Source organism: Oncorhynchus mykiss, chromosome 20 (genome assembly GCF_013265735.2).
Source record: "Oncorhynchus mykiss isolate Arlee chromosome 20, USDA_OmykA_1.1, whole genome shotgun sequence".
NCBI lineage: Eukaryota > Metazoa > Chordata > Actinopteri > Salmoniformes > Salmonidae > Oncorhynchus > Oncorhynchus mykiss.
This window is the reverse complement of record NC_048584.1, coordinates 16,977,532-17,265,889: the sequence shown is the minus strand read 5'-3', so window position 1 is coordinate 17,265,889 and position 288,358 is coordinate 16,977,532. Positions and strand designations below refer to the sequence as shown.

General features: G+C 43.0%; 4 protein-coding genes and 1 long non-coding RNA gene across 17 annotated transcripts; 1 reads left to right on the top strand and 4 right to left on the bottom strand.

Annotated features, from left to right (window-relative positions):
- The first annotated feature begins 12,264 nt into the window (after window positions 1-12,264).
- On the top strand, window positions 12,265-26,025 carry LOC110499077 (transmembrane protein 204). The gene is made up of 3 exons (XM_021575961.2): window positions 12,265-13,374; window positions 13,987-14,142; window positions 25,652-26,025. Exons 1-3 carry the CDS (start codon window positions 13,086-13,088, stop codon window positions 25,894-25,896), a joined length of 690 nt encoding a protein of 229 aa, XP_021431636.2. The 5' UTR covers window positions 12,265-13,085; the 3' UTR covers window positions 25,897-26,025.
- A 20,000-nt stretch (window positions 26,026-46,025) lies between these two features.
- LOC118942040 lies at window positions 46,026-60,604 on the bottom strand. Of its 2 annotated transcripts, XR_005037940.1 has the most exons (4): window positions 59,430-60,604; window positions 59,238-59,320; window positions 46,559-46,632; window positions 46,026-46,402 (listed from the first exon to the last, which is right to left on the bottom strand). It is a non-coding gene; the product is annotated as an uncharacterized LOC118942040 (long non-coding RNA). The 2 variants fall into 2 exon arrangements; XR_005037939.1 differs by having other exon boundaries at window positions 46,026-46,632.
- A 628-nt stretch (window positions 60,605-61,232) lies between these two features.
- On the bottom strand, window positions 61,233-78,167 carry telo2 (TEL2, telomere maintenance 2, homolog (S. cerevisiae)). Of its 9 annotated transcripts, none has more exons than XM_021575953.2 (20): window positions 77,899-78,167; window positions 77,290-77,643; window positions 76,056-76,336; window positions 75,808-75,876; window positions 75,559-75,706; window positions 75,347-75,449; window positions 75,179-75,247; window positions 74,961-75,102; window positions 74,619-74,791; window positions 74,197-74,387; window positions 73,898-73,986; window positions 69,489-69,580; window positions 69,282-69,398; window positions 68,599-68,670; window positions 68,330-68,503; window positions 68,102-68,193; window positions 66,428-66,527; window positions 66,166-66,230; window positions 65,936-66,051; window positions 61,233-62,719 (listed from the first exon to the last, which is right to left on the bottom strand). In XM_021575953.2, the coding sequence occupies exons 2-20, from the start codon at window positions 77,631-77,633 to the stop codon at window positions 62,601-62,603; spliced, it is 2,556 nt and encodes an 851-aa protein (XP_021431628.1). In that variant the 5' UTR covers window positions 77,634-77,643; window positions 77,899-78,167; the 3' UTR covers window positions 61,233-62,600. The 9 variants fall into 9 exon arrangements, with proteins under 9 accessions (XP_021431628.1, XP_021431631.1, XP_021431630.1 ...); XM_021575956.2 differs by having other exon boundaries at window positions 74,655-74,791; XM_021575955.2 differs by having other exon boundaries at window positions 76,056-76,333.
- Window positions 78,168-88,947: 10,780 nt separating this feature from the next.
- On the bottom strand, window positions 88,948-213,728 carry LOC110499073 (rab11 family-interacting protein 3). 3 transcript variants are annotated; one of them, XM_021575951.2, is made up of 13 exons: window positions 210,573-213,728; window positions 173,788-173,881; window positions 159,179-159,255; window positions 144,286-144,458; window positions 121,149-121,352; window positions 118,740-118,877; window positions 115,580-115,615; window positions 115,304-115,394; window positions 114,733-114,977; window positions 102,503-102,584; window positions 101,789-101,926; window positions 91,302-91,598; window positions 88,948-89,464 (listed from the first exon to the last, which is right to left on the bottom strand). In XM_021575951.2, exons 1-13 carry the CDS (start codon window positions 212,217-212,219, stop codon window positions 89,348-89,350), a joined length of 3,339 nt encoding a protein of 1,112 aa, XP_021431626.2. In that variant the 5' UTR covers window positions 212,220-213,728; the 3' UTR covers window positions 88,948-89,347. The 3 variants fall into 3 exon arrangements, with proteins under 3 accessions (XP_021431626.2, XP_021431627.2, XP_036811802.1); XM_021575952.2 differs by lacking the exon at window positions 118,740-118,877; XM_036955907.1 differs by lacking the exons at window positions 159,179-159,255; window positions 173,788-173,881; window positions 210,573-213,728 and adding an exon at window positions 152,361-152,628.
- Window positions 213,729-259,512: 45,784 nt separating this feature from the next.
- LOC118942005 lies at window positions 259,513-264,176 on the bottom strand. Of its 2 annotated transcripts, none has more exons than XR_005037874.1 (4): window positions 261,598-263,943; window positions 260,766-261,277; window positions 259,948-260,579; window positions 259,513-259,800 (listed from the first exon to the last, which is right to left on the bottom strand). XR_005037874.1 is itself a non-coding variant. In XM_036955553.1 (4 exons), the coding sequence occupies exons 1-2, from the start codon at window positions 264,155-264,157 to the stop codon at window positions 263,136-263,138; spliced, it is 819 nt and encodes a 272-aa protein (XP_036811448.1). In that variant the 5' UTR covers window positions 264,158-264,176; the 3' UTR covers window positions 260,239-260,579; window positions 260,766-261,277; window positions 261,598-263,135. The 2 variants fall into 2 exon arrangements, 1 of the variants encoding a protein (XP_036811448.1); XM_036955553.1 differs by lacking the exon at window positions 259,513-259,800 and adding an exon at window positions 264,063-264,176 and having other exon boundaries at window positions 260,239-260,579; window positions 261,598-263,859.
- Between the last annotated feature and the right edge of the window lie 24,182 nt (window positions 264,177-288,358).

Sequence of the window (288,358 nt, the reverse complement as noted above, 5' to 3'; positions counted from 1 at the left end):
ATGGTCTAGAAATAGTACTGTTAGGAGATCTGGAGAGACCGGGTCACTCAATTACTAATATACTCTTAGTAAAAGTATTTATCTTCAACACAAAATCTGTAGATTCAATTAGATTTTTTTACGTGAAACATCATAGCATAGTTGAAAGATATGTGTTGCGTAGAAACACAAAGTGGGTGGCCAGCAGAGATGATGGGATGGGCTGAGGGAAGCTGAGGGTTGGTAACCCAGTTAGCACATTTGTTTCCTTGGAAGTTGTGGAAACGTATGTTTTTGTTTCCCCATTGGTTCTGGGAATGAAGCCATATGATTGCTGATCGGTTTAACTGTTATTTTTACATTTTGAGAAAGGAAGGGAACATTTTGCCTGTTCTGGGAATGTACATTTTACATTTGCAGGGAGGTTTTGAAAACATGTTACTATGGTTCCCTGAAAGTTTTTTCCTGAGAGGTTTTATTAACTTTCTGAGAAAGGAAATTATAGGTTATTTGAAGGTAATTAAATAATGTTCTGAGAACATGTTTCAATAAGATTTTTAATAACACTGCTAGCTTATTTTGGGTTAATTGTTTTCCATTCCAAGCACAGATAAGAAAAATGGAAATTTAATTTCTTAGACATTAATTATGCAAACACATGTATTTTTTATTCAAATAAAATATGTTTGATGTTGTGGACAGGTGTCTTTTATACTGATAACTTTTATACTGATAATTTATGGAAAAATGGCCCTGATTAACTCCTTAGTCATATCTCAGTTTACTCACTTACTCATGGCGCTGCCTACTCCTGATGATTCGTTTTTTTTCTCAAATCATATAGGCAAAAAATATTTTGTTTTATTTTGGATGCTAAACCAGACAAGACAAAGCATGCCTATCTATATAATACTTATGAATTGGATGGGTTGAGATTATTTTATATAAAAGCACTAAACCCCCCTTTCTCAAAGCTTCAGTTATTCAAAAGTTTTACTTGGACCCTAAATGGTTCTCAAGTCGATACTAAGAAAAGCTCAACCATTGTTTAAAAATGTCCTTTTAGCCTTTGTGCAGATTGCCATGTCTCATTTTCGATTAATTGAAAATGATACTTTTTCCAAAGTATCTGTCTTTTTCAAACAGGCATTGCAGAGCTAGCTACAATTTCAATTTCATCCCCCTGAAAACAAATATTATGGCGGAACTCAAATGTGATGGTTGATAAAATACCTGTATTTATGGGAAAGATGTTTTAATTTTTTTTTAAATTATATTGTAAATTGCAATGGTAGAGTTATGTCTTTCATGGAGTTATCAGAATTGTATGGGAAGGTCTTCCCAATCCAAGATTACAACCAATTGATTACAGCATTACCCCAAAAATGGAGGCGGCAAGTGGCAGCGGGAGGAGGTAGGTTTGCAAAATAGTTGGAAACAGATTTTTGATGTACTGATTCCATGGTATGAGTCGTTAAATAAAATTATGCAAGATTCAAGACTTCGTGCATTTCAGCTAAAATTATTATACAGCATTCTTGTCACCAACAAAATGTTAAATATTTGGGGCATACCATCATCAAAGCTCTGCAGATTTTGTTGTGAGGATACAGAATCAATAGACCATTTATTTTGGTATTGCCCTCAGGTAGCCTGTTTTTGGTTTCAGGTTCAGGAATGGCTAAAAATGCATAACATTGATCTAAAATTGACCCTAAGAATAGTAATGTTAGGAGATCTGGAGAGACCGGGTCAGTCAATTACTAATATGCCAATACTCTTAGTTAAAGTATTCATCTTCAACTCGAAATCTGTGGATTCTATTAGATAGATTGAAATTGTATGTTCAACATCACAGCATAGTTGAAAGATATATGGTGCATAGAAATCCGAAGAGGGTAGCCAGAAGAGATAGGTGGGATGGGCTGAGGGAAACTTTGAATGGCACTGAGGGGCAGTGTTGTTACAGTTAATGCCGGTTTGCATGAGGCTGTTGCTGTGCAGGTGTATGTACACATGCATTATACACACACACACTCATTCAAATGCACACATGAGCACAGACACACACATGTAAATAGTGCCATACATGCACTCAAACATATTCAGTTGGCCTTGCTGTTATATTTATTGTCTTTTGTTTTTTGCATGGTTTTCTGTTTTCCTTTGTCTTTATCTTTTTTCGGTTGTTGGTGCATGGGGGGTGGGGAATGGAATTATTTTCTATATTTTTTCTCAGGTGGGGTCTTGAATGGTTGAGGGGCATCTCTTGGGGAACTGTGTATGGGGGGGGGGGGGGGGGGGGGGTCTTGGAGGGCTGGTGGGAGATCTGTCGACGTGCCCTTGAGCAGGGCGTTGACTCTGGTTGCTTCTGTGTGTTGCTCTGGATGGGAGGCCGTTAGATGATTAATGTGATGTAGTTGTTGAGCGGCTTCACCGCAAGTGTATTGTATGTTTTAAATATTCATAAAAAAAAAGAGTCTTGGTGGTTCCAAACTTCTTCCATTTAAGAATGATGGAGGCCACTGTGTTCTTGGGGATATTCAATGCTGCAGAAATTTTTTGGTACCCTTCCCCAGATCTGTGCCTCGACACAATCTTGTCTCAGAACTCTACGGACCTCTTCAACCTCATGGCTTGGTTTTTGCTCTGACATGCATTGTCAACTGTGGGACGTTATAAAGACAGGTGTGTGTATTTCCAAATCATGTCCAATCCAACCGGAATCACAACCGGCCGTGATTGGGAGTCCCATAGGGCGGCGCACAATTGGCCCAGGATCGTCCGAGTTTGACAGGTGTAGGCCGTCATTGTAAATAAGAATTTGGGCTTAACTGACTTGCCTAATTAAATAAAGGTTCAATCAAATTGAATTTACCACAGGTGGACTCCAATCAAGTTGTAGAAACATCTCAAGGATGATCAATGGAAACAGGTCCTCTCTGCCATTGCAGTATTCATTTTCTACTTTCTTCCTCAAATCACCAAATCAGGACACACTCAGAGATAATTTACAGTGCCTTCAGAAAGTATTCACACCCCTTTACTTTTTTACATATTTTTGTTTTTACAGCCTGAATTTTTTACAGCCTGAATTTAAAATGGATTAAATTGAGATTTTGGTGTAACTGGCCTATGCGCAATACCCCATAATGTCAAAGTGGAATTATGGTTTTATAACATTTTTACAAATTAATAAAAAATGAAAAGCTGAAATGTCTTGAGTCAATAATTATTCAACCACTTTGTTAATGGCAAGCCTAAATAAGTTCAGGAGTAAAAATGTGCTTAACAAGTCACTTAAGTTGCATGGACTCACTCTGTGTGCAATAATAGTGTTTAAGATTATTTTTAAGTGACTACCTCATCTCTGTACGCCACACATACACTTATCTGTAAGGTCCATCAGTCGAGCAGTGAATTTCAAACACTGATTCAACCACAAAGGTCAGGGAGGTTTCCAAAGCCTTGCAAAGGGCACCTATTAGTAGATGGGTAAAAAAAAAAGCAGACATTGAATATCCCTTTGAGCATGGTGAAGTTATTAATTACACTTTGGATGGTGTATCAATACACCCAGTCATTACAAAGATACAGTCCTTCCTCAGTTGCTGGAGAGGAAAGAAAACACTCAAGGATTTAGCCTAGTGGTTAGAGCGTTGGACTAGTAACCGGAAGGTTGCACTGTTGCACCTACCATGCCCTTGTCTGTGCATTATGTGCTGAATCTATCCTACCAACGCCCAAAAGTCTGCTTCTTTTACTCTCTGTTCCGAACACACTAGACAACCAGTTCTTATAGCCTTTAATACACCCTCATCCTACTCCTCCTGTAACGGCGTTCGTCTGTAGGAGGAGGAGAAGCGGACCAAAGCGCAGCGTGGTGGTTGTTCATTGTATTTTATTCTCGACACTATACATGAACAAACTAACGAAAAACAAGAAACGTGAGAACTCAAAACCTAATACAGCCTATCTGGTGAATACTACACAAAGACAGGAACAATCACCCACAAACACACAGTGAAACCCAGGCTACCTAAGTATGATTCTCAATCAGAGACAACTAATGACACCTGCCTCTGATTGAGAACCATACTAGGCCGAAAACATAGAACTGCCCCAAAACATAGAAAAACAAACATAGACTGCCCACCCAACTCACGCCCTGACCATACTAAATAAATACAAAAACAAAGGAAATAGAGGTCAGAACGTGACAGTACCCCCCCCCAAAGGTGCGGACTCCGGCCGCAAAACCTTGACCTATAGGGGAGGGTCTGGGTGGGCGTCTGTCCGCGGTGGCGGCTCTGGCGCGGGACGCGGACCCCACTTCGCCATTGTCTCAGTCCGCCTTATTGTCCGCCTCCGTGGCTTACTCACCATGCCCACCCCTCTCAATGACCCCACTGGACAGAGGGGCTGCTTGGGACAGAGGGGCAGCTTCTTGGGACAGAGGGACAGCTGCTCGGGACAGAGGGACAGCTGCTCGGGACAGAGGGACAGCTGCTCCGGGCGGAGGGGCTCTAGCGGCCCCTGGCTGACTGGCGGCACTGGCGGCCCCTGGCTGACTGGCGGCCCCTGGCTGACTGGCGGCGCTGGCGGCCCCTGGCTGACTGGCGGCGCTGGCGCTGGGCTGACTGGCGGCACTGGCGGCCCCTGGCTGACTGGCGGCACTGGCGGCCCCTGGCTGACTGGCGGCACTGGCGGCCCCTGGCTGACGGGCGGCACTGGCGGCTCCTGGCTGACGGGCGGCATTGGCGGCTCCTGGCAGACGGGCGGCGCTGGCGGCGCTGGGCAGACGGGCGGCGCTGGCGGCGCTGGGCAGACGGGCGGCGCTGGCGGCGCTGGGCAGACGGGCGGCGCTGGCGGCGCTGGGCAGACGGGCGGCGCCGGGCAGACGGGAAGCTCCGATGGCGCCGGGCAGACGGGAAGCTCCGGCAGAGGCGCCGGGCAGGCGGGAGGCTCCGGCAGAGGCGCCGGACAGGCGGGAGGCTCCGGCAGAGGCGCCGGACAGGCGGGAGGCTCCGGCAGAGGCGCCGGACAGGCGGGAGGCTCCGGCAGAGGCGCCGGACAGGCGGGAGGCTCCGGCAGAGGCGCCGGACAGGCGGGAGGCTCCGGCAGAGGCGCCGGACAGGCGGGAGGCTCCGGCAGAGGCGCCGGACAGGCGGGAGGCTCCGGCAGAGGCGCCGGACAGGCGGGAGGCTCCGGCAGAGGCGCCGGACAGACGGGAGACTCCGGCAGCGCTGGAGAGGAGGAAGGCTCTGGTAGCGCCGGAGAGGCGGGAGACTCCGGCAGCGCTGGAGAGGAGGAATGCTCTGGACGGATGGGCCGGAGAGACAGCCTGGTACGGGGAGCTGCCACCGGAGGGCTGGGGTGTGGAGGTGGTGACGGATAGACCGGGCCGTGCAGGCGCACTGGAGCTCTTGAGCACCGAGCCTGCCCAACCTTACCCGGTTGAATGGTCCCGGTCGCCCTGCCAGTGCGGCGAGGTGGAATAGCCCGCACTGGGCTATGCAGGCGAACCGGGGACACCGTGCGCAAGGCTGGTGCCATGTAAGCCGGCCCAAGGAGACGCACTGGAGATCAGATGGGTAGAGCCGGCTTCATGGCACTTGGCTCGATGCCCACTCTAGCCCGGCCGATACGCGGAGCTGGAATGTACCGCACCGGGCTGTGCACCCGCACTGGGGACACCGTGCGCTCCACAGCATAACACGGTGCCTGCCCGGTCTCTCTAGCCCCCCGGTAACCACAGGAAGTTGGCTCAGGTCTCCTACCTGGCGTAGCCATACTCCCTGTTAGCCCCCCCCCAAGAAATTTTTGGGGCTGACTCCCGGGCTTCCATCCACGACGCCGCGCTGCCTCCTCATACCAGCGCCTCTCCGCTTTTGCCGCCTCCAGTTCTTCTTTGGGACGGCGATATTCTCCTGGCTGAGCCCAGGGTCCTCTTCCGTCTAATTCGTCCTCCCATGTCCATACCTCCTCGCGCTGCTCCTGCTGCTGCTTTTTCCTTTGCCCATTACCACACCGCTTGGTCCTGTTGTGGTGGGTGATTCTGTAACGGCGTTCGTCTGTAGGAGGAGGAGAAGCGGACCAAAGCGCAGCGTGGTGGTTGTTCATTGTATTTTATTCTCGACACTATACATGAACAAACTAACGAAAAAACAAGAAACGTGAGAACTCAAAACCTAATACAGCCTATCTGGTGAATACTACACAAAGACAGGAACAATCACCCACAAACACACAGTGAAACCCAGGCTACCTAAGTATGATTCTCAATCAGAGACAACTAATGACACCTGCCTCTGATTGAGAACCATACTAGGCCGAAAACATAGAACTGCCCCAAAACATAGAAAAACAAACATAGACTGCCCACCCAACTCACGCCCTGACCATACTAAATAAATACAAAAACAAAGGAAATAGAGGTCAGAACGTGACACCTCCTCTGTTCCTCTGGTGATGAAGAGGTTAACCCAGGCCCTGTGTGTCCCCAGGCGCTCTCATTTGTTGACTTCTGTAACTGTAAAAGCCTTGGGTTCATGCATGTTAACATCAGAAGCCTCCTCCCTAAGTTTGCTTTATTCACTGCTTTAGCACACTCTCCCAACCCTGATGTCCTAGCTGCGTTCGAATCCTGGCTTAGGAAGCCAACCAAAAATTCTGAAATTTCCATCCCCAATTACAACATTTTCCGTCAAGACAGAACTGCTAAACGGGGCGGAATTGCAATCTACTGTAGAGATAGCCTGCAGAATTCTGTCCTACTATCCAGGTCTATACCCAAACAGTTCGAGCTACTACTTTTAAAAATCCATCTCCCCAGAAATAAGTCTCTCACTGTTGCCACTTGTTATAGACCCCCCTCAGCTGTGACCTGGACACCATACAGTGCCTTGCGAAAGTATTCGGCCCCCTTGAACTTTGTGATCTTTTGCCACATTTCAGGCTTCAAACATAAATATATAAAACTGTATTTTTTTGTGAAGAATCAACAACAAGTGGGACACAATCATGAAGTGGAATGACATTTATTGGATATTTCAAACTTTTTTAACAAATCAAAAACTGAAAAATTGGGCGTGCAAAATTATTCAGCCCCTTTACTTGGGGGTATGGTATGGTATGCTGCTGGCATTAGTCATAAGACTGGGCTTATAGATAAGTCCCACAAAGACAAGTTAGTATCAGGTTAGAAAAACAGTAGCATATAACAAGAGACTATTCTTTAAGCAGTAAAACACGGGATAGCATGAATAATTATTACATTTTCCACGACACCTGATGAAAAACAAATGATAGTCCCACTAAGTTCAAACCAGATGGGATGGCATATCACTGCAGAATGCTGTGGTAGCTATGCTGGTTAAGTGTGCCTTGAATTCTAAATAAATCACAGACAGTGTCACCAGCAAAGCACCCCCACGCTTCACGGTGGGAACCACACATGCAGAGATAATCCGTTCACCTACTAGTTGTCTCACAAAGACAAGGTGGTTGGAACCAAAAATCTCAAATTTGGACTTATCAGGCAAAAGGACAGATTTCAACCAGTCTAATGTCCATTGCTCGTGTTTCTTGGCCCAAGCAAGTCTCTTCTTATTATTGGTGTCCTTTAGTAGTGGTTTCTTTGCAGCAATTTGACCATGAAGGCCTGATTCACGCAGTCTCCTCTGAACAGTTGATGTTGAGATGTGTCTGTTACTTGAACTCTGAAGCATTTATTTGGGCTTCAATTTATGAGGCTGGTAACTAGTGAACTTATCCTCTACATCAGAGGCAACTCTAGGTCTTCCTTTCCTGTGGCGGTCCGCGTGAGAGCTAGCCTCATCATTGCTCTTGATGGTTTTTGCGACTGCACTTGAAGAAATGTTCAAAGTTCTTGAAATTTTCTGCATTGACTGACCTTAATGTCTTAAAGTAATGATGGACGGTCGTTTGTCTTTGCTTATTTGAGCAGTTTTTGCCATGATATGGACTTGGTCTTTTACCAAATAGGCCTAACTTCTGTATACCACCTCTACCTTGTCACAACACAACTGATTGGCTCAAACGCATTAAGAAGGAAAGAAATTCCACAAATTAACAAGACACCTGTTAACTGAAATGCATTACATGTGACTACCTCATGAAGCTGGTTGAGAGAATGCCAAGACCATGCAAAGCTGTTATCAAGGCAAAGGGTGGCGACATGGAAGAATTTCAAATTTCATTTTTTTGTTACTACATCCATATGTGTTATTTCATAGTTTTGATGTCTTCACTATTATTGTACAGTGTAGAAAATATTTAAATGAAAGAAAAACCCAGGAATGAGTAGGTGTCCAAACTTTTGACACACCAACTGCAACCATTTAAACAACTGCATTAGCATAAGAAGCAAAAATTGATTTTACTTACTGGATGGATATTTTCTGTCCAAAAACATTTATTCCGTGCTGGAATCAAAACTGTGCTCACTCAGAGTCCTCATATATTCGTTCTGTCACTCACCTGGTCAATTTCTGCAAAAATGTAATCCAAATACTTCAATAAAGCTTTCCACTCTTATTAGCCATGTTTTACTTTTTCAGTTTTGAGAAAAGTTTGTAGAAGAGAACGAACCTCTGCATAACATAAACTAGCGTGCGTCCTGTTTGCGTTCACCTGAAAATTAACATTGTTGCGCACAGCTCAAATCAAAACAAATTTTATTGGTCACATACACATGCTAGGTGATGTTATTGTGAGTGTAGTGAAATGCTTTAGGTAAATAATGTACTTACATTCAACTCTAACATGATGGCTGTTTGTCGCACAAAGGGCGTTCACATACTGCTGGAAAGCCCAGCTCATTGGCTATCTAGCTAGCTATGTTCCAAAACGATAGGTGATCATTGGACCAAGACACTGTCAATCAAGTGAACACTCGTCTCATTAGTGCGTAATGATAGCTGACATAATTGACGTGTTGTGTAGCTAATACGTAATGTAAAATAATGAAACAAGTTTGGTTTGCTTTTTAGAGTGTCTGCGGATTGCACAAAAACCGAACTTGACCGGGTTAAACAACGTTTTGCCGATAATTTAAAAAAAATTGTTTTGTTGAAAGAGTCGGAATTCATGCAAAAAGCTGTATAAAACATGGAACATGTTAGGATATAAAAATATATTTTATCAAACAAAACTATGCTACATTTTATCTCTGGGACCCTCAGGATGACAAATCAGAGCAAGATTACAGAATGTAAGTACATTATTTACCGTCAGAGGTGAATTTATCAAACCAGTTGCCTTGATAAGTGTTTTGTTGTTGTGCACTATCCTCAAACAATAGCATGGTATTTTTCACTGTAATAGCTACTGTAAATTGGACACTGCAGTTAGATTAACAATCATTTAAGTTTTCTGATGATATAAGATATGTCCATGTCCCGGAAAGTTGGCTGTTGTTTACAACGCCATTCACTGTAGATCAGTACTGATTTGCTGCATGTATCAAATGCTAACATAGTCTAATTAAATGCTAACTTATCAAATGTTAACAGTCATAGCATCAGTGCTAAGCTGGCTCATTACAATACGAGGGCCATGCTCTTGTCTCAGGTGGTCCTGAGGTGGATGTGATCGTGGGTCTCTGCGGTCTCCACCGCCTGCTTCCACGGGCCTGATGCCTGGTAGAACTTGTTCAGGAGGTTGAAGCGCCCACGGATCTTATACAGCTTCTCTGCATCCTCCTGTGGGGCCATTGGAAGTCTAGTAACACTTAAGATTAGGGGCATTATTCTGTAATGATGATCTTAAAGACAGTACACATGTAGTGTTTTAGTATGGACAGATATACTACTAATGACATCATTAATTTATAAAGACAAAAGTGGTAAGTACTCCATAATAGCATGTACTTACTACACTATACTTTTTACACTATTACAGGGTAATCACATAGGTGATGCTACTGGTACAAGTACTAGGTGCCGACAGTATATGTGGTAATGATAAAATTAAACAACCTATAATTGACCATTATTTTACTCTATGTACCAGGTATGACAATACCTGGCTAAGGAAATTAATTGAAAATGAGGTGAAGCCACCATTAAATGCTATGATCACCTACTGCTTGGTTGGTTTTCTTACCAGCATGCCCAGCTGCAGGGCCAGTACCGCCACTGCCAGCCTCCAGTTTAGGCTCGGTCTCGGCCTCCCGTAGTGCCCGCACTGCCCTGGCATTATCCATGTTTTCCAGACACACCCGGGCCACATCCAGATGGCGGTTCTTCACACACATCCTCGCCGTGTTCTCCTATTCTGCCTCAGTGCAGAGAAAGAGGAGAGACATTTTGTTTGATCATAGACGTTAGCGGGAGACATTTTGTTTGATAAAGTATATTAGGAATGTGATAAGATCAGCAACCATAATGCAATAGAGAATGGAAAACTATTGACTAACATAGCATTGGAAAAAGGAAAACATTGTAAACCATTTCCTTTTTGATTCAAGGTCATTCAGTAAAACGTTGAAAGTATATGTTATAGCCATTTGATTTCTTGCATATACAGGTCAGCCATTGATTTCTGGTACAATGCCTAGGCTCCACTTTCAACATCGAACCAAATCAACATCTCTAAATCTCTTCTAAACCGCTTTAACACATAAACATTGATTTAAATCACAGACAGCGGTATGAATCTGTGCGTGGGAATCCAGACCCCAGAGCTCAGGGCAGGAAGCCAAGTCTTGGATATATGCTTGCCACAGGGGATTAGGCATAGAAGAATGCTTGCAGGGAGATCCAACTCAACTCTCTCACAAACACACATGCATGCACACACACACTTATTCTCTCTCTCGCTCTCTTTCTCATCTACGTCAACCTCAATCCACTCAGCCACCATTCCAGATTCCACACCCATCTGGACCCTATTTGTGTTCCCCCTCCTCCAACTCCTCTCTTTAGCTGATACAGATGTGGGTTTGTTTATTAAAGTTAGGCAACAGGAAATTCCCGGAATCTTTAGGGGCCGTGGGACTCACTGGCGGGGGAAAATGAGGCCAAGCTTGCCTTGCAGAGACCCATGCTATGTAGCACTGCACTGGCAGCCAAAAGCCTGCTCTCTATGGCCACAGACCATACAAACACAGCCCCTCAAATCCCCACGGCTCTATCGTTCTCTGAATCCACGTCTTACACAGATGTTTCAGAGCCAGAAAATAACTATAGTAGGTTTGGCGACACAGAGAGAAAGACAGAGAGAGGGTAGGTAAACAGACAGAGATAGAGAGGGTTTACGAGAAAAAAAGGACAGAGGAGAGGGTCCGCCTTTTGCCCCCCTCTGACCATTTTCCTATCAGGAAACGCATCCTGTTGCTGGTCGGGCTGTGTGTTCGTCGCTGTCACACACACACACACACACACAGGCAGAAGAAGAGCTGCAGCATCTGGAACACCACTTAGGCTCTATGGGCTGTCCTCTCTGAGTGAGTCTCAGGAGCGAAAATTCTCACACAGAGAGTGAGGGAGGGAGTTGTCTGGTCAAACCTGTTGGAGCCACAGACTGATATCTCCCACCCTGAACCCTTTATTCTAATTATTTTTTGACCGCTGGGACTGAGCTGTACAAGGAGCACCAACTCTTTCCAGAGAGAGAGAGAGAGAGAGAGAGAGAGAGAGAGAGAGAGAGAGAGCAGGAGCACAAACTCTTCCCAGAGAGAGAGAGAGAGCAGGAGCACCAACTCTTCCCAGAGAGAGAGAGAGAGAGAGAGAGAGAGCAGGAGCACCAACTCTTCCCAGAGAGAGAGAGAGAGTAGGAGCACCAACTCTTCCCAGCAAAGAGAGAGAGAGAGAGAGAGAGCAGGAGCACCAACTCTCCCCAGAGAGAGAGAGCAGGAGCACCATCTCTTCCCAGAGAGAGAGAGAGAGCAGGAACACCAACTCTTCCCAGAGTGAGAGTGAGCAGGAGCACCATCTCTTCCCAGAGAGAGAGAGAGAGAGAGCTGGAGCACCATCTCTTCCCAGAGAGAGAGAGAGCAGGAGCACCATCTCTTCCCAGAGAGAGAGAGAGAGAGAGAGAGAGAGAGCAGGAGCACCAACTCTTCCCAGAGAGAGAGAGAGAGAGAGAGAGAGCAGGAGCACCAACTCTTCCCAGAGAGAGAGAGCAGGAGCACCATCTCTTCCCAGAGAGAGAGAGAGAGAGAGAGCAGGAGCACCAACTCTTCCCAGAGAGAGAGAGAGAGAGAGCAGGAGCACCAACTCTTCCCAGAGAGAGAGCAGGAGCACCATCTCTTCCCAGAGAGAGAGAGAGAGAGAGCAGGAGCACCAACTCCTTCCAGAGAGAGAGAGAGATAGCAGGAGCACCAACTCTTCCCAGAGAGAGAGAGCGAGAGGAGGGTCAGAAGAAGACTAGACCTTGCGCAGTGAGAGATCGCTCTTCCAGCTGACAAAGCCCTTTCTTGGTTAAGCCTCAGTGAGCTGAGCAACACGATCCAGACGATCTGCTCTGCTGCTCTACACTGCTTCTCCATTTTCCCACTACCCCTGGTGTAGAGTCTGAAGAAAAAAACACAGAAGAACGAAGAAAGAAACTGAGGGGAAAAAGAGACAGGCGCTTACACAGAGAATAAAATAACTTGAAATTGCAGAGAACCAACGGTGAGGAGGGCAGCCAGAAGAAATCAGAAGTGGAGAGAAAAGGGGTGATAAAAGTGGAAAAGAGACGGTTGAAGAGAGGTTCGAGTCCGAGAATCAAGCTGCATTCAGTCACCAAAGCCAGTGGAATGGACCTCGGTGTCGGTCGGATTAACCCATGCCTGCACACTGTGCACTCCGAGGAGGAAGGCTGAACCAACCCACCTCCACCACCAAAAACAAATGAGGATGAACGGAGATGTTCTTTAGCTGAGCTAACAACACGTTCCCTTTTTTCTTCAGCGGTGCGACTGCCTGGGGTTAGCATAAGCCGCTAGCTGCCTGGCAGTGGAGGAGGAGGAGAACCGGGGTGCCCCAAGCGCCGCTGGTGTTGCTGCCCAGGAGAGGCAGGGCAGCACGGGAGAGGAAGAAGGGGACGAAGAGAGGGAGGAGGTGGTGGAGGCAGAGGTGGCGGGCGGGCAGCGGTGCATGGCCGTGCAGCGGCTGGTGGCGGTGGCGGTGATGGTGGCCCTGCTGTCCCTGGTACTCAACAACGTGGCAGCTTTCACCCCCAGCTGGGTGCTGCAGGCCCTGGAGGATGGACGCAAGCGCAACGTGGGGCTGTGGAGGATGTGCCCCGTCATGACTGGAGGAGAGAGGGGCCGGGATGAACCTCGGGGGGGCGGGAGGAGAGGTCAGGGGACTCAGATGCCGTGTGAGGGTCTGGGCTGGGGCTCGGAGTACGCAGGCTACCAGGAGTCCCGCAGCACCGTCAAATGTAATGTGTGTTTGTGTTTCATGAGTGTGCTTCATTCCAAAACCCTTAAGAGTGCGCCTAATTGATGTTTGGGCTCCTGAGTGGCTTAGTGGTCTAAGGCACTGCATCTCAGCGTCGTCCGGGTTAGGGTTTGGCCGGGGTAGGCCTTCATTGTAAATAAGAATTTGTTCTTAACTGACATGCTCAGATAAATAAAGGTTCACTAAATAAATAAATAGCAAAACCAGAGGCAGCAAGATCCTGACCCCCAGGCCAGCTGCATAACAAGCAGCGGCAGTCCAGGGGACCTCATTCAGTGAAAACAAATAACAATAATAACAAACAAAAATAATTCTCAGAACTCATAGGGCATTGTCTACAGATGCAAAAACAATGTTGATTTGCAGTGAATCCATCATTCCATTAAGCCCTTGATAAAGGCTACACACAAAGATGCATCTTTGTAATGACATTGATCAGCTCAGCTCATAAATGGTTATTTGCTATGACGCATTGGACTCTGATATCAACAGGTGTCTTCACATGATGTTGCCCTAATGTCTCTGGTTTAGTTTGAGACAATAAATTTGCCATATTCATAATTTATTTCCCCCCCCCCCCCCCCCCCTCCAGTGCAGTTTGACATGATGCGAGTGTGTAACCTGATGGCCACGGTGGCTCTGACGGCCGGTCAGCTGATCTTCCTGCTGGGCCTGATGGAGCTGCCCTTTGTCACCCAGGACTCCCAGTGGTGGGAGGAGGCCATCGCCGCACTCTTCCAGTTGGCCAGTGAGTACTATACATCCACACCAATATGTTTAATACACGGCACAACATGACATATAGCCTAGCCTAATGTCAGCAACCTCTCGTCCGCGGACCGGCACTGGTCCCTAGAATGAGGTTTACCGGTCCCTGAGATAGTTAGGTGTACCTGATTATTATTATTTTTTCTCAAGTTTTTAATGTCGGCAGTCCTCCAAACAGGGAAGGAAGGGCAATCATTGGCACAAAAAAATGGTTGAGAAACAGTAACACTGGCCTATACTGTGACTCTGACATGATGCACAAAGACAAGAAGCCAGATGTGGCAGTCCCAGTAGAATGGAAACCAGACACCTACAAGCCTGGACATAACCACTGCATCGGGTCAAGCACAGAGTTGAATTCTATGTGAAATTTGATAAACATATACATGCCATGGACATTTTTGTTCCATTTTTCCAAAACACTAATGAGTGTGGAGGCCAGCAGACACCTAAACATAAGTGAGAGACAACCACACTATAAAACACCTATTACACGTGTCTGGCTTTTGATTTCAACTTTGAAATGTTCAATAGAGTCGCTTGAGGCTTTTCTGAGCGTTCCTCAGATCTAAAAATGGTCACAGTGTGTTGCTGAAAAGAAACATACAAGTCCCTTGTTGTTCCCCAGTGGAGCCCAAAAGAGGAACCCTTGGAGCTTTGAGGATAAAAAGCATACATTAATCCAGAGCAACCAAACAAATCAAACTAGGGGGGTGACTAGGAAACAGAAAAGGAGGAATAAAAAGACTAGAATCGTCCCTTATCGTTCCAAGAAGGAATTTTCTTGGAAAGTCAATTAAAGACTATAACAACCAGGAATAGCAATGGGAAGAAGGAGAGGAGGTGGGCAGTAAGGGCAAATCAAGACCCCTCTCCTTCATCCATCCCAGAGGGTTGTGCGGCAGTGTGGGCATGTCCTTGTCCCAGTGCCCCTTTTGAGGAAGTGTGACGTTGTCACATTTTGTTGAGTGCACAGCTTGTTGTTTAGGGATGTCAGCCCCGGGCAGTATTGTGGCACAGCAGGCGCAGCATCCAAGGGTCTGATGGCTAAATATAGCAGGCCGTCAGTCTGGGCTGGTGGGCCGGCCGGAGTTCCAGCGAAAAAGGGAGCGACTGACGGGCGCCAGGAAATCCCTGCTCAGGACGAGGAAATGCCTGCGACTACCTGTTATGCAAACCCCGAGCAGAGGAGGAAAGAGGGGGAGAGCAGACATGAAAGACAGTTCGACAGGGACTGACTGGGTTCTGGAAGTGAGGGTGTGTGTGTGTGTATGTGTGTGTGTGTTGGGTTAGTTGGTAGAAAAATGCTGTAGGGTGGGGACAGCTGCTGTCCAGATAAGCTTGGCCTAGCTTTTATGCCTGTTTACAGAATGTCCAGGAACAGGGGCAAATAAAGGGTCCCCTCTCAATGCTAGCTTCTTCGGCAGGCATCGCCGGAACTTTTATCTGAAGGTCTTAGATGGGACCCACCCAAATAATCACTGATTCCCTTCCAAAAGAACCCACTGAGATAAACTATTGTTTGGCATGCTATAAAGTGTTACTCATGGTAAAGGGATAATGCATCCCCAAAATAAAAATCATGAAACTCCTGTCATTTTGGTGAAACCCTATGTTCTATCTGTGGGTAAAATACACATTTCCCCCCTTCGATATGGTCCGTCTGTGAAAGTAGTAGGAACGCATCATAGCTAGAGTCCATACGGAAAGTATTCAGACCCCTTGCCTTTTTCCACATTTTGTTACGTTACAGACTAATTCTAAAATGAATTAAATATTTTCCCCCCCTCATCAATCTACACACAATAGACCCCAATGATGAAAAAGTCAACACATGTTTTTAGAAATTGTTGGAAATGTAGCTTGGCACACGTATTTGGGGAGTTTCTCCCATTCTTCTCTGCAGATCCTCTCAAGCTGTCAGGTTGGATGGGGAGCGTCGCTGCACAGCTATTTTCAGGTCTCCCCAGAGAAGTTCGATCGGATTTAAGTCCAGGCTCTGGCTGGGCCAATCAAGGACATTCAGAGACTTGTCCTGAAGCCACTCCTGCGTTGTGGCTTCTGTCTGGCCACTCAACCATAAAGGCCTGATTGGTGGAGTGCTGCAGAGATGGTTGTCCTTCTGGAAGGTTCTCCCACCTCCACAGAGGAATTCTGGAGCTCTATCAGAGTGACCATCAGGTTCTTGGTCACCTCCCTGACCAAGGCCCTTCTCCCCTGATTGCTCAGCTCTAAGAAGGGTCTTGGTGGTTCCAAACTTCTTCCATTTAAAAATGGAGGCCACTGTCTTCCTGGGGACCTTCAACACTTTTTTTTGGTACCCTTCTCCAGATCTGTGCCTCGACACAATCCTGTCTCGGAGCTCTACGGACAATTCCTTCTACCTCATGGCTTGGTTTATGCTTTGACATGCACTGTCAACTGTGGGACCTTATATAGACAGGTGTGTGTCTTTCCAAATCATGTCCAATCAATTGAATTTACCACAGGTGGACTCCAATCAAGTTGTAGAAACATCTCAAAGAAGATCAATGGAAACCAGATGCACCTGAGCTCTATTTTGAGTCTAATAGCAAATGGTTTGAATACTAACGTAAAGAAGGTATGTTTTTTGTTTGTTTAATAAATTATCCAAAATAATTATTGTCATTATCGGGTATTGTGGGTAGATTAATGAGGAACATTTTTTATTTAATACCTTTTAGAATAAAGCTGCAATGTAACAAAATTTGAAAAAAGGGAAGTGGTTTGAATACTTTCCGAATGCACTGGACATGTTTCTTGTCACTGGCGATAGGGGATAACGCTTTTAAAACAATATATATATTTTTAAATATATATTTTATTTCACCTTTATTTAACCAGGTAGGCAAGTTGAGAACAAGTTCTCAGTTACAATTGTGACCTGGCCAAGATAATGTAAAGCAGTTTGACACATACAACAACACAGAGTTACACATGGAGTAAAACAAACATACAGTCAATAATACAGTAGAAAAATAAGTCTATATACGATGTGAGCAAATGAGGTAAGATAAGGGAGGTAAAGGCAAAAGAAAGGCCATGGTGGTGAAGTAAATACAATATAGCAAGTAAAACACTGGAATGGTAGATTTGCAGTGGAAGAATGTGCAAAGTAGAAATATAAATAATGGGATGCAAAGGAGCAAAGTAAATAAATAAATATATACAGTAGGGGAAGAGGTAGTTGTTTGGGCTAAATTATAGATGGGCTATGTACAGGTGCAGTAATCTGTGAACTGCTCTGACATCTGGTGCTTAGAGCTAGTGAGGGAGATGTGTTTCCAGTTTCAGAGATTTTTGTAGTTCGTTCCAGTCATTGGCAGCAGAGAACTGGAAGGAGAGGCGGCCAAAGGAAGAATTGGTTTTGTGGGTGACCAGAGAGATATACCTGCTGGAGCGCATGCTACAGGTGGGTGCTGCTAAAGTGACCAGTGAGCTGAGATAAGGGGGGACTTTACCTAGCAGGGTCTTGTAGATGACCTGAAGCCAGTGGGTTTGGCGATGAGTATGAAGTGAGGGCCAGCCAACGAGAGAGTCCTAGGTATTTGCAGTTGTCCACATGTTCTAAGTCAGAACCATCCAGAGTAGTGATGCTGGACGGGCGGGCCGGTGCAGGCAGCGATCGGTTGAAGAGCATGCATTTAGTTTGACTTGTATTTAAGAGCAGTTGGAGGCCACGGAAAGAGAGTTATATGGCATTGAAGCTCGTCTGGAGGGTTGTTAACACAGTGTCCAAAGAAGGGCCAGAAGTATACAGAATGGTGTCGTCTGCGTAGAGGTGGATCAGAGACTCACCAGCAGCAAGAGCGACATCATTGATGTATACAGAGAAGAGAGTCGGCCCAAGAATTGAACCCTGTGGCACCCCCATAGAGACTGCCAGAGGCCCGAACAACAGACCCTCTGATTTGACACACTGAACTCTATCAGATAAGTAGTTGGTGAACCAGGCAAGGCAATCATTTGAGAAACCAAGGCTATCGAGTCTGCCGATGAGGATGTGGTGATTGACAGAGTCGAAAACCTTGGCCAGGTCGATGAAGACGGCTGCACAGTATTGTTTCTTATCAATGGCGGTTAAATGATCGTTTAGGACCTTGAGCATGGCTGAGGTGCACCCATGAAACCAGATTGCATAGCGGAGAGGGTGCGGTGGGATTCGAAAGAGTCGGTATTCTGTTTGTTGACTTGGCTTTCGAAGACCTTAGAAAGGCAGGGTAGGATAGATATAGGTCTGTAGTAGTTTGGGTCAAGAGTGCCCCCCCCTTCGAAGAGGGGGATGACCGCAGCTGCTTTCCAGTCTTTGGGAATCTCAGACAACACGAAAGAGAGGTTGAACAGGCTAGTAATAGGGGTTGCAACAATTTTGGCAGATAATTTTAGAAAGAAAGGGTCCAGATTGTAGGGGTCCAGATTTTGCAGCTCTTTCAGAACATCAGCTGACTGGATTTGGGAGAAGGAGAAATGGGGAAGGCTTGGGTGAGTTCCTGTGGGGGGTACAGTGCAGTTGACCGGGGTAGGGGTAGCCAGGTGGAGAGCATGGCCAGCCGTAGAAAAATGCTTCTTGAAATTCTCAATTATAGTGGATTTATTGGTGGTGACAGAGTTTCCTATCCTCAGTGCAGTGGGCAGCTGGGAGGAGGTGTTCTTATTCTCCATGGACTTTACAGTGTCCCAGAACTTTTTTGAGTTTGTGTGGCAGGAAGCAAATTTCTGCTTGGAAAAGCTAGCCTTGGCTTTTTCTAACTGCCTGTGTATATTGGTTTCTAACTTCCCTGAAAAGTTGCATATCACGGGGGCTGTTCGATGCTAATGCAGAACCCATAGGATGTTTTTGTGTTGATTAAGGGTAGTCAGGTCTGGAGAGAACCAAGGGCTATATATGTTCCTGGTTCTACATTTCTTGAATGGGGCATGCTTATTTAAGATGGTGAGGAAGGCATTTAAAAAAAAATGCATCCTGGCATCCTCTACTGACGAGATGAGGTCAATATCCTTCCAGGATACCCGGGCCAGGTCAATTAGAAAGGCCTGCTCACTGAAGTGTTTCAGGGAGCATTTGACAGTGATGGGTGGAGGTCGTTTGACCGCTGACCCATTACGGATGCAGGCAATGATCGCTGAGATCTTGGTTGAAAACAGCAGAGGTGTATTTAGAGGGCAAGTTGGTTAGGATGATATCTATGAGGGTACCTGTGTTTATGGCTTTGGGGTGGTACCTGGTAGGTTCATTGATATTTTGTGTGAGATTGAGGGCATCAAGCTTAGATTGTAGGATGGCTGGGGTGTTAAGCATGTTCCAGTTTAGGTCGCCTAGCAGTACGAGCTCTGAAGATAGATGGGGGGCAATCAGTTCACATATGGTGTCCAGAGCACAGATGGGGGCTGAAGGGTGGTCAATAGCAGGCGACAATGGTGAGAGACTTGTTTTTAGAGAGTTGGATTTTTAAAAGTAGAAATTCAAATTGTTTGGGTACAGACCTGGATGGTAGGACAGAACTCTGCAGGCTATCTCTGCAGTAGATTGCAACACCGCCCCGTTTGGCCGTTCTATCTTGTCTGAAAATGTTGTAGTTAGGGATGGAGATTTCAGAATTTTTGGTGGTCTTCCTAAGCCAGGATTCAGACACAGCTAGGACATCCGGGTTGGCAGAGTGTGCTAAAGCAGTGAATAAAACAAACTTAGGGAGGAGGCATCTAATGTTAACATGCATGAAACCAAGGCTATTACGGTTACAGAAGTCATCAAAAGAGAGCGCCTGGGAATAGGAGTGGAGCTAGGCACTGCAGGGCCTGGATTCACCTCTACATCACCAGAGGAACAGAGGAGGAGTAGGATAAGGGTACGCCTAAAAGCTATGAAAGTTGGTCATCCAGGACATCCGGTACAGAGTGGAGGATTCTGGGGCCGATAAAATAGGTATAAAAGGTATAATGTACAGACAAAAGGTATGGTAGGATGTGAATACAGTGGAGGTAAACTTACCTGCACTCTAAATCAACAAATCAGCCAATAGATGGTATAGGCATTCTTGTCTAGAACACATCCATCCGTTCATATCGTTATGAAAAAGTATATACTTTGCTTAGATGTGCTCAATCTAAACAGTGTACTAAATTATTCAACTCAATTTCTCCTTCAAGTACCATCTCGCAATGCTCCCTGTGTGTCTGTGGGAAATGTTCGTTGTTGCCATAGCAACATACCCTGCACTAGTGTTTTTTAACACCGTTAATCATAGGAATTAGGTGTTTGGGGTGGATTATCCCTTTAATACGATGGCAGAATGATTAGGTATGGATATCTATGGCGGTCGTTGGTAGCTCTTTTCAAAAACAGGCCATCTACTATAGACGCCCTTCACACATGTTGACATTAATAAGAATAGTGACACGACTAATGAGTCAGACAGACACATACACACCTACTTCCACCAGCTAAAAATACATGCTGCTGGAAAAATGTCATCTTCCTTTGTACTCAAATGCCACTATCTGAAGACTTCACCATATTTGATCAACAAGACTGAGCAAAACAATAGATGACTTGCGATGACCCTTGGTGAGGACTTCATAGCAGAAGAGATAACAATGGTTACTAGGTATCAGTATTCCCAAAGCTACTCATTGCCTTATTATACACTGAGTATCCAAAACATTAAGAACCCCTGCTCTTTCCAAGACATAGACTGACCAGGTGAATGCTATGATCCCTTATTGATGTCACTTGTTAAATCCACTTCAATCAGTGTAGATAAAGGGGAGAAGACACGTTAAATAAGGATTTTTAAGCCTTGAGACAATTGAGTCTTGGATTATGTATGCGTGCCATTCAGGGGGTGAATGGGCAAGACAACAGATTTAAGTGCCTTTGAACGGGGTATGGTAGTAGATGCCAGGCGCACCGGTTTGTGTCAAGAACTGCAACGCTGCTGGGTTCTTCATGCTCAACAGTTTTCCGTGTGTATAAAGAATCGTCCACCACCCAAAGGTGGGAGGCATTGGAGTCAACATGGGCCAGCATCCCTGTGGAACACTTTCGACCCCTTGTTGAGTCCATGCCCCAACAAATTGAGGCTGTTCTGATGGCAAAGATGGGGGGGATCCTGGATGCTGATTGGATGATAAATGTTAGTTATTTTCAAGAATCCTGTTAACTTTACATTTGAATAATCAATGCACATACACTGTCCCGCAGCCCAGTCAGGCAATTCATCTCCACTGGAAAAAAATCAAGACATTATTTACAATATGTTTAAAAGCAGCAGGCTCAGTGATTTCCCAGCATTCCCAATGCCTTCACTTAATCTAGGCTCAAGTGTAAAAGGCCTTCATTTCCTGAGTTCGGTTCAGTTTAGTATACCTCCACCACTCAGCAATTCATCCCTCGTTCCTCTCCTCCCCCACTGAGAATTGGCTTCTCTCTCTCTGCTGTGAATGGGAGTTATTTTTACCAGCAGCCAGTCTTTCTCGGGAAAGAATGCTCTGTTTGCGTTTTCAGATGAGCCAAAAACCTCTATCACATGCAGACAGTGGGATAACAATATCCAATTCCATTCAGTGATATCTCAACACTGCTATCGGCAGGTCTGAGCCTTGGCTGAGTATAACACCGGCCCGTTTTCACCCCTTGAGACTGATATGCTCAGGAATGTGTGACGGAATGGAGAGAGTCAAGATCAGAGGGTCAAAGGTGAAGGGTTATGTGCATTTGAGATTCAGGTTTAAACTCTGTTGCACTTAAGCCGGTGGGGTTACAGCTGTCACCATGCCCAAACTGTGGCCTTGGCAGTTATGTCTCCCCTACACAACGGGGCATTGGCACAACTTAAACAAAATATACCAGGGGAAAATGTGCTTCTTTCTAGAGGGATAGAAAAGCAAGTGAAAAGCGATAGGTTAAGAAGTCAGGGAATTTGAAAGCCAGGACCTCTTAGTCTTGTGGGTGATGTCACACCACAGTTGAGTGCACAGCAAATTAAGGTGAGGGCATTTACTGGGCTGGTTTACATAGCACTATTCAATTAATAGAAAATTACTGGTAAGTAAATTCAGGCATGACATAGTTTAGATATGAAAAGATTTGGCACGTGTCCCCAGATCCTCTAAAAGTCTTACAGCTGCATCATTGAGAGCATCCTGACCGGTTATATCACCGCCTGGTATAGTAACTGCTCGACATCTGACCGTAAGGCGCTACAGAGGGTAGTGTGTACGGCCCAGTACATCACTGGGGCCAAGCTTCCTGCCATCCAGGACCTACAGTGGGGCAAAAAAGTATTTAGTCAGCCACCAATTGTGCAAGTTCTCCCACTTAAAAAGATGAGAGAGGCCTGTAATTTTCATCATAGGTACACTTCAACTATGACAAACAAAATGAGAAAAACAAATCCAGAAAATCACATTGTAGGATTTTTTATGCATTTATTTGCAAATTATGGTGGAAAATAAGTATTTGGTCACCTACAAACAAGCAAGATTTCTGGCTCTCACAGACCTGTAACTTCTTCTTTAAGAGGCTCCTCTGTCCTCCACTCATTACCTGTATTAATGCACCTGTTTGAACTTGTTATCAGTATAAAAGACACCTGTCCACAACCTCAAACAGTCACACTCCAAACACCAAACAAATCAAACAATGTATAAAATCAATCTTTAGGATGTTTTCATCATAAATGTTCAATAATGTCCCAACCGGAGAATTCATTTGTCTGTAGAAAAGCAATGGAACGAGAGGTAACTTTCTCAAGATCGCGAGTCACGAGACCGAGGCTGCTGGCAGACCTCTGACTCATTCCCCTCTCATTCAGCCCCCCTTCACAGTAGAAGCCTGAAACAATGTTCTAAAGACTGTTGACATCTAGTGGAAGTGCAATATGACCCATATCCCACTGTATTTTCAAAAGGGGCTGAGATGAAAACCTACAAACCTCAGATTTCCCACTTCCTGGTTGGATTTTCTCTCAGGTTTTTGCCTGCCATATGAGTTCTGTTATACTCACATACATCATTCAAACAGTTTTAGAAACTTCAGAGTGTTTTCTATCCAACTAATAATATGTATATTATCGCATCTGGGAATGAGTAAGGAGGCAGTTTACTCTGGGCACGCTTTTCATCCAAACGTGAAAATGCTGCCCCCTATCCATAAGAAGTTAACAGCTTCTACCCACAAGCTATAAGACTGCTGAACAATTAATCAAATGGCCACCGGATTATTTACATTTGACACCCCCCCATTTGTTTTTTTTTTTACACTGCTGCTCCTCACTGTTTATTATCTATGCACAGTCACTTCATCCCTACCTCCATGTACAAATTACCTCAACAAACCTGTACCGGTACACCCTGTATAGTCTCGTTATTGTTATTTTATTGTGTTACTTTTGATTATTTTTTACTTTAGTTTATTTGGTAAATATTTTCTTAACTCTTTCTTGAACTGCACTGTTGGTTAAGAGCTTATAAGTAAGCATTTCACGGTAAGGGCTACACATGTATTCGGCGCAGGTGTTAAGTTCTGACCTTAGTTCTTTTGTTATGTCTTTGTTTTAGTTTGGTCAGGGCGTGAGTTGGGTGGGTGGTCTATGTTCCGTTTTCTATGTTGTGTTTGCGTTTGGCCTGGTATGGTTCTCAATCAGAGGCAGGTGTCGTTAGTTGTCTCTGATTGAGAATCATACTTAGGTAGCCTTTTCCCACTTGTGTTTCGTGGGTGTTTATTTTCTGTTCTGTGTTTGTATTTCACCTTTCAGGACTGTTTTCGTTTCGTTCTCTGTTGTTTTTGTTCAAGTATTCGTTTTCATTAAAAGAGAATATGAATACTTACCACGCTGCACCTTGGTCCTCCTCTCTATCTCCCAACGACGAGCGTTACAGCAGGTGACAAATAAAGTTTGATTAGATTTTGATTTGATATCAATTGGTGATCAATTGTAAGGACAAGCAGTAATCAGTAAGGTCAGTGAATTTCCAGGACTTTGACTAAGATAATAAGTGTTTCAGTCAATCAGGGCTCTATAGTGCGACCATTTTACTTGCATATGTGGCTACATATTTTGCTGTGCGACCTGGAATTAGAAATTAGGAGCACCATTGCGCCTAGAAAAATTCAAGATTCTAGCTTTCTTACCTCAAATATTTTTTTCTTGTGCTCAAAAATGTCTGGGTGCGGCAAAATGTTTCAATGTAGGCGCACACGGTACTCCTTCTAAAAAAAAAAGTGCCCTTTCAGTGTCTTTCAGACTGCCTGATAGATATTGTAAAAAGTCCCAATATGCAAACCCAAAGCGGGGGTGTGGAGAGGGGGGGAGGAAGGAAGGATGGAAAGAGGAAGAAGAGGAAGGAAGCCAGAAAGATTAGACTGTGCCAAAAAAAAAGCAGTTCACACAGCCCACCCAGCCTGGAGCCCCAGGACTGGGGAGGTGAAGGGCTTTATGGTTTCTTAGAAAAGGAGTCACACACAGACGGACAAACACTTGCACTCAAATGCAGACACACCTTCACATAAGACACATACACACACTCATAAGTCACACAGGCATTTACCTAATGACATCCTCTCATAAACAAAGACCGGCTCACAAATCTGAATGACCCATTGAGAGAGAGCGCCAATTATACATTTCAACGCTAGTCCAGCACTGGCACTGGCGTTCTGACCTGCCACAAGAAACTGACTGATTAAAATCCTAATGGGCCATCATCCCCTTTTCCAGCAATTATTTTTGGTGCCTTTATTTATACCAACCCTTGATTGGACATGCTCCGAGATGAGTGTTATTGATGAACTATTGACTGGCTCCAGGTATTACTTAAATCCATGAAATGGACTTCCTCTTTGAGATCTAGGTTAGTGGTCAATCCATTGTGGGTGATGGTTAATTTCAGTTACAAAGGTTGTCATACTTTGTGGGAGAACAGGGTTGGTTGGGAGGACAGGGTTAAATTCCCCCCTGGGGTTATTTCACCAATTCATATCCAAACCTTAACAGTGTGATGGTGACCAAAAAAAGGCAAAAACGGTGAGCTAAAGTTTGTTGATGAACACTGAAATAGTTGACTCATGTTGAGAATAGTATTCTCTCTTTTGTGATCTTCCTGACCTGGATCATAGTGGCGTAGGCTACAGCAATGTGTTTTAAGATTAAATCAATAAGGAATTAGAATGGCCTTAAAACTTATTTGGATAGGTTTTGTGAGAAGTATGACATTTCCTTGTGTTTCCTTTGATGCTGAAATCTCAGAAGCCCTCCCAGAGAAAAACCCCATAGATTGCTTTAGAAGTTAGCAACAGTGAGATTAGATTTTACATCCCCTCTCCATTAACGTCACTGTTAAAGAAATTCAATTAATAAATTGTTTGAGATGAAGACTAAAATACACATAGGCACTTGAAGAGCTACAGTATTTGTTTTAAATGATTAAGGTCTCATTGAATTAACCCTTCCCTGTCTCTCCCTCCCCAGGTTTTGTGCTGGTAATCGGCTTGGTGACATTCTACCGGATCGGCCCGTACACGCACCTGTCCTACTCGTGCTACGTGGACATCGCCGCCTGCCTATTGGCCACTCTGGCCGCTGCCATGCTCATCTGGAACATCTTACATCGCCGCGACGACTGCCTCACGCCCCGTGTCATTGTTATCAGCCGCTCTCTGGCGTCGAACTTCCACCCACGCCTCGACAACGACTATGTGGAGTCGCCCTGCTGAGCACCCCTGAGCCCTGACCCCCATTCGTCAATAAGGACTACCTAACATGCTGAAGAACAGACAATGTTCTGACTGTCTCCTCATATTCTTATCCGACCAGGTGCCTCAATGAATGACTCTATAGAAGACACTTGATTTGACGTGACTCTACCGGTGCTGGACTAACATGCTTTCACTGTCGTACAGTTCTACATCTTCTCACGTGATGGCTATCATGTACAATGACTCATGGACTCAAATGCTGCCCTGGACTGAGTAATGCTCCTTGCTGCAAGGATAGTTTCGCCATAAAACATCCATCTAAAATTATGAATGAAAAGTCAGTGTTAAAAACCATAAGCTGTAGTGAATGTATCATTTTAGTAGACATGCTGTAAGCCAATTACTCAAAAGGTGTGCTTGAAGGTTTGTTTGCCCTGGAATTTGTAGAGAGAGAATTTGTATTTCCTCAGCAACACCCCCTGAAAACACCCTGGAAGAGATCAAGCTGGATCTTGACATGTTTTGTTCTATGTTCTTATGTAATAACATATATTTCCTGCATATTGTTTATATTATTCTTAATATTAAAAGTGATTTAGGTTACAACTCTCTAGTTAGCATCGACTTGAAAATGAGTTAACCCCATCCAATCTATTCAAAGTATACTTAAAAACTGTCGATTAGGTACCATATTTCTACCTTTATCTTGAGAACACAGTGTTGTCAAGTGAAGTGTACACACATTAATTCATTCTATCCAAACCACCAAAGGGTGTTTAATGGCAATTTGACAACACATTTTGCTCAGATCCTCAGACCTCTGTATGAATGTCCTGTCATTGACGATTTCAGATTGGCCCAACAGACACAGTAAATACCATAAACATTTGAGCTCATTTGGTAAGGACGCTTTCCTTTTGATAATCTGCTCACTTGTGGTACATGTACTTAAATTAATTATATATAGTTGTATTAAAATATTGATCTTATATCATATTGCTGCAAAGAAATCAGCCGTTTGTGGAGTAGTCACTTTCAAACCAAACAGTGAGTATGCATGAAAATAATAATAAATAAAACAAATGCAATAGTGTCTAGTGTTGTCTTTTTAAATTGCTGTTCTATTGTGTCGGATGTCCAGGATTCTTATAAATTCTGGTATTTGTGGCAAGACAAAATATTGGCAACACAAATCAAAAAACCCATGCAAAACTTCACAAACCATAATTTAGAGTAGATTTAGGGTAGACAAGTGAAGTTTCATTGAAGTTGGTGATTGGCTTTGATGTGATGGAAGGAAAGACATGAATTGCACTGTAAGTCATCAGCTGACCCTAACTTAAGTCTCCTAACACCAGGTTTTTATCAAAATTCCATTTTGCTTAGTGTTGCCAACTATCCATGACGATAGATAATTTTGGTCAAGGAATCCAATTCTGAATAGTTTTGGTTCAATTGGTTTGTTTTGGTTCAAACACTTGCTGCCCACCTCCTGACTTCACTGCCTTGGATTTGGCCATGGCAGTGCCATAGTTATAGCCTGCATGACTCGCATACGACCAACAGCATTTGCTACCCCAGAGGGTTCTTCTAGGGCTGGCCCTGGAATGGATGACCACTTTGTCATGATTCTGCACAACATGCACCTGAGGATCTGCGCCCTGGTAAGAAGACATGATACCTAAGACTGAAGTTTGATTCTGATGCATTGTCTTAATTTATTAAATTAATTACTGCAATTACGTCTCTCACATCTAACTGGAGGGGAAAAACTGACAACCTGCCCAAGCTGGAGAACGTTTTCCTGGCTAGGGAGGAAAGACTGGACCAATGCACTGGCTTTACTAACAAACATCCTTGATAAGGCAGAGGAGCTGAGGCCCAAGGGGGACGAGGTGTTTGACCGAGCCCAGTAGCTGCAGGCCACCTGGAGAGTCTGCGCTGGAAGGTGGAACACACAAAGGAGGTGGAGGAAGAGGCACACAGGGGCTCGTCCAGGGGTACCATGAGCAGTATGGCAGCCTGGAGCATGAGGAGGTGCAGGTGCTTGGAGGAGATGAAGGAGCAGAAGGAGGTGGTCTTGGAAGAGGCAACCAAAGAGGAGAAGGATGACTGAGTAGGTGAAGCAGAGAAGAGCATAGAAGAGACGAGGAAGTGCCCCAATATTCCTTTGCCATTGATTGTTTTCAATAAATAAATATTTAGTGTAACTAAAAGTATACAGGCCGCCTGTCATTTTTCGTGGTGGTTTTCTTCAAACATATACTTTTTATTAAATTCTATGAGGGAGGTTAATGGTTAGAAAATACTTAAAGTTACTGGATTATCTTAAAAAACTGTGGCAAGAGTCTAAAAACTCAAATTGCATTAGGGCTTACTGATGAACAATGAACACAATACATTACAGTTGTAAAAGTAATTAGCCTATGGTACACAGTGGTCCTCTTGATCTACACCGAAGTGTTTCCTATCGCTAATCTAGAGAAAAGGCTCTATATTGTATCAAGCAATACTGAGACAGTTGACCCTAAATTGAGCTTATAGTGAAGGGTAAAGTGCTTTGAAGGAGTCACGCATCTACAAAGAATTATATGAAGTAGCCTATACGTTAACTATATTTATAGGCTAACTCACAATCACAGATAAGCACTGTCAAAATACCAAGACATATTGTGTGACCTATTAAATAGTGTTAGACTAGTGTACATTTTTTCTCATGAAGAAAGTTATAGCTTTGCCTAAGAGATACAGTACAAAACTTGTGACTTCACTACAACAATCACTGTACTGGTGACCATTGCCATAATCAGTCTAGCTGTACTTCTGGAGACTTCTTTAAGTGTTTTTTCTGACTCGGTAATGGAAAAGATGAAGCATTACCCCTGTAAATAGATGGACGATGGCAATGGAAATTTAGTAAATGAAGGCTTGGAGCGATAACCCTGTAGCGTATTACATGTAGTCAAGGACAACATGAATGACAGGAAATAGCAAAGAAGTTCTGGACTGAGGAGAGACATTCCACACTGTAGCTGACATACTGTATCTGACATACTGCATCAATATGACATAATACTTCAGTATGTCTCAGAGAGGCAGTCTTCATGTGTGTCTTCAACCTTTTCTTGTCCAGGGACCACTGCCCAGACAAACGCGGCGACCCAGGGACCCCCATCATACACTGAGTGTACATAACATTAGGAACACCTGCTCTTTCCATGACAGACTGAGCAGGTAAATCCAGGTGAATGCTATAATCCCTTATATATGGTAGTAGGTGCCAGGCGCACTGGTTTGAGAGTGTCAAGAACTGCAAACACTGCTGGGTTTTTCACGCTCAACAGTTTCCCGTGTGTATAAAGAATGGTCCACAACCCAAAGGACATTGAGATAACTTGACACAACTGTGGGAAGCATTGAGTCAACATGGGCCAGCATCCCTGTGCAACACTTTCAACACCTTGTAGGATCCCTTCACCGACGAATTGAGGCTGTTCTGAGGGTAAAGAGGTGCAACTCAATATTTGGAAGGTGGTCCTAATGTTTTGTACACTCAGTGTATGTTAATAAAACATATTTTTTTTCACATGCCTTGTCTTATCATCAGGTGAATGGCAAGAAGAAGTAATCAACATTTGAAAATGAATAGATATGGTCAATAGTTTATTTCATTATTTTACCTCCCCACATTACAATTAAGAGAGTAAACTCAAACAAAGCCTATTCAATAGAAAGGTAACTCCAAACACCTTTTCGCTAATAGCAAACGTTTATTTGGTTAAACAAAGGCTAGCCATGTATTGGTACAATTTTTTTATGTATTACGTCAAGAAAGCTTACCAGCAGCCAGCGGCACTCAAGGGTGCTTTTTCAAAGCCTATGGCCGCGTTCCTCTGCCCAAGCGTTGCTGGCATATGTCAAATCTTGATATTTTAGCTAATCACATCATGTTATAGCAATCTGATGCCTGACGGCACAGTTGATTATGTGGCACAAAACCAATGGTTGATGCATGCAACGTCTGAGCATGGGAATGCGACCACTGTCAGATACTCCAGTAAGTAATTAGCTTCAATGAGTAAACTTAGATTTAAAAAAACAGATTAACTTTTTATGGCTGCAGGGGAAGTATTGAGTAGCTTGGATGAAAAGGTGCCCATTTCAAACGGCCTGCTCCTCAGTCATAGTTGCTAAAATGTGCATATTATTATTAGTATTGGATAGAAAACACTCTGAAGTTTCTAAAACTGTTTGAATGATGTCTGTGAGTATAACAGAACTCATAATGGCAGGCAAAATCCTGAGTTGAAATAAAAACAGGAAGTCAAAAATCTGAGCTTGTATGTATTCACCAGAGTCCCCAATGAAATCCCCTTGAGATATGAATGATGTTGCACTGCCTAGGGGTTCCACTAGATGTCAACCATCAATAGAAATTATAATGAGGCTTCTATGCTGTTGTGGGAGTGAATGAGAGCAGAATATATCAGCTGTCCATCAAGCAGCCATTTTGTGATCCCACTTTTTCCTCATGATAGTCACTTGCGTTCCATTGCTCACGAAGACAAGAAGGAGTACTCCGGTTGGAACTTTATTGAAGCTATATGTTAAAAACATCCCAATGATTGATTCTGTACTTAGTTTGAAATGTTTCTTCGACCGGTAATATCACTTTTTGAAGTTTTTGTCCAGAATTAGCGTTTGGATATGTATACCATACAAAAGAAGGTGTTTGGACATAACAAACATTTTCGAACAAAACAAACATTTATTGTGTACCTGGGATTCCTGGAGTGGTTTCTGATGTAGATCAAAGGTAAGGGAATATTTATCATGTAATTTCTTGTTTATGTTGACGCCATCTTTGCAGCTGTGGTGTTTTTAAATTGAGCGCCGTCTCAGATTATTGCATGCATTTCTTTTTCCGTAAAAAAAAATTGAAATCTGACACAGCGGTTGCATTAAGGAGAGGTAATATCTATCATTCCACGTGTATATTATCATCTACATTTATGATGAGTATTTCTGTTGAATGATGTGGCTATGCAAAATCACTTGATGTTTTTGGAACTAGTGAATCTAACGCGCCAATGTAAACTCAGATTTTTTTTATATAAATATGAACTTTATCAAACAAAAACATGCATGTATTGTGTAACATGAAGTCCTATGAGTGTCATCTGATGAAGATAAAGATAAAATAAATCACTAACCTTGAATTATTTCTGTTTTTTGTGAAGGCTATATTTTGCTGGAAAATGGCTGTGCTTATGTGGTTTGATGGAGACCTAACAATCGTTTGTAGTGCTTTCGTTGAAAAGCCTATTTGAAATCGGACACTTTGGTGGGATTAACAATGAAAATAGATTTAAAATGATATAAGACACATGTCTGTTTTAGGAATTGTAATTATGAGATTTCTGTGGTTTGAATTTTGGTGGACTCTATTTTCACTGGTAGTTGTCATATCGATCCCGGTATCGGAATTGCAGCCATAACAGGTAAAAAAAAACACCTTACGGAACAGTGGGGACTGTGAAGCAACACAAACCTAGGCACAGACACAAGCATACACACACACGGTAACATACACATAGATGTTGTACTGTATATATGTGGTAGTGGGGGCCTGAGGGCACACAGTCTGTGGATGTCTTTATTGTAATGTTTTTAATATTGTATAAACTGACTTAATTTTGCTGGACACCAGGAAGAGTAGCTGCTGCCTTGTTAGCAGCTAATGGGGATCCATAATAAATGCAAATACAAATTAGGGTAATTTGCTCAATATTAGGAGTTGTGAAATAAAGTTGACATCATTACAAAAGATATTCTCCTATTTTCTACTGTAGGTATGTCATTCAAAATGTGTCTCATATTGCTGCTAGCGATATTCATAAACAGTTTAAATTAAAAATATATATTTTCCATTTATTTTATTTTCAAATATATATATTTGTGGTCCCCCTGCAGTACCTCCGCAGACCCCTGCTTGAAAACCCCTGAGTTATGAGTTTAGACTAAGAATGACCAACCTATTAAGTTGATGTATAGCTAATCTTATTATGTATACAAATGTTGGTCAATTTTGTTGTCAACTAACCAACTGGTTAACAAACGGTTAAATTAGTTCCAAACACAAAAATGATGTGACCAACAGAAAATGAAATACTGTGCATGGAACGAGCGGACATTTTTCATTAAGCGCTTAAAAAACATGTGACAATAGCAAGCCTCTCGTATTATTGAACATGCAACTACGGTAATGAATTTGTGGGAAAGCACTGTTCTAAAAGAAGTACCTTACGCAAACCATTTCATGTGACAGAGGTGAACATCTCCGTTAGAAACTTAAGAAAGAGGGAAAATGTCAATTTGAAGCATCTAGGATGAGTTGTTAATATGACTAGGATTGTGCCTTTGGTTTCTGAACAACAAAAGAAAGTTGATATGAAAACTAGTAGACATTTTTTCAGTTGCTAGCTTAGCTGTTGAATACCATTAAATTATGCAAGTCAACCTACAGACTGGTTAGCATGACATGTCAAATTTATTTTCTGTGGCTAATCGACTAACGGTTAACCCTTAACATCTCTAAATCTTATCAACTTAAAATGTTATTAGAGTTACATAAAATCTCATTAGCTGATCATTGTATGCGCTGCTGTAAGGCTCAATTTGCATTTAGACTAGGATTAGAGTTGGTAGTATCAAAAAATATAGGTGAGCCTATCTTTAGAAATACCTCATATTTGATATGTTCTGAGTAAAGCAACACTGCTAGGAGTTTAATTATTATTATTTTTTTACATTTGAGTCATTTAGCAGACGCTCTTTTCCAGAGTGACTTACAGGATAAATTAAGGTTAAGTGCCTTGCAAAGATGGATTTTTTACCAAGTCGACTCTGGGATTGGAACCAGCAACCTGTTGATTACTGGCCCAACACTCTGAACCACCTTGGCAGTGCAATGGTCATTTCCATGCAGATAAGGAGAATAATTTATTACAGGTTATTGGTCAGTGGTCACACAGAACAGGAAGTGCATCATCCTGTGGGTGGGGATACACAGGAATCGAACACAATGCCTCCAGTGACTATCCTTTGAAAAAAAATATTGGCAGTAAAAATAGCTGTCCTTGTGGAACATACTGAAACTGTCATCCCACCTATTAAACTCAGTGTCATATCCGGCTAGCTAGGATATGCTATTTCCCCTTATGTTTGTGTTTTCAGATGTATTTGAATATGAATACGTGCTCAAAGCAGTCCTCCTGGGGAAGTTAGGATTGGAGTGCCCAGAGTCATGTATTCCTCTATAGATGACACACACCCTCTCTCTGACTTATTTCTCTGTTTGGCTGAATGAATGGGATGGAAATGGCACTCCTTTAGAAACAAACAGGGACAGGGGATTTGTGTGTTACCATGTGTTTAGAGAAGCACATCCACTTACCATAACATACAGCACACACACGCACACACGGGCTGGGAAATGCCAGGGACCTCAAGATACAATATTATCACGATACTTGGGCATTCCCTGACTAAAAAAAATCTTGGTCTACCGAGAGTCGTCCTGTTCTTTCGACCAATCAATTAGTCAAAATGTTTACATGTATTTTTCCATATATAGACAGACATCCTATGTGTTTGAATAAAATCAACCACATATGCACTGAGTTTGTCTGACGCTTTAAGCACACTGTTTGATTAAATAATTAAGATACACAAATTACAAAAAAAAAGAGTCAGATGGTCACATTGTGCTAAAAAACAAAGACAGCGAGTGCCTGTGTGACTGGCAAACGTTGTTTCGCTCTCCTCCCTACTGTAGCAAAAAGGCACCACAGGGTTTATTGCGCTGTCTGTTTTGAAGCTGCAACATCATTTTAGACATTTAGTTTCTTACTTGCTTCTGACTGAAAAGTTCTGCTACCAAAATCTTTAATTTGTTTAGGAAAAACATTCCCTATTCCCTCAACCCTTGCTCTCTTTAAGTGAAACATGTAAGTATCGCATTCATGTGACCAATATGGCCTGACCTATAGAATATCACAATCACCTCAATAAATTGGTTATAACATACTCCGAATACAGTAATGTCGACAGCAAAATGGATGCTGGAGGATGTGAAAAAGAAACTCGAACCGGGTGAATATTTACTGGTTGTTCAGAAGCGAAAGGGGAAGTCAGATCTGTGGAAGACATTTGACGTAGTTGTGGAGATCAAGAATAAGTTACGGTATTAGGAATAAATAAGATGCGCTCTTAGGTCTACAGCTCGATGGCGGTATACCAATCTTTCTAATGATAACTAAATTACGACAATCAATCTATTTCCATGATTCCAACAGTTCACCCAAGTGTTCTAAATTGCAAGTCAACTTGCAATTGAAACATTTAGTTAAAAATAAGGCCTAGATTGTTTTCCGATATCGTGCAGCCCTCGTGGCAGTGTGGAAATGACCTCAAATGAGTGCAGGAAATGCAGAAATTGATAAGTTATTTTTGGTTGAAGTTGACAATTCAACTTCAACCAAAAATAATTTATCAATTTCTGCATAAAACAATCAGAATGGAGAAAGACCCAATGAAATAACTTAATGTACAGTTGAAGCATAAGTTTACATACACTTAGGTTGGAGTCATTAAAACTTGTTTTTCAAACACACAACACATTTCTTGTTAACAATCTATAGTTTTGGCAACTCAGTTAGGACATCTACTATGTGCATGACACAAGTAATTTTTCCAACAATTTGTTTACAGACAGATCATTTCACTTCAATTGTGATTCAATGTATCACAATTCCAGTGGGTCAGAAGTTTACATACATTTCTTATGTCAACTCAACTAAAACTGCCCACCGATGTTGTGCGCAATGCCACTTTCTCCAGAGTCCATAGAATAGGTAAGGCCTCTGGAAATAGGCCACGGGCTATTATTGCATGTTTTGATAAATTTAAGCAAAAGGAAATGACGAAGAACATGGGGAGCGAACTCAGAAACACTGATTTTGGAATGAATGATCACTTCCCTACCGAGATCAATGAAAGGAGAAAAAAAATATCCCATCATGAAGGAAAAGCGTTGCCTGAATCAACGATGGTGATGGATAAACTTTATATCAACGGGCAACTGTATCAGGACTCTAGAGTAACTCCCTGGTTATTTTAATTTAATGTTTAAAACTGAGTGTGTGTTGTAGTGTATCATGACAACTTCAACTATAAGAAATGCATTCTATATTGATCTCCACTTGATAAGGAAAGGGCTGCATATAGCTCAGGTGTATGTATGTAGCCTTCCTAACAAAATACATGAGTTTTTTAACTTGGTCAACATAAATAATATTCATATTTTGGCTTTGACTGAAACGCATTTAGATGCATCTGTAAATGATGGGCAAATGAACATTCAAGGATATAGTCTACTGAGAAGGGACAGGAACAGGAATGGTGGGGGTGTTGCACTGTATATTCAGAATCCTATACCTTTTAAGAGGAGGGATGACCTTAATGTAGGTCAAATAGAGGCACTATGGGCTCAAGTACATCTACCTCACCAGGCACCCATATTGGTAGGATGTGTGTATAGATCTCCTAGCTCTAAGGTGTCCTATCTGGATGACTTATGTACTGGGTTTGACCAGTCTACAGATACCAACAGAGATGGTTGAGATATCTTGGGGGATTTTAATATAAATTGGAAGGATCACAATAATTCGAATAGAACAAAATTGATGAGATATGCTAAGAACTGTGGTTTGAAACAAATGGTTAATGATACTACTAGATCTTCAATTAAGTTGGGTCATCGTTCAGACACATGCATTGATCTGATTTTCTGTAATATACCATTGCAATGCTTAAAAGCCAGATCAATGCCAGTGGGCTGGACAGACCATAATATTGTGACCATAACCATGAACACCAAGGTTCCAAAGAAACCCCCTAGGATTGTGGTCAAAAGAAATGTTAAAACATTTAATCATGAGTTATTTCTAAATGATTTAGCTGCTGTACCCTGGGAGCTGATTTATCTAGAGGATGATTTAAATCACGCTACAGAATGTTTTATTGATTTGCTCACTGAGGTAATGGACCATCATGCCCCTATAAGAAAGAGAACAGTTGGTGCCCGTCCATCTCCATGGATTGATGATGAACTGGGTGAGGCTTTTTCTCAAATAAATATGGCAAAAGTCTTAGCAGCCAAGTCAAAATTTGAAATTGATGAACAGAATTATAGAACATTACGTAATTATGCAGTTAAATTGAATCGAAGGGAAAAAAGTTATTTTACAACAATGCTTTTATTGATTGTAAAAATGATTCTAAGGTATGGAACACAGTTAAGGGCTTACTTGGTACATCTATCTCATCATGCCCATCTAGTGTGGAGGTTGACGGGAGAATAATAACAAAACCAGTTGATATTGCCAATCATTTTGCAGATTTTTTTACACAGAAAATTAAATTACTAAGCAACAATGTAGACATAAATTCTTCCAAACAAGCTATTGTCCAATGGACAATCATATTATGAGCAATAAGATCTGCTCTTTTAGTCTACAAACGGTGTCAGTGGAGGAGGTGTTAAACCTATTGAAGTCATTACCTGATGGTAAATCTACAGGTTATGGTTTTATGGACATTTTTTTTGCTTCGCTGTGCTGCTCCCCAGATTGCAGTTCCACTGAGATACATATTTAATTGGTCACTGGAAAAGGGGTTGTTTGCAAATGTATGGAAACATGCGAAACTGTGTCCTATTCCGAAAGACTGCAAAGAACCCATTACTCCTGCCAATAGTCAACCAATTAGTCTACTCCCTACACTCAGTAAGATATTGGAGGGTATTGTGAGTAGACAAATGTGGGAGTATATGGAAAAGAATGATCTGATTACAGCCAATCAGCATGCTTATCGCAAAAAACATTCCACTACCACTGCATTGGTTGACATGACTGACCAGTGGCTCAATGCTATGGATAATGGCAGGTTTGTAGGTGTACTATTTTTAGATTTCAGTGCAGCATTTGATTTAGTGGATCATGAAATTATTTTGACAAAATTAACCTCTAGCGATGAGCAATCCCGTATCCGGGAGCGGATAGCTTCAATTACATTACCATAACGCAACGTTTCCTATTCATGAAAATCGCAAATGAAATGAAATAAATATATTCAAACACAAGCTTAGCCTTTTGTTAACAACACTGTCATCTCAGATTTTCAAAATATGCGGTACAGCCAACGCTAGACAAGCATTTGTGTAAGTTTAGCATGGCATAATGCTCTGCTAGTCTGTGCTGGCAGCAGGCAACATTTTCACAAAAATAAGAAAAGCAACCAAATTAAATAATTTACCTTTGAAGAACTTCAGATGCTTTCACTCAGGAGACTCCCAGTTAGATAGCAAATGTTCCTTTCTTCCAAAAAGAATATTTTTGTAGGCGAAAAACGTCACGTTTGTTCATCCTGCTTGGCTGAGAAATCGGCAGAAAAATACTTCAACTATAACGCATTAGCATAACGCAACCTTTTCTATTCATGAAAATCGCAAATTAAATGAAATAAATATATTGAAACACAAGCTTAGCCTTTTGTTAACAACACTGTCATCTCAGATTTTCAAAATATGCTTTTCAACCAAAGCTACACAAGCATTTGTGTAAGAGTATTGATAGCCTAGCATAGCATTAAGCCTAGCATTCAGCAGGCAACATTTTCACAAAAACAAGAAAAGCATTCAAATAAAATAATTTACCTTTGAAGAACTTCGGATGTTTTCAATGAGGAGACTCTCAGTTAGAAAGCAAATGTTCATTTTTTTCCAAAAAGATAATTTGTGTAGGAGAAATCGCTCCGTTTTGTTCATCACTTTTGGCTAAGAAAAAAAAACGAAAATTCATTCACTACAACGCCAAACTTTTTTCCAAATGAACTCCATAATATCGACAGAAACATGCTCAAACGTTGTTTAGAATCATCCTCAAGGTGTTTTTCACATATCTATTCGATGATAAATCCTTCGTGGCAGTTGGGTTTCTCCTCAGTAGCAAACGGAAAAGTACTGCAGCTGGAGATTACGCAATAATTGCAACGGAGGACACCAAGCGACCACCTGGTAAATGTAGTCTCTTAGGGTCAATCTTCCAATGATATGCCTACAAATATGTCACAATGCTGCAGACACCTTGTGGAAAAGGTAAGCTGACTCCTAGCTCCTCCACAGCCATATAAGGAGTCATTGCCATGAGGCGGTTTCAAAAATGCGGTACTTCCTGATTGTATTTTTATCTGGGTTTTTTCTGTAACATCAGTTCTGTGGCACTCGCAGACAATATCTTTGCAGTTTCGGAAACGTCAGTGTTTTCTTTCCAAAGCTGTCAATTATATGCATAGTCGAGCATCTTTTCGTGACAAAATATCTTGTTTAAAACGGGAATGTTTTTCATCCAAAAATTAAAAGAGCGCCCCCTATATCGAAGAAGTTAATGCATTATGGTTTTAAGGAGGTAGCATTGAATTGGGTACAGTCATATCTACTCTGACAGGAAACAGTCCACCTATATCAATGGTTCATTTTCTTCCCCTAATGTGTTAAACTGTGGAATATCGCAGGGCAGCTGCCTTGGGCCACTTCTCTACTTAATATACACCAACGACCTTCCCTATGCCTTGGTTGAAACTCAAGCTACTATATTTGCAGACGATACTACAATTTATGCAGCAAGACAATCGGTTCAACTGGTACAGCAAGCTTTGGAAGGAGTGTTGTTGGTTGGTCATCAATCGACAAGATAATTGAAAAAAACATGCTTATCTTATTTTATAATATACCTCATTTAAAACGGCCAAATTCTATTCACAATGGTATTCAGTTGGTAAGAGACAGACATTCCGTAAATACTAGGAATAGATTGTCCACCATCTATGCGTTATCCAGACAGAAAAAATAAATGGGCAAAAGAACATTTCGATTTAGAGCAATAAAGAAATTGAATAAATTAACTGAGCAAACTAGAAACCTTTCAATATATAAGTTTAAATATAGTATATAGAAATGTTGTGGGACTATAGTAGATGAAGAATCAATATTTTTTTAGATTGAGTCATTATGCTAGTGTATTATGTATGTTATATGTGAAAGTGTGTTTGTATTATACATTGTATTTTAATGTTAAGGACTCTTGGAAGATTAGTCCAAATGGGGACTAAAAGAGATCCTAATAAAATCAAATCAAATCAAACACTAAGATGACTATTGTCACGATTCTTCAAAGTCGAACCCAGAAGCAGACCAGGACAAGGAGAGTAGGAAAAAGGTGAGTATTTATTTACAAGTGAATGGGTAGATATATCCAGGTGGTGTAGCGGGTAGCGGTGATGAGTTGATGGGAGTAAATAGGTGGATCCAATGGGGAAGCGGAATCTTCTGACGACCAGGCGGGAATGGGGTAAATGATCCGGGTGAGTAACTGAAGACAGAACAAACAGAGGTAAGTTCAAGGCAAGCAATACGTAACAAACAACAAAACAACTTCTATTCAACTTGAGGCTGATACTCTGGCACAACATACTGTTCATGGCTAACGATCCGGCAGGGAATGGATGTCAGGTCCGGGCTTATGAAGAGGAGAGATGATGATCAGGACCAGGTGTGCAGATAGCTGATGGGATACAGGTGCGGGTAATCAGAAACCCCAACTGGCTACATTGCCCGGCAACCAGACAGGGTGCGTTCCAGGACGCCGGAAAAACTCTCCAGGACAGAACATAGGCAAAAAACAGACTCAGGAAACGGGATTCGTGACAACTATGCCTTCAAACAGCTTGAAAAATTCCAGAAAATTATGTCATGGCTTTAGAAGCTTCTGATAGGGTTATTGATGTCATTTGAGTCAAATGGAGGTGTACCTGTGGATGTATTTCAAGGCCTACCTTCAAACTCAGTGCCTCTTTGCTTGGCATCATGGGAAAATCAAAAGAAATCAGCCAAGACCTCAGAAAACAAATTGTAGACCTCCACAAGTCTGGTTCATCCTTGGGAGCAATTTCCAAATGCCTGAAGGTACCACGTTCATCTGTACAAACAATAGTATGCAAGTATAAACACCATGGGATCACGCACCTGCCATACCACTCAGGAAGGAGAAGTGTTCTGTTTTCTAGAGAATAACGTATTTTGGTGCGAAATGTGCAACTCAATCCCAGAACAACAGCAAAGGACCTTGTGAAGATGCTGGAGGAAACAGGTACAAAAGTATCTATATCCACAGTAAAACGAGTCCTATATTGACATAACCTGAAAGTCCGCTCAGCAAGGAAGAAGCCACTGCTCCAAAACCGCCAATAAAAAGCCAGACTATGGTTTGCAAATGCACATGGGGACAAAGATCTTACTTTTTGGAGAAATGTCCTCTGATCTCATGAAACAAAAATAGAAATGTTCAGCCCATTCATGACCATCGTTATGTTTGGAGGAAAAAGGGGGAGGCTTGAAAGCCGAAGAACACCATTCCATCCGTGAAGCACGGGGGTGGCAGCATCATGTTGTGGGGTGCTTTGATGCAGGAGGGACTGGTGCACTTCACAAAATAGATGGCATCATGACGAAGGAACATTATGTGGATATATTGAAGCAGTTTAAATATATTTGGCTAAGGTGTATGTAAACTTCCGACTTCAACTGTAGGTCCTGGATGGCAGGAAGCTTGGCTCCAGTAATGTACTGGGCTGTATGCACTACCCTCTGTAGCGCCTTTCGGTCAGATGCCGAGCAGTTGCCATTTCAGGCGGTGATGCAACCGGTCAGGATGCTCTCAATGGTGCAGCTGTAGAATGTTTTGAAGATCTGGGGACCCATGCCAAATCTTTTCAGTCTCCTGAGGGGGGAAAAGTGTTGTCGTGCCCTCTTCACGACTGTCTTGATATGTTTGGACCATGATAGTTTGTTGGTGATGTGGACACCAAGGAACTTAACTCTCGACCCGCTCCAATACAGCCCCGTCGATGTTAATGGGGGCCTGTTCGGCCCGTGTTTTCCTGTAGTCCACGATCAGTTCCTTTGTCTTGCTCACATTGAGGGAGAGGTTGTTGTCCTGGAAACACACTCCCAGGTCTCTGACCTCCCAACGAGGCTGTCTCATCGTTGTCTGTGATCAGGCCTACCACTGTTGTGTCGTCAGCAAACTTAATGATGGTGTTGGGAGTCGTGTTTGGCCACACAGTCTTTGGTGAATAGGGAGTACAGGAGGTGACTATGGACACACCGCTGAGGGGCCCCTGTGTTGAGGGTCAGTGTGGCAGATGTGTTGTTGCCTTCCTGGGGGTGGCCCATCAGTAAGTCCAAAATCCAGTTGCAGAGGGAGGTGTTTAGTCCCAGGGTCCTTAGCTTAGTGATGAGCTTCGTGGGCACTGGTGTTGAACGCTGAGCTGTAGTCAATGAACAGCATTCTCACACAGGTGTTCCTTTTGTCCAGGTGGGAAAGGGAAGTGTGGAGTGCGATAGAGATTGTGTCATCTGTGGATCTCTTGGGTCGGTATGCGAATTGGAGTGGGTCTAGTGTATCCTGGAGGATGCTGTTGATGTGAGCCATGATCAGCCTTTTAAAGAACTTCATGGCTACCGACGTGAGTGTTACAGGGCGGTAATCATTTAGGAAGGTTACCTTCGCTTCCTTGGGCACAGGAACTATGGTGGTCTGCTTGAAACATGTAGGTATTAGAGACTACAGGTCAGGTCAGGGAGAGGTTGAAAATGTCAGTGAAGACACTTGCCAGTTGGTCCGCGCATGCTTTGAGTACATGTCCTGGTAATCTGTCTGGCCCCGTGGCTTTGTGAAAGTTGACCTGTTTAAAGGTCTTGCTCACATTGGCTACAAAGAGCGTTACACAGCTGGTGTTCTCATGCATGCTTCAGTGTTGTTTGCCTCGAAGCAAGCATAAAAGGCATTTAGCTCGTCTGGTAGGCTCGTGTCTGGGTTTCCCTTTGTAGTCTGTAATAGTTTTCAAACCCTGCCACATCTGACGAGAGTCAGAGCCGGTGTAGTAGGATTCAATCTTAATCCTGTATTGATGCTTTGCTTGTTTGATTGTTCGTCTGAGGGCATAGTAGAATTTATTATAAGCGTCCGGATTAGTGTCACGCTACTTGAAAGCGATAGCTCTAGCCTTTAGCTCGATGTGGATGTTGCCTGTAATCCATGGCTTCTGGTTGGGCTATGTATGCACGGTCACTGTGGGGACGACGTTGTCGATGCACTTATTGATGAAACCGACGACTGAGGTGGTGTACTCCTCAATGCCATTGGATGAATCCGGGAACATATTTCAGTCTGTGCTAGCAAAACAGTCTTGCATCCATGTCATCTGACCACTTCCGAATTGAGCCAGTTATTGGTACTTTCTGCTTTAGTTTTTGCTTGTAAGCAGGAATGAGGAGGATCGAATTATGGTCAGATTTGCCAAATGGAGGGCAGGGGCGAGTTTTGGATGCATCGCTGTGTCTAGAGTTTTTTTCCTCTGGTTGCACATGTGACATGCTGGTAGAAATGAGGTAAAAGAGATTTAAGTTTGCCTGCATCAAAGTCCACGGCCACTAGGAGCGCCGCTTCTGGATGAGCATTTTCTTGTTTGTTTATGGCCTTATACAGTTGGTTGAGTGCGGTCTTAGTGCCAGCATTGGTTTGTGGTGGTAAATAGACGGCTACGAATAATATAAATGAGAACTCTCTTGGTAGATAGTGTGCTCTACAGCTTATCATGAGGTACTCTACATCAGATGAGCAATACCTCAAGACTTCTTTAATATTAGACAACGTGCATCAGCTGTTGTTGACAAATAGACACACATCCCCACCCCTCATCTTACCAGACGTAGCTTCTCTGTTTTGCTGGTCCATGGAAATCCCGCCAGCTCTAGATTATCCGTGTCGTCGTTCAGCCACGACTCAGTGAAACATAAGATATTACAGTTTTTAATGTCCTGTTGGTAGGATAATCTTGATTGTATGTCATAGATTTAATTTTCCAATGATTGCACGTTGGCCAATAGAACGGATGGCAGTGGGTGTTTACTCACTCGCCTACAAATTCTCTGAAGGCAGCCTGACCTCTGCCTCCTTTTTCTTTGTCTTTTGTTCACGCAAATGATGGGGATTTGGGCCTGTTCCCGAGAAAGCAGTATATAATTCGGACTTGTTCAAGGAAAAAGCTTCTTCCAGTTCGAGGTGAGTAATCGCTGTTCTGATGTCCAGAAGTTATTTTCAGACATAATAGACGGTACCAGCAACAATAAGTAAAAAAGGAAGTTACAAACACACACACAAAAAAAAAAATAGCACAGTTGGTTAGGAGCATGTAAAATGTCAGCCATCCTCTCCGGCGCCATTCTACATCACATGCGCACTACGCACAGGGAGCAGCAACAACGTCATCTAAAAACATGGCAAACATTGGATGAAGATAACATTTCAATATCTTTGGCTGTGAGTGATTGGGGAAAAAATCGTCCTCATCAACAATTATTTGAATAGCTCAATGGATGTTTTGTGCAAAGATGATGACAGGGACAAAGTGGAGTCGCAACTCAATGGCTCAGACACAAGACAAATGTGGCTGGGACTCCAGACAATCATATATATAAAGGGTAAGCCAGCCATGTCACGGACACCGATGCCTTGCTCCCGGACAATTAAACACCTTCTTCGCCCACTTCGAGGAAAACCCAGAGCATGTGCAGACCAGCTGGCTGAAGTGTTTATGGACATATTCAATCTCTCCCTATTCCAGTCTGCTTCAAGATATCCACCATTGCTCCTGTACGTACCAAAGAAAGTGAAGGTAACTGAATTAAAATGACTATCGGCCCGTAGCATACACTTCTGTCATCATGAAGTGCTTTGAGAGGCTAGTTTAGGATCATATCGCCTCCACCTTAGCAGACACCCTAGACCACTTGTGTCAAACTCATTCCTCGGGGAGGCCGAGTGTCTGCGGGTTTTCGCTCCTCCCTTGTACTTGATTGATGAATTAAGGTCATGTATTAGTAAGTAACTCCCCTCACCTGGTTGTTTAAGTCTTAATTAAAAGGAAAAACCAAAAACCAGCAGACATGAGGCCCTTCAAGGAATGTGTTTGACAGCCCTGCCCTAGACCCACTACAATTTGCATACCGCCCCAACAGATCCAGGGATGACGCAACTGCCATCACACTGCACACCACCCTATCCCATCTGGACAAGAGGAATACCTATGTAAGAATGCTGTTCATTGACTACAGCTCAGCCTTCAACATAATAGCGCCGTCCAAGCTCATCACTAAGCTTGTGCCCTGGGTCTGACAACAGTGGTAGACCTGATTACCAACAGCATAGAGAGACAGCATACAGAGAGAAGGAGAGGGCCCTGGCAGAGTGGCGCCAGGAAAATAATCTCTCCTTTTTAAAGATCAACAAATGAAGGATCTGATCCTGGACTTCAGGATCAGCAGAGAGAGCACACCCCCATCCACATCGACAGAGCCGCAGTTGACAGGGTGAAAAGCTTTAAGTTCCTCGGTGTGCACATCCCAGACAACCTGAAGTGGTCCATCCACACAGACAATGTGGTGAAGAAGACACAATAGCACCTCTTCAATCTAAGGAGGCTAAACCTATTACAGGGGCCGAGTCACTGGCTTATTGGTGCTCTTTCATGCCGTCCCTAAGAGGGGTGCGTCAGTGACTCAACCCACTCAAGTGATGTGATCTTCCTGTCTGGGTTGGCGCCCCCCCCCCTGGGTTGTGCCATATGGGAGATCTTTGTGGGCTATACTCGGCCTTGTCTCAGGATGGTAAGTTGGTGGTTGAAGATATCCCTCTAGTGGTGTGCTTTGGCAAAGTGGGTGGGGTTATATCCTTCCTGTTTGGCCCTGTCCGGGGGTATCATCGGAACAGCAGTTTTCAATTCTTTCCACAGATTCTCGATTGGATTCAGGTCTGGACTTTGACTTGGCCATTCTAACACCTGGATATGTTTATTTTTGAACCATTCCATTGTAGATTTTGCTTTATGTTTTGGATCATTGTCTTGTTGGAAGACAAATCTCCATCCCAGTCTCAGGTCTTTTGCAGACTCCATCAGGTTTTCTTCCAGAATGGTCCTGTATTTGGCTCCATCTATCTTCCCATCAATTTTAACCATCTTCCCTGTCCCTGCTGAAGAAAAGCAGGCCCAAACCATGATGCTGCCACCACCATGTTTGACAGTGGGGATGGTGTGTTCAGCTGTGTTGCTTTTACGCCAAACATAACGTTTTGCATTGTTGCCAAAAAGTTCAATTTTGGTTTCATCTGACCAGAGCACCTTCTTCCACATGTTTGGTGTGTCTCCCAGGTGGCTTGTGGCAAACTTTAAACGACACTTTTTATGGATATCTTTAAGAAATGGCTTTCTTCTAGCCACTCTTCCATAAAGGCCAGATTTGTGCAATATACGACTGATTGTTGTCCTATGGACAGAGTCTCCCACCTCAGCTGTAGATCTCTGCAGTTCATCCAGAGTGATCATGGGCCTCTTGGCTGCATCTCTGATCAGTCTTCTCCTTGTATGAGCTGAAAGTTTAGAGGGACGGCCAGGTCTTGGTAGATTTGCAGTGGTCTGATACTCCTTCCATTTCAATATTATCGCTTGCACAGTGCTCCTTGGGATGTTTAAAGCTTGGGAAATCTTTTTGTATCCAAATCCGGCTTTAAACTTCTTCACAACAGTATCTCGGACCTGCCTGGTGTGTTCCTTGTTCTTCATGATGCTCTCTGCGCTTTTAACGGACCTCTGAGACTATCACAGTGCAGGTGCATTTATACGGAGACTTGATTACACACAGGTGGATTGTATTTATCATCATTAGTCATTTAGGTCAACATTGGATCATTCAGAGATCCTCACTGAACTTCTGGAGAGAGTTTGCTGCACTGAAAGTAAAGGGGCTGAATAATTTTGCACTCCCAATTTTTCAGTTTTTGATTTGTTAAAAAAGTTTGAAATATTCAATAAATGTCGTTCCACTTCATGATTGTGTCCCACTTGTTGTTGATTCTTCACAAAAAAATACAGTTTTATATCTTTATGTTTGAAGCCTGAAATGTGGCAAAAGGTCGCAAAGTTCAAGGGGGCCGAATACTTTCGCAAGGCACTGTAGATACACATTGCTTATCTATAATATAGGCTACAGAAAACAGCAAAAAACAACACTGAAATAGATTTGAAGCCATATGAGGCAGTATGCATGTGTGTGTGTGCATGCGTATATATGTATTCCCACATGCATGCATATATATGTATTCCCACATGCATGCGTGACTGTGTGTACCAAGTGTGAACAGAAAAGGGTAAGAAGGGAGGCAATGTGGATAGGCAGAGGGTTTCAGAAAGGGGACCGACCTGTGGTGTGTGGACCTGGACCCTATTGGGCTCCACAGTGTAGATATTCACAGCACAGCTAAGACCTGAGACTCACACGGAAAATATCCTGGGGACGAGCCGGAAAGGAGGATTCACACAGGGCTTAATAACACTAAGTATCTGTCTTAACAATGTTTATGATCGTGTTATGCAGTGCCATGCTGGTGTTGTGCACTGGTGTTGTGCACAACATGCTGGAGTTGTGACTATTTAACTATGTTACCCCGTGTTGCGTAGAGTTGTCCCTGAGGATTCGTACACAGTGACCTGCTTCCCGTTCCACACTGTGACTATGTCCTGAACACACAACACCTAAACATCAGATGCCTAATATTCAAAACGTTTATATGGTAGTAATTTAGCAGACGCTCTTATCCAGAGCGACCTACAGTAGTGACTGCATACTTTTTCGTACTGGCCCCTTATAGGAATCTAACCCACAACTGTGGGGTTGCAAGCTCCGTGCTCTACCAACTGAGCCACAGTCATGGTAAGGGCCCGTCGACACCAAGGACAATAATGATAAACTTAACGTAACTATAAAATGTTGGCAAGGATCCACACTAGAGTATTTTTTTATTGTTCTAAAGTACACATCAATCAAGTGATCGACGCATTCTACCGCTCACTGTAGGCTTATTAATGTGGTAACACAGACAATTCAGTGCCTTCAGGGTGTGTTCATTGTTATAGTGACAACAGCAAATTATAATAAAATGCACATGTAATGAAAAATCATATGGAAACTTGTATTTAAAGGTAGAATTTCAACAACAAACGTCATTGCTTGCCTCATTGCTCAAGTGGTTTGCAGGTGATTTCCCTTTTTCTAAAGGTTGTCAATAAGTTAGGATCTTCTATTTCATTGTGCTCTGTCTGTCCTATGCAACCATTTGCAATGCATCAGTACAACAATGTTATCATCACTGGTCAAAGTGATCACACCAACGCACTGCACTCTCTCTCCTTAACTTTCCCCAACAGGTTGTTTGGCCTATGCTGTATTTTACATTCAGCAAGTAAAAATAAATGTCTAACAAGCTAGAGTAGCCTAAAGCTTTTCCTAGAGCCTTTTCCTCAGCCTCCAGTATTTATGCTGCAGTAGTTTATGTGTCGGGGGGCTAGGGTCAGTTTGTTATATCTGGAGTATTTCTCCTGTCCTATTCGGTGTCCTGTGTGAATCTAAGTGTGCGTTCTCTCCTTCTCTCTTTCTTTCTCTCTCTCGGAGGACCTGAGCCCTAGGACCATGCCCCAGGACTACCTGACATGATGACTCCTTGCTGTCCCCAGTCCACCTGACCGTGCTGCTGCTCCAGTTTAAACTGTTCTGCCTTATATTATTCGACCATGCTGGTAATTTATGAACATTTGAACATCTTGGCCATGTTCTGTTGTAATCTCCACCCGGCACAGCCAGAAGAGGACTGGCCACCCCACATAGCCTGGTTCCTCTCTAGGTTTCTTCCTAGGTTTTGGCCTTTCTAGGGAGTTTTTCCTAGCCACCGTGCTTCTACACCTGCATTGCTTGCTGTTTGGGGTTTTAGGCTGGGTTTCTGTACAGCACTTTGAGATATCAGCTGATGTACGAAGGGCTATATAAATACATTTGATTTGATTTAGAACTTGACGAGAAGAGGAATAGTGTAGGCTTGTGTAGTCTATAGCCTACTAGGCACAGGAACAGCTGGAAGAGAGAGGCTAGAGATATGCAGCCAAAGTAAGAAGCTAAAAATTAGCTAAATCTTAGGCCATTCATTATCTAAATATTAGGGCTATACATATTTACCTGACAAAGTGCAAGAATAAAAGTAATCAGATTATGAAATGCCACATGCACTGTGTATTCCCCCAGGCTGCGCACTGCAGTCCCCGGGCTCCCCTATTGATTAGGCCTACGTTTTGACTTAGGCTACAAATACACAACGCAATGAGGAATTCTATTATTGTTTTCAAGTGAGTACACAATTATTGTGTAGGCTGTAAACTGCAGCGAATAACTGCAAAAACACCCTTAGTTTTGAAAGTATGTTTCATTCCAAAATAACTGCCTCGGCTTGATTATGCAACCACTTGGATCATTTATGGGTCTATTCTCAACCGTTTAAAAGGTCCAGAAAGGTACATTAACAGGCCACTCATATGGTGTTTTTTGTCAGAAAACTGTACCATATGAAGATATGGGCATCTTCTGATACTGAGATGCACTGTCTGTTGTGGATCATTAGTCTCCCAAGTCGTCCTATAATTAATGTGGCCACCAATATGCTCACATGCCCAGTAATTCAGGAAAGCTTGTAACGGTTTTGACTTGAGGTTATTTTTTTTATAGGGGTGCCAGGTAGGTTGTGCCTACCAGAGAAAACATTGGTTTCTCCTTTTAGTTTGGGAGGGAATGAGTCCCATCTGGTCCGTCAAGTCTACACCATTACAAAGGACTTATGTAAACGTCAGAAGGGAAATCAACTTTTCACAAACCCTTAAAACATTGAAAGAACTTCAAAAACAACTATTCTTTTGCGTGGGTTGTATTAGCAACATCAATGGATTACACACACATAATAATATAACACAATGAGTTCTGGTTCCTCCAGAAATGTCCTGTACCTCGGGCCTAAAAAGAGTCCAGCCCGGTAAAGGAGTTCAGTGAACTCAAGTGACTTTTGTCACGCAATGTTTGTCCGTTCATCCCGTGTAGCGTAAACCCAGTATTAAATCATACAATCAATATAACAATTTTACCACAGAACTTTAAAGCGTATCTGCTCTTACTAATTCCTCAACTACATCTAACTACATAAATCATCACCGTATACATCATATCAAAACAAATGAAATACCGTATACAAAAAAGGTGGTAGTCAGTCGGTCAGTCAGACAATCCAATCCGCCAACAGATCTCCAGCGGAGAAAGGCCACGAAGAATAGAGAGGAGTAGTCCACGGACGCAAAGAGTGGATCCGATCCTGGGTAAACTCTCAGGCTACAAAACACACGTTTAACAGCAACAAAACAACCGGAATAGAGAAGCTTCGGGAACACATCCTCAGTCACGTCTCCATCACAAACGCCACTTTTGCGCAGCTGATGCTGGCTATTTAATTGGGAATTAAAGGGAAAGCACCCTATTGGAAGGAGAAGCACTGAGACGGCTCAAAATAATTCAGGGCCGTCACACACCCCCTCCCCTGGAAAAAGCCGACCATTGCCCTGGAAGGCACATCTTGTTCGGGGAAACCGAGAAAGGTCTCCTCATCACTTTCCTCTACAAAAATTTTCATGACTTTTTGGAGCTCACGCTCCTCAGCTGAGGGGTCACAGGCCTTAAGGTGTGAGACTTCTGGGTCTGGGAATCCGAGAAAAGTCTCCTCACTTTCCTCTTCAAAGATATCCAAGATCTTGCGGCGCTCAATCGCCTCCAATTCCTCAGCCGAGGGGTAACAGGCCTTAAGGCGTGAGACATGGACAACGCGCATATCTTCACCTGTGTCCTCTTTCACCACTCGGTAGTTCAAAGGGCCCATCTGCTCCACAATCCTATATGGTCCTTGCCATTTAGGAGCGAGCTTGGCAGAGAAGAATTGTTCAGCTTTCGAGTAAGGATGAGAGCGAAGCCACACCCGATCACGAAGCTGAAACTGCATGTCTCGTCTGTTCTTATCATAATTTCTCTTCTGCTTGAGTCGAGCCTGGGTCATGTTCTTTGAGACAAGAGCTCTCAAGTCATGGAGATGGACTACCTGGTCATAGCAAGCAGCGTCTGGAGTAATCTGGTGGGGCTGTAGCACCATATCCAAGGGTCCTCGGAGGGGACGACTTAGGTTCAGCTCTGCAGGTGTGACTCCAGTGGACTCTTGCACAGCAGAATTCAGGGCAAATCGAAACTCGTGAAGGTGCTTGTCCCAGTGTTTGTGCTGGGTCCCTACATAGGAAGCAATCATTGTCTTCAAGGTTCGATTTACTCTCTCAGTGAGATTGGTCTGTGGGTGATAGGCCGTGGTCAACTTCTGTCTCAGGTTCCATCTTTGGCAGGTCTCCTCAAAGAGATCAGAGACAAATTGGGAACCTCGATCAGACAGGATGTAATCAGGCACTCCCCAGCGAGTCAGGATCTCTTTCGTAAGGATGTTAGAGACGGTCCTTGCTGTGGCCTGACGCAGGGAAAAGAGTTCCACCCACTTTGAATAATAATCAACAAACACAAGCATGTACACATTCTGATTGGAGCTTCTAGGAAATGGACCCATCAAATCCACTCCTAGCATTTCCCAAGGTCGGGTAACCACCGTTTGCTGCAACTTGCCAGCAGGCTTTCTACCTTCTGGTTTGTACATTTGACAAACCTGACAGTTTCGGATGTGTGACTTCACATCCATGCTCAGATGTGGCCAGTACAGTAACGCTTGCAACCGCTTGTAGGTTTTGAACCTGCCCAAATGACCAGCTAATGGGTCTTCATGGAAATGTTGAAGCAGTTGTAGGCGTAGAGTTTCAGGTATGTACAATTGGTAGAGGGTTCTGTGTGGTAGTTGTACAACACGGTAGACTTTGTCTTCCAGGATGGTCAGCTTTGTGGTAGGATTGACCATCTTTTCTCCATCTTCCAGGATAGTCTGGTACAAAGCCTGTACTTCTGGATCATCCTGTTGGGCTTTCCATATGGTCTCATCAGAGATGGGAAAGTCTGTTTTGGGCGAGTCTCGACTGCTTGACAGGACAGTAGCACATGTAAGATGAGGGCCACCGTTGCCACAAGCAGGAGCTCTGGATAAGGCATCTGGAACAGTGTTGTATTTTCCTTTCCTGTATTCTACTGCAAAGGTGAACTCTTGCAACCGTAGAGCCCATCTTATGAGTCTGGTGCTTGGTTTGTTGGTCTTGAACACCCACACAAGGGAGGAATGGTCAGTGACCACAGTGAAGTGTCTTCCCTCCAGGTAGTACCTCCACTTTTCCAAAGCCCAGACAACTGCAAGGCACTCTTGCTCGGTTGTGGAGTAGTTCCGTTCTGCTCCATTCAATGTCCGACTGGCGAACGCTAGCACTTCTTCAGTGCCAAGTCCAGTCTGTTGGACTAGGACAGCACCAAGTCCAACATCACTTGCATCAGTGTAAACAACAAAAGGGGAATCAAAGTTGGGATGACCTAAAATGGGAGGTGTGACGAGGTGTCGTTTCAGGGTTTCAAAGGATGTCTGGCACTCTGCCGTCCATAGGAATTTCACTCCTTTTCGCTTCAACGCGTTGAGGGGTTCTGCCACCTGGGAGAAGTTCGACACAAACCGATGGTACCATCCAGCCATCCCAAGGAACCGTTGAAGGGCCTTGAGTGTGGTTGGCACAGGAAAATCTTGTACCGCCTTGGTCTTTTCAGGATCCACATGAATGCCGTCGAAAGACACAATATGGCCAAGGAACTTCAGGGAAGTTTGGCAGAAGTTGCTCTTCTTCATATTCACGGTCAGACCAGCTTCTCTTAGCTTGTCCAACACTGCTTGAAGATCTTGAAAGTGTTGTTCTCTGTTCTGGGAGTAGATAATTATATCGTCCAGGTAGACGAAACAGATCTTCCCTTTGAGCTCACCTAACGCAATCTCCATCAGTCTTTGGAAAGTGGCAGGTGCATTCTTTAATCCAAAAGGCATCACCTTAAAGGAAAACAAGCCCTCAGCACAGACAAAAGCAGTCTTGTCCTTGCTTTCCTGGTCCATCTCAACTTGCCAATAACCACTATTGAGGTCAAGGGTAGTGAACACAACAGCGCCAGACAATGACTCCAGGATCTCGTGGATGGTAGGAAAAGGATAGGCATCAGTCTGGGAAACATTGTTGGTCTTCCTATAGTCCACACAAAATCTAAGACCACCAGTCTTTTTTGGGATGAGGACAACAGGAGCAGCCCAAGGAGAGGAGGAACGTTCTATTATATCTTGTGTTAACATATCATTAATGAGTCCCTTTTGGATGATTAGCTTCGCTGGGGACAAACGATATGGCTTTTGCTTGATCGGCATTTCCTGTGTAAGGAATATTTTGTGCTTCAGGAGCCCGGTGCGTCCTAGCCTTGAAGTACATACATCAGCATTATTCTGCAGCTGTTCCAACAGCCTTAACTCCTCTGGATGTTCCAGCTGAGCTCTTCTTACAGCCTGTAAAAGGAGATCGTCAGAAGGATTATCAAGGGTTAGTGGTAACGGAGCAACGGCAGAGAAGACTGCCACATTTGAACCCCAATCATGTAACTTCGTAGCTTCTGATTGGAAGAAATGCTTCTTGCTCGGATTGTATGGAAACCAGTAGCAATTGTGTGCGATATCAATCTGGACACCACTGAAGTACATGAAATCAATTCCCAACACGACAGGAAAAGCAAGGTTCTTGGTTTGTAGGATAACCGAAGGAATCATATAGGAGCGGTTACACAGGCGGAACTCTACCTCACTCCATCCAAGTGGTCGTTTAGCCTCACCATCAGCCAGATAGAGTGGACCTTCTGTCCACGGCTTCAAGTTGTATTGCGGACCTTTAACCTCCTTCCACAGTTTCTCATTGAGCAGTGTGTAGGATGACCCGGTGTCCAGGATGGCTCTTCCTGTCCATGGGCCTATGGACAAGGGTAACACCAGTTGGTGCGGTATGAACTGAAAGGAAGGGGATGTCGATGGGGGGGCGTAGGCAGTGACTCTTGGGATTTCAGCTCTGGTTAAAGCACCCAGAGAAGGATGGTCATTCCTGCGAAGAGAGTTAGGTGTGTTGGCCTGTTGTGATTTGTGGTTTCTGGAAGGGTTTTCGTGATACGGTCTTGGACATGTAGCTGAAGAATGTCCCTTTTGGCTACATCTCCAACAGAACATGAGAGGGGTCATGGCTTGAGACTCTGGCTGTTGTTGATGGTCTGTCTTGGGTAACTGTTTGGGTGTCTGTTTCTTTCTTTGGTCATATTGCTGTTGGCATTCTCTGTCCCTCTCAAACTGCTGTCCCAAGCGAACCAGTCCATCGACAGTGGTGACTCGTTCTCGGAGTTGACTGGCTAGTAGTGGGTTGATGTTCTTCAAAATCAATTTAATGACCTCTTCCTCCTCAATGCCAGGTTTCCACCTTCTGCACAGGGAGTGGTAACCGTATGCAAAGTCACGGATACTCTCTTTCTCTCTTTGCACTCGATTCCTGACTCTGTCTGCCAGCTCATCTGTGTAGTCCTCAGACAGAAATGCAGAGGAAAACTTGGCCTCAAAGTCAGCCCAGGAGGTAGTGGTGAGACGTGCCACATCCCACCAGTCTCGAGCTGTCCCATGCAACACATTCCTCAATGTGGCAAGGAGTTCTTCGTCAGCCAGGGGATTGAGGGCAAGAAAGTCACGACATCTTTCTAGGTACATTAGCGGATCCGGACTGTCATCTTTTTTCCCAAAGGTGGGAAATTGCAATTTAATGGGCATCGCCCCCACATGACGTCTACTCAATTCACCATGAACAAACGAGCTAGGAGGGATTGAGGAAGTAGAGGGGAAGGGCGTTATCGGACAATGAAAATGAACACCAGGATGCATGGTGGATTGCATCCTGCAAGGGGTGGCTGTAGCATGGCCTTGTCTTGGCTCTTCAGAGGTGCCAGCTTGGCCCTCAGTGGTCTGAACAGAAGTGGACACCAGAGAAACTCTGTGTAAGGAGTTGTGCCTAATGGCGGCCATGTCCACAGACACGTCATCCAACATTTTAACACAATTAGAGAGCTCTGTTTGCAAGTGGTCTACAGTGTTAACCATGGGAGAAAAAACAGAATTAACGTCCTTGAGGACCTCAGTGTGATGATGTTGCAGGCGCCATTGGAGAGTGGCCGTGAGTTGGTTTCGTTGGTAGTCAAACTGCCTGTCCATGGCACCAGTAATTTCCCGTCTTCCACTCTCACTGAGCTCTGTCAGCGTGTGGGTTAGAGTGCTCAGTGAGTTTCTGAATTCCATGGCACTCTGTTGTTGCTCTTCCCTCAGACATTTGAATTTATGGTGGATAAGAGTTTGGAGATGTTGTTGAGTCCGACGAATATCAAGGATGTCACCTTGAAGTTGTAAGACTACAACCTCTGGAGATAAACCAGACAATGGAAGAAGGTTGGGTGTCAGAGGGAGGGCTAGCTCAGTACTTCCACACAGATCCATGTCAATAAGTGAGTAACTGGTTAGACCTCCTGTGGCCTGTGGTTCAGACCGAGCATTCAGATTCCCAGGGCTCTGGCCCAAATCAACTCCAGTATCTCCATTCACATTATGATTTGTATTGTCAGCTTGATGGTCAGAATGGCCCTGTATATTTCCATTGACAGGTATGAAATGGATGAGCACATTATCTTGGGGTGAATCCATTGTTTTAATTCCACACAAAATATTTGCTTTGGTTAGTTCTCAATGTTGAGCTGTCCCATCTGGGGTGCCATTTTTTATGTAACGGTTTTGACTTGAGGTTATTTTTTTTATAGGGGTGCCAGGTAGGTTGTGCCTACCAGAGAAAACATTGGTTTCTCCTTTTAGTTTGGGAGGGAATGAGTCCCATCTGGTCCGTCAAGTCTACACCATTACAAAGGACTTATGTAAACGTCAGAAGGGAAATCAACTTTTCACAAACCCTTAAAACATTGAAAGAACTTCAAAAACAACTATTCTTTTGCGTGGGTTGTATTAGCAACATCAATGGATTACACACACATAATAATATAACACAATGAGTTCTGGTTCCTCCAGAAATGTCCTGTACCTCGGGCCTAAAAAGAGTCCAGCCCGGTAAAGGAGTTCAGTGAACTCAAGTGACTTTTGTCACGCAATGTTTGTCCGTTCATCCCGTGTAGCGTAAACCCAGTATTAAATCATACAATCAATATAACAATTTTACCACAGAACTTTAAAGCGTATCTGCTCTTACTAATTCCTCAACTACATCTAACTACATAAATCATCACCGTATACATCATATCAAAACAAATGAAATACCGTATACAAAAAAGGTGGTAGTCAGTCGGTCAGTCAGACAATCCAATCCGCCAACAGATCTCCAGCGGAGAAAGGCCACGAAGAATAGAGAGGAGTAGTCCACGGACGCAAAGAGTGGATCCGATCCTGGGTAAACTCTCAGGCTACAAAACACACGTTTAACAGCAACAAAACAACCGGAATAGAGAAGCTTCGGGAACACATCCTCAGTCACGTCTCCATCACAAACGCCACTTTTGCGCAGCTGATGCTGGCTATTTAATTGGGAATTAAAGGGAAAGCACCCTATTGGAAGGAGAAGCACTGAGACGGCTCAAAATAATTCAGGGCCGTCACAAGCTCAGTGTGCTTTGCCCCATCTCCTCTCCCCTCCGGGCGACTATTCCTCACACACCTAGAACGCTTCAATAGAACGGGTGTTTGATTGGTTGATGACATTGTATCGTTGGGGGGAAATCGCTCTGAAAGTGATCCCAACGATAGCTATCGTTATATTCTCCATTGTTTTTTTAGTTATCGTTGTAGTGTATACCCTGCTGTTCACTTGAATTAGAACAACTTCTACTTTTTTATCGATATACTTATTGTTATAGTTATCGTCTTTGGTGTGTATGGACCTTAAGAGATGACCACTCAACACACCTCACATACGCATACCTGCTTGTTTGAGATGGACACAGTTCAAGTGTCATATATTGGTTACCTTGGTGAAGGGACACATTTATGGGCTGGTTACCTAGTGTAACGAGACACATTTTGGGGTTGGTTACCTTGGTTATGCAGACACCCTTGATGTGCATGTCTGAGCACAGGGTGAGATGGGAGTTGGTGCTGAACATGGTGAGGCTGAGCTGCACAGCATGGTGAGGCTGAGCTGCACAGCAGGTGGCAGCTGCTGCACAGCTGCCCCCTGCTGGCCGAAATGCAGTGCTCACAGAGAATCAGCACTGTGATCACACTGTTGGCAGCCAGCAGGCTCAGGTTGGAGCCCCATTGGAAACTCCACAAGACAATTGTAATCAATCAGACAACACATTATCGTAAAACTTAAACAACATAGTCACTAATATAACTGCACTGTGTCGTGGTAATTTCCTGTTTTACTAAGTGAAAGGAGAGTTTACAAACCACACACAAGTCAGAGTTATACTTTAAACTTCATCTTTTAATAATATGAGCTTCACCATAGCCCCTTGACTCTCAGATCAATTCAGTGTCTATAAATGAATTCTGAGTGTCAACATAATGGCAACTGAGATCTTTTATAGCAAAGATCCACCTCTCCCAACTCACAATGATGAACCACAGGTCTTAGGAAAACTGCACAAAGGAAGACTTTTACTTGAGAGAGGAGTATCCCATAGCCAGACAGCATTAGCTATAAATTATCGTTCAGTTTGCTCTCCTAAACAAAGTTCTTATCTCGTTCTTGGTACAACATAGTACCAAAACATTACCTCATCCAAAAGCATATATCAATTGTCAATTCTAGATACTTCCATCTCAAATACAACCCCTCCTGGACAAGCTCACGGAGAGGAGAGTGAGCCTCTAGGTCAAGATAAGGGCAATCAGAGGGGACATACAATGGTTCCAGACACTGCCATACTCTTCCCCCAAATGGGAAAAGTAGGGAGTGACGAGCACACAGACATTGTGGAGCCAAGAGATAATTGGTTCCCCCTCAATCATCCCTTCACATGGTTTAAAAGATACGTTCACATATGAAGACAAGCCTGACCTCTCCTCTCTCTGGGCCCCAAGTGACTTTTTCCCACATAAGCATATTTATGAAAGTAGATAAAACGTCTTATTTATCAATGTTACCTAACTAATTCTGATTCTGCTACGACAACTGTCTATGGGAATGGTAATAGTTTTGTGATCACAATCAGTGAAATCAAATGTTTTAGGCCAGGTGTGACAAATGAAAAAACGCATTGTAAATTAATTGTGATAGGATCTGTCTAAACAAGGTGATGGATGAGGATATAATACACTGTCTCTGTTGTGGCCAAGAGTCAAAACAGTATAATGTAGTGTAACACGGTTATATTGGTGATTCACCTTGCCACTTTATTGTTAAGCCAATGGGTTTTTGGTTTTAGTTTTGTCTTGCCTTCACCTTCTCAACATGGCATCTTTTTGGCTGGTTTGCTTGGCTTGCTTACGAGGATGGTTAAGTTAGAATCATCCCATTGAACAAGCACCAAACCAGAGTGTATGAGTGCAGAGATGGATGGTGAGCTGTGCATTGCATCACGTGCAATTTTGTGCCGTTTCTATCAGAATAAATTTCCATGACTGGTGCTACAAATTGAAGTCCGTGTCGATGACTGCACACAATGCAAGAAGAGTACTGTTACAGTAGCACTGCAGTAAAGTGGTGTACCTGGATCTAGGTGACAATGCCCTCAATCTCCATGGGTGTCTGTAGTTTCTACTGGGCCTGGGCCTTCTCTTGGTGTTTGGCTGGCTCACCATTCTCCACAGAGCTATACGCCCCCTGTTGGTACTTGCAGCTAGGATCTCTGAGAAGACGCAAGGGAGAACGACTATAGGGCTGTGACGTTAAATGGATAACCATGACATTGATAGTTTTGGATGAAAACCATCATGAAAATAAAAACCTTCAAAAGCCTTTTTACATTTTTTATAAAATGTTTTATCTACTTAATTTTAATGTAGATGTACTTTACCCATAGCGGCAGTGTTAACTATTTATTATATGGTATTGTTTTGCTAACTTAATCTGTCGATTAAACTGTAATCCGTTATATGTGTGAATAGGAGAGAAGCTTTGAAGGCAAATTCAGTTCATTGAGGGGGGGTGGGGTGAAAAGTGGGAACCGGGGGTACCTGTAGATCCGATAACCCTTCACCTCTGGCCTTTTTCATTATTACAGTAGATTGGAGGACTGAGGTGAAAAATATGTCTTTTTTTGGTTTAATTTCCGTTTCAAACCTAACGACAATGGAGAACCAGATGACTTGGACCAGCCTGTTTGCAGAATATGCACAAAAACCATAGGCTACCTACTAATAATTCCAGCACCACAAACAAGACATAAGTAAATGGCGAGCACTGACACTGGTGAGCGTGCATATTCACTGTCATTATCATTGGGTCATTGGCCTCTTGAAAGTCATATAAAAAAAGATTCTGCTAATCTCTCGGGTCATATAAAGTGTTGTAGAAGTGTATGAAATGTTTTTATAAAAGGCCACATTTTTCCCGTGCAAAGCAAAAGAAACATAGGCCTATCTGATATAGCCTAGCCTAAGCCTACTCCACCTCGCGCTGCATTGAACAGTCTTTTTTTGACAAAAGTGATTTGAGTTCAATTATTATCCTAAATTATGACTATCCAATTTACTAATAACATTAGGAATAGTCAGTTATCTTACATAAGTCTGCAAATGTGATGACGCTTGGAATGCTTTATATTTTTTTATGGTGAAAATTAGCTTCTCCAAACTTGAGACTCAGGATTTGCTGGCAAGAATTTGATTTATTTTACCTTTATTTAACTAGGCAAGTCAGCTAAGAACAAATTCTTATTTTCAATGATGGCGTAGGAACAGTGGGTTACTGCTTTGTTCAGGGGCAGAACAACAGAATTTTACCTTGTCAACTCGGGGATTCAATCTTGCAACCTTTCGGTTACTAGTCCAAAGCTCTAACCACTAGATAACACAAACAGATCTGGGACTAGGCTAGTGACTGTATACACAGTGTAATAGTAATCCATTTAACATAAGTCTACCATAGCACTCAATTAGCACACATTTTCACAACACCAGTAAAGTTCAGTTTAGTCTTAGGCTCTCATCCAGAGAGAGAACATAGTTGTCATCCCTATCCAAGTCCCAGAGCCTACAACACAACGTATGTCAGCGCAGCATTGAGTGTGTGTGTCTGACCTGTTCCCCTGTAGCTGTGATGAGAGGCCTGTCTCTGTTGAAACGATATCTGCGCTTCGGCCACTCTTTCCGCTCAGCTTCACCTGTGACAACAGAACACATAAACACAAAATCACACTTGAATTGACTGTGCCACTGTAATCTGTGTACGTGACCAATACAATTTTATTTAAATTGACTGTGACACTGTACCTTCATGAGCTCCGGGGCTCCCCCCTCAGGTCCCAGAGTGTACTGCGACATCAAAAGGGTTTTCATGATTTCTAGGATGTCTCTACTCTTCAGATAGAAGAGCTTCTGGATGGAGCCGTCCACACTGAGCACTGGGCTACTCCTGCCACACTCATTCACACAGTGTACCTTTTCTTGAAATTACAAGATTATGTTATAATACTGTCATTGCATCATCTGGTTGCTTTATGCAACAGAATAGGGGGTTCTTAGAACTATATTATGTCTGTGTGAACGGAGAGTGGGCATCTGGGGCTTAATGCTGACAGTAGATTTACGATACCTTGGGTGATGAACCTAACAAGTCACATTCCATTCATGTGAGGGAGGTTGCTCCGGTTTGACTGGAATGTACCAGGGAGAGATGGCTTGGGTATGGATAATGAAAGGAACCTTGTTTTGGGGGCCAGACCCTGGTTTCTACACAATGAGAACAGTCTTTACAGCAGATAATTAATCAATGTTATTAATAAAGAAAAATCCTGATTGGTGATTGACCTTGTCTCTAATCATTATTAATTTGTATTTCCACGACAGGACACGGAGTCACAGAGTCAATACACACTCACCAAGGCAAGCAGTGACAGTGCTGCTTTAATTTCGCTTCATTACACCAGGCAGCGCACCAAACCTAAACACACACTAACCGTTGAGGGCTTGTTTCAGGGGAATATCTCAGACATGCATGCACGTACACATTCAAACACACACACACACGTAAGGGAACAACGCAGGTAAAAACACACAGTTTTCTAACTTCCCAGCTTTCCTCCAGTTGAACATGTCCAGGGCACTCTCGTCCCCACCCACTGCCGCCCGCATCGCCACATCTCTGGAACCAACCACGACCAGTCAGCATCATACACTGGGACAGGAGCTTAGTAGGATGGTTTCCAAAGTATACATTGTCACTCTGATCCTAACCTGAATCTCAGATCTGTTTATGCGGTCTTGCCAAACAATAATCATATGAGATGGCAAAATAGCTAAGGTCTTTCAAATGTTATTCAAATTAAATCAAATTGTATTAGTCACATGCACTGAATACAACAGTGAAATGCTTACTTATGAGCCCCTAACCAACAACGTAGTTTAAAAATATATATAAACACTATAAAAATAAATAAAAAATCGAAATAATAATACAAAAATTACAGATAAAAATAAGAAATACAATTAACAAGTAATTAATGAGCAGCAGTAAAATAACAATAGCGAGACTATATACAGGGGGGGTACCGGTACAGAGTCAATGTAAGGGGGCACCGGTTAGTTGATGTACAAGTGGGTAGTTATTAAATTGACTATGCATAGATGATAACAACAGAGTAAGTAGCATGTCACTTATGTGTTGCATCAAGTGACTTGATCAGATAACCAAGCAACATAATAGCTACTGCTGCTGCTAAGCAAGTTAGCTAGAAACTGCTGGAATGATGTTCCTGACAACTGTAGCTAGCTAGCGACGTTAACTTAACTAACACAAACAGACCTGGCTGTTCAAAATGGTCCTATGGTTATTTGTGAGCGTTATGTGGATTACTGGACAAAACTAATTGCAAAAGACAGGCTAGCTAAGTAACTTCGCTATGGTAACTAAATCAGCATTGGCTGCGAGCTAACGTTAGCCAGCTAGCTAGCTAACTTAATCCATTGCCATTGGGGCCTGTTGCAAAAATAGCATGCTATGGTTAGCTAACGTTAGCATTAAACTGTATACTCCAGTTTACGAAGGAGTCAGAGTTCAAAAGAATAGAGAAGTTACATGAAAATATTTATTATAAGTGCCGTCCAAAAATGGGTAAATAGTCGTGATAACATAAATAGCAAATTGGCAAAGTACTGTGGTTTTGCTCTGCTGCCCTGTAGGGGAAAAAAGAGTCCCTTCTAGTTACCCCGACAACGTCGTCGGAAAGGGTGGGAGGAGTTACGGAAACTACCGATTGTAAATCGGTGTGTTATGGCATGTGGCTCACAACACAACCTTTCATTTTTACAGGGTCGCTTACAGCTCCGTAAATAAAGCGACATTGAATACAGAAATAGCTCTCTACTTCAAGTTAATACATATTCCCAGAACCTGTTAATTTGATTACGTCCATTAGATGCAACATGAACGGTTACTGATTGTATTTTTCTGATAGACAAAGGTACACAATGTCATTCTCATCAAGAGGGCAAGGATTTGTAGGTGTTTGACATCTCTCCATGGCCCTGAAACAGAAAGGAGCCAGGAACAATTTACTGAATAGCCTGGTCTCAGATCCGTTGTGTGCATTCCCAGCTCCTTGACACATTCATTGTCACAGCAAACATGAGAACAAAAGCAGAGTGGCTCCCAGGCTACTGGTTTCTCTCTCTTTATATATATATTTGTATTTTATTATGGAGGATTCTGCGGTTTCAGGCAGCTGAAATTAATCTCCCAAATAATCACTTGTTGAGGTACACACAAGTCCTCATGCGTGTTGGATGCATGTTGTACACGTGTAAGAAAACACCTATAGTACAGAGGGATGTTCCTGGTCAGGAAAAATACATCCTCCACAAACATTTTAATACATGTAATTTATTTTTGTCTAATGACATCCTCCTTTCCAGTCTTGGTATGTTTCAACTGCTTAATGAAATCATTTGTGTGTGTGTGTGTCTGCAAGTATACACTGAGTGTACAAAACATTAGGAACACCTACTCAATCCAGATGAAAGCTATGGTCCCTTACATGTGATTGACATCCAGTATCTATGAAGCCCTTTTTTACATCAGCCGATGTCACAAAGTGCTACACAGAAACACAGCCTAAAACCCCAAACAATGCAGTGTATGTGTAGCACTGTTCCACACTCCTCCTTCACATAAACATACTTCTTTCCTTTGGCATGCATTTATTCATTTCAGGATATGGTGGGGCTGCAGCGCCTGTAGCTCTAGCTTAAAGGACATCCTTCAGTGTCCAGGATCCGCCACATCCTCGGGCTTTCTGCCAGCCAGTTCCTGTTGGCAAGCATAATTTGTACTCATGTCACAATCAGTGTCCTAAAGCAGTCACTACCAATACACCGGCTGTTTGTTGCCTTTTGTACATCAGAGGGATAGGACTTCAAGGTCCACTGTGTATCATCATGTTGTGATCATGACTGCAGGACCAGTGCAGCAGGGTTCATTTCAGTCTTCAGACTCTTCTCCAGCAGCACCAGGCTCTGCACGGCCAGGTTCCTGCAGTCTGTATCAGGGTCCCCTTCAGCTACGTCTGTCAACAGCACAACAGGTGGACCATGAGTATCATTATTACGGTAAACAGGTAGAAATTAACCATAAAGAACAATGAGGCTGTTCAGGCAATAAAACAAGCATGTATTTTTTTAAATGCAAGGCTTTTTAAAAATGCAACACAGTTGATTCACATTGAAAACCCAAGCATTCATGATTCTGTAACATTCATGTGTCTTCTGGACTATTGGTAATTCCCTTGGGAGAATTTACATTTCCATTGATGAGTGAATGGCGTCACAGACAGTCTGCACAGGACAGGATATCCTGGATTCCCTCCATTTCCCAGCAATACTCACCCCAGCTGTGTGTGTGTGTGTTCTCAGATTCACACACACTGAGCAGCTGTATGAACATCTGGACTATGCTATTTTTAACCACATTCTTCTGGTCATCCCTAAATACACATAACCCAAGGTCAGCCCTGAATGATGTCATCAAAGGCGTGTAAAACTTACAGCGCTAATGTGACAATGGTAGGCTTAGGGTCAGAAATACCCTGAAAACAATGCAATTTTCAGTTCTTCAACAAAATCATTATATTTGAGAAGTGGGACTGCAGTGTGGCGACAGCAAAGGAGTCGTACTACTTTGAACTGATGTGCGGGGAGCTTTTTAGCGCCAGTGGCAGGTTAAGCATCACCCAAGTGGGTGCTGCCCATTAGTAGGAGTGCGCAAACCTAATCCAGTGTGGATGCAGAGAAGCTGAGGAGGACTGAGGATGAAAGCAAGTTGACACGACTCGGGCTGGTACACGAGCTAACCAGACCATTATACCAAACCAAATTGTTTTCGTCACATTAGCCGAATACAACATATATATTACAACATGCATATTATTAGTAGACTTGGATAGAAAACAAAATTTTTTCAAAAGATTTTATTTTTAGGTCACTCTTTTCAATGAGTTTTCATTGGGAATCCAGATTTCTAAGGGACCTTCTTGCAGTTCCTATCGCTTCCACTGGATGTCAACAGTCTTTAGAAATTGGTTGAGGTTATTCCTTTGTGTAATGAAGATGTACGGCCATCTTGAACGAGGGTCACTTGAAGTGTACTGTTAGATAGAGGCGCGTGACCAGAAATGTAGCTATAGTTTGTTTTCCTTCTGTATTGAACACAGTTCACACCGTCTTCAATTTTATTGATTATTTACATTAAAAAATACCTAAAGTTGTATTACAAAAGTAGTTTGAAATGTTTTGACAAAGTTTACAGGTAACTTTTGAGATATTTTGTAGTCACGTTGAGCAACCGGTGTTTTTCTGGATCAAACGCGCCAAATAAATGGACATTTTGGATATATATCGACGGAATTAATCAAACAAAAAGGACCATTTGTGATGATTATGAGACATTGGAGTGCCAACAAAAGAAGCTGTAAGGCATGAATTATATTTTTATTTCTGCGTTTTGTGTCGCGCCTGCAGGGTTGAAATATGGTTTCTCTCTTTGTTTACGGAGGTGCTATCCTCAGATAATAGCATCGTTTGCTTTCGCCGAAAAGCCTTTTTGAAATCTGACATGTTGGCTGGATTCACAACAAGTGTAGCTTTAATTTGCGATCTTGCATGTGTGATTGTTATAGTAATTTATTTGAATTTGGCGCTCTGCATTTTCTCTGCCTATCCCAGAGAGGTTAATTAACCAACAATGCAGTTACAAAAAAAAGTGGAGTAAAAACTAGATGAGTAAAAAATGAAAATAACATAATTAAAGAGCAGCAGTAAAATAACAGTAGCGAGGCAATATACAGGGGGTACCGGAAGAGAGGCAACGTGCAAGGGCACAGGTTAGTCGAAGTAATATGAACAAGTAAACTCAGCAAAAAAAGAAAAGTCCCCTTTTCAGGACCCTGTCTTTCAAAGATAATTTATAAAAATCCAAATAACTTCACAGATCTTCATTGTAAAGGGGTTAAACAGTTTCCCATGCTTGTTCAATGAACCATAAACAATTAATGAACATGCACCTGTGGAACGGTCGTTAAGACACTAACAGCTTACAAACGGTGGGCAATTAGGTCACGGTTATGAAAATTTAGGACACTAAAGAGGCCTTTCCACTGACTCTGAAAAACACCAAAAGAAAGATGCCCAGGGTCCCTGCTCATCTGCGTGAACGTGCCTTAGGCATGCTGCAAGGAGGCATGAGGACTGCAGATGTGGCCAGGGCAATAAATTGCGATGTCTGTACTGAGACGCCTAAGACAGCGCTACAGGGAGACAGGACGGACAGCTGATCATCCTCGCTGTGGCAGACCACCTGCACAGGATTGGTACATCCGAACGTCACACTTGCGGGACAGGTACTGGATGGCAACAACAACTGCCTGAGTTACACCAGGAACGCACAATCCCTCCATCAGTGCTCAGACTGTAGGCTGAGAGAGGCTTAACTGAGGGCTTGTAGGCCTGTTGTAAGGCAGGTCCTCACCAGACATCACCAGCACAAACCCACCGTCGCAGGACCAGACAGGACGCAGTTGTCTCACCAGGGGTGATGGTCGGATTCGCGTTTACCGTCGAAGGAATGAGCATTACACAGAGGCCAAAACTTTGTGAAACACAAGATATTAGAGTTTTTAATGTCCCATTGGTAGGATATTAGTGATCGTAGTTTGTCTTTTTTGTTATCCAATGATTGTACGTTGACTAATAGTACTGATGTTTAGAGGCAGATTACCCACTCATCCTTAAAAAGGCACCCGACATCTCTTTCTCATGCGAATCACGGGATTTGGGCCTTGTCGGGTGTCTGAAGTAAATCCTTCGCGTATGACTCGTTACAGAAAAAATCTTCCAATACGAGATGAGTAATCGATGTCCTGATATCTAGAAGCTCTTTTCGGTCATGAGACAACGGCAGTAACATTATGTACCAAATAACTTGCAAAAAAACACAATAGAACAATTGGTTAGGAGACCGCAAAATGGCAGCCATCTCCTTCGGCGCCATTATCCAGCGGCCAAGTGAATTTTCAAAGTTGTTTATGTTCTGTGTACTGCAATTCAGCTTTAGCTGCCAAGTACAGCCTACATGTAATCATAATAAACTACTACTAATGTCAAACTCTACTCCCTGAATTCACTGGGTGAGACAACTCTGTCAAGTATGTTGAGATAAAGTAGTCTGGTCTCTACTCTTGTATATAGTAACATAAGTGATACTTTATTGTTCTGCCCTGTATTCTCACCTGCCAGCCATGCTCTGGTCTCAAACAGCTGATCACTGAGCTCCACCAGCAAACTCTGACTGGGCATGCTCAGAAAGATGGAGCAGACAGCAAATAGGACTCCTCGCCGCACCATCCTATGTTGGAAATACAGAGGTTGGGTAAGCCATAGACCAGTTGGACAAAAGACCTTCCTTCCTACCCACACTCAAACAGTTTCCTATTTATGACGCGTGTATAGATATACTCACTGGTCAACGTGGTAGCGTACGGCCCAGACAAAATCCAACAGAGCTCTGCCCATCTGAGTGGCCACCTGCAAAACACCAGACAACCCATTCAATCACATAGTCAAGTCACAGCAATGGGGATATTTTCTGGAGGTGACATTATGCTATGCAGTAGCGAATAATGAACATGTTTTAGACACTTAACTCAGTCAAATACTAGCCTAGTCAAAGCAAGGGAGACATTTTATGAGGTGACACCAGAAGAAATCAAGTTGTAGCCTACCGGAGCATTGACTGCTAGGTGCATGAGGAGTCCCAGCGTGTGGATCAGTCTCCCCAGAACCAGGTGGTCACCGCCCAGCAGGTCAAAGGTCACCTGAGGCCTAGGAGTCAAGGAGAAATGTTAGTATTGGAACAACAATGTTGTTCACTTGCATACAAGAACTCAAATACAATTGTGTAGCACAAAAGGTGTGACACAAATAAACTGTGCTTCAAATGAAGAATACTGTGTCACACGCACACTCTTTCACATTGCCTCACACTCATTTGCTAGGGACCCATACACATACAGTGGGGCAATAAAGTATTTAGTCAGCCACCAAAAGTTATCCCACTTAAAAAGATGAGGCCTGTAATTTATCATAGGTACACTTCAACTATAACAGACAAAATGAGAAAAAAATATCCAGAAAAATCACATTGTAGGATTTTTAATGAATTTATTTGCAAATTATGGTGGAAAATAATTATTTGGTCACCTACAAACAAGCAAGATTTCTGGCTCTCACAGACCTTCTTTAAGAGGCTCCTCTGTCCTCCACTCATTACCTGTATTAATGGCACCTGTTTGAACTTGTTATCAGTATAAAAGACACCTGTCCACAACCTCAAACAGTCACACTCCAAACTCCACTATGGCCAAGACCAAAGAGCTGTCAAAAGACACCAGAAACAAAATTGTAGACCTGCACCAGGCTGGGAAGACTGAATCTGCAATAGGTAAGCAGCTGGGTTTGAAGAAATCAACTGTGGGAGCAATTATTAGGAAATGGAAGACATACAAGACCACTGATAATCTCCCTCGATCTGGGGCTCCACGCAAGATCTCACCCCGTGGGGTCAAAATGATCACAAGAACAGTGAGCAAAAATCCCAGAATGACCTTCAGAGAGCTGGGACCAAAGTAACAAAGCCTACCATCAGTAACACACTACACCGCCAGGGACTCAAATCCTGCAGTGCCAGACGTGTCCCCCTGCTTAAGCCAGTACATGTCCAGGCCCGTCTGAAGTTTGCTAGAGAGCATTTGGATGATCCAGAAGAAGATTGGGAGAATGTCATATGGTCAGATGAAACCAAAATATAACTTTTTGGTAAAAACTCAACTCGTCGTATTTGACGGACACCGTGGCTGAGTCTTTCAGCATGACAATGATCCCAAACACACCGCCCGGGCAACGAAGGAGTGGCTTCATAAAAAGCATTTCAAGGTCCTGGAGTGGCCTAGCCAGTCTCCAGATCTCAACCCCATAGAAAATCTTTGGAGGGAGTTGAAAGTCCGTGTTGCCCAGCAACAGCCCCAAAACATCACTGCTCTAGAGGAGATCTGCATGGAGGAATGGGCCAAAATACCAGCAACAGTGTGTGAAAACCTTGTGAAGACTTACAGAAAACATTTGACCTATGTCATTGCCAACAAAGGGTATATAACAAAGTATTGAGATAAACTTTTGTTATTGACCAAATACTTATTTTCCACCATAATTTGCAAATAAATTCATAAAAAAATCCTACAATGTGATTTTCTGGATTTTTTCTTCTCATTTTTTCTGTCATAGTTGAAGTGTACCTATGATGAAAATTACAGGCCTCTCATCTGTTTAAGTGGGAGAACTTGCACAATTGGTGGCTGACTAAATACTTTTTTGCCCCACTGTACATTCCAACACATTACCTGTCATAGTTTCTGAGCAGAGGGAAGAAGAAGTGGCCAGCAACAGGGGCATAACGGTTTGGGGTGGGCTTGGCTGGGGGGTGAGTGACGCCCTGAAATGAGGGCAGAACAAAACCCATCTTAACATTGATCAGGAATCAGATTTAGCTACTGTATGGTTAGAGTCTTAATTCCAGTATTATTTAAAAGGCAAAGAAATAACTTTATTGAAACTGTTGTGCAGCCTACCTTACTGAGCCGCTTGGTCTTACTCTGAATCCGCCTCTCCACCACTTGTCGCCAGTGTATGGGGTCATCGCCGGGGTAAAGGGGTGTATTCATGGTAACCCGCTGAATGGCCTTGGATGGACCTCCTTTGTCAGTGATTGGTTGAGAGAGCTCCTGCGCAGACAAAATGAGGACCTGACACAGGGGAGATAAGTAAATGGTTATGAAGCCTTTGTAAAAGCCATTCTACATTCACAGAAGATACTAGGGAGGAACAGTGTTCTCTTCACCTCTAAAATATCCAGCCGTTGTCGTATACTGTAATTCATGGAGTAGAACTCTGTGGTCAGATACTCAGTCACCTGTGAATGAAACAGATGAGAATTAAAAAGGACATGGTCTATTTAGCAGTGAATATTGATCATACAAAACATTAGGAACACGTTCCTGATATTGAGCTGCACCCCCTTTTGCCTCAGAACAGCCTCAACTCAAAGGTGTCGAAAACGTTCCACAGGGATGCTGGACTCCATTGCTTCCCACAGTTGGCTGTCCAGATGGCTGGATGTCATTTGGGTGGTGGACCATTCTTGATACAAACGGGAAACTGTTGAGTGTGAAAAACCCTGCAGCGTTGCAGTTCTTGACACACGCCTGGCACCTACTACCATACCCCATTCAAAGCCACATAAATAGTTTGTCTTACCCATTCACCCTCTGAATGGCACACACACAATCCATGTCTCAATTGTTTCAAAAATCCTTCTTTAACCTGTCTCCTCCCCTTCATCTACACTGATTGAAGTGGATTTAACAAGTGACATCAATAAGGGATTATAGCTTTGCCTGGATTCATCTGGTCAGTCTATGTCATTGAAATAGCAGGTGTTCCTAATGTTTTGTACACTCAGTGTATGAAACTAAACCATAATATAAAAAGGTAGATGGTTAAGATTAAGGTGAAATATCTTACGGGGACAGAGTCGGTGACAGTGAGGGCCACCATAGCAGCCTGCCTGAGACTCAGGAAACCCACAGTGTTGTACCTGTCCTCCATGTGCAGCAGCACCTTGCTCAGTTCAACACTGACCTGAGGAGCGACAAACATTAAGGGATCGACTATAACAAGGGAACTATATGCTTATCATTTTAATGTAGTAAACAGTGTGTGACCTCTCACCTCTCGAGCTGTAGAAGTGTTCTTCCTCACCAAGCCCTCAATGGCTCTCAGACTGAGATCCACCCTCACTGGGTCCTCAGATGAGAGGAAGGCTGGGGAGAGATGGATGGAAGGATGAACGATCCAATCATTTAACAAGTTAGTAAAATAAAGAGAGCATTGGTAAGCTTAAATGGGAAAGGGAGACACCTAGTCAGTTGCACAACTGAAAAAAAGAGCCTGGCTGATTTTCTTTTGTGGCTGGCAGCCAGTGAATTCTATGAGTTACGTACATCTGAATGAGTCAACAGGCGTGGCGGACCTGGCACAGCTCCTGGTATATGTCCGTTACATTTATGGGGAGGTCAAGACCAATGTATCGCGTAAATTGCAACCTCTCCTATATACAATAAGTGGTGGATTCTTAAATTTCGCTGGCAAAGCTACGTCCGATGATAAAACATGCCAGAGTTTCTCGACAGCATCTCCCACTTTTCGCAAGTGCAAAGTATATGTGGTGGTGAACACGACTGTTCTTTAGCTCTAGTGGGTATTTTTGTAGCAGTTCATCTCGTGTTTTCACACAGTGTGTAGCCTCTTCTTAGAAACATATTGCGCATCTCCGCTGCTTTTTCTAGATAGTCCTCTGTGCAGTGGCATATACGGCGCAGTCTGAAAAACTGGCTTCTTGGAAGTTTGAATGCATTAAAACGACACTTGTCTTCCCAATTTTCCCCAAATCATCTGAATCAGAGTGGTGCGGAGGGCTGCCTTAATCGATGTCCAGGCGCATTTGTTGTTGGGCATTAACTACATTGCTCAATGGCAGAACAGCAGATGATTCGAACCAGCAACCTTTCGGTTACTGGCACAACGCTCTTAACCTCTAGGCTACCTACCCCCATCTCTGCTTACTTGTCAAGCATAACTTTTTGTGGAAGGCACGACACTGCGTGCAAACCCCCCTGCATAGTCACCGTCGTCGTACAGTATATCGAGTTTCCTTGTAGGCCTATTTGGCGGGGAAACTGAAGCAAGCTGTAGCCCATTGCCTGTTTCTATTTGAGTCTGTCAAAAAAATTTGAAACTGTGTCTATTCGGATCTAGTAAAAGGCCGACATTTGATGGTTTCAAATAAGAAAATACTATTTGTCACATGACAAAAAAAAAAAAGGAAACATTGTGATTTTAGAGACACAAAGTAACAACAGCCTCTATGATGAAAGGGATCAGAGTCAATCAGTTACTGGGGCTCTTACCATCATCATGATTTACAGCAATCAAAGTCACCAAATCACTTTGTTTATAAGCCCACTAGGCTTCTCATTTGTTATCATTAAAATGTCCTGAATAACAGAAAGGAAATACCTTGGGTGTTCCGTGCAATAGCCTAGGCCAGGTATTCCCAAACTGGAGTAGCAATGCCGATGAGGGTACGCCAAATAAAAATGTGATTCACATAAAAAAAAATTCTCATACATTTGGGTGAGTTTTTCCCCCCCTCGCCCGAGTAGCCACAAAGACACATACCAGCTATACCAGCAGTACTACACCTTCACCTGTCAACGACACGTTGTTCTGCTTCCACGAGCACATCCAATGCTAGCATCAGTAATTCTACATGTTGTTAGCCCAGCTAACATGGACACTGACAGCTGTGAATCTGATGCAGCCGAAGAGCTACTACCCCCTTACCCGGGAAAGCGCCGAACAGACATCGAAGAGGCACAAATATATTTTTATTTAACTCGGCGAGTCAGTTTAGAACAAATTCGTATTTACAATGTTCAGCTTGGGGATTCAATCCCCTAACCTCGGTTACAGAAACAGATACCATTAATAAGAAGAAGGGGCTAGATGAGATTTATATGCTGAGCTACCGAGTGGCAAGCCCCATACTATTTTGGAAGACTTAATTCTTCCTGCTGCCACGGATATGGCTGGTACAATGCTGGGGGAAAAAATACAAAACTATACAGACAATGACTTCATCAAACAACACTGTTTCACAACGCATCAGTGACATGGCAGGAGATGTTTTGAAAGATTTACTGCTTCGTATTCAAGCCAGTGAATTCTATGAGTTACAGCTGAATGAGTCAGACGTGGCGGACCTGGCACAGCTCCTGGTATATGTCCATTACGTTTATGGGAGGTCAATTAGGAAGACATCCTCTTCTGGAAACTAGGACAACAGGAGAGGATATTTTTAAAGTACTGGACAGCTTTGTGACATCAAATAGACTTTGGTGGTCAACATGTGTTGGTATCTGTACTGATGGCGCAAAAGCCATGACAGGGAGACATAGTGGAGTGGTAATGAACTCTCGTGTAACACTTTTACAACATACAGAAGTGCACTGGTTATCAAGGGGCAAAGTTTTTTTTTTTAATTGAGAGACTAGCTTAAAGTTCTTTACTGACCATCATTTTCACACGACTGGCCTATCTGGGTGATGTTTTTTCTCGCCTGAATGATCTGAATCTAGGATTACAGGGACTCTACACAACTATAATGTGCGGGACAAAATTGAGGCTATGATTAAGAAGTTGGAGCTCTTCTCTGTCTGCATTTACAAGGACAACACACAGGTCTTTACATCATTGTATTATTTTTTGTGTGCAAATGAACTCAAGCTTTCAGACAATGTCAAATGTGATATAGCGAAGCACCTGAGTGAGCTGGGTGCACAATTATGCAAGTACTTTCCCGAAACGGACGACACAAACAACTGGATTCGTTCTCTTTTTCATTCCCTGCCTCCAGTCCACTTACCGATATCTGAACAAGAGAGCCTCATCGAAATTGCAACAAGCAGTTCTGTGAAAATGTAATTTAATCAGAAGCCTGCCAGATCTCTGGATTGGGCTGTGCTCACGAGTATCCTGCCTTGGCAAATCGCACTGTTAAGACACAGATACCCTTTGCAACCACGTACCTATGTGAGAGTGGATTTTCAGCCCTCACTAGCATGAAAACTAAATAAAGGGACAGACTCTCCAAAACAACCCAACATTGCAGAGTTATGTGGTGAATTTTCGATTAACAAATAAAGTTTTATATGTAAGATGGCTAAATAAAAGAGCAAAATTATTGATTATTATATTATTATTTGTGCCCTGGTCATATAAGAGCTATTTGTCACTTCCCACAAGCCAGGTTGTGACAAAAACTCACTCATTCTTATGTTTAATAAATGTATTGAATAGTGTGTGTGGCAGGCTTACAATGATGGCAAAAAACAACATTTCAGAGTGCGCTGACCATGGTGCTAGAGGGGGTACGCAGCTGGTGCTAGAAGGGTATAGGACTATAAAAAAAAAAAAAGTTTGGGAACCACTGGCCTAGGCTATCCTACACAATTGCGCACAGCAGCCTAGACTCTGTGTCCAATTCGACACACAGAAACATGAAAACATTAACACGTTACATTAATGCTTTCTCTGTTAAATCTTGTAGACACGGCTGTAAATCCAGCAGAAAATAGCAGACAATCAACATAAATGAAGGGGTATTGGATTGGATCCAACTGACTTCACTGGCGCAATGAACAAGATATCAAAATATTCTAACAAACACTGTTTTTCCGCACAGGCTGTTTTTTCATGGCATGCTATATAGGCTGTTTGTCACTTGACTGTCATTCAGAAAAACATTTCCTGGATCAGCTGATGATGGTCAACAATATCACTAGGCCTAACTAAACAATTGGATACCAAATGTGCACCCAACAAGTAGGTCTATTAGCCTACGCATAGCCTATTGAAGAATCGCGCAAGTTAGGCGATGGCCTATAATGGGTCTCCTATTCAGATGATAACATTCACCCCTAGCCTACTGGTTAATCAGCTCACAGTCATCTGGACACTCTCCGACGTGCAGTAGAGTAATATTTCCCTCTTTTTCATATCTAAAAAATGCAACTCGTAGACTTTACACAGGCTACTGGTACCGATCACTATAGCCTAATACTTATTACAAGGTTGAAATAAAATGTATTTATATGTGCACATTTTTATTAATTTATTAATGCATTAGTAGGCTTATTGATTACATTTTTCAAGTTATTCCCCCAAACTTGTTTTATTTATTTAGTCTAAAATGAAGGCAACGAATGCAGGGCATTTTTCTTAATCTTATATTATATTCTGCCCATATAAACAAAGATAATTTTAGAGCATAAATTAACCTACCTACCTACCTACATATATATGATAGGTTTAAATGAGTTAACCCACGGAAGACATATGAAAGCCTTCACAAGTTTCTCCACGGAGCCCTCAACGCAATGCGATCCCAGCCAGTTGCGCACACGTGGGCGAGGACGAAAGACAAAGGAGTTTGCTTCTGCTGCAGCTTTTGCTGTAAAATGCAACACGTTGCTTCATCCATCTCCCACCCATGGAGAGACCTATATACTGTATCTTACCCTCCAGACAGTCTCGGAGGTAGCGAGGTGGGGCAGCTTGGCTCATCTCCTGGTCAGCTGACATGTCATAGGGGGTGAGCTCATCATCACTGGTTCAAACACACACAGGACAGGGTCATAGAGCCTAATCGATACAACACTACAAAACCATGCCTTCTTAACTGTCCATGGGAAGATTGTAGTGATTTTAATTAAATATAAAACTTCAGTCTCATACAGAATTATGTTAATACATGTAGTGTATAACAAGTGGTATTACAGAGTGTTATGGGTTTGATTATGATAATACTATCTCTTACCTATCCAGCTCGGAGTCAGCTCCTGATTTCTGAGCCACGGAAGCAGCCTGGGATGGTACTGCCTGAGAGGGTACAGTCTTCCCTTTGATGTCTTGAGGAAGATCCAATCTGTCATCAAGCGGCTCTGTTTCTTCCTCAGACAGTGGAGTCATCAGTGAGAGCAGCTCCTCGGTCTCCTCATCATGCTCATACTGAGCGGGAGAAACACAACAAATGAACACACACCCTTTCCGGAGTCCTACACAGGACTCATAACAAGACAGACAGCCTGACATCTCCTTTCTTTAAAGTGCAATGATCTGAAAGAACTGAACGGGTGAAAACAAATACCATAATGCTTTCTCCTATTTACTGTTCAGATCAGTATGAGCAGAGAAAAGAAAAATAGGGACAGTGAGCCACTTCAGACTATAGAGACGCACCCAAAGCCTTGGGAAAGGTGCCATACAATACTGTACTTCGAATTTGAGTTTGGCTCCATTGACATCCATGCGGGAGCTGAGACACTCCCCCACCACCATGCCCATGCGCCTCACACGGACTACACTGCTGTCCAGGTGGCTCTGCATCCCTCCCAACATGCACTGCAGCAGCTCTGACAGGGAGGAAGGAGAAAGGACAACAGGGTCGTGTTTGATTGGGCAGGAAAATGTTTTCTATTAAATGCCCAAATGAACATAACCCAGAGACAGACAGGACAGAAAGTAGTGTGAACACCTCTGACCGTGTTACATAATACTGTGGCGTAGTGTTCGGAGAGTTACCGGAGCGTAGCTCCTGTAGCTCTGCATCACTCAGTAGTCCCACACACAGCAGCAGAGCCCGGCTCACATAGAGCTGCTGCTCCAGAGGGGTGTGTCTGACTGCACTGGGGTTAGCCCAGGCCTGGCACAGCGACCGCAGCACCTGGACACAGTCAATAACATGATCATAAATACCCATATATCATCACAACAACATGTCTTATACGTTGTACACTCACCTGTATAAGTAGTGGCCTTCTCTCCCTGTCCTGAGCCAGGTAGCCTAGAAGAATGCTCAGCACACGAGTCTGGGAGAAAGTAAGTTAAACACTTCAGCTATAACAGAAGCTTTTTCAATTTCCAAAAATTATAGATTGACTAGACTCACCATGAGTTCACCGTCTCACCTCATATTTGTATTGGAGCAGCAGCAGTTTATGGGTGATGACAAACTGGGCCTTTTTGTTCTTCAACACCAGGTTCCCCATTATCCTGGACAGAGCATCAGGTCTAGGGGAAAAATAAGACTTATGTTACGAGAGAAAGGGGTAAATGCGGTGCAGTAAAAAGTATGTTTTTGACACCTTTTGATAACTTCTAGCTATCTCCCACCCCTCACCTGTTGACAGCCTGCACCATCCCAGTGAGCACGCTCTCCAGCCAGCGCTCTGGGACATTCTCCAGCAGCTTCCAGCACACCCTTTGCCACACCATGTCTGAAAGCGTGCAGGAGGAGAGGTGAGGGGCCAGCACCCCAAATACTAACGCTGCAGAGAGAAACACACAATTATGTAACATTTCTGATGATACAATGGGAAAGTGTTACAGTTGACAATCATCAATGCAGGAGGAACACAGCCTTGCTTACCACTGTGTCCCTGAACACAGGCCTTCCCCAGTGCCTGGGCCACAAAAGTCAGAGAGCAGTCTTTTCTATCTGGGAACAACAGTGTATTGACAGTGAGTTACACACATAATAAAATACATTTCCAATAAGACAGTTAAAGTTAAAACAGCCATAAATAGGCCCATAATCAGAAAGTACTGTCTTATATTAAAAAAGTACTATCTTCTGCATTATATAAAGTAGACAAACTGATGGATGGGCACACAAACCTCTCAGAGCCTGACAGGTTCTCTCTAGCACAGTGAGCATATCTCTGGCCAATAAGGGGTAGTACTGCTGGGGGAGGAAGAGGGTCTTGTTGTGGTGGTGCAGCTGGTTGGCAGTTAGGTCAGGCAGAGCCACCAGGCGGCTCAGCAGGGTCTCTCTGAGCTGGGGAGAGTCGGAGGGACCCGTCCCCTGACAGCGGGTCCACAGTAGGACTGTCAGACGACCACTCTGAAGGAACCGCTCTAGGATGCTGACTAAACGGTCCAGACCTGCACTGGGGCTGCTGGAGATAGATGATCATACACACCAAAACACACACACAAACAAGGAGAATCAGTCAGAGAAATGTACAAGATGAGTATATCATTACCACACAGGTCACCGGCAGCAAAGACACAGTTATTCACAATATCAAGTAGCCCATTATATTGACTATCAATGCATTGTAATGCATCAATGTCAATTTCCCTTCCTGTCTCACTGTCGCATGGAATGTGTAAACAGCCCAGATGCTCTGTTTAGACATTAACAATCCTCACTTATGGTTTTGGAAACCTTTGGAAATGTAATATCATCGAGTAACCTTTCAAAAGTTTGGGGTCACTTAGAAATTGAATTGTTTTTGAAAGAAAAATCACATTTTTTGTCCATTAAAATAGATTAGAAATACAGTGTAGACATTGTTAATGTTGTAAAAGACTGTTGTAGCTGGAAACGGTTGATTATTTATGGAATATCTACATAGGCATACAGAGGCCCATTATCAGCAACCATCACACCTGTGTTCCAATGGCACATTGTTAGCTAATCCAAGTTGATCATGGACATAGTTTTAACAAATCCCACACCGCCATATTTCCATGTAACAGCAACTTTCCAGCTTGTTTACGGAACAGAGGCAACCGCCTGTTCTTATTAGTTATCCAGTATCTCTGAACGCCTTTGTGTAACGGAAGAAGACAGAAAAGGGTAACTGAAAAATACTGTCAGCTGCAACCTGTTTAGAAGGTGTACAGTGCGTATATATTTTAGATTTGTAAAATTATTTCTCGATGATATTAAAGTTAACTTCCAAAGGATTCCAAAACCGACTTGCACTATTAAACGTTTAGACATATAGTGTTGGGATTGTTGTATACATTGGCCGCGCTGTGGTCCATGGTTCAAATGAGTATGGCCCTTTGGATTCTAGAAGACTAAGTATCCACTATTAACATCTTCAAACATTTCTCTCACCTCATTGAGCTGATACCATCCATCAGCACTAACAGAGTCTGGTCTGGAGGACCTCGGAGGAACAAACCATCCCACAATTCTGTGCACTGGGGAACGGTAAGAAGCTGGAGCCAATCAGCATTGATGTTACTGATGAGAAACTGTAGGGTACGGGTGTAGTGGGCTCGACTGAACTCTGCTCGCTGAGCTGATGTAATTGTACTCTGAGGCCCATCGTCCAGGTAACTGGTTAGTGTGTGTAGAGTTTTGGTCACCTCTTCCTTCTCTTTGGATGTAGTGAGAGTTCGGACGCATTGGCCCACTGAGAGTCGAACTTCAACATCTGGGGTTAGGGACGGCATCATTCTCCAGCACCTGTTGGAGACAAGATTCGTTTATATAGTTCGTGTTCTACCAATACTTTCAAATCACTGCTAGCTAGCTTCCTACCTAGGTAACGTTACATAAGAAATGCATAAATCTGTTAACAGCATCGTGAGATTTTATTTAGCTGGCTAACTACTGACAGCCTGATCCCTTAATTGCTATTATTGGACCAATTAACAACAGACGTCAATAGAAGAGGTCCTATGTTGGGATACTGATTATTAAAGACTATTAGGCACTCACCTGAATGTTTAGCTAACTAGCCAGTAGCCACCATTAGCCAGAATAAAAGGTTGTATTCCCACATCTCTGGTCTACTCACCGGGTGATAAACGACACATTTGAAACGGTTTCACGCTGTGAATTAAATTAATTGGACAAATACTGCAGCCCAAAACAAACTAAGGTTCAAACTGCTTTAAAAACAACCTATATTCTTCTAGCTAGTCTTAGCTACTTTTTCACCATACCAAATAAAAAACGCCTGCTGCGCAAAGTGAGTGCGCTAACAAAAAATGTCCGTACTGAATAAAAGTACGCAATATGTATCAAGAAAAGTTCCGTGTGAGGACTTTTGAGTTACATTCAACAGGCCAACATGTTTGTAACAAGTCAGACTTTTTAATTAGACTTTTCTTTTATTCTGAGTGAACCTGAATTGAAAACATTGCAAAAACATACCAGTGTAAGTAAAATCAATATTCAACATCCAGAGGTAGGCGGCTACTTTCCACAATATAAAAATTAAATGATAACATTGTACTGGTCATATAAAACTCAATATTGTACTAAATATGTTTTATTGTACAAGCCTCTCCTAGCTCTATCAGACGAAGTGGTCAAACTGGCCAAGAAGAATATGACTGCTGTACAGCTGTGCTAGGAATGATCCTTCACTCCAGTATCTCTCCTCCTCAGAACTGTTGAATGATGCCAGAATATCCTCCATCTCCTCCTTCCAAAGCACATCCATCCTCGGGTTCATTTCCATGAACCGTTGGGCTGTTAACCGCACACTGCCCAAGCCTATTCCAACCACAGGGACCACTGGTATACCTGACACCATCATGGCTACCATCAGAGGACACACAGGCCCTATCTGTTCCAACACCCGCTTGTCATAGGTGGGGGTTTGTGGTACCTTTATCGGTGGTGGCAACCATGGAGCCCCCTTATACTGCATGGTATGGTAGTGATCTCCATGGGAGAGGGGATAATTGTAGAAGTTTCCATACTGTTGCTCAGTATGAGAGGATGGTGTATAGCCAGTATAGCTAGGAGTTTGCTGTTCCCAGGGGGCAGAGGCTTGTTGTGGGCTCTGGTAGTACATGTCCATAGCCAGCAGGTGGTTATGATGGGTTGGAGATGAAGTGCTCCAGTATTGATAAGGCTGAGAGTGGAAAAAGGCAGGGACCTTAGTGGAGAGGTTCTGGGGATGGACAAGGTCTCCATGGGACAGCGGAGTTGGTGATAGAGGGGGAAAGGCTTCCTCTGCATAGAATGGGTGACACAAGAGAGAGCTAGGTCACACTATTGTATTAGACAGTTGTTTTTCATCCAAAACATAGACATATAATATTAATTACCTGAAGATTATACTGGACACATGTTTGAATGCCTGCACAATTTACAAAGAAACTTACCATTTGAGTTCTCCCTTGTCACATAGAGGGACATTCTTTTTTTAATTTGGTAAAGTAAAACACTGGATTTGCAGCAAAAATATGTGAGAAAATAAATTATTGGTACAATCCTCCAATGAGCAGCAATCCTGGAAATATAATGGTCTATATCACAAAAACTATTGGTCAAGACACTTCAAAGGATACTGCATTCTTTCTCCATGGAAACCACATCCTTACCATGGTTACGAGATACCAGTGTCTTCTTCATTATGTAGGCTTTAATTTTTTAATTTTATTAAAACAACAACAATACAAAGATAATACAAATGGCCGATCCCATCAGTGGGTGCTCTGGTCAGTAGGTGCGCTCGTATGCCTTCATATATGCTGTATCTACAGTCATTTGAGAATGACACAAATATTAATTTCCACAAAGTTTGCTGCTTCAGTGTCTTTAGATATTTTTGTCAGATGTTACTATGGAATACTGAAGTATAATTACAAGCATTTCATAAGTGTCAAAGACTTTTATTGACAATTACATGAAGTTGATGCAAAGAGTCAATATTTGCATTGTTAAGCCTTTTTTTTCAAGACCTCTGCAATCCACCCTGGCATGCTGTCAATTAACTTCTGGGCCACATCCTGACTGATGGCAGCCCATTCTTGCATAACCAATGCTTGGAGTTTGTCAGAATGTGTGGGTTTTTGTTTGTCCACCCGCCTCTTGAGGATTGACCACAAGTTCTCAATGGGATTAAGGTCTGGGGAGTTTCCTGGCCATGAACCCAAAATATCGATGTTTTGTTCCCCGAGCCACTTAGTTATCACTTTTGCCTTATGGCAAGGTGCTCCATCATGCTGGAAAAGGCATTGTTCATCACCAAACAGTTCCTGGATGGTTGGGAGAAGTTGCTCACGGAGGATGTGTTGGTACCATTCTTTATTCATGGCTGTGTTCTTAGGCAAAACTGTGACTGAGTGCAAAGCAATGATGACGGCACGTGTTTCCTTGCAGGTACCCATGATTGACAGAGAAAGGACAATGATTGCAAGTACCTCCCTCCTTTTGAAGCTTCCAGTCTGTTATTCAAACTCAATCAGCATGACAGAGTGATCTCCAGCCTTGTGCTCGTCAACACTCACACCTGTGTTAACGAGAGAATCACTGACATGATGTCAACTGGTCCTTTTGTGGCAGGGCTGAAATGTACTGGAAATTATTTTTGGGGATTCAGTTAATTTGCATGGCAAAGAGGGACTATGCAATTAATTGCAATTCATCTGATCACTCTTCATAACATTCTGGAGTATATGCAAATTGCCATTATACAAACTGAGGCAGCAGACTTTGTGAAAATTAATATTTGTGTCATTCTCAACTTTTGGCCACGACTATAGTAAATGGAAATGTGATGAGCAATATTATACAAAATATCAAGATCATCAAACAAAATATAATTTTATTATTTTAATTTCTTACTTCACTGTTTTCTTTGACCTTTTTACAATGACTTGAAATTATAATTCCCCAATATCAATAAGCAGGGGCGCAACTTTGGTTTTAGAAGAGAGGGGGACATAATATATAATGCATATTTTAATCCAGTCAGATAAACACTCCACACAGACTACCCGAATCATGGCCCTAAAGCACACTGTTGTCTCCTTTTGTATCACATTCCAATTTTAAAACAGGGCGGCCCCCCTACAGTGAAAGTTGCGCCCCTGATAAAGGATTGCATCTTTCAAGGGATATTCAATGAAAAATATATAGCAGTAAACAATACTGTTATCATAATTTACACATTATCCTTCAGAGTAAGAATATACTTCAGTTGTACAATTTTTGTTTCTACAATATTCTATTTTTATAATATAACAAACTGACAGTCACATATGGTCAGTGCTTTCCCAGGGCTCATCATCAAGTTAGTAAGAGGCAAAAGAATGAATGACAGAGGCACAGTGTTAAGACTATCAGGCCAAATCTTCAGGGTTTAGCAATGACAATTGGGTTTAGCAATGACAATGAATAACTTTTTTGATTATGTTTTCAAATTACAGCGAAGGAGTGTGTGAGCTGATAGTTAAAATGGTCAGAAGTAAAACCTAATTCTTTGGTCAGTTTGAAAATACGAGGGTTAAAAAGAATTTGGAACTTGTTTAAAGTGCATAAGAGAATCCCATTGAATCAAGTTTAACCACGCAAAACAGAATGCCTGGACAGGACTCCGTCTAATCAGTCAGCTAGCAATTATGCAAAGTGTCACAACTAGCTGTCTGAACTAGACAGTCTGAAATAAAGAAGGAAACAAAGAATACCAAAAAAATGAAGTAATCTTGCTGCTGTATCCAGGAAACATAGGGTACAGTATGTGGGAAGATATGTCTTACGGTTTCCTCCTAGTAATGCACCACTGGCTGCTGGGTACTGTAGTAGTAAATGATTGCCTGAAGCCTCATTGAGCCTCATTACTGCTGGGGAAAGCCATCAATTATACTCAAAGGCAGAATGACTTGAACCAATTAGACAGTTGCATTGGTTTATGATTGACATAATGTGTGGTTCAGCCCTTTGTGGGCTGGCTTTATGAGGCCTCACTACCTGTCCCCAGGCAACAGGCGTAGTGCAACTCCACTGACCTCCATATGATATGGATGGGTAAACCTAAAGATCAGTTTAAAAGATTCAGAAAGTGAAATACAGAAGAGATCTGTAGTTCTGTACAGTGCCTGTTCTCAGCTGGGGAGATATCAGTGACACATGCTAACTCTGTTAACTACAATGACCTTTAAGAGGTCACTGTCTGCAACGTCAGCATTACAGTGGATCACACTTCAGTGGGGCTGAAGTGGAATGACCACACCATATAAAAAGCCATTTTGAATTGATCAGACCAGAATGAATGAAACACATCAGTGTTGCCAATTCAATGGGTGCTCAACACAACACTTTTGAAATGTACTGTGTGCTACCTTGAATACAAGACAACAATTTCAATCTAAATATTTTTCTCAATTCAACAATTTCTCCCCATGAGTAGCATTCAACTATTAAATCCATTAAATACCAGAATCCCTTGTGAATCCAGAAATGCCAAAACTATTTACAAACGTTTCCCTAAAAAACAACTTGTATTAGAGAGAAACAACGGAAAATAATCATTAAAAGAGTGTGAAGTAATGTGAAATGTGGAAAAAATGTATGAATGTGATTCACAGATGGGAGAAAATTATGTGTACATGCTACATGCTGGAGTGGCATACACAATACATACCCATGGGGGAGGATCATATTATTTCTTAGCAGAAGACCAAAAAAAACAAACATTTTTTTTCCCTCAGCTATAAAAATACTTAGAATCTACAAGGTTAGAAAAAAACTTTACATGTACAAGTTATTTACATCCAAAGGCCATTTTTCATGGAGCGTTTGAAAAGAAGGAGAAGAGCGTGGTGACAGAGCAAGAGTTTTATAGGTGAAAGTTGGAGGAGGCTGCATTTGTCTTTAGTATAGCTGCGTGGTTGATACAGAATGCTACAAGGTTGTCTGCAGTTCGAGCAGTTAAGAGACAGCAACAATATTATCCTTCAATATGTCAAGTATCTCAACCGTGTCAGAGAGTGCATTGGTGAATAGGCAGCACTAATGATGTGTATCAATAGCCTGCCATTTTCATTTCCTCTTGCTTATTTTCAGAAATGTGGTTAAAAGTTCATGAGATTCAGATTGGGGTTTAGTCAACTGAGGCTCTTACAGTAAAGAAGAGAGTTTTGTCCGATTGTGGTGTCTGTCCATCGCTCCCCACTGTTCTTCACAACGTTATTGCTTCATCGATGTGTTAAACATTTTCTGCTCCTTTAAATCAAAAAGCTGTGGGAGAGTTACAAGATCTAACTTCTGAAACTCTCCGGTAGCCACAAGCAACAAGTCCGTTTTCAAATAATTTTAGCATTCTTAAGTAATTCATGTTATCTTAAAGCAAAAGATATCTTCAAATTCCGATTACATTCCTTAACAATAAACTTTTTACATTTTTTTTTATTTTTACAAACAATACTTTGTCTTAGGTACAACCGATTCCATTCCTTCAATAAAACATTACAAATATATTCAGCTTTTTTATCAACATGTCAAATATATTCAGCTTTTTTATCAACATTTCATGGAAAGTAAGTTATAGGTAACAAGGAGACCAGACATGTACTTCCCAATTGATAAGATGGCTCCCTTTTTGATTTCACTCAGCTTGAGTCCACTAAGGATCAGTTGGGTCAGTCACACGCCAAAGAACTACACTTCCCAGTGCACTCAGCTCAAATACAAAAATACAAACTAGTCAGAGCAACATTTTCTCTCAATTTGATTTAGTGTCCAAGTTACACCATCCAATTATTTCATGTCAGTACGAGCATAATTTAGTACAGTATCTATATACAGTGCCTTGCGAAAGTATTCGGCCCCCTTGAACTTTGCGACCTTTTGCCACATTTCAGGCTTCAAACATAAAGATATAAAACAGCATTTTTTTGTGAAGAATCAACAACAAGTGGGACACAATCATGAAGTGGAACGACATTTATTGGATATTTCAAACTGAAAAATTGGGCCTGCAAAATTATTCAGCCCCTTTACTTTCAGTGCAGCAAACTCTCTCCAGAAGTTCAGTGAGGATCTCTGAATGATCCAATGTTGACCTAAATGACTAATGATGATAAATACAATCCACCTGTGTGTAATCAAGTCTCCGTATAAATGCACCTGCACTGTGATAGTCTCAGAGGTCTGTTAAAAGCGCAGAGAGCATCATGAAGAACAAGGAACACACCAGGCAGGTCCGAGATACTGTTGTGAAGAAGTTTAAAGCCGGATTTGGATACAAAAAGATTTCCCAAGCTTTAAACATCCCAAGGAGCACTGTGCAAGCGATAATATTGAAATGGAAGGAGTATCAGACCACTGCAAATCTACCAAGACCTGGCCGTCCCTCTAAACTTTCAGCTCATACAAGGAGAAGACTGATCAGAGATGCAGCCAAGAGGCCCATGATCACTCTGGATGAACTGCAGAGATCTACAGCTGAGGTGGGAGACTCTGTCCATAGGACAACAATCAGTCGTATATTGCACAAATCTGGCCTTTATGGAAGAGTGGCTAGAAGAAAGCCATTTCTTGAAGATATCCATAAAAAGTGTTGTTTAAAGTTTGCCACAAGCCACCTGGGAGACACACCAAACATGTGGAAGAAGGTGCTCTGGTCAGATGAAACCAAAATTGAACTTTTTGGCAACAATGCAAAACGTTATGTTTGGCGTAAAAGCAACACAGCTGAACACACCATCCCCACTGTCAAACATGGTGGTGGCAGCATCATGGTTTGGGCCTGCTTTTCTTCAGCAGGGACAGGGAAGATGGTTAAAATTGATGGGAAGATGGATGGAGCCAAATACAGGACCATTCTGGAAGAAAACCTGATGGAGTCTGCAAAAGACCTGAGACTGGGATGGAGATTTGTCTTCCAACAAGACAATGATCCAAAACATAAAGCAAAATCTACAATGGAATGGTTCAAAAATAAACATATCCAGGTGTTAGAATGGCCAAGTCAAAGTCCAGACCTGAATCCAATCGAGAATCTGTGGAAAGAACTGAAAACTGCTGTTCACAAATGCTCTCCATCCAACCTCACTGAGCTCGAGCTGTTTTGCAAGGAGGAATGGGAAAAAATGTCAGTCTCTCGATGTGCAAAACTGATAGAGACATACCCCAAGCGACTTACAGTTGTAATCGCAGCAAAAGGTGGCGCTACAAAGTATTAACTTAAGGGGGCTGAATAATTTTTGATTTGTTAAAAAAGTTTGAAATATCCAATAAATGTCGTTCCACTTCATGATTGTGTCCCACTTGTTGTTGATTCTTCACAAAAAAATACAGTTTTATATCTTTATGTTTGAAGCCTGAAATGTGGCAAAAGGTCGCAAAGTTCAAGGGGGCCAAATACTTTCGCAAGGCACTGTATTTGTCCGTTTTTAACTACCCCAAAGTTACATTAGAGGGAGTGATGTGATGGGTTAGTGTTCTCTTATTGGAGTATTTAGCCCACCTGACTCCCTAGGACTCATTCATTATAAAACAGAGTTAAGGCCTCCCTTACCTGGGTTGCCTTAACTCACACTGAGAAGAAAATACAAGTCAAATCAGGATAAACACGGTTAATGTAGTAGGCAGCACCACAAGACTGTATTCAAGAGAGCAGCCAGGGTCGACTTAATTTGACCTCGTCTCCTGACCAGTGCTTCATACTGTTTAAATGTGGTTTAAACACGGTTCAGTCTAATACAGGAGAAACGGGACAAAACGTCCCATGAGTTTATTCATTTACTGATCTCACGGTGAAAGATGGTATCGGCTGATATGTAGTTGAAGGACACGTTTTAGAATCATGTTAGCATTGAGGCTCATAAGATCTAATTGTCTAAAATATGTTTAAGGGGACAGCAACAAGTTAACTAGCTCTTCCATGCAGTCCAACTCTCGAAAGAGTTCCCGCATAGAAAACACATTCGCACACACAAGGGAAACTCAGGTCCCTCTACCCAAATTCAGGGAAGTCATCATAACCAAATCCTACTGTATTCAGGGGGAACAGACAAGCACACAAAGCAAAGCTCAAATGCCAGGGACGTTAAACCACGTACCTTATTTTCTCAGATAACAGCCACAAACAGTGACAATTTTATTTTCCATTAAAATCTTCTTTAAGGGTAATTGGTGTGTTTTTTCCCCCAACTAAAATAGCTATACATATACAGTACATATATACACAGTACATATATACACAGCTGAAGTCGGAAGTTTACACACACTTAGGTTGGAGTCATTAAAACACATTTTTCAACCACTCAACAAATTTCTTGTTAAAAAACTATAGTTTTGGCAAGTCGGTTAGGACATCTACTTTTGTGCATGACACAAGTAATTGTTCCAACAACTGTTCACAGACAGATTATTTCACTTATAATTCACTGTATCACAATTCCAGTGGGTCAGAAGTTTACATACATGAAGTTGACTGTGCCTTTAAACAGCTTGGAAAATTCCAGAAAATTATGCCATGGCTTCTGAAGCTTCTGATATGCTAATTGACATCATTTAAATAAATTGGAGGTGTACCCGTGGATGTATTTCAAGGCCTATCTTCAAACTCAGGGCCTCTTTGCTTGACATCATGGGAAATCCAAAAATAAATCAGCTAAGATTTATTTATCAGAAAATAAATTGTAGCCCTCTACAAGTCTGGTTCATCCTTGGGAGCAATTTCCAAACGCCTGAAGGTACCACATTCATCTGTACAAACAATAGTACACAAGTATAAACACCATGGGACCATGCAGCCGTCACACCGCTCAGGAAGGAGATGCGTTCTGTCTCCTAGAGATGAATGCACTTTGGTGCGAAAAGTGCAAATCAATCTCAGAACAACATCAAAGGACCTTGTGAAGATGCTTGAGGAAACAGGTACAAAAGTATCTATATCCACAGTAAAACGAGTCCTATATCGGCATAACCTGAAATGCCGCTCAGCAAGGAAGAAGCCACTGCTCCAAAACCGCAATAAAAATGCCAGACTACGGTTTGCAACTGCACATGGGGACAAAGATCATACCTTTTGGAGAAATGTCCTCTGGTCTGATGAAACAAAAATATAACTGTTTAGCCATAATGACCATAGTTATGTTTGGAGGAAAAAGGGGGAGGCTTGCAAGCCGAAGAACACCATCCCAACCGTGAAGCACAGTTGTGGCAGGGTGGCAGCATCATGTTATGGGAGTGCTTTGCTGCATGAGGGACTGGTGCACTTCGCAAAATAGATGGCATCATGAGGAGGAACATTATGTGGATATATTGAAGCAACATCTCAAGACATCAGTCAGGAAGTTAAAGCTTCCAAATGGGTCTACCAAATGGACATGGACCCCAAGCATACTTCCAAAATTGTGGCAAAATGCCTTAAGGACAACAAAGTCACGGTATTGGAGTGGCCATCACAAAGCCCTGACCTCAATCCTATAGAAAATGTACCCAACTTATTGTGGGAGGCTTGTGGAAGGCTACCCGAAACGTTTGACCCAAGTTAAACAATTTAAACGCAATGCAATCAAATACTAATTGAGTGTATGTAAACTTCTGACCCACTGGGAATGTGAAGAAATAAATAAAAGCTGAAATAAATTATTCTCTCTACTATTATTCTGACATTTCAAATTCTTAAAATGAAGTGGTGATCCTAACTGACCTAAGACAGGGAATTTTTACTAAGATTAAATGTCAGGAATTATGAAAAATTGAGTTTAAATGTATTGGCTAAGGTGTATGTAAACTTCTGACTTCAACTATATATATGTATATATATATGTGTGTGTGTGTATTATATATATATATATATATATATATATATACACATACATACATACATACATACATACATACATACATACACACACACTACAAGTCAAAAGTTTGGACACACCTACTCATTCCAGTGTTTTCTTTATTTTTTACTATTTTCTACTTTGTAGAAGACTAGTGCAGTCATGAACACAATGGAATAATGTAGTAACCAAAAAAGTGTTACAGAAATCAAAATAGATTTGAGATTCTTCAAAGTAGCCACCCATTGCCTTGATGACAGCTTTGCACACTCTTGGCATTCTCTCAACCAGCTTCATGAGGTAGTCACCTGGAATACATTTCAATTAACATGTTAAAAGTTAATTTGTGGAATTGATTTCCTTATTAATGCATTTGAGCCAATCGGTTGTGTTGTGACAAGGTAGGGGTAGTATACAGAAGATAGCCCTATTTGGCAAAAGACCAAGTCCATATTATGGCAAGAACAGCTCAAATAAGCAAAGAGAAATGACAGTCCATCATTACTTTAGGACATGAAGGTCAGTCAATCCGGAACATCTGAAGAACTCTGAAGGTTTCTTCAACTGCAGTCGCAAAAGCCTTTACGGACTATGATGTAACTGGCATTTTTTTATTTAATCTTCATTTAACTAGGGAATTCAGTTAAGAAAAAATCTTATTTTACAAAGACGGCCTACCCCGGCCAAACCCTTCCCTAACCCGGGCGATGCTGGGCCAATTGTGCACCGCCCTATGGGACCCATGGGATCGAACCAGGGTCTGTAGTGACGCCTCTAGCACTGAGATGCAGTGCCTTAGACCACTGTGCCACTCGGGAAATTAGACCGGTGAAAATCTGTCATTTGGTCTGATGAGTCCAAATTTGAGATTTTTGGTTCCAACCGCTGTGTCTTTGTGAGATGCAGAGTAGGTGAATGGATGATCTCCACATGTATGGTTCCCACCGTGAAGCATGGAGGAGGAGGTGTGATGGTGCTTCGCTGGAGACAGTCAGTGATTTATTTAGAATTTTAGGCACACTTAACCAGCATGGGTACCACAGCATTCTCCAGCGATACGCCATCCCTTCAGGTTTGCGCTTAGTGGGACTATCATTTGTTTTTCAACAGGACAATAACCCAACACACCTCCAGGCTGTGTAAGGGCTATTTGAGAAAGAAGAGTGATTGAGTGCTGCATCAGATGACCTGGCCTCAATCACCCAACCTCAAACCAATTGAGATGGTTTGGGATGAGTTGGACCGCAGAGTGAAGGAAAAGCAGCCAACAGTGCTCAGCATATGCGGGTACTCCTTCAACACTGTTGGAAAAGCATTGCTCATGAAGGTGGTTGAGAGAATGTGTGTGCACAGCAGTCATCAAGGCCAAATCTAAAATCAAAAATATATTTAGATTTAGATAAAAAAAATATATATATATATTTTTTTACATACAACATGATTCCATTTGTGTGATTTCATAGTTTTGAAAAACCCTTGAATGAGTAGGTGTGTCCAAACTTTTGACTGGTACTGTATAGTTGTGGTCAGTCCCAGCAGTCAGTCTTTAAGTGTTTAGCCAGTCTCTCCCAGTATGGCAGTCCAGTGAGGCGGAGAGACCGCCAGGCTACCCTGTTCCAAAATGGCCGTCTCTAGTACTTGACCTCCAGCATGGAGGGGTTGGACTCCATGATGGCAACAATGATGCGGTCGATGTAGTCCTGTAGTCGGAAGTTGACGTCCTCCTGCTTGCGGATAGCTTCCATCAACTGCAAACAACACAACAGATGAAATGTTTAGAAGGATAGTAACTTATATGAACTTTTCATTTGCATTGAACAATTATTTAAGAAGTTAAAATAGGACACAACAAGATATGCAATACAGATTTCAGCTATCTGCATTTAAGATTCAGAATTTTGATGGGGGATGCATCAAAGTTGCAAGAAATGCATTTTATTTCACCTTTATTCACCCAAATTAGTCTTACTGAGATAAAATGGACATAGAAATACAGTATATTTATGGCCTGCATATCAATGCCTCAGGTAGCCTAGTGGTTAGAACATTGGACTATTAACCAAAAGGTTGCAAGATCAAATCCCCGAGCTGACACGGTAAAAATCTGTCTTTCTGCCCATGAACAAGGCAGTTAACCCACGGCTCCTAGGCTGTCATTGAAAATAAGAAATTGTTCTTAACTGACTTGCCTAGTTAAATAAAGATTAAAAAATTTAAAATAAATACAAAGCCTTCTCTGTATAACTAGTGCCTTCAGAAAGTATTCACACCGCTTGCCTTTTTCCACATTTTGTTTAGTTACAAAGTAGGATTAAAATGGATTTAATTGTCATTTGGTGTCAACGATCTACACAAAATACTCTAATGTCAAAGTGGAAGAAAAATTATAACATTTGTAAAAAATGTAAGAAAAATAAAACACTAATATATCTTGATTAGATAGGTATTCAACTCTGTCAATACAAAACTGTAACTCGGCCACTCAGGAACATTCACAGCTTTATTGGTAAGCAACTCCAGTGTACATTTAGCCCTGTGTTTTAGGTTATTGTCCTGCAGAAAGGTGGATTCATCTCCAGACATCTGGAAAGTGCACAGAAACAGGTTTTCCTCTAGGATTTTGCCTCTGCTTAGCTCCATTAAGTAAATTTTTTTATCCTGAAAAACTCCCCAGTCCTTAACGATTACAAGCAAACCCATAAGATGACGCAGCCACCACTACGCTTGAAAATATGGAGAGTGGTAGTCAGTAATGTCTTGTGAATTGCTTTGCCACATTATTTGCACTATTTGTGCCTCGTTGCAAACAGGATACATGTTTTGGAATATTTGTATTCTGTACAGGCTTCCTTCTTTCCACTCTGTCAATTAGGTTAGTATTGTGGAGTAACTACAATGTTGTTGATCCATCCTCAGTGTTCTCCTATCACAGCCATTGAACTCTGTAACTGTTTTAAAGTCACCATTGGCCTCATGGCGTTTCCTTCCCGTCCAGCAACTGAGTTAGGAAGGATGCCTGTATCTTTGTAGTGACTGGGTGTATTGATACACCATCCAAAGTGTAATTAATAACTTCCCTAAGCTCAAACGGCTATTCAATGTCTGCTTTTTTTCCCCTTTTCCATCTACCAAAAGGTGCTTTTCTTTGTGATTCACGGAAAACCTCTGTGGTCTTTGTGGTTGAATCTGTGTTTAAATTCACTGCTTGATTTAGGGACCTAACAGATAATTGTATGTGTGGGGTACACTACTACAGAGTGAGTCCATGCAACTTATGTGACTTGTTAAGCATTTATTTAGTCCTGAACTAATTTAGGCTTGCCATAACAAAGGAGTTGAATACTTATTGGCTCGAGACATTTCAGCTTGTCATTTTCAATACATTTAGAACATTTTTGAAAAACATATTCCATTTTGACATTATGGGGTATTGTGTGCAAGCCAGTGACCTAAAAAATAGAAATGTTATCAATTTTATATTCAGGCTATAAGACAATAACATTTTGAAAAAGTCAAGGGGTGTGAATAGTTTCTGAAGGCACTGTATATGTGTATCTGCTGTCTACTATCTATATTGTGACTCACCTCTCCCCGGGACACAGAGTTGATCTCAGCCGCCAGTGACTCGGAGAAGGAGGCCGTCACCAGGTTCTTGGCTCCCTGGATGCTCAGGTTGATGATCTGGCCGTTTAGCTCGTCGTTCTGCTCCTTCAGACTGCGGTTGTCTTGCTTGAGGCGTCGGATCTCCTGCTCTAGCTCAGCCTCACGGGTGCGGCTCTGGTACTCTTGCAGCCCGGCACTGGGAGAGAGCCCCCTCCTGGCCTCTGCCTCCAGCTTGTACAGCTGTAGGTGCTCCAGCTGCTTCCGCAGGTCCTCAATCAGCTGGTTGAGGGAGGGGAGAGAGAGAGACTGCAGTTAGAGAGAGATACCGCAATAGTCTATTCTGCAAGAGCAACTAGTCACCAACCGTTGGAGGGGTTGGTTGGAAAAAAACAATAATTGTAGGTATCCTTTTTTACTAGGGCACTCAAACGATTTAAATAAATGTGATTAATCACGTGATTTTCTATAGTTAATCGCGATTAATCAAATGTTTTGAATTTGCTCAAATTTGTCCCTAAAGAAAGATTTTAAAAAGCAGTGCATTGAGTTACAGGCATACTATGCTTTGATTGTAAGGGATGGAAACACAAAATAATCTCTATCAGAAACAAAATGCTCAAGAAGGCCTATTCTCTGTTATCAATGTTCTTGATGTTTAACATTTTGCATGCACAAGCACAAATTCTGTTAAAGCTTCAGGCATTCTAAATGAGTGTTCGCCCAATTGCTGATTGGAGGGTTAACTATAGGAAAAAAATTGAACTGGCTCTCTGGATACAAAGCGAATTTCAACCTGTCCAACAATATTATGAATTCCACAGATGACAATAACAACAGATCAGCCAGAAGCTGAAGCTAGATATACCCAGGGTTTTCTAAAGCTAGCCAGTTTCAGTTAGCTTCACATTCAAGCTCAGGCTTAATCCGTACTACGTCGGTAGATATTGCTTGTCCGCCTGCTGCTAACTCTAGTAGGCTTGTAACTGCGTGCATAGAGACAATGCTGAAACATCAATCAATGGGTGGGTCTATGTCACATTTTAATTTGTTCCGAAATCAAAATGAAAGAAAAGTTATCTCACAAATTCAGCAGGCTATGGTGTGAAATAGGCTTGTTGAAGTGCCGTCTTTATTTTATTACTTATCGTTAATGCCGTCTTTGGTGTGCTTATCAATGCACAAGCACCTTTTTTCACATTCCTATCGATAAAATAATTATATGAAGTCATATACAAGTTTTACTGTGCGTGAAGTTAAAAATGTATTCTTACATTACTAAATGTAAAATGCGATTTTTTAACACACAAAGAAACATTATCAGTCATCTTCCTCAAATGAAGGGGATGATGACGCAATCTTTACAAGAGGGAGGAAATCAGGTTCGCATCTCGCAGTTCAGACACTTCATTCAGAATAAATGGAGTTAGCCTGCCCGGGAGCAGGTTAGTTCTGAAGGATTCGTTGCCATTGAAATGTACCTGTCTAAAAGGTGAGACACTTTCATGGTACCGGTTATCCCAAGTTGAACTGGTTGACCAAAGTTGCCTCGCTAACTCCTCAAACCACATACGTAGTATACGGCTAACATCTGAGTTAATGTAATACAGCTATTAGATCTAGCCTAGGAACAACTTATCCATGTTCTTCAACATGAACTAGCCACAAGTTGCTTCTACTAGAATTGTGATAATTTGCTTAAAGATGCACTATGCAGAAATCGCGCCGCCGTTTTCTTCGTTACAAAAATTTTAATCTTTGACTGGAGAACTACAACAAAACAGTAGCTAAATGGAATGGATGTCCTGTTCTGATTAAAACATCAGAAGCCTCCTCCCTAAGTGTGTCTTACTCACTGCTCTAGCACACTCTGCTAACCCTGATGTCCTTGCCGTGTCTGAATCCTGGCTCAGGAAGGCCACCAAAAATTCTGAGATTTCCATACCCAACTATAACATCTTCCGTCAAGATAGAACTGCCAAAGGGGGAGGAGTTGCAGTCTACTGCAGAGATAGCCTGCAAAGTAATGTCATACTTTCCAGGTCCATACCCAAACAGTTCGAACTACTAATTTTGAAAATTACTCTCTCCAGAAATAAGTCTCTCACTGTTGCCGCCTGCTACCGACCCCCCTCAGCTCCCAGCTGTGCCCTGGACACCATTTGTGAATTGATCGCCCCCCATCTAGCTTCAGAGTTTGTTCTGTTTGGTGACCTAAACTGGGATATGCTTAACACCCCGGCAGTCCTACAATCTAAGCTAGATGCCCTCAATCTCACTCAAATCATCAAGGAACCCACCAGGTACAACCCTAACTCTGTAAACAAGGGCACCCTCATTGACGTCATCCTGACCAACTGGCCCTCCAAATACACTTCCGCTGTCTACAACCAGGATCTCAGCGATCACTGCCTCATTGCCTGTATCCGCTACGGAGCCGCAGTCAAACGACCACCCCTCATCACTGTCAAACGCTCCCTAAAACACTTCTGTGAGCAGGCCTTTCTAATCGACCTGGCCCGGGTATCCTGGAAGGACATTGACCTCATCCCGTCAGTTGAGGATGCCTGGTCTTTCTTTAAAAGTAACTTCCTCACCATTTTAGATAAGCATGCTCCGTTCAAAAAATGCAGAACTAAGAACAGATATAGCCCCTGGTTCACTCCAGACCTGACTGCCCTCGACCAGCACAAAAACATCCTGTGGCGGACTGCACTAACATCGAATAGTCCCCGCGATATGCAACTGTTCAGGGAAGTCAGGAACCAATACACACAGTCAGTCAGGAAAGCTAAAGCCAACTTCTTCAGGCAGAAGTTTGCATCCTGTAGCTCCAACTCCAAAAAGTTCTGGGACACTGTGAAGTCCATGGAGAACAAGAGCACCTCCTCCCAGCTGCCCACTGCACTGAGGCTAGGTAACACGGTCACCACCGATAAATCCATGATTATCGAAAACTTCAACAAGCATTTCTCAACGGCTGGCCATGCCTTCCGCCTGGCTACTCCAACCTCGGCCAACAGCCCCCCCCCCCCGCAGCTACTCGCCCAAGCCTCTCCAGGTTCTCCTTTACCCAAATCCAGATAGCAGATGTTCTGAAAGAGCTGCAAAACCTGGACCCGTACAAATCAGCTGGGCTTGACAATCTGGACCCTCTATTCCTGAAACTATCCGCCGCCATTGTCGCAACCCCTATTACCAGCCTGTTCAACCTCTCTTTCATATCGTCTGAGATCCCCAAGGATTGGAAAGCTGCCGCAGTCATCCCCCTCTTCAAAGGGGGCGACACCCTGGACCCAAACTGTTACAGACCTATATCCATCCTGCCCTGCCTATCTAAGGTCTTCGAAAGCCAAGTCAACAAACAGGTCACTGACCATCTTGAATCCCACCGTACCTTCTCCGCTGTGCAATCTGGTTTCCGAGCCGGTCACGGGTGTACCTCAGCCACGCTCAAGGTACTAAACGATATCATAACCGCCATCGATAAAAGACAGTACTGTGCAGCCATCTTCATAGACCTTGCCAAGGCTTTCGACTCTGTCAATCACCGTATTCTTATCGGCAGACTCAGTAGCCTCGGTTTTTCGGATGACTGCCTTGCCTGGTTCACCAATTACTTTGCAGACAGAGTTCAGTGTGTCAAATCGGAGGGCATGCTGTCCGGTCCTCTGGCAGTCTCTATGGGGGTGCCACAGGGTTCAATTCTCGGGCCGACTCTTTTCTCTGTATATATCAATGATGTTTCTCATGCTGCGGGCGATTCCCTGATCCACCTCTACGCAGACGACACCATTCTATATACTTCCGGCCCGTCCTTGGACACTGTGCTATCTAACCTCCAAACGAGCTTCAATGCCATACAGCACTCCTTCCGTGGCCTCCAACTGCTCTTAAACGCTAGTAAAACCAAATGCATGCTTTTCAACCGTTCGCTGCCTGCACCCGCACGCCTGACCAGCATCACCACCCTGGATGGTTCCGACCTTGAATATGTGGACATCTATAAGTACCTAGGTGTCTGGCTAGACTCTAAACTCTCCTTCCAGACCCATATCAAACATCTCCAATCGAAAATCAAATCAAGAGTCGGCTTTCTATTCCGCAACAAAGCCTCCTTCACTCACGCCGCCAAACTTACCCTAGTAAAACTGACTATCCTACCGATCCTCGACTTCGGCGATGTCATCTACAAAATTGCTTCCAACACTCTACTCAGCAAACTGGATGCAGTTTATCACAGTGCCATCCGTTTTGTCACTAAAGCACCTTATACCACCCACCACTGCGACTTGTATGCTCTAGTCGGCTGGCCCTCGCTACATATTCGTCGCCAGACCCACTGGCTCCAGGTTATCTACAAGTCCATGCTAGGTAAAGCTCCGCCTTATCTCAGTTCACTGGTTACGATGGCAACACCCATCCGTAGCACGCGCTCCAGCAGGTGTATCTCACTGATCATCCCTAAAGCCAACACCTCATTTGGCCGCCTTTCGTTCCAGTTCTCTGCTGCCTGTGACTGGAACGAATTGCAAAAATCGCTGAAGTTGGAGACTTTTATCTCCCTCACCAACTTCAAACATCTGCTATCTGAGCAGCTAACCGATCGCTGCAGCTGTACATAGTCTATTGGTAAATAGCCCACCCATTTTCACCTACCTCATCCCCATACTGTTTTTATTTATTTATTTTTCTGCTCTTTTGCACACCAATATCTCTACCTGTACATAACCATCTGATCATTTATCACTCCAGTGTTAATCTGCATAATTGTAATTATTTGCCTACCTTCTCATGCCTTTTGCACACAATGTATATATAGACTCCCCTTTTTTCTACTGTGTTTTTGACTTGTTAATTGTTTACTCCATGTGTAACTCTGTGTTGTCTGTTCACACTGCTATGCCTTATCTTGGCCAGGTCGCAGTTGCAAATGAGAACTTGTTCTCAACTAGCCTACCTGGTTAAATAAAGGTGAAATAAAAAAAATAAATAAAAAAAAATCATTGTTGGAAGTTCGAGTTATATAAAGAGGCATTCAGCGATGGCTACAATGCTACAACTCCCGTACGGGCTCGGGAGAGACGAAGGTTGAAAGTCATGCGTCCTCCGATACACAACCCAACCAAGCCGCACTGCTTGTTAACACAGCGCGCATCCAACCCGGAAGCCAGCCGCACCAATGTGTCTGAGGAAACACCGTGCACCTGGCAACCTTGGTTAGCACGCACTGCGCCCGGCCCGCCACAGGAGTCGCTGGTGCGCGATGAGACAAGGATACCCCTACCGGCCATCCCCTCCCTAACCCGGGACGACTGAGAGATGAGAGGAGTGAAAAGCAAACTGCTCCTGATGGCAATGCCTTAGCTAGCAGCGCTGCTTATCCTGCCAGTTCAGCATCACCACTGGCACCTCCACTAGCTAGTAGGTCTACTAATGAGTCAGTGCATCCAAGAACGTAGTGCCCGGAACAGGTGCAATTTGGACCGAGGCTCAGTTCAAGACCAAGCAAACTTGTAAGCCCTGGCTTGTCAAGCAAAATTCAAAGCTGGGCTGTCCAACATGCAAAAAGGTATGGAGTTTGGGCCCGGAATAGACTGGAGGGATGAAACTAGCAAAAGAGTGAGTGAAATGTAAAGTAACATCCTCTGCCTCCAAAGTAAAAAAGCAACAAAGAGCCCCCAGAAAATAGGTTTTTGAACATGCCCAAACCAAGGCCTATTTAGCTGCAACACACATTGCAGACAAGTCTAAAGAGGACACCTTAACACAGGTTGTAGTTAAAGCTCAAAATAAAAACATAGACACTACTGCTAGTCTTTTGAACAGCTTATAAGGAGGCTAAACATCACAGACCCGCTCACGGTTTTGAGCAAGAAATTGACTGTCAGGAGTTAAATGAACTTGAGATGGAGAGAATTCTCCATTCCAATGTTGCTTGCTCCAACATACAGCAACATATTTCATCCGAAATAAAGCAAAAACGATTTGAAAGAATAGTACAGCGCTCTCCCAAAATCAGCTCGATGAGGCTACTAGTTTGAATAAAAGAGTGCCTTCATTGTTCCAAACGTTGGGGATTTTTATTGATGTTGTGTGACGCAAGCTTATTTTGTTATTCAAGTTGTGAAGTATTGTTCATTTTTAATCGTGTGTCCCAAAGAGTAAATACTCTTCATTGTATACATCAGACTTCAGCTGGCAGATATGGACATACCGGCAAACATTTTTGTTGATCTTGTGGAACTGGAGGATTTATCTGCTGAGGGAATTGTCTGTAATCTGTTATCTGCATTAGAGGGTATAAAGTTTACTGAGGACTTTCTCTCCAAAACCCTCATTAGAATTACGTGTGATGGTGCGTCTGTCATGCTGGTATACAAGAGTGGAGTAGCAACAAGGCTCCAGGCCCTCTTCTCTAATTTAACTGTTTGGCACTGCTCGGCACACAGGCTTGAGCTTGCAGTAGGCGATGTGGTAAAATTGATGGGATCTATCAATCATTTAAAAATACTAAAGGACAAGCTACATGTGCTTTACAGCATATCCAACAAAAAATTAATGGAGCTGAGGGAGTGCACAGAGAGTTTAGACATTCAGCTGTGCAAAATCGGCAGGATCTTGGACACTAGATGGGTTGCCACCCAGTTTTAGAACTGGAGAGTCTGTGTGGAACAATTACCCGGCTCTTCACAAGCATTTCACCACAGCAGCTAAGGATGCTTCCCACGACGGCGTGACCCGTCAGAGCTGTAGTGGCCTGGCCATGGGCATATCCTTGCATGCATTTGTTAACAATCTAGGCCTTATATGTGATGCACTTCCAGAACTATCGGAATTGTCACTCAAGCTCCAAAAGAGAGACTGCACAATTATTACTGCACACAGGGCAGTCACCAGGGAAGTGAGGGTGTTCAGGGCAATGGCAGAGCAGCCAGGCCGACACGACACTCACAACTCAGCCAGAGAGGGATTCAGGAGAACTCTTTCCAATGCGTCAAACTGAATGGTGGAAGACCCAGCGCCTTTCTGCATACCTCCACCATATCAGGGCTACTCTTTCTGAACCTTGTTGGCCCACCCTTAACCAAATTGTACCCAGTCCCCTATATGAGGTCATGGATTGCTGAAGGACACAAATGTGTCACAGACACCAGGAGCAAAACAAGAAATAGGGAGGAGAATACGCACAAGGAAATGGTTGTTGTGGGAGGTTTTGGAAAACTAAGGTAGGAACATCTTTTTCCTTTACAAACTTGTTCTGTACTGTGAAGTTAATCTGAATATGCGCTTCATATTATCACATAGGCAGGAGGCCTATTTATTATAATAATATGTGTTCTGCTGTAGCTTACATTTATTTATTTTATTTGAAGTATATTCTGATATCAAATTGATTGTGATATGTTTGTTCTACTGCTACATTGATGTCTTGAAAAGTACATGAAATTCGAGTCTTGCAAGCCCCACAGCTGGGTATGTGTGCATATGAATATGACGGGTGCTCTGCAGTGACGCCTAAATATCATGCTGTACATTCTGCCCTACCAAGCAAAAGAGTGTGCATTTGTTCAAAGAAACTGTGCAAACAAACTGTGCATTTGTTCCAAAAAATGTGTTGACATTTTTTATACATTAAATACATGCTTTATCATGTGGACAAATATCCTGCCTCCAATGTGTTGTGTTATGGAGAAAATGGGGGGGTCATGTCTGCAGTAACTGCAAAACGTTACAGTGTAACCAAGGAAAAAGGCAGTAACTAACATCACACACATGTTAGTTACTGGTTTCACTGAGCTTTGGGCTGCAGTGTCTCTGGTTGACCATGGTATCATTTATTATTCTTTGCGGATACAAGTATCAAACTATATGACACTGACAGCTACATACAAACAAATATATTAACACAAGTTGGTGTTAAAAACAATCGTAATGGAAATTTATTCCAGTGGATGTACCAAGCAAGAAGGTAACTGCCGCATAGGGTCAAAGGTCATATTAGAGATCAGGGTAAATATGAATAAAAAATAACCTCACAGTAAGACAACATCTCCAATGATCTGTTACAATTGTGACCCGTTTCAGGAAACTATGCGTATGTCGCGGGTCACTACTTCACAGGAGAGCTGTTTGAACAACTTTAAAAAAATATCAAAATGCATTTTTTTGGCAGAAATGCCTTCTCGAAAATGTGAACTTTCATGTGCCTTAATAACAAACGTGTATGCTATCTGTAAATACAAATAAAATGGTTAAATTACAAGCCTAGTTGGTTTAGCCACAGAAAAAGTCAGAAACCTTCCCACTAGCCATGATTGGCTGAGATAATGAGTGGGCTGGATATGCCGAGAGATGAGTTTGGATTGGTTTGCCAAATAGCACGCTTCTGTCTATTTATGCTGGTCAGTGTGTGTAGGTAATCCTGTTTAACGCAGCTTTAAAAATGTTTTTTTATCGCGTAGTAAACTGCATATATGTTGCTCTACATTTTCTGGAGGACCGAGTTTTGAAATCTGTGTAATTGAGTATGATAGCTAAGGTAAGATTCATGCAGGCTAGTAACGTCATGAGGTGGGATTACGGTTAATTGTTTATTTAGCTAGCTACATGTCTTAACAAAAGATTCCACTATGCAAGTAACCATTTCGGGTCCGTTCGTAAATTCAGTCTGGCCATTTACTCCGATTTCAGAGCACTCTCGTCTGAGTATGCTAGTATGCAAATAATTGATGAATTTACGAACGCTCAACACCCGTTGAAAATGATGATTTCAGTAAACCTCTGCAAAAAAAGTAAATTCAATTATTGCCAGCACCAGTTACAGTCACCAACGCTCTGGATAACATGAAAACAGCCTAACCAGCTCTGCTAGGGTGAGTAAAATGGTCAGCGTTTGGGTGGCGGCTAAAGCTTAAGAGGGTGTGAATGATGTTTGAATGGGTGTAGACAAAGAAGAGCTCTCCAGTAAGAACCAAAACAAAGGCCATTTTCTCAAAAGTGAAGTTATCGAATTTCAAAGCAGAATTACTTACCCATTGTTCCTCAAATGCAGTGTATGATATACCATGTTGTAGCTCTGTGTCTATGCTTTTATCCATTGTAAAAAAACACAATTTCAATTTTTGCTACATAAGACCGAATCAAGGCGGTCGGTCACAATTGATTGGCTGGACAATGAAAAAACTTAAGTAATTTTTCTCAGTTTCACTTTATGAGCAGTTATTGCTCTTTTGCTTGGTAGGGTAGCATTGAAAATTAGGCTATAAGAAATTCAGACCTGTAAGCCCCACAGCTATACTAGAGCATGTGGGCATAGTATATGTTTGAGACCAACGTGACCGTGGCTGTGTGAGAAGTGTGCCAGTATCTCACATAACTAGAATGAGATTCGCTTTCTATGATCTCTCTCCCTCTCTGCTCCGATAGACATGAGCCTGAACCCTCATCTCTCAAGTGTTGCACTTAATCATTTATTTAGACTATGCTGTAGGCCACCAAAATATTTAATCAACTTCCAAATACGGAGAGATAGTCTTTTGGCACGAGTGCATCGGCCATCACCAGTGAGTGAGCTGCCCATCATTGGGTGAGTCAGTGAAATTGGAAAGCATTTTTAGGACTATAATTCCTCCTCATATTGTAGCCTATAATATGTGTCTCCACACACCTAGGCCAAGGCTATTGATGGATTCAAGACAAGGTCATTTTTATTGATCTCTGATTCTCAGTTTGTCAGTTTCAAAGTAGGCTGCTATTTCGATCATTTGTGTGGTATTAACAAAGATTCTTCCAAAGTCTCCAGTCATGAAACATTACGTAGAATTGCATGAAATGCGTTTATTAAAAGGCCAACATTTTATGCAAATGAAAATGTACCCCCATGTGTGCAACTTCTGTAAGTGCCTCTACTCTACTGCTCTTTGCCACTAGTCAAATGATATGAATGCAATGCTTTAAAATAAATAACTCAGAACTCCCCAGGTCACCCCCCTCTCATGCTCACTGTTTGTTCCAGCACCTCCCGGTTTACAAATTAAGCACTGAGCATGACTAGCTAGCTACTTGATGCTTTTGCGGTTATCTAAAGAAACACCTGGGAATGTGTTTATCATTAAACTTTCAGTAAATTTTTCTTGTTGCTCAAAGATGTGCATATAGTGGATGTTTAATTAAGGACCACATTCAGACAGATATCACTACATAACAGAAGCTGCTGCCACTGAGTGAACGCTGTGTTGTGTGTTGCACTTCATAGAGTCCGTGCAGAAACTTTGACAGCCATATTTATTTCTTCATTATTATATTTTCTACCCAGGAGATGAAAAATAACGAAAGCCAAAAGGAATCCTAATCCCACTCATTGACGGAGCTAAACTAAATGACAGACAGGACAACATTTGACGTGTAGTCAGAGTCAGATGGACGTACAGTGGGTTGCTATGTACAGGTGTGACCTCATGACCTCTCACCTCCTGCGTGTGCTCCTTCTCCTTCTGGTTTTGGTGGCGTTCGTGGGTCAGCTTGTCGGACGTCTTCCTGCGGGTTTCCAGCTCCTCGTTCAGCCTCTCAGTCACATCCTCCAACTCATCCTCTAGCTTCCTCTTCTCCTAATGGGCAAACAAGAGGAAGGAGGGATGAGAGGAGAGATACAGTGAGTTCCAAAAGTATTGGGACAGTGACAATTTGTTGGTTGTTCTGGCTCTGTACTCCAGCACTTTTGGATTTGAAATTCATACTTTTGGTCCCCTAAAATGGGGGAACTATGTACAAAAAGTGCTGTAATTTCTAAACGGTTCACCTGATATGGATGAAAACACCCTCAAAGGAAAGCTGACTGTTTGCACTTTAACCTCAGTCATTGTATAATTAAAAATCCAAGGTGCTGAAGTACAGAGCCCCCCCCCCCCCCCTAAATAAGTGTGTCACAATACTTTTGGAGCTTGCTGTAAATACACAAGGTATAGGAGGGAAGAGAAAGAGATGAGGGGAAGAGATAGAAACTGGAGAAATGGGGGTCATAAAGGAGAGAAGAGGTAAATAGACAAGCGATTGGAGCGAAGAGCTAAATAGACAAAGGATTGGCGGGAAAAGAGATGGGGGAAGATAAGAAAACTGCAGATTTGGCTTGATATGGAGGTGAAAGGAGAGGAAAGGGAGGGACGGGAGAAAAGACCTCCTCTTACCTCCTCTAGTCTCTCAATGTTGGCACGGTAACAGGGTACACAGGACCTCAGCTCACTGTTCTCCTCATCCAGCTGCTGCAGCCTACGATAGAAAACAGCACAGTTTGAAAACATACACCAATGATATAGCCACAGTGCAGTACACATTGACAACCCCTATTCGAAATCAAATCATATTGTATTCGTCACATGCTTTCCCTGTCAACAGGTGTGGACTAACAGGGAAATGCTTACTTATGGGTACTTCCCAACAATGCAGAGAAAGAAAATAGTGAAATAATAGAAAAGTAAAACATAAATAAAAGTAATAACAGATACACAATGAGTAACAATAACATGGCTATGTACAAGGGGTACGACTACCGAGTTTATGTGCAGGGGTACAGGGTAATTGAGGTAGATATGTACACATTAGGGATGCATGATATATCGGTAAGAATATCGGAATCGGACGATAATAGCTAAAAATGGCTACATCGGCATCCGATGTGCAAAACCAATGTCAAAGCTGACGTGCATACAGTTGAAGTCGGAAGTTTACATACACTCAAGACATAGCAAAGCAGTTCGACACATACAATAACACACATGGAGTAAAACAAACATACAGTCAATAAATAATACAGTAGAAAAATAAGTCTATATACAACATGCGCAAATGAGTTGAGATAAGGGAGGTAAAGGCAAAAGAAAAGGCCATGGTGGCAAAGTAAATACAATATAGCAAGTAAAACACTGGAATGGTAGATTTGCAGTGGAAGAATGTGCAAAGAGAAATAGAAATAATGGGGTGCAAAGGACCAAATTAAATAAATACAGTAGGGGAAGAGGTAGTTGTTTGGGCTAAATTATAGATGGTCTATGTACAGGTGCAGTCATCTGTGAGCTGCTCTGACAGCTGGTGCTTAAAGCTAGTGAGGGAGATACGTGTTTCCAGTTTCAGAGGCCACGGAAGGAGAGTTGTATGGCATTGAAGCTCCTCTGGAGGGTTGTTAACACAGTGTCCAAAGAAGGGCCAGAAGTATACAGAATGGTGTCGTCTGCGTAGAGGTGGATCAGAGACTCATCAGCAGCAAGAGCAACATCATTGATGTATACAGAGAAGAGAGTCGGCCCAATAATTAAACCCTGTGGCACCACCATAGAGACTGCCAGAGGCCCGGACAACAGGCCCTCCGATTTGACATACTGAACTCTATCAGAGAAGTAGTTGGTGAACCAGGCGAGGCAATCATTTGAGAAACCAAGGCTATCGAGTCTGCCGATGAGGATGTGGTGATTGACAGAGTCAAAAGCCTTGGCCGGGTCAATGAATTTGGCTACACAGTATTGTTTCTTATCGATGGTGGTTAAGATATCGTTTAGGACCATGTCTAATGTGTATTTGGGGGGGGGGGGGGGGGATTTCTATTTTTAGTGATTATTTTCTGTCTGTTTATAGTTGCTTCAGGGTTGTTAAGTCTAAGAAGGCTGTAGGGTAAGTCCAACTGTTGCTAATTGAGAGCATCTTGACTGGCTGCATCACCGCTTGGTATGGCAACTGCTTTGCATCTGACCGCAAGGTGCTACAGAGGGTAGTGTTTACGGCCCAGTACATCACTGGGGCCGACCTACCTGCCATCCAGGACCTCTATACCAGGCTGTGTCAGAGGAAGACCCTACAAATTTTCAGTCTCCCAAGTCACTGTTCTCTCTGCTACCACATGGCAAGTCTGATGCACCAAATCTGGAACCAACAGGACCCTGAACAGCTTCTACCCCCAAGCCAAAGTTAGTCCGGGTAGCTATTTGGTTAATTATTATTATTTTTTATTTTTTTAACCTTTATTTAACTAGGCAAGTCAGTTAAGAACAAATTCTTATTTTCAATGACGGCCTAGGAACAGTGGGTTAACTGCCTGTTCAGGGGCAGAACGACAGATTTGTACCTTGTCAGCACGGGGGCTTGAACTTGCAACCTTCCGGTTACTAGTCCAACACACTAGGCTACCCTGCTGCCCCATTTAACTATCTGCATTGACCCTTTTTGCTCTAACTTTAACTCATCACATTGTTAACTAAATGTTGCTTTATTCCGAGCTATATGTACTAGGGATGCACCGATATGACATTTTTGGCCGCTACCGATATCTGATATTTTCCTTGCCAAAAACCCCGATACTGATAACCGATATTTACATTTTTTGCGACCTTTTAAGCTTTCTAGTACAGTTAAATAGTTGAAACACACACACACACTGACCAAAAAGTTATTTTGTTGGCATTTACATGTTTCCATTACCAGTAAAGCATAATCCATATATATTTCTTTCAGTTCCTTGCTGTGCTGTTTTGTTGTTAATTTATTCAGTTGTTTCATTCTCGAACAGGATTTTGTTATACATGTCAAGCAGTGAAGTTTCAGCTCTGTCTGTCCGTGGCCTCTTCTGTCGTGGGTCCTCTTCGTTGGTACGCACTGTGTCCGTTTCCATCTTGTCCAGCTGTGTCTGTAACATTTCACGTAAACCCTGTTTTTTGTCTGCATCGAAGTAGCGGTCCTTGTACCTAACATCAAGCATGGTCGCGACACAGTAAAGAGGCTCAGAAAGAATGCCACCGAATCGCTTGTTCACAGCCTCTAGTAGAGTACTTTTGCAAGTTTTAACCCCACGGTCTGTCGGCAGTTTTGTTGAGCAGGCGTTTCAATGCCATGACAGAGGGTGTCACATCTGCTGCAGACGCAGTTGATGAGCTTATTTCTGGAGTCAGTTGATCGAATGGAGCTAGGAGTGTGTTCATGTTTCCAAGTTTTAAACATGTTCTCAAATGCCATTGAAATGGCAGCGGAATGAGAACCAGCACATTATTGAGCATGCAATACGGCTTTCTTCAGTACAAAATCCTTGTCGACCCACTGTGCTGTCAGACTCTGCATGCTACATCGCTGGTCCAAATGTCAGTCGTGAAGCTAATAGCAGTGACGCCCATAGCAAGAAGCTCATGGATGTGCATTTCAACAATACTGTGTAACTCTGGTAGTGCAACATCTGAAAAATAGCACCTACTTGGTAGTGTGTACCGGGGCTTGAGGTGCTCGACCAGTAGGCGAAAGTCAACATCATCCACGACAGAGAACGGTTGATTGTCAAGGGCAATGAATTCCCTTATCTTGGTGTTAATGGATTTCGCTTTGAGTTGTCTCGCTGAAATGTTCTTACTCTTTCAAATGACTACTCGCCTTGAACTTGTTTGGTTGTTGGAAGTGTGAGCTTACTTTTTTCCCCTTTTGTTCTAAGTAGTCGTTGTGTCACGCGGGACTAGGTGTGTGTGCAGGAATCAGACGCAGAGAGAGAGAGTAACGGAGTAAAGTGCTTTGCTATTGCACACCAAACTGATAAGCCCAATGCAGGACACTATACCGGACAACCCAAAACCACAGGGTGTCCAGGGTGTGACAGTACCCCCCCGACGCGCAGCTCCCGCAGTGCGGGAGGACGACCCGGTGGAGGACGACCCGGAGGACGAGGCGCCGGGCGATCCGGGTGGAGGCGGTGGAAATCTCTCAGGAGAGAAGGGTCCAAAATGTCCCCCACCGGAACCCAGCATCTCTCCTCCGGACCGTACCCCTCCCAGTCAACAAGGTACTGTAGGCCCCTCACCCGGCGTCTCGAGTCCAAAATGCCACGGACTGTGTACGCCGGGGACCCCTCGATGTCCAGAGGGGGCGGAGGGACCTCAGGCACCTCACCTTCTTGCAGGGGACCAGCCACCACCGGCCTGAGGAGAGACACATGAAACGAGGGTTTAATACGGTAATACCTAGGAAGTTGTAACCTGTAACACACCTCGTTTATTCTCCTCAGGACTTTGAATGGCTCCACACACTGCGGCCCCAGCTTCCGACAGGGCAGGCGGAGGGGCAGGTTTCGGGTCGAGAGCCAGACCCTGTCCCCCGGTGCAAACACGGGGGCTTCACTGCGGTGCTAGTTAGCGCTCCTCTTCTGCCGTTCTCCCGCTAACCTTAGCGATTCCTGGACGGCTTTCCAGGTGTCCTTGGAGCACTGTACCCATTCCTCAACCACAGGAGCCTCGGTCTGGCTCTGATGCCATGGGGCCAGGACTGTCTGGTAACCTAACACACACTCAAAAGGGGACAAGTTAGTTGAGGAGTGGTGTAGGGAGTTCTGAGCTCGCCCAAGGAACATACCTTGTCCACTCACCAGGCCGGTCCCGGCAATATGACCGCAGAAACCTGCCCACATCCTAGTTTACGTGCTCCACCTGCCCATTACTCTCGGGGTGAAAACCTGAGGTTAAGCTGACCGAGACCCCCAGTCTCTCCATAAACGCCCTCCATACTCTGGACGTGAATTGGGGACCCCGATTCAGAAACGATGTCCTCAGGCACCCCATAGTGCCGGAAGACACGGGTAAACAAGGCCTCCGCAGTCTGCAGGGCCGTAGGGAGACCGGGCAACGGGATGAGACGACAGGACTTAGAAAACCGATCCACAACGACCAGGATTGTAGTACTTCCCTGGGACGGGGGAAGGTCGGTAAGAAAGTCCACCGATAAGTGTGTCCACGGCCGTTGTGGAACGGGGAGGGGTTGTAAACTTCCCTCTAGGCAAGTGCCGAGGAGCCTTGCTCTGAGCGCATACTGAGCAGGAGGAGACATACAATCTCACGTCCTTAGCCAGCGTGGGCCACCAGTATCTCCCTCTAAGACTCCGCACTGTCCTCTCGATGCCAGGATGACCCGAGGAGGGGAGAGTATGAGCCCAACGGAACAGCTTATCCCGGACCCCCCTCGGCATGTACTGAGCCCCCGCTGGACAGTTAGGGGGGGCCGGCTCCTACCGTGAGGCCCTCTCTATCTCCACCGTCCACCTCCCATACTACCGGTGCCACGAGACATGAAGGTGGAATGTTGGGAGTTGGCTCAACGGACCGCTCCTCGGTATCATAGAGGCGGGACAGCGCGTCGGCTTTGGTGTTTTGGGAGCCTGGCCGGTATGAGATGGTAAACCGAAACCTGGTGAAAAACATGGCCCATCTAGCTTGACGTGGATTTAGTCTCCTCGCTGCCCGGATATACTCGAGATTACGATGGTCAGTCCAGATGAGAAAAGGGTGTTTCGCCCCCTCAACCCAATGTCTCCACACCTTCAGAGCCTTGACTACAGCTAACAACTCCCGGTCCCCCACGTCATAGTTTCGTTCCGCCGGACCGAGCTTCCTCGTCTGGGAGTCGGCCCTCCCGACTCCCAGACGAGTTCCTCCAGCACCGGTTGGCCGTGTGCCCTCGCCGACCACAACTGGTGCAGGAGGACACTCCTCCGGTCCCCCTCGAAGCCGCCCCTCCTAACTCCATAGGGATAGGGGCAGGAGGGCTGGGAAGTGGAAACGACAGGACCTGATCCGAACGCTTGCGGGCAGCCAGCAGGTTGTCGAGACGGATAGCCATGTCAATGAGTTCATCCAGTGTGAGGGTGGTGTCCCGACATGCTAGCTCCCTGTGGACGTCCTCCCTGAGACTGCATCGGAAATGATCTATCAGGGCCTTGTCATTCCACCCTGCTCCTGCGGCCAAGGTCCTGAACTCCAGGGCAAAGTCCTGCGCGCTCCTCTTCTCCTGGCGCAGGTGGAACAGCCGTTCACCCACCGCATGACCCTCTAGTGGATGGTCAAACACAGCTCGAAATCGGCAGGTGAACTCGGGGTAATGATCCCTCGCCGAGTCCGGACAGTTCCAAACTGCGTTGGCCCACTCGAGAGCTCACCCAGTCAAACAGGAGACGAGGGCGCTCACGCTCTCCTCTCCGGAGGGAGCAGGACGCACGGTAGCCAGGTACAGTTCCAGTTGTAGAAGGAAACCCTGGCACCCCGCCGCCGTTCCATCATACTCCCGTGGGAGCGTCAGCCGAAGAACCCCGGAGCCAGATGCGGTAGCAGGAACAGGAGGTGCTGGAGGAGGGGGTGCTGGAGATGAGGTGGGAAGGCCACTCCTCTCCCATCGATCCATCCTCTCCATCATTTGGTCCATGGCCGAACCAATGCTATGGAGAACGCTGGTATGATGGAGGACCCTTTCCTCCATCGATGGGAGAGGAGATGCGGCTGCTCCTGCTGATTCCATGTTGCGGTGCGGGATTCTGTCACGCGGGACTAGGTGTGTGTGCAGGAATCAGACGCAGAGCGAGAGTAACAGAGTAAAGTGCTTTACTATTGCACACCAAACTGATAAGCCAAGGACACTATACCAGACAACCCAAAACCACAGGGTGTCCAGTATAGAAAATAAAACACCACGACCTAATATGTACACACCTAACAAAAGATCCCGCACAAAACAAGGGCGGGTCAAACTACTACATATAAGGAAGCTAATTAAACCAAAATACACACAGGTGAAACTAATAAGACAAAACCAACAGACAAACGAAAAAGGGATCGGTAGCGGCTAGTAGGACGGTGACGACGACCGCCGAGCACCGCCCGAACAGGCAGAGGTGCCAACTGCGGCGGAAGTCGTGACACGTTGAACGTCTGGGGGTGATGCACTTTCAAATTAGTAATTAGGTTTGTGGTATTGAAAGATTTCACTTTCTCCACTCCTCTGGAAATAATAGCAGCACAAATGTTGCTGGCCTTCTAGGCAGAGTTCCTCTTTCCAGTGTGTGTGTTCTTTTGCCCATCTTAATATTATATTTTTATTGGCCAGTCTGAGATATGGCATTTTCTTTGCAACTCTGCCTAGAAGGCCAGCATCCCGGAGTCGCCTCTTCACTGTTGAAGTTGAGACTGGTGTTTTGTGGGTACTATTTAATGAAGCTGCCAGTTGAGAACTTGTGCGGTGTCTGTTTCTCAAACTAGCACTTTAATGTACTTGTCCTCTTGCTCAGTATTTCTATTCTGGTTAGGGTCCGTTTGCGCTGTTCTGTGAAGGGAGTAGTACACAGCGTTGTACGAGATCTTCAGATTCTTGGACATTTCTGGCATGGAATAGCCTTCATTTCTCAGAACAAGAATAGACTGACGAGTTTCAGAAGAAAGTTATTTGTTTCTGGCCATATTGAGCCTGTAATCGAACCCACAAATGCTGATGCTCCAGATACTCAACTAGTCTAAAGAAGGCCAGTTTTATTGCTTCTTTAAATCAGGACAACAGTTTTTATCTGTGCAAACATAATTGCAAAAGGGTTTTCTAAAATTATAAACTTGGATTAGCTAACACAACGCGCCATTGGAACACAGGAGTGATAGTCGCTGATAATGGGCCTCTGTACGCCTATGTAGATATTCCATTAAAAATCATCCGTTTTCAGCTGCAATAGTCATTTACAACATTAACAATGTCTACACTGTGTTTCTGATCAATTTTATGTTATTTTAATGGACAAAACATGTGCTTTTCTTTCAAAAACAAGGACATTTCTAAGTGACCCCAAGCTTTTGAACTGTGGTGTACCTTATATCCATTTGAAGTCGGAAGTTTACATACACTTTAGCCAACTACATTTAAACTCAGTTTTTCATAATTCCTGACATTTAATCCTAGTAAAATATCCCTGTTTTAGGTTAGTTAGGATCACAACTTTATTTTAAGAATGTGAAATGTCAGAATAATAGTAGAGAGAATCATTTATTTCAGCTTTTATTTCTTTCATCACATTCCCAGTGGGTTAGAAGTTTACATACACTCAATTAGTATTTGGTAGCATTGCCTTTAAAATGTTTAACTTGGGTAAATTGTTCCACAAGCTTCCCACAATAAGTTGGGTGAATTTTGTCCCATTCCTCCTGACAGAGCTAGAGTAACTGAGTCAGGTTTGTAGGCCTCCTTGCTCGCACACGCCTTTTCAGTTCTGCCCACACATTTTCTATAGGATTGAGGTCAGGGCTTTGTGATGGCCACTCAAATACCTTTACTTTGTTGTCCTTAAGCAATTTTGCCACAACTTTGGAAGTATGCTTGGGTCATTGTTCATTTGGAAGACCCATTTGCGACCAAGCTTTAACTTCATGACTGATGTCTTGAGATGTTGCTTCAATATATCCACATCTCATGATGCCATCTATTTTGTGAAGTGCACCAGTCCCTCCTGCAGCAAAGCACCAACATAACACGATGCTGCCACCCCCGTACTTCACGGGTGGGATGGTGTTCTTCGGCTTTCAAGCCTCCCCCTTTTTCCTCCAAACATAACGATGGTCATTATGGCTGAAGAGTTCTATTTTTGTTTCATAAGACCAGAGGACATTTCTCCAAAAAGTACGATCTTTGTCCCCATGTGCAGTAGCAAACTGTAGTTTGGCTTTTTTATGGCGGTTTTGGAGCAGTGGCTTCTTCCTTGCTGAGCGGTCTTTCAGGTTATGTTGATATAGGACTCGTTTTACTGTGGATATAGATACTTTTGTACCCGTTTCCTCCAGCATCTTCACAAGGTCCTTTGCTGTTGTTCTGGGATTGATTCAAATTTTTTCACCAAAGTACATTCATCTCTAGGAGACAGAACACTTCTCCTTCCTGGTGTTTATACTTGCGTACTATTGTTTGTACAGATGAACGTGCTACCTTCAGGAGTTGGGAGCAATTTCCAAAGGTTGAACCAGACCTGTGGAGGGCTATAATTACATTTCTGAGGTCTTGGCTGATTTCTTTTGATTTTCCCATGATGTCAAGCAAAGAGGGACTGCGTTTGAAGGTAGGCCTTGAAATACATCCACAGGTACACCTTCAAATGACTCAAATTATGTCAATTAGCCTATCAGAAGCTTCTAAAGCCATGACATAATTTTCTGGAATTTTCCAAGCTGTTTAAAGGCACAGTCAACTTAGTGTCTGTACACTTTTGACCAACTGGAATTGTGATACAGTGAATTTTAAGTGAAATAATCTGTCTATAAACAAACAATTACTTGTGTCACACGCAAAGTAGATGTCCTAACCGACTTGCCAAAACTATAGTTTGTTTCATGCATGTTAACATTAGATGCCTCCTCCCTAAGTTTGTTTTATTCACTGCTTTAGCACACTCTGCCAACCCGGATGGTCTAGCCGTGTCTGAATCCTGGCTTAGGAAGACCACCAAAAATTCTGAAATCTTCATCCCTAACTACAACATTTTCAGACAAGATAGAACTGCCAAAGTGGGCGGTGTTGCAATTTACTGCAGAGATAGCCTGCAGAGTTCTGTGCTACTATCCAGGTCGATACCCAAACAATTTGAACTTATACTTTTAAAAATCCAACTCTCTAAAAACAAGTCTCTCACCGTTGCTGCCTGCTATAGACCACCTTCTTCCCCCAGCTGTGCTCTGGACACCATATGTGAACTGATTGCCCCCCCTCCATCTTCAGAGCTCGTGCTGCTAGGCGACCTAAACTGGAACATGCTTAACACCCCAGCCATCCTACAATCTAAGCTTGATGCCCTCAATCTCACACAAATTATCAATGAACCTACCAGGTACCACCCCAAAGCCGTAAACACGGGCACCCTCATAGATATCATTCTAACCAACTTGCCCTCTAAGCAATCACTGCCTCATTGCCTGCATCCGTAATGGGTCAGCGGTCAAACGATCTCCACTCATCACTGTCAAAAGCTCCCTGGAACACTTCAGCGAGCAGGCCTTTCTAATCGACCTGGCCGGGGTATCCTGGAAGGATATTGACCTCATCCCGTCAGTAGAGGATGCCTGGTTATTTTTTTTAAATGCCTTCCTCACCATCAGCATGCCCCATTCAAGAAATTTAGAGCCAGGAACAGATATAGCCCTTGATTCTCTCCAGACCTGACTGCCCTTAACCAACACAAAAACATCCTATGGCGTTCTGCATTAGCATCGAACAGCCCCCGTGATATGCAACTTTTCAGGGAAGCTAGAAACCAATATACACAGGCAGTTAGAAAAGCCAAGGCTAGCTTTTTCAAGCAAAAATTTGCCGACTCTTTTCTCTGTATACATCAATGATGTCGCTCTTGCTGCTGATGAGTCTCTGATCCACCTCTACGCAGACGACACCATTCTGTATACTTCTGGCCCTTCTTTGGACACTGTTAACAACCCTCCAGACGAGCTTCAATGCCTACAACCCTCCTTCCGTGGCCTCCAACTGCTCTTAAATACAAATAAAACTAAATGCACGCTCTTCAACCGATCGCTGCCGCACCCTGCCCGCCCGTCCAGCATCACTACTCTGGACGGTTCTAACTTAGAATATGTGGACAAGAGATAAAGGCTAGAGCTGCCGCTTTCAAGGAGCAGGACACTAATCCGGACGCTAACAAGAAATCCCGCTATGCCCTCCGACAAACCATCAAACAGGCAAAGTGTCAATACAGGACTAAGAATGAGTCCTACTACACCGGCTCTGATGCTCGTCGGATGTGGCAGGGCTTGCAAACTATTACGGACTACAAAGGGAAACCCAGCCACGAGCTGCCCAGTGTTGCGAGTCAACATTCACAAGGCCGCGGGGCCAGATGGCTTTCCAGGACACGTACTCAGAGCATGCGCGGACCAACTGGCAAGTGTCTTCACTGACATTTTCAACCTCTCCCTGCCCGAGTCTGTAATACCTACATGTTTCAAGCAGACCACCATAGTCCCTGTGCCCAAGAAAGTGAAGGTAACCTGCTTAAATGACTTCTGCCCCGTAGCACTCACGTTGTTAGCCATGAAGTGCTTAAAACAGCTGGTCATGGCTCACAAAACCAACATTCCAGAAACCCTAGACCCACTTCCATTCGCATACCACCCCAACAGATCCACAGATGACACAATCTCAATCGCAGTTCACACTGCCCTTTCCCACCTGGACAAAAGGAACACCTATGTGAGAATGCTATTCATTGACTACAGCTCAGCATTCAACACCATAGTGCCCTCAAAGCTCATCACTAAGCTAAGGACCCTAGAACTAAACACCTTTCTCTGCAACTGGATCCTGGATTTCCTGACAGGCCTCCCCCAGGTGGAATGCGTTCTTATTCCCCTCCTGTACTCCCTGTTCACTCAGGGCTGCGTGGCCTGATCACAGATAATGATGAGACAGCCTATAGGGAGGAGGTGAGAGACCTGGAAGTGTTGTACAACCTGGAGCAGGTCGAGAGTTCCTTGATGTCCACATCACCAACAAACTATGGTCCAAACACACCAAGACAGTCATGAAGAGGGCACGACAACACCTTTTCCCCCTCAGGAGACTGAAAAGTTTTGGCATGGGTCCCCAGATCCTAAAAAAGTTTTACAGCTGCACCATCAGCAGTGTTCACAATCACAGCCTCTAAAGGCCTATGCAACAGGCACAAGTGCTGGCCACCCTCGCTATATTTGTATATCGCTTCATACTCGTCGCCAAACCCCTTATCTCAGCTCGCTGGTCACTTTAGCATCACCCACCTGTAGCACACGCTCCAGCAGGTATATCTCTCTGGTCACCCCCAAAACCAATTCTTTCTTTGGCCGCCTCTCCTTCCAGTTCTCTGCTGCCAATGTCTGGAACGAACTACAAAAATCTCTGAAACTGGAAACACTTATCTCCCTCACTAGCTTTAAGCACCAGCTGTCAGAGCAGCTCACAGATTACTGCACCTGTACATAGCCCACCTATAATTTAGCCCAAACAACTACCTCTTTCCCTACTGTATTTATTTTATTTATTTATTTTGCTCCTTTGCACCCCATTATTTTTATTTCTACTTTGCACATTCTTCCACTGCAAATCTACCATTCCAGTGTTTTACTTGCTATATTGTATTTACTTTGCCACCATGGCCTTTTTTTTGCCTTTACCTCCCTTATCTCACCGCATTTGCTCACATCGTATATAGACTTTTAGTTTCTACTGTATTATTGACTGTATGTTTGTTTTACTCCATGTGTAACTCTGTGTCGTTGTATGTGTCGAACTGCTTTGCTTTATCTTGGCCAGGTCGCAATTGTAAATGAGAACTTGTTCTCAACTTGGTTAAATAAAGGTGAAATAAAATAAAAATAAATAAATATAAAAATTGAGTTGCTTGCCATGCACCTGGCCTATGGGTCATCCATCCAATTCATTCTCATCTCTCCATACTCACATGCACAGTGCAGATATACATATAAACACCTGCCCCAGGTCCCCAATACACTTACAGACATACAAACAGACCTGCCCTATTAGCTTCTATAAGTCAACTTATTGTAGTTCTCACACATGCACACACACAACCGACACACACTCACCCCATACCACTGACCTAGCTTGCAGGTTCTCCAGCTCCAGGCTCCTCTCCCGCTCCAGCTTGGAAAGGGCGTCTTTGTGGCGGCGGGTCTCCTGGTGGAAGTGGTCCTCAGCGTGGAGCTCCTGCTCCTTGAGCTGCTCCTCTAGGGCATTAGCCCGGTGCACCAGCTGCAGGTTCTCCTGGCGGAGCCTTGTGTGCTGCTCCCCGCTGGCCTCCGAGTCCTTCTCCAGCTCTGCTGCACGACGCTCCAGCAGGAGCACCTGGGAGAGGGACAGAGCAGTGCTGTTTGTTTAATAGGAGGGGGGGGGGGGCGCTAATCTTCAGAGTCTTTACAAGGTGTTATGTGGTACAACAGTGTGTGGAACTGACATGTTTTTTTTGTAGCATTTAAGTGATGTTTTTGAGAACTACATTATATTTGCTTTGATGTTCAGTGCTGTATAATATGGTGCTATTGTGCTGTTTGATGCTGAACTCTTTCTTTACATTAATATTCAGTGCTGTATACTGCTGTTTGATACTGTTGATAAACTCTGTGTGATGCTGTATAATGTTATGATGCCGTGTTGTGATGTTGAACTCTGACCTTCTCAGTGATGTCGGTGTCGGCCAGATCCAGTATGTCCCGGGACAGTTCGCCCATGCTGTCCAGCGTCATGGAGCTGTTCCGGAGGTGTCTGGAACACCGGAGAGGAAATATGATAAATGGTTTTCATAAAGAAAGCCCTGTTTTGCCCCTGACAGCTTTTGCTAATCCACACCAGACTTAGCTTGTTATGTTTATCCCAAAAATACAACATTTTCACATTCAATTTAAAATAATATTCTACAGAATTAATTCAACGAATACATTTTGACCTACCGTGCTACTTTCTTGCTGGACAGCCTCTTGCTGGAGCTGAATGGAAACCAGACAGGAAACCAGTCAGGAAGAGAGAAAGTATAAGAGGAAAGAGACACTGTCCATCTCCTAGTGTCCCTCTTTCCTAGTACCCACCCCCTCATCCCTCGCTCCAAAAAGCAGAGAGAGGATATACTGAGAGGATAGGTTCCGAAAGTATGGTACATGTTCATATGCACATCCGAGTACTCACACACGCAACCAGGGTCATTGGGGTCATTAGGTCACTCAACAGCAGTTGTTTTAAAATGTGTTGCAACAGGAAACAAACATGCATGTTTCTTATTGGACACGTGTGAGGCAGGCCTAGTCCCTCCTTGTTACAGTCCATTTTCTTATGTTATGTGCCTAATGAACACAACCCAGGCACAAAAATATATATTTTTTTTATCAGCACTCATTGAACAGGCACAAGATGATTAAGTCTATTTGTAAGGTTGCAATGGAATACTTGAAATGGAACATGAGAGCAATCACATAAGACATACACCAATCCTAATTTTATCTCGGCAGGCTTTTTATTTGAGAGAAACGGTGGTTGACCCTGCTCAGTCAATCGACTGCTCTTCCCTCTGCCAGCCTTTATTTAGCTGACTCGACGGTTAACCCGTCAACTTCTAGAGAATCTTTGTTTTCATTTCAATAATTTACTATCTGTGATTTGCTTTATGCCTGCTTAAGATTGATGTGCTTGATCTGATATGCTTGATCCATTTTTACTGCAGCTCTCTGACCCCCTGATTGCTGATTCATTAACCCATATTTCTAACCTGACGATTATATCTGGTACTGTCCCCAAGGTTTGGATGGAGGCCCATGTACTCCACCTTCAGGTGGTGACCCTTGTGACCTAAATAATTATTGGCCTATTTCTAAACTTTCTTGCCTAGCAAAAATATTAGAATCCTTGATTCATTCTCAGCTACGATCTTTCTTATCTTTGAAATATATTCTAAATGTACATCAGTTGGGTTTTAAACCAGATCATATAGCACTATCTCTGCTGCCTCCCTAGTTATAAATGTGGTTAACTGTACGGATAAAAGGCAACATTGTGCTGCCCTCTTCATTGACATGAAGAGGGCAGCACTATACACACACGTACACATGGATTTTGTGTTGTAGATATGTGGTAGTGGAGTATGGGCCTGAGTGCACACATTTAGTGTGTTGTGAACTCTGTAATGAATGTATTGTAATGTTTTTAAAATTGTATAACTGCTTTAATTTTGTCGGACCCCAGGAAGGGATCCATAATAAATACAAATGTCAAAGGCTTTCGATAGTGTTGATCACTCACTGCTAATTCAGAGGCTTTCTTCAAATTGGCCTAGACAAGGCTGCATGTAACTGGTTAAAAAAATGACTTAACAGCTAATGGGGATCCTAATAAAATACCAAAAATGTATATCTACCGATGGTGTTAAATCAGGTTTTCTGGATATTACGAAAGGTGTACCTCAGAGGTCGATTCATGGTCCTGTACTTTTTACTGTTTAGATTAACAATATCGAGTTGTCTGTAAAAAATTATAACCTGCACTTGTATGCCGATTATACTGTTGTGTGTGCTATTGCCCCCACGGTTCTATGCTCTATCTGAACTACAGACTGCCTTCCTTGTATTAGAAAAAAAAACTTTATTGACCTGAAATGTGTACTGAATGCTGATAAAACTAAGTATATACTGTTCTCTAGAGCGCATAAAAATAAGTCTGATGATTTAAGCATATGTATTTTGGATGGTGTCCATATTGATCGTGTCCATGCTTACAAATAACTGGGCATTTGGATAGATGAAAAGCTGTCGTTTAAAAAGCATATTGCAGAGTTAGTTAAGAAGCTGAGAATAAAAATAGCATTTTTCTATAGAAAAAGGTCCTACCTCTCGCTAAATAGTAGAAAGCAGATCATTCAGTTGACGTTCGTATTGGTCCAAGACTATGGTGATATCATCTATATGAACGCAGCTGACACTTCAGCCGTTAGATGCAGTTTATCATAGCACACTGCGCTGTAAATTGGGCAAACATTTTTGTTCTCATCACTGCATTCACTGCAACCAGAAAGTTGGTTGGCCCTCTTTGATGTCACTTAGCTTGATACATTGCTATGTGTTCATTTATAAAGCCCTTTTACAAAAAGTCCCACTATACCTAACATCATTACTAAACTTTAGATACACGAGTTACCACGCCCGGTCTCTGGGATGGCTAACTGTGGAAATTCCTTTGGTCTCTACTGAGTTCGGTAAATCAGCTTTAAGTTTTCTTGCACCTTTGTGGAACAATCTTTCTTAAATATTAGGTTCTGGTGGCTCTAAGGCAATTCAGAAGGCTGATTGAGAACTTTATTACTGACGAAAGTGTGTTTTTAACGACTGTAATTTAGGGCTCATCTGTAAGAGACCTTGGTCTGTGTGACTCCCTGATAAAACAAAGGTTCAAACCATTGCAATTGACATCACTCACCTGTGAAGTTATTTCAGATTTAGCATTATTTTTTTAATCTTTTTTTTTTTACATTTGTCACTGCACAGATGGAATTCTTTCCATGAGCTTGACAGGATGTGAGATACAGTATGTATATATGAAACGTATAAGGCATGCACTGATATGAGCAATGGGAACTCCGTGCAAGCCTTCTGTTGGCCACATAGCACCAACAGCTAGAGAAAAGCATGACAGTCCACCAAACTCAGTTTAAAAACAACTATAACCTTATGAATCCTATTATAACAATACAGTACAGATACAATGAGCAAGCCTGAGTTTGAGTGAGAGGTTCTCCCCAAAACAAGCTGAGTCAAGCCAAACACCAATTCTGTCAAAACACCACAACTCACACACAAACGTGCACTGAAGAGTGAAGATGAGTGGAGCGAGTGAGATGTGTGTGACGAACCTATTCAAAAACACACAAACACCATCATAATCTGTGCATGTGTCTGACTATTTGACATTAAACACAGCACGCATGTGCGCATCTTACCAATTGAACATAACAGGACAGCACATGCACAGACAACTAAAGTAATGTGTGTTTCCTTGTCAACACACACACACACACACACACACACACGCACACACACGGGTAACCTTAGTGGTGGTGAGAAGTGTTACCTATTCATCTCTAGGAAATTGAGGCGAGTGGAGAGGTCCTCCAGGCGAGAGATTTGTTTGTGACATTGGTTACAGAAAAAGTCCAGCGCCTCCTCCCTAAGGAAGCTCTGAAAGCTTGCAGGGAGAGTAGTTGGGGCGCTGGGGAGAGGAAGAGAGGGGGGGAAAGGAGAGGGAGTGAGTGACAGAAAAGTGGGGTGCACAGTGAGGAAGCTTTGGGGATCAAGAGCGCAGGATTATCAGAGTTTGTGAAAAGTGAGACAAATTGGGCTGTGGGGTTTACTGAAAGGTTGGATTCCATCTAAGCGTTGTTGCATCCGAGGTTTCGTCCTGTCATTGGGCTCACTTTAATACACTGAGTGTACAAAACATTAAGAACACCTGCTCTTTCATTGACATAGATTGACCAGGTGAATACAGGTGAAAGTTATGATCCCTTATTGATGTCACTTGTTAAATCCACTTCAAATCAGTGTAGATGAAGGAGAGAAGACCAGTTAAAAGAAGGATTTTTAAGCCTCGAGACAATTGAGACATGGATTGTGTGCCATTCAGAGGGTGAGTGGGCAAGACAAAAGATTTAAGTGCCTTTGAACCGGGTATGGTAGTAGGTGCCAGGCGCACCGGTTTGTGTCAAGAACTGCAACGCTGCAGGGTTTTTCACACTCAACAATTTCCTGTGTGTATCAAGAATGGTCCACCACCCAAAGAACATCCAGCCAACTTGACACAACTGTGGGAAGAATGTGTCAACATGGGCCAGCATCCCTGTGGAATGCGTTCAACACCTAATAGAGTCCATTCCCTGATGACTTTGAGGCTGTTCTGAGTGCAAAAGGTGGGTGTGCAACTCAATATTAGGAAGGTATAGTGAAGGACACTAATGTGAAGTAACAGCTGCAGTAGGTTATGTATGTGTGTGTTGCAGTAGTAGTGACGCAACAGTGTGTGTTTGTAGACAGAGTGGCAGTGAAGCAGCAGTGTACCGTCTCTAGGTGTGTGTGTGTTTGTCTTGTAAGACGAGGAGAGTGGTTAACATCCTGTGTGTACAGAGGTGTCGTTTACACACATCTGTGTGAAAGTGGTCAGATCAATTTTACACTTCAGCTTTGACCAGTAGTACGTCTCTTGGCATCACAGCACACAGCACTGCACTAACCACAATGCTCCTGCAACACACTGTAAATCACAATGGACTGATTCAAACTGGCTTAGTGCCCATTAATTCTATTTGGAAGGAAGTTATGGTTGTAACGTTGAATTACCGAGGGGAACAAAGGTTTAGTATTACTTGTAACTCAGAAGGAATCAATAAAGCCAAGCCATTTAGGCCAGTTTATTTCCATATTGTGACCGAGAGAGAAAATCTAGGTAGTTAGCTGGCTAAGAGCTTGGGAAAATATCACGCAAATGGGAATTACGCATTATCCGGCTTAGCGTCTCTGATGAAAACAAAGCGTAAGAGAAGAAGGGGGTGGAATGACCGCAGAAAAACAAGAGGAAGTGCTCAGGAGTGTTCAGGCAGAGCAGTACCGTGTCAGAGGAAGGAGAGAGGGGAGTGAGTGTTCTGGTGTGGTCAGGTGAAACAGACACTTATCCATATTGGCCGCCTCAACCCGCAGCTTTGTTAGGCAGCATATGGAAAGCCTGTAACTTTCAATTTTGTCTGAATTCCATTCCAGAAACATGGCTCTGTTTGCCCTTGATAACTGGATGTGTGAAAGTATATGGTGTGAAGTAGCTCTGCCTGCCCTTCAAACCATTTTTTTTTTATATAAATAAGTTTGCACCATATTGCTTTCACCTGCCTAGTCCTTTCAGATACCTCAGAGCGAGCAATGAAGGGCAGAGAGAAGGGAGCAAGTTTTTCCAGCCAGTGTCCTCAGCTTCACTGAGTAAGCAACAACAGGGAGAGAGAGTGTGAGTAAGTGAAATTTGCCCATGTTCCCTTTTATCTCACCCTTCAGGAACAGGAGGCAGCAGGGGTGGAATGGGAAGGACGTCTCCAGAGAGGCCTTGTCATGTTTGACCTCCAGTCTTTCCAAACATATAGCCAGTCAGTCTGGTTATAACAGCACCGGGGGAGGTTGTGACTGTTAAAATGTAGCTAATTAAATCTACCCTGCTACTCAATCCAGCAGGACAACAATTTCCCTGTTAGCAGACAGGAGCCAATGACAAAGACTACTAACAACTGTGTTTGACTTTAGAGGTGATATCCTAGGATTAAATAATATTATCGTTGGTAACAATATGGCAGATACTGTGGGTGACCTTCATCAGACATCTCCGTTTTCAACTGATTAGTGGTACTAAGCCTAGCCTACATATTCCTATACGTCACAGTCATACTTGGAGTGCTTAGTTGGTGTGGGCCATTGACTGGGTCCGTTCTTTAAGGGTGGTCTGTACCTGGGAGAGAGTAGCAGGGAGGAGCAGTTGTTCTGGTCCAGAGTCTGGAGGTGGGATGAGTCTCCCTCTCCATCTGTCCCCTCCTCAGTGGTGTCCAGCAGCAGCTCCGAGGTGTTGCTTTCCCCAAAGTCCTCAAAGTGCTCCTCCTCCCTGCCGATCACTGTCACCAGGGAGAGGCTGTGCAGCTCTGAGCTCAAGGAGAACCTGAGGGAGAGAGGGAACAGGGGGAATAAGAATGAGTGTGTATAAAAGAGAGAAAGAGAAAAATAGGAGAACAATAGCCTTTCAGGTACACACAGCAAACCTATTAAAAAAAAAAGTATTTTCCTGCACTTAGCCAATTTAGGAGGAACTGGATTCTGTGTGAATGCTGTCAGGGGTGGAAATGCAGGTAAATGCTGGTACACCTTGTTTGATCATTTACAGGCTTCATGGTTTGTGGTTCTATGCATCTACTATGCATTCAGAAAATATTCAGACCCCTTGACTTTTTCCACATTCTGTTACGTTGCAGCCTTATTCAAAAATGTATTAAAATATTTTTTTCGTCAACCATCAACACACAATACCCCATAATCACAAAGCGAAAACAGGTTTTTAGAAATGTTTGCAAATCTATACAAAATAAACCCAGAAATACCTAATTTACATAAGTATTCAGACCCTTTGCTATTAGACTCGAAATTGAGTTTAGATGCATCCTGTTTCCATTGACCATCCTTGAGATGTTTCTACAACTTTATTGGAGTCCACCTGTGGGAAATTCAATTGATTGGACATGATCTGGAAAGGCACACATCTGTCTATATACAGTCACACAGTTGACAGTGCATGTCAGTGCAAAAACTAAGCCATGAGGTCGGAAAAATTGTCCGTAGAGCTCCGAGACAGGATTTTGTTGAGGCACAGATCTGGGGAAGGGTACCAAAAATGTATACAGCATTGAAGGTCCCCAAGAACGCAGTGGCCTCCATCATTCTTAAATGGAAGAAGTTTGGAACCACCACAACTTTTCCTAGAGCTGGCCGCACGGCCAAACTGAGCAATCGGGAAAGAAGGACCTTGGTCAGGGAGGTGACCAAGAACCCAATGGTCACTCTGACAAAGCTTCAGAGTTTCTCTGTGGATATGGATAACCTTCCAGAAGGACCACCATCTCTGCAGCACTCCACCAATCAGGCTTTAATGGCCAGACAGAAGCAACTCCTCAGTAAAAGGCACATTATAGCCCGCTTAGAGTTTGCCAAAAGGCACTTAAAGGACGCAGACCATGAGAAACAAGATTCTCTGATTTGATGAAACCAAGATTGAACTCTTTGGCCTGAATGCCAAGAGTTATGTCTGAAGGAAACCTGGCACCATCCCTACGGCGAAGCATGGTGGCGGCAGCATCATGCAGTGGGGATGTTTTTCAACAGCAGGGACTGGGAGACTAGTGAGGATAGAGGCAAAGATGAACAGAGCAAAGTACAGCAAGATCCTTGATGAAAACCTGCTCCAGAGCGCTCAGGACCTCAGGCCGGGGTGAAGGTTCACCTTCCAACAGGACAACGACCCTAAGCACACAGCCATGACAACGCAGGAGTGGCTTCGGGACAAGTCTCTGAATGTCCTTGAGTGGCCCAGCCAGAACCTGCAATTGAACCCGATTGAACATCTCTGGAGAGACCTGAAAATAGCTGTGCTGCAACGTTCCCCATTCAACCTGACAGAGCTTAAGAGAATCTGCAGAGGAGAATGGAATAAACTCCCCAAATACAGCTGTGCCAAGCTTGTAGTGTCATACCCAATAAGACTCAAGGCTGTAATCGCTGCCAAATGTGCGTCAACAAAGTACTGAGTAAAGGGTCTGAATACTTGTGCGAATGTAATATTTAAGATTCTTATTTTTAATAGATTTGCAAAAAATTCTAAAAATCTATTTTTGCTTTTCATTATGGGGTATTGTGTGAAGATCGATGAGGGAAAAAAACGATTTTATCCATTTTAGAATAAGGCTTGTGGAAAAAGTCAAGGGGTCTGAATACTTTCCGAATGCACTGTACATGTATGTGTGATTGTGAACAGCCCGTTCCACAAATCTCATGCACACTTATGAGGCTTTAGCTAAAGTAAGGTTGAGTTAAGTTAGAGTCTCTCATCTATTACTGTTTATTGTAGCTGGGGATTTTAACAAAGTTAATTTGAGAACAAGGCTACCTAAATTCTATCAGCATTTCGATTGCAGTACACGAACGAGTAACACGCTCGACCATTGCTACTCCAACTTCCGCGATGCATACCTTTTGGCAAATCTGACCACCTTGTTGCTCCCCTCCTATTCGCAGAAACTAAAACAGGAAGCGCCCATGCTTTGGTCTATCCAACGCTGGTCTGACCAATCGGATTCCACGCTTCAAGACTAACTTTTACAGGTGCACAATCGAGAGCATCCTGTCGGGCTGTATCACCGCCTGGTACGGCAACAGCACCGCCCACAACCGCAGGGCTCTCCAGAGGGTGGTGCGGTCTGCACAAAACATCACCGGGGGCAAACTACCTGCCCTCCAGGACACCTACAACACACGATGTCACAGGAAGGAAAAAAATATCATCAAGGACAACAACCACCCGAGCCCCCAGCTACAATAAACAGTAATAGATGCCTGTTCACCCCGCTTCCATCCAGAAGGCGAGGTCAGTACAGGTGCATCAAAGCTGGGACCGAGAGACTGAAAACAGCTTCTCTCTCAAGGCCATCAGACTATTAAATAGCCATCACTAGCACAAGCAAGTAGCAATTCAACCCAACATTCAGACCCACTTACCCACTACTCAGCCCAACACTGAGGTCCCTAGTAAGGTCCCGCACATAGAGGGCGGGTGAGGAGAGAGACCGCATCTTTAAACGCTGTCCGCTGCCCCCACGTCTCAACCTCGGAGCAACTGAGGTCTGTCTCAAACAACCTCCAGCCAACCAGAGCGGAATCCTGAACACTCATTGGCTACACCAACCCGAGTAGTACTGCCCAGTTCTCCAGTTAAGAGACAATCCCAAAGACCTTGTCCACTCGAGATCAGTCTACTGTCCCCAGAAAATTGTAATTTAAATTGCACTCTTCTTTCCTTGCAGTGGATGTTTAAAACCTTTCTGGGATAGGGGGCAGTGTTTTCACATCCGGATAAAAAGCGTGCCCAAAGTAAACTGCCTGCTACTAAGTCCCCGAAGCTAGGATATGCATATAATTAGTATATTTGGATAGAAAACACTCTAAAGTTTCTAAAACTGTTAATAATGTCTGTGAGTATAACAGAACTAATTTGGCAGGCGAAACCCAGAGCACAATCCATCCAGGGATTTTTTTGTTGTTGATGTCACTGTTTTTTACAATGGGTTTCTATGGGAGACCTGGTTTTATTAGACATCCACTAGATGTCAACAGTCTTTAGAAATTGTTCGATGCTTTTCTTTTGAGAAATGAAGAAGTAGGGCTGTTCTTTGTAGGTGTCACTCTGAAGGGCTTTAGTCTTTTGTTGCGCGTGAACGGGAGCGGCTTCACGTTGTTTTTATCCGGTATTAGAAACAGTTTATTCCGTCTTAAATTGAATTGTTTATTTACATTTTAGGATACCTGAGGTTGGATTAGGAACATTGTTTGAAATGTTTGGACCAAGTTTATAGGTAAGTTACTAGACACTTAGTAGTCATGTTGGAACCAGTGTATTTCTGAATCAAATGCGCCAAATAAATGGACATTTTGGGGATATAAAGAAGGAATTTATTGAACAAAACGACCATTCATTGTGTCACTGAGACATTTGAGATGATTGCAAAAAGAAGAAGATCTTCAAAGGTAAGGCATTTATTTTTGGCCTATTATGTATTTTGTGTCGTACCTGCCTGGTTGGAAAATTATTTTCATGTGTTTGTATGCGGGGCGCTGTCCTCAGATAATCGCATGGTTTGCTTTCGCCGTAAAGCCTTTTTGAAATCTGACACAGCGGCTGGATTAACAAGAAGTTAAGCTTTATTTTGATGTATTACACTTATATTTCCGTGAAGGTTGAATATTGATATTTCTGTAGTTTGAATTTGGCGCACTACAATTTCACTGGATGTTGTCAAATCAATCTCGCTAATGGGATTCAAGCGGGATTCGTGCTTAGGGATCCCTAAGAGATTTTAATTAATAGGTTCCCACCAATGTGGGCGACTAGAAAGTGTTCATCACAGTTTGTCCTCACAAATGATCAGTACTCACAAGTGACCAGTCGGTCATTCCCTGTTATACCATGGGCTCTTCCTCGTAGACTTGAGACAAGATGGGAAGGCAGGCTGTGAGTGCCTGAGGGTTAATCAAATTTAGGGCTAAACAGGGGCACCAGGCAAGCGCAGTGACTGGCCAGGGCCCAGCCTAGTGAGGGGACGCTGGGGTAGGACAGGACGGGTGGATGGGGTAGGGTGGGTAATCCTGTTAAACTCCTAATCCCCAGCCAAGAGCCAAGGTATCCCCAGTCAAGGCATTCAAGGACTAGGTTTGATGGGAAGTTGTGAAGTCATCAGACTTGCTAGAGGAACAATATAGAAGCAATAGAGAACAAAATAGGAAAGGCCCATCCCCCACATTTGCTATGTCATGACATACCTGGACCACGTTTTGAGATGTGCCGTTTGTTCTGTAGATCTTAAATTAAATTAAGTGAAATTAAGTGAAAAGGGCACTGGAGTGCCCTGGAGGTTAAACATTACTGACACAGTGTTGAGTCATCGTGTGTGGAAATAGGAAATTAGTCTCGTTGTTAATGCAAGAGCACATGATTGAGGCAGGAGTGTGTTGTTATTGTGCTGATTTGCTTAATTTGTTTTGTTTACCTTTACCTCTGATGGTCAAAGGTGACTATTGATCACAGCGCTGCCAATTGTAAACCTTTTTACACTGACATCAAAATTTCAAACAATGTTCCTAATCCAACCTCAGGTATCCTAAAATGTGACATCAACTCAAAATGGTTGTGGTTGGTTTCTGTAATTCACCTGCAGTGATCACCTGCTGTGACAGACAGGACAACACAGGAAATGTGGAACTTAAAGAAGGAACTGAGTTGAAACGCAGACAAATCTGCCTCAGGGAAGCCTGAGATTACCACCTTAAACTGAAGTTAGAAAGTTATATAAGAAAACACCTGTATGGAAAGAGTAACAGGAGCATGATCTGACATAGTTAGCAGAGTAGAAAAGGGATGTCAGATAGACTGCCGTTTGGCAGTGGACTATATTTCCATTCAAAATGTGTCAACAAGTTGCCTGACAAGATTCAACACAGAGAAAGGTCAACATTTACTGAAAGTAATTTATTTCAGGGGAGGTTCAGCCCTGGAGAGCCAGGGGAAGACCTTCCATAATTACTGCCAAATCGCTAACAGTGCAGGACTGCTGAAACAGGATCAAGTGGAAGTGTCAGAGTCTCTGCCGGCCTGGGCTTTGGCCTCCTTCAGCATGAAGGAAAGAGGTGTCAGGTAGCAGAGGAGGGAAGATGGGGCCCTCCAGAAAAAAAAAGGAAAAAAGTGAAAAAAGCAAACTCCACACTTCCTGGAATTTAAGGCTCAGCTGTGAACAGGAAGTCCAAACACATCCCCCCCAATCCGTCATCAACCCGGAGAGCTGGGTAACGCAATCAGCAGACAAGGCCTTATATGCCCCTACACTTCCTCCTCCCTCGTGACAGACCCCAGCACTACATGCAAAGACAACTCATAAATGCGCTCAGAATAAAGACCCCAAACAGCAGCTATTGTATTTACTTACACGGAGGGCAGACACCCTCTCTCTTTCATATAGCAGATTGATATGGTCAACCTATAGGCCTAAAGTAAAATCAAGTTAATATAGTCGAAGCCTACATCAAAAATCGCTTGATGTAGGCTAAATTTCTTCAATTAGTATCAAACACTTAACAGAGATATCTGGAACGTAAAAAGGACATTGTCAAGTGGGGTGGCAGATAGCCTCGTGGTTAGAGCGTTGGGCCAGTAACCGAAAAGTTCCTAGATCGAATCCCCGAGGTGAAAATCTGTTGTTCTGCCCCTGAGAACAAGGCAGTTAACCCACTGTTCCTAGGCCGTCACTGTAAATAAGAAATGGTTCTTAACTGACTTGCCTAGTTAAATAAAGTTAAAAGGAGAAAACAAAGTGACTGTCCCAAACAGGTGTCAGCCACTAATCTGGCTGCAAAATCAGGTGGGTGGGGGTGAGGGAACACACTACATAGTGCCCACAACTAGACTAATCATCATCTCCTCATTCTAGCATTTGACCCAATTAATGCATTAGGGGTGGACCCAATCAAACAAATCCTCAGATGAAGAGCACATGATGACAATGTTAATACGTTTTCAGTATTTGCCCTAAGGGGCAATGTGTCTAGTTATTGCCCCTAAGGGTACAACTAAAGTTGAACTGACTTGAATCAAATATGTTGGGCTTTGATAATACTCCAAAAACAGGCAAAAGGTGCCTTCCCCTAAACATAAAACATAATTAACATGTAACCTATTTGAGTTTAGGTAAAAAGCCAAAAAACATTAAGTGAACGATCCCCGTCAAGGGAGGAGCTGATCTTTTGTATGACAGCAAAACATTTGTATGATGACTATAACATTTGTTGACACCTTCTATTCTTGCACATTATCTCATAAAACGCTTATTTCAACACTGTCTGCTCAGGCAAATGTTCCAAGCCAATATGGAATATTTTTAAAATGGTCATACCAAGGATAATATACATAAAAATATATCCTTCCTGTTTGGCCCTGTCCGGGGGTGTCCTCGGATGGGGCAACAGTGTCTCCTGACCCCTCCTGTCTCAGCCTCCAGTATTTATGCTGCAGTAGTTTATGTGTCGGGGGGCTAGGGTCAGTTTGTTATATCTGGAGTACTTCTCCTGTCCTATTCGGTGTCCTGTGTGAATCTAAGTGTGCGTTCTCTAATTCTCTCCTTCTCTCTCGGAGGACCTGAGCCCTAAGACCATGCCCCAGGACTACCTGACATGATGACTCCTTGCTGTCCCCAGTCCACCTGGCCGTGCTGCTGCTCCAGTTTCAACTGACCTGAGCCCTAGGACCATGCCCCAGGACCACCTGACATGATGACTCCTTGCTGTCCCCAGTCCACCTGACCGTGCTGCTGCTCCAGTTTCAACTGTTCTGCCTTATTATTATTCGACCATGCTGGTAATTTATGAACATTTGAACATCTTGGCCATGTTCTGTTATAATCTCCACCCGGCGCAGCCAGAAGAGGACTGGCCACCCCACATAGCCTGGTTCCTCTCTAGGTTTCTTCCTAGGTTTTGGCCTTTCTAGGGAGTTTTTCCTAGCCACCGTGCATCTACACCTGCATTGCTTGCTGTTTGGGGTTTTAGGCTGGGTTTCTGTACAGCACTTTGAGATCAAATCAAATCAAATCAATCAAATCAAATTTTATTTGTCACATACACATGGTTAGCAGATGTTAATGCGAGTGTAGCGAAATGCTTGTGCTTCTAGTTCCGACAATGCAGTAATAACAAGTAATCTAACTAACAATTCCAAAACTACTGTCTTGTACACAGTGTAAGGGGATAAAGAATATGTACATAAGGATATATGAATGAGTGATGGTACAGAGCAGCATAGGCAAGATACAGTAGATGGTATCGGGTACAGTATGTACAAATGAGATGAGTATGTAAACAAAGTGGCATAGTATAGTATAAAGTGGCTAGTGATACATGTATTACATAAGGATACCGTCGATGATATAGAGTACAGTATATACGTATGCATATGAGATGAATAATGTAGGGTAAGTAACATTTATATAAGGTAGCATTGTTTAAAGTGGCTAGTGATATATTTACATCATTTCCCATCAATTCCCATTATTAAAGTGGCTGGAGTTGAGTCAGTGTCAGTGTGTTGGCAGCAGCCACTCAGTGTTAGTGGTGGCTGTTTAACAGTCTGATGGCCTTGAGATAGAAGCTGTTTTTCAGTCTCTCGGTCCCAGCTTTGATGCACCTGTACTGACCTCGCCTTCTGGATGATAGCGGGGTGAACAGGCAGTGGCTCGGCTGGTTGATGTCCTTGATGATCTTTATGGCCTTCCTGTGACATCGGGTGGTGTAGGTGTCCTGGAGGGCAGGTAGTTTGCCCCCGGTGATGCGTTGTGCAGACCTCACTACCCTCTGGAGAGCCTTACGGTTGAGGGCGGTGCAGTTGCCATACCAGGCGGTGATACAGCCCGCCAGGATGCTCTCGATTGTGCATCTGTAGAAGTTTGTGAGTGCTTTTGGTGACAAGCCGAATTTCTTCAGCCTCCTGAGGTTGAAGAGGCGCTGCTGCGCCTTCTTCACGATGCTGTCTGTGTGAGTGGACCAATTCAGTTTGTCTGTGATGTGTATGCCGAGGAACTTAAAACTTGCTACCCTCTCCACTACTGTTCCATCGATGTGGATAGGGGGGTGTTCCCTCTGCTGTTTCCTGAAGTCCACAATCATCTCCTTAGTTTTGTTGACGTTGAGTGTGAGGTTATTTTCCTGACACCACACTCCGAGGGCCCTCACCTCCTCCCTGTAGGCCGTCTCATCGTTGTTGGTAATCAAGCCTACCACTGTTGTGTCGTCCGCAAACTTGATGATTGAGTTGGAGGCGTGCGTGGCCACGCAGTCGTGGGTGAACAGGGAGTACAGGAGAGGGCTCAGAACGCACCCTTGTGGGGCCCCAGTGTTGAGGATCAGCAGGGAGGAGATGTTGTTGCCTACCCTCACCACCTGGGGGCAGCCCGTCAGGAAATCCAGTACCCAGTTGCACAGGGCGGGGTCGAGACCCAGGGTCTCGAGCTTGATGACGAGCTTGGAGGGTACTATGGTGTTGAATGCCGAGCTATAGTCGATGAACAGCATTCTCACATAGGTATTCCTCTTGTCCAGATGGGTTAGGGCAGTGTGCAGTGTGGTTGAGATTGCATCGTCTGTGGACCTATTTGGGCGGTAAGCAAATTGGAGTGGGTCTAGGGTGTCAGGTAGGGTGGAGGTGATATGGTCCTTGACTAGTCTCTCAAAGCACTTCATGATGACGGATGTGAGTGCTACGGGGCGGTAGTCATTTAGCTCAGTTACCTTAGCTTTCTTGGGAACAGGAACAATGGTGGCCCTCTTGAAGCATGTGGGAACAGCAGACTGGTATAGGGATTGATTGAATATGTCCGTAAACACACCGGCCAGCGCATGCTCTGAGGGCGCGGCTGGGGATGCCGTCTGGGCCTGCAGCCTTGCGAGGGTTAACACGTTTAAATGTCTTACTCACCTCGGCTGCAGTGAAGGAGAGACCGCATATTTTCGTTGCAGGCCGTGTCAGTGGCACTGTATTGTCCTCAAAGCGGGCAAAAAAGTGATTTAGTCTGCCTGGGAGCAAGACATCCTGGTCCGTGACTGGGCTGGATTTCTTCCTGTAGTCCGTGATTGACTGTAGACCCTGCCACATGCCTCTTGTGTCTGAGCCGTTGAATTGAGATTCTACTTTGTCTCTGTACTTAGCTTATTTGATAGCCTTGCGGAGGGAATAGCTGCACTGTTTGTATTCGGTCATGTTACCAGACACCTTGCCCTGATTAAAAGCAGTGGTTCGCGCTTTCAGTTTCACACGAATGCTGCCATCAATCCACGGTTTCTGGTTAGGGAATGTTTTAATCGTTGCTATGGGAACGACATCTTCAACGCACGTTCTAATGAACTCGCACACCGAATCAGCGTATTCGTCAATGTTGTTATCTGACGCAATACGAAACATCTCCCAGTCCACGTGATGGAAGCAGTCTTGGAGTGTGGTGTCAGCTTGGTCGGACCAGCGTTGGACAGACCTCAGCGTGGGAGCCTCTTGTTTTAGTTTCTGTCTGTAGGCAGGGATCAACAAAATGGAGTCGTGGTCAGCTTTTCCGAAAGGGGGGCGGGGCAGGGCCTTATATGCGTCGCGGAAGTTAGAGTAACAATGGTCCAAGGTCTTTCCTCCCCTGGTTGCGCAATCGATATGCTGATAAAATTTGGGGAGTCTTGTTTTCAGATTAGCCTTGTTAAAATCCCCAGCTACAATGAATGCAGCCTCCGGATAAATTGTTTCTAGTTTGCAGAGAGTTAAATAAAGTTCGTCCAGAGCCATCGATGTGTCTGCTTGGGGGGGGATATATATACGGCTGTGATTATAATCGAAGAGAATTCTCTTGGTAGATAATGCGGTCTACATTTGATTGTGAGGAATTCTAAATCAGGTGAACAGAAGGATTTGAGTTCCTGTATGTTTCTTTCATCACACCATGTCACGTTGGCTATGAGGCATACGCCCCCGCCCCTCTTCTTACCAGAAAGATGTTTGTTTCTGTCTGCGCGATGTGTGGAGAAACCCGTTGGCTGCACCGCTTCGGATAGCGTCTCTCCAGTGAGCCATGTTTCAGTGAAGCAAAGGACGTTACAGTCTCTGATGTCCCTCTGGAATGCTACCCTTGCTCGGATTTCATCAACCTTGTTGTCAAGAGACTGGACATTGGCAAGAAGAATGCTAGGGAGTGGTGCGCGCTGTGCCCGTCTCCGGAGTCTGACCAGAAGACCGCCTCGTTTCCCTCTCTTTCGGAGTCGTTTTTTTGGGTCGCTGCATAGGATCCACTCCGTTGTCCTGTTTGTAAGGCAGAACACAGGATCCGCGTCGCGAAAAACATATTCTTGGTCGTACTGATGGTGAGTTGATGCTGATCTTATATTCAGTAGTTCTTCTCGACTGTATGTAATGAAACCTAAGATGACCTGGGGTACTAATGTAAGAAATAACACGTAAAAAAACAAAAAACTGCATAGTTTCCTAGGAACGCGAAGCGAGGCGGCCATCTCTGTCGGCGCCGGAAGGAAGGAAGCTGATGTACGAAGGGCTATATAAATAAATTTGATTTCATTTGATACAATTATTTGATGAAATTCTGCTATTAGCCCAAACAAACGCATTGAATAACAGATTCACTACGTGGAACAACAGATAGTCCCAAAAAATCTAAAGTACGTTTGTTCTGAAGTGTCTGCCCTATATCTCTCATAACACTGTCATGACCCATATATTTACACCTGTTGTGACATATATTGTGTTATTTTATGGCTGGTTATGACACCTACATTTGAGTGTCAAAACCCACATTTATTCAAATCAGTTTTTCCCTGACCAAGAAGTTTCCTTTCGTTTGAAAGTTTATTTCTTAAATCCTTAGTTGTTGTTATAATGAATACTTTCCAGTTATTTTTTTCCAGCATATTTTAAATAACATTTTATGACAATTTCATGAAGTATAATGACCATCCTGTGTCACTTTACGTAGACTAAGAAATATATACTTTATGACCATCATAATAATATGAGCCAGATAGGCCTATCACGTGCATGCCCTTATATCAGTCATCAGTTAAAAAGAAGGTGTCTTGTCCTGCTCCTAAAATCCGATCATGCATTTATCCCAGTCATCAATGTGTGCGCAATTAAAATAATTTAATATTGTCATTTAAAAAACAATATATATTTATTATACAATATATATATATATATATATATATATATATTGTTTTTAAATTACCATATTCAATTATTATTGTTAAATTATTGCGATAGGCCTATCTGGCTCATATTATTATGATGGTCATAATGCTTCTTGACAGTGAAAAGTAAAGTAAAGTATATAAATATATATACACACACATACACACACACACACATACTACCGGTCAAAAGTTTTAGAACATTAGAACAAACTCATTCAATAGTTTATCTTTATTTTTACTATTTTCTACATTGTAGAATTATAGTGAAGACATCAAAACTATGAAATAACACATATGAAATCACTTAGTAACCCATTTTTTTAACAATTTTTTTATACAAATCTAAATATCTATTTTAGATTTTAGTTCTTCAAATAGCCACCCTTTTCCTCGATGCCAGCTTTGCAAACTTTTGGCCTTCTTTCAACCAGCTTCATGAGGTAGTCACCGACAACATAAACATACTGTTGTAGGCTATAGCGTAATCAAATCTTTTTTTGGTTTTGACACTCTTATGTAGATGTCATAACTTGCCATAAAATAACGCAATATATGTCACAACAGGTTAAATATATGTGTCATGACAAGTTATGTCAGCTGACATTATGACATGTTTATGACAAGTTATGAGGGAAAAATGTCACCGACAGAGAGGGCTGCCATGCTTCTAGCTCTTAGGAAACTATGCAGTATTTTTTTAAATGTATTATTTCTTACATTATTAGCCCAGAAATGTGATTATGTTATTACATACAGCCGGGAAGAACTATTGGATATCAGAGCGGTGGTAACTCACCAGCCCTGCCAGCATTACGACCCAAAGTGGATCCTTTGTTCGCAACCTCCAGGGGAATTGAACTGATTCCAGAGGCCGACCCAAAACACCACCGGCAGAGAAGAGGTACTCGGAGTGGTCTTCTAGTCCGACTTAGGAGGTGCGCACACCACCCACCGCTCCCAAGTATATTACTCGCTGATGTTCAGTCTCTAGATAATAAAGTTGATGAGCTCAGGGCATGGGTTTCTTTCCAGAGAGACATCAGGGATTGTTACATATTCTGTTTCACGGAAACATGGCACTCTTGGGATATACTGTCTGAGTCCATCCAGCCAGCTGGGTTCTCAGTTCATCGCATAGACAGGAATAAATATCTATCTGGGAAGAAGGGAGGGGGAGTATGTTTCATGATTAATGACTCATGGTGTGATTGTGATAACATACAGGAACTCAAGTCATTTTGTTCACTCGACCTAGGATACCACACAAGAGAATTCTCTTCGGTTATAGTCACAGCCGTGCATAACCCCCCTCAAGCCGATACCACGATGACCCTCAAAGAACTTCAATGAACTTTATGTAAACTGGAAAGGCCGCATTTATTGTAGCTGGGGATTTTAACAAAGCAGATTTCATGAGGCCGCCGAAGTTCTATCAACACATTTACTGTAGTACTTGCGCGGCTAAAGCACTCGACCACTGCTACTCCAACTTCCGGGATGCCTACAAGGACCTCCCCCGCCCACTTTTTTGCAAATCTGACCACGCCTCCATTTTGCTGTTCCCTCACAGATATTACTTATGCAAACTGGAAAGGCCGCATTTATTGTAGCTGGGGATTTTAACAAAGCAGATTTCATGTGGCAGCCTAAGTTCTATCAACACATTGACTGTAGTACTTGCGCAGCTAAAGCACTCGACCACTGCTACTCCAACTTCCGGGATGCCTACAAGGACCTCCCCCGCCCACTTTTCTGCAAATCTGACCATGCCTCCGTTTTTCTCCTCCCTTCCTATAGGCAGACACTCAAACAGGAAGTACCCGTGCTAAGGACTATTCAACGCGGGTCTGACCAATCAGAATCCATGCTTCAAGATTGTTTAGATCACGCGGATATATTCCAAGTAGCTTCCAAGAACAATATTGACAAATATACTGATACGGTGACTGAGTTTATCAGGAAGTGTATAGCAGATATTGTACCCACTATGACTATTAAAACCTAACCTAATCAGAAACCTTAGATAGATGGCAGCATTCGCGCAAAACTGAAAGGGCGAACCAACCCAAGGCAATCAAAACTAGAGGTCGACCGATTATGATTTTTCAACGCCGATACCGATTATTGGAGGACCAAAAAAGCCGATACCGATTAATCAGCAGATTTTTTAAAATGTATTTGTAATAATGACAACTACAACAATACTGAATGAACACTTATTTTAACGGCTCAGACACGAGACGTATGTGGTAGGGTCTACAGACAATCACGGACTACAAAAGAAAAACCAGTCACGTCGTGGACACCAACATCTTGCTTCCGGACAAACTAAACACGGTATCCCTAGCCCGTCCTCAGAGCATGCGCAGACCAGCTGCCTGCTGTGTTTACGGACATATTCAATCTCTCAATCTCTCTTTGAAGTGCTTTGAGAGACTAGCCATGGATCATAACACCTCTACCTTACCTGTCACCCTAGACCCACTTCAATTTGCTTACCGCTCCAATAGATCCACAGACAATGCAATCGCCATCATACTGCACACTGCCCTAACCCTTCTGGACAAGAGGAATACCTATGTAAGAATGCTGTTAATTTACTATAACTCAGCACTCAACAACATAGTACCCTCTAAGCTCATTATTAAGCTTGAGGCCTTGGGTCTGAACCCCAGCCTGTGCGACTGGGTCCTGGACTTCCTGATGGGCCGCATCCCTGGTGGGGAAGGTAGGAAACAACACCTCCACTTCGTTGATCCTCAACACTGGGGCCCCACAAGGATGCGTGCTCGGCCCCCTCCTGTACTCCATGTTCACCCATGACTGCATGGTCATGCACGCCTCCAACTTGATCAGTTTGCAGATGACACAAAAGTTGGCCTGATTACCAACAATGACGAGACAGGGAACAGGGCCCTGGGAGTGTGGTGAAAGGAAAATAACGGAGCTGATCGTGGACTTCAGGAAAGAGCAGAGGGTACACCTCCCTATCCACCAAAGGGACCGCAGTGGAGAAGGTGGAAAGCTTCAAGTTCCTTGGCGTACACATCACTGACAAACTGAAATGGTCCACCCACACAGACAGTGTGGTGAAGAAGGCGCAACAGTGCCTCCCCAACCTCAAGAGGTTGAATAAATTTGGCTTGGCACCTAAAACCCTCAAACTTTTACAGAGGCACAATTGAGAGCATCCTGTCAGGCTGTATCAACACCTGGTACGGCAACAGCACCACCCGCAACTGCAGGGCTCTCCAGAGGGTGGTGCAGTCTGCCCAACGCATCTCCGTGGGAAAACTACCTGCCCTCCAGGACACCTACAGCACCCGATGTCACAGGAAGACCAAAAATATAATCAAGAACAACAACCAACCGGGCCACTACCTGTTCACCCCGCTATCATCCAAAAGGCGAGGTCAGTACAGGTGCATCAAAGCTGGGACCGAGAAACTGAAAAACAGCTTCTCTCTCAAGGCCATCAGACTGTTAAATAGCCATCACTAGCACATAGAGGTTGCTGCCTATGTACATAGACTTGAAATCACTGGCCACTTTAATAAATGGAACACAAGTCACTTTAATAATGTTTACATATCTTGCATTACTCATCTTATATGTATATACTGTATTCTATACTATATCTTAGTCTATTGCACTCTGACGTTCCATTCCTTTACTTAGATTTGTGTGTATTGGGTAAATGTTGTGTAATTGTTAGATATTACTTGTTAGATATTATTGCACTGTCAGAGCTAGAAACATAAGCATTTCGCTACACCCGCAATAACATCTGCTAAACACGTGTATGTGACCAATAAAATGTGATTTGATTTGCTTTGCTTCACCTTAGCTAACCAGTCACCACCAGCTTTCTAGTTGGCTACCCTTTGCCTGGTTAGGAAACACAATCTGCTTTACGAGTTAAATAGTAAAACAATCTAGCAATGTTTTTAGCACACGCCGCCAACCCTGATGTCCTAGCCGAATCCTGGCATAGGAAGAAAAATTCTGCCACCAAAAATTCAGAAATTTCCATCCCCAACTACATTTTCTGCCAAGATAGAACTGCCAAACGGGATGGAGTTGCAATCTACTGGAGAGATAGCCTGCATAGCCTGATAGCCTGTCATGCTATCCAGGTCTGTGCCCAAACAGTTCGAGCTTCTACTTTTTTCTACTTTTAAAAATCCACCTTTCCAGAAATAAGTCTCTCAATGTTGCCGCTTGTTATAGACCCCCCTCAGCGCCCAGCTGTGCCCTGGACACCATATGTGAATTAATTAACACCCATTTATCTTCAGAGTTTGTACTGTTAGGAGACCTAAACTGGGATATGCTTAACACCCCGGCCATCCAACAATCTAAGCTAGATGCCCTCAATCTCACACAACTAATCATGGAACCTACCAGGTACAACCCTAAATCCGTAAACACCCTCTAAATACACCTCTGCTGTCTTCAACCAGGATCTCAGCAATCACTGCCTCATTGCCTTTGTCCATCATGGGTCTACGGGTCAAACGACCACCCAATCACTGTCAAATGCTCCCTAAAACACTTCTGCGAGCAGGCCTTTCTAATCAACCTGGCCCGGGTATCCTGGAAGGATAATGACCTCATCCCGTCAGTAGAGGACGCCTGATTATTCTTAAAAAGTGCTTCCTTCACCATCTTAAATAAGCATGGCCCTTTCAAAAAACATTGAACTAAGAACAGATATAACCCTTGGTTCACTCCACACTTGACTGCCCTTGACCAGCACAAAAACATCCTGTGGCATACTGCATTAGCATCGGATAGACCCCGCGATATGCAACTTTTCAGGGACATTAGGAACCAATATACACTGGCTGATTGAAAAAGCTAGCCTTTGCTTTCCTAACAGAAATTTTCATCCTGTAACACTAACTCCCAAAAGTTTTGGGACACTGTATAGTCCATGGAGAATAAGAGCACCTCCTCCCAGCTGCCCACTGCAGGCTAGGAAACACTGTCACCTCCGGTAAATCTTAGATAATCGAGAATTTCAATAAGCATTTTTCTATGGCTGGCCATACTTTCCACCTAGCTACCCCTACCCCAGTAAACAGCTCTGCACCCCCCATAGCAACTCGCCCAAGCCATCCCCATTTCTCCTTCACCCAAATCCAGAAAGCTGATGTTCTGAAAGAGCTGCAAAATAAGGACCCCTACAAATCAGCTGGGCTAGACAATCTGGACCCTCTCTTTCTGAAATTATCCGCCGTAATTGTTGCAACCCCTATTACTAGCCTGTACAACCTCTCTTTCGTATTGTCTGAGATCCCTAAAGATTGGAAAGCTGCCGCGGTCATCCCCCTCCTCAAAGGGGGAGACACTCTAGACCCAAACTGTTACAGACCTATATCTATCCTACCCTGCCTCTCTAAAGACAAGTTAACAAACAGCTCATCGACCATTTCAAATCCCTCCGTACCTTCTCCGCTATAGCAATCTGGTTTCCAAGCTGGTCATGACTGCATCTCAGCCACATTAAAGGTCCTAAACAATATGATAACCGCCATCGATAAAAGGCAGTACTGTGCAGCCGTCTTCATCGACCTGGCCAAGGCTTTCGACTCTGTCAATCACCTCATTCTTATCGGCAGACTCAACAGCCTTGGTTTCTCAAATGACTGCCTCGCCTGGTTCACCAACTACTTCTCAGATAGAGTTCAGTGTGCCAAATCGGAGGGCCTGTTGTAGGGGACCTATGGCAGTCTCTATGGGGGTGCCACAGGGTTCAATTCTCGGGCCGACTCTTTTCTCTGTATATATCAATGATGTTACTCTTGCTGCTGGTTATTCTCTGATCCACCTCTACGCAGACGAAGCCATTCTGTAGACATCTGGCCCTTCTTTGGACACTGTGCTAACAAATCTCCAAACGAGCTTCAATGCCATACAACACTCCTTCCGTGGCCTCCAACCGCTCTTAAACGCTAGTAAAACTAAGTGCATGCTCTTCAACCGATTTCTGCCCGCACCCTCTCGCCTGACTAGCATCACTACTCTGGGTGGTTCTGACTTAGAATATGTGGACAACTACAAATACCTAGGTGTCTGGTTAGACTGTAAACTCTCCTTCCAGACTCAGATTAAGCATCTCCAATCCAAAAATAAATCTAGAATCGGCTTCCTATTTCTCAACGCAGCCTCCTTCACTCATGCTGCCAAACATACCCTCGTAAAACTGACTGTCCTACCGATCCTTGACTTCGGCGATGTCATTTACAAAATAGCCTCCAACACTCTACTGTGCAAATTGGATGTAGTCTATCACAGTGCCATCCGTTTTGTCACCAAAGCCCAATATACTACCCACCACTGCGACCTGTATGCTCTCGTTGGATGGCCCTCACTACATATTCATCGCCAAACCCACTGGCTCCAGGTTATCTATAAGTCTATTCTTGGTAAAGCCCAGCCTTACCTCATCTCACTGGTCACCATAGCAACACCCACCCGTAGCACGCACTACAGCAGGTATATTTCACTGGTCACCCCCAAAGCCATAACTTCCTTTGGCCGCCTTTCTATACTTCCAGATCTCTGCTAACAATGACTGGAATGAATTGCAAAAATCACAGAAGCAGGTGTCACGGCAGATTTCCTCCTCTTCCTCTGAAGAGGTGAAACGAGGATCGGACCAATACGCAGCGTGGTAGGTGTCCATGGTTTTTAATAAGAAAAACTAAACATGAACACAAATACAAAATAATAAAGTGAATTGGCGAAGAAACAGTCCGTGTGGCACAAACACTGACACAGGAAGCAATCACCCACAAAATACCCAAAGAACATGGCTGCCTAAATATGGTTCCCAATCAGAGACAACGATAAACACCTGCCTCTGATTGAGAACCAATCTAGGCAACCATAGACTTACATAAACACCTAGAATGAACACAACCCCATAAAACTACAAAACCCCCTAGATGAGACAAAAACCATACATCACCCATGTCACACCCTGGCCTAACCAAAATAATAGAGAAAACAAAGATAACTAAGGCCAGGGTGTGACAGCAGGAGTCTTATATCCCCCTCTCATTTTAAGCATCAGCTGTCAGTGCAGCTAACCGATCACTGTACCTGTACACAGCCAATCTGTAAATAGCACACCCAACAACCTCATCCCCATATTGTTACTTATCCTCTTGCTCTTTTGCAACCCAGTATCTCTACTTGCACATCATCATCTGCACATCTATCACTCCAGCGTTAATGCAAAATTGTAATTATTTAGCCTCCATGGCTTATTTATTGCCTTACCTCCCTACTCTTCTACATTTGCACACACTGTACATATATTTTTCTATTGTATAATTGACTGTACGTTTGTTGTTGTTTAACTCTGTGCTGTTGTTTTTGTCACACTGCTTTGCTTTATCTTGGCCAGGTTGCAGTTGTAAATGACAACTTGTTCTCAACTGCCCTAAATAAAGGTGAAAAAAAGGCTTGATGATAGATAGCCTGTGATGGCTGAGGCTAGTATTACTTTGACTTTTCTGAGTTGGCCACCGATAGTATTTAGTCAAAGGCCTCATACATTTACTTTATCTGTTACAGTGCAAACCCTGGTGTCTGAGTGATGAGCAGTGATATCGTGGTTTCAGGACAGCTTTTAGTGGTGCGTGGGTAAGCTGTTTGTTCCCCTGCACTGGCCCGCAATGGCTAATAGCCCATCCACAACTGCCAACTATATGTGATAAAGTGAAAATCTGAGGCTGGCAAACAACCCTAACCCGCTAATATAGAAAATGCACTGTAGCCTACAGTCAGAGACAGCAGAAATTTTTTTACAGGTGGTGCAGTATTATGTTTGCGTAACTTAGATATGTTTCTGTTTATAATTTCAGATTTTTTTGTAGGCTATTTCGAGAGCTTGGGACTATACGGTTCTATCTGCATTTTTGTAAAATAAATAATATTAGGCCTCTCGAGTGGCGCAGTGGTCTAAGGCACTGCATAGTACACTAAATATCTCAATCGATATTAATACGTTTAAAAGAAAACAAAAGATATACGTTGCTGACACAATTCAAACCAATGAGGGTTTGTAACTTTAAAGCCAATTATATCAGAATCATCTCTTTGCAGATAGAACTTTAAAGTCCCAAGCTCTCAATTTGTTAGTCAACTGTCTATAATTAGATACAAGCAGCTTCTCTTCTGTCATTATACAGTGCCTTCAGATTTCAGACTCCTTGACTTTTTTCACATTTTGTTAGGTTACAGCTTTTTTAAATTTATTTATAAAATTGTTTTTTTCCTCATCAATCTACCCACAATACCCCATAATGACATGGCAGAAACTGTTTCTTTCTTTTTTTTTTTTTTTTTTTAAACGTTATAAGTATGTTCAGTTTGGCCGGGTGGGCCAAACTATCATTTAAGAATGATGTACTTGGGGACTGTGTACTTGGGGACCTTCAAATGCTGCAGACATTTTTTGGTACCCTTCCCCAGATCTGTGCCTCGACACAATCTTGTCTCGGGAGCTCTATGGGTATTGTCTTCAACCTCATTGCTTGTTTTTTTCTCTGACATGCACTGTTAAATGTATATAGACAGGTCTATGTCCTACCAAATCGTGTCCAATCAATTGAATTACTCACAGCTGGACTCCAATCAAGTTGTAGACACATCTCAAGGATAATCAATGGAAACAGGATGTACCTGAGCTCAATTTCATGTCTCATGGCAAAGGGTCTGAATACTTATGTAAATGTGCAAAATTAAAAATGTAAATAAACTGTTTTCACTTTATGGGGTATTGTTGTTACGACTTCCACCGAAGGTGGCTCCTCTCCCTTTGCTGTGGTTACTGTGTTAGGGGTGCGTGTCTGCACCATGTTTTTTTTTATTTCACACGGCAGTTGTACCGGTTTGGTTGTGTGTAGGAGTAGAGTTTCTCCCCCGTGTGTATTGCTTATTTTCCCTGTGTGTGGCGACCTTGTTTGGGCATATTCCCCCACATGTTGTTGTTGAGTTGGGACTATCGGAATAAACTATTGTGCCACTGGGACTTCCTTGATCTCTTGCTCCTGATTCCTGCACCTCCCTCCTTCAAGGTGGCACTTAACAAATGTGTTTAGATTGTTGAGGATTCTTTTTTTTAAAAAATCCATTTTAGAATAAGGCTGTAACGTAACGTGAAAAAAGTCAAGGGGCCTGAATACTTTCTGAAGGCACTGTATGTTGCCCTAGAAGACTAAATAAACCCTTGCTCACCAGAATGTCATAAATCGATAGAATGAATGCTTCAATCTAGGTGACATCAGTAAGTTCTCTCTCATCTCTGCTTCTTTCGAGGAGCAAAGACGTTAAGGCACAGAGGAGAAAATGCAATAACCGTCCAAAAGAACGGAAAAGGTTTTCTGTGCAAAATGTCATCAGTTTGACCAGTTGAGAGGAAATAGAAAGCTGTGAAAATTACCCAACATGTTTCTGATAAGATTTCAGTTCGGGTTGGATGCATATTTTACGTGGTTGAAATACCACTTTTTATGGTGCTGATAGAGATAGCACCTCTACAGACGTCCCTAACATTCTCTCAAATGCTGAAAGAAAGAAATCATATTTCTCCACTCCTGTTCCCGAGTCAAAATATACATTTGTGACCCACAACCTGGATTCGGTCCTATGTAGCAACATTTTAAATGGCGTGTTTAACATTGGATAAAAGTAGAGACTCAGAGCTAGAAAATTGTATATTGTTCACTGCAGTTGAGGAACAATGGGAAAGTAATTCTGCTTCGAAAGTTGATAAACTTGTTACCCCACTTTTGAGAAAATGGCCCTTGAATGTTTTGGTACACCTACTGGAGAGCCCTTCTTTGTCTACACTCATTCAGCATTGTTCACACCCTCTTAAACTTTAGCACCACCCCATCTCTTTAAGGATTCACATGTGAATCCATGTGTTAAACAGAGTGAGTAATGTAGTTAACAACCAAATATTTCATGACTAAAAGTAGTAGCCTACAGGAAGGAAAGGCTCCAGGTAAAAATACACTTTTGGCCTATATCCTAACCTGACTTTGGTGCAGGTCATGTTGTTCTTCACATTACTGTCTCTGGTAAACACAGACTAAATTAAATAAAATCGAAGTTTATTTGTCACATGCGCAAGATACAGAAGGTGTGTAAACGGTACAGTGAAATGGTTACTTGCATATTTACATAGTAGCAATATCAAAAACAAAAAGTGTCCAGATAATTATTAGCTGACGTTTGCTGTAACCACCCCCCAGCCACATCTAGCTAAGTGGATGGGTCAATATAGTCTAGACATGTACACATGTTCATGAAATACAATAGATGCCCATAATCTGTGGTAGAAAGGATTATCAACACATACTGAGCAGTTCACGTTAGACAGAAGAATGCTACATGGCAGACCAATCCAAACTCATCTCCCGGCATGTCCAGCCCATCCATTAGCGCAGCCAATCATGGCGAGCGGGAAGATTCCTGTCTTTTTCAGTGGCTAAACCAACTCGGCTCGTAATTTAACAATTGTATTCGTATTTACAGAGGGAATACAAGTTTGTTATTAAGGGACATGAAAGTTCACAAGTTCTAGAAGGTATTTCTGCCAAAAAACGCATTTTGATAAAAAAAAAAATTAAAAGACGTTCAAATGCCTCTCCTGTGAAGTAGTGACGTGCAACATACGCCTAGCTTCTTGAAACTGGTCACATTTGGTATATAATGTTACTGCAAGAAATGCTTAATTCTGCAGGCTATGTGAAAGGTTACAGCCCTAAAGTCAGTGTCTAGATTTCAGTTTCCCATCTGAACAGTAAGCAACAGTTCCCTTGATGTGCCATAGGCCTCTATTTGAAGGCCCTGTCTTGTGACTGTCGAATCTGTATAGCACCTCACAATAATCACACACAAACAACATAGCCAGCACTGCTATCATACTATTTTACCACTTCACCAAATCTTTTGCAAACATTACTTTCACTTATACTCTTATGCACTCATGCCAGATAGAGGGGCTATCTGGCATGAGTGCATAAGAGTATAAGTGAAAACAATTAAAGATGAATGTCAATGTAGACTATAGATAAAATTGCACAAGAATTTTACATTTGTATTTTTTCTATATTGTTTTCTCTCTTCAAGCTGCCCGCCACACACCCACCCTTCATCCACACAGTATTTTATGATCCTAAACCTGCCCTCCCCGTGGATATAACCAGGGGACATGAGTCAACCCGCGCATTACTAACAGTTTTGACCCACTTCTGCCTCAACTGATTCACCTCGACATAGCTACAGATGTCATTAAAACATTACCTCAAGGTTAATGTTTATGGTAGTTCTAAGTAGGAGGGGAAGGTGTATGGGGTTAGGGTTTGACTTTGGCCAACGGTATGTGGGTCGGGTTAAGGTTAGAGGTCACAGTCAGGACTGACTATTGGACCATGGGCCTGTCCTGAGGATAAGCAGAAAAAAATGCAAAGTACATGCAGCCCTATGCTCCACATGGAGTAAAGAGGCTTAAGTAAGTCAGAACTGACCTGTTGTGGCTGTCCTCGGGGTCGTGCAGCGTTGCGTCGATGCCACTGTCCGTCTCCACATCCTCGTGCATCTCTGGCTGGACTAGGGCTCCCGAATCTTCGTCGGTGAACATCTCACACTCGCTGTAGGTGCTCTCCGAGCCCAGGTAGGCACTATCCGTCACCTCGTTCTGCTACAGGAGGGAAATAGGAACATTTTAGTAATCTTATTAGATCAAGTTGGGAATCCTCCACAATAGTGGTCCAACGTATCTGGGACAGAGAGAGAGTTAAGTGGACATCGTTTAAATTGAGAAATCATTAACAGGTTACTAAAAATAGCAGTATGAGGGCTGGTACAGTAGCTGATATGTGGATGGACTCTATGTATTAGCTAACAAAGAGTAAACACACCCAGTTGAGAGGTGATGACTACATACTGTAGGCTGTATTGTATACTAGTTTGATTGTTACACCCTACTTTTTCCTAGCTGTAACTTTGCTGACAGACTTGCTGACAAACAGGTAAAAAAGCTTACTTGACACCCAGCATCATAACACGGTCATAACCATGTCATAATATGCCATAACAGCTTACACAACTTTTGTCATTACACAGTCTTGACACATTTTTACCTGTTGTCACAACACAATACACTACATGACCAAAAATATGTGAACATCGCGCAAGCCATTTTAGCATTTGAATGCTTAAGGTGCCACGCAGATGTGCAAGATCAGGAACAGGCCTCATACCTTGCGTTGGTCAACGTGTGAAGCTGGGCACAGTGAGCAGTTTGACAAGGCTACTGATATTGCCTGGGGTTGGTCAAAATGAAAAATAACTTGCAGGTCATTGACTGTCAACACAATTACATGCTTAGTTCAACACTGAGAGAAAGCATCAGTTCTACATCTGCATGGCTTGCTGTTTGAGGTTTTAAGCTGGGTTTCTGTATAGCACTTTGTGACATCGGCGGATGTAAAAACGGGTTTTATAAATACATTTGATTGATTGATCAGTTGTCACAAAAGATAAGGTATTTTCAGAAGGAAGAAAGTCATTAGAGCAAAACATTTTAGTGAATCTGATTCGTAACGTTTGAATACATTTGCTGACCAATTAATTATACATTTGGATCGGTTTTGGGTCTGCGGAACGATGCAGCCGTATCTTAAACATTTGAATCGTCACAAGCATACAATGTAGGTCAGTATTTGAATTACATATAGTGCATTCATTAAGAAATCAGACCCCTTCCCTTTTCCACATTTTGTTATGTTAGAGCCTTATTCTAAAATTGATTAAAAATATTTTCAAAATCCCTCTATATACACACAATACCCCATAATGACAAAGAGAAAAGAGGTTCTTAGAAATGTTAGCAATTTTTTTCCAAATAAAAAAGAAATACCTTATTTACATAAGTATTCATGTGCTATGAGAATCGAAATTGAGCTCAGGTGCATCCTGATATGGGAGGTGCCCAAGAACCTGATGGTCACTCTGACAGAGCTCCAGAGTTCCTCTGTGGAGATGGGAGAACCTTTCAGAAGGACAGCACTCTACAGCACTCCACCAATCAGGCCTTTATGGTAGCGTGGCCAGACAGAAGCCACTCCCCAGTAAAAGGCACATGACAGCACACTTGGGAGTTTGCCAAATGCCACTTAACCTGTTAGAGCTCTAGGGGCGCTATTTCATTTTTGGATAAAAAACGTTCCCGTTTTAAGCGCGATATTTTGTCACGAAAAGATGCTCGACTATGCATATTCTTGACAGTTTTGGAAAGAAAACACTCTGAAGTTTCAGAATCTGCAAAGATTTTGTCTGTAAGTGCCCCAGAACTCATTCTACAGGCAAAACCAAGATGATGCATCACCCAGGAATTAGCAGAATTTCTGAAGCTCTGTTTTCCATTCTCTCCTTATATGGCTGTGATTGCGCAACGAATGAGCCTACACTTTCTGTCGTTCGCCCAAGGTCTTAGCAGCATTGTGACGTATTTGTAGGCATATCATTGGAAGATTGACCATAAGAGACTACATTTTCCAAGTGTCCGCCTGGTGTCCTGCGTCGAATTCGGTGCGCAATTGCCAGCTGCTTCTACTTTACCATTTGATTCAGGGGAGAAAGCATGTGTCCAAGAACGATGTATCAATGAAGAGATATGTGAAAAACACCTTGATGATTGATTCTAAACAACGTTTGCCATGTTTTCAGTCGATATTATGGAGTTAATTTGGAAAAAAGTTCGCGTTTTGAGGACTGAATTTTGGGATTTTTTTTGGTAGCCAAATGTGATGTATAAAACGGAGCTATTTCTAATACACAAGGAATCTTTTTGGAAAAACTGAGCATCTGCTATCTAACTGAGAGTATCCTCATTGAAAACATCAGAAGTTCTTCAAAGGTAAATGATTTTATTTGAAGGCTTTTATGTTTTTGTTAATGTTGCGTGCTGGATGCTAACGCTAATGCTAACGCGAAATGCTAACGCTAGCTAGCTACTTTTACACAAATGATTGTTTTCCTATGGTTGAGAAGCATATTTTGAAAATCTGAGATGACAGTGTTGTTTACAAAAGGCTAAGCTTGAGAGATGGCATATTTATTTCATTTCATTTGCGATTTTCATAAATAGTTAACGTTGTGTTATGCTAATGAGCTTGCTGATAGATTTACACAATCCTGGATACAGGGGTTTTTTCATAGCTAAACGTGACGCAGAAAACGGAGCGATTTTTCCTAAACAAATAATCTTTCAGGAAAAACTGAACATTTGCTATCTGAGAGTCTCCTCATTGAAAACATCTGAAGTTCTTCAAAGGTAAATGATTTTATTTGAATGCTTTTCTGTTTTTTTGTGTAAATGTTGCCAGCTGAATGCTAATGCTAAATGCTACGTTAGCCATCAATACTGTTACACAAATGCTTGTTTTGCAATGGTTGAGAAGCATATTTTGAAAATCTGAGATGACAGTGTTGTTAACAAAAGCCTAAGCTTGAGAGCTAGCATATTTATTTCATTTCATTTGCGATTTTCATGAATAGTTAACGTTGCGTTATGGTAATGAGCTTGAGTCTGTATTCACGATCCCGGATCCGGGATGGGGAGATCAGAAAGGTTAAAGGACTCCCAGGCCATGAGAAACAAGATTCTTTGGTCTGATGAAACCAAGATTGAACTCTTTTCCCTGAATCCCAAGTGTCACGTCGGGAGGAAACCTGGCACCATCCCTACGGTGAAGCATGGTGGTGGCAGCATCATGCTGCAAGAATGTTTTTCAGCGGCATGGACTGGGAGACTAGTCAGGATCAAGGGAAAGATGAACGGAGCAAAGTACAAAGAGATACTTGATGAGAACCTGGTCCAGAGCGCTCAGGACCTCAGACTGGGGTGAAGGTTCGCCTTACAACAACCCTAAGCACACAGCCAAGACAACACAGGAGTGGCTTCGGGACAAGTCTCTGAATGTCCTTAAGGACCTCAGGCCGCAGAGGAGGTGAGGGCCTTGGGAGTGTGGTGCAACAGCACCTCTTCAACCTTGGGACGCTGAAGAAATTTGGCTTGGAACCTAAAACCCTCACAAACTTTTACAGATGCACAATTGAGAGAATTCTGTTGGGCTGTATCACCGCCTGGTACGGCAACTGCACCGCCCGCAACCGCAGGGCTCTCCAGAGGGTGGTGTGGTTTTTATTGGTCACATACACATGGTTAGCAGATGTTATTTTGAGTGTAATGAAATGCTTGTGCTTCTAGTTCGACAGTGCAGCAATATCTAACATGTAATCTAACAATTCCACAACTACTAACTAATACACAAAAATCTAAGTAACGGAATGGAATAAGAATATATACATATAAATATATGGAGTGTACCTTTGATGAAAATTACAGGCCTCTCTCATCTTTTTAAGTGGAAGAACTTGCACAATTGGTGGCTGACTAAATACTTTTTTGCCCCACTGTACATATGAGATGAGTAATGCAATATGTGTAAACCTTATAAAGTGGCATTATTAAAGTGACTAGTGACACATTTATTAAAGTGGCCAATGATTTCAAGTCGGTATGTAGGCAGCAGCCTCTCTGTTAGTGATGGCTGTTTAACAGTCTGATGGCCTTGAGATAGAAGCTGTTTTTCAGTCTCTCGTTCCCAGCTTTGATGCACCGGTACTGACCTCACCTTCTGGTTGGTAGCGGGATGAACAGGCAGTGGCTCGGGTGGTTGTTGTCCTTGATTATCTTTTTTTATTTAACCTTTATTTAACTAGGCAAGTCAGTTAAGAACAACTTCCTATTTACAATGACAGCCTCCCTGGACAAACCCTAACTTGTACGACGCTGGGCCAATTGTGCTCCGCTCTATGGGACTTCCAGTCACGGCCGGTTGTGATACAGCATGAAATCGAACCAGGGTCTGTAGTACCGCCTATAGCACTGAGATCCAGTGCCTTAGACCGGTGAGCCACTCGGGTCGGGAGCTGGAATGGCGCAGGGTTTTTGAGACTGCACTTGAAGAAACGTTCAAAGTAATGACGGATTGTCGTTTCTCTTTGCTTATTTCAACTGTTTCTTCCATAATATGGACTTGATTTTTTTAACCAAATAGTATACCTTCTGTATACCACCCCTACCTTGTCACAACACAACTGATTGGCTCAAACGCATTAAGGAGGAAAGAAATTCCACAAATTAACTTTCAACAAGGCACACCTGTTAATTGAAATCCATTCCAGGTGACTACCACATGAAGCGTGCCAAGAGTGTGCCAAGAGTGTGCAAAGCTGTCATCAAGGCAAAGGGTGGTTACTTTGAAGAATTTGTTTAACACTTTTTTGGTTACTACATGATTCCATATATGTTATGTCTTCACTATTATTCTACAATGTAGAACATTTTTTAAAAATAAAAGAAAAACCCTTGAATGAGTAGGTGTGTCCAAACTTTTGACAAACTATGTAAATTAAATATTTTTTGTATTTAAAAAAAAAAAAAAAAAAAAAAAATTAAAAACCTGTTTTTGCTTTGTCATTATGGGGTAATGTGTAGATTGATGAGGGGGGAAATATTTACTACATTCTAGAATAAGGCTGTAACATAACAAAATGTGGAAAAAGTCAAGGGGTCTGAATACTTTCCGAATGCACTTTATGTCTTTATTGCTCATGTTTTTCAAGGGTGCCAACAATTTTTCAATAGAAGAACATGAAAAATGGTTCCGTACTAGAATGTTGGTTACTTTTGGTACTTCTGTGAAAATGTATCTCACAGATCAACTCTGTCCATCAATGCAGCTGCTGTCCCCCTACAGCACGAGGCGTTCACTGTGCCTGTTCTACTTACTAATTCCTAGCCTGCACTGGGAGTCTAAGTAAGCTGCATCATGTTAGCTCATGCTAACATGCTGCACAGAAATTAACACAATTGAATAATGCGACAAGGCATGTCTACATTTTGAAACTGAATTACTGTTTGCAAAACAATGTGCATGCATGCTACAACACTTTGCAATGCTTGAAGATAATTAGCTTACAACTGAAACTAACATCAATTCACTCACTACCTGTTGTAATTTGTTTGTGATGATACGCAAACCATAACGCAAAATATTCTGATTTCAAAGCTGATTTCCACCAAAAACACTCTCCATCACATCTCTCCATCAGCCAAAGATTATCTATTGAACAGTCAGTGTATGTGAATAGTGCTCAGATGGGCAGCACCCTTTGTAATTCATTATAGGTCATATTTTATAGAAATCTTGTCACACCCTGACCATAGTTTGCTTTGTATGTTCTATGTTTTGTTTGGTCAGGGTGTGATCTGAGTGGGTGAGTGATCTATGTTGTTTGTCTGTTTCTGTGTTTGGGCCTGATATGGTTCTCAATCAGAGGCAGGTGGTAGTCATTGTCTCTGATTGGGAGCCATATTTAGGTAGCCTGTTTGGTGTTGGGTTTTGTGGGTGATTGTTCCTGTCTTTATGTTTGTTACACCAGATAGGGCTGGTTTCGGTTTTTCGGTCTTGTTTTGTATATTGTTCATTTATCATCTTCATTAAAGATGTATCACAATAACCACGCTGCGTTTTGGTCCGCCTCTCCTTCAACAGAAAAATCCTGTGACAAATCTGGAGATTACTTTAAGCCAACCCTTTTCATGTCACAGTGTAATATCATCAATCATAGACAGTTAATGAGTAACAAAAGAGTAGCCTATTTTCAGAGGAGACCATATTCACAATTTAACTGTTGCCAATGGCACTTAAAAGCCAATTAAAGCAACGTCCAAACAGCGGTTAGAGAAGACAAAGTCGCTGGATTTTTTTTGTGCCAAAGTGAGACTTTTAATTTAGAAGTTTAAGAATTGTTACAGCTGCCGAAACCTTACAATATATATTCTGAACAAAAATATAAACGCAACATGTAAAGTGTTGGTTTCATGTTTCATGAGCTGAAATAAAAGAACCCAGAAGTTTTCCATACGCACCAAAAGCTTTTCCTCTCAAATGTTGTGCACAAATTTGTTTACATTCCTGTTAGAGAGCATTTCTCCTTTGCCAAGATAATCCATCCACCTGAAATGTGTGGCATATAAAGAAGCTAATTAAACAGCATGATCATTACACAGGTGCACCTTGTGCTGGGGGACGATATAAGACCACTAAAATGTGCAGTTTTGTCACAGAACACAATGTCACAGATGTCTCAAGTTTTGAGGGAGAGTGCAATAGGCATGCTGAATGCAGGAATGTCCACCAGATCTGTTACCAGAAAATGTTATGTTAATTTCAATGTCGTTTTAAAGAATATGGCAGTACGTCCAACCGGCCTCACAACCGCAGACCACGTGTATGGCATAGTGTGGGCAAGCGGTTGTCAACATTGTGAATAGAGTTCCCCCGGGTGGCAGTGGGATTATGTCATGGGCAGGCATAACCTACGGACAACAAATACAATTGCATTTTATCAATGGAAATTTGAATACACAGAGATACGTGACGAGATCCTGAGGCCCATTGCCGTGCCCTTCATCCGCCGTCATCACCTCATGTTTCAGCATGATAATGCACGGCCCCATGTCGCAAGGATCTGTACACAATTCCTGAAAAAAAGTGCCAGTTCTTCCATGGCCTGCATACTCACCAAACATTGAGCATATTTGTGATGCTCTGGATCGACGTGTACGACAGCGTGTTCCAGTTCCCGCCAATATCCATCAACTTCGCACAGTCATTGAAGAAAAGTGGGACAACATTCCTTAACCACAATCAACAGCCTGATCAACTCTATGCGAAGGAGAGGCGTTGCACTGCATGAGTCAAATGCTGGTCACACCAGATATGGACTGTATTTCTGATCCACTCCCCTACTTTCTTTTTTTTAAGTATCTGTGACCAACAGATGCATTTCCGTATTCCAAGTCATGTGAAATCCATAGATTAGGGACAAATTAATTTATTTCAATTGACTAATTTCCTTCTATGAACTTGAACTTGGAAATAATTGTAGAAATTGTAACATTAAATTATTTGTTCAGTATAAAAAAAACTAAATCACATTAATTACTACCAGCACACCTATCAATAAAGGTGCCACACATGCTTTTAAGCATAAATACAACCTGGGATATAAACATGTACGTCCCACGGGATAAGCTACCGCATTACCATTCATCAAGTATGTTCTCAATGCACCCCATTTCCCCATCAATTCTCAGACCAGGAAATGAACAAAACTCTTTTCAATTAACAAGGATAACAAGGTAAGCATCTACATTGAAGCTTAACCCTCACGATTTAATCGTCAAAAATTATTACATCACATTTGTACTTCCTGATCATAAATACATGAATAAAGTTATATACTGGGCAACACACAACAATAGGTTTAGCACTCACAAACCAATTGACGGCGTGCGACCGCAAACTCACATACGTCTCCTCTCGTTTGCATTTCATCAACAATCAATAGATTGCTAAACCCACATTATAATCAATAAACATTGTCTGGTTACTTATAAAATTAGGCTTAATTTAAGCTTAGGTGACCGAGGACATAAGGACAATAGTCAAAGAGCCTCCCCTACCGGTCTGTGTGGAGCTCCAGGAGGAACCGGGCCCAGAGGGCTGTCCACCAGTCCCAAAACCATTATGTCTGCCTGGGGCTCACATGTAGGAAGACTGGCCTGTCATGAGACCTTCTCAAAAGGGGTGGACTCTGTAGACTGAAAAGAGTCCGAAGGGCAGGGGAAGGAAACGGTATAGCATACGGTACCTCAACTACCAGTCAATCTACTCCTCTCACTGAATTTGATGGTCAAAATATCACATGAAATAGAGGGAGCAATGTCCCCTTTAAATTTTTCAGTTTCAATGACTCTAGTTCCTGGTCGAATTTGACAGGGTGAATCATTAAGCCACCCCCCCCCCCCCTTCTACCAGTCTTTATAGGCTTATATGATTGGACGAAGAATGCCATATACTGTATGTGCATAGCCATAAACTGACTCGCTGTTTACTTATTTATTTTACTCACCGTTTAGCTTAAGGAGACAAAACCAGCCTAGAGATTGAACCCTTTGCCTGGGGAGGAGGCTGAGGAGAGGGGGCTGGATTGGCTGTGTTAATGCACCTCTAGGCTTAGAGAAAAGGCCACAAGAAGAGGTTAGGCCACAATGGCTATGTACTGACAGAGAGATATTCTCTCACAATGACAGGTGGAAACCACACACTGGCTGGGTGTATGTTTGAGAGCGGAAAGGCAAAGGAAGAGGAAAAGTAGGTGGGGTCTTTGGTTTCTCAAGGCAAGCAGGCCCTCCGCCCAGCTACCTCACTTCTCCTGTTTTGAGAGCCAAGAACAGCGTGGCTATTGAGAGAGGAACCTTCAATGCTCGGACCCCAGGGGGAAAAATGAGTTAAGGGACACAGGTGTGGCGTCGACTTCACTAGCACCAACCACCAACCATCCAATTCAGCTACTGCTATTTCCTAGGGCAGAATTTGTTTTTTTTAAATGTATACTATAGAGATACAGCAGTTCATGATTAGTTCAATGTTATGGAGAGGACAGACCCGTTTCTGTAACTCCCTTCACTGTGTTTTTGTGGAGGTGTGTGCAAAAACTATAGGTAGGGTAGGGTGTCCATACTCTACCCAGAGTGGGTGAAAACAAGCTTTGGTGATGACATTTCACTTGGTGAATACATTTTACAAAGACAAATTATTCATGTTCTGAATCGTTCCATGGGGTCTTTCTCTAACATTTAATTAACAGTATATGTCGGATTTCGTAACACAATAATAATCCTATAATGAGCACAGAGCGCCGTTGACAAAGCGGTGGAGCTTTCTTGCAGCAACTTTTGAGGACTTTACTTTACTTTAATTTCACATTAATAGGAAGATTAAATAAAACTATGAAAATACTACATGCATGTCTCAAAATCAATATCTATTTTACCTCTATATTTGTATATGCCCTGCGGATTGTAGAATAAAGATGATGAGTTCAACGGGAAAGTGAGCCTGTCAGGTAGCCTTCATTCTCGCACAGCATCCAGCCTAGCTGACGTGATGCTGTGCAATTCTTCTTATTTCTGACCACTTTTTCTGTCATAAACTGATTTAGACACTGTAATTTTGTCCGTCCTACAAGGGTAAAAACAGCAATAACTTTTGAACAATTTATGATAGAGACATGAGGTTTGTTAGAGGATTATGTACACAATTAACGTATTACTTTACCCATTGGTCAAAACAGGTGTTATTTGGACTTTCTAAGTAAGGACCTATAAAATCTGTTAGATTTTATGTTTTCTCCATTTTATTTTTCCCGGTTTTATTTTGTATTATTATTTATTTGTTTAGGTTTTCACTCTCAAAAATCACACATATTTAACAGGAAAAACTTCAAAATTGGATGTCCACAACAATACTTTAACCACATCAGGAGACGAACCACATCAGGAGACTAAACCACATCAGGAGACCACTTTTGGTGAAAAAAAAAATATATATTTTTATACATTTGTATTTTTGAGTGTAGATACCCTTTAATTCAATTGCAACAAAGACTTGATTGGTTAGCTGTGTTTCTGTAGCACACGTGTAACTGAGTTTGCTAAACAAATTGCCACTGGAGTAACACAAATAATCATGATACCAGGTCGGTATACTTTGTAGATATTTTTAGAGGTTTTTGGGAAAGCCATTCCATCCACAAGAAACCAGTTGTCATTATTAGCATCATCGCTAATAGCTACACAAAGTGGTAGTCAAACAGCACACACAGACGGGCATTCCTGTGTTGCCTCTTCAGAAAATTTAAGGAAAATATGAATCACTGATACATTTTGTCTTACGATAATATTGGTCAAAGTCATACATTTTCCAATAAGTTCAATACATTTAGTCGATCTCCTAGGTTCAACAAATGTTTATATATTGTTGAATTCCGTTTTAATGTCAGGATTTCATAATTCTGTCCATATTCTCCTCATCATGTAGCTATTATTGGTTTAATAATAATCAAAGTCCATTTAAAAAAGGCGTTGGACTTGATTCAACATGTCAACAAGTTAATAGTGATGGGGGGGGGGGGGGGGGAATGATAGTTACATATTGAGATATTACTGTATGTTTGACGATATGTTTGACAATATTATTTTTGTGCTAGTTGGCTGTACCTGCACTAAAACTTCCTTCATAGCTTTTTCTCCATCTTCTATTTAAATAGGGAGCCTATTTGTTTTCCACACTTTTATTTCCATAACTGATCAAAACTAGTTTTCTAATGGCTCACTCTTGTCCCTTTGCAGCAGACATATGGTGAGCAATATGTTTGGAACATGATGAGAGAGCCAAGCCAATGGGTTTGTAGCTTCAACCAAGTAGCACACACACACCAATTGATTAATGGACTGCTGAATGTATTTTTTTTTCTCTTGCTTTGTTTCTCTTGCTCTTTTCAGTATTACACCCAAGGAAGGGTTGAAAATAGCCCATATATGTAGCCTTAGAAATAAGGTTAATGAAATCAATAACTTGCTAACATCAGATAACATTCATATTTTAGCCATTTCTGAGACTCACTTAGATAATTCATTTGATGATACAGCAGTAGCAATACAAGGATATAACATCTATAGAAAAGACAGAAATGCTTATGGGGGGGAGGTGTTGCTGTATATATTCCGAGCCATATCCCTGTCATGCTTAGAGAAGATCTTGTGTCAATGGTTATTGAAGTGTTGTGGTTGCAGGTTCACTTGGCACATCTAAAGCTTTTTATTTTGGGGTGTTGCTAATGGCCACCAGGTGCAAACAGTCAGTATCTAAATAATATGTGTGAAATGCTTGATAGTGTATGTGATGTAAACAGAGAGGTTTACTTTCTTGGGGATCTTAATATTGACTGGTTTTCATCAAGCTGTCCGCTCAAGAGGAAGCTTCTTACTGTAACCAATGCCTGTAATCTGGTTCAGGTTATTAATTAACCTACCAGGGTGTCCACATGTATTGATCACATTTTTACTAATACTGGTAGAACTTAGTTCTAAAGCTGCATCCATGCCCATTGGATGCAGTGATCCCAATATAGTGACTATATCCAGGAAAGCCAAAGTTCCAACAGCTGGGCCTAAAATAGTGTATAAGAGATCATACAAAATATTTTTCTCTGACTCTTAAAGTGCCTTGCGAAAGTATTAGGCCCCCTTGAACTTTGCGACCTTTTGCCACATCTCAGGCTTCAAACATAAAGATATAAAACTGTATTTTTTTGTGAAGAATCAACAACAAGTGGGACACAATCATGAAGTGGAACGACATTTATTGGATATTTCAAACTTTTTTAACAAATCAAAAACTGAAAATTTGGGCCTGCAAAATGATTCAGCCCCTTTACTTTCAGTGCAGCAAACTCTCTCCAGAAGTTCAGTGAGGATCTCTGAATGATCCAATGTTGACCTAAATGACTAATGATGATAAATACAATCAACCTGTGTGTAATCAAGTCTCCGTATAAATGCACCTGCACTGTGATAGTCTCAGAGGTCCGTTAAAAGCGCAGAGAGCATCATGAAGAACAAGGAACACACCAGGCAGGTCCGAGATACTGTTGTGAAGAAGTTTAAAGCCGGATTTGGATACAAAAAGATTTCCCAAGCTTTAAACATCCCAAGAAGCACTGTGCAAGCGATAATATTGAAATGGAAAAAGTATCAGACCACTGCAAATCTACCAAGACCTGGCCGTCCCTCTAAACTTTCAGCTCATACAAGGAGAAGACTGATCAGAGATGCAGCCAAGAGGCCCATGATCACTCTGGATGAACTGCAGAGATCTACAGCTGAGGTGGGAGACTCTGTCCATAGGACAACAATCAGTCGTATATTGCACAAATCTGGCCTTTATGGAAGAGTGGCAAGAAGAAAGCCATTTCTTAAAGATATCCATAAAAAGTATTGTTTAAAGTTTGCCACAAGCCACCTGGGAGACACACCCAACATGTGGAAGAAGGTGCTCTGGTCAGATGAAACCAAAATTGAACTTTTTGGCAACAATGCAAAACGTTATGTTTGGCGTAAAAGCAACACAGCTCATCACCCTGAACACACCATCCCCACTGTCAAACATGGTGGTGGCAGCATCATGGTTTGGGCCTGCTTTTCTTCAGCAGGGACAGGGAAGATGGTTAAAACTGATGGGAAGATGGATGGAGCCAAATACAGGACCATTCTGGAAGAAAACCTGATGGAGTCTGCAAAAGACCTGAGACTGGGACGGAGATTTGTCTTCCAACAAGACAATGATCCAAAACATAAAGCAAAATCTACAATGGAATGGTTCAAAAATAAACATATCCAAGTGTTAGAATGGCCAAGTCAAAGTCCAGACCTGAATCCAATCGAGAATCTGTGGAAAGAATTGAAAACTGCTGTTCACAAATGCTCTCCATCCAACCTCACTGAGCTCGAGCTGTTTTGCGATAAGGAATGGGACAAAATGTCAGTCTCTCGATGTGCAAAACTGATAGAGACATACCCCAAGCGACTTACAGCTGTAATCGCAGCAAAAGGTGGCGCTACAAGTTATTAACTTAAGTGGGCTGAATCATTTTGCACGCCCAATTTTTCAGTTTTTGATTTGTTAAAAAAGTTTGAAATATCCAATAAATGTCGTTCCACTTCATGATTGTGACCCACTTGTTGTTGATTCTTCACAAAAAAATACAGTTTTATATCTTTTATGTTTGAAGCCTGAAATGTGGCAAAAGGTCGCAAAGTTCAAGGGGGCCGAATACTTTCGCAAGGCACTGTATATGCATATACTACAGTTCAAAAGTTTGGGGTCACTTAGAAATGTCCTTGTTATTGAAAGAAAAGCTATTTGTCCATTAAAATAACATAAAATAGATCAGAAATACAGTGTAGACATGGTTAATGTTGTAAAGGACTATTGTAGCTGGAAACGGCTGATTTTTAATGGAATATCTACATAGGAGTACAGAGGCCCATTATCAGCTAATCCATGTTTATAATTTTAAAAGGCTAACTGATCATTAGAAAACCCTTTTGCAATTATGTTAGCACAGCTGAAAACTGTAGTGCTGATTGAAGAAGCAATAAAACTGGCCTTCTTTAGACTAGTTGAGTATCTGTAGCATCAGCATTTGTGGGTTCAATTACAGGCTCAATCTGGCCAGAAACAAATAACTTTCTTCTGAAACACATGTCTATTCTTGTTCTGAGAAATGAAGGCTATTCCATGAGAGAAATTGCCAAGAAACTGAAGATCTCGTACAACGCTGAGTACTACTCCCTTCACAGAACAGAGCAAACTGGCTCTAATCAGAATAGAAAGAGGAGTGGGAGGCCCTGATGCACATCTGAGCAAGAGGACAAGTACATTAGTGTCCAGTTTGAGGAACAGACCTCAACTGGCAGCCTCATTAAATAGTACCCGCAAAACACCAGTCTCAACGTCAACAGTGAAGAGGCGACTACGGGATGCTGGCCTTCTAGGCAGAGTTCCTCTGTCCAGTGTCTGTGTTCTTTTGCCCGTCTTAATCTTTTATTTTTATTGGCCAATCTGAGATATGGCTTTTTCTTTGCAACTCTGCCTAGAAGGCCAGCATCCCGGAGTCGCCTCTTTACTGTTGACGTTGAGACGGGTGTTTTGCGTGTACTATTAGGCACCATACAGTGCACTCATACTAGAGTGATCGAAGCAAACTGATGGAATAACAGTCGAAAGAAAAGGTTTAATCTTGTGGAGGCAGCAGAAAGATTTAATAAATAGTCAAAGTCCACGCACGAGATGAGCCAAGAATTTCAGATATGCTCACCACAGCTGAAAAAACACAATAGAATACATGTGTATATGTGACAAGAGACTCAACCCATTCAATATTTGGTCGAAAGAAAAATACGATGTGAAAATTCTGCCAGATGTCATTGGACCCTGTGCCAAACCGTAGTGTTCAGCATGCGGAATATTCACAGAGTGGTAATGATAGCTTTGCTGGCCACTCGCTGATTACTGTGGAATGAGTGAGGGCGCAGAGAGTTCAGCCAGGGAACTCTGTATGCAAAGGGACAATGGTAACAGCACAACTGGACCACACAAGGTCATAATATATTACAAATGGGCAGTCACAGTGGTATACCATGCTATACCACTATACAGGACTGCTCATTCACATTAGACCACCCTTAACTGACTTGCCTGGTTAAATAAAGGAAAAATAAAATAAAAAAAAATATCATTCTGCTTTATGTAGGGGGGTTCATTGATATTCTGTGCAGTCACACTGCTATTATAATGTATGTGTTGAGTGGTCATATTTCCAGCAGTAACTGTAATGTAACCAATAACTGTGATGATATCCAAGGACATCACCTACCTCATCGTACTCCTCTGGGCAGCCCACTGCTCCGTCCCCTGGGCTGAAGTGCACATCGTAGAGCTGGGGCTCTGTACCTGCAAACACATACAGAACAAAGTCAACACATTGCTATTATAAAGACAGAGCCAGACGTAATTAGGTAAGCAGAGAAAATAGGGTCAACTCAAAGTAAACAAAGATTTAAGTTAGTGCAGTGGTATTCACATTGTTTGTCTTGTGACAACACTTCAAATCTAATGACACAACCATAGGCGGAAATCCCAGGGGTTACGGGGGGGACACGACCCCTCCATTCTGGGAAAAGTATGATTTGTCCCCCCCAATATATCACTATGTAATTTCAATAATATTAATAATACGCAATGAAAGCACTTGTGCTGATTATAGACACTTATTAGAGCGTTTTTAAGTTTCAAAAGATTGCGACCCCCCGCCCTTTGCCTCACAATGGTTTGATCCACTGCCAGTTCCTTATCTAGATACGAACAGAGGGTTCGTATCTACTTTCTGAAAGGCACTCAATGCACGTAACTGACGTGAGGTTAATCCAGTCAATCGCGCCATAGCAATGTTTTATTTTTATTTTTATGTTGGCAGGGTTTACACACACACTAGCTGAATTTGCAGAGCTAGCGGGTAAACATTAACTATTAACCTATTCCATTTATGTGGCGTCGTCAAAGATGGAATCTTTGCTATCGTCAGTTTATTCCAAGATCAGCATGCAGCTATAGTGCTTCAAAGTCCCTGTGATAAGGTCACTGATAAATTGAACTCCCAACTGAACAGAACTACACTCTCTTCTACCATTGTCTTAAATATCTTTAATGGTCTCGTTGCAAAAACTAAATTGTCGCTATGGGACTTTGAAGCACGTGTGCTGATCTTGGAGTAAACTGACAATAGCAATAATTATAGCAAACACCACAGAAACAGAATTGGTGCTCGCTAGCTTTGCAAATTCAGCTATTGCTGGAAGCCAGCCAATATGAAACAAACTATATTAAAATTACAAAAGGTTGCAGCATATGTTGTGTAAATGGTGAACTCATACAGCTGTCAACTCTTGTCACTGCAATCCGTTTCACATTTGCTAGCTACCTTTTAGATCGAAGCCCATATAGAATTATTGAAGATAAGATGATGGAAGCCCATCTCCTACTGTAAATAACCAACACACTCTGTCTGTGTGTGTGTGTGTGCGTGTGCGTGTGCGCAGCTAGCCAGCCTGCCAGGTAGAAAAATGTCAGAAAAAAGTAAAAAGACAGACATCAGAGTATTTTTCAGGACACCAAAACGCAAAGCAAGAACCCTAGTAGCCTAACACTAGTTGATAAAATGTTCATTAGAAAGAAGTGAAATGCTAATGGATGTTTCACAATGATGCCATTAGGCAGATCAGGCAACAGAGCTGGGGACAGATGGGCAGGGACAGACTGGCAGAGACAGAGAGTCTCAGGTAAGTTTGTTGAGTCTTTGTTTGGCAACATTATGAAAGGTTCTACATTTTTTAACTTGTAAAATAGGGACATAATTGGAAAATGCCATGGATACCCCCACTCTCAACTTAAACTGGTGACTGAACTAAGATTTGTTTAAGGCAATGGTATTGCTGTTGTGATTAATTGTGTAGTTTTGGGTACTGGTAGTTAGGAGTACGGCAAACACCTTATTTATTTTCTAGGAGACAGACTGTGAGGCAGTGAGGGTGGTGAAAGGGAAAGAGCCAAGGAGAGAGACTTCAGAGGACAGTGTCACAGCCACGGCAGGACCAGGTGTCAACCTTGTTGCCAGCTGCACCAGTATAGGGGACAGTGGCACAGCCACGGCAGGACCAGGTGTCAACCTTGTTGCCAGCTGCACCAGTATAGGGGACAGTGGCACAGCCACGGCAGGACCAGGTGTCAACCTTGTTGCCAGCAGCACCAGTATAGGGGACAGTGGCACAGCCATGACAGGACCAGGTGTCAACCTTGTTGCCAGCTGCACCAGTATAGGGGACAGTGGCACAGCATTGTCCAGTTACCTCAGTGATGGCACAAAACCATATCAGCCACACCCACAATTTTTAGAACCTCAAACTCTTGCCAACAAAGTGTTGACGTTTCAAGAGAGATGGTTTTGCGATATCCCCTGGCTACATTATAATCCATCAATAAAAGGAGTGTTGTATTCACTGTAGTCAAGGGTTTTCAAGCCAGCCATCTATTGGCCAAAGAGCAGATGCTGCCTTCATTAGTGCAGGATTTAGCAGATCAAAACTGCCAAACTCACCGCCACTGTGTAACTAACAGCACATCAAAACTGCCAAACTCACCGCCACTGTGTAACTGTAACAGCACAATCAAAACTGCCAAACCCACCGCCACTGTGTAACTGTAACAGCACAATCAAAACTGCCAAACCCACCGCCACTGTGTAACTGTAACAGCACATCAGCTGAATCCGTGTCCAGTTATCCAGTGCGTGGGGTAAACAGCAGAAATGACGAAAGCTACCTTGCACTGTATGAGAAAGCAACAACATTGATTGAATCCATTGAGACACACTCAAGACGATTTACTGGCAAAGCAGTGGATCACTATAGGGCAGAATTTTTTTAAGTGTTGGATGGTGTGGAGGTTCAGTTTGGCGACCGTTTTGACCAGGACAGTCTAAACATTCTGTAAAAGTTGGAAAGAGTGCTTCTCATGGGGGAGTTGGATGAGTCTATAGATCAGTACCCTGAGCTGAAAATATATTCTCTTTCAGTGCACTCTCTTTCGCAACAAATACCCCTGTAGCAGCAGTTGAGAGGCAGCTGAGGTCCTCAGGAGGCTTCCAGTGGAGGTGCGGGGGTTGGTTGACCAAGTTGAGGTGCTGATCAGAATTTTGTCTGTAATGTACATAAAGACAGGCTGGACAGTCTTGAGGGAAAATATCTGCCAGCAATTTGTTGGATCCATTGAAACCCTCAAACATAGGTTTGGTTCTTTTGTTTAGTAGTGTGTATAGCAGTGGTTCTCAACCTTTTTTGAGTACTGGAACCCCTGCATATTTTGAGGAAAGGCAGGCAAGGTTTTGAGTGGTCCTCAGGGACCTCCACCCCCTCTATATTATATGTAAAGTTAGTGGAATCCTTGTGCTGCTGAATACGTTCATTACACTTTTTTATTTCATGGACCCCTTGTCATTACACCAGGGACCCCTAGGGGTCCACCTACCCTGTTTGAGAACCCCTGGTGTATGGTATGATATTTGTTATTTTGTTTAGTAGTTTTTAGTACATGACAGTACACTGCCTAATTATTTATTTCATTTTATTTAAAATTGCATACTTTGTGTGACATACTTGTCCATAGCTGTTGTTTGAAGAGTTGAGACACTGACTGAACAATAACTAAGTATTTCTGAAGGATATTTTGGTTGATTTGTTTGGGTTTTTCATTTAAGTAGTTATCTTGCTTTTAGAACTGTACTTATTCTGAGCGTTTTGTTCTTGTAAAGATGTTGTAATAGACTCAAACCAGTGGCACATATTTAATGACTATATAAATTATTCAGAAAAAGTTTTTAAAAAAAGGTCAGTTCAGTGCGTAGACCAACTTTGTGCTGGTTCTCAATGGAGATTCTTTGAGATGAGATCGCACCATGTTCATTGTATTTATGAAACCTGCACCCATTACCACCTACAGGCCTTGCTTGGTATTGCTGGTTGTAAATACAAATACCTGCATCCATACTGGACTGATAAGGAACACTGCTATAACTATTATTAGTAGTAGTATTATAATGATTTAAACATTTTAACAAGTTGGACAACACTTCATTTAACTACTGTACCTATCAATTATCCAGTAGTAGTAATTATGGTTCCTCAATATACATTTAACATATTACAACATAGGCTATGTGTTACAGCACTACTTTTGGTGTCTCCCTCAGGAATTGCTCTTGAGAAAATGTAATGTAATTGTCCCCTCCAAAGTTCATATCAGATTTTCGCCCCTGGACACAACCTTATATTTTCAACAAATAACCACAATGAAAATAATTATCAAAATGAAAAGAAGCCAACATATACATTTTCTGGGATTAAGGAATCAGAGTTGATTCCTGATTGAGCAGAGTTGAGCTGTTGGAAATTTCGCTCCTCACTCCACATCCTTTCCAACTGCGCCGCTAAAAACCCCTCCTCGCTCACAGGAATTAAAACTGACGCTCAAAATTTGCTCAATTCATTAAAATCTCCATTTAACACCCACCTATTTTTGTGACTACCTGGACAAACAATTTGGTTTTGAAGTATTGAAAACAAATCATATGATTGGAATACAAAGTATTTGAATAAACATGAAAAGGTGACTGTAAAAAAGCACTCATCATTTCAAATAGGCTACATGTGTTAAACAGCACATGAACACTAAATAGGTCAGGAGCTAGACAGGTAGCCTAAGAAGGAGCCTATTATTTAAATTCTATAGTCTACAACTAAATACAGTGCCTTGCGAAAGTATTCGGCCCCCTTGAACTTTGCGAACTTTTGCCACATTTCAGGCTTCAAACATAAAGATATAAAACTGTATTTTTTTGTGAAGAATCAACAACAAGTGGGACACAATCATGAAGTGGAACAACATTTATTGGATATTTCAAACTTTTTTAACAAATCAAAAACTGACAAATTGGGCGTGCAAAATGATTCAGCCCCTTTACTTTCAGTGCAGCAAACTCTCTCCAGAAGTTCAGTGAGGATCTCTGAATGATCCAATGTTGACCTAAATGACTAATGATGATAAATACAATCCACCTGTGTGTAATCAAGTCTTCGCATAAATGCACCTGCACTGTGATAGTCTCAGAGGTCCGTTAAAAGCGCAGAGAGCATCATGAAGAACAAGGAACACACCAGGCAGGTCCGAGATACTGTTGTGAAGAAGTTTAAAGCCGGATTTGGATACAAAAAGATTTCCCAAGCTTTAAACATCCCAAGGAGCACTGTGCAAGCGATAATATTGAAATGGAAGGAGTATCAGACCACTGCAAATCTACCAAGACCTGGCCGTCCCTCTAAACTTTCAGCTCATACAAGGAGAAGACTGATCAGAGATGCAGCCAAGAGGCCCATGATCACTCTGGATGAACTGCAGAGATCTACAGCTGAGGTGGGAGACTCTGTCCATAGGACAACAATCAGTCGTATATTGCACAAATCTGGCCTTTATGGAAGAGTGGCAAGAAGAAAGCCATTTCTTAAAGATATCCATAAAAAGTGTTGTTTAAAGTTTGCCTCAAGCCACCTGGGAGACACACCAAACATGTGGAAGAAGGTGCTCTGGTCAGATGAAACCAAAATTGAACTTTTTGGCAACAATGCAAAACGTTATGTTTGGCGTAAAAGCAACACAGCTCATCACCCTGAACACACCATCCCCACTGTCAAACATGGTGGTGGCAGCATCATGGTTTGGGCCTGCTTTTCTTCAGCAGGGACAGGGAAGATGGTTAAAATTGATAGGAAGATGGATGGAGCCAAATACAGGACCATTCTGGAAGAAAACCTGATGGAGTCTGCAAAAGACCTGAGACTGGGACGGAGATTTGTCTTCCAACAAGACAATGATCCAAAACATAAAGCAAAATCTACAATGGAATGGTTCAAAAATAAACATATCCAGGTGTTAGAATGGCCAAGTCAAAGTCCAGACCTGAATCCAATCGAGAATCTGTGGAAAGAACTGAAAACTGCTGTTCACAAATGCTCTCCATCCAACCTCACTGAGCTCGAGCTGTTTTGCAAGGAGGAATGGGAAAAAATTCAGTCTCTCGATGTGCAAAACTGATAAACTGAACGACTTACAGCTGTAATCGCAGCAAAAGGTGGCGCTACAAAGTATTAACTTAAGGGAGCTGAATAATTTTGCACGCCCAATTTTTCAGTTTTTGATTTGTTAAAAAAGTTTGAAATATCCAATAAATGTCGTTCCACTTCATGATTGTGTCCCACTTGTTGTTGATTCTTCACAAAAAAATACAGTTTTATATCTTTATGTTTGAAGCCTGAAATGTGGCAAAAGGTCGCAAAGTTCAAGGGGGCCGAATACTTTCGCAAGGCACTGTATATTGTGAAGCATGGGACCAGCAGCATACCACCCTGCATTCCACTCCTGGCTTGCTTCTGAAGCTAAGTAGGGTTAGTCTGGTCAGTCCCTGGATGGGAGACCAGATGTTGCTGAAAGTGGTGTTGGGGGGCAAGTAGGAGGCACCCTTTCCCCCGGTCTAAAAAAATATTCCAGTGTTTGGGGACATTGCCCTGTGTAGGGTTCTGTTTTTCGGAAGGGATGTTTAAACAGGTGTCCTGACTCTCTGTGGTCACTAAAGCTCCCATGGCACTTATTGTAGGGGTGTTAACCCCGGTGTCCTGGCTAAATTCCCAATCTGGCCTTCACACCATCATGGCCACCTAATCATCCCCAATTTGCTCATTCCTCTCCCCTGTAACTATTCCCTTAGGTCGTTGCTGTAAATGAGAACATGTTCTCAGGCAATTTACCTGGCAAAATATGTGAGTGCAAAACACTAGGCTGGCAGGATCATTTAAAAATGTTGTTGTATTAAATCATTAGTCTATAAATTGTGGATATATGCTGTGACTTACTTAGAATTAAATACAAATGAAAAAAATGCCTAATTAGCATCTGTCTACAGTGCCTTTGAATTAACTTTTAGTAACACGAGTTTGGCCAAAGTCTGTGGCTTCTCAGCAGCTTTTACCCCCAAGGCATGAGACTCCTGAACAGGCAATCAAATGGCTACCTGGACTATTTGCATTGTGTCCCGCCACCCCCCAACCCCCTTTTTTACACTGCTGCTACACTCTGTTTATCATCTATGGATAGTCACTTTCACTAGACCTACATGTACATATTACCTCAATTAGCCCGACTAACCGGTGCCCCCGCACATTGACTCTGTACAGGTACCACCTGTACATAGCCTCGCTACTGTTATTTTCACTGTAATTTAACTTTTCTTTTTTTTTTCTTTACTTATCAATTGTTTACCTAATACCTATTTTTTCCTTAAAAATTGCACTGTTGGTTAGGGCTTGTAAGTAAGTAAGGCTTGTAAAGTAAGCATTTCACTGTAAGGTCTACTACACCTGTTGTATTCAGAGCACGTGACAAATAAACTTTGATTTGATTTAATTTGATTCAGGCTCATGCGATGATGCCTGGAGAGCAGTCCAGCAGTCGAGAATACCCTCTCCATGCTTGCAGAGCCACTGGGGAAGCTAAACACCCTTAGAGTCACTCTTGCAAGGTTGGGCAGGGATATGGAGTTTTTTCTTTTTCTTTAGGTAGGCCTATTATTTTTATGCAAAATAATCCTATTCAGGCATATTGGGCCAGATTCAATGCTAGTTTCAATGCTAGTTAGCCTATTGTATAGATAATAGAACGAAAATGAACAAAACTTTAAGAGATCAGATTTTTTGTTTAGAAATTGTTTACAATGACACACTTAGCTAGCTACCCACCTCATTCCTTTCTGTTAGCATGTGCACGTAGTACACCATCATCCTTTCGGGATACGTGTCTTTAGTTTTCAGATCCCACAATGATTCTTTAGTTGTGGATTTTACATCACCGCACTCCCTCTCTTGGTCCTCATCTTTGTAAGTCACCTTGATTTTGCGCCTATGTTTTTTTAATCAGTTCTTTATGAAAATATTTAGAGACCTCCATGACTATAGCTAAAGCAAGGGGCTATAGCAGCACACAAGTAGCCTACAAATGCATGCTGGGCCGGGCATGCCCTGAGCTCGTGGAATGAGCGCTACTGGAGCAAAATTGGAACAGGCAAGAAGGCTGGAAACTTGCTCCGCTCTCTAGTAAAATTAGGCACGTTCTGCTACACTCACATACTCTGGTGTCAAGTTGGCTGGATGTCCTTTGGGGGCTGAAGAAATTTGGCTTGTCACCTAAAACTCTCACAAACTTTTACAGATGTACAATTGAGAGCATACTGTCAGGCTGTATCACCACCTGGTACGGCAACTGCTCCGCCCACAACCGTAAGGCTCTCCAGAGAGTAGTGAGGTCTGCACAACGCATCACCGGGGGCAAACTACCTGCCCTCCAGGACACCTACACCACCCGATGTCACTGGAAGGCCAACAAGATCATCTAGGACAACAACCACCCGAGTCACTGTCTGTTCACCCCGCTATCATCCAGAAGGCGAGGTCAGTGCAGGTGCATCAAAGCAGGGACCGAGAGACTGAAAAACAGCTTCTATCTCAAGGCCATCAGACTGTTAAACAGCCATCACTAATTTATATATTTGTATGTACATATTCTTATTCATTCCTTTACACTTGTGTGTATAAGGTAGTTGTTGTGAAATTGTTAGATTACTTGTTAGATATTACTGCATGGTCGGAATTAGAAGCACAAGCATTTCGCTACACTCACATTAACATCTACTAACCATGTGTATGTGACAAATACAATTTGATTTGAAGTATGCAATTCTGTTCTTCTGAAATAGGCTACATTTTCTCAATTTCATGTTTCTTTAGACCTGTCTAAAATAAATCCTGATTTATTGTGATGGTGTAGGCGATAGCTGTGTTTGAAAAGCCATACTGACATACTGTATACTACATACTATTAGTTCATTTTAGTATACTGTAAATGGAACAGTATCCTTTCAGTTGAACGTACTACCTCTGCCGGTCTACTGGAAGTTGATGCTGTTGTTATGCAACCTCTTGCTAGCTAGTTAAATTACTAGTTAGACATTTTAAGACTTCGGGTGTGTTCCTAAATTCAATCTGGAGTGCCAGAGTGCGCTCGTAAATTCAGAGTTGACAGATTGTCCGTTTGTAAATTCAGAGCGTATCGCTCTCGGAATGCACACCGGGCGCTTGGGCCGAGAAGTAGGGTTGATTTGAGCGTTCTGATCTTACAACACCCAAGCTAACGTTGGCTAGCTTGCTAGCTACTTCCAGACACAAATGTGAGTGACCACTGACCATTTTACTCGCCCTAGAAGAGCTGGTTAGGCAGTTTTCATGTTATCCAGCTTTCTGTTAGCAGTTTTCATGTTATCCATGACTAACTATGACTAACTGTGTTGCTGGCAACAATTTAATTTAGCTTTTTTTTCCAATGGTAACTGTCACTGACCAAATTCAACCGGTGTTGAGTGCCCATAAATTCATTATTCTGCTCTGGTAAACTCAGAGTGCTCTGAAATCGGAGTAGATAATTATAAAAGATATATATATATATATATATTTAACCTTTATTTAACCTTTATTTAACCAGGTAGGCTAGTTGAGAACAAGTTCTCAATTACAACTGTGACCTTGCCAAGATAAAGCAAAGCAGTTCGACACATACAACAACACATGGAATAACAAACATACAGTCAATAATACAGTAGAAAAAGTCTATACAGTGTGTGCAAATGAGGAAAGATAAGGGAGGTAAAGGCAATAAATAGGCCATGGTGGCGAAGTAATTACAATATACCAATTAAACACTGGAGTGATTGATGTGCAGAAGATGAATGTGCAAGTAGAGATACTGGGGTGCAAACGAGCAAGATAAATAAATAAATACAGTAAGGGGATGAGGTAGTTGGATGGGCTATTTACAGATGGGCTATGTACAGGTGCAGTGATCTGTGAGTTGCTCTGGTAGCTGGTGTTTAAAACTAGTGAGGAAGACATGAGTCTCCAGCTTAAGTGATTTTTGCAGTTCGTTCCAGTCATTGGCAGCAGAGAACTGGAAGGAAAGGCAACCAAAGGAGGAATTGGCTTTGGGGTGACCAGTGAGATATACAGTGGGGCAAAAAAGTATTTAGTCAGCCACCAATTGTGCAAGTTCTCCCACTTAAAAAGATGAGAGAGGCCTGTAAGAGGTACACTTCAACTATGACACACAAAATTAGAAGAAAAAAATCCAGAGAATCACATTGTAGGATTTTTTATGAATTTATTTGCAAATTATGGTGGGAAATAAGTATTTGGTCACCTACAAACAAGCAAGATTTCTGGCTCTCACAGACCTGTAACTTCTTCTTTAAGAGGCTCCTCTGTCCTCCAATCGTTACCTTTATTAATGGAACCTGTTTGAACTTGTTATCAGTATAAAAGACACCTGTCCACAACCTCAAACAGTCACACTCTCCACTACACTATGGCCAAGACCAAAGAGCTGTCAAAGGACACCAGAAACAAAATTGTAGACCTGCACCAGGCTGGGAAGACTGAATCTTCAATAGGTAAGCAGCTTGGTTTGAAGAAATCAACTGTGGGAGCAATTATTAGGAAATAGAAGACATACAAGACCACTGATAATCTCCCTTGATCTGGGACTCCACGCAAGATCTCACCCCGTGGGGTCAAAATTATCACAAGAACGGTGAGCCAAAATCCCAGAACCACACGGGGGGACGTAGTGAATGACCTGCTGGGACCAAAGTAACAAAGCCTACCATCAGTAACACACTATGCCACCAGGGACTCAAATCCTGCAGTGCCAGACGTGTCCCACTGCTTAAGCCAGTACATGTCCAGGCCCGTCTGAAGTTTGCTAGTGAGCATTTGGATGATCCAGAGGAAGATTGGGAGAATGTCATATGGTCAGATGAAACCAAAATATAACTTTTTGGTAAAACCTCAACTCGTCGTGCTTGGAGGACAAAGAATGCTGAGTTGCATCCAAAGAACACCATACCTACTGTGAAGCATGGGGGTGGAAACATCATGCTTTGGGGCTGTTTTTCTGCAAAGGGACCAGGACGACTGATCCGTGTAAAGGAAAGAATGAATCAGGCCATGTATCGTGAGATTTTGAGTGAAAACCTCCTTCCATCAGCAAGGGCATTGAAGATGAAACGTGGCTGGGTCTTTCAGCATGACAATGATCCCAAACACACCGCCCGGGCAACAAAGGAGTGGCTTCGTAAGAAGCATTTCAAGGTCCTGGAGTGGCCTAGCCAGTCTCCAGATCTCAACCCCATAGAAAATCTTTGGAGGGAGTTGAAAGTCCGTGTTGCCCAGCAACAGCCCCAAAACATCACTGCTCTAGAGGAGATCTGCATGGAAGAATGGGCCAAAATACCAGCAACAGTGTGTGAAAACCTTGTGAAGATTTACAGAAAACGTAGTATTGAGATAAACTTTTGTTGTTGACCAAATACTTATTTTCCACCATAATTTGAAAATAAATTCATTCAAAATCCTGCAATGTGATTTTCTGGATTTTTTTTCTCATTTTGTCTGTCATAGTTGAAGTGTACCTATGATGAAAATATTTTTTTGCCCCACTGTACCTGCTGGAGCGCATGCTGCTATGGTGACCAGTGAGCTAAGATAAGGCGGGGGGGCAATACCTAGCAAAGACTTGTAGATGATGACCTGTGGGTAGTATATTGGGCATTAGTGACGAAACAGATGGCACTGTGATAGACTGCATCCAATTTGCTGAGTAGAGTGTTGGAGGCTAATTTGTAAATGACATCGCCGAGGTCGAGGATCGGTAGGATGGTCAGTTTTACGAGGGTATATCTGGTAATATGAGTGAAGGATGCTTTTTTTGCGAAATAGGAAGGCGATTCTACATTTATTTCTGGATTGGAGATGCTTAATGTGAGTCTGGAAGGAGAGTTTACAGTCTAACCAGACACCTAGGTATTTGTAGTTGTCCACATATTCTAAGTCAGAACCGTCCAAAGTAGTGATTCTGGACAGGCAGGCAGGTGCGGGCAGCGATCAGTTGAAGAGCATGCATTTAGTTTTACTTGCATTAAAGAGAAGTTGAAGGCCACGGAAGGAGAGTTGTATGGTATTGAAGCTCGTCTGGAGGTTTGTTAACACAATGTCCAAAGAAGGGCCAGAAGTATACAGAATGGTGTCGTCTGCATAGAGATGGATCAGAGAATCAGAGCTGCTGGGTTGGCGCCCCCCCCCCCCCCCCTTGGGTTTTGCCGTGGCGGAGATCTTTGTGGGCTATACTCAGCCTTGTCTCAGGATGGTAAGTTGGTGGTTGAAGATATCCCTCTAGTGGTGTGAGGGCTGTGCTTTGGCAAAGTGGATGGAGTTATATCCTTCCTGTTTGGCCCTGTCCGGGGGTGTCCTCGGATGGGGCAACAGTGTCTCCTGACCCCTCCTGTCTCAGCCTCCAGTATTTATGCTGCAGTAGTTTATGTGTCGGGGGGCTAGGGTCAGTTTGTTATATCTGGAGTACTTCTCCTGTCCTATTCGGTGTCCTGTGTGAATTTAAGTGTGCTCTCTCTAATTCTCTCTTTCTTTCTCTCTCTCGGAGGACCTGAGCCCTAGGACCATGCCTCAGGACTACCTGACATGATGACTCCTTGCTGTCCCCAGTCCACCTGGCCGTGCTGCTGCTCCAGTTTCAACTGTTCTGCCTTATTATTATTGGACCATGCTGGTCATTTATGAACATTTGAACATCTTGGCCATGTTCTGTTATAATCTCCACCCGGCACAGCCAGAAGAGGACTGGCCACCCCACATAGCCTGGTTCCTCTCTAGGTTTCTTCCTAGGTTTTGGCCTTTCTAGGGAGTTTTTCCTAGCCACCGTGCTTCTACACCTGCATTGCTTGCTGTTTGGGGTTTTAGGCTGGGTTTCTGTACAGCACTTTGAGATATCAGCTGATGTACGAAGGGCTATATAAATACATTTGATTTGATTTGAAGAACGACATCATTGATGTATACAGAGAATAGAGTCGTCCCGAGAATTGAACCCTGTGGCACCCCCATTGAGACTGCCAGAGGTCAGGACAACAGGACCTCCGATTTGACACACTGAGCTCAATCAGAGAAGTAGTTTGTGAACCAGGTGAGGCAGTCATTTGAGAAACAAAGGCTGTTGAGTCTGCAGTGCAGAATGTGGTGATTGACAGAGTCAAAAGCCTTGGCCAGGTCGATGAATACGGCTGCATAGTAATGTCTCTTATCGTTTGCGGTTATAATATTGTTTAGGACCTTTAGAGTGGATGAGGTGCACCCATGACCAGCTCTGAAACCAGATTGCTATAGCAGAGAAGGTACGGTGGGATTTGAAATGGTCAGTAATCTGTTTGCTAACTTGGCTTTCGAAGACCTTAGAAAGGCAGGTTAGGATAGATATAGGTCTGTAGCAGTTTGGGTCTATAGTGTCTCCCCCCTTGAAGAGGGGGATGATCACGGCAGCTTTCCAATCTTAGGGAATCTCAGACGATACGAAAGAGAGGTTGAATAGGCTAGTAATAGGGGTTGCAACAATTTCGGCAGATTGTCTAGCCCGGCTGATTTGTAGGGGTCCAGATTTTGCAGCTCTTTCAGAACATCAGCTATCTGGATTTGGGTGAAGGGCAGTTGACCGGGGTAGGGGTAGCCAGGTGGAAAGCATGGCCAGCTGTAGAAAAATGCTTATTGAAATTCTCAATTATAGTAGATTTATTGGTGGTGACAGTGTTTCCTAGCCTCAGTGCAGTGGGCCGCTGGGAGGAGGTGCTCTTATTCTCCATAGACTTTACAGTGTCCGAGAACTTTTTTGAGTTTGTGCTACAGGATGCAAATTTATGTTTGAAAAAGCTAGCCTTAGCTTTCCTAACTGCCTGTGTATATTGGTTCCTAACTTCCCTGAAAAGTTGCATATCACGGGGGCTATTCGATGCTAATGCAGTACGCCACAGGATGTTTTTGTGCTGGTCAAGGGCAGTCAGGTCTGGAGTGAACCAAGGGCTATATCTGTTCCTGGTTCTACATTTTTTGAATGGGGCATGCTTATGAGCGAATTTATGAAAGCACCCGAATGTCCATTGAGAACGCACAACGACTATACTATTTAGCTAAGAATGATGTGAATAATCAAGTCAATAAACATTGGGTAGTTAGTTAGCCTATAGTTAATATACTGGCTTGTTTGATGTATAAGTAGCCAAATAACATTAGGTAGCTAGCTAACATACTGCTGTAATGATATGCTAAGTGGCTCTTAAGGACAGCGTAGCTAACAAATTGTCAGCCAACATAACATGTAAGGTAACTTATTTGAAAAGGAACTACTTTATTACATTGCTAAACATTTTGTTAACATTTGTCATAATTAGTTAAAGCAATGAATTTGTATCCACTATCGTTGGACTTAGGCTCCATATTTTCTGCCATTTTTTTCAAATCTGAAAACGATGTGAAGCCACGACCATTTCCTGAAGAATTGCATTATGGGCCCTAAAGTATAGAAATAGTGTCCTTTGCGTGTATACTTCATATTTTGGCAAATTTAGTACAACATCCGGGAACTTTTGGCATACTAACTATATCCATACTATGACCATTAAGCATATGACCATATATTCAATTCACGACACAAATAGTACAGTTAGTGTGGATAGTATGAGTATTCGAACACAGCATATATCTTTTTTACTTTTTAAAATGTAGATGTTCCAAAGGCCTGCACCAGTGGCATGTTGACAACAGGACAAAATGGGGCATGTCAGTCAGAGCACATTCACCTAATTATCCAAATAAAAGTCCAACTATGATGTGATGGCAATCATCGTCATCCCAGTTTCGAAAGGAAGATCCTCTGACTCACTTCCATTGCTGATGGCCGTGATACCTCGATAGAAATCCTCGAAGCTGATCACCCCCAGCCCACTAGGATCCAGGAACTTGGTCAGATCCTTCACCTGTAATATAGACCCAACCATGAGAGACCTTTCAAACACATCAATCATAAAGCTCACTTCACACTATAATTAAATCAGCTTTGTTGCCTGAATGCTTTATGAATCAATCAGATTGCATTCTGTCCAAATGAACGTGATGTAACAGGCAATGAGCACACAGGGTAAAACTGAGCAAATTGAATTAAGAAACAGGGGACAGCATCCAAATTGAAAAGGTTGTGGCTTTGCTATCTCAGAGTACATCTGAAAATGAACTACCTAAAACGACTGATATTTCATTGAGCTCAGTCACGTCATGGAAAAATTTCTAGGGCTGTAAAAACATCCTTGAAAATCGTCAAAATCACAAAACTGTCTCACTGAGGCTTCTGTGGTTAGGCTACTTCAACTGGTATGTTTCTTTCCAAGACGAGACAATAGGAACCAATACAAAAGTTATTTGTTTCTGCACATGTAGACATTGATTTCTTAACTCTTTTATAAAATGTACATATAAATATGTGCTTCAATTTTACAGGGTTGCAGTGTCCTCAGACAAGGTAACCAGGGTTGAGCTCCAAGTGTCTCGCCTCCCTCAACACAAGGCCAACACTTCTAGGCCTACATAAAGCAAAACACACACACACACAAACACAGAAACAAAACCTGGCTACACAACTTGAAATGCCCAACTTGCAGCAATAAAGATTTATATAACCAAAGACACAGTGTGCACCTAACCCGGCACTCAAATGACAGGACACTGTACAATCAATCATTTATTTGATGTCCCACATCCATTCCCCGGGTAACCTGGCAACAAGTGAGGTGGTATCCAGGGAGATAGGCCAACAAGTGTGTGTGCTTTACACCCCAATGATGTATTTGGCATAGACCTCAAGAGCATTGTAGACATTATAGCATTATAGACATTGTCTTGGAATGTTTGGAATGCACTTCATTGTTTTGGTTTCTTAAGAATAAGCTCAGAAGAATAATCACTTCTAGTTGTGACCCAAATTCTTACATTTTTGGGGGGTTAAGTTTAAAAGTCGTTCCCTGGAGCTTTAACCGTGGCGCCCTTGGCAACCCAGAATATGATCAGGCTTTTCCTAGAAATGAGAGATACAAGTGCGGCATGTTGCGATTAAAAATGTCCCATACTCATTACGGTGTCATTCCATGCATGTATCATTTACAATTAGCTGGGAGGGTAGGGAAGTTTGTGGGCAAAACACAAGCGTAGGCCTTGGGAAAACCTTCAACTTCAACATGAGAATAGATGACACAAAACCAAAGTACAACCCTGATTGGTTTTTGCATTTTTTTAATAGGCATTCCTGTTTTGCACTTTTGAATCGGTTACATACATCCAAACAGTCATTCTGCTTAGAAAATGTGAGCTCCATCTCTAACAGCTTACAGTCGTGGCCAAAAGTTTTGAGAATTACACAAATATTAATTTCCACAAAGTTTGCTGCTTCAGTGTCTTTAGATATTTGTCAGATGTTACTATGGAATACTGAAGTATAATTACAAGCATTTCATAAGTGTCAAAAGCTTTTATTGACAATTACATGAAGTTGATGCAAATATTAAATATTTGCAGAGTCAATATTTGCAGTGTTGAGCATTCATTTTCAAGACCTCTGCAATCCGCCCAGGCATGCTGTCAATTACCTTCTGGGCCACATCCAGATTGATGGCAGCCCATTCTTGCATAATCAATGCTTGGAGTTTGTCAGAATTTGTGGGTTTTTGTTTGTTTTTGAGGATTGACCACAAGTTCTCAATGGGATTAGGGTCTGGGGAGTTTCCTGGCCGTGGACCCAAAATATCAATGTTTTGTTCCCCGAGCCACTGAGTTATCACTTTTGCCTTATGGCAAGGTGCTCCGTCATGCTGGAAAAGGACTAATGGTAGCGCTCACCTTATCTTCTCCGGACAAGCTTTTTTCCAGATGCCCCAAACAATCAGAAAGGAGATTCATCAGAGAAAATTACTTTACCCCAGTCCTCAGCCATCCAATCCCTGTACTTTTGGCAGAATATCAGTCTGTCCCTGATGTTTTTCCTGGAGAGAAGTGGCTTCTTTGCTGCCCTTCTTGACACCAGGCCTTCCTCCAAAAGTCTTCGCCTCACTGTGCATGCAGATGCACTCACACCTGCCTGCTGCCATTCCTGAGCAAGCTCTGTACTGGTGGTGCCCCGATCCCGCAGCTGAATCAACTTTAGACGGTCCTGGCGCTTGCTGGACTTTCTTGGGCGCCCTTAAGCCTTCTTCACAACAATTGAACCGCTCTCCTTGAAGTTCTTGATGATCCGATAAATGGTTGATTTAGGTGCAATCTTACTGGCAGCAATATCCTTGCCTGTGAAGCCTTTTTTGTGCAAAGCAATGATGACGGCATGTATTTCCTTGCAGTTAACCATGATTGACACACCTGTGTTAACGACAGAATCACTGACATGATGTCAGATGGTCCTTTTGTGGCAGGGCTGAAATGCAGTGGAAATGTTTTGGGGGGATTCAGTTCATTTGCATGGCAAAGAGGGAATTTGCAATTAATTGCAATTCATCTTATCACTCTTCATTACATTGTGGAGGATATGCAAATTGCCATCATACAAACTGAGGCAGCAGACTTTGTGAAAATTAATATTTGTGTCATTCTCAAAACTTTTGGCCACGACTACAGAGCGGGAGCAGCTGAAACTCTTAGCAAACTGTCGATTGACTGAGATTTACAGCCCTCAAGGTGATAGACCGACATATGTTTCCAGCTAGTCGATTAAACTCAGCTGACGTTATAGAGGTGAGATGGGAGCGGTTTGCCTTGTTTTGTGGTTTAACACTAAAATTATGTAAGAGTTCAGGTTAAATGTTACAGTCAAGCCCTTCCTGCTCCCCATCTCTGCTATGCAAATCTTCCATAAATTAGGTTGACCAGGGGGTGGGTGGTAGTGAATAAATGGGTCGTTTAAAGCGGTTGCAGATATTTTAACAGCAGAGAATGAGATGGAGTTTGACATTTCAGAGGTGAGAGTGGGTGTTCCCCCGCAATGGAGCTTTTTACTTGATTCCCTTTGGCCAGTCGACCTGAGGGCAGGGTCACTATAACACACAGGAAACACCTCTCTTCACACCTCGAGTAAGAGAGTGGGTGAGACCAGCACCCATCTACCAATAGGTGCCTTTCTTTACGAGGCATTGCAAAAACAAAAACTGGTCTTTGAAATTCACTGCTCGATTGAGGGACCTTACAGATAATTGTATGTGAGGGGTACAGAGATGAGGTAGTCATTCAAAAACCTTAAATATGCACTATGCAGAAATCATGCCGCCATTTCCTGGATACTAAAATTAGAATTATTCGCTTAATTTCAGTTTATGTGACAAAATAAGCAAGAATAGTGTAGAGAATCATTCTACCATTGCTGTGAAATATCTTTTCCATAACCAAAAATATTTTATTTTCAGCCGTTTGAAGCTAGTGTACAAAACTGAAAGTAAAAAAACTAAACTTAAGGGAAACACATAAAAAGCACATAGAAAAGATACCGCTTCTTAGACTTGTTTTCAATGAGAATGACAGATCTATAACATTTCTATTTGAGTTTGGACAGGTCGCCCAAACATTTACATATTGCAGCTTTAATCACTATTATCGCACACAGTTGGGAGTCCATGCAACTTATTATGTGACTTGTTAAGCACATTTTTACTCCTCAACTTATTTAGGCTTGCCATGACAAAAGGGATTAAATACTTAGACTCAAGTCGTCCCCTTTTCATGTTTAATTAATTTGTAGCAATAAAAAAATTAAAAACATGAATCCACTTTGGCATCATGGGGTATTGTGTGTAGGCCAGTGACAAAAAACCTATATTTAATCCATTTTAAATTCAAGCTGAAACACAACAAAATTTTGAAAAAGTCAAGGGGTGTGTATACTTTCTGAAGGCACTGTATTATCTGTCCTCTTCTTGTTCACTGTTCTCTCCTCCCACTCAGCCACACTGTTGCCTGATTGTCACACCACAAGATCACTAGCTCCTCTTCCTGGAATAAATCTGGGATGGGATTTGCATTCAACCCCAACCCCATTAAAGGATCACGATAACAATGCAAATATCAGATATCTGATATCACACCATACATGCAATTTCTTCACCCATCTACAATGATCAATTCAGGGAATGTCCTATACAGGCCGAGCAGTGTGAAGTTAACTAGGCTAGAAATGAATTCTCCTCTGCTCAGACCTACTTGTGAAACATTTTTGGTTACACACAAGAGACTTGCCAAGAGCTTTCACCACAAGGAAAATACAATTATTTGTGAAGCTTACAGGCAAAATAAAAAGCTACAAGGAACGACAACATTTACAACATTTACAGTGCCTTGCGAAAGTATTCGGCCCCCTTGAACTTTGCGACCTTTTGACACATTTCAGGCTTCAAACATAAAGATATAAAACTGTATTTTTTTGAAGAATCAACAACAAGTGGGACACAATCATGAAGTGGAACGACATTTATTGGATATTTCAAACTTTTTTAACAAATCAAAAACTGAAAAATTGGGGGTGCAAAATTATTCAGCCCCTTTACTTTCAGTGCAGCAAACTCTCTCCAGAAGTTCAGTGAGGATCTCTGAATGATCCAATGTTGACCTAAATGACTAATGATGATAAATACAATCAACCTGTGTGTAATCAAGTCTCCGTATAAATGCACCTGCACTGTGATAGTCTCAGAGGTCCGTCAAAAGCGCAGAGAGCATCATGAAGAACAAGGAACACACCAGGCAGGTCCAAGATACTGTTGTGAAGAAGTTTAAAGCCGGATTTGGATACAAAAATATTTCCCAAGCTTTAACCTCTTGGATCTCTAGGGGCGCTATTTCATTTTTGGATAAAAAACGTTCCCGTTTTAAGCGCAATATTTTGTCACGAAAAGATGCTCGACTATGCATATTATTGACCGTTTTGGAAAGAAAACACTCTGAAGTTTCAGAATCTGCAAAGATATTGTCTGTAAGTGCCCCAGAACTCATTCTACAGGCGAAAACAAGATGATGCGTCAACCAGGAAATGAGCAGAATCTCTGAAGCTCTGTTTTCCATTGTCTCCTTATATGGCTGTGATTGCGCAAGGAATGAGCCTACACTTTCTGTCGTTCCCCCAAGGTCTTAGCAGCATTGTGACGTATTTGTAGGCATATCATTGGAAGATTGACCATAAGAGACTACATTTTCCAAGTGTCCGCCTGGTGTCCTGCGTGGAAATCGGTGCGCAAAGCCAGGTGCTGGTATTTTTCCATTTGATTGAGGGGAGAAACCATGCTTCCACGAACGATATATCATTGAAGAGATATGTGAAAAACACCTTGAGGATTGATTCTAAACAACGTTTGCCATGTTGTCAGTCGATATTATGGAGTTAATTTGGAAAAAAGTTCGCGTTTTGAGGACTGAATTTGCGTTTTTTTTTTGGTAGCCAAATGGAATGTAGAAAACGGAGCTATTTCTAATACACATTAATCTTTTTTGGAAAAACTGAGCATCTGCTATCTAACTGAGAGTCTCCTCATTGAAAACATCCGAAGTTCTTCAAAGGTAAATTATTTTATTTGAAGGCTTCGCTAAATGCTACGCTAGCTAGCTACTTTTACACAAATAATTGTTTTCCTATGGTTGAGAAGCATATTTTGAAAATCTGAGATGACAGTGTTGTTTACAAAAGGCTAAGCTTGAGAGATGGCATATTTATTTCATTTCATTTGCGATTTTCATGAATAGTTAACGTTGCGTTATGGTAATGAGCTTGAGTCTGTATTCCTGATACCGGATCCGGGATGGGGAGATCAGAGAGGTTAAACATCCCAAGGAGCACTGTGCAAGCAATAATATTGAAATGGAAGGAGTATCAGACCACTGCAAATCTACCAAGACCTGGCCGTCCCTCTAAACTTTCAGCTCATACAAGGAGAAGACTGATCAGAGATGCAGCCAAGAGGCCCATGATCACTCTGGATGAACTGCAGAGATCGACAGCTGAGGTGGGAGACTCTGTCCATAGGACAACAATCAGTCGTATATTGCACAAATCTGGCCTTTATGGAAGAGTGGCAAGAAGAAAGCCATTTCTTAAAGATATCCATAAAAAGTGTTGTTTAAAGTTTGCCACAAGCCACCTGGGAGACACACCAAACGTGGAAGAAGGTGCTCTGGTCAGATGAAACCAAAATGGAACTTTCTGGCAACAATGCAAACGTTATGTTTGGCGTAAAAGCAACACAGCTGAACACACCATCCCCACTGTCAAACATGGTGGTGGCAGCATCATGGTTTGGGCCTGCTTTTCTTCAGCAGGGACAGGGAAGATGGTTAAAATTGATGGGAAGATGGATGGAGCCAAATACAGGACCATTCTGGAAGAAAACCTGATGGAGTCTGCAAAAGACCTGAGACTGGGACGGAGATTTGTCTTCCAACAAGACAATGATCCAAAACATAAAGTACACCACTAAAAATGGAATGGTTCAAAAATATACATATCCAGGTGTTAGAATGGCCAAGTCAAAGTCCAGACCTGAATCCAATCGAGAATCTGTGGAAAGAACTGAAAACTGCTGTTCACAAATGCTCTCCATCCAACCTCACTGAGCTCGAGCTGTTTTGCAAGGAGGAATGGGAAAAAATGTCAGTCTCTCGATGTGCAAAACTAATAGAGACATACCCCAAGCGACTTACAGCTGTAATCGCAGCAAAAGGTGGCGCAACAAAGTATTAACTTAAGGGGGCTGAATAATTTTGCACGCCCAATTTTTCAGTTTTTGATATGTTAAAAAAGTTTGAAATATCCAATAAATGTCGTTCCACTTCATGATTGTGTCCCACTTGTTGTTGATTATTCACAAAAAAATACAGTTTTATATCTCTATGTTTGAAGCCTGAAATGTGGCAAAAGGTCCGAATACTTTCGCAAGGCACTGTACCACATAGAGAAGATAAGTTGCTATAAACAAACTTTATAGGCCCACACTGGTTATGCTTAATGCCTTTATGGACTATATTTTGTTTATGGCATGGCATCTCACTCATTCACATGAATTATGGTGCAGACACCAGAAAGAGCAATGCATTTCTGCAACCTCATTACTGAGAAGGTTGGATTACCGCTGAGCAAGGAGGGAATAACCAAGCATTATCTGTATATAGGTTAGGACTAGAGGTCGACGATTATTCGGAATGGCCGATTAATTAGGGCCGATTTCAAGTTTTCATTACAATCGGAAATCGGTAATTTAGGATGCCGATTTTGCCCAAATGTAAAAAAAAAAAAAAACCTTTACACCTTAATTTAATCTTTATTTAACTAGGCAAGTCAGTTAAGAACACATTCTTATTTTCAATGACGGCCTAGGAACGGTGGATTAATTGCCTTGTTCAGGGGCAGAAAGACAGATTTTTACCTTGTCAGTTCAGGGATTCAATCTTGCAACCTTACGGTTAACTAGTCCAACGCTCTCACCACCTGCCTCAAGAGGAGCCCTTCTGTTACGCGAATGCAGTAAGAAGCCAAGGTAAGTTGCTAACTAGCATTAAACTTAATCAATCATAACTACACATGGTTGATGATATTACTAGTTTATCTAGCGTGTCCTGCATTGCATATAATCGATGCAGTGCGCAATCGCGAAAAAGGACTGTCGTTGCTTCAACGTGTACCTAACCATAAACATCAATGCCTTTCTTAAAATCAATACACAGAAATATATATTTTTAAACCTGCATATTTAGCTAAAATAAATCCAGGTTAGCAGGCAATATTAACCAGGTTGTCACGACTTCTGCCGAAGTTGGCTCCCCTGTCTGTTCGGGCGGTGCTCGGCGGTCGTCGTCACCGTCCTACTAGCCGCTACGATCCCTTTTTCGTTTGTCTGTTGGTTTTGTCTTATTAGTTTCACCTGTGTGTATTTTGGTTTAATTAGCTTCCCTATATGTAGTAGTTTGACCCGCCCTTGTTTTGTGCGGGATTGTCTTTTGTTACGTGTGTACATATTAGTTCGTAGTGTATTTTATTTTCTATACTGGACACCCTGTGGTTTTGGGTTGTCTGGTATAGTGTCCTGCGCCCTGTATTGTATTGGGCTTATCAGTTTGGTGTGCAATAGTAAAGCACTTTACTCCGTTACTCTCTCTCTGCGTCTGATTCCTGCACACCCACCTAGTCCCGCGTGACACAGGTGAAATTGTGTCACTTCTCTTGCGTTCATTGCATGCAGAGTCTACAGAGTATATGCAACAGTTTGGGCCGCCTTGCTCATTACGAACTAATTTGCCAGAATTTTACGTAATTATGACATAACATTGAAGGTTGTGCAATGTAACAGGAATATTTAGACTGATGGATGCCACCCGTTAGATAAAATACGGAACAGTTCTGTATTTCACTGAAAGAATAAATGTTTTGTTTTCGAGATTATAGTTTCCGGATTCGACCATATTAATGACCTAAGGCTCGTATTTCTGTGTGTTATTATGTTATAATTAAGTCTATGAATTGATAGAGCAGTCTGACTGAGGGATGGTGGGCACCAGCAAGCTCATAAGCATTCATTCAAAAAGCAATTTCGTGCGTTTTGCCAGCAGCTCTGCTGTTTATGAATTCAAGCCTATCAACTCCCGAGATTAGGCTGGTGTAACGATGTGATGTGAAATGGCTAGCTAGTTAGCGGGGTGCGCGCTAATAGCGTTTCAAACGTCACTTGCTGAGAATTGGAGTAGTTGTTCCCCTTGCTCTGCATGGGTTACGCTGCTTCGAGGGTGGCTGTTGTCGATGTGCATCCTGTTTCCATTGATCATCCTTGAGATGTTTCTACAACATTATTGTTGGTAAATTTACCTTTGGTAAATTCAATTGATTGGACATGATTTGGAAAGGCACACACCTGTCTATATAAGGTCCCACAGTTGACAATTAATGTCAGAGCAAAAACCAATCAATGAGGTCGAAGGAATTGTCAGTAGAGCTCCGAGATAGAACTGTGTAAAGGCACAGATCTGGTGAAGGGTACCAAAACATGTCTGCAGCACTGAAGGTCCCCAAGAACAGTGGCCTCCATCATTCTTAAAATGGAAGAAGTTTGGAACCACCAAGACCTTTCCTAGAGGTCAAACTGAGCAATCGGGAGAGAAGTGCCTTGGTCAGGGAGGTGACCAAGAACCCAATGGTCACTCTGGCAGAGCTTCAGAGGTCCTCTGTGGAGATGGAAGAACCTTCCAGAAGGACAACCATCTCTGCAGCACTCCACCAATCAGGCGTTTATGGTAGAGTGGCCAGATGGAAGCCACTCCTTAGCATCATGTCTTTCAGCGGCAGGGACTGGGAGACTCGTCAGCATCAAAGGAAAGATGAATGGAGCAAAGTAGAGAGAGATCCTTGATGAAAACCTGCTCCAGAGCACTCAGGACCTCAGACTGGGGTGAAGGTTCACCTTCCAACAGGACAATGACCCTCAGCACATAGCCAAGACGACACAGGAGTGGCTTCGGGACAAGTCTCTGAATGTCCATTAGTGGTCCAGCCAGAGCCTGGACGTGAGGTCATCACTGATGTTGGGCGATTAGGCCTGGCTCACAGTCAGCGTTCCAATTCATCCCAAAGGTGTTCGATGGGGTTGAGGTCAGGGCTCTGTGCAAGCCAGTCAAGTTCTTTCACACCAATCTCGACAAACCATTTCTGTACAGTGGTTCTTCCTGTAAAGGTTGCGTCATACTGCAGCACACCTTGGCACGTTATTTAAGTGTCAGCCATTGTTGCCATTAATGCTAGTTAGTGATAGTCTGATCACCAGAGGGTATCTTTGAGAAGCATTTGACAGTCTTTAATATTGTTTGTACTAGAGAATTTAAAACCTTTTGTAAGAACATAGTATATGGGATTAATTTGATTAATATTATGGTGTTTCTATTCCAAGAAAAACTTCAAATGAAACCCTCAGGGTTTCCGTTAGGAAAATATGGCGCTGTACAACGTGACCGGTCGGGAGTAGGCTACAGTACTAAGAGCAAAATAATCCTAACATTTTCACACCCTAATTGTAGTCTAACCAATACCCAAACGGATATTCAGTGAAAATCTCAATCTCAATCTCAATGTGCTTTAAATGCCACAATGTCACAAATAACTGAACACGCACAATTCTTAAAACTCTGAGAAGGGTAATAGGAGGTGATCTGCATTGCATATTAAACGTATTGCTATATTCCATGCGTTACTGTGTGTTACGATCCTCTCTCTCTCTCTCTCGCACACGCTGTCTTGATCTCTGAATGCTATGAAAAGCCAACGGAATTTACTCCTAAAATGCTGACCGGTTGCACACTCTATAACCACAGTTTATATTATTTTACCATGCTGGTCATCTATGAATGTTTGAAAAGCTTGAAAAATCAAGCTGCTTTAATATTTAATAATTTCTGCCCTCTGAATTCATATTCATGATATAAATAGGCCCATGTGCACCTTGATATTGGGGGTGCGCCATGCGGTCGTGCCTAACGGGGAACGGGGGTGTGCCATGCAGCCATACCTAACGGGGAAAAGGGGGATGGAGCAGGTCGGTCGCAACCCAGGCGGCCTGAAGATCCTAACTCTGGCGAGAGCCGAAGCCACCCTTCCGGCCCAAAACCACCCTTCCGGCCCAAAACCCTAAGTTCATATTCACTTTTAAACAACGCAATACTAATGTTTTAACTTAGGAAGAGTTCAGAAACCAATATTTGGTGGAATAACCCTGAATTTCAATCACAGCTTTCATGCGTCTTGGCATGCTCTACACCAGTCTATGCCACTCCTGGCTCAAAAATTCTAGTAGCACGGCCTGTGACCATCCATCTTCCTCTTGATCACATTCCAGAGGTTTTCAATGGGGTTCAGGTCTGGAGATCGGGCTGGCCATGACAGGGTCTTGGATCTGGTGGTCCTCCATCCACACCTTGATTGACCTGGCTGTGTGGCATGGAGCATTGTCCCGCTGGAAAAACCAATCCTCAGAGTTGGGGAACATTGTCAGAGCAGAAGGAAGCAAGTTTTCTTCCAGGACAACCTTGTATGTGGCTTGATTCATGAGTCCTTCACAAAGACACATTTCCACGAGTCCAGCCTTGCTGAGGTACCCACAGATCATCACCGATCCTCCACCAAATTTCACAGTGGGTGTGAGACCTGAAGAGACTTACAAGCCACAGTGTCTTGCACCCACTGTGAAATGTGGTGTAGGATCGGTGATGATCTGGGGGTGCCTCAGTAAGGCTGGAATCGGCCTTAACTATTTAGGGGTGGCAGGTAGCCTAGTGGTTAGATCATTGTAACTGAAAGGTTGCTGGATTGAATCCCAGAGCTGACAAGGTTAAAATCTGTCGTTCTGCCCCTGAACAAGGCAGTTAACCCACAGTTCCATCGGTAGGCTTGTAAAATAAGAATTTGTTCTTAACTGACTTGCCTAGTTAAATAACGGATAATGTGTGTGTGTAATATATATATATATATATATATATTACTGAGGCAAACTCTCTCCAGAAGTTCAGTGAGGATCTCTGAATGATCCAATGTTGACCTAAATGACTAATGATGATAAATACAATCCACCTGTGTGTAATCAAGTCTCCGTATAAATGCACCTGCACTGTGATAGTCTCAGAGCGCAGAGAGCATCATGAAGAACAAGGAACACACCAGGCAGGTTCGAAATACTGTTGTGAAGAAGTTTAAAGCCGGATTTGGATACAAAAAGATTTCCCAAGCTTTAAACATCCCAAGGAGCACTGTGCAAGCGATAATATTGAAATGGAAGGAGTATCAGACCACTGCAAATCTACCAAGACCTGGCCGTCCCTCTAAACTTTCAGCTCATACAAGGAGAAGACTGATCAGAGATGCAGCCAAGAGGCCCATGATCACTCTGGATGAACTGCAGAGATCGACAGCTGAGGTGGGAGACTCTGTCCATAGGACAACAATCAGTCGTATATTGCACAAATCTGGCCTTTATGGAAGAGTGGCAAGAAGAAAGCCATTTCTTAAAGATATCCATAAAAAGTGTTGTTTAAAGTTTGCCACAAGCCACCTGGGAGACACACCAAACGTGGAAGAAGGTGCTCTGGTCAGATGAAACCAAAATGGAACTTTCTGGCAACAATGCAAACGTTATGTTTGGCGTAAAAGCAACACAGCTGAACACACCATCCCCACTGTCAAACATGGTGGTGGCAGCATCATGGTTTGGGCCTGCTTTTCTTCAGCAGGGACAGGGAAGATGGTTAAAATTGATGGGAAGATGGATGGAGCCAAATACAGGACCATTCTGGAAGAAAACCTGATGGAGTCTGCAAAAGACCTGAGACTGGGACGGAGATTTGTCTTCCAACAAGACAATGATCCAAAACATAAAGTACACCACTAAAAATGGAATGGTTCAAAAATATACATATCCAGGTGTTAGAATGGCCAAGTCAAAGTCCAGACCTGAATCCAATCGAGAATCTGTGGAAAGAACTGAAAACTGCTGTTCACAAATGCTCTCCATCCAACCTCACTGAGCTCGAGCTGTTTTGCAAGGAGGAATGGGAAAAAATGTCAGTCTCTCGATGTGCAAAACTAATAGAGACATACCCCAAGCGACTTACAGCTGTAATCGCAGCAAAAGGTGGCGCAACAAAGTATTAACTTAAGGGGGCTGAATAATTTTGCACGCCCAATTTTTCAGTTTTTGATTTGTTAAAAAAGTTTGAAATATCCAATAAATGTCGTTCCACTTCATGATTGTGTCCCACTTGTTGTTGATTATTCACAAAAAAATAGTTTTATATCTTTATGTTTGAAGCCTGAAATGTGGCAAAAGGTCGCAAAGTTCAAGGGGGCCGAATACTTTCGCAAGGCACTGTACCACATAGAGAAGATAAGTTGCTATAAACAAACTTTATAGGCCCACACTGGTTATGCTTAATGCCTTTATGGACTATATTTTGTTTATGGCATGGCATCTCACTCATTCACATGAATTATGGTGCAGACACCAGAAAGAGCAATGCATTTCTGCAACCTCATTACTGAGAAGGTTGGATTACCGCTGAGCAAGGAGGGAATAACCAAGCATTATCTGTATATAGGTTAGGACTAGAGGTCGACGATTATTCGGAATGGCCGATTAATTAGGGCCGATTTCAAGTTTTCATTACAATCGGAAATCGGTAATTTAGGATGCCGATTTTGCCCAAATGTAAAAAAAAAAAAAAACCTTTACACCTTAATTTAATCTTTATTTAACTAGGCAAGTCAGTTAAGAACACATTCTTATTTTCAATGACGGCCTAGGAACGGTGGATTAATTGCCTTGTTCAGGGGCAGAAAGACAGATTTTTACCTTGTCAGTTCAGGGATTCAATCTTGCAACCTTACGGTTAACTAGTCCAACGCTCTCACCACCTGCCTCAAGAGGAGCCCTTCTGTTACGCGAATGCAGTAAGAAGCCAAGGTAAGTTGCTAACTAGCATTAAACTTAATCAATCATAACTACACATGGTTGATGATATTACTAGTTTATCTAGCGTGTCCTGCATTGCATATAATCGATGCAGTGCGCAATCGCGAAAAAGGACTGTCGTTGCTTCAACGTGTACCTAACCATAAACATCAATGCCTTTCTTAAAATCAATACACAGAAATATATATTTTTAAACCTGCATATTTAGCTAAAATAAATCCAGGTTAGCAGGCAATATTAACCAGGTTGTCACGACTTCTGCCGAAGTTGGCTCCCCTGTCTGTTCGGGCGGTGCTCGGCGGTCGTCGTCACCGTCCTACTAGCCGCTACGATCCCTTTTTCGTTTGTCTGTTGGTTTTGTCTTATTAGTTTCACCTGTGTGTATTTTGGTTTAATTAGCTTCCCTATATGTAGTAGTTTGACCCGCCCTTGTTTTGTGCGGGATTGTCTTTTGTTACGTGTGTACATATTAGTTCGTAGTGTATTTTATTTTCTATACTGGACACCCTGTGGTTTTGGGTTGTCTGGTATAGTGTCCTGCGCCCTGTATTGTATTGGGCTTATCAGTTTGGTGTGCAATAGTAAAGCACTTTACTCCGTTACTCTCTCTCTGCGTCTGATTCCTGCACACCCACCTAGTCCCGCGTGACACAGGTAAAATTGTGTCACTTCTCTTGCGTTCATTGCATGCAGAGTCTACAGAGTATATGCAACAGTTTGGGCCGCCTTGCTCATTACGAACTAATTTGCCAGAATTTTACGTAATTATGACATAACATTGAAGGTTGTGCAATGTAACAGGAATATTTAGACTGATGGATGCCACCCGTTAGATAAAATACGGAACAGTTCTGTATTTCACTGAAAGAATAAATGTTTTGTTTTCGAGATTATAGTTTCCGGATTCGACCATATTAATGACCTAAGGCTCGTATTTCTGTGTGTTATTATGTTATAATTAAGTCTATGAATTGATAGAGCAGTCTGACTGAGGGATGGTGGGCACCAGCAAGCTCATAAGCATTCATTCAAAAAGCAATTTCGTGCGTTTTGCCAGCAGCTCTGCTGTTTATGAATTCAAGCCTATCAACTCCCGAGATTAGGCTGGTGTAACGATGTGATGTGAAATGGCTAGCTAGTTAGCGGGGTGCGCGCTAATAGCGTTTCAAACGTCACTTGCTGAGAATTGGAGTAGTTGTTCCCCTTGCTCTGCATGGGTTACGCTGCTTCGAGGGTGGCTGTTGTCGATGTGCATCCTGTTTCCATTGATCATCCTTGAGATGTTTCTACAACATTATTGTTGGTAAATTTACCTTTGGTAAATTCAATTGATTGGACATGATTTGGAAAGGCACACACCTGTCTATATAAGGTCCCACAGTTGACAATTAATGTCAGAGCAAAAACCAATCAATGAGGTCGAAGGAATTGTCAGTAGAGCTCCGAGATAGAACTGTGTAAAGGCACAGATCTGGTGAAGGGTACCAAAACATGTCTGCAGCACTGAAGGTCCCCAAGAACAGTGGCCTCCATCATTCTTAAAATGGAAGAAGTTTGGAACCACCAAGACCTTTCCTAGAGGTCAAACTGAGCAATCGGGAGAGAAGTGCCTTGGTCAGGGAGGTGACCAAGAACCCAATGGTCACTCTGGCAGAGCTTCAGAGGTCCTCTGTGGAGATGGAAGAACCTTCCAGAAGGACAACCATCTCTGCAGCACTCCACCAATCAGGCGTTTATGGTAGAGTGGCCAGATGGAAGCCACTCCTTAGCATCATGTCTTTCAGCGGCAGGGACTGGGAGACTCGTCAGCATCAAAGGAAAGATGAATGGAGCAAAGTAGAGAGAGATCCTTGATGAAAACCTGCTCCAGAGCACTCAGGACCTCAGACTGGGGTGAAGGTTCACCTTCCAACAGGACAATGACCCTCAGCACATAGCCAAGACGACACAGGAGTGGCTTCGGGACAAGTCTCTGAATGTCCATTAGTGGTCCAGCCAGAGCCTGGACGTGAGGTCATCACTGATGTTGGGCGATTAGGCCTGGCTCACAGTCAGCGTTCCAATTCATCCCAAAGGTGTTCGATGGGGTTGAGGTCAGGGCTCTGTGCAAGCCAGTCAAGTTCTTTCACACCAATCTCGACAAACCATTTCTGTACAGTGGTTCTTCCTGTAAAGGTTGCGTCATACTGCAGCACACCTTGGCACGTTATTTAAGTGTCAGCCATTGTTGCCATTAATGCTAGTTAGTGATAGTCTGATCACCAGAGGGTATCTTTGAGAAGCATTTGACAGTCTTTAATATTGTTTGTACTAGAGAATTTAAAACCTTTTGTAAGAACATAGTATATGGGATTAATTTGATTAATATTATGGTGTTTCTATTCCAAGAAAAACTTCAAATGAAACCCTCAGGGTTTCCGTTAGGAAAATATGGCGCTGTACAACGTGACCGGTCGGGAGTAGGCTACAGTACTAAGAGCAAAATAATCCTAACATTTTCACACCCTAATTGTAGTCTAACCAATACCCAAACGGATATTCAGTGAAAATCTCAATCTCAATCTCAATGTGCTTTAAATGCCACAATGTCACAAATAACTGAACACGCACAATTCTTAAAACTCTGAGAAGGGTAATAGGAGGTGATCTGCATTGCATATTAAACGTATTGCTATATTCCATGCGTTACTGTGTGTTACGATCCTCTCTCTCTCTCTCTCGCACACGCTGTCTTGATCTCTGAATGCTATGAAAAGCCAACGGAATTTACTCCTAAAATGCTGACCGGTTGCACACTCTATAACCACAGTTTATATTATTTTACCATGCTGGTCATCTATGAATGTTTGAAAAGCTTGAAAAATCAAGCTGCTTTAATATTTAATAATTTCTGCCCTCTGAATTCATATTCATGATATAAATAGGCCCATGTGCACCTTGATATTGGGGGTGCGCCATGCGGTCGTGCCTAACGGGGAACGGGGGTGTGCCATGCAGCCATACCTAACGGGGAAAGGGGGGATGGAGCAGGTCGGTCGCAACCCAGGCGGCCTGAAGATCCTAACTCTGGCGAGAGCCGAAGCCACCCTTCCGGCCCAAAACCACCCTTCCGGCCCAAAACCCTAAGTTCATATTCACTTTTAAACAACGCAATACTAATGTTTTAACTTAGGAAGAGTTCAGAAACCAATATTTGGTGGAATAACCCTGAATTTCAATCACAGCTTTCATGCGTCTTGGCATGCTCTACACCAGTCTATGCCACTCCTGGCTCAAAAATTCTAGTAGCACGGCCTGTGACCATCCATCTTCCTCTTGATCACATTCCAGAGGTTTTCAATGGGGTTCAGGTCTGGAGATCGGGCTGGCCATGACAGGGTCTTGGATCTGGTGGTCCTCCATCCACACCTTGATTGACCTGGCTGTGTGGCATGGAGCATTGTCCCGCTGGAAAAACCAATCCTCAGAGTTGGGGAACATTGTCAGAGCAGAAGGAAGCAAGTTTTCTTCCAGGACAACCTTGTATGTGGCTTGATTCATGAGTCCTTCACAAAGACACATTTCCACGAGTCCAGCCTTGCTGAGGTACCCACAGATCATCACCGATCCTCCACCAAATTTCACAGTGGGTGTGAGACCTGAAGAGACTTACAAGCCACAGTGTCTTGCACCCACTGTGAAATGTGGTGTAGGATCGGTGATGATCTGGGGGTGCCTCAGTAAGGCTGGAATCGGCCTTAACTATTTAGGGGTGGCAGGTAGCCTAGTGGTTAGATCATTGTAACTGAAAGGTTGCTGGATTGAATCCCAGAGCTGACAAGGTTAAAATCTGTCGTTCTGCCCCTGAACAAGGCAGTTAACCCACAGTTCCATCGGTAGGCTTGTAAAATAAGAATTTGTTCTTAACTGACTTGCCTAGTTAAATAACGGATAATGTGTGTGTGTAATATATATATATATATATATATATATATATTACTGAGGCAAACTCTCTCCAGAAGTTCAGTGAGGATCTCTGAATGATCCAATGTTGACCTAAATGACTAATGATGATAAATACAATCCACCTGTGTGTAATCAAGTCTCCGTATAAATGCACCTGCACTGTGATAGTCTCAGAGCGCAGAGAGCATCATGAAGAACAAGGAACACACCAGGCAGGTTCGAAATACTGTTGTGAAGAAGTTTAAAGCCGGATTTGGATACAAAAAGATTTCCCAAGCTTTAAACATCCCAAGGAGCACTGTGCAAGCGATAATATTGAAATGGAAGGAGTATCAGACCACTGCAAATCTACCAAGACCTGGCCGTCCCTCTAAACTTTCAGCTCATACAAGGAGAAGACTGATCAGAGATGCAGCCAAGAGGCCCATGATCACTCTGGATGAACTGCAGAGATCGACAGCTGAGGTGGGAGACTCTGTCCATAGGACAACAATCAGTCGTATATTGCACAAATCTGGCCTTTATGGAAGAGTGGCAAGAAGAAAGCCATTTCTTAAAGATATCCATAAAAAGTGTTGTTTAAAGTTTGCCACAAGCCACCTGGGAGACACACCAAACGTGGAAGAAGGTGCTCTGGTCAGATGAAACCAAAATGGAACTTTCTGGCAACAATGCAAACGTTATGTTTGGCGTAAAAGCAACACAGCTGAACACACCATCCCCACTGTCAAACATGGTGGTGGCAGCATCATGGTTTGGGCCTGCTTTTCTTCAGCAGGGACAGGGAAGATGGTTAAAATTGATGGGAAGATGGATGGAGCCAAATACAGGACCATTCTGGAAGAAAACCTGATGGAGTCTGCAAAAGACCTGAGACTGGGACGGAGATTTGTCTTCCAACAAGACAATGATCCATTACATAAAGTACACCACTAAAAATGGAATGGTTCAAAAATATACATATCCAGGTGTTAGAATGGCCAAGTCAAAGTCCAGACCTGAATCCAATCGAGAATCTGTGGAAAGAACTGAAAACTGCTGTTCACAAATGCTCTCCATCCAACCTCACTGAGCTCGAGCTGTTTTGCAAGGAGGAATGGGAAAAAATGTCAGTCTCTCGATGTGCAAAACTAATAGAGACATACCCCAAGCGACTTACAGCTGTAATCGCAGCAAAAGGTGGCGCAACAAAGTATTAACTTAAGGGGGCTGAATAATTTTGCACGCCCAATTTTTCAGTTTTTGATTTGTTAAAAAAGTTTGAAATATCCAATAAATGTCGTTCCACTTCATGATTGTGTCCCACTTGTTGTTGATTATTCACAAAAAAATAGTTTTATATCTTTATGTTTGAAGCCTGAAATGTGGCAAAAGGTCGCAAAGTTCAAGGGGGCCGAATACTTTCGCAAGGCACTGTACCACATAGAGAAGATAAGTTGCTATAAACAAACTTTATAGGCCCACACTGTTATGCTTAATGCCTTTATGGACTATATTTTGTTTATGGCATGGCATCTCACTCATTCACATGAATTATGGTGCAGACACCAGAAAGAGCAATGCATTTCTGCAACCTCATTACTGAGAAGGTTGGATTACCGCTGAGCAAGGAGGGAATAACCAAGCATTATCTGTATATAGGTTAGGACTAGAGGTCGACGATTATTCGGAATGGCCGATTAATTAGGGCCGATTTCAAGTTTTCATTACAATCGGAAATCGGTAATTTAGGATGCCGATTTTGCCCAAATGTAAAAAAAAAAAAAAAAACCTTTACACCTTAATTTAATCTTTATTTAACTAGGCAAGTCAGTTAAGAACACATTCTTATTTTCAATGACGGCCTAGGAACGGTGGATTAACTGCCTTGTTCAGGGGCAGAAAGACAGATTTTTACCTTGTCAGTTCAGGGATTCAATCTTGCAACCTTACGGTTAACTAGTCCAACGCTCTCACCACCTGCCTCAAGAGGAGCCCTTCTGTTACGCGAATGCAGTAAGAAGCCAAGGTAAGTTGCTAACTAGCATTAAACTTAATCAATCATAACTACACATGGTTGATGATATTACTAGTTTATCTAGCGTGTCCTGCATTGCATATAATCGATGCAGTGCGCAATCGCGAAAAAGGACTGTCGTTGCTTCAACGTGTACCTAACCATAAACATCAATGCCTTTCTTAAAATCAATACACAGAAATATATATTTTTAAACCTGCATATTTAGCTAAAATAAATCCAGGTTAGCAGGCAATATTAACCAGGTTGTCACGACTTCTGCCGAAGTTGGCTCCCCTGTCTGTTCGGGCGGTGCTCGGCGGTCGTCGTCACCGTCCTACTAGCCGCTACGATCCCTTTTTCGTTTGTCTGTTGGTTTTGTCTTATTAGTTTCACCTGTGTGTATTTTGGTTTAATTAGCTTCCCTATATGTAGTAGTTTGACCCGCCCTTGTTTTGTGCGGGATTGTCTTTTGTTACGTGTGTACATATTAGTTCGTAGTGTATTTTATTTTCTATACTGGACACCCTGTGGTTTTGGGTTGTCTGGTATAGTGTCCTGCGCCCTGTATTGTATTGGGCTTATCAGTTTGGTGTGCAATAGTAAAGCACTTTACTCCGTTACTCTCTCTCTGCGTCTGATTCCTGCACACCCACCTAGTCCCGCGTGACACAGGTGAAATTGTGTCACTTCTCTTGCGTTCATTGCATGCAGAGTCTACAGAGTATATGCAACAGTTTGGGCCGCCTTGCTCATTACGAACTAATTTGCCAGAATTTTACGTAATTATGACATAACATTGAAGGTTGTGCAATGTAACAGGAATATTTAGACTGATGGATGCCACCCGTTAGATAAAATACGGAACAGTTCTGTATTTCACTGAAAGAATAAATGTTTTGTTTTCGAGATTATAGTTTCCGGATTCGACCATATTAATGACCTAAGGCTCGTATTTCTGTGTGTTATTATGTTATAATTAAGTCTATGAATTGATAGAGCAGTCTGACTGAGGGATGGTGGGCACCAGCAAGCTCATAAGCATTCATTCAAAAAGCAATTTCGTGCGTTTTGCCAGCAGCTCTGCTGTTTATGAATTCAAGCCTATCAACTCCCGAGATTAGGCTGGTGTAACGATGTGATGTGAAATGGCTAGCTAGTTAGCGGGGTGCGCGCTAATAGCGTTTCAAACGTCACTTGCTGAGAATTGGAGTAGTTGTTCCCCTTGCTCTGCATGGGTTACGCTGCTTCGAGGGTGGCTGTTGTCGATGTGCATCCTGTTTCCATTGATCATCCTTGAGATGTTTCTACAACATTATTGTTGGTAAATTTACCTTTGGTAAATTCAATTGATTGGACATGATTTGGAAAGGCACACACCTGTCTATATAAGGTCCCACAGTTGACAATTAATGTCAGAGCAAAAACCAATCAATGAGGTCGAAGGAATTGTCAGTAGAGCTCCGAGATAGAACTGTGTAAAGGCACAGATCTGGTGAAGGGTACCAAAACATGTCTGCAGCACTGAAGGTCCCCAAGAACAGTGGCCTCCATCATTCTTAAAATGGAAGAAGTTTGGAACCACCAAGACCTTTCCTAGAGGTCAAACTGAGCAATCGGGAGAGAAGTGCCTTGGTCAGGGAGGTGACCAAGAACCCAATGGTCACTCTGGCAGAGCTTCAGAGGTCCTCTGTGGAGATGGAAGAACCTTCCAGAAGGACAACCATCTCTGCAGCACTCCACCAATCAGGCGTTTATGGTAGAGTGGCCAGATGGAAGCCACTCCTTAGCATCATGTCTTTCAGCGGCAGGGACTGGGAGACTCGTCAGCATCAAAGGAAAGATGAATGGAGCAAAGTACAGAGAGATCCTTGATGAAAACCTGCTCCAGAGCACTCAGGACCTCAGACTGGGGTGAAGGTTCACCTTCCAACAGGACAATGACCCTCAGCACATAGCCAAGACGACACAGGAGTGGCTTCGGGACAAGTCTCTGAATGTCCATTAGTGGTCCAGCCAGAGCCTGGACGTGAGGTCATCACTGATGTTGGGCGATTAGGCCTGGCTCACAGTCAGCGTTCCAATTCATCCCAAAGGTGTTCGATGGGGTTGAGGTCAGGGCTCTGTGCAAGCCAGTCAAGTTCTTTCACACCAATCTCGACAAACCATTTCTGTACAGTGGTTCTTCCTGTAAAGGTTGCGTCATACTGCAGCACACCTTGGCACGTTATTTAAGTGTCAGCCATTGTTGCCATTAATGCTAGTTAGTGATAGTCTGATCACCAGAGGGTATCTTTGAGAAGCATTTGACAGTCTTTAATATTGTTTGTACTAGAGAATTTAAAACCTTTTGTAAGAACATAGTATATGGGATTAATTTGATTAATATTATGGTGTTTCTATTCCAAGAAAAACTTCAAATGAAACCCTCAGGGTTTCCGTTAGGAAAATATGGCGCTGTACAACGTGACCGGTCGGGAGTAGGCTACAGTACTAAGAGCAAAATAATCCTAACATTTTCACACCCTAATTGTAGTCTAACCAATACCCAAACGGATATTCAGTGAAAATCTCAATCTCAATCTCAATGTGCTTTAAATGCCACAATGTCACAAATAACTGAACACGCACAATTCTTAAAACTCTGAGAAGGGTAATAGGAGGTGATCTGCATTGCATATTAAACGTATTGCTATATTCCATGCGTTACTGTGTGTTACGATCCTCTCTCTCTCTCTCTCGCACACGCTGTCTTGATCTCTGAATGCTATGAAAAGCCAACGGAATTTACTCCTAAAATGCTGACCGGTTGCACACTCTATAACCACAGTTTATATTATTTTACCATGCTGGTCATCTATGAATGTTTGAAAAGCTTGAAAAATCAAGCTGCTTTAATATTTAATAATTTCTGCCCTCTGAATTCATATTCATGATATAAATAGGCCCATGTGCACCTTGATATTGGGGGTGCGCCATGCGGTCGTGCCTAACGGGGAACGGGGGTGTGCCATGCAGCCATACCTAACGGGGAAAGGGGGGATGGAGCAGGTCGGTCGCAACCCAGGCGGCCTGAAGATCCTAACTCTGGCGAGAGCCGAAGCCACCCTTCCGGCCCAAAACCACCCTTCCGGCCCAAAACCCTAAGTTCATATTCACTTTTAAACAACGCAATACTAATGTTTTAACTTAGGAAGAGTTCAGAAACCAATATTTGGTGGAATAACCCTGAATTTCAATCACAGCTTTCATGCGTCTTGGCATGCTCTACACCAGTCTATGCCACTCCTGGCTCAAAAATTCTAGTAGCACGGCCTGTGACCATCCATCTTCCTCTTGATCACATTCCAGAGGTTTTCAATGGGGTTCAGGTCTGGAGATCGGGCTGGCCATGACAGGGTCTTGGATCTGGTGGTCCTCCATCCACACCTTGATTGACCTGGCTGTGTGGCATGGAGCATTGTCCCGCTGGAAAAACCAATCCTCAGAGTTGGGGAACATTGTCAGAGCAGAAGGAAGCAAGTTTTCTTCCAGGACAACCTTGTATGTGGCTTGATTCATGAGTCCTTCACAAAGACACATTTCCACGAGTCCAGCCTTGCTGAGGTACCCACAGATCATCACCGATCCTCCACCAAATTTCACAGTGGGTGTGAGACCTGAAGAGACTTACAAGCCACAGTGTCTTGCACCCACTGTGAAATGTGGTGTAGGATCGGTGATGATCTGGGGGTGCCTCAGTAAGGCTGGAATCGGCCTTAACTATTTAGGGGTGGCAGGTAGCCTAGTGGTTAGATCATTGTAACTGAAAGGTTGCTGGATTGAATCCCAGAGCTGACAAGGTTAAAATCTGTCGTTCTGCCCCTGAACAAGGCAGTTAACCCACAGTTCCATCGGTAGGCTTGTAAAATAAGAATTTGTTCTTAACTGACTTGCCTAGTTAAATAACGGATAATGTGTGTGTGTAATATATATATATATATATATATATATATTACTGAGGCAAACTCTCTCCAGAAGTTCAGTGAGGATCTCTGAATGATCCAATGTTGACCTAAATGACTAATGATGATAAATACAATCCACCTGTGTGTAATCAAGTCTCCGTATAAATGCACCTGCACTGTGATAGTCTCAGAGCGCAGAGAGCATCATGAAGAACAAGGAACACACCAGGCAGGTTCGAAATACTGTTGTGAAGAAGTTTAAAGCCGGATTTGGATACAAAAAGATTTCCCAAGCTTTAAACATCCCAAGGAGCACTGTGCAAGCGATAATATTGAAATGGAAGGAGTATCAGACCACTGCAAATCTACCAAGACCTGGCCGTCCCTCTAAACTTTCAGCTCATACAAGGAGAAGACTGATCAGAGATGCAGCCAAGAGGCCCATGATCACTCTGGATGAACTGCAGAGATCGACAGCTGAGGTGGGAGACTCTGTCCATAGGACAACAATCAGTCGTATATTGCACAAATCTGGCCTTTATGGAAGAGTGGCAAGAAGAAAGCCATTTCTTAAAGATATCCATAAAAAGTGTTGTTTAAAGTTTGCCACAAGCCACCTGGGAGACACACCAAACGTGGAAGAAGGTGCTCTGGTCAGATGAAACCAAAATGGAACTTTCTGGCAACAATGCAAACGTTATGTTTGGCGTAAAAGCAACACAGCTGAACACACCATCCCCACTGTCAAACATGGTGGTGGCAGCATCATGGTTTGGGCCTGCTTTTCTTCAGCAGGGACAGGGAAGATGGTTAAAATTGATGGGAAGATGGATGGAGCCAAATACAGGACCATTCTGGAAGAAAACCTGATGGAGTCTGCAAAAGACCTGAGACTGGGACGGAGATTTGTCTTCCAACAAGACAATGATCCATTACATAAAGTACACCACTAAAAATGGAATGGTTCAAAAATATACATATCCAGGTGTTAGAATGGCCAAGTCAAAGTCCAGACCTGAATCCAATCGAGAATCTGTGGAAAGAACTGAAAACTGCTGTTCACAAATGCTCTCCATCCAACCTCACTGAGCTCGAGCTGTTTTGCAAGGAGGAATGGGAAAAAATGTCAGTCTCTCGATGTGCAAAACTAATAGAGACATACCCCAAGCGACTTACAGCTGTAATCGCAGCAAAAGGTGGCGCAACAAAGTATTAACTTAAGGGGGCTGAATAATTTTGCACGCCCAATTTTTCAGTTTTTGATTTGTTAAAAAAGTTTGAAATATCCAATAAATGTCGTTCCACTTCATGATTGTGTCCCACTTGTTGTTGATTATTCACAAAAAAATAGTTTTATATCTTTATGTTTGAAGCCTGAAATGTGGCAAAAGGTCGCAAAGTTCAAGGGGGCCGAATACTTTCGCAAGGCACTGTACCACATAGAGAAGATAAGTTGCTATAAACAAACTTTATAGGCCCACACTGTTATGCTTAATGCCTTTATGGACTATATTTTGTTTATGGCATGGCATCTCACTCATTCACATGAATTATGGTGCAGACACCAGAAAGAGCAATGCATTTCTGCAACCTCATTACTGAGAAGGTTGGATTACCGCTGAGCAAGGAGGGAATAACCAAGCATTATCTGTATATAGGTTAGGACTAGAGGTCGACGATTATTCGGAATGGCCGATTAATTAGGGCCGATTTCAAGTTTTCATTACAATCGGAAATCGGTAATTTAGGATGCCGATTTTGCCCAAATGTAAAAAAAAAAAAAAAAACCTTTACACCTTAATTTAATCTTTATTTAACTAGGCAAGTCAGTTAAGAACACATTCTTATTTTCAATGACGGCCTAGGAACGGTGGATTAACTGCCTTGTTCAGGGGCAGAAAGACAGATTTTTACCTTGTCAGTTCAGGGATTCAATCTTGCAACCTTACGGTTAACTAGTCCAACGCTCTCACCACCTGCCTCAAGAGGAGCCCTTCTGTTACGCGAATGCAGTAAGAAGCCAAGGTAAGTTGCTAACTAGCATTAAACTTAATCAATCATAACTACACATGGTTGATGATATTACTAGTTTATCTAGCGTGTCCTGCATTGCATATAATCGATGCAGTGCGCAATCGCGAAAAAGGACTGTCGTTGCTTCAACGTGTACCTAACCATAAACATCAATGCCTTTCTTAAAATCAATACACAGAAATATATATTTTTAAACCTGCATATTTAGCTAAAATAAATCCAGGTTAGCAGGCAATATTAACCAGGTTGTCACGACTTCTGCCGAAGTTGGCTCCCCTGTCTGTTCGGGCGGTGCTCGGCGGTCGTCGTCACCGTCCTACTAGCCGCTACGATCCCTTTTTCGTTTGTCTGTTGGTTTTGTCTTATTAGTTTCACCTGTGTGTATTTTGGTTTAATTAGCTTCCCTATATGTAGTAGTTTGACCCGCCCTTGTTTTGTGCGGGATTGTCTTTTGTTACGTGTGTACATATTAGTTCGTAGTGTATTTTATTTTCTATACTGGACACCCTGTGGTTTTGGGTTGTCTGGTATAGTGTCCTGCGCCCTGTATTGTATTGGGCTTATCAGTTTGGTGTGCAATAGTAAAGCACTTTACTCCGTTACTCTCTCTCTGCGTCTGATTCCTGCACACCCACCTAGTCCCGCGTGACACAGGTGAAATTGTGTCACTTCTCTTGCGTTCATTGCATGCAGAGTCTACAGAGTATATGCAACAGTTTGGGCCGCCTTGCTCATTACGAACTAATTTGCCAGAATTTTACGTAATTATGACATAACATTGAAGGTTGTGCAATGTAACAGGAATATTTAGACTGATGGATGCCACCCGTTAGATAAAATACGGAACAGTTCTGTATTTCACTGAAAGAATAAATGTTTTGTTTTCGAGATTATAGTTTCCGGATTCGACCATATTAATGACCTAAGGCTCGTATTTCTGTGTGTTATTATGTTATAATTAAGTCTATGAATTGATAGAGCAGTCTGACTGAGGGATGGTGGGCACCAGCAAGCTCATAAGCATTCATTCAAAAAGCAATTTCGTGCGTTTTGCCAGCAGCTCTGCTGTTTATGAATTCAAGCCTATCAACTCCCGAGATTAGGCTGGTGTAACGATGTGATGTGAAATGGCTAGCTAGTTAGCGGGGTGCGCGCTAATAGCGTTTCAAACGTCACTTGCTGAGAATTGGAGTAGTTGTTCCCCTTGCTCTGCATGGGTTACGCTGCTTCGAGGGTGGCTGTTGTCGATGTGCATCCTGTTTCCATTGATCATCCTTGAGATGTTTCTACAACATTATTGTTGGTAAATTTACCTTTGGTAAATTCAATTGATTGGACATGATTTGGAAAGGCACACACCTGTCTATATAAGGTCCCACAGTTGACAATTAATGTCAGAGCAAAAACCAATCAATGAGGTCGAAGGAATTGTCAGTAGAGCTCCGAGATAGAACTGTGTAAAGGCACAGATCTGGTGAAGGGTACCAAAACATGTCTGCAGCACTGAAGGTCCCCAAGAACAGTGGCCTCCATCATTCTTAAAATGGAAGAAGTTTGGAACCACCAAGACCTTTCCTAGAGGTCAAACTGAGCAATCGGGAGAGAAGTGCCTTGGTCAGGGAGGTGACCAAGAACCCAATGGTCACTCTGGCAGAGCTTCAGAGGTCCTCTGTGGAGATGGAAGAACCTTCCAGAAGGACAACCATCTCTGCAGCACTCCACCAATCAGGCGTTTATGGTAGAGTGGCCAGATGGAAGCCACTCCTTAGCATCATGTCTTTCAGCGGCAGGGACTGGGAGACTCGTCAGCATCAAAGGAAAGATGAATGGAGCAAAGTACAGAGAGATCCTTGATGAAAACCTGCTCCAGAGCACTCAGGACCTCAGACTGGGGTGAAGGTTCACCTTCCAACAGGACAATGACCCTCAGCACATAGCCAAGACGACACAGGAGTGGCTTCGGGACAAGTCTCTGAATGTCCATTAGTGGTCCAGCCAGAGCCTGGACGTGAGGTCATCACTGATGTTGGGCGATTAGGCCTGGCTCACAGTCAGCGTTCCAATTCATCCCAAAGGTGTTCGATGGGGTTGAGGTCAGGGCTCTGTGCAAGCCAGTCAAGTTCTTTCACACCAATCTCGACAAACCATTTCTGTACAGTGGTTCTTCCTGTAAAGGTTGCGTCATACTGCAGCACACCTTGGCACGTTATTTAAGTGTCAGCCATTGTTGCCATTAATGCTAGTTAGTGATAGTCTGATCACCAGAGGGTATCTTTGAGAAGCATTTGACAGTCTTTAATATTGTTTGTACTAGAGAATTTAAAACCTTTTGTAAGAACATAGTATATGGGATTAATTTGATTAATATTATGGTGTTTCTATTCCAAGAAAAACTTCAAATGAAACCCTCAGGGTTTCCGTTAGGAAAATATGGCGCTGTACAACGTGACCGGTCGGGAGTAGGCTACAGTACTAAGAGCAAAATAATCCTAACATTTTCACACCCTAATTGTAGTCTAACCAATACCCAAACGGATATTCAGTGAAAATCTCAATCTCAATCTCAATGTGCTTTAAATGCCACAATGTCACAAATAACTGAACACGCACAATTCTTAAAACTCTGAGAAGGGTAATAGGAGGTGATCTGCATTGCATATTAAACGTATTGCTATATTCCATGCGTTACTGTGTGTTACGATCCTCTCTCTCTCTCTCTCGCACACGCTGTCTTGATCTCTGAATGCTATGAAAAGCCAACGGAATTTACTCCTAAAATGCTGACCGGTTGCACACTCTATAACCACAGTTTATATTATTTTACCATGCTGGTCATCTATGAATGTTTGAAAAGCTTGAAAAATCAAGCTGCTTTAATATTTAATAATTTCTGCCCTCTGAATTCATATTCATGATATAAATAGGCCCATGTGCACCTTGATATTGGGGGTGCGCCATGCGGTCGTGCCTAACGGGGAACGGGGGTGTGCCATGCAGCCATACCTAACGGGGAAAGGGGGGATGGAGCAGGTCGGTCGCAACCCAGGCGGCCTGAAGATCCTAACTCTGGCGAGAGCCGAAGCCACCCTTCCGGCCCAAAACCACCCTTCCGGCCCAAAACCCTAAGTTCATATTCACTTTTAAACAACGCAATACTAATGTTTTAACTTAGGAAGAGTTCAGAAACCAATATTTGGTGGAATAACCCTGAATTTCAATCACAGCTTTCATGCGTCTTGGCATGCTCTACACCAGTCTATGCCACTCCTGGCTCAAAAATTCTAGTAGCACGGCCTGTGACCATCCATCTTCCTCTTGATCACATTCCAGAGGTTTTCAATGGGGTTCAGGTCTGGAGATCGGGCTGGCCATGACAGGGTCTTGGATCTGGTGGTCCTCCATCCACACCTTGATTGACCTGGCTGTGTGGCATGGAGCATTGTCCCGCTGGAAAAACCAATCCTCAGAGTTGGGGAACATTGTCAGAGCAGAAGGAAGCAAGTTTTCTTCCAGGACAACCTTGTATGTGGCTTGATTCATGAGTCCTTCACAAAGACACATTTCCACGAGTCCAGCCTTGCTGAGGTACCCACAGATCATCACCGATCCTCCACCAAATTTCACAGTGGGTGTGAGACCTGAAGAGACTTACAAGCCACAGTGTCTTGCACCCACTGTGAAATGTGGTGTAGGATCGGTGATGATCTGGGGGTGCCTCAGTAAGGCTGGAATCGGCCTTAACTATTTAGGGGTGGCAGGTAGCCTAGTGGTTAGATCATTGTAACTGAAAGGTTGCTGGATTGAATCCCAGAGCTGACAAGGTTAAAATCTGTCGTTCTGCCCCTGAACAAGGCAGTTAACCCACAGTTCCATCGGTAGGCTTGTAAAATAAGAATTTGTTCTTAACTGACTTGCCTAGTTAAATAACAGATAATGTGTGTGTGTAATATATATATATATATATATATATATATATATATATATATATACACACACACACACACATACATACATACATACATACCACACATACATACTGCTCAAGAAAATAAAGGGAACACTAAAATAACACATCCTATATCTGAATGATTGAAATATTCTTATTAAATACTTTTTTCTTTACATAGTTGAATGTGCTGACAACAAAATCACACAAATTATCAATGGAAATCAAATTTATCAACCCATGACGGGTCTGGATTTGGAGTCACACTCAAAATTAAAGTGGAAAGCCACACTACAGGCTGATCCAACTTTGATGCAATGTGCTTAAAACAAGTCAAAATGAGGCTCAGTAGTGTGTGTGGCCTCCACGTGCCTGTATGACCTCTCTACAACGCCTGGGCATGCTCCTGATAAGGTGGCGGATGGTCTCCTGAGGGATCTCCTCCCAGACCTGGACTAAAGCATCCGCCAACTCCTGGACAGTATGTGGTTGGTGGATGGAGCGAGACATGATGTCCCAGATGTGCTCAATTGGATTCAGGTCTGGGGAACGGGCGGGCCAGTCCATAGCATCAATGCCTTCCTCTTGCAGGAACTGCTGACACACTCCAGCCACATGAGGTCTAGCATTGTCTTGCATTAGGAGGAACCCAGGGCCAACCTCACCAGCATATGGTATCACAAGGGGTCTGAGGATCTCATCTCGGTACCTAATGGCAGTCAGGCTACCTCTGGCGAGCACATGGAGGGCTGTGCGGCCCCCCAAAGAAATGCCACCACACACCATGACTGACCCACCGCCAAACCGGTCATGCTGGATGATGTTGCAGGCAGCAGAACGTTCTCCACGGCGTCTCCAGACTCTGTCACGTCTGTCACGTGCTCAGTGTGAACCTGCTTTCATCTGTGAAGAGCACAGGGCGCCAGTGGCAAATCTGCCAATCTTGGCGTTCTCTGGCAAATGCCAAACGTCCTGCACGGTGTTGGGTTTTAAGCACAACCCCCACCTGTGGACGTCGGGCCCTCATACCACCCTCATGGAGTCTGTTTCTGACCGTTTGAGCAGACACATGCACATTTGTGGCCTGCTAGAGGTCATTTTGCAGGGCTCTGGCAGTGCTCCTCCTGCTCCTCCTTGCACAAAGGCGGAGGTAGCGGTCCTGCTGCTGGGTTGTTGCCCTCATATGGCTTCCTCCACGTCTCCTGATGTACTGGCCTGTCTCCTGGTAGCGCCTCCATGCTCTGGACACTACGCTGACAGACACAGCAAACCTTATTGCCACAGCTCGCATTGATGTGCCATCCTGGATGAGCTGCACTACCTGAGCAACTTGTGTGGGTTGTAGACTCCATCTCATGCTACCACTAGAGTGAAAGCACCGCCAGCATTCAAGTGACCAAAACATCAGCCAGGAAGCATAGGAACTGAGAAGTGGTCTGTGGTCCCCACCTGCAGAACCACTCCTTTATTGGGGGTGTCTTGCTAATTGCCTATAATTTCCACCTGTTGTCTATTCCATTTGCACAACAGCATTTGAAATTTATTGTCAATCAGTGTTGCTTCCTAAGTGGACAGTTTGATTTCACAGAAGTGTGATTGACTTGGAATTACATTGTGTTGTTTAAGTGTTCCCTTTATTTTTTTTGATCGGTGTATATTCAGTCAACACATCTTTAGAATATAATAAACATTTTTGTTTCTCTTTGAATGAAAACCTTAGTGTAACAACAGTTTTAGTAAGTAATATGCTGCAGTCCCCCAAAAAATAAAAATGTATTTTTTTGGGTGTGCGTGAAGGACAGAGGAATAGCAATTCTTACACCATTGTTCTAAATTCAATCACATTCTTCATCATTCAGTTAATTGAAATCCAATGTTGAAGTCGTGCACAATTAACAATTTCTACTTGGTTTGTATCGCCCATTCATTTTCTGATAGAGAAACATTAGGCCTTGGGACCCAAAAGCATAATCAGAACTCTAACTCCCCCTTGTGGTGGTCTGGAGCAATGAAGCAGTGATGCAGGGTAATGTACTACACCTCAAATTATCTCTAAACCCAGCAGCATAATCTCAAAACATTCAATTGATGAACCACTGTATGTACCTCGCTTTGTGCACGGGGCCATTGTCATGCTGAAACAGGAAACAGCCTTTCTCAAACTGTTGCCACAAAGGAAGCACAGAATCATCTAGAATGTTTTAATGCTACAGCATACAATGACAATCTTTTTTTCTTTTTTTTTATGTAAATGATCCTCTGTGGCCAAATTATGCTTTCTAGTGTAGAAGCCTATTTTCAATTATTTTATTTATGTATAGACAGTAGTAAGCCAATTAGGTTATAATTTTGGCAATTCAATTTACTTTAGGGGAAGTTTGGCTTCCCCTAGCCTTACGGACAGTTACACTGGTATTTGCATCCAACCTTGCGCCTGTTATTGGCAACTGAAAGGTTGGGTGCTTACTGGAAGTAGGCCTAGGTCTACTTGTTATAAAACAGACCTGAGACGGGCACAAAGACAAGAATGCATTCTATAATGCCGGCGCCGACAGAGATGGCCGCCTCGCTTCGCGTTCCTAGGAAACGATGCAGTATTTTGTTTTTTTACGTGTTATTTCTTACATTAGTACTCCAGGTCATCTTAGGTTTCATTACATACAGTCGAGAAGAACTACTGAATATAAGATCAGCGTCAACTCACCATCAGTACGACCAAGAATATGTTTTTCGCGACGCGGATCCTGTGTTCTGCCTTACAAACAGGACAACGGAGCGGATCCCATGCAGCGACCCAAAAAAACGACTCCGAAAAAGAGGGAAACGAGGCCTTCTTCTGGTCAGACTCCGGAGACTGGCACACCGAGCACCACTCGCTAGCATTCTTCTTGTCCAGTCTCTTGACAACAAGGTTGATGAAATCCGAGCAAGGGTAGCATTCCAGAGGGACATCAGAGACTGTAACGTTCTTTGCTTCACGGAAACGTGCCTCACTGGAGAGACGCTATCTGAGGCGGTGCAGCCAACGGGTTTCTCCACGCATCGCGCAGACAGAAACAAACATCTTTCTGGTAAGAAGAGGGGCGGGGCGTATGCCTTATGGCTAACGTGACATGGTGTGATGAAAGAAACATACAGGAACTCAAATCCTTCTGTTCACCTGATTTAGAATTCCTCACAATCAAATGTAGACCGCATTATCTACCAAGAGAATTCTCTTCGATTATAATCACAGCCGTATATATCCCCCCCCAAGCAGACACATCGATGGCTCTGGACGAACTTTATTTAACTCTCTGCAAACTGGAAACAATTTATCCGGAGGCTGCATTCATTGTAGCTGGGGATTTTAACAAGGCTAATCTGAAAACAAGACTCCCTAAATTTTATCAGCATATCGATTGCGCAACCAGGGGTGGAAAGACCTTGGATCATTGTTATTCTAACTTCCGCGACGCATATAAGGCCCTGCCCCGCCCCCCTTTTGGAAAAGCTGACCACGACTCCATTTTGTTGATCCCTGCCTACAGACAGAAACTAAAACAAGAGGCTCCCACGCTGAGGTCTGTCCAACGCTAGTCCGACCAAGCTGACTCCACACTCCAAGACTGCTTCCATCACGTGGACTGGGACATGTTTCGTATTGCGTCAGACAACAACATTGACGAATACGCCGATTCGGTGTGCGAGTTCATTAGAACGTGCGTTGAAGATGTCGTTCCCATAGCAACGATTAAAACATTCCCTAACCAGAAACCGTGGATTGATGGCAGCATTCGCGTGAAACTGAAAGCACGAACCACTGCTTTTAATCAGGGCAAGGTGTCTGGTAACATGACCGAATACAAACAGTGCAGCTATTCCCTCCGCAAGGCTATCAAACAAGCTAAGCGTCAGTACAGAGACAAAGTAGAATCTCAATTCAACGGCTCAGACACAAGAGGCATGTGGCAGGGTCTACAGTCAATCACGGACTACAGGAAGAAATCCAGCCCAGTCACGGACCAGGATGTCCTGCTCCCAGGCAGACTAAATAACTTTTTTGCCCGCTTTGAGGACAATACAGTGCCACTGACACGGCCTGCAACGAAAACATGCGGTCTCTCCTTCACTGCAGCCGAGGTGAGTAAGACATTTAAACGTGTTAACCCTCGCAAGGCTGCAGGCCCAGACGGCATCCCCAGCCGCGCCCTCAGAGCATGCGCAGACCAGCTGGCCGGTGTGTTTACGGACATATTCAATCAATCCCTATACCAGTCTGCTGTTCCCACATGCTTCAAGAGGGCCACCATTGTTCCTGTTCCCAAGAAAGCTAAGGTAGCGGAGCTAAACGACTACCGCCCCGTGGCACTCACTTCCGTCATCATGAAGTGCTTTGAGAGACTAGTCAAGGACCATATCACCTCCACCCTACCTGACACCCTAGACCCACTCCAATTTGCTTACCGCCCAAATAGGTCCACAGACGATGCAATCTCAACCACACTGCACACCGCCCTAACCCATCTGGACAAAAGGAATACCTATGTGAGAATGCTGTTCATCGACTACAGCTCGGCATTCAACACCATAGTACCCTCCAAGCTCGTCATCAAGCTCGAGACCCTGGGTCTCGACCCCGCCCTGTGCAACTGGGTACTGGACTTCCTGACGGGTCGCCCCCAGGTGGTGAGGGTAGGCAACAACATCTCCTCCCCGCTGATCCTCAACACTGGGGCCCCACAAGAGTGCGTTCTGAGCCCTCTCCTGTACTCCCTGTTCACCCACGACTGCGTGGCCACGCACGCCTCCAACTCAATCATCAAGTTTGCGGACGACACAACAGTGGTAGGCTTGATTACCAACAACGACGAGACGGCCTACAGGGAGGAGGTGAGGGCCCTCGGAGTGTGGTGTCAGGAAAATAACCTCACACTCAACGTCAACAAAACTAAGGAGAAGATTGTGGACTTCAGGAAACAGCAGAGGGAACACCCCCCTATCCACATCGATGGAACAGTAGTGGAGAGGGTAGCAAGTTAAGTTCCTCGGCATACACATCACAGACAAACTGAATTGGTCCACTCACACAGACAGCATTGTGAAGAAGGCGCAGCAGCGCCTCTTCAACCTCAGGAGGCTGAAGAAATTCGGCTTGTCACCAAAAGCACTCACAAACTTCTACAGATGCACAATCGAGAGCATCCTGGCGGGCTGTATCACCGCCTGGTACGGCAACTGCTCCGCCCTCAACCGTAAGGCTCTCCAGAGGGTAGTGAGGTCTGCACAACGCATCACCGGGGGCAAACTACCTGCCCTCCAGGACACCTACACCACCCGATGTCACAGGAAGGCCATAAAGATCATCAAGGACATCAACCACCCGAGCCACTGCCTGTTCACCCCGCTATCATCCAGAAGGCGAGGTCAGTACAGGTGCATCAAAGCTGGGACCGAGAGACTGAAAAACAGCTTCTAGCTCAAGGCCATCAGACTGTTAAACAGCCACCACTAACATTGAGTGGCTGCTGCCAACACACTGACACTGACTCAACTCCAGCCACTTTAATAATGGGAATTGATGGGAAATGATGTAAATATATCACTAGCCACTTTAAACAATGCTACCTTATATAATGTTACTTACCCTACATTATTCATCTCATATGCATACGTATATACTGTACTCTATCATCGACTGTATCCTTATGTAATACATGTATCACTAGCCACTTTAACTATGCCACTTTGTTTACATACTCATCTCATATATTTATATACTGTACTCGATACCATCTACTGTATCTTGCCTATGCTGCTCTGTACCATCACTCATTCATATATCCTTATGTACATATTCTTTATCCCCTTACACTGTGCACAAGACAGTAGTTTTGGAATTGTTAGTTAGATTACTTGTTATTACGGCATTGTCGGAACTAGAAGCATTTCGCTACACTCGCATTAACATCTGCTAACCATGTGTATGTGACAAATAAAATTTGATTTGATTTGAATGTTGAACACAGGAACCTGACACCTTTTTAACTTCGTTGTTTATGTACTAAAATTAGCTTTTTGTGTACAGATAATAGCACATCAACACCTTAGCCCAGCCCTGTCCTCTTAGCCAAATAATAAAAAGGGCCTCCATGGCCTTACCGAGGAATAAATCAGGGTGTGTTCTGAGTAAAACTAAAGGACTATTAAAAAAAACTAAGATGAAACTCCCTGCCCACATCACCCAAAAATAATTATTTTCACAAAAGGGATGCCAATCAAATTACAAGACACCTTTCACTGCCCAACAGCAGTGGAGGGTGTTTGTATGTTTTTCTTGACATGGCAACATTTCCTAAGTAAAACCACATAATTGAAGTGATAGGCCTGGGTGTAACGCAAGATGCCTGGGAGAGATTGGAGAATGGGTGAAGGTCACAGGTGGGGCAGGACAGAGCAAACATTTCACAAGATTATCCAGTACAATGGGATGAGGTATGTTGCCTAATGATACATTTGGTCATCTTCGTGGCTTGCTTTGTTGAATAAGAAGGCTGAAGGTACTAGGCCAGCCCTGTCAGAATTTATTTCAGCCCATGTTTTCATTCAGATTTATCACAAAACCAAGCTATAGAGCATGAAAATATTCTCAAGCCTTGTCTGGTCATGTTTCAATAGTGTATTAACAAACCCTTTGTAGTCTAGTTTACTTTTATTGCTGATAAAATAAATCAAAGCTGGAGGTTTGCCTTTAGGGTTTGAATTATAAAATAGCCTGTGTTGCTCAGCAAAGCCCTAGTGTTCAGAATTATGGTTCTATCGCATTTTGGGGTAACGTAAACCACCAGTGAGCACCCCCATCATGGAAAAGAAAAGCATTTGAACAAATAAGAGTGTATGCCTATTCTATGTGATAATATGTTGCCTGGCGTGTATAATCTAGGCTCCTTTTACTCTGAAACTGGTTGTGATAATTAGCATTAGCAAAGGCCTACCAGTTAGCTTGCCTGCCCAGCCTTTCGTACAAAATAGCTTACAAATGAATCCCTTTCACCCTTTGAGGAAACACTGATAGAGGGATGGATTTCAGTTTATGTAATTAACTAAGCTTTTAAAGGAATCTCTCTAAAGTAAAGTGGAGAATCAATAGTAAATCATTTAGAATGAGCCTCATGATCTCTAGGTTGACAAGCATACAGAACCCTTTCATATTGCCAATTAACCATAACCTTATACTCAATACTCCACTGACTGGGACCAGAATAACAAAAACAACACACAGACTAAAATCTAAAAGGAGGTGGGTCTCACCTGGTCAGCCCCATGGGCAGCAGCAAACTCCATAAACTCCTCAATGCGTACAAATCCATCCCCATCCTGGTCCAGAGCATCAAACACGGCCTTCAGAGGTGACAGGTCTTCCTCTCTCCGATTCAATATGGGAACCACAGGCATGGAGTCAGACCCCACCATCTTAGAGAGTAACAGATTCTCCACTGCTTGTTCACTTGTCCATCCAGACTCAGAAGACGAACCATTCATCTCCAGAACCAGGCCATCAAAACTATCTGTGGTTCTGGCAAATAGGTCCAAGTCTGCCAACCTTACCTCATCGCTCTGTTCAGTTTTTAAAGCAGGAATACCGTCACCCTGTATAGCCTCGGGTAGTTTCAAGTCCCAAGTTTCCTCATCACGTAGCGCATCTGAGGTATTGCACTGATCCAGAGCCATTTCCTCCTCTCCCTCGTGTTTAGTAACATCAAAGATAATTTTGTCTTCCATCAAATCCTGGGAGCCATTTTTATCTGAGCTACAGCCACTGGGCAGGTGACCCAGGATCGAAGCATCTCTGTCAGAGAGTACCTTTGGCAACAGGGGTTCAATCAATGGTGAGGAGTTCAGAAGGAGGGCCGAGTCCCCCTCACCTCTGTGGTCTGAGAGAGTCAGGATTGTAATAGCCAACGTGTGTTCCTGCTCTGAATCCTCTGCAGTTGAATCTGATGGAGCACCTGTGCAGGTAGGTGAGTCGAGATGAGTAGGGCAGAGGCTGGGGCCACAGTCGGGAACCTCCAGATCCAGCAAAGGCACAGATCCCACCTGAACCTCTGGAGATAGGCTAGGGCGGTCAAAAGGGATGGTGTTGTGTGAGAGGCTGCTCTCAAGTAAACCTTCTGAGGTAATGTTACTGACTGTGGGCAGATTAGTCACAGGTCCTAGGAATAAACCTTTGTCCCCATTTTCAGGTGGCACAGTCTCCCCACCTTGCAAGGGAGGAGGTTGGCCTCTGTCCTGATCCAGAGATGGAAATAAAAGCTTCTCACAGACACCTCGTGGGTTTACCTCATCTGAAGGAGAAGGGCCGGAGGGAAAAGGGGAGTGTTCAGATAAGAGGTGAACTATCAACAAAGAGGACGCCTCAGTGTTAGTATCTGGAGTCCTATCTGAAACCTTCACAGTAGAAGGATGTTCACTGAGGGTTATCAGCTCCCTGTGACAGGTAACAGGGACTCTGTCACCCACAGGTGGATTTTGTTCGTCGCAGGCTGAGATGCCCCTGAACAAATTAGCCATTTTGGAGAATAACAGCCCAGGTAGTGGGCTGTCACTGACATTGTTTTGTTCCTCAATTTTGTCTTTGAGAGGCAATACCTCTGCTGGTTTACCCAGGGGAACTTGGGAATGATTAGATTGACATCCCTCCCAGGGCAAGATCTGGTCTCCACCAGAGTAACTGGAGGTCCTGAAAAGGCTATCTATATTTAAGGCATTCTCCTGAAAAAGCTCTTCCAGGCTTAGAGACTGGTTGACTTTCTGGAAATCCAAACCTGTCTGATCACTTTCTCTCTGGGGCAGCATGGTTCCTTTGTCTGAATCCATGAGGAGGAATCCATGGGAGGGTATGCGTTCTGAATCCCACTCTGAATATCCCAGAGGGCTAGACATCAGAGTATGTTCCATTTGAGTAGATAGCTAATTCCCCAGTAAACTAGAAAATTATCATTTATTTCAAAGCAAACATCCAATTCTTCCTAAATTTCAATATTGTTATTCTACACATGGTAGACAACGTCCTTGACGAGATCCATGGGCAGATGTTGCATGATGGTAAATAAAACACCTGCCTTCACTGTCTCGTTTTGAATTTATGACATTTTAGCACTGTGTAAACACCTTAGTATTTAAAAACCAGTGTACTTTCCATATTTTTTGTATTTGTCTACTTGCCCTAGTTGTTGCCTAAATGATCCACGCCTCATTTACCCCGTCTAAGCATGCACTTTTTAAATGTTGTCAACTAAACAAATTTGCATTTTCAGATTAATTTATAATTAATTCCATAGAATTATGAACTTTGATTTGTACTTTGGAATTCAACAAATACATTGGTGACATGTGACTTATCAAAATAGCGCTAAAACTAAATAGAAATGTTCTAAGAACCAACATATTAATGAGGCAACAACAGGCTAACGTCAAAAAACGTGAAGCGATATCACACAAAAAGATGAGTCCCTGTAATAGTAAGTGACTTGATCAATTTAGCGTGTTATCTAAAACACTCATTCATTGCCCCCATCTCCAGCATTGGGACTAACGCGAGGGGCCCTTCTTGCTTACACAACTGACTGCCTAACACATCAGTTAGAAAAGATTTAGCATAACATGAGATTCATGCTATAAATTGGATGCAATAAATACCACGAACGCGTTAAAGTTATTTTAAATAGTTAACATGTGCTAACAAGGTCCAAAAAGTTATCCACAATTTGGTTTGCAATGTGTGACCATTGTAACAGGCTAGCCAGCTAGCTTTTAGCCAATGCGATTTACGTTGTACTTGACAGTGCCAGTGGATGAAAATACGCCAACCTTGGAGTGAGTAAATAAATAGCTTTCTAGCTAACTTGGCTAGTTAGCAACGCTTGACATGTCCAATTGAAATAGTTAGGCTTGCTTACTGACTGACATGTTTAATAACATTGACTTAACGCTTCCAAACATCCCCACTCTCATATTTTGAAGGACGCTTTAATTAGCTAGCAAACGTTAACTAGCAAACAAGCCAAATGGTCAATCTCTGATTCTGAAACTAAATTGGACTGGCTACGAGGACATGTTGTCAAATGTAATCTTCCCAGTAAAGTTAGTTTGTTCGTTTTGTCAATAATTCTAATTTACATCCGCGTTTGGTGTTTTCTCCATACGTTTCGAATCCAAGATAGCTAATTTAACGTTATTCCAAGAATCATCCACCTGTGTCAGGAACATATTCAGTCTGTTTGCTTAAAATTTCTTCAGCTATTCCCGGACTCTCGAAATGTATTTACCATCCCAACGCACTCCAAAGACATGATGACCGTCAGAAGATGCTCCGAGATGTGTCAAACATACAAAATATGTTGCCAATATTTATCTAGAACAGAGGCCATTCACAATTTCATCAGCAGCAAATGCCCCTGCCACCCCCCTCAGCCGCATTCAGCAATGACGTTTCACGCACGCGCATAGAACGAACCGCAGTTTCCAAAATAGGACGCAAAAATACAGTACATGACCTGTATGTATGTGGACACCTGCTAGTCGAACATCTCATTCCAAAATCATGGGCAATTAATATTGAGTTGGTCCCCTTTTGTTGCTATAACAGCTTCCACTCTTCTGGGAAGGCTTTCCACTAGATGTAGAAACAATGCTGTGGGAACTTGCTCCCATTCAGCCACAAGATAATTAGTGAGGTTGGGCACTGATGTTGGGCGATAAGGCCTGGCTCGCAGTCAGCGTTCCAATTCATCCAAAAGGTGTTCAATGAGGTTGAGCTCAGGGCTCTGTGCAGGCCAGTCAAGTTCTTCCACACAGATCTCAAGAAACCATTTCTGTATGGACCTCGCTTTGTGCATTGGGGCATTGTAGTACTGAAACAGGAAAGGGCTTCCCAAACTGTTGCAACAACGTTGGAAGCACAGAATCGTCTAGAATGTCATTGTATGTTGTGAAAAAATGAGAATTATTCCGGTCTGTTTTCTCTGCAGTTGGACGAATCGACTGATGTCAGTGGGGAAGCCCAGTTGATTGTGTGTGTGCAATACAGAGACATTTCGGAAATTTATGAGCGCATTCTGTTCTGCTAAAAGCTCTCCGGGAGAACTACAGGTTTCACTTTGGTGAATTTTTTTTCAGAGCACAATCAGGATTGCCCACATATAGAAGGTAAATCCCACAGTCATTGGCCAGCAAGATAATGAGTCCTGAGTTACATTATGTTTTGAATGACGCAGTGAAAGTGATTAACTTTATCATGTCCAGGCCTCTGAATCACCAGATATTTTAAAGGCTCTGTGATGACAGCACTAGCAGCTACTGCTTCACACCGAGGTCCATTGTCTAATCAGATGGAAAACGCTACAAAGGATTTTTGAGTTGCCCGGAAGTGATTTTCTGTCTGAGCACTCACACCCCCTTGTGGAAGTGTTCGAGAACACAGACTGGGTATCCTACCTTGCTGATGTGTTCAGCATACTGAACAATGTGAATCTAACTCTGCAAGGTAAAGACACACATTCTACAAGTATGACAAAGTGAGCGGATTCATGAAGAAGATCTAACGTTGGGAGAGGAAATGTGAAGTTGTTTCCAGCAACTTGACTCCTACCTTTTTACAGGTGATGTTGACAGGGCTCCTATGGTGCAAATAGTAAGCTCACATTTAGCCAAACTCAACAGTGAGCTCAACTCCTTATTCCCTGACATTGAAAAGAAGTCTGCCCAACTCGACTGGGTGCGTAATTAAAATAAATAAAAAAATGTACACCTAATTTAGGAATCACGCTGGTCGCACACGCACGACGGGGTACTTCAGGCAGGTGTACAGTACCCAAAAAGTGTTGGGAACCACTGATCTGCACAGTTGTAGCCAAACCAATTTCAGCTGCATTACACATTGGCACCCCCTCAGGTGAATCTGTGTGAATGCATATTTAACGAAAGAAAAGGTGCTACACCAAAGTCTGTATCATCTCTGGCTATACTATTGGTGCTACTGTTTCTTTTTATCTTGAGCAATGAGGACATACTGTAGAAACTTAAAATTGAGTGCTAGACACTTACTTACATATTTCAAACAACCAAAGTTAACACTTTTCTATTAGAAATATGGTATTAAAATGAACATGTAAATTCAGATAAAGAAAGACAAAAAATAAATGTGTGGTGTGTGTGTGTGTGTGTGTGTGTGTGTGTGTGTGCATGTCTGTCTGTGCACACGTGTGTGTGTGTGTGCATACTATTAAGGAAAACATCCATCCTTCCCAGCTCTTCAGCATCTCATCCACTGCAGCGGAGATGGTCTGCGGCTGTCGCACGTCAATGGTTAGAGTGATGGTTGCTGATAATTGACCTCTGTACGCCAATGTAGATATTCCATAAGAAATCAGCCATTTCCAGCTACAATAGTCATTTACAACATTAACAATGTCTACACTGTATTTCTGATCAATTTGATGTTATTTTAATGGATGAAAAAAGTGATTTTCTTTTATTTAAAAAAATGACATTTTTAAGTGACCCCAAACTTTTGAACGGTTGTATGCATACATGCTTGTCATCCCAAGTGGATGGGGGGGAGGGGGTTGATAGATACAGTGGGGCAAAAAAATATTTAGTCAGCCACCAATTGTGCAAGTTCTCTCACAAAAAAAAATGAGAGAGGCCTGTAATTTTCATCATAGGTACACCAGAAAAACACATTGTAGGATTTTTAATGAATTTATTTGCAAATTATGGTGGAAAATAAGTATTTGGTCACCTACAAACAAGCAAGATTTCTGGCTCTCACAGACCTGTAACTTCTTCTTTAAGAGGCTCCTTTGTCCTCCACTCGTTACATGTATTAATGGCAACTGTTTAAACTTGTTATCAGTAGAAAAGACACCTGTCCACAACCTCAAACAGTCACACCCCAAACTCCACTATGGCCAAGACCAAAGAGCTGTCAAAGGACACCAGAAACAAAATTGTAGACCTGCACCAGGCTGGGAAGACTGAATCTGTGATAGGTAAGCAGCTTGGTTTGAAGAAATGAACTGTGGGAGCAATTATTAGGAAATGGAAGACATACAAGACCACTGATAATCTCCCTCAATCTGGGGCTCCACGCAAGATCTCACCCCGTGGGGTCAAAATTATCACAAGAACGGTGAGCAAAAATCCCAGAACGACACGGGGGGACCTAGTGAATGACCTGCAGAGAGCTGGGACCAAAGTAACAAAGCCTACCATCAGCAAGGGCATTGAAGATGAAACGTGGCTGGGTCTTTCAGCATGACAATGATCCCAAACACACCGCCCGGGCAATGAAGGAGTGGCTTCGTAAGAAGCATTTCAAGGTCCTGGAGTGGCCCAGCCAGTCTCCAGATCTCAACCCCATAGAAAATCTTTGGAGGGAGTTGAAAGTCCGTGTTGCCCAGCAACAGCCCCAAAACATCACTGCTCTAGAGGAGATCTGCATGGAGGAATGGGCCAAAATACCAGCAACAGTGTGTGAAAACCTTGTGAAGACTTACAGAAAACGTTTGACCTCTGTCATTGCCAACAAAGGGTATATAACAAGTATTGAGATAAACTTTTGTTATTGACCAAATACTTATTTTCCACCATAATTTGCAAATAAATTCATTAAAAATCCTACAGTGTGATTTTCTGGATTTTTTTTCTAATTTTGTCTGTCATAGTTGAAGTGTACCTATGATGAACATTACAGGCCTCTCATCTTTTTAAGTGGGAGAACTTGCACAATTGGTGGCTGACTAAATACTTTTTTGCCCCACTGTAAATGAGGTTGTTCCCTCCAGAATCCCTTCCCTAGGTGTAAACTTGATTATGTTCGCCCTAGATAGAGCTCTATTTAGGTTCAGTTTAACATGGTAGGATTTTGCTCTAGTCTAGGAAAGGTAGATGCAGCCTTCCAACAGACAGATAAGGGTCCAAGTTTTTCTTCGGGGTATTTTGTTATTTTTAGCTTTTTTTTTTTTTCTTTATAATTTATTACTCTAACCTTTCAGCACACTGGTCATGTGATCGTACTAACATTCATTTATGATTACTAGGACTATGCCTAATTCACATACTCTAGGCTCCACATGCTTTTCCAGCTGGAACATGAAAGGAATTAATGTAGCCGAGTGTATGCTGGTCTTAAGTCCGGACATTGTTTTTCTCCATCTCCGGTCCAGCCACCATGATAAACTAAAGAGAGGATGGGTAGAGCTGCTAAACAGTACTCCTTTTTTTCTCCAGTCCACCACTCATACTCTAGGGGTTGACTTTTTCCTTCTGAACAATAGAATTCTTCCTTTTGTAACTAGCTAATATCACAGCATCATTATCTCAGACCATAGCCCTGTCCAGCTACAGTGCCTTGCGAAAGTATTCGGCCCCCTTGAACTTTGCGAACTTTTGCCACATTTCAGGCTTCAAACATAAAGATATAAAACTGTATTTTTTCGTGAAGAATCAACAACAAGTGGGACACAATCATGAAGTGGAACGACATTTATTGGATATTTCAAACTTTTTTAACAAATCAAAAACTGAAAAATTGGGCGTGCAAAATTATTCCTTTACTTTCAGTGCAGCAAACTCTCTCCAGAAGTTCAGTGAGGATCTCTGAATGATCCAATGCTGACCTAAATGACTAAAGATGATAAATACAATCCACCTGTGTGTAATCAAGTCTCCGTATAAATGCACCTGCACTGTGATAGTCTCAGAGGTCCGTTAAAAGCGCAGAGAGCATCATGAAGAACAAGGAACACACCAGGCAGGTCCGAGATACTGTTGTGAAGAAGTTTAAAGCCGGATTTGGATACAAAAAAAATTCCCAAGCTTTAAACATCCCAAGGCGCACTGTGCAAGCGATAATATTGAAATGGAAGGAGTATCAGACCACTGCAAATCTACCAAGACCTGACCGTCCCTCTAAACTTTCAGCTCATACAAGGAGAAGACTGATCAGTGATGCAGCCAAGAGGCCCATGATCACTCTGGATGAACTGCAGAGATCTACAGCTGAGGTGGGAGACTCTGTCCATAGGACAACAATCAGTCGTATATTGAACAAATCTGGCCTTTATGGAAGAGTGGCAAGAAGAAAGCCATTTCTTAAAGATATCCATAAAAAAGTGTTGTTTAAAGTTTGCCACAAGCCACCTGGGAGACACACCAAACATGTGGAAGAAGGTGCTCTGGTCAGATGAAACCAAAATTGAACTTTTTGGCAACAATGCAAAACGTTATGTTTGGCGTAAAAGCAACACAGCTGAACACACCATCCCCACTGTCAAACATGGTGGTGGCAGCATCATGGTTTGGGCCTGCTTTTGTTCAGCACGGACAGGGAAGATGGTTAAAATTGATGGGAAGATGGATGGAGCCAAATACAGGACCATTCTGGAAGAAAACCTGATGGAGTCTGCAAAAGACCTGAGACTGGGACGTAGATTTGTCTTCCAACAAGACAATGATCCAAAACATAAAGCAAAATCTACAATGGAATGGTTCAAAAATAAACATATCCAGGTGTTAGAATGGCCAAGTCAAAGTCCAGACCTGAATCCAATCGAGAATCTGTGGAAAGAACTGAAAACTGCTGTTCACAAATGCTCTCCATCCAACCTCACTGAGCTCGAGCTGTTTTGCAAGGAGGAATGGGAAAAAATGTCAGTCTCTCGATGTGCAAAACTGATAGAGACATACCCCAAGCGACTTACAGCTGTAATCGCAGCAAAAGGTGGCGCTACAAAGTATTAACTTAAGGGGGCTGAATAATTTTGCACGCCCAATTTTTCAGTTTTTGATTTGTTAAAAAAGTTTGAAATATCCAATAAATGTCGTTCCACTTCATGATTGTGTCCCACTTGTTGTTGATTTTTCACAAAAAAATAAAGTTTTATATCTTCATGTTTGAAGCCTGAAATGTGGGAAAAGGTCGCAAAGTTCAAGGGGGCCGAATACTTTCGCAAGGCACTGTATATCTAAATGTGTTTATTGGGTTTCTACATTTGAAAACAAGGATGGCCCAACTTGGGCCATCATAGTTACTGTCAAGCCTTCCAACTTCTCCGGGATTCACTCCTGTCCTCCCCAATGCCCATGTACCTTGGCACCCATGTGTGGAACCCCATTGTTAAGAACTCCTTTAAGAACTCCCCATTTAACATCGAATCATCTCTTCCCAGCGTCACAGATTGACACGGCATTCCAGTTCTGGCATAGGAACGGTCTGAATATTTTTTTCTGACCTATTTGTTAATAACACATTCGTCTCATTCGATACTCTGAGAGTTGACAATAATATTCCCAATTGCCACTTTCTTTAGATACCTGCAAACTTTGCCAAAAAACATTTCCCTTTATTTCCACTCAAGCCTACTAAGTGTCCAGTCGAGAGATGCATAGATCTTAGCCCTTATCAGAAGGGCACAATCTCCAGACTATACAACATGATACAGAACATTAATCCGCCTTCCTTTGCCAATACAAAATCTGCATGGGAGCAAGACATAGGTGGCGAGCTACCCGATGATATGGCAACAAACTATTCAGCGTATCCACACGCCATCATTTTGCATAAGGCATGGGCTTATTCAGTTTAATGTTTTGTATCATCTCCATTACTCAAATGACAGATTGGCAAAAATATACCCACATTTTGACCCCAAGTGTTTGAGATGCCACCAGTGCCCAGTGACTGTGGGACACATGTTTTGGTCACTTCAATCTTTGAGTGGCCTCTGGGACCCCATTTTTGAGGCATTCTCACTTATGTGTAATACAACTGTTAGCCCCAACCCTGTCACTGCCATTTTTGGAATACTTCCCCTAGACCAGAATGCTACCACGCATCATTGCTAGCTCTCTGCTAGCTCGCTGCCTTGTTCTCTTTCGCTGGAAGTCTGCAAAGCCTCCCTCCTTTATGCAGTGGATTAAGGAGGTGATGTCATCTCTGCCTCTGAAGAAGGTTAGGTACACTGTGCGTGGGTCCCGTCAAAAGTTGGACTTAACCTGGTCCCAATGCATTGTATACTGTTGTTTAGGGCAGCTCTCATTGTTTTATTTACTGCGGAGCCCCTAGTCCTGCTCAACATGCCTCAGATAGCCCCCTTGTCCCACCCCACCACACATGCAGAGACCACAACTAGCTTAACTGGCTCCTCCAGAGATGGAACCTCTCTAATAGTCACTCAATGCCTAGGTTTACCCCCACTGTACTCACACCCTACCATACCCTTGTCTGTACACTATGCCCTGAGTCTATCCTACCACACCCGTAAATCTGCTCCCTCCCAAAGCACTAGACGACCAGTTCTTATAACCTTTAGCCGTACCCTCATCCTACTCCTCTTTCTCTGGTGATGTAGAGCTTAACCCAGGCCCTGTGTGTCCCCAGGCGCTCTCATCTGCAACCGTAAAAGCCTTGGGTTCATGCATGTTAACATCAGAAGCCTCCTCACTAAGTTTGCTTTATTCACTGCTTTAGCACACTCCCCCAACCCTGATGTCCTAGCTGTGTCTGAATCATGGCTTAGGAAGGCCCCAATTACAACATTTTCCGTCAAAACAGAACTGCTAAAGGTGGCGGAATTGCAATCTACTGTAGAGATTAGTATGACAGAACATTCCAGATCTAAGCCCAAACAGTTTGAGCTTCTAATTTTAAAGATCCATCTCTCCAGAAATAAGTCCCTCAATGTTGCCGCTTGTTATAGACTCCCCCTTAGTTCCCAGCTGTGCCCTGGACACCATATGTGAATTGATTGCCCCCCATCTATCGTCAGTGTTCGTATTGCTAGGTGACCTAAATTGGGATATGCTTAACAGCCCGGTCATCCTACAATCTAAGCTAGATGCCCTCAATCTCACACAAATTATCAAAGAACCTACCAGGTACAACCCCCAAATCCGTAAACATGGGCACCCTCTTAGATATCATCCTGACCAACTTGCCCTCTAAATACACCTCTGCTGTTTTCAATCAGGATCTCGGCAATCACTTCCTCATTGCCTGCGTCCGTTATGGGTCCGCGGTCAAACGACCATCCCTCATCACTGTCAAACGCTCCCTAAAACACTTCTGCGAGTAGGCCTTTCTAATCGACCTGGCCGGGGTATCCTGGAAGGATATTGACCTCATCGCGTCCGTAGCGGATGCTTGGTTGTTCTTTAAAAGTGCTTTCCTCACCATCTTAAATAACAACGGCCCTTTCAAAAATGTTTAATTAAGAACAGATATAGCCCTTGGTTCACTCCAGACTTGACTGCCCTTGACCAGCACAAAGACACCCTCTGGCGTACTGCACTAGCATCGAATAGTCCCCGCAATATGCAACTTTTCAGGGAAGTCAGGAAACAATACAGTTAGGAAAGCAAAGACTAGCTTTTTCAAACAGAAATTTGCATCCTGCAGCACTAACTCCACAAAGTGTTGGGACACTGTAAAGTCCATGGAGAATAAGAGCACCTCCTCTCAGCTGCCCACTGCACTGAGACTAGGAAACACTGTCACCACTGATAAATCCACGATAACCGAGAATTTAAATAAGCATTTTTCTACGTCTGGCCATGCTTTCCAACTGGCTACCCCAACCCTGGCCAACAGCTCTGCACCCCCCACAGCAACTGGGCCAGCAACTGGGCCCTCCCCCCGCTTCTTCTTCACCCAAATCCAGACAGCTGATGTTCTGAAAGAGCGACAAAATCTGGATTCATACAAATCAGCTGGGCTAGACAATCTGGACCCTCTCTTCCTAAAATTATCCGCCGCCATTGTTGCCACCCCTATTACTAGTCTGTTCAACCTCTCTTTCGTATCATCTGAGATTCCTAAAGATTGGAAAGCGGCCGTGGTCATCCCCCTCTTCAAAGGGGGAGACACTCTAGACCCAAACTGTTACAGACCTGCAGTGCCTTGCGAAAGTATTCGGCCCCCTTGAACTTTGCGACCTTTTGCCACATTTCAGCCCATGTCCCTTCACAGGGGCGGGCCACTGATTGAGCAGAGCCCTTATGTCATCCTATCATTAATGAGAATGTCTCAGATGAAAACCAGATGACAACCATCATATTCATTAAGTACCACCGCATATGTTCCATTGGTCGGATTACCAGAATATAGTTAATTCCCCCCCCTTCTGATGTTCCCAGAATCTCTATGTTAATTAACCAAGGGTTTTGCAAATGTAACCTCAGTAAGGTGGAGAGAGGAAAAAGTGGGAAAGAGGCATTTACGACTGTCATAAACCTACCCCCCAGGTCAACGTCATGACACTAGTAAACCTGTATGCTCTCATTTGCTGGTCCTCTCTACATATTCGTCAACAAACCCACTGGCTCCAGGTCATCTATAAGTCTTTGCTAGGTATTGCTCCACCTTATCTCAGCTCACTGGTCGCCATAGGAACACCCACTCCAACAGGTATTTTTCACTGATCATCCCCAAAGCCAATTCTCTGCTGCCAATGAATGGAACGAATTGCAAAAATCACTGAAGTTGGAGACTTTTATCTCCCTCACTAACTTCAAGCGTCAGCTGTCAGAGCAACTCACCGATTGTGTTGGTAAAAATTCATGACTATGTTTGATTTTCCATTATCTAGACTGATTTTTCAACGCCGATACCGATTCCGATTTTTTGGAGGACCAAAAAAGCCGATACCGATTAATCGGCCGATTTTTTTAAAAATTGTATTTATTTATTTGTAATAATGACAATTACAACAATACTGAATGAACACTTATTTTAACTTAAAATAATTTATCAATAAAATCAATTTAGCCTCAAATAAATAATGAAACATGTTCAATTTGGTTTAAATAATGCAAAAACAAAGTGTTGGAGAAGAAAGTAAAAGTGCAATATGTGCCATGTAAGAAAGCTAATGTTAAGTTCCTTGCTCAGAACATGAGAACATATGAATGCTGGTGGTTCCTTTTAACATGAGTCTTCAATATTCCCAAGTAAGAAGTTTTAGGTTGTAGTTATTATAGGAATTATAGGACTATTTCTCTCTATACGATTTGTATTTCATATACCTTTGACTATTGGATGTTCTTATAGGCACTTTAGTATTGCCAGTGTAACAGTATAGCTTCCATCCCTCTCCTCGCTGCTACCTGGTCTCGAACCAGGAACACATCGACAACAGCCACCCTCGAAGCAGCGTTACCCTTGCAGAGCAAGGGGAACAACTACTCCAAGTCTCAGAGCAAGTGACTTTTGAAACGCTATTAGCGCACACCCCGCTAACTAGCTAGCTATTTCACATTGGTTACGCCAGCCTAATCTCGGGAGTTGATAGGCTTGAAGTCATAAACAGCACAATGCTTGAAACACAGCAAAGAGCTGCTGGCAAAACACACGAAAGTGCTGTTCGTATGAATGGTTACGAGCCTGCTGCTGCCTACCATCGCTCAGTCAGACTGCTCTATCAAAGCATAGACTTAATTATAACATAATAACACACAGAAATACGAGCCTTAGGTCATTAATATGGTCGAATCCGGAAACTATCATCTCAAAAATAAAACGTTTATTCTTTCAGTGAAATACGGAACCGTTCCGTATTTTATCTTAGGGGTGGCATCCCCAAGTCTAAATATTCCTGTTACATTGCACAACCTTCAATGTTATGTCATAATTACGTAAAATTCTGGCAAATTAGTTCGCAACGAGCCAGGCGGCCCAAACTGTTGCATATACCCTGACTCTGCGTGCAATGAACCCAAGAGAAGTGATGCAATTTCACCTGGTTAATATTGCATGCTAACCTGGATTTCATTTAGCTAAATATGCAGGTTTAAAAATATATACTTCTGTGTATTGATTTTAAGAAAGGCATTGATGTTTTTGGTTAGGTACACATTGGAGCAACGACAGTCCTTTTTCGCGAATGCACACACATCAATTATATGCAACGCAGTACACAATAGATAAACTAGTAATATCATCAACCGTGTGTAATTACCTAGTGATTATGATTGATTGATTGTTTTTTATAAGATAAGTTTAATGCTAGCTAGCAACTTACCTTGGCTTCTTACTGCATTCACGTAACAGGCAGGCTCCTCTTGAGGCAGGTGGTTAGAGTGTTGGACTAGTTAACTGTAAGGTTGCCAGATTGAATCCCCGAGCTGACAAGGTAAAAATATATAGTTCTGCCCCTAAACAAGGCAGTTAACCCACTGTACCTAGGCCATCATTGAAAATAAGAATGTGTTTTTAACTGACTAAAGGTGTAAAACAAAATGCAGACTTCCGATTGTTATGAATCGGCCCTAATTAATTGGCCATTCCGATTAATCGGTCGACCTCTAGTTAATTAATAGACATAAGCAGAATGAAGGCTGAGCCCATATGAGTGTACAAAGCTGGATCAACATCAAATTTACCATTAAACACGTTAAAAACAGAACCTAAGCAGAATCTGTGTGGATGAGGCAAGGTAGACCAACAATACGTGACTGGGCTGGGCTATATCTGATCTTTCAATCATACATAGAGAACATCGGCCTGAACTTGGACAGGAACATTAGCTAATCAGTGAGGGGCACCAGTACGCACCAGTGACATGAACCAGTGTGCATGTCATGCCACCAATAGAATCTATGCCCCAATGTCTGAGCCAATAAGAGAATGGAAACTAAGTAAGACAACAAGATTCATAAAGTGGAGTGACGATGTTATGTAAGTACTAAGAATGAAGAGTTAGTTCTTCCTTGGAATTGCTGTTACTGTTTGTAATAAAGTCTAATTGAATTCACAAGTTCTGGTATTGGTGAAATATTTGATTCTATATTTTCCATAACAATCACTGCAGCTGTACACAGCCCATCTGTAAATAGCCCATCCAACCAACTACCTACCTCATCCATATATTTGTTTTTCTGCTCTTTTGCACACCAGTATTTCTACTTGCACGTCCTCATCTGCATATATCACTCCATTGTAAATTGCTAAATTGTAATTACTTTGCCACTATTGACCTATTTGTTGCTTTACCTCCTTGCTTAATTTGCACACAATGTATACAGATTTTTCTATTGTGTTATTGACTGTACGTTTGTTTATCCCATGTGTAACTCTGTTGTTTTTGTCCCACTGCTTTGCTTTATCTTGGCCTGGTCGCAGTTGTAAATTAGAACTTGTTCTCAACTGGCCTACCTGATTTTTTTTATATATATATATAAAATACAATACGTGGAGAGCCTGTCTTTTACTTAGTGTATAGTTTGGTAAGCAGTCATATCTGTTCTAGTGGCCATTTGTGCTGATAATAATTTTTATTGAACTTTTTTCCCCATTGTTTTTGTTTCTATTACTGTTTGTTTCTGTTTTTCTTTCCTATTTTACTTACTTTTATAGATGCCTTGGTGGGTGGGTTGGTGGTTTGGAGGGTGGGAGGTGATGGATGGATGGATGGGAGAATGAGGGGTTGGGGTTGTACTGTTTTGGTTGTTTATATCTGAAAATCTATAAATCAAGTTTAAAAATGAAATAGTCAGAGGTCATGAAGTGCAACATAGCTTCAGGGTGTAAATTTGATACAAATTGTCTTTGGTCCCCTCCCAGTTAGTGGAAGTGATAAGCTCACTGGTTGAAAAATGTTTTCTGTCCCTCCCAAAAGATAGAATTTGTAGATAATTGACCCTCTTTCTGGGACTCACCCACAAACAGGACCAAGCCTGGTATGCTGAGGAGTGACGGACTCCACCCTAGATGGAGGGGTGCTCTCATCTTGTCTATCAACATAGACAGGGCTCTAACTGCTCTAGCACCACAATGAGATCAGGTGCAGGCCAGCCTGCCAGCTTAGTGGAGTCTGCCACTAGCACAGTCAGTGTAGTCAGCTCAGCTATCCCCATTGAGACCATGTCTGTGCCTCGATCTAGGTTGAGCAAAACTAAACATGGCAGTGTTCACTTTAGCAATCTCACTGGAATAAAGACCTCCATTCGTGTCATTATTAAAAGAGATAGTGATATCTCAAAGTAGGGCTACTTAATGTTAGATCCCTCACTTCCAAGTCAGTCATAGACAATGAACTAATCAGTGATCACAATCCTGATGTGATTGGCCTGACTGAAACATGGCTCAAGCCTGATGAATTTACTGTGTTAAATTAGGCCTCTCCTCCTGGTTACACTAGTGACCATAGCTTCCGCGCATCCCGCAAAGGTGGAGGTGTTGCTATCATTTACAACAGCAAATTTAAATTTACAAAAGACAGGATGACTGTGTTTTCATCTTTTGAGCTTCTAGTCATGAAATCTATGCAGCCTACTCAATAACTTTTTATAGCTCCTGTTTACAGGTCTCCTGGGCTGTCGACAGTGTTCCTCATTGAGTTCCCTGAATTCCTATCGGACTTTGTAGTCATGGCAGATAATATTCCCATTTTTGGTGGCTTTCAGAGCCATCATCGACTCAGTGGGTTTTGTCCAACATCTCTCCGGACCTACTCATTGCCACAGTCGCTCGCACCCTGGATTTATAGCCGTGCTATAAATAGCCGTGCTATAAATAGCCGTGCTATAAATTCCCGGACAACCCAAAGATTCCTAGATGCCCTTCCAGACTCCCACCACCCACCGAAGAACGTCGGAATACAACAATTGGTTATCCACCTAACTACTAACTAAGGATCTAAATTTAAGCTTGCATAATACCCTAGATGAAGTCGCACCCCTAAAAAGCAAGCTTCCAGAAAATTGGAACGGGAATGGCACTCCACCAAACTGGAAGTCTTCTAGCTTGGAAAGACAGTACAGTGCAATATCAAAGAGCCCTCACTGCTGCTCGATCATCCTATTTTTTTTACAACCGAATTGAGGAGAATAAGAACAATCCAAAATGTATTTTTGATACTGTCGCAAAGCTAACTAAAAAGCAGCATTCAACGAGAGGATGGCTTTCACTTCAGCAGTGATGAATTCATGAACAACTTTGATGAAAAGATCATGATCATTAGAAAAAGATGACGGATTCCTCTTTGAAACTGCGTATTTCTCCAAAGCTCAGTTGTCCTGAGTCTGCACAGAACTGCCAGTACCTAGGATCAATGGAGACACTCAAGTTTTTTAATACTATATCTTTTGACACATTCATGAAACTAGTCATGGCCTCTAAACCCTCAAGCTGCATACTGGACCCTATTCCAACTAAACTTCTGAAAGCGCTACTTCCTGTGCCTGGCCCTCCTATGTTAATAAATGGCTCCCTATCCACCGGATGTGTTCCAAACTCACTGAAAGTGGCAGTAATAAAGCCACTCTTGAAAAAAAAAACATGACTCAGAAAATATAAAAAAGCAATTGGCCTATATCGAATCTCCCATTCCTCTCAATTGTTTTTGAAAAAGCTGTTGTGAAGGTGGTAAATTACCTTTTAATGGCTTCAGCCAAGGCTCTGCATCTGTCCACGTGCTTCTAGACCTTAGTGCTGCATTTAACGCCATCGATCACCACATTATTTTGGAGCGATTAGAAAGCCTAATTGGTATAAAGTTCTTGCCTGGTTTAGATCTTATCTATCGGAAATATGTCAGTTAGTCTCTGTGGATGGTTTGTCCTCTGACAAATCAATTGTAAGTTTTGGCGTTCCTCAAGGTTCCATTTTAGGAACACTATCGTTTTTACTATATATTTTACCTCTTGGTGATGTCATTCGAACACACAATGTCAACTCACTGCACAGCTGTACATGTCGATGAAACATGGGGAAGCCCCAAAATTGCCTACCCTGGGAGCCTGTGTTTCAGACATAAGGAAGTGGATGACGACAAATGTTTTGCTTTTAAACTAAGACAAAACAGAAATGCTAGTTCTAGGTCCCAAGAAACAAAGAGATCTGACAATTAATGTAGATGGTTGTACAGTCGTCTCAAATAAAACTGTGAAGGACCTCAGCGTTACTCTGGCCCTGATCTCTCTTTTGACGAACATATCGATAATATTTCAAGGACAGCTTTTTTCCGTCTTCAAAACATTGCAAAAATCAGAAACCCTTTGTCCAAAAATTATGTAGAAAAGCAAATCCATACTTTTGTCACTTCTAAATTCGACTACTGCAATGCTCTACACTCTGGCTACCCGGACAAAGCACCAAATAAACTTCAGTTAGTGCTAAACACGTTTGCTAGAATCTTGACTAGAACCAAAAATGTTGATCATATTACTCCAGTGCTAGCCTCTCTACACTGGCTTCCTGTTCTCTTTACCGCACCTGCTGTCTCGACCTCTGAATTCTCGGCTATGAAAAACCAACTGACATTTACTCCTGAGGTACTGACCTGTTGCACTCTCTATAACCACTGTGATTATAATTTGACCCGGTTAGTCATCTATGAACGTTTGCACATCTTGAAGAACAATCTGGCCTTTATGGCCATGTACTCTTATAATCTCCACCCCTGCACCGCCAGAAAGGACTGGCAAACCCTCAGAGCCTGGTTCCTCTCTAGGTTTCTTCCTAGGTTCCTGCCTTTCTTGCGTTTTGCTTTTAAAGAAAGGACTGTCCAGCCAGCAAGCCCAGTTGATTGCTGTTTATTCTGACGATAGACACAAGTAAGCACATGAGATGTGCTGGACAACAGTATGTTGATGGCTGTAGATTCGGGATTCGTCGCTTGTATGTCAATATCAGACTGGGTATTTTGTAATAAACATAACAATGGCAAAAATAGTACAAAATACAATAAATTAAGTACCTGACGATAGACACAAAGAAACACATTAGATGTGTATATCCCACCATAAAGCATGGAGGACGAGTTGTTATGGTGTGGGGTGCTTTGCTGGTGACACTTATTTAGAATTCAAGGCACACTTAACCAGCATGGCTACCACAGCATTCTGCAATGATATGCCATCCCATCTGGTTTGGGCTTAGTGGGACTATCATTTGTTTTTCAACAGTACAATGACCCAACACACCTCCAGGCGGTGTAAGGACTATTTTACCAAGGAGAGTGATGGAGTGAGTGATGGAGTGCTGCATCAGATGACCTGGCCTCCACAATCCCCCGACCTCAACCAAATTGAGATGGTTTGGGATGAGTCGGACCGCAGTGAGAAAGAAAAGCAGCCAAAAGTGTAGAGCATAGAGCATACATATCAAAACTGTTGGAAAAGCATTCCAGGTGAAACTGATTGAGACAGTGCCAAGAGTGTGCAAAGCTGTCATCAAGGCAAACACTTTTTTGGTTACTGCATGATGCATATGTTATTTCATAGTTTTGATGTCTTCACTATTATTCTATAATGTAGGAAATAGTCTAGAAATTAAGAAAAACCGTTGAAATTAGTAGGTGTGTCCAAACTTTTGACTTGTACTGTATGTGACATTTGTAAGGATTATCATGCACCTGTCTCCAAACATGGCCAGGGGGAAAAATACATGTCATCTATGCACTTACAGTTGAAGTCGGAAGATTACATAGACTTAGGTTGGAGTCATTAAAACTCGTTTTTCAACCACTCCACAAATTTCTTGTAAACAAACTATAGTTTTGGCAAATTGGTTAGGATATCTACTTTGTGCATGACACAAGTCATTTTTCCAACAATTGTTTACAGACAGATTATTTCACTTATAATTCACTGTATCACAATTCCAATGGGTCAGAAGTTTACATACACTAAGTTGACTGTGCCTTTAAACAGCTTGGAAAATTCCAGAAAATGTCATGGCTTTAGAAGCTTCTGTTAGTCTAATTTACATAATTTGAGTCAATTGGAGGTGTACCTGTGGATGTATTTCAAGGCCTACCTTCAAACGCAGTGCCTCTTTGCTTGGCATCATGGGAAAATCAAAATAAATCAGCCAAGACCTCAGAAAAAGAATTGGAGACCTCCACAAGCCTGGTTCATCCTTGGGAGCAATTTCCAAACACCTGAAGGTACCACGTTCAGCTGTACAAACAATAGTACGCAAGTATAAACAGCATAGGACCGTGCAGACGCCATACCGCTCAGGAAGGAGACGCGTTCTGTCTCCTACAGATGAACGTACTTTGGTGCAAAAAGTGCAAATCAATCCCAGAACAACAGCAAAGGACCTTGTGAAGATGCTGGAGGAAACAGGTACAAAGTATCTATATCCACAGTAAAACGAGTCCTATATCGACATAACCTAAATAGCCGCTCAGCAAGGAAGAAGCCAATGCTCCAAAACCGCAATAAAAAAGCCAGACTACGGTTTGCAACTGCACATGGGTACTTAGATTGTACTTTTTGGAGAAATGTCCTCTGGTCTGATGAAACAAAAATAGAACTGTTCAGCCAGAATGACCATCGTTATGTTTGGAGGAAAAAGGGGGAGGCTTGCAAGCCGAAGAACACCATCCCAACCATGAAGCACGGGGGTGGCAGCATCATGTTGTGGGGGTGCTTTGCTGCAGGAAGGGCTGGTGCACTTCACAAAATAGATGGCATCATGAGGCAAATGGGTCTTCCAAATGGACAATGACCCCAAGCATACTTCCAAAGTTGTGGCAAAATGGCTCTAGGACAAAGTCAAGGTATTAGAGTGGCCATCACAAAGCCCTGACCTCAATCCTAGAGAAAATTTGTTGGCAGAACTGAAAAAGCGTGTGCAAACAGGGAGGCCTACTAACCTGACTCAGTTACACCAGCTCTGTCAGGTTGTAAAGATAAGCAATGTGCTTAATATTAGGAAAGTTGAGAAATAAATATTGTAGGCCTAGCCGATGGAATGCTCCTCTTTTTAATAAAGTCCATCACTCTGTTTTCTCTCACAATTGAATAGCCTATAGAAATGGTGCAACATGAGCTCAGGGGCTATCGTGAAGTATTTGATTAGATTTTCGATTACATTTGCATTGATGTCAGAGTGATTAGAGGGACAATCGAGTGCTGAATACCAGACAGTTAGCAAGTTTGGTAGGCTACTAATGCCCATCAGCAGCATCAGAGCTTGGAGAAGCCTAATTTCTGTGACTAAACGGCCACGTGAAATTTGACTGCCTTCATGACTTGTGACCACCGGTATGGTGGTAATATGGTCACCGCAAGCAACAGCCCTAGTGACTGGTCAATTGTGTGAGTCAGGGGCTGAGCCAAGAGGCAAAAAAACAATTACAGAGTATTTTAAAGTTTTTTTTATCCAACTACTGGAGCCCGCTCTCATTGTTCAAAATACACCAGAGAGCGTCATTTTGCCACAGAGGATCAAGACTTTCCACCAAAATAAATAACTGTTTTAAATATTATTATTCCTTGCAATATAAAGGTAACACCAAAATAAAGTTTCTTAAAATTGTGTTGGGCCACCACGTGCCAGAACAGCTTCAATGTGCCTTGGCATGAATTCTACAAGTGGACCTAAATCATGACAGGAAAATGCACCCCACACCATAACATAAACGTTGTATCCTTCATTTAATTGAGTGTTTCCTTTATTTTGGCAGTTATGGATTGCCTACAGTCGGGAAGGCAGTAATTTGGGCAGCATGCGTGCCAAATATACAGTTTGTGGGCATAGACATATAATCCATAGAAGGGTTTTGTAACCTCTTACCCTGGCAATTTGAGTGTTAAACTCATGTGTACGCTAGCAATGGCTGCCAGTCCTGACTTGAATGGGAACTGCCATCTATGGATTATATTTCTATGATTGGTTGCGGTGGTTTATTTGCCTTTTGAAAATGTCATAATACAATCGCGTGATTAACGTACAGTTTGGAATCCCATAGCAAAGGGTCTGAATACATATCTAAATAAAAATTGTGTTTTTTTACGCTGAATACATTTGTAAACATTTCTACAAACCTGTTTTTGCTTTGTCATTATGGGGTATTGTGTGTAGATTGCTGAAGATGTTTATAATTTAATCCAGACTACCATTTATTAATTCGACCCTGACGTCAAAGCTATTTCTTGTGAAAGGACAACAAGCGCATTTGGGGAAATGTAGTGAGAGAAGGGACTGTTCAAAAGTGCAAATGTCACACTCATGCTGTACAATAGTTTTCCGTCCATGCAGGGGATAGAACATGTGTTCCTTGCTTATTCATAGCAATGAAGGGAGAGAATATCTAGTGTTCTTTTTTTCAACATGCTTAAACTACAAATGCCTCAAGGCTCACACAGACATGATACACATCTTTCTAAGTTCTACCGCAAGGGTCTCGGGACCCCAGACCTAGGAAAGAGCAGGAACATTGTTACATTGTGGGAGGAAACCCAGATGTCTCTGGGGAGACTACAGGACCTTCAGATAAGATACACAAACAAGAAAATCATTGTTCTCATTGTCAATAGTGTTTCAGTAACACCATATTCTGGGTGCACACCCATGAATACAAAGCATTTTTGAACGAAAATAAAAATGCAACATGCAACAATTTCAAAGATTTTACGGAGTTTAAGTTCATGTAAGGAAATCAGTCAATTGAAAAAAATAATTAGGCTCTAATCCTCGGATTTCACATGACTGGGAATAGAGATATGTATCTGTTGGTCACAGGTAACTTAAAAAAAGGTAGGGGCGTGGATCAGAAAACTAGTCACTATCTGGTGTGACCACCATTTGCCTCATGCAGCGGGACACAGCTTCTTTGCTTAGAGTTGATCAGGCTGTTGATTGTTGTCCCACTCCTCTTCAATGGCTGTGTGAAGTTGCTGGATATTGACGGGAACTTGAACACACTGTAGTAAACATCGATCCAGAGCATCCCACACATGCTCAATGGGTGACATCCAGGCCATAGAAAAACTGGGACATGTTCAGCTTCCAGGAATTGCACATGGGGACATGCTTAAACATGAGGTGATGGTGGCGGATGAATGGCACGACAATGGGCCTCAGGATCTTGTCACGGTATCTCTGTGCGTTCAAATTGCCATCAGTAAAATGCCATTGTGTTCGTTGTCCATAGCTTATGCCTGCCCGCCCATACCATAACCCCACTGCCACCATGGGGCACTCTGTTCACAACGTTGACATCAGAAAACCGCTCGCCCTCACGAAGGCATATACGCTGTCTGCCATCTACATGGTACAGTTCACCCATGAAGAGCACACTTCTCCAGTGTGCCAGTGGCCATCGAAGGTGAGAATTTGCTCATTGAAGTCGGTTACAATGCCGAAATGCAGTCAGGTCAAGACCCTGGTGAGGACGATGAGCACGCAGATGACCTTCCCTGAGATGAGTTCTGATTGTGCAAACCCACAGTTTCATCAGCTGTCCGAGTGGCTGGTCTCAAATGATCCCGCAGGGGAAAAATCCGGATGTGGAGGTCCTGGTGGTTACAGTTGGTCTGCGATTGTGAGGCCGGTTGGACTTACTGACACATTTTCTAAAACGATGTTGGAGAAAATGTATGGTAGAAAAATGTATATTAAATTCTCTGGCAACAGCTCTGTTGGACATTTCTGCAGTCAGCATGCAAATTGCATGCTCCCTCAACTTGAGACATCAGTGGCATTGTGTGTGACGGAACTGCACATTTTATAATGGCTTTTATTGTCCCCAGTACAAGGTGCACCTGTGTAATGATCATGCTGTTTAATCAGCTTCTTGATATGCCACAAAGGAGAAATGCTCACTAACTGGGATGTAAACTCATTTGTGCACATCATTTGAGAGAAATAAGCTTTTGGTGTGAACATTTTTTGGGATCTTTTATTTTAGCTCATGGAACATGGGACCAACAATTTACGTGTTGTGTTAACTATTTTGCTCAGTATATATGTATCTATGCATGTTTAGGGAGTGCAGTATAACAGTGTGTCATTTACAAGGCCTATGGCCCTTTATAACCAGACGTAAAGTGTTCCTGGTATGCCCTCCCACATTTCAAAAACATTAACCCCTTTTTCCAAATCAGAGGGAAGTTGAAATCTATTGATCCCTTAGGTCATCTCTTATGACCCTCAGATTTTTAGAAAGGGATGACCCCAGAGAGTGTTTCTGCTGGTAAACTGAAACCAGATTTTGTTGGTGAATGCAATGAGCTTCCCGGATCGATGCATTAGTGGTGATGCATCAGAGTACATTAGGATGGTGGATAACTTTCTCTCATTCTGTATTTAGAGATTTTATTGACGGGAAGAGCCCTGTGAAATGGATCCCTCATAGTTCAGGGCTATTCCACCCAAAGCACTTAGGCTGTGTGTATGCCTACAGTATCTATTAATGCATGCCAGCCTGGACAGTTGTATCAACAGTTTTCTGTCTCCTGATAAAGGGCCCATTATATTTGAATTTGGGGAAACAGTAAGTTGAGTGAGATGATGCGTTGTAATAGTGCAACAATTTAGCAGAGATTGATGTTGGAGGAGAACATCATTCAAATACCAAGAGCACAAGACATGGTTAGTAAGTAACATATTTTGGTGGGGAGACAGCAAGGGCCTAAAGAAAGCCCTGCGTGTGTTAAACAATGTTTTCTTTGTTCTACGTTTTCTTCATTACAAAATGTGTTTCCCAGATGGTGGTGGCGGCTTACACTTTAAAACCCCAACAGAGCAGTGTTCATTTTTGGCACTCTCATTTTTTATAATAATAGTCTAGTCTTAGTCATTTTTGACTAAAATATTATAAAGTCACATTTTTGTCAATTGAATAATGACTTAGTCGAGTTAAAATGACCAAAACAGTGGGCCATTTTAGTCAACTAAATGCCCTTAATTTTAGTCATATTTTGGTCACATCACATTTGTATTGCTTCATTAACCTACAGTATAGTGTCATTATGTTTGCCTGGGTGTAGGTTTATGACAGTCACAAATACCTCTTCCCCCCTTTTTCCTCTCTCTACCCTACTGAGGTTACATTTGCAAAACCCTTGCTTAACATAGAGATTCTGGGAACATCAGAAGGTGGGGGGAAATTAACTACATTCTGTTAATCCGACCAATTGAACATACGCGGTGGTACTTAATGAATATGATGTCAGTTTGGTTGTCATCTGAGACATTCTCATCAATGATAAGATGACATAAACTCTACAGTGGAAAATCTAAACATCAGAGTTATCGGATTCACATGGAATTGTTGTTCAATTTAAATGTTTGAATATAAAATTATTCGTGATGGGATGAAATGTGATTTTAGCTTCTAAAATGTGAGATTTGGGTTTTCATAAGATAGGGTTCTGCTCAATCAGTGGCCCGCCCCTGTGAAGGGACATGGGCTATAAAACTTTTCAAACACGCCCTCCTCTCCCTTCCCATATAAGCCCTTGACGACAATATAACCTCCTGTTCCGAGGACGACGGTCCGATGTCAGAATGGTTCAGATAATAACTACAGAACGAAGCCAACATCAGCGTGAGCTTTGGTTGCGAATGGTATGAACTTTGAACTCTTATTCACTACAGAAGTGATACCTCCTAGCCGTTGAGTTAGCCACAGCCGCTGCAAACGAGGGTTAGGAAGGAACAGACAGAGTATCCCGTCTACCACACAGCGACGTTACTACAACGTATTCAATTTACCAGCAGAGACATTCTTCAAAGCACAAAAGACTCGGTTGGGCAACACTGCCTTCCATCTACCACCAACCTACCGAAGCGCAGCTAAGAGTAAATATTTATTGCATTTTCCTTTTCCAAATGGGCTGTAATTTAGAATGCATAAGATACTGTATTTACGATAGCACAGCTTCGCCCTTTGTTCATCAGTCTTCCCGCTCTTTCACTCAAACCCAGCCCCTTTTCTGTTGTGACAAGCTGTCATATCTGTTCTGCCCGCCAGGGACGTTTTCCTTTATGACGTAATTTGTAATCAAGTTATGATTTAATTATGTGTATGTGTAATTCTGTGTGATTAGTTAGGTATATAGTAAATAAATAATTAAACCCAATTTTGTATTGCTGGTTCAACAAACATACATTGCAGTGCACAAACATACAGTGCACAAACATACATTGCCTTGTCTAACCAACATATTTTTCTGCATAACATCCTATTTGTCCCAAGTATGACAAACATATACATTGAGTGTAATAAACATTAAGGACACCTGCTCTTTCCATTACGTAAACTGACCAGGTGAAAGATATGATCCTTCATTGATGCATACTTTCATATAACAATATCCATAGCCTAGTACTCTATATCCCTATAGGCTTTTCTTTAAAAAATATATTATTATGCCTCTTGAACTTGATTGAGTCTTTTAATTAGCATATTATATATATTGAACAAAAATATAAAACGCAACATGCAACAATTTCAAAGTTTTGACTGAGTTACAGTTCATATGAGGAAATCAGTCAATTTAAATAAACTCATTAGGCCCTAATCTATGGATTTCACATAACTGGGAATACAGATATGCATCTGTTGGTCACAGACACCTTTAAAAAATGGGCCTCACAATGAACCTCAGGATCTCGTCACCGTATATTTGTGCATTCAAATTGCCAATCGATTAAAATGCAATTGTGTTCATTGTCCATAGCTTATGCCTGCCCATACCACAACCCCAAAGCCACAATGGGGCACTCTGTTCACAACGTTGACATCAGCAAACAACTCGCCCACACAAAGCCATACGGTCTGCGGTTGTGAGGCCAGTTGGATGTACTGCCAAATTTTCTCAAACAACGTTGGAGGCGGCTTATGGTAGAGAAATGAACATAACATTCTCTGGCAACAGCTCTGGTGGACATTCCTGCAGTCAGAATGCCAATTGCACTCCCCCTCCAAACTTGAGACATCTGTGGCATTGTGTTAATTGACAAAACTGCACATTTTAGAGTGGCCTTATATTGTCCCCAGCATCCAGGTGACCAGGACTGCCCTCCTTATCTGATATATTTTGTACACACAATATTTGCAGTAATTTTCCAAATGAACATGGCATCCAATGTACCTTGATTAATAAAAAGCAATACATGTATAAAAATTAAATAAAGTGGCAATAGGGAAGAGGCATGCCACAGGCTTGGTGCTGAAAAAGCGTCTTCCCTCCAACTGTCAGCTGTAGTGTCTCGGGTCGGGAGAAGGGCATTTGGGCTGCATGAGGAAAACAAGACGTGGTGAAACGGTAGAATGGCTGCGCCCAGTGAATGAGGTGATGGGCAAAAAAGCTGTTGCAAGGAGCGCGACAACTCTGGAGAGACGTCGATATAAATGGACGCCAGTCTCCCGATTGCTCATTGCTAACTGGTTAATATTAATATTGCTTATCACCTAAAAGCTCTCAATCTCTCCAAAAACTCTTTCCATTCAGTAGTCAGATTTTAGTTAAAGAGATAATTTTGTCTCTTCTCATTTTAGTCAACTGAAATGAAAAATTAGCTATAGTTTTTTCTGTATCTATTTAGTCAGTTATAGTCTCTGTAGAAATTTTAGAAATTCCCTCTTCCTCACAAACCATTAGCAATGCATAAACGAGCCCAAACAAGCATGATAGGGTTAAAGCAATGAAAAGCAATGTTAAAGCATGCCCTAGATTCCTCAGTAAACATTCTTAGTATGTACTTGGTTTAATCATGTCTTGTGGGAGAAATCTGAGAAGATTAGAGGTAATTTTGCCACTATCGTGGATTTTGGATCTATCACGCAACCATAGGTAACCTATCTCATTATTGCATATTCTCTTTCCAGACTCAGACAGTCACATTAGTTATATTTCATTAGTTCACTGAATAACAGAGTTGTGGACTCGAGTCACATGACTTGTACTTGCGTTTGACTCGAGTCACAAATTTGATGACTTGACTTGATAGAAAATAATAACTTGAGACTAAACTTGGACATGGACCTCAAGACTTGGAACTCGACTTCGACTTGAGACTGATGACTTGAATTCATCTTGCCAATGTTCTGTAATGTCACTCATTTTGTAGCACAGAGCCTACGTGGTTTACTTTACGCGCAGCCAGAGACAAAATCCACAGCATCGCCCTTGCAAAAAAAACTGCATCGGATTGGCTAGTGAAAAGCACATTTGGAACTTGTGGCGGATTAATCAGAATTAGTTGGGTAACATGGATAATTAAGATGTTTTATTTGCATAATATTCTTATGTGAGATACTGGTCATTAGAATGTATCCTTTTGGACTATAGTGTTGGCAGTTGCACTTTTCCCTAAACTGGGGCTCAGTCACTTGCAGAATATCAGAAAGGGAAGAGGACAGAATGGAACATTGTCTTCATATGTGAATGTGTCTTTACCTATTCTTAAACCATGTGAAGGGATGGCGTGATTAATGGGGAACCAATTACTTGTCTCCACAATGTCTGTGTGCCAGTCACTCCCTCCTTTTCCCATTGGGGGGAGGTGTATGACAGTGTCTGAAAACATTGTATGTCCTCTCTGATCTTACACTTATCCTGGGATAGTGTATGACCGAGAGGCTCACTCCCCTCAGTGAGCTTGTCCAGGAGTGGGGTCAAGAGGGAGTTTACTTGAGATGGGAGTATCTAGAGTTGACAATTGATATATGCCATTGGATGAGTTGGTGTTTTTGTACTATGAAGTACCAGGAACGAGATTAGAACCTCGTCATATGGACCAAGCTGAACAATAATTTATAGCGAATGTTATCTGGCTAAGGGATACTCCTTTCTCAAGAAAGTCTTTCTTTCTGAACAGACACAAGCAGGCTAAACAAACTTAAATAATACCCACCCCAAAATCCCAACCAGGAACAGGTGAAAACAATTAGAAGAAAACAAACAAAAAGGAAAAAGGGATCAGTGGCAGCTAGTAGACCTGCGACGACGACGGCCGAGCGCCACCCAAATAGAAAGGGGAGCTACCTTCGGTGATATTCGTGACAACCAGGGCGTTTACAAACTCTACAGGAACAAGATCATCCACATGTATTGATCAGATTTTTATTAATAGAACTTTGTTCTAAAACTATATACAGTGCCTTGCGAAAGTATTCGGCCCCCTTGAACTTTGCGACCTTTTGCCACATTTCAGGCTTCAAACATAAAGATATAAAACTGTATTTTTTTTGTGAAGAATCAACAACAAGTGGGACACAATCATGAAGTGGAACAACATTTATTGAATATTTCAAACTTTTTTAACAAATCAAAAACTGAAAAATTGGGCGTGCAAAATTATTCAGCCCCCTTAAGTTAATACTTTGTATTACCTTTTGCTGCGATTACAGCTGTAAGTCGCTTGGGGTATGTCTCTATCAGTTTTGCACATCAAGAGACTGACATTTTTTCCCATTCCTCCTTGCAAAACAGCTCGAGCTCAGTGAGGTTGTTGTCTTGTCATGTTATGTCTTGTTCCTGTTCTTTCTCTTCACTCTGTCTCCCTCTGCTGGTCGTATTAGGTTACCTTCTCTTTCTCTCCTCCTCCAGCTGTTCCTCATCTCCTCTAACTACCTCGTTCACCCTCTTCCCACCTGTTCCCTTTTTCCCTCTGATTAGGTCTCTATTTCTCTCTCTGTTCCTGCTTCTTTCTTTGTCAGATTCTCGTTTGAGTTTCTCATGCCAGAAACAAACTATCGTCTCGTTTGCTTCACCCTTGTCCTGTCCCGTCCTGTCGGAATCCGCCTGGCAAGTGCATCCTGTACTCAGCTAACTGTCTTGTCGTTTGTACTGTGTCCAGTTCATCTGATGCTACGTGAGATCAGGTACCACTGTTCCTCTACGACGAAGAAGGGGGCTCTTTTGTAACTATCAGAAGGACTTTTTGTTTCATTTGTCGCCCTCTCTGCGGGTTGTCTATTTTTCCATTATCTACATCTGAAGAGGATCTATGTCTTCCCTGTGTTTACATTAAAATACTTTTTGTTAAACCGCTTTTGGGTCCTCACTCACCGGCACAACAGAAGAATCTGACCAAGATGGACCCAGCGACTCCGGATCCTTTCCACTCAGCCGTCGAGATCCAGGGAGCGATGCTAGGCAGACACGAGGAGGAATTGTCTGCTGCTCGACATGCCGTTGAGACCCTGGCCGCCCAAGTCTCCGACCTCACAAGACAGATTCACCATCTCCGCCTCGATCCACCGGCCACTTCCAGGGCTTCCGAATCTCCGGAGCCCAGAATCAATAACCCGCCGTGTTACTCTGGGGAGCCCACTGAATGCCGCTCGTTCCTCACTCAGTGTGATGTTGTGTTTTCTCTCCAGCCCAACACTTACTCCAGGAGCACAGCTCGTATCGCCTACGTCATATCTCTCCTTACTGGACGGGCTCGTGAGTGGGGCACGGCAATCTGGGAGGCGAAGGCTGAGTGTACTAACCAGTATCAGGACTTTAAGGAGGAGATGATACGGGTTTTTGACCGTTCTGTTTTTGGGGAGGAAGCTTCCAGGGCCCTGTCTTCCCTATGTCAAGGTAATCGATCCATAACAGATTACTCTATTGAGTTTCGCACTCTTGCTGCCTCCAGTGACTGGAACGAGCCGGCTTTGCTCGCCCGTTTTCTGGAGGGTCTCCGCGCGGAGGTTAAGGATGAGATTCTCTCCCGGGAGGTTCCTTCCAGCGTGGATTCCTTGATTGAACTCGCTATTCGCATAGAGCGACGGTTTGATCTTCGTCGCCGAGCTCGTGGAAGGGAGCTCGCGTTCTCCGTTGCCCCCCTCTCCGCATCACTACCATCTTCCTCCGCCGGCTCGGGTTCTGAGCCTATGCAGCTGGGGGGTGTCCGCATCTCGGCTAAGGAGAAGGAACGGAGAATCACCAACCGCCTCTGTCTCTATTGCGGGTCCGCTGGTCATTTTGTCACTTCATGCCCAGTAAAAGCCAGAGCTCATCAGTAAGAGGAGGGCTACTGGTGAGCGCTACAACTCTGGTCTCTCCTTCAAGATCCTGCACTACCTTTTTGGTCCATCTCCGCTGGACCGGTTCGTCAGCTTCCTGCAGTGCCTTGATAGACTCTGGGGCGGAGGGCTGTTTTATGGACGAGACCTGGGCTCGGGAACATGACATTCCTCTCAGACAGTTAAGGGATCCCACGGCCTTGTTCGCTTTGGATGGTAGTTCTCTCCCCAGGATTCAGCGTGAAACGCTACCTTTAACCCTCACTGTCTCTGGTAATCATAGCGAAACCATTTCTTTTTTAAATTTTTCGTTCACCTTTTACACCTGTTGTTTTGGGCCATCCCTGGCTAGTTCGTCATAATCCTTCTATTAATTGGTCTAGTAATTCTATCCTCTCCTGGAACGTCTCTTGTCATGTGAAATGTTTAATGTCTGCTATCCCTCCTGTTTCCTCTGTCTCCTCTTCACAGGAGGAGCCTGGTGATTTGACGGGGGTGCCGGAGGAATATCACGATCTGCGCACGGTGTTCAGTCGGTCCAGGGCCACCTCTCTTCCTCCGCACCGGTCGTATGATTGTAGTATTGATCTCCTTCCGGGAACCACTCCTTCCGGGAACAGACTATACTCTCTGTCGGCTCCCGAACGTAAGGCTCTCGAAGATTATTTGTCTGTAGCTCTCGACGCCGGTACCATAGTCCCCTCCTCCTCTCCCGCCGGAGCGGGGTTTTTTTTTGTTCAGAAGAAAGACGGGTCCCTGTGCCCCTGCATAGATTATCGAGGGCTGAATGACATAACAGTTAAGAATCGTTATCCGCTCCCTCTTATGTCTTCAGCCTTCGAGATCCTGCAGGGAGCCAGGTTTTTCACTAAGTTGGACCTTCGTAACGCTTACCATCTCGTGCGCATCAGGGAGGGGGACGAGTGGAAAACGGCGTTTAACACTCCGTTAGGGCACTTTGAATACCGGGTTCTTCCTTTCGGCCTCGTAAACGCTCCAGCTGTCTTTCAGGCATTAGTAAATGACGTCCTGAGAGACATGCTGAACATCTTTGTTTTCGTTTACATTGACGATATCCTGATTTTTTTCACCGTCACTCCAGATTCATGTTCAGCACGTTCGACGCGTCCTCCAACGCCTTTTAGAGAATTGTCTTTATGTGAAGGCTGAGAAGTGCACTTTTTATGCCTCCTCCGTCACATTTCTCGGTTCTGTTATTTCCGCTGAAGGCATTAAGATGGATCCCACTAAGGTCCAAGCTGTCATTAATTGGCCCGTTTCTAAATCACGCGTCGAGCTGCAGCGCTTTCTCGGCTTCGCGAATTTCTATCGTCGTTTCATCCGTAATTTCGGTCAGGTGGCAGCTCCCCTCACAGCCCTTACTTCTGTCAAGACGTGCTTTAAGTGGTCCGTTTCCGCCCAGGGAGCTTTTGATCTTCTCAAGAATCGTTTTACATCCGCACCTATCCTTGTTACACCTGACATCTCTAGACAGTTCGTTGTCGAGGTTGACGCGTCAGAGGTGGGCGTGGGAGCCATTCTTTCTCAGCGCTCCCTCTGACAACAAGGTCCACCCTTGCGCGTATTTTTCTCATCGCCTGTCGCCGTCGGAACGTAACTATGATGTGGGAAACCGCGAACTGCTCGCCATCTGCTTAGCCCTAGGCGAATGGCGACAGTGGTTGGAGGGGGCGACCGTTCCTTTTGTCGTTTGGACTGACCATAGGAACCTTGAGTACATCCGTTCTGCCAAACGACTTAATGCGCGTCAGGTTCGTTGGGCTCTGTTTTTCGCTCGTTTCGAGTTCGTAATTTCTTATCGTCCGGGCTCTAAGAACACCAAGCCTGATGCTTTATCTCGTCTCTTCAGTTCTTCAGTAGTCTCCACCGACCCCGAGGGGATTCTCCCTGAGGGGCGTGTTGTCGGGTTGACTGTCTGGGGAATTGAGAGGCAGGTAAAGCGAGCACTCACTCACACTCCGTCGCCGCGCGCTTGCCCTAGGAACCTTCTTTTCGTTCCCGTTCCTACTCGTCTGGCCGTTCTTCAGTGGGCTCACTCTGCCAAGTTAGCCGGCCACCCCGGCGTTCGGGGTACGCTTGCTTCCATTCGTCAGCGTTTTTGGTGGCCCAATCGGGAACGTGACACGCGTCGTTTCGTGGCTGCTTGTTCGGTCTGCGCGCAGACTAAGTCCGGGAACTCCCCTCCTGCCGGCTGTCTCAGACCGCTTCCCATTCCCTCTCGGCCGTGGTCTCACATCGCCTTAGATTTTATCACCGGACTGCCTTCGTCAGCGGGGAAGACAGTTATTCTTACGGTTGTCGATAGGTTCTCTAAGGTGGCTCATTTTATTCCCCTCGCTAAGCTCCCTTCTGCTAAAGAAACAGAGAGAGCACAAATCATCATCGAGAATGTTTTCAGAATTCATGGCCTTCCGTCAGACGTCGTTTCGGACAGGGGCCCGCAGTTCACATCTCAATTTTGGAGGGAGTTTTGCCGTTTGATTGGGGCTTCCGTCAGTCTCTCGTCCGGCTTCCACCCTCAGTCTAACGGTCAAGCCGAACGGGCCAATCAGACTGTTGGTCGCATCTTACGCAGCCTTTCTTTTCGTAACCCTGCGTCTTGGTCAGAACAGCTCCCCTGGGCAGAATACGCCCACAACTCGCTTCCTTCGTCTGCGACCGGTCTATCTCCTTTTCAGAGTAGCCTCGGGTACCAACCTCCGCTGTTCTCGTCTCAGCTCGCCGAGTCCTGCGTCCCCTCCGCTCAGGCTTTTGTCCAACATTGTGAGCGCACCTGGAAGGGGGTCAGGTCTGCACTTTGCCGTTATAGGGCGCAGACTGTGAGAGCCGCTAATAAGCGTAGAACTAACTGCATTTATACGGAGACTTGATTACACACAGGTGGATTGTATTTATCATCATTAGTCATTTAGGTCAACATTGGATCATTCAGAGATCCTCACTGAACTTCTGGAGAGAGTTTGCTGCACTGAAAGTAAAGGGGCTGAATAATTTTGCACGCCCAATTTTTCAGTTTTTGATTTGTTAAAAAAGTTTGAAATATCCAATAAATGTCGTTCCACTTCATGATTGTGTCCCACTTGTTGTTGATTCTTCACAAAAAAATACAGTTTTATATATTTATGTTTGAAGCCTGAAATGTGGCAAAAGGTCGCAAAGTTCAAGGGGGCCGAATACTTTCGCAAGGCACTGTATGTACCCATTGGATGCAGTGATCACAATATAGTGGCTATATCCAGGACAGCCAAAGTTCCAACAGCTGGGCCTAAAATAACGTATAAGAGATCATTCAAAATATTTTGCTGTGACACTTATGTGGATGATGTTACAAATATTTGTTGGTCTGATGTGATTGGTGAGGAGCATCCAGACGCTGGACTTGATGAATTTATGAAATTGCTTCTTCCAATTATTGATAAACATGCACCTGTTAAAACCTCTTTGGGCTATATTTTGACGTCTGGATGAAAAGCGTGCCCAAAGTAAACTGCCTGTTACTCAGGCCCAGAAGCTAGGATATACATATAATTGGTAGATTTGGATAGAAAACACTCTGAAGTTTCTAAAACTGTTAAAATGTCTGTGAGTATAACAGAACTTATTTGGCAGACGAAACCCTGAGGACAAACCATCTAGGAATTTCTTTTTTTGAGGTCACTCTCTTTTCAATGGGTTTTCTATGGGGATCTAGATTTCTAAGGCACTTGCTTGCAGTTCCTATCGCTTCCACTGGATGTCAACAGTCTTTAGAAATTGGTTGATGCTTCTCCTTTGAGAAATGAAGAAGTAGGGCAGTTCAGAAGGAGGGTCGAGTGAAGTGTCCTCTTATAGTTGGGGCGCATGACCTGAAAGCTCCCTCCACTTTGTTTATATCCGCTGTTCAACACAGTTTATTCCGTCTTTATCGATTATTTACGTTTAAAAATACTTAAAGTTGAATTAGGCAAGTTGTTTGAAATGTCTGAATCAAGTTTACAGGTAACTTATTAGATACTTTGTAGTCATGTTGCGCGAGTTGGAACCTGTGTATTTTCAGAATCAAATGCGCCAAATAAATGGACATTTTGGGGATATAACAACAGAATTAATCGAACAAAAGGACCATTTGTGATGTTTCATGGTCATGTTGGAATGCAAACAGAAGAAGATTGTCAAAGGTAAGGCATGAATTATATGTTATTTCTGACTTTTGTGTCGTGCCTATCGGGTTGAATTATGATTTTCATGTGTATGTTTGATGGGGTGCTGTCCTCAGATAATAGCATGGTTTTCTATCACCGTAAATCCTTTTAGAAATCGGACACTGTGATTAACTGATTACACTGATTAACACACTGATTAACAAGAAGTTCATCTTTAAACCGATGTATAACACTTGTATGATATATGAATTATTATTTTGAGTACTTCTGTTTTTGAATTTGGCACGCTGCTATTTCACTGGGTGTTGTCAAATCAATCCCACTAGCTAACGTTAGCCACCTAGCTGACGTTAGCCACAAATAAGTGGAATTCGGAACATATCATATGTATTGCAAATTCATAACATATTGTGCGGACTGCTTTAAAAAAAAATCTATATTTTTGATGTAAATGGCATGTTACAGAAGGGTCCTGACATTTTAGGGGAATTTTACTTGTTTTTGAAAAACGTACCCCAACCAGCGATTCACTTCCTCATCATCGTTTTGCAGTACTGGGGCTCTGAAAAAACATGAACAAATGCTCTCAATATAGTGATGCTGGTCTTTAGATGTTGTACACATGAAATTGTGTCATTCCAAATGTATCCGCATCGTTTTATTCAATTTTGTGCGAATCAAGCTGTTTCCCCTATACAGCTGTTCAATTCTCTGTGTAGCCTGCTGCTAGACTGGACGGAGAGGTATCCCTCGAGTAGCAACAAAATGTAATATAACGTTGCGGATAAAGTTCAGAATGATACAATTCTACCCCACCTGCCTTGAATGACGGGTCGCCACTGTAGCTAACAAACATACTGTGCAGATAATCTTCAAATTCATTGTTTTACACAATATTGTATCATAGCACTGGCTGACCACTGGCTTACCAACTCCCTTACCAAAATGGCTGACCTTCTATACTGTCATATGAAGGTTCATGTTCATTCTAGTATTCTGATTCCTAATTATATGGTACATAGTACAAGTAGCTGTACTCACTGCTCCAGGGACTTGTTCTTAACAAGCCAGTTGCTCATGTCCTCCACGGTGGTGTGGTGAGGGACATGACTCTGGAGGCCGCGTCTTCTGCAAGACAAATCGAGTTTGCTTTAGCCGGTCTGAATTGACAGGTGTGTGTGTGTACTAGGGATGTGCCAGCAGCATACCACCATGCATCCCACTGCTGGCTTCAATCTGAAGCTAAGCAGGGTTGGTCCTGGCTGGGAGACCAGATGCTGCTGGAAGTGGTGTTGGAGGGCCAGTAGAAGGGACTCTTTCCAATTCCCCAGTGTAGTGATTGTGGACATTACCCTGTGTAGGGTGCCGGATTTCACATGGGGCGTTACACGGGTGTCCTGACTGGTCACTAAAGATCCCATGGCACTTATTGTAAGAGTAGGGGTATTAACTCCAGTGTCATGACTAAATTCCAAATCTGGCCCTCTTACCATCATGGCCACCCTTCCTCTCCCCTGTAACTATTCCCAGGTCATTGCTGTAAATGAGAATGTGTTCTCAGTCAACTTACCTGGTAAAATACATGTGCATCTTTCCTTTTCAAGGTAATTTGATATGTAGTGTCTTGATACAGGAATCAGTAAGTTTTAATTTTAAGCGATTTGTTTAGGAGAACAAATCGATGAACTGACATTAGTTGAAAAAACACATACATTTTCCTTTTGAAATAAAATTGTGCTGTTGTTGATGGAGCTCATGAGCTGGACCTCACTGAGCTGGATCTGTCTGAGCTGATTTCTCTCCCTCTCTCTGTGTGTGTGTGTGTTACGCCACTGAAAACAGGGGAGAAATAATCACGAGAGTGATACGGTGTTGGTTTAGTGTAATCATTTCACAAAAGTAACACATTACAAAACAACAGAAAACCCATTATACAACTAACACAGCAAAATATCTTATTAACAACATACATGTTCATTCACAATCGACATAAAATGGCAGCTACTCTCAGTACGATGCTATTCTTCACTTCAACCGAGCAGGGCTAATATTACTCTCTTCAAACTTAACTCTAACTTCCTCAAGACGTTACTAAGACACACCTTAAACACTCTTGACATGTTAGCGAGTTATAACATTTATATTACTATTTTTATCATCAATAAAGTACCTGAAAACAGGGGAGAAATAATCACGAGAGTGATATGGCGTTGTATTCTCAATTCAACGTTTAGTGTAATGAGAAAAGACCCCGATTTTCCCCAGGAATATGGGTGGAGACCAGAGCAATCGATCTCCGGCTCATAGATTAAGAGCATTTCGTAGATCACAGATTAACACTTTTAGGCACCACAAAATAAAGTAATCAATATAACGTTTACACATTACTCTCACAATTCGTACCCTTTGACAGATTTTAACTTTAACACAATTATATGAATGTTATCAATCTCTATCAACTAATACTGAATGCATCTTTTTAACCTTAGATGTTTTAAGATCCTCACATACTATAAACTTACTAATACTTTTTAATGTATAACAGGCTATGAATATTTCCTTTAACCCAGTGGTTCTTAACCTGGGTTCGATCGAACCCCAGGGGTTCGGTGAGTCAGTCTCAGGGGTTCGGTCGGAGGTCAAGACACACATCCGATTCATATGATTCGTGATGACACGCTCCGCTTGGCCATCATTGGCTGCAGGTGATCACGCTACATCACTTGGCCTATCTGTGCTGCAGGGAATTTGGTGCGCTCAGTAGTCGACTTGTGACTGTCGTGATGGTACGTCTTGTGATTTCTTTCTTAATATTTTAATCCCTTCATACTTACTATGTCGAGCAAAAAAGGAAAGTGGTCGGACGAATATGTACAATATGGATTTACATGTATAACGGAAAGTGATGGGAGTCAGTGTCCTAACTGCATGATATGCAATGCCAAGTTGAGCAATTCTAGTCTAGCACCGGCAAAACTAAGAAAACACTTCCTTAAGCTGCATGGAGATGGAAAATACAAGAACACAACGCTAGCTGAATTCAAGGTGAAGAGAGCCAGATTCGGTGAAAAGGCTACTCTGCCTGTTCTCGGCTTTGTACCCATCAACAAACCGATCCTCACAGCATCGTACGAAGTTGCTTACCTGATCGCAAAGCAGGGCAAACCACACACCATTGGTGAAACACACATAAAACCAGCTGTGTTGAAGATGGCGAATATCATGCTGGGAAAAGAGGCTGAAGTTAAATCCCAAATCCCAAATTCCTCTTTCAAATGACACCATCGGCGACAGAATAGAGGACATGAGCAAAGACATCTTGGCTCAAGTAGTTGCAGATCTGATTTCAAGCCCGGTAAAATTCAGCCTTCAACTCGACGAGACCACAGACGTTTCCAATCTAAGCCAGCTTGCTGTATTCGTGCTCTATGTGAAAGACGCCGTGAGAAAGGAAGATTTTTATTTTGTAAGCCTCTTACAACAACAACTAAGGCAGCCGATGTGAAGAAACTTGTGGATGACTTCTTCAAAGACAACAATCTTTCGTGGGATGCTGGGAAGAAAGTCTGGTTTTGGTGCGCTAGTGAAAGCCGATGCACCACACATCATTGTTACGCATTGTATTCTGCACAGGCATGCGTTGGCAACAAAAACCTTGCCTCCAAAACTGGCAGAAGTATTAAAAATTGTAGTAGAATGCGTGAACTATGTGCAAACTAGTGTCTTCAGTGAGCTGTGTAAAGAAATGGGCTCTGAATTCGAAGTACTTCTGTACCATTCTAACGTTAGGTGGTTATCCCGGGGACAGGTGCTGAATCGTGTTTTTGCCGTGCGTGTGGAATTAGCCCTGTTTTTGCAAGAGCACCAACATTGTCATGCAGATTGCTTCAAAAATTCTGAGTTCATTCTCATTTTAGCGTACATGGCCGATATCTTCGCAGCTCTCAATCATCTCAATCAAAATATGCAGGGCGGTGGAGTCAACATCATCGAAGGGGAGGAAAACCTGAAGACTTTTCAAAAAAAGCTACCGTTATGGAAACGACGAACAGAGAACAATAACTTCGCAAACTTTCCCCTGCTGGACGACTGTGTAAGTAAGATCGAAGATGTATCTGGAATCGGAGACATTTCTGTACCCGCGGAACTGAAGCAAGCAATTGCCACGCACTTAGATGAGCTTGCAAAGTCTCTCGACGGATACTTCCCTACAAGAGAGTCATGTCCAGCATGGGTGAGACAGCCGTTCACGTTTAGTGTTGAGACAACAGATGTCAATGATGAATACCTCGATGAAATCATTGAAATTTAGCAGAGCCAGGTTCAACAGCAACTCTTCAGAACAACAACGCTTTCAACGTTTTGGTGTCAACAAATGGTAACGTACCCTGTTATTGCTAAGAAAGCTCTGGAGATTTTCATACCGTTTGTTACAACACATCTTTGCGAGCAATCCTTTTCGAGGATGCTGGACATAAAAACGAAGAAAAGGAACAGACTTTGTTGCGAAAATGACATGAGAGTGGCACTTGCCAAGGTGAAGACGCGCATTTCTGAACTGGTCTCTGAAAGGCAACAGCAGAAGTCACACTGATTTGCAGTAAATATTCATTATTATGTTTTTGTTTTTGTGTGAAAATGTTTTGATGATTTTGTTCTTTGAACACAGTGATGTTGATGCACGGTTCATTTTGTGCACCAGTCAAATATATACCTATGTTTTGAATTTGATTGTTTTTTTCAAGGGTTCGGTGAATGCGCATATGAAACTGGTGGGGTTCAGTACCTCCAACAAGGTTAAGAACCACTGCTTTAACCTGTCACACTCTCCCCGACAAAATAAATGTTGTCCCAACATTACCAACATTGTCTTCTTCAACAGTCCGTATGCACTGGACCTAGAAAATCCTCTTCTGTAAGGTAGTACTTGAGCAGAGGTCAAGGGTCACAGTTCAAATATAACTAACAAGTTATATTCACAGTCCATATCTGTTGACCAGCTATATAACATAAGCAGTATTTTCTCATACTATTGATCAACAGTCCATCAATTTTAATGATCTATATGCATAGTCTGCAAATTGTCTCTTTTGACAGTCTGTGAAATCAGACAGTAGTCCATGGTCAAACATGTCAACTCTGTAGCCTCATGTTTGCTGAAGCCCATACATGTAAGGTGGCTGAAAGTAACATTGCTGTAGTGATGGCAGCCATGGAACCAGTCCTGGTGCAGAGTAGACAGGGAACAACTGTGGCTGTAGCTGTATACTGTAGCAGGAAGGGATACCAAGCTGATCATAGGTGATACGTCTTGGAGGGTGTCTCTCTCTTTGTGGCAGCTAGTAGGCTGGTTCCTCAGGTTCAGCAGCATCAGTATATGAAGGAAAGGCACTTGGTGGACGATCATCAGGCAAATTTTCAGCAGGCAAGTTCATCTCCTCAGCAGGCAGGTCTTTAACTGTTGTTGTCTCCTCCAGCCGCTTTTCAACAAGAGGCTGTGCTGGTAGCGTATTAGGGACTGGCACTGCAACTGTCTGTTTCACTGTTGGGGGCCTGTGTTCCCACTCTCTCGCTGGTTCAGCATTCCTCTCCTCAGGTACTGTAGGAGATGTGGGAACCTGTAGCGGCTCATGATGGAGGTCATATTCATCCCCACTGTCTTCATCCGAATCTAGAGTCTGTGATGCAGGCTGGTGTCTCCTCGTTTTCTGACTTATGTCCACTTTGGTCATTTCTGGTTGTGTCTCAAAAGGTAAGTGGTCACAGGACATGAGCAGATTTCTGTGCAGGACCCTGGAGCGTCCCCTACCCTTTTCTGGTCTCAATTCATAAATCGGCAGGTCTGAACCCATTTGTCTCACCACTGTGTTAATTGTATCTTCCCAATAGTTACAGAGTTTTCCTGGTCCTCCTCTTGGTGTCATGTTTTTAATCAGAACTCGCTCGCCAGGCTGTAGCACTGAACTCCTAACTTTAGTGTCATAGTACTTCTTACTTCTTTCAGTGGCTGTCTGAGCATTTTCATTTGCAATGGCGTATGCTTCTTCCATCCCTCGTTTCCAGTTCTCCACGTATTCTCGCTGGTTACTGGAACCTGCCTCTGTGCACAATCCAAAGAGCATATCAACTGGAAGCCTGGGTGATCTCCCAAACAGAAGATAAAATGGTGAATAGCCAGTCACTTCACAACGGGTGCAGTTATAGGCATAAACCAGTTTGTTCAGAGACTCCTTCCAATTTGACTTTTGTGTCTCAGTTAGTGTCTTTAACATTTGCAACAATGTTCTGTTCATGCGTTCCGCTTGACCGTTTCCCATCGGGTGATAGGGTGTTGTCCTGGACCCCGCCATGCCACTGAGTTTCTTTAACTGATGGAACAACTGATTTTCAAATTCTCCCCCTTGGTCATGGTGGATGCGGGACGGGAACCCAAACTTCAGGGCAAAGTCATTGAAGATGAGATTTGCAGCAGTTTTACCTGACTTTGATGTGGTGGCGTAGGCTTGAGTGAAACGTGTAAAATGATCAACAATCACGAGGATGTCCCCCTTTGCATCTGTCGAGATGAAGGAAGTCAATACATACCAGTTCAAATGGCTGTGTTGTCACAATGTTTGTCAGAGGAGCTCTTGTTGCATGGGCTGGCTTTTTCTGCTTGACACAGCTACAAGTTTTAGTCACATAGTGCTCGATGTCAGATTGCATATATGGCCAGAAGAAGCGGTCACGTACTAGTGATACAGTGCGGTCAGTACCTTGGTGTCCCATATTATTGTGCAACTCTTCCATCACTTTACCTTTGTACTGCTCTGGTAGAACTAACTGCTTGCGGGCTGTAGTGATTCTGTACAGAATGCCATCACTGTCTATTGTCAATTTGTCCCATTCTCTGAATAGGCATTTTGTCTTTGAACTGAATTTCTTTTGCTCTTTAACTGGCGGTTTGGAACCAGACCGTTTGAAATTGAGCACAGGACGGATGACCGGATCAGATTCTTGTGCTTCTCTTATCCCATCTTTTGGGATCGAGCTGGTTGTTGCAGTGGTTGTCTCACCTTCAGCTAATACTGACATCGATGCAGCTGAAAATGACCAAGGTACAACAGCCTCTTTCTGTACCTCAACTGCTTGTATCGCGGCGGCAATGGTGTCTGGTGGAAGCTCCTCAGAACATTCTCTCATCAGTGACTACATCCAGTGGCATCCTTGACAAAGCATCTGCATCGCCGTTCTCTCTGCCTGGCCTGTACTTTATTGTAAAGTGGAAATCAGCCAAGTCTTGCAACCCACCTGGAAGTGGAGCGTTCAGTTTTGCAGTAGACAGAATGTAGCAGAGCGGGTTGTTATCGCTGTATACAGTGAAGGTCGGAGCATGGTACAAATAATCATGGAACTTATCAGTGATTGCCCATTTTAGAGCTAGAAATTCTAACTTGCTCGAGTGGTAGTGATAGTTCTTCTCAGCTGCTGTTAAGGTTCGAGAGCCATAAGCAATGAATGACCCTAAGCTTCCCCTCTTGCTTTTGATAAAGAACTGCTCCCAAGCCTTGGTGTGACGCATCAGTGTGTACAACAAATGGCTGAGTGAAATCAGGGAAACCTAAAACTGGTGGGTGAAGCAAACACTCAATCAGCTGTTCAAGTGCCTGTTGATGCTGGTCAGTCCACAGGATTGGCTTGTTTGAGGGCACCACATGACTTACTTTCTTTGTTTTTGTTTTCCGTGGGTGGTCAGGTAATTTCTCTGAATCTGCTTTCAGGAGGTCATACAGGCAGCTGGCACTCCTAGAAAAGTCTTTGGTGTACTGTCTGTAGTAAGTGAGTAAACCAAGCATTTTTATGAGCTGGCCTACAGTCTCTGGTCTGATTTCTTTCAATGCTCTTACTGCTTCAAAATCGGCTGGGTCAACTTGGCTGCCCTCTGCAGACACTATTCTGCCCAAATAACGGACCTGGGGTTTAAAGAGATCACACTTACTTGGTTTGAGTTTAATGCCATACTCTCTGAGACGCTGCAAAACTTTTCACACATCATTCACATGGCTGTTGAATGTTTTACTGAAAACTAGCGTGTCGTCCAGATAAGGAATGCAGATGTTATCCCGGAGCCCTTCCAAACACTCCTCCATACACCGCTGAAAAGCTGCAGGAGCGTTCATGAGGCCGAATGGCATACGTATCCACTCATAGAGTCCCCACGGTGTCACAAATGCTGTCAGTGATCTGCTCTCTTCAGAGATGAACCCCTGGTGATACGCTTTCCCCTGATCTAAGAGGGAGAACCAGGAATTACCACCTAAACTGTCCATGATGTCTTGGACCCGAGGGATGGGCTCGCGGTCGGGATGTGTCTTTCTGTTCAGGTCTCTGTAATCTATACACAACCGGAGGGTCCAGTCCTTCTTACGAACGCACACGACAGGTGAAGAATATGAAGAGTTTGACTTCCTAACCCAGCCCTGGACTATGAGGTCATAAATGTAACCCTTCATCTCCTGATACAGTGGCCTGGGCACTGACATGTATGTGCGCTTTACTGGTTCAGAGTCCTTTAGAGATATAGTCATTTTCAATCGTTCAATGCAGCCAATGTCATTGTCTGATCTGGAGAAGGAGTGACACTCTTCTCTAAGCATTTGCCTAACAACCTCTCTCTGTTCTTCGGTTAGGTGAGTTAAATCTACTGGTGGATCCCACTGTTCAGTAGCAGTACATGGGGTTCGAACGCTGGTGTGATTCACTGTGGCTGGGGTGACAGTTTTTTCAAAGACTTGGGCAGGTAACACAGTCATAATGGTTTGTACTGTACCGATTATTGTGCGTCCTAGCAGGGCAATGTCGTGGTCAGTGGGGTTAGAGACATCAAGCAGGGTAACTGGAAAAACACCTTTCCTGACTCTGACTAGTGTGTCAAAGAACTCAAGGTCGTCTGGCCACTGCGGGTTCAGGTCTGGCTGGAAAAGCATTGTCATGTCATCTTTGAAAGGCTGGGAAGTTACACGGCACTCAATCTGAATGCTACTGTGTTTTGGTACAGCAACCTTCTCTTTCTTGGTTTTCACTGCGTATTCATCTGTCTGTTCTGCGCTAACAGCCTGTATAAAAGCTCTCACCTTGTTTATTTTGAGGCTTGGGAAAGCTGTTTTTACTGTACTGTATCGTTTAGTCTTTTCGGTCATTGTCAGGATGTGCTCGATAACATTGAAACCTATGATGGGATGTGATAGGTGACAGCCTTTCATTACCAGCACCGGGATGATCAGTTCCTTTGTTTGGTCAGTTTCAGAGGCTAGCCGAAAAGTTGTTTCAATCCATCCCAGGTACGGCATTTCCATTTGCTGCAGTCAACCTTAGATCTACTATTTCTACCTCAGGATAGCCTCTGTTAAGTCCATTTTCAATCTGATGGGCAAGGCTGGAAAAAATCTGTTTTTCTTTCTGGCCCGGTTCACCTATCTGACCAGAAATTTTAAACTCTTTGCGCCAGTATGAGCTGGGCTGTGCATTGGGTGAGAGCGGCACGCTCCCCTGAAGATTGGCATGGTGTTGGGGCTGACGCAGAGAATCACTGGCTTTGGCTGCAATAATCTGCTCAGTTCCCACCCCTTGTTGTGGGGTTACAGTTCTCAGTTCCTCTATTCTGTGATGTGTTCCGGCTGGTTCAATATCATGGTCAATTTGCCCTGTTTTGTTATCTATCTCTGTCATTTCGTCTCTAAGTAGCAACAATTCCGACATGCCGCCCGCCATCTTCTAACTCTGCGACTTCCTCTCTTTCAAGGAACATCATAATGCGAGTCATTAATGCTATGCGGGATTTGTCTTTAACATCTCTTCTCTGTTCGCCTGATATTTCAAGGAAATCCCATATCTCTAGTAATTTGTCTTTAGTCAGGGTTCGCAATTCTCCTACTACCTCTTCCTGTAGTTCTTCCAAGGCGCTTGTCATGTTGACAGAACAGGAGGAACTTTTACTGTGCAGGAGTTGACTCTGAATTAGATGGTCCTTACTGTCTCTGATGGTCGATCAATGGCCTCAGTTAACACGTACTTAACCACTAACTTCCAACTTCCCTCAAACAGCAACACTTCCCTCACTGCAGCCTGCCTGAGTTGTTATGTGGAGATTTAGCTGGCTCGGAATTCAGCGACCAGGGTGTGGAAACTGGACATCTGAGCAGCTATCTCAGCGGAGCCTCAGAAAATGTTACGCCCCTGAAAACAGGGGAGAAATAATCACGAGAGTGATACAGTGTTGTATTCTCAATTCAACGTTTAGTGTAATCATTTCACAAAAGTAACACATTACAAAACAACAGAAAACCCATTATACAACTAACACAGCAAAATATCTTATTAACAACGTACATGTTCATTCACAATCGACATAAAATGGCAGCTACTCTCAGTACGATGCTATTCTTCACTTCAACCGAGCAGGGCTAATATTACTCTCTTCAAACTTAACTCTAACTTCCTCAAGACGTTACTAAGACACACCTTAAACACTCTTGACATGTTAGCGAATTATAACATTTAAATTACTATTTTTATCATCAATAAAGTACCTGAAAACAGGGGAGAAATAATCACGAGAGTGATACGGTGTTGTATTCTCAATTCAACGTTTAGTGTAATGAGAAAAGACCCCGATTTTCCCCAGGAATATGGGTGGAGACCAGAGCAATTGATCTCAGGCTCATAGATTAAGAGCATTTCGTAGATCACAGATTAACACTTTTAGGCACCACAAAATAAAGTAATCAATATAACATTACTCTCACAATTCATACAGATTTTAACTTTAACACAATTATATGTTTTAAGATCCTCACATACTATAAACGTACTAATACTTTTTAATGTATAACAGGCTATGAATATTTCCTTTAACCTGTCACGTGTATGTGTGTGTGTGTGTGTGTGTGTCAAAGAGTAGAAGTGGGAAACCTGGATGGAGGGCATTGGCGGAAGCTGTAGATCCGCGACTGCATGGGTCTCGGGGGGGTGTTGTGTTGTTGAAAGGTGTGGGAATCTGACTGGAGTTTAAATACAGCACAGCAACACTCTCGACGGATGTACTGCACGGTGCTGTAGTCGTTGTGTCTCAACGTTGTCCTACTAGTTCTTCCCATGGTCTTGCTCCCAGTCTCACCACAGCCCCCACCCATCATGTTGGGAGAGGCAAGGCCATCATAATCATCTGGAAGTGAAATGAACCAGATCCCTGCTGCAAAGTAAACTGTAAAGCTTTCTTTGGTTTCCCTAATCTATCTAGTCCAACAGGGACCCCTGTTTATTACCCATAGAGATTTTGCAATCAAAGAAAGAGAGATTATTGGATATGGCCCTATCTTTCTGACTACTAGTTTAATAGCATATACATAAAGACCATTGTTCTTTGTACTGTGGTCTTGCTTGTCAATACTGTACTGTGGTCATGCTTGTTATATATTTATATATATATTCAATGTAGTATTTGTTTTATAGTACATGATAATGACTAAGAATATATATACCAAGACACAAGGTCATCAGAATTACTGTAACATGCATGACTCCAGATATTAGACAAGACTGCCTTCTACTGGAAAATGGAACAAAAACAGTTATTAAACTAGGAAACTAAGGCTAACAGACGTTCAATACATGTTGATGCATAAATAATATGTCATTTACGGTTTTTTACAATCGCTAGGACCCATTTCTCAATACTTAAGTCATTTTTTCAAAACTCTTCACACAGTGAGCATAACTAACTTTCAGCTTGGCACAGCAGTTAATTTCACGTTCAAAATGCCCTAAAACTACCAAAACACTACATGTCTCATGTGATTCCAAAATACCATAATTTGTATATACACCATCTACCGATACAGATACAGTAGCAATGCTAGTAAACCCTGTCATATGCAATTGGCCACAGGTTCTCATCCACGTCACATCTTATGTCATCTTGGGCAATACACCTAGGAAATAAATTTGTTTCATGCCTGGTCCATCCCTGGCAATCTTCTGCAGATATGTCCAGGCATCCAGCCTGCATTGCGTCCAGGAGGGACAATTGATCATGTTGATGGTGGTCATAAACCTTCCACCTCCATAAGGAAAATAATTCCTCTATGGGGTTGAGGAACGGAGAGTAAGGAAGGAGGAAAAATGACATCATCCTGGGATGGGCTGCAAACCACTCTGACTGCAGGAGTGGTGAAACGCCACATTGTCCCATACAATTACAAACGTTTTTGCCTCACTGTGAACCTCTCCTCACCTGGCACAACCCTTCCATAGAGGTCATCCAGTAATGAAATGAGACGCTCGGTGTTGTATGTCCCATTTAGAGGTTTGTGTAACAGCCATCCATCAGAGGATATTGCTGCACACATTGTGATATTGGCACCCCTCTGGCCCGGGACATCCACTGAGGCTCATTTCCAAATCACATTCCTTCCTCGCCACCATGTTTTGGCCAAGTTGAAACCAGCCTCATCCACAAAGATGAATACGTGGGGTGTTTGTCTGGCTTCAATCTCCATGACTCTCTAAAATAAACCACAAGACAACATAAGAGTTAGGCTACTACGGTAGTTTACATTATACCTTAAAACATGCCATTGTGTGCCTCTGCCCTGTTTGGTTTTGTTCAAAACCAGTTCTATATTTTATAGTCATCTTACCAAGACTAATTGGTTCCTGAGTTGCTTGACTCGTTCAGAGTTCCTCTCAAAGGGGACAGTGCGCAACTGCTTCATCCTGACTTGATGTTGTTTCAGGACTCTAGAAATAGTTGTCATTCTTACATTGTCTGCCAACACTCTGTCCCGAATCTCTGTGAGTTTTTTGCCATTGTTTCTGATGACCATATCAACGATTGCAGTTTCCTGCACAGCAGTGAAAATCCTACCTCTCCCGCCTGTAGGAGGTAACCATTGGGTCCTAAGCAGAAATACAAAAACAATTACACACAAGTAGGTTTGGAGGCTTTGCTCAATATACTTCTGTAATGTGCAGTTCAGTCAGATGCCCTTGCAGAATGCACATCTTACCTGTTGTTTTGCCGGAAATTTATCCGAATAGATGCCACTGTTTAGTGTTGCAGATTTGGCTGCACTCTCAGACCAGCCTCTCTCATTGATAGAGCATGATCAATTATAGTAGCCCTAATCTCATCTGAGACTACAGCTCTTGATCTTCCTCTCGGTCTTCTTCCACCACGCATATGTACACCTCTCCCTCTCCCAGCCACTCTTCTTCCTCTGTCAGCCACTTCTCTATCTCTGGCTGGGTCCATGTTTACATTACAGTACAGCATTATTCCTAAAATGTCCCCTTTTGTATAGATGGTAATGAAATTGAAAGACTAACACCTGGGTGGGTGTTCATCTACAATGGGAATCAGCTGTGGTTGGTCTAATTGTTTTGATAGCATTTCATTTTTTAGGTGTGGAAAATATTTCAATTCGCTATTACTGTAGAAATGTAGCAAATGTATGTCTTATTCAATTTTGTGTAATTTTAGGTTTTGATTTTAAGTTTAATATGTGGAAGGACCACCAGAGGGCATGCTGGGCTCATGGATAGTAGCCCAACAAGGCATGGTAGACAAGGTAACCAGAGGCAATTAAGCACAGCTGACGGTACTAATGACATACTCTCCTTCCCCTATAAGAGAGAGATTGGAACCAGCAGAGAGGGGGAAAACTATCTCTGGAAGATGGCCACCGAGAGAGAGGAGCTATCCAGGAAGAACCACTAAGACGGTGACAATCCCGTGACTTTTTGTTGTAGTTTAAAGATAATCCTATTATGTTCTTGTTTCATCTGGAGAAGAAGATGTATGTTTTTCCTTGGAAGATTTTCATTGATTATGTTGGAGTGTTTGTGTTGACCCAATGCCCTCAATAGAGAACTGTGTTCAATCAAGAAAACTTACTCCAGACTCGTTTATTCCAACTTCCCGCTTTAGAGTGACGCCCAATTACTTGGTCCGCTCACAAATAGTTTTGAAAAGTGTATGTAAACATGTGCAAATTGGCCTGTAGGTACATAGAGTTTTGGTGGTGGTTGTGAGAAAAGAGTTTATGAAGATTGAAAGATGTAGTCATTGAATGCATTTTGTGCCAAAACAATGAAAAATGATCCATAGTTTATCCCACATAGACTGCTGTTATGCTCACTGTGTGAAGAGTTTTGAAAAAGTGACCTAAGTATTGAGAAATGGGTCCGAGCGATTGTAAAAAACTGTAAGTTTGTGATGAAATGTGAATTGAAACTGTAAATAGTTACAAAAAAATAACAATACAAATTGATTGCTACTGTAAATAGTAAAAAGAGTCATTGAATGAAGACATAATAAAATATTTAATGAGGAAAAATTATAGAGAAATATTTAACATACAAAACTCATGTTAAACAACATCTGGTGTGTGTGTGTGTGTGTGTGCATGCGTATATGTGTGTGTGCGCGCCCGTGTGTTTGTGTGTGAGCTGAAGTCATCCTCTGAAAAGCTGGTTAGGTTCACACCATCAAATCATCTTCGTATATGCAGCAGAAAAGTCGACGGAAGAATCTCATGACTCTGCTTTTCTTTGGTTTAATGACCACAAAATCTTCTGGAAATGAGAAGGAGAAGATCAATCACAAAAAAAAATAGCTTAAATTAGTTATAAAACTTGTGTTAAAATAAAACAATAACTAATACCTTATATTACAGAGGGAAATTAAAACCTGTCAAAGTGATCCGTGTTAATGTAACTCACCTGACTGGAGGTCAACTGGTTCATCCGTAACCTTAAGGTGGACTGGATTAGTGGCCAGGGGTGTTGTGATGTTGTCCACCATAGCTGGGGCATCAACCAGGGGTGTTGTGATGTTGACCACCTTAACTGGGGCATCAACCAGGGGTGTTGTGATGTTGTCCACCTCTTAGCTGGGGCATCAACCAGGGGTGTTGTGATGTTGTCCACCTTAACTGGGGCATCAACCAGGGGTGTTGTGATGTTGTCCACCTTAGCTGGGGCATTAACCAGGGGATGTTGTGATGTTATCCTCCTCTTAGCTGGGGCATCAACCAGGGGTGTTGTGATGTTATCCACCTCTTAGCTGGGGCATCAACCAGGGGTGTTGTGATGTTGTCTACCTTAACTGGGGCATCAACCAGGGGTGTTGTGATGTTGTCCACCTTAACTGGGGAATCAACCAGGGGTGTTGTGATGTTGTCCACCTTAACTGGGGCATCAACCAGGGTTGTTGTTGTGTTGTCCAGCACTTTGTCATGGATAGTGGTCAAGGGCTTTTTGATGTCTGGAAGTGACAGGGGTTGAAGCAACTCCAACACCTTGACAGGGTTAGGGACAAATTTGTCGGCGATTGCCAGGTTCATGTCCACAGACTGAAAGCAAAAATATGAAATATTTAATATAGATATTATTTAACATAACATTTGCAACATTGCAGATGTTCTATTTTTTTTTTTTTTTTTTTACAATTGACCAATATTGACAACAATACATTTTTGGATCAGAGACAACTTAATGAGTGGACTTTAATAAGATAAACACTTAAAACCATCGCTTACTCCATTGCTCCCTGAATCTTCAGCCTCGTCGACGTCTGCTGCTGAGAGGAACATCTTGGGTTACAATTTCTTTGCAAACAAGGTGGCCACCACTAAACATCTCTCCTCATCACATGTGAAGGCTTCAATCCCCAGGCACTGGGATGATGGGCACCTCTTCATGTACTCCCAGTTGAAGGTGTAAGCCCAGTACTGCTTACTGTCAGAGTCGGTACACTTCTCCAGCTCCTCATTAACGATGTTGCGGAATCTGGCAGTGATGCTTTGAAACAGCGTGCAGATATGATCGGCAATAGTGAGGAACTCTGACTCAAGGTCGTCTGATGTAGGAGGGTGCCTCTCCAAGAATAGCAGGACCATTTGTTTCAGGATGATTTTCGTGCCAAAGCCCTGCATGGCATTAGCGGCGAAGCTTGGCGATGCGGTGCAGGATGTCAGGGCAAAGCCTGAGGGTGGAATGCAGGGTGCTGGGGAAAATCCTGGGGGTGGAATGCAGGGTGCCGGGGCAAAGCCTGTTGGTGGCGGACAAAGTGAAGATCAGTCTTACATAACTTTAAGGCTTTATTGTTGGGTTTTTTACATACATGTTTGGTGATTGACTAGGAGATCGACCAGTCGACTGCGATTGGCCAGTTGGTGACCACTGCTTTAGTGTGTGTACTTCACTGGATTTATACTTGGGATATCGCTTTTCAACAGGAAAAGTTCAACAATCTCTGGAGGACGTCTTTAACTTAATTACCAAACTGTCTAGTTATAAAACCTGAGCCAGTAAGTTACATTACAGTGAAAAATGATCACCTGTCAAAGTGATTGTGACAGTGTAACTCACCTGACTGAAGGACAAGTGTTTCATCCAAAACCTCAAGGTTGACTGGATTAGTGGTCATAGGTGTTGTGATGTCTACCACTTTGACAGGGTTAGGGGTCTCTGGGATTGCCCGGATCAAGTCCACAGACTGAAAGCAACAAGGACACAATATTTAACAGAACATTTGTTAGATTTCATATCTCCTCTTTACCAACATTTAGTTGTATTTTTATCAGAGAATATTGAATGAGTGGACTTTCATAAGGATAAACACTTGTGATCGTTGCTTACCCCACTGCTCCCTACTTCATCCACATTAAAGTCTTCCACTGAGAGGAGCATCTCTAGCTGGAGATTGTTCAGCAATATTCTGCCAATTTATGTTGGCCACCACTAAAAATCTCTCCTCATCAAATGAGAAGGCTTCAATCCCCTGGGGTGATGGGTACATCTTCATGTACTCACAGTAGAAAGTGTCAGCCCAGATGCTCTTACTATAAGAGTCGATACACTTCTCCAGCTCCTTGTTGACGATGTTGTTGGATCTGGCAGTGATGCTCTGAATTAGAGTGCAGATATGATCCGCGATAGTGAGTGGTGGGGGGCAAGATAGAGGGGCAAGGCCTGGTGTTGGGGGGCATGATGCCTGGGAAAATCCTGGTGGTGGGGGGCAGGATAGAGGGGCAAAGCCTGGTGGAGGGGGGAAGGATAGAAGGGCAAAGCCTGGTGGTGGGGGGCATGATAGAGGGGCAAAGAATGGTGGTGGGGGGCATGATAGAGAGGCAAAGCCTGGTAGTGGGGGGCATGATAGAGAGGCAAAGCCTGGTGGTGGGGGACATGATGCCGGGGAAAAGCCTGCTGGGAGTGGGCATGATGCCGGGGCAAAGACTGGTGGTAGGGTGCAGGATGCTGGGGCAAAGCCCGGTGGTGGGATGCAGGATGCAGTGGCAAAGCCTGGGGGTAATATGCATGGTGCCGGGGCAAAGCCTGCAGGTGGAATACAGGGTGCTGAGTGTTTTACCACAACATTCCCTTGAAATTAGAAGGAGAAAATCTATCTCATACAAACACAACTTATTGCAAAACTGTCTAGTTTCAAAACATTAGCTAATAAGTTATATTACAGTAAGACATGGACAGCTGTCAAAGTGATCCGTGTCAATTTAACACCTGACTGGAGGTCAACTGGAGTCGTGGTCATGGTTGTTGTGATGTTGTCCACTTTGATGGGGTTAGTGATTAGGGGTGCTGTGACAGACTGAAAGCAACAAGGACATCCTATTTAACGTAATATTTGCGACATTGCAAATCTTCTTTTTACCAACAACAACAAAAATGCTTTGTATGAGTGGACTTTCATAAAGATAAACACTTGTAATCATTGCTCACCTCACTGCTCCCTGAAGCTGGTGTCCCTTCATCCACGTCCTTCAGCTTTACCAGCTCCTCGACCACATGGTGAACCATGTGCCTCGTTAGCATGGTGTCCCTGGCAGATGTTGCAAACTTTAGTACCAGCTCTGTGCCAGTATAGTGGTGAAGATGAGTATGGATGTTTGTCACCATCTCAATGATCTGCCAATGTGCCAGTTGGCCTTGCCCCCTTTCTTTGTGACTTTGACCCCACACAGTGACAGCTGGTGGATTATGTTGTTTATGAGGGGCCAGTAATGAAGGTTGATGTCTTCCTCTAGGTGGCCTTCGAAGACTACATAAACTATCATACCAATGATGTTCCTCAGGAGCTCCGAGGAGATTACCAGCTGGTCAGGGCACTTTGGACGAACCTCGCTCGCCTTGGGCTCTGATAGCCAGCTGCGGATAGAGCTTAATGGAATGTAGTCAGCAGGAGCTTCAAACAGCCTCTGTACTTTGGTGCTCACAGCTTCAATGATGGTGCTGATCAAGGTGGAACTTTGGGTGAAAAGAGCTCTCCTAAGGTCCTCAGGGCTGTTTAGGCACTGGATCTTACGGTTGAGTGAGTGGACCATCCTGACACCAGTGGAACGGGAGTAGTAGACTTGAGCGACAGGAGGAGCCTTCAGAACTCTAGAGAGGTTCTCCACTACTGCCAGCACTATGGTGACACTCATGTCGCTCAGCACCATGGAGGACCGGTCACAGGGGCTTTCCATCTGGCAGGACCAGAGGGCCTGGAGCAGCCTGGACACGATGTCCACCACCACCTTAGAGGGACAGCACAGCTCGGAGTACGGCTGGAAGGCCAGGCTCTGGGAAATGCTCTTTGGAGCTCTTACAACTTCATCGCAGACCTCAGGGTTTCTAAAATATACAAGCCAGATAGAGACAAGAGGAAACACTTTTATGCAGATTGAAACGCATCCTCTGTAAGGAATGTGCTACATACAGTAAATGAAGTTTGATTGATATCGGCCCCTGCACTCGTCATTTCATTTAGCATCAGTAGATGGATAGAATAATACATAGACCAAATAACTGTAACATAAAGAGTGAATGTGACTCACAGGTAGGAGAGATCAGCAGTAAAGTCAAGTGAGTTAATGGCCTGACTAAGGTCGGTGGCCAACTCAGTAAAAGCCTCATGTTCAACGTCCCTCATTCTGAGTTGAGTGTTCACCTCCCAAGTCTGTCACAGGAAACAGGGGGTGCCATTAATGCCCATAGCAGTGAGGGTAAAATATTGATATCAACATACCATGAGCCAATGCAAAATAAGGACATTGTTTATTAGAAAGGATAACTCACTAACTGTATATTATCTCCACTTAACTTATACTGTAGACATCTTTCTAATCTCTTACCAGGTGACTTATGTCATTCCCTTCCTCTGCTTCCTTTCTGAACCTTAAAATCAAATACAGAGCAACTGAACATTCCTGCCTTTTTTATCCTTCCTCTACTTTCACATTGATTTCCCATTGAGCCTATGACAGTGATTCAGTGGCATAGCCAGACATTTGTTGATGGGTGGGCCTGCAGACATTTGGGTGGACCAGAAACTTCCTGCTATTGTACACATTTTGCCATGAGGCTGAGAGAAAATGCATTTTTAATGCTAACTGAAGTTACAATATAGATATGTTGACTGATAAAGGCACTGAATTATGAGCTGAATTTTTTGCTAAATGAACAAATGAAATAGGCTGTGGCATGGTGCATATAGACATAGAAGCACAGTGAAATATGCCTCAATGCAGTCATATTTGTGGCTTATTGGGAGTGTGGCTTTCAGTTAGTTATTTTTGGCAACCCATCCCGGGAGAGTGAATGTCATTCCAGAACATCTGTTCTGTTCAAATTTGTGCACTGATTGCTATGAATTCTATCTGATGGTGTTCAGGTAAAAAGAAAATCATGTCCCATTCAGAACACAAGCAATTCAAAAGATACAGTGCCTTGCGAAAGTATTCGGCCCCCTTGAACTTTGCGACCTTTTGCCACATTTCAGGCTTCAAACATAAAGATATAAAACTGTATTTTTTTGTGAAGAATCAACAACAAGTGGGACACAATCATGAAGTGGAACGACATTTATTGGATATTTCAAACTTTTTTAACAAATCAAAAACTGAAAAATTGGGCGTGCAAAATTATTCAGCCCCTTTACTTTCAGTGCAGCAAACTCTCTCCAGAAGTTCAGTGAGGATCTCTGAATGATCCAATGTTGACCTAAATGACTAATGATGATAAATACAATCCACCTGTGTGTAATCAAGTCTCCGTATAAATGCACCTGCACTGTGATAGTCTCAGAGGTCCGTTAAAAGCGCAGAGAGCATCATGAAGAACAAGGAACACACCAGGCAGGTCCGAGATACTGTTGTGAAGAAGTTTAAAGCCGGATTTGGATACAAAAAGATTTCCCAAGCTTTAAACATCCCAAGGAGCACTGTGCAAGCGATAATATTGAAATGGAAGGAGTATCAGACCACTGCAAATCTACCAAGACCTGGCCGTCCCTCTAAACTTTCAGCTCATACAAGGAGAAGACTGATCAGAGATGCAGCCAAGAGGCCCATGATCACTCTGGATGAACTGCAGAGATCTACAGCTGAGGTGGGAGACTCTGTCCATAGGACAACAATCAGTCGTATATTGCACAAATCTGGCCTTTATGGAAGAGTGGCAAGAAGAAAGCCATTTCTTAAAGATATCCATAAAAAGTGTCGTTTAAAGTTTGCCACAAGCCACCTGGGAGACACACCAAACATGTGGAAGAAGGTGCTCTGGTCAGATGAAACCAAAATTGAACTTTTTGGCAACAATGCAAAACGTTATGTTTGGCGTAAAAGCAACACAGCTGAACACACCATCCCCACTGTCAAACATGGTGGTGGCAGCATCATGGTTTGGGCCTGCTTTTCTTCAGCAGGGACAAGGAAGATGGTTAAAATTGATGGGAAGATGGATGGAGCCAAACACAGGACCATTCTGGAAGAAAACCTGATGGAGTCTGCAAAAGACCTGAGACTGGGACGGAGATTTGTCTTCCAACAAGACAATGATCCAAAACATAAAGCAAAATCTACAATGGAATGGTTCAAAAATAAACATATCCAGGTGTTAGAATGGCCAAGTCAAAGTCCAGACCTGAATCCAATCGAGAATCTGTGGAAAGAACTGAAAACTGCTGTTCACAAATGCTCTCCATCCAACCTCACTGAGCTCGAGGTGTTTTGCAAGGAGGAATGGGAAAAAATGTCAGTCTCTCGATGTGCAAAACTGATAGAGACATACCCCAAGCGACTTACAGCTGTGATCGCAGCAAAAGGTGGCGCTACAAAGTATTAACTTAAGGGGGCTGAATAATTTTGCACGCCCAATTTTTCAGTTTTTGATTTGTTAAAAAAGTTTGAAATATCCAATAAATGTCGTTCCACCATACAGTTTTATATCTTTATGTTTGAAGCCTGAAATGTGGCAAAAGGTCGCAAAGTTCAAGGGGGCCGAATACTTTCGCAAGGCACTGTACCTCCCTACTCTTCTACATTTGCACACACTGTACATAGATTTTTTCTATTGTGTTATTGACTGTACGTCTGTTTATGTGTAACTCTGTGTTGTTGTTTTTGTCGCACTGCTTTGCTTTTTTTTTTATCTTGGCCAAGGTCACAGTTGTAAATGAAAACTTGTTCTCAACTGACCTACCTGGTTAAATAAAGGTGAAATAAATAAATACAAAAATTGTCATGTTTAACCCTTTTCAGCAAAGGATCTGCATCCAACAAGTTGTACTTCCATTTCACTCCAAGTTATACACTCTGTTGATATAAAGAATTTATAATAATTTACCATTTCTCACAGTTATTTATCCTGGGAAAAGGGAGTGATTTTGGGTGCTAGATCTCATCAAATCTCTGTAACTGAGTTCATGCTATTCAACCTTAGTGAGTATATAATGCGAACATCTAGCAACCCATAGGTTAGCAACACACATTTTAGGTAATTAGCAACTTTTTAACTAATTACAAATGTTTCGCAACTTTGCAACTACTTAGCATGTTATCTAACCCTTCCCCTAATCCTAACACTTTACCTAACTATTAAACTTAACCCTAACCCCTAGTTTAGCTTGGGTATATGGGAGGGCCACTTTTTTTTAAAAGTAGGGTTTTAGGTTAAATATATTTTGCTGAAGGGAGGGCCATCCATTTTCATTTCAGAAAGGTTCGATTTCCTCCATGTAAGTCTTACCATAAATAACGTTCACTCCCTACAACATTCACATTTACTCCACTGTAACATACACTTTCGATATGGTGTAAGTGTTTTCTGAAATGAAGATGATTTAATTTTACCTGCTCATTGTAGTAGTTCTTGTCCCAGCACCGCTCTACAGTCTGCCGGTATTCAGCACTCGGACTGAACATCTTGAGAACAGAAAAACATACCAGGACTTTCTACAAGGACATAATTGAACTATTAAAACTCAAATAAGATATATCATAGGATTTACCTGTGCAGATGTAGAAAGGGCACGCGGGATTTTATTGCTAAAATCCATGAATTATTTGAGGAAATGATAGATGGACTTTTGTCAATAACTCAAAATAAAGATGAGTAATCGTAGCTAATTCGCAAATGTGTTCGTGCTTGGGTTGGCGCAAACTAATGTTTTTAGCTAACATTCTGACATTCTGGAGAAATCAAACATTCCATCTCCATAGAAATTGATTGTGAACATACTGTTATGGATTGTGCGTATTGTTGCGTAATACTGTAGGCTACAGGTTCGATAATGGTCACACTGCGTGTGATAGGTGATGCGCTGCGCTCTCGTTCCTCACTCGTAAAAGCTCATGCAAAAATGCATGATGTCGATGATCAAATAACGAAAACATCAACATAGGAATAATTGTCAGCAAAATGATTTGTTTGATTTGATTGACTCCTGCGTAATTAAAAATACAAACATGTATTTATTACCAAAATATCAATGACAATGGCAATGGTTAGCCTATAAATATAGTCTACATTTATTTACACTTGCAAATAGCCTACATCTATAATCTATTTTGAAATAACAATAATGTATATGATTGTTACAGTAATTTAATACACTGATGCACCGAACCACAACAGTGTTTTGTGAAATAGGTCTACATGTATTTCAGGAGAATGTTGGCAATTATATTTTAGCAGATTTTCGACTATGGCTCAAAATCTGTGTATTGGGCTCAAGTGACACAAGGGACATTTTCGTTTATTATATCCCCTTCAAAGTAGAAACATATCAAAGGAATTTCTGTAGCAAACTGGGGCCATTTTCTCAGCTGAGATGCTTCAGCTCTTCTTGCCAGGTGATTTAACAGTCCTATTGTGAAGACATAGATGACCATAGAGCACTGATATATGCTACATAGCTGTAGAGAACAGTCTTTAGCATACACCAGAGAGGCTAGGAGTTATTGTGGAGGACAGAGCAGCATATGTTATAAAGCTGAGCCAGAAGGCTTCTTTGTGACCTTTTTATACCTCACAAGGAGAAAGGAACTGGCCAGACATCAACAGAAGTGCATTGTAAACTTGAAACCCACCTCAGTGCAAGCCATGCACAGTGTGTGTGTGTGTGTGTGTGTGTGTGTGCGCGCGTGCGTATTTGGAGTGAGAGCAATGGAGGCCACGTTTGGAAACAACAGCAGCATAAACTTGTTGGAGACATGCCTGAAAGAGCAGAAGAGGTAATTGATCTTTTTTCACCGGTTTAGAAATGCACGTGTCTCATTTCTCCACTACGACTCATATAGTTGTATTACTTCAAGGCCATAATTGGTCAATTTTTGAGGAGGAGCTATCCCCAAATGTGGTTACTTTTCCTACGGTATGTGATTTTCAGGTCCAGACACTTCACCTTCTATATGCCGGCTACCATTGTATAAGTAACTGGTGGAATTACAGTGGACCACTAGATTACTCTACTTTATTTAGCAAAGTAATCAAGCTCAGTCAGGTTCGGTAACATTCAGTCCAAGTGAAGATAGGTAACGTTACCAAGTATGTTCATTTCACTGATATTATCTATCACCTGTTATCAACATTACACCGTTTACAGTAATATCCCACACGTTGTGTCACACAGTTCATATTCAATAGGGCTATTATTAACAACTGTGGCGGTCTTTGAAAATGAGGGACATTGACCCTCTCTTTTGTCACATAAACCATCTACAGTGTTTGCCATTGAGCGTGGTCGCAGTTAACTCCGTGAGTGGCCTCACCGTGAGAGGAGCACGGTCATGGGAGGCTTGGAGTAAACTAATGTTTTGGTTGTCCCACCCCATGTCAGGCAGTTGACCTATATTGCACCACCCAAGTGCTGTTTCCACATGCACATCTGTCCCCAATCCGCAGCCAACCATCCACAACCGCCTGCCCCACTCGGTATTCACAGACAATGAGTGGCTTTTCTGCTTTACACCATTTTACTACAGCAGATTTATTTTGAGACCGCCCTGAAGAAGGACACATTTGTGAAACATGTATTTATTAGGTTGATTAGCAAACTGTCTTCCCTCAAGTGGGTGAATTGGTTGGTCTGAGTAAGGAATTGAAGATCACTGTCATTATTAGGAGAGAGTCTAAGTGATGGTCAATGCACACAACATTCTGTAGTTTATATCATATATAGGTAGACTAGTGGTTAGAGCGTTGGGATAGTAACTAGAAGGTTGCTGGATTAAATCCCCGAGCCTACAAGTTAAAAATCTGTCTTTCTGCCCCTGAACCAGGCAGTTAACACACTGTTCCCTGGTAGGCCATCATTGTAGATAAGAATTTGTTGTTAACTGACTTGTCTAGTTAAATAAACAAAGTATTGTATAACAGCTGATGAAACTAACACAGTAAAAGCGTAAAACGTGTTTTGATCAGTGTTATTTCCTGACAGGACCTTCTAATTAGCAGGTTTGCTAAGTTTCGACTTTCCATGGTGACATGGAAATAACAAAGAGAGGTCCAAATATCTCTGCCAATAACAGTAAGTTTTCAGTTTTTCCCTCCCAACTCAGACCACTCTCAGACAGTCCTACCAAAATTATTGTTTGATAAGTCGTTTTTGCTAAAAAGCTATTTTTTGGCCATTTTAATGGAAAGCTATTACAGTAAGGTAATTAATTGTAAAATTATTTGATATTGATATAATTAAATGGCTAAATTAGGCTTTTAAAGTAAGTGTTGCTGCTTAAACTTTGGACAAGGTGGTGATGCATTTTCAGTGCCAACCACAAGTGGGCGCTATATGACTACTGTGGTTCCTTTTTGAAGTACGAGAAACTGAGCTGGAATGGATTTGCTTTTCCATCACATCCCACAGACAATTCTCTCTGGTAGAATCAAATGTTTTTACAGTTGTGTGCTAGTTATATTCCAATATTTGTTGTGCCATTTCTTTGAGTAAAATGACGTTCAATTACGTACGTCAGTGTTGTTGGAACAGATCTGCATTTCAGGTGCTTACCCCGTCTGACCAGCGATAATTAGTAAGATATGCTCATAGTGCATATTGTTCTAGTCATTCTTTGCCATTCTTTGACGGTGTATTGTCCTCTGCATAGAGCTAGTAGATCTGCGCCGTAAAAAACTGGTGCGGTGGCCAGGTCAAGCTCTTCTGTGGTTCTCTCTGGAGTGTAGTTTAATGCATGTTTGGAACTGTTTTATACAGCACACAGTCTGTTTCAACACATGGGAGAAACCCTGGCCTACACATGAGTATAGTTTAACAGTATCCACAGTAAACACCAGTCAGTAAATCAGCTCACAGCACAGGCAGAATCGATCCATGACTTACGTGTGTGTGTGTCTGTGTGGGTTTGTGTGCATGCTTTCATGTTTTTGTGTGTGTGTGTGTGTGTGCACAAGCACACAAGCAAAACAGGATGTAGAAACATGTGCCACTATTTGAATCATAGAATTGCTATGGGGTCTTCCGAGTGGCGCAGCTGTCTAAGGCACTGCATCTCAGTGCTCGAGGTGTCACTACAGACACCCTGGTTCGAATCCAGGCTGTATCACATCAGACCGTGATTGAGATTACCATAGAGCGGCGCAGAATTGGCCAAGCGTGGTCCAGGGTAGGCCGTCATTGTAAATATGATAATAAATTAGTAGAACATTCTAATTGACTTGTAAGCCAACTGGCTGGTGGTGAATTTTGATCTATTTCTGACTGAAATATTAAAACGTTATGGAGTTTAGAATCGTCAATCAAACTATTTATATGACCTAAACTCCACTCATCCTGCCCATTAATACACAGTCTCAACCTATCTCCCTATACATAATGTATAGGTTAGATAGCGTAAACAGGTCCGCCCTACAGTTTCGAACAGGGAGTAATAGTAATTAAAGTGTATGCGTTTCGTGCAAGCGAGGCAAAATCGTTTTGACTAACCAACCTGCCTCCCTTCCGCCCCTCGACCCTACACACTTTCCATCGCTTGCCTGCAAAGTAAACACAGCAAGCCATAGGAATGTTATCCCAAACCTACTAATTTGCCTTGATTACATTAATATTTTTCAGCTGGAATTGCCCTTTTCCCCTTCCTATTGCTCTTGTTTATTTTTTTCCCTTGCTCCTCTCCTTCTCCCCCCATGCATTGCTTTCTCTATTAGTGTACGATTAAGGATGATTAGCTGGCAGACAGATGCCCTGTAGTTCCGGTGGCGAGGGGAGGGTTGCGAGCAGGAGGGAGGAGGTTTGTGGGGGTGGATGCCGATGGGTTTGTAGTAGAGGGGTTGAGGGCAGATTTTCAGTGATTGAGTGTTCTTGTCTCAGCTTGGTCTTCTTCCTGGGTCATTTGTTCTCACCAGGATGTACTTTCTGCCTCTCTCTATCTATCTATCTCTCTCTCTCTCTCTCTCTCTCTCTCTCTCTCTCACCCCCACCCTCTATCTACCCCACTCTCTCTCTCTCTCTCTCTCTCTCTCTCTCTCTCTCTCTCTCTCTCTCTCTCTCTCTCTCTCTCTCACCCCCACCCTCTATCTACCCCCCTCTCTCTATTTTTCTTGCTCTATCTACCCCTCTCTCTCTCTCTCTCTCTCTCACCCCCACCCCCTCTCTATCCCCCTCTATCTACCCCCCTCTCTTTTTCTTGCGCTATCTACCCTTCTCTCTCTCTCTCTCACCCCCACCCCCTCTCTATCCCCCTCTATCTACCCCCCTCTCTCTCTTTTTCTTGCTCTCTCCATTTCTCTATCCCCCCTCTCCACCCCTCTCTCTTTCTCTCTCCATCTCTCTATCCCTCCTCTCTCCATCCCCTCTCTCTCTCTCTCTCTCTCTCATGTTTCCGTACATCTTTGTTGTTTTTGCTTTACATCTGTTGAAGTGTCTGTGTTGGGTGTCCATAATGGGGTACGATGGAAGCATCTCAGCTTGGCTCTAGGACATAGCAGGACATTCATTCCTGTCTTTGGATCATAACCCATAAGGCTTATGTTGGGAATCCATCCAGGGAAAGCACTTACTTCCACTTACTTTCCGAAAGCAGTGAGGTGTTACTACACAGAAACAGCATTGCAGAGCAGTAAAGAAATCACAGCCTGACATCTCGGATGTTAGGTTTACATGCGTCATGATTTTGTGAGGCAGTGAATCCCATAAACCTTATTGCTATTTATGTGCAATAAAAAGCTCCTCAGCCAGGCCGAGCTGGGCCAAAGGAACATATGAACAGGTGTTTGTCTGTTTCTTGAATCTGTTGCAGCTGTGACATGGCAAATGTACACACCTTTTTTTCTCCATTGTTACTTAGGGCTTGGTCGTAATACCATACTGTGCTATGTAGCATACATCACAGAAAACATGTGGCGTTCCTAACCTTGGACTTTCGATTAGGAACAACAGACCTATTTGTCCGGTGATTGTGTGTTCAGATACTAGAAAACCAGACAGATTGTGACAGTCAATGATTCTTGCAAGCCTTCTTTTTTTTATCCCTCTGTGAAATTGATTATGTGCAATACAGTGCCACTCAAATAATCATATTGTAATGAAGAACAAAAACAATCTAAAAGGTCATTCTATGTATTCTCTACCACCTGCATGTACTGCCTATTTGATGTCTTAGAAACAACTCCTGTAAGTTTCTTGGTACACTTGTGGAGAGTGTCGTCTTTTACATAGGCCTTGGCTTAAGAGCTCCTTTGTCTTTGATGAAGTGGGTCATGCTCACGGGGGAAAGGAGGGACCACCAGAAGAACGAGGAGAGCAAGGAGATGAAGTGTGTGGTTATTCTGTCAGGGCTGAGCAGCACGAGGCACCATGCCAACGGAAATTCTCCCTCGCTCGCTCTCTTTGTAACACACACGCATGGATGTGTGCTTTCTCTCTCTCACGCACGCACATACACACATTTTCCCCATGCATGAGACAGTTTGTGCCTGGGTTTGTCCACAGAAATGATTTATTAAATAAACAGAATTATTCGCCTCGTAGACAAGCCTAAATATCAGTGTGGTAACCCTTCAAAGCTAACAATTTTCAACAATGGGCCTAATAACTTGGCCAGACCTTGCTGTATTATTGTCTAGAGAAGCAATTCATTAAACTAAAAAAAAAAAGAAAAAAAGAAAACAAACTTCATGATAGCATCATAATCTATTGCGGTAACATTATAACTTTCCCATTGCAACCTGTGTAAACACTCCAGAATTATTATGCCTGTGTTTATAAAACATCATTATGTGTGAGACATAATGATTTTCTGTGTTTCTCCAGAACACACAACTGCGGTGGTCAGTGGTCACAAGGGAAGGGTGTACAGACACACATTGGCACCATGAAAAAAGAGTTTCCTGGAAAAAGAGTGAGCAACTGAAGCCATCTATGGAATGACAAAATATGTCTACGTATTTCACATCCCTGTATACAGTACAGTATAGTCAATACATTCCACGTTAATGGAATTACACTTTAAAATGTATGCCAAACCAAATCCATTGCTTTCAAAGTTTACACAGTAAATACAATTAAAAGCATTTTCTTGGAAAAACTGAGCAGAGCAGTTTTGTAACACAATTAGGTTAAAATATCCCTCCATTTTATTCTGTTACCAAACTTTGTATCTGCACAGTTCTTCCTTTAAACAGGATATTATAACAATTGAAAGTAGTCTTTGTGCATAGAGTTCTGTAGTTTGGTCAACTATGATATCAAAGGTTTTTGTTTGGGGAAAATTTTTTATTCTCTAATACAGTTACCATGGAATTCCCCAGTGTTAAAGTAACTGTCCAGTTCTGTTAACTCATACCTAAATAATGTTGTTGACTCATCCTGTACTCGTATTTGTGGCCAAAGCATAAATTGGAGAGAAAAAAAACACTTAAAAACCCCACCTCAAACAGACCGTTTAAAAAATGCTTGCTATTTCCTCATAGAGGATGATGTCATCCTCCTGAGGAGGATGAGCTGGCCAATCAGTGGTCTACTCACATGAATATATATACACCCACACCATTCTGTTGTTGGGGTACACACACACCATTCCAACACAACACAGAAAATCTACTTTTTAACACACTTAATTACACTTTTTGTTTTTACTATTTTACTCATATTGCAATTAATTATTGGTCATATTTAATAGAAATCTGTAAACACATTAAAGTTACTTTAAGAGTACAGTACATAGCAGAATTGCACTATATGGAACCCCTTTCTATCCCACTTATGTCTCTCTAGCCCTAGGCATATTCAACCTGGTCTCAGAGCATTTCATATCATTCAGTACGTAAATCTGGGACACTCCATACATTATGTTACGATTCGTATGGTATGTATTCTTTTGTGCATGTCCATCAGGCATTTCATTACAAATTAGTCCATCAGCCATTTCATTACAAATTACTATTTGTATTAAATGTTACAATTTGCAAAATGTACAATATGTTACGCATTCTAGCTAGGTGGCTAACGTTAGCTAGCTAGTTAATGTTAGCTAGGCTTGGGGTTAGGGTTTAGGGTTAAGGTTAGGGTTCAGTTTAGGGGAAGGGTTAGCTAACATGCTAAGTAGTTGCAAAATAGCTTTTAAAAAAAGGAGACGTATTTGAAAAGTTGCCTTTGATGAGACTCAAATTCACACCCTTCGGGTTGCTAGACATTCACTTTATATATTCACCCAACCACCCTACTTTCATTTTTGACTTAAATAACCATCTGTCTTATGTAACCATACCAAACGTAACATATCATACATACTAAGTTCAGTGTCACGGATTTACATTTACTATGTTACATCTAGTCTATGAGATCAGGCTGTACTGTGTCAGATACAAGACTGCATGAGGCATGGGGCTGGTTTGGTCCATGTGTGTTTATGTAGTCTGCGTGTGCTCTGCGTGTGGAGGTGCATTCACAGCAAGCCTATGGGGGATTTGCCCATTGAGCCAAATCGTGGCGCACTTATCTCTTCCAGCTCTTTATCTCCACGACCCCTAATTGCTGACTTCCAATCACACTGTTTATCCTCTGATAGAGGGAGGATTTTTTTCCCTTCCACATCCAGTTTGTTCACTCAGACTTCCCTTCCTAACCTCCACCCACCCTCTGCCCTCACTGGCTACCTAGACCTGAGGGGAAATGAAACCATTGACTTCTTTAGAATAGATGGTTACAATAAGAGGAGGAACTACTTATGTAGATCAAGAGGATGCCAGTGTTTGATGAGAAAAGAAGATGTATCTCTGATGGTATGCGTGTGTTTACTCCCCGAAATAGCTAGGCTCTTTTGGTGTTCATAGGCTTCCTCTGAAACAGATTATCTCTCCTTCTTGTTGTGTATTGATTTGCCTCATTATTTCTTCATTGTGTCCTTGATGAAGAAGAGTCCCCATATACAAGTAACTGCCAAAATAAAGGAAACGCGTGAGTAAATGAGGGATATAAAGTATATTGAATGGTTCCCGAGTTTTTATAAGCAATCAACATCTCATCATTCTTAGGGTCATAAATAAAAATGAAGAGTTTCCCATTATTTTGGCTACCATGGCTAGAAGAGATCTCAGTGACTTTGAAAGAGGTGTCTCAAAGGAGCGTGTGTGTGTGTGGGGGGGGGGGGGTCTCAGTCACCTGATCTCAACCCAATTGAACACTTATGGGAAATTCTGGAGCAGCGCCTGAGGCAGTGTTTTCCACCACCATCAACAGAACACCAAATTATGGAAATTCTAGTGGACCAATGGTGTCGCATCCCTACAATAGAGTTCCAGACACTTGCCAAATCTATGCCACGGCACATTGAAGCTGTTCTGGCATCTTGTGGTGACTCAACGCCCTATTAAAACACTTTGTGCTGGTGTTTCTTTTATTTTGGCAGTTACCTGTATACACTCCATGAAAGATCAGCCATGAAATATTGTCCATAACATTTATTTGTCAGGCTTTTCCCTCCAACACATGATCCAGTCCCAAGCCAGCAGGCCTTGGCGGTCTGTGGTAAGGAATCCGCCAATGTTGTGTTGTGGTGAACCAACACGCCACCACCTCAAAGCAGCCTAAATCAACGCAAACCATCTTGAACTAATTCTCTGTTTGAGGAGGGTTGTGGATGGGGAAGGGGAAGGGGATGAATTACGTTCTCATGGATCTGGTCTTCATAACCTGGACTTGACTTTGTTGGTAGACCACAGCAACCAGAGCTTCAGTTTCAGCCCTAACATCTGAACAGAGCACTAAAACCTAACTTATCTTGACTGTAACTCGACCACCTTCAAAATGGAACATGTTTCAGATACTGAAGGGTAGAAATGTGCTTCAGCGCCCACAGCTGGTTGATATGTGGTAACAGAGGGGGGAAAACACACAATGGAAGGGCGTTTTTGCATCATTTGGAGGATGAGAGAAAGTGGTGGTGGTGGCGATGGGCGGTTGGCCCATCCCGTGGAACAGTTGAGCTCACTGCGTTCTCACTGCTGAGTGTGATTATCCAAACTGGAGCAGGACCAGGCTAGCTAGCTCTAATGAAGCCGGCTCTCATCTGTCAGTGTGTGAGTGTGAGTGAGAGAGTGTGAGTGAGTGAGAGAGTGTGAGTGTGAGTGAGAGAGTGTGAGTGAGAGAGTGTGAGTGAGAGAGTGTGAGTGAGAGAGTGTGAGTGAGAGAGTGTGAGTGAGAGAGTGTGAGTGTGAGAGTGTGAGTGAGAGAGTGTGAGTGTGAGAGTGTGAGTGTGAGTGTGAGTGTGAGAGTGAGAGTGAGAGAGAGAGAGTGAGAGTGAGAGTGAGAGAGAGAGAGTGAGAGAGAGAGTGAGAGAGTGAGTGAGTGAGTGAGTGAGTGAGTGTGAGAGTGAGTGAGTGAGTGTGAGAGTGAGTGAGTGTGAGAGAGAGAGAGAGAGAGAGGGAGAGAGAGAGAGAATAACAACGTGAAGTGCGATCAGTCTGACTGCCATTCGAAATTAAAACTGAAGCGATGTGTGACCCAGCACCATGGTTTCAGAGTTACACCCAAAACAAACAAACAAAAGAGCTTTGGTCGTGTGTGTGTGTGTGTGTGTGTGTGTGAGACAGATATCCAATGGGGATCCTATCTTCTTACTGTGCATGTGTACGCACACACACACACACACACACACACACACACACACACACACACACACACATATACGATACGCACACAACATTTTGATGGATGGATTTCCCCTCTCCAAAACTGAGACAGGGCTTAGAGGAATCCTCTGGTGGCTTCATTCACCAGACTCATGGAAACCAGCTCGCCAAATACCTAACACTGAACATCATGTTCCATTGGTTCCATACAGCCAATGATATTAGGGTGTCTTGGAAACTCAGGTAAAAAGGTGACTGTCAGGAGTCAGGACTGGCTGTGTTATTGGAAAGTGGGTGGTGGCCATAACAAATAGAATCTCTATTGTGGTGAGACATGTTTTTAAATGACTAACGTTAAATGAACTACGTTACGTTAAATGAACGACAAAAGTTGCCAACCTTCAGTTGTGCTTGTCTGCTATCGACGTATACAATAGATTGTGTGTGTGTTCACCTCCTCTACAGATCTCACGAAAGTTATTGTATCTTATGTGCATTTGGATGGGGTTCAAGTATACTGCACACGCTAGCCGCATATATGTGAATGAAAACCATTTTTGTTTTTATCTTTATTTATGCTCAGGGGAGGCAATGGGACTCTCCATTCAAGCCGTAATTTTGTCACCTAAGGTTAGCTCATATGGAAAGCTGTTTCCAGAGGTTGCTTCATCTCACATGGTTTCAATCGCAGTATCCCGGAGACCTGTGGCTCCACGGCAGACCCTCTCCCTGGGACTCTGTGGCCTAGGGCAGGCCTGGGTACAGGGGAGCAGCAGAGGAGAGGAGGAGAGAGGAGAGTGGTGCTGCGCTGTAAATGAGTCTTCACACACCTCTGTGCTGAACTTGTCAGCTCCCTCAGTACCTCACCCTCATTCCTTCCATGTGTTTTTATTAAGTCTTGAAAAATGACATGCTGAATCATTGGGGAAGTTTCCCCTTTCACTTCTCCCTCTGACACGCTGGTTCACGCACCAAATCACTGTATTCTCCAGGCAGCATTCATTCCCGTCAATGTCCTTCGTTGCTGAAGCAGCATTTGACAAATGCAACTTTTCATTTGGAGCGAAATATTCAGCATTCAAGACATTGGCAGGAAAAAGAAAATTAGCCTTGTTTGTTTTCATTTTGCGTCCAAAGCAGTAGGGAAAAGAACGAGGTAGGGGAATGTTTCAAGTAGCGCATAACTTTAGCAAAGAGCTTTTCTCCTCTTCACAGTTGGATTCAGCGGTGGGATCTGTGGAGGAGCTGTGTGTTCACATGGATCCCGTGGAGAGGAGAGGAGGGACAAGGTCGCTCCAGGTCAACGACAGGCACTACAGGAGGATGTGCTGGTGGTGGTGCAGTCTAATCTCACCATGTCTGCTGATACGGGCCCACAGAACACGTCTGTCAGTAGAGCTGGGCCTATAGGCACTGACAGACAAATCTCCCAGGAACTACTGTGTAAAATACAAAACAGAGGGCGCTACTGCTATGGGAAGTGGGTACATTGTCCATTGCCCATGCTAATAGAATGCAGGCTAGCTTCCACACCTTTTTTTTTTTCATTCTCACACAGGTCAGGAGTGTCATTTGGGTTATCATTCAGTCAGATTTATCAACAAAACTTCTTCATTATGGGAAAAGGAGCTGGGTTTCAGTGTGTCTTCCGAGTATTGTGAGTGTGTTTGACTGTAGTATAGATTAGTATTATGAAATGTATCAACAATTCCCTCTTGAATCAGCATTGCAACAATGGCATCCAATGTATATTACGGAATGAAGTGGGTTTCATCAATTAACGTGAAGGATGAGGAAGCATTAGAGCCGAGAAAATGTCAAATAAAAAAACACTGTTGTGTAATCAGTTACCCGTAGGCATGGAGTCGTGGTATGTACCAGCACTAGACTCCTGCTGTACTATGTACTGTTTAAGTATGATGACAGACTGGCTCTGGTCTGGTCTAGTGGCTACAGCACTGTGATAAGATCTCCTCCAGAGCTGCATTCTACAACAAACAAGGGCCCCCATAAATGATTGGGGAGATTTCTCAACCCTGGCTGCAGACATAAACACTGGCCCTCATGGATGGACTGAGACTAGGGGAAATGAAGATCTACCACCACCATTAGTCCAATTAGGATTCAATGCCTATGAATCCACTGGGCTTTCCTTGTTTCAGTTGTTTGCCAGTGTGGGGAAAGGGGGGCAAAAGTACACTACAGTTACACAAATGGCAACAAAGGAAGAAGCTTGTGTAACCAACCACTCAGGAGAAGAATTCCCCCTCATCTGAGCAGATTCTTTGCTTTCCTTCTAAGTCGGGCCGGCGAGGTAGAGTTGCAGGGCGAGCTCTCAGATTCCAAGGGGCACTGGTGTTGTGTTGGGTACTGCCACTTCTGACAAGGATCACCCTGACTTAGCAGAGATAAGACATCTAGGCCCTCTCCTTACTTGGCCAGGTGTGTTCTGCATCCAGGTTCACTGCAATTTGTTGCCACAGTGTCTTTGACTCAGTTGGCTGGCTGGGCTTTAATGATATACCGAGTGGGTTAGATCAAGACTCAGGTCCTCGGGCTGTTTGTGTCCTGTCACTTTGACTTTGGTTTAGCATCAGATACACAGTATCTTCCTAGTCCAGAACGGCTCATTTTCCAACACTTACGAAAGAGAGATGCACGTTTCTCTTGATGTCTTGTGGTGCTCCCAGCTTTGACAATGGTCATGTTTTAAAGTTTGGATGCCTAATGAAGACCTAAGGGTCGAAACGTTGTTATAAATATCACCAGGGAGCATGAGCAGCAGTGTGCAGCGTTTTCCTTTCTGTTTTCCATGAGTTTACCTATGACTCCAGCGTCTACGGAAAGTACCTGGATGTGACTATGTTCTTCAGCTTTTGTACACGTTTAAAGGTTCCCAGACTACGGCAGCAGAGTCCCGACTGCATCCATTAGAAGTACAGACACAATTGAAATAATTACGGGGGGAAGGAGCACAGGAATTTCAGGGATCATTCTATCCAATACCATCCAGTAACTGAGTTGTACTTTCTGTTAGTCACTGTTAGTTACTGTTACATGTTGTGTAAGACTGTAGGTGAAACACGTTTTACCGGCAGGCCTATTTTGTTAAAGAATAATAGAAAATCATTATGAAATAATAGTAACATTATTTGGGTAGTCCATCTGTATTTGCTTTACTGACTATCAGTAACATTTCAACTAACTATCTACGGACCCTAGTCCCTAGCTCTGACCATAACCTTAACCTTTATACTAACCCTTATTCCAAACCTAACCCTAACCGTAACCTTAGCAAGCAGTTGCTCATCAAAAGATAGTTTATTGATAACATGACCATCTGTAGAGCATCTACAGACGAACTCTCCAAATAAAGTGTGACCGAAATCTTACATTTCTCTTATTGATTTAACCTTCATTTCACCCAGAAAGTCCCAGAATCTCTTTTGAAATAGAAATCTGGACAATAAAAATGTAAAAAGTACAAAATGAAAACATACAATACAAACAGCACAATCAACACAACGCCATGAGTTAATCTGGCCTTGCTACTTTTGATAAGCCACATTCGTTTAACAACGACGATGATAAAGTGTACTAAAGCCCTGAAGTCAAACACTTAGGACTTCCAAACATACTGCAAGTCATAAAGATGTGTGGGGTGGGGTATGTCATGTCATAAATATAACCACAAACATAAAGTGTCATGTGAATATTTAACAACAACGTAAGAATGCAGTGTCTTTAGAAGTCTAGCTAAAGCAAAACCGACACTTGCAATGAACTTCAAGGCACCTCGCTCTCTCGCCCCACCAGTTTCTGTGAAGATGCTTACCCTGTGGCCTCATTATTTTACAAAGAAAAAAAGCTGAAGCCATGTTCTTTGTTTCATAAAGTACTCTGGTTTTTAAGGGGGTGTTATGGTTTGCAGATGTCACACTGCATAGCATTTGGTCCGAGTCATTCCCTGTGCTCTTACAGCTGAACCTATCCTCTGAAGCGTCAGGACGAGAGATTTTTAAAGGCAGCCAGTGGAAGAGCAAGGCCCCACAGAAATTCAGCTAGAGTGGTTCTCTCTGTGTGGGGTGAAAACACTAAACTCATACACGTGGACATAGATGTATAGACACATGTATGCACACACAGAAACAGATACGCGCATGAATAAACACACACGTTGCTAACCCACCAATCGTAGAAACAGAAGACCTGCTCAGGGATCTCTCGGACCACATGGGATGATGTCTCCTGCAAGCTTATCACATCATTCCTTACACTCCACTTGTATTCAGAGAGACAGCTGCTGGGAGATATATTATGCTAACGACATAGACCTCCAACTACATGAAAATCTGATGGAACTGTCTGCTGTCAGACTCATGAACCAGAAACCCCTTCCACCCCCCAACGGAGCCCCCTTCCGTGCCTCTGCTCCCCGCTTCCCTGCCACACATTTCTGGCTCCAAGACTGATGGATTGGCGTCTTGGTCCCTGGGCCGGAGGCTAGCAGAGGGGGGCCACTCAGTGATGTGAAAAAGTAGTCCCATCTGCACATTATTCTCCTCATGAAGGGAAAGCAAATGTCCGTGCATCACTTCATTATAAATGACTCTGATTTTGAGGAGCGCTTAGGCAGAATACCAAGCCAGGCAGGCTGTATCCTTGGGACTGCAAACCAATATTGGACCACAACACAGGGGCGGATGTTCACCGGATATTAGGCTCCGCCATGGACACCTCTGTGGAGAAAGGGTGATTGATGAGCATTCGTGTGTGTGTGTGTGTGTGTGTGTGTGTGTGTGTGAGAGAGAGAGAGAGTACATGTCTCTGCAGTGTGTGTTTTTGCACAAGGATTTGTTTGTCTACTGCCTAAGTGTGTGCGAGTATGTCTACTCTAAGTGTGCCTGTGTATTGGCAAAGAAAATAGCATGCATGTCTATGCTTTGGACCTGCGCCAATCACAGTGATACGTATCGTTACTCTAGGCTGGTGTACTTTTGCCCTCACAGTCATTATCAGAGCTCTGTAAATAGCAACCCACTGCGCCAGTGAAAGGAAACGGCCCTTCTCCAATCAGCCTCATCAGTAGTTTCACTAATGGCTTCCTAAAACGCCACACAGATCATATTTTTCATGATGCATTGCCTTTTCCGCTCGAGATCCAAGGCCCTCAGATATGATTAATCACCAGATCACCTACGGTTCTATCATAACGAGCTACTGACGACATATTTCCATATGCTTTGATTCCTTTTAAGTGGAATTGCAGTGGTTCTGTTGACATTTTCTCTTCACACCAATGATTTACATCTAACTAGTGACCCAAGGTTCACCGCTGTGACTCAGCCAATCCCGAGTGGGTTCGGTATACTGGTTATGTTACAGTTTCCTGCTCTGTGGAGGTGAACGTAAGAGCGTAAGGATGAAGATGCTATCAGAGTGGTTGAATTCAGTGTGCCCTCTGTACTTTGTAAGACCCCCAGGACTAGGCTATAACATTGACATTCTCCAGTTCAATGTTCCTTCCCCTCATCCCAAAAGTGATATGGCAACTTGTGAATGTTTGTGTCAACTATTTGACACAATGACCTCTATGATTGCTGCGGTGTACTGGTTTGTCATCTGTTTTGTTCGAGTTTGTGGTCCTTACTTTAGTATGTGTTGAGTCCCCATTGGGTGATGTCACCCAATGCTTAGTACAATGTGATTGTGGTCAAATAGTAACGCAAGGTTTTGTCGTAACTTTTTGGAATCTTGAAGCCATTTGAGATCTCTGCTAAGGTGATTCGTGATTACCTGTCATATCTTTTCCAGTTGTGAGATACATTTTCCAAGAAATCTGCGCCGTGATCATTGTCGTGATTTACGGCCCATGATAATCATGTTTCGTTTGGTTCTTGTGATGTTCTGTTGTGGTTTCTACTCTGTAACCTGCGATTGTACAGTATTGTCTGTGGTGACCCATCAAATCTCAAATCAAATGTATTTGTCACATACACATGGTTAGCAGATGTTAATGTGAGTGTAGCGAAATGCTTGTGATCGTGATATGATCTGTTCAGGAGATCTTTTCTGAACAACCGTCTGAGATGATCCAATCTGCAGTGACCTGCTGCTAGTATCTGCTTCTGTGATCTACTGTATTGGTAGTGATCCATGCTAGTAGTGATCTGTCAATTTGTAATGATCTATGATAGTACGTATACACTATGGTGGTCTGTAATGTAGCGGTTTGAAATCCCGTGCTGCCAGGATCTCTGAGGTTCAGCCCTTGCTGCCAGGCCTGGCTTCGGTGTGGGAAAATGTCTCTGTTATTGTACACACAATGCTCATGACGCATTTGTTTATGTGCTCCCTCAAATAATGGGAACATTAAATATTTGGCCCAAATAATAACAATCCATTTCCCTCCACCAAAAAGGGCTAATCCCGAGAAGATAATTAAGCAAACAAATTCCTTTATTTGGTGGGTTGAACAAAGATCAGTCTGCGCGTCCTTTTATTTGCAAACATTAGCTCAGTTTGTGTACCGTATGTCTCCACCGGTCACTGGGTGGGACAGTGGCAGGCATGTTCTAGCATACCTTATGTAGAAAGAATTTAGGCCTATTTATTTTTTATTTTTTTTAAATCCATATACATCTGGATGTCTGTAGTTAGTGTAACCCTAAACAGAAAACCCCAACTTAAAAAAAATGCATAATGGCAAGAGATGTTTGTTTCCAAATAACGCTCCAAAATGCCAAATGAAGAGTCTGGTTTGTAGTCCGCATCTTTAACGGTAAGTCTGAACTTGATCCTGGGACTTTCCTCTGCCTCTCACCACAGTGATGGCCCTGTGCATTCTTATGCATTCTCACGACAGATACAACTCTGCCATGTCTTTTTCCATTCTCACCCACACGCACTGCAACTTCTTCCATAAATGGAGAATTCCTATAAAAATGCCAGGACACATGAAGATACAAGCCAGGAATTATAGCCCTGTGAACACTGTGGTGCAGTCATATGTCGTATAGGTTACCTACTTACTTATTTTTCACTGGGCATTGCATATACTAACTTCTTAATTCCCACGATGGGTATCGAAGTAGTGTATTGGAGGTATAGGCCACATCAATTATTAAGGCTGATCAAACCGATCAGAATGTTTAGCTTAAAATGTTGATAACTTTTATCACTTCACATTTTAAGCTCAGCAATTCACTAGCCTAAAGGGTAGGCCTACTTGTGAATCTTCCAATTGCAGGACAACACAGTTCTAAAATGAGCACTGCACATGCGAGCGCTTTCATGAACAGAGATGGAAATATCTGTTAGAAATTTTAGAAAGAGGGCAGATGTAAAGATTAAACAACTATCATGGGTTGCTAATGTGACTAACATAATGCCTTATGGCTGCTAGACCACGAAAGAAAGTTGATTTGAAAACCAATCGAACAGCAGTCTTGATAAAACAATTGCCTTCACGTTTCTATGTGGGATTTTGGCTGTAGGCTACTTTGATGCAAGGTAAGACATGCCTCATAATGTGAAGTAAAACGTCCAGGTTTAGGGACAGTTAAGGAACGTGAAAAATATAGCAATGCTTATGATAGGCCTAAATGTCTTCTGGTAGATGGAAAGGCTTTCCAAAAAACATTCTTAATAAAATGTTAATTAGCTACAAAGTAGCCTATGCCTATCTGGCAGAATGATATCTTGATTGTTTGCATCAAGTCAAGTGGCCATTTGTTTTGCAAACTCCATCTCATGTGCTACAGAAACAAGCTAACCAAACAACAGTGCTAGGTGCCTGTACACTTGAACTAGCCTAAAGGGTAACTACACTCAAAATGTAAATGTGACCTCAACAGTGGTCTCCCGGCGTGGTTTAAGCATTGTTATGGACTTAGAACGCCCAATTCTGTTTTTTCCCCCTATTGAAACAGTGTGACAATGAGAGCGAAATCTGAAACCTGTGTATTTCTGAGTCAATTGACAGCCTCATTTATCAGTTTCAATAGTAGGACATACTATTGGCCTACTTGCACAGTACAGCTTGGGTTTGCCTGACTGCCACGCCCTGACCATAGAGAGCCTTTTATTCTCTATGTTGGTTAGGTCGGGGTGTGACTAGGGTGGGTAATCTAGGTTGTTTTATTTCTATGTTGGCCTGGTATGGTTCCCAATCAGAGGCAGCTGTTTATCATTGTCTCTGATTGGGGATCATATTTAGGCAGCCATTTCCCCACTGTGTTTTGTGGGATCTTGTTTATGTGTAGTTGCCTGTGAGCACTCCAGAATGTCACGTTTCGTTTATTCTTTATTGTTTTCTTGTGCGGTTCTCTTATAATAAAAGAATGTCGAACCAATTTCACGGTGCGCTTTGGTCCGAATGTTCTTACGACGATTGTGACACTGACTGTGAAAGACCAATATCATGACAGAAGATCCCACCACACCAGGACCAAGCAGTGTGCCCAGGAGGAGAATGTATCCTGGGCTTGGGAGGAGATCAAGGAGGAGAAGATATCCTGGACTTGGGAGGACACGAAAGCCATCCTTGGAAGCAGACGCAAGGAGAGAAGGGAAGACAGCGACGACGCCGAGGTTCGCGGCCACAACGAAAGCCCAAAGAACAGCGCCAAGAAATGTTTTGGGGGGGGGGGGGGGGGCACACCGGGTGGTCGGCGGAGCCGAGGAGTGAACCAGAGCCAATCCGGGAGAAGATGGAGAGTGAACGGAGAGAGTCAGAGACCGTCAGTGAGCTGATGGAGAAATTGGAGGAGAGAGAAATGAGAGAGTTGTTGTGTTGGAATTCGCCCTAATGAGTGTGTTGTCAGTTTGATGCCACCTGAGTCAGCTCTCCATACTCATCCTGAGGAGCGTGCTAGCAATCTGGTAAAAACTGTGCTGGCTCCACGCACCAGGTATCCAGTACGCCTCCACAGCCCAGTACGACCTGTGCCAGCTTCCCGCACTCGCCATCTGGAGTGTGTCATCTGTCCGGGAAAATTTGTGCCGGCTCTACGCACCAGACCTCCAGTACGCCTCCACAGCCCAGTATGTCCTGTGCCAGCTCCACGCACTAGGCCCCCGGTGTGCCTTCCCAGTTCGGTACGTCCTGTGTCTCCTCCTCACACTTGCACTGAAGTGCGTGTCACCACGCACTGACGGTAGCCAGTCCAGAGCTTCCGGCGACGGTCGCCAGTCCAGAGCTTCTGGCGACGGTCGCCAGTCCAGAGCTTCTGGCGACGGTTCACGGTCCGGAAACTCCTGCGGCGGTCCACGGTCCGGAACCTCCTACGACGGTCCACGATCCGGAACCACCTACGACTGACCACGGTCCGGAACCTCCTACGACGGTCCACGGTCCGGAACATCCTGCGATGGTCCACAGTCCGGAAGCTCCTACGGCGGTCCACAGTCCGGAGCCTCCTACGACGGTCCACAGTTGGGAACCTCCTGCGATGGTCCACGTTCCGGAACCTCCTGCGACGGTCCACAGTTGGGAACCTCCTGCGATGGTCCACGTTATGGAACCTCCAGCGAGGCTCAACGGTCCGGAGCTTCCAGGCAAGGCGTCCAGTCCCGCTCCAGGGCAGGAGCCTCCCTCTGTACCGGTACCCAGTCCGGGTACGGTGTCCAGTCCAGCTCTATGGCCGGAGCCTTCCTCTGTGCCGGTGCCCAGTCCAGGCACGGCGTCCAGTCCCGCTCCAAGGCCGGAACCTTCCTCTGCGTCGGGGCCCAGGTCAGGTCCAGTGTCCAGTTCTGCTCCACGGCCGGAGCCTTCTTCTGCGCCGATGTCCAGTCCAGGCACGGCGGCGTCCAGTCCTGCTGGAGGGGGGGGGGGGGGACTATCACGCCCTGACCATAGAGATCCTTTTGTTCTCTAAATTGGTTAGGTTGGGGTGTGACTAGGGTGGGTAATCTAGGTTGTTTTATTTCTATGTTGGCCTGGTATGGTTCCCAATCAGAGGCAGCTGTTTATCGTTGTCTCTGATTGGGGATCATATTTAGGCAGCCATATCCCCACTGTGTTTTGTGGGATCTTGTTTATGTGTAGTTGCCTGTGAGCACTCCAGAACGTCGCGTTTCGTTTAATCTTCATTGTTTTATTGTGCGGTTCTCTTATAATAAAAAAATGTCGAACCGATTTCATGCTGCGCTTTGGTCCGAATGTTCTTACGACGATTGTGACACTGACTGTGAAAGTCCAATATGGGATTCATAATTTTAGGTCATTCAGTGTGTATGTCACCATTTCTCATAGAATATTTCACACAGCGCACCCTCCCTTCGCCGGGTAGGCCGTTTAGATGTTTTTGTTGTGAAATTAGAGTATACCCACTTCTCCAGTTACCACTGCATGGGAAAACGCTGTCTTTATCCACTGTTAATAAATAAAGTTGAATTGAATTGTATTGTGTGGTGCGTGATTGACAAGCGAATGGGCGGTTGGCATGTAGGCCCATTCATTGGCTTTCCTGTTTATGCATGGCACAGTTTGACTCGGGCCTTGTGGACCTGCTGGGAGAGAGCAGTGTTTACATGCAGCTGACTGGCAGAGGAGGGGAGGGTGTGGCTGTGTGAGAAACCATTGTTACGTCTGGAAGTACCATGTAGAGAGGAGGGAAGGGGAGAGAGGAGGGAACAGGAGATGTGGGGTGGGGGAGAGGGGAGTAGAGGAGAGATGAAGAGGAGAGGAGAAGACATGAGAAGAGGATAAGAGAGGGAATGCTGTGTAATTGGAATTCTTTGAGGTTTGGGGCTGAGAGTGGCTGTC

Bases quoted from the DNA above. Each gene is read 5' to 3' on its own strand.
- LOC118942005 (XM_036955553.1), bottom strand. From the start codon at position 264,157: ATGAGGGACGTTGAACATGAGGCTTTTACTGAGTTGGCCACCGACCTT. The intron at 263,860-264,062 runs GTGAGTCACATT...TGTATATTTTAG, and splicing joins ACTGCTGATCTCTCCTACCT to AAACCCTGAGGTCTGCGATG.
- LOC110499073 (XM_021575951.2), bottom strand. From the start codon at position 212,219: ATGGAACATACTCTGATGTCTAGCCCTCTGGGATATTCAGAGTGGGAT. The intron at 115,616-118,739 runs GTAACACTTCTC...GTTTCCATTCAG, and splicing joins AATTTCCTAGAGATGAATAG to CTCCAGCAAGAGGCTGTCCA. The intron at 102,585-114,732 runs GTCAGTGGTATG...TTTCTATCGTAG, and splicing joins CTGGAGAACCTGCAAGCTAG to GCTGCAGCAGCTGGATGAGG.
- LOC110499077 (XM_021575961.2), top strand. From the start codon at position 13,086: ATGGCCGTGCAGCGGCTGGTGGCGGTGGCGGTGATGGTGGCCCTGCTG. The intron at 13,375-13,986 runs GTAATGTGTGTT...CCCCCCCTCCAG, and splicing joins GTCCCGCAGCACCGTCAAAT to TGCAGTTTGACATGATGCGA. The intron at 14,143-25,651 runs GTGAGTACTATA...CTCCCTCCCCAG, and splicing joins CGCACTCTTCCAGTTGGCCA to GTTTTGTGCTGGTAATCGGC.
- telo2 (XM_021575953.2), bottom strand. From the start codon at position 77,633: ATGATGCCGTCCCTAACCCCAGATGTTGAAGTTCGACTCTCAGTGGGC. The intron at 75,248-75,346 runs GTGAGACGGTGA...ACTTTCTCCCAG, and splicing joins TGCTCCAATACAAATATGAG to ACTCGTGTGCTGAGCATTCT. The intron at 69,581-73,897 runs GTAAGATACAGT...ATCTCTCCCCAG, and splicing joins CCTCCGAGACTGTCTGGAGG to CCTTCCTCTCATCTGAGGAC.